This window comes from Tursiops truncatus, chromosome 18 (assembly GCF_011762595.2).
Source record: "Tursiops truncatus isolate mTurTru1 chromosome 18, mTurTru1.mat.Y, whole genome shotgun sequence".
Taxonomy (NCBI): Eukaryota; Metazoa; Chordata; class Mammalia; order Artiodactyla; family Delphinidae; genus Tursiops; species Tursiops truncatus.
The window spans coordinates 59,753,068-60,041,425 of record NC_047051.1 but is presented as its reverse complement, the minus strand read 5'-3'; the positions used below and the strand labels follow the sequence as shown (position 1 = coordinate 60,041,425).

The window sequence follows — 288,358 nt, the reverse complement described above, 5'->3', positions numbered from 1 at the left end:
TTTCATCCTCATCATCTATCTATCCATCTCTTAGTCTTGAATGGATCTTTTGTTCTTTGAGTCATAAATTACAATCGGAATATTTTATCACTTCAGGAACAATGTCAACCATTATCTTTTGTGTAATACTTCTCCTGTGTTCTTTTTGTTATCACCATCTAGAACTTCCATTAGCTATATGTTGGAACTTCTCATTTTGTCTTCTTTGGCTCTTAAATTCTCTTTTAGTTTTCTAATTCTTTATCTCTCTGTGGTACATTCTAGGTAATTTCCTAAGGTCTGCCTTATGCTTCAGTTCAATAATTGTGTCTTAAACTGTGTTTTATTTGCTGTGTAATCTGCCTGTTAAAATGCAATTTCTGTGATTATATTTTTCAATTTTAGAAGTTTTAATTATTTTTCAGACATACCTAATCTTTTTCCATTGTGTCACATTCTTTTCTTAAGGTTTGATTCCTCTTTTAATAATACTTAAAATGTTTATTTCTCAAGGGTTTATCAGATTCTTTTTTATGTAAAATTTGCGGGGTTCTAAGCTTTTTGGTGGTTGTCTCGGCTAATCATTGCCGATGGTGCGATATATATATAATTATATATAATTTTAAACCTATCTTTAGCATTGCATGTTTAGAGTACCTGTAAGAATATAGTGAACTTGGATGGAAGTTTTAGCCCTCCAATACAGTTTTGTTTTTGCTTCTACCAGACACCCAAGAAGTAATCAGATGCCCAGGATCACTTTTGTTGTTGTTGTTGTTAATTTCTTGGTTTGGGAGTTCCTAGATAACCTGGTAGGAGAATTCTGAAACCCAAACCCATCCAAGGTTTGTTTTCAAAGGAGAGTTATTGTCTTTTTAAATTTTTTCTCCACCAAAACCCATGGCAGAGACTGAGTTTCCTTCTTATCTTGTGGAGTTTGTGAGTACATTTTTTTTTTCTAGTCTACTTCTCACTGAGAATGAAACATTTTGAGGTCCCAGATTTATGCAGGGGTTTTAGCTCTAATTTCCTACTTTGCATGGGCCCAAGACCTTGTTTCTTGCCACTCATGGATATTTAAACCCAAGTTGTATGTTTACAAAGACTGTCCATATCAACCACTCGTAGGCAAGGAGAGATGCCTGTTGGTATATTCATTACTGCATTAGTTGTCAATTCTCCTTTGTTTCCAGTTCCTGCATATTTCCCTTTCTTAGACTTTCAAATATGCATTTAGGTGAATTTTATCTAGCATACCTAGATGTTTGTGCCTGGATAATTTTTAGTATATCCTAGTCCACCATCTTGTCTGGACATGTCATATAGTTATTAATGGCTGTTCCCTTAATTAAGTACTTGAAAAGCCAAATGAAGCTTTAAAATTACCTCTTCTTAGGCAAAATTCCATGTTCCTCCTTGGCTTTTCTCTTGAAGTAAGTTAGTTGTATTTACCGTTTATTGAGTTCTTACTACATACTCACTGCTTCAGTTATGTTGCTTTGGTTAACCGTCACAAAGTAATGAAAGGTTGGGTTTATATGCATTTCATAGGGGAGGAAATTGAGACTCGAAGAGGTTAAAGTTTCTAAGGTCACATAGTCGGCAAATGGCACAGGCAGGATGACAGTGAAGGTCTATTGGATACAAGAGTCCTTGCTCTTAAAAACATGTCTGTATGGTGCACTGAGATGACCATTTTCAAGAGACAACAATATTTGATGTGTATTATCTGATATACTTATTTTAAAAAATTTTACCTCCTTTTATATTTGGCTTTACAATATGCTATAAATTTGTATATGTATACACACATGTATCAATATATATTTATTTAAATAATGATCTTCTTGTTAATGTTTGGCTTTAGAATGCACTTTATGATTTAAAAAGTGTGCTCCCTAGCGATGTTTCCTAGGCAGATGTTAAAATCAATCAGTGCATCTTTATCACTAATGGTAATTCACTAAGTACATTATATTCTTTCATTTACTTATATGACAAGGCAATGCTGGCCATGATTTAATGACTCATGATCATCTACAGGATAATGCCCATCATTTTCAGCCTGTCACTTAAAGCCTTCATGAACTAGTCCCACCCCCCCTACCACTGACCTCACCAAACGTTGTTCTGTGCTTTTGGAGTGAGAGAAGATCTAGGAAGGGCCCCTAAGCATATGGCTCCCCTGATTCAATTTAGGGATTGGGTGGGTCAGGGCCAGTTGCTGAGGGAGAGAATGCAGGAGGTGAGGACCACAATGGGAGACAGAAGGAGAAAACGCATTCAGCATTGCACATAGTAAGTTTTAGCTACTAAACTTGGGTGGGCCGTTCCAGTGGAGATGTCTATGAGGCAGTTTGGTTCTGGAGACAAGGAGAGAGAGTTTGGGGCTTCATCTTCTCAATCACAGTGAAGTTCCTGGGTACCAGGAACTGCATTTATATTTTTTATAATGTCTTACTCTGTGCCTGGCTCAGTAGGTGTTCTCTGCCTAGCATTAGAATCTTTGGAGTTATTTACATTGTACTTCCATGTATTTCCAGAACACCCTACCTACCAATGCCTTAGCCCTTATCACACTGTATACCTTAGCTACTGTCACACTGTACTGAAATCTCCTGCTTAGTTTTCTGCTCTCCCCACTGGGCTGTGAGTTTCTGGAGAGCAGGGACAGCAGTTTCATTTATTACTATAAAAGGTACCTGGTGTTAAATACATACTGTGGAATAGATTAGTAGATACTTCCTAATTATATTTCTAATTCAATATGGTATTAGGAAAACACATGAGGTAAGCAAGTAAGCCAGACAAGTGTTACCGAGAAATGAGTAGTAAGAAATAAAGGCATTCTCTTCTGACTGGCCCAGGAGGAATGTGCCAGAAAGTATAAGCCCTCATGAAATGTACTTGTTCGGAATTATTTCTTACTCTTTAGCCTGAGAATGAGCTGGAATAAAAGCTCACTTATTTCTGCTCTTATTATGCTTTAGTGCTCTATACACACCAGTTCCGTATTCATTTTTCACAAGGTTAAAAGGGTTATTTGGAATTGTACAGAATGTTCTTACATTGCTATGAAAGGAATGCATGTTGGCAACTCCCATTAGCATTTATCAAAGTTTATATGTACCTAAATGAATGTAAACAAAATGCTTCAAATTCACATTTCTTATAAACCTTGTTTATCACTAATAGTTTCACTATTTAAGTGATAGGAACATGGACATGCTTTAAAACTCTATTAGTTGTTTAAAAATGTCAAGAAAGGTAAAGTTTATGTAGTCTGCCACCTGCTAATGCCTGTAAAATCATTCCTGCTGGTGATACCAAATTGTTTTCCATTATATTAACATTGCATGAATAAAGACCCAAGCCTTTTAAATCACAAGTTTCATAAGGTGTTGATTGGCCTGGAGCAGGATAAATTCAGACCAATATTTATGGTGCCAAGAGTTGTGTATATAAATATTCTCCCTTGAACATGTTTCCAGTCCACTGTTAAACTGCCAGGGTGATATAATTTAACAGGTAGAGCAATGAATAGAGAGCCAGGGGTCACCGAGTTTGAATTCTTTCTCCATTCTCACTTTAATATATGATCCTGAACCATTTGGAGCTTTCCAAAGTCAAATTCCTAATCTGTGAAATGAGGAAAAATTAGCCATACACTTGTTGGGGCATGGGGGCAGCGTCCATGGTTATAAACACTTCTGAAGTGTTGAGTTATTGTTAAAATTCAGAACTGCATAACATTGCCATTTATGAAAAAACTGGTTTGCATTTATTGTTAATCTTCACGATGTATTTGAGAACTGTAATTTCTAATAATACCAGTTACCATTTATTGAATGTTTGTTGTCATCCAGACACCATCCTGAGTGCTCTGTATGCTACGTTTACTTCTTGTAACAAGCCTTTGAAGCAGGTATTATTCTTCCCATGTAATAGGATTAATATTGCAGATGTGATGTGCTCAAGATTGCTCAGTTTGAGGATAGACCAACCAGGATTCTAACCCATGGGATTCCGAGGCCAGAACGTTGGGTTCTTACTCTCTATGCCACATTGCCTTCATGCTTTACAAGTGTGGTCTCTGAAGCTTAGAAAGGCCGAGCTGATCGATGAAGATCACAGGTTAACCTGCTGGATGGTTTGAAAACCCAGAGAGTTTGATGAGGGAGCCCTAGCTGTTTCTATTATTGCTTCTCTAATACCAATGTGCTTGGTGTCTTTCGTACCCTTTCTCCATTGGATTACCAGGATAATTGGAGTCAGTGTTCTACTGAAGGCCCTCACCTCTCTAATCTCAAAAATCCAATCTTGCTAATGAATTCTACTTTAGTGGATATGAAGGCAGAACCGGTTGCATTTAAATCTCTCTGGAATTCAGTTCCTTGTGGCTTACGTGAGGGTCTAGGACGGTAGAGTCTCCAAGTTTTCAACCTTCATTACAGTGTAGCCTCTTTGAGAGAACATACTGATTTCATCTGTTGAGGCTCTGGTGCCTAACTTAGTGTCTGAAACTCTGTAGATATATCAAAACTATTTGTAAACTTTTAATGAAGTTGCATTAAATTCATTAAGACTAAATCAAATAGATTTTCCACTCTACTTCAATGCTTACTAAAATGGCACATATATATTTCCTTTATAAGATGAAGGGAATTAATTATAGTGGCCAAATGATTTCCTTGAATAGTTGATTACATCTTTGTTCATAAGACAGAAAACGTGAGCTAGTGTCATGGCCACACTGCTGAGGTAGATACACTTAGAATCATCCATTTACTTTATCCAGATGAAGCTGCCCAAACCAGTCACGCCATCCTGCATCTTTTTTTTTCGTTTTGTTTTTAAGGGATTATTAATCACTTACATCTGATAGTGAATGAGTTAGAACATACAGTGTGATATTCCCAGACAGTGCAAAGTGGTTAAACAGTAAATCTCCAGGTAGTTGTATCCATGGGATATGATGATTCCAATAGGAAGATAGTTCCAGAGAGCCTGAGGATTTCAGCATAAATGGACTTAGTTTTAGTTCCTCTTCCATTTGCACACTGCTCTCTTATAGGTAGTCAAAGAGTGTTATGATTGCTTCTAACGATAGAATTTATTCTAATGCTTTCATGTCGGTAGAGGAAGCATTGAAAGAGTCTTTAGGATCAATTTACATGTTGCCAAGGATGTCCAGGACAAGCAGCAGTTACATCTGAGTTCTTGCCATTTGTGCCTCAATAAGGCACCTCCCGGTTGGTCCCAGTGTGCCTGCAGTAGGCAGAATAATAGCTCCTCAAGATGTCCAGGCTTCAACCCCCAGAACCTGTGAAGATGTTACCTTACATGGCAAAAGGGACTTTGCAGATGTGATTAAGGTTACAGACCTTAAGATAGGGGAGACTGTTTTGGATTACCTATGTGGGTACAATCTAATCACGTGGACCTTAAAAGCAAAGAACCTTTTCTGTCTCTGGACAGAGAGATGGATGAGGAAGGACTCAATTCGCTGTCACTGTCTTTTTTAAAGGGGTCACAAGCCAAGGAATGCAGGTGCCTCAAGAGGCTGAAAACGGCAAGCAAACAGCTTCTTTCCTGGAGCCTCCAGGAAGGAAGGCAGTGCCTTTGATTTTAGCCTGGTGAGACTTGTATTGGATTTATGATCTATGAACTGTAAGGTCATAAATTTGTATTGTTTAAGCTGCTTAATTTGTGGTAATTTGTTACTACGGCAATAGGCAACTAATACAGTGACACTGTACGTGATCTTTCCTGAATCACAACATTAGATTTATTAAAGACTACCTTTTGAGGAGTATTTATGATGTCTTAGGTATCATGCTAAACAGTGTGTGTGTGTGTGTGTGTGTGTGTGTGTGTGTGTGTGTGTCTAATCATCATGCAACAACCCTAAAAAACCCAACTATGTTATCGTTCCTGCTTCACAGATCAGAAAACTGAGGCCTGGGAAGTCTAAGTAACTTACATAAATCACCTATCCAGTAAGTGACATAACTATTACTTGAAAGCAAGTCAATCTGGTGCCAAAACCCACACTGGGTCTACTATACCATTCATATACAAAATGTGAAGATTAATTGCCTTTTTTAGAAGGAGTTCAAAGACAATGAAGTTCATGTAAAAATAGACTGTCATGTCAGATCTTCAGTTATCTTAGATGTTAAATAACTTTCCCCAGCACAGTGCCTGGTGTGTTATAGGCACTCAATATAATGTAATTAAATAAGTGAAAAATCATTGTTGTTGAACAAAAATAAGGGTTCTAGGTATATATTATTACATTTATTGTATTCCACATATATATTACTTGTACTGTTGATGCATATGTATAGGAATCACATTTTTTCTTCATAAAAATAGCATAGAGATGTTACTATTTGCCACAAACATCAAGGATTCAAACAGATTTCTTCTGCATTTATAACATTTCAAGTTATAATCACATATTATTTTTAAAGAAGTGATTTGTAGGTCATCTGCAGTTTATTTTTATATTTAATACCAGTAATGAGTCGATTTAATAAGGTAAAGAGATTAAAGTGGAAAAAATCTATATAAACTTTGGCATGAATGTTCTCATTAAAGTATTAAATGAAGATTACTGAACAGTGCAAAGGAAATTAAATGACCTTTGTTTTTCAATCAGTGTTTCATTTTCTTATTTAAATTGCCAGTAAAATTAGAAAGATAACAGCAACTAACTAAATCATGTTCTTTTGATTCACAAAAAGTGCCCACTAATATTTAAACACAAACTTATGAATAATAGTGCAACTTATTTATTAGTTAAGCTCCATTCCAAATTATTCCATTTTAAAATGATTCTTAGATGCCCTAAGGAAAAATATAGATGCTACAGAAACTTCAATTTTATAAGAAGATCAGTTATAACTAAATTGGTCCAGAGGACTGCAAATAAGAAATAAAATCTTCATATAACCAAAATAATATTTTACTGTTTATTTCCTTCCAAATCTTTTATACCTGTTTCAACAAAGACTCCTAAATTATACTGGTTCATTTTATTAATTAAAAAAATGGTCATCATTTTTTATTAAAATGACAAAGGTTAATATTTGGCAACAATATAATCAGAGGAAATGGAGAATGTTATCTTCCATTTAGTAGAAATTTATTAAGTAGCTATGAGTAAGATACTTAACTATGCACTAAAGAAATTTTTAAAATACTTAGTTTTGATATTAATAGCGTGTGCATTTATTTTAAATCTGTTAATATAATTATACCTATATGCATCCAATATAATAATACATAATTATGTAGAATTAATTATATATAATATAATATATTGATGCCTAAGTAATCTAAATGCAAATACTTAACTCTGAAGACTTAGGGGACAATTCACATGTGTTTTGTATCACAACAATCTAGACTGTAACATATATCAAGTAGCCAAATGATTAGGCCATTCGAACATTTTTTAGTGACTAAATAGTCCCAACCTTGGGAATGGAAGTGGGTAGTTTTAGGAGAGTGAAAAATAGAGGAAATTTCAGATGGGAACAGCCATGGTGATTTGGGGAATTCGAGTCAGAAATCAATCATGGACCCCAGTCAGGTCCACAAAGCACCAGTGTCCAGAGAGTAGTTATCAAAATGGAAATAGGGCTTGGAGCACAGGGAGAGGGGTTGAATGCAAGAGGTCTTGAAGCACTTCCACATACTGGTGACCAAGAAGGAGTGGTTTAGAACCAGAGAAGACCGCAATTGGAACCTATGAAAAAGTGAATGTCTTGACAACTAGTAGCTAATTATATTTGTCTTCCTTTTCCCCCTTCCCTCCTATCTCTGCAGAACCATTGTTTCTCTGCATTTATTTCCAGGGTGATCCCCCTCAACGTGAGTACAGGATTCTCACTGCTTCCATCTTCCATGTCTGGACCACTGCTTCCTAATTAGCTCTTCTTTTTTGCATTTTTATCCTCACTCTCTTTTCTACCTCTGTCTTCTTTATTATGACAAAGTCAGGCCTGTCTATGAAAACTCTTCCATGAGTACTCCTAATTTTAAAGGGAACCTAGTTGATTCTTTTTTCATTTCCTGTAAATATTCACACACATTTAACTCAAAATGCTTTATTATTTTCTGTAACTTCTGGTTTGCATAAATGCTAAAATAATGTATATATTAATTATGCTTTGCCATTTACTTATCTTTGGTTTCTGTGAAGGAAAACGCCACTATTTTTAGTTCCTGATCTTAAAATAACTCACTTTGAAATGCTGTAAAACCTTAATGAATATCTAAATTCATATAAATTATTTAAGCTATAATTTCCTATCCTAAACAGTCATTAGATTAACATGCATCCTTAGATCTCTTTCCAGCTGTACCAAATTAGCTTTTTTGAGTCCTTTTAGTTTATGATTTCAGGCAACGCAGAAAGTATTGCTTTCCTAAGTTGTATTCTGAGGTTACAAACAGCAATCTGACTTTAAAATGCCATTTAGAATGTTTCCTCCAGTTAGCATTCATGTAATAAAAGCGCAGTTTTATCCAAAGAATTACAGAATGTATAACATCGCCTGATTTTCTTATTTAGAGACGACGAAACTGAAATATAGAAAATTGGATGAAGTGCTCAGGGTTTCAAAAGGAAGTCTGTATTTGGGGATGCTCTTTTTTCTTTCTTTTTTCCTTTAAGAAATCAAGTGCAACAGAACGGTTTTGTTTGAATAGTAATGACTAAGAAATCAAGCAATTGAAATGGTGGCATTTTAAAATTAAAATATTACCTTAGATTTTAATTTTTTAACTACACAATATCTAAGCATTTATAAATTCCAATATATGTTTTTCAGAGCATCCCTGATTTTATTTTTCACTACATTCTTTTTCTGAGGGTTTCAATCTCCAGACGACAACAAGGAAGAATCATCTTCATCCGTTCCAATAAATGCATTTTCTTGTTCTTATATTTTCTCTTTCTAGCCTTTAGATTTGGGCTCTGTCTTTCTGTTTCTATCTCACATCTCATAGGGATTCATTCCACATACTTCACTCTGCTAGTTATTAACATTTCCTCTCTGACAATTCCTTATTTCTTTTCTCTTGAAAGGGAAACCCTGGTGCTGTCATTACTTGTTCTTTGGATGTCCTTCAGACCTCCCCTTTTGCCTGCTACCCAATTCCCAGTTTGCAAAGAACCTGTGGATGCCAATATTTCTTTCTTCTTCTTCTTTTTTTTTTTTTTTACTCAAAATGCTCAGAATGCTGTTTGCATAATAATGATGATAGGTATATTGTATTTATAAATTACACTTCATTTGGTGACCTCAGTGTAATTTATGTGCAGAAATTCATTAATAGTCTCAATTTTCCCATGAGGTGGTGGATCAGTGTGTTTTTCCTCTCCATGAGTGAAAGGGAAAGGAATCAGAAAGACAGGATTTGGAACCACTGTTAATGTAGAAACACGATGCTGGTGCAAGGTCTAATGGGACAGGTTTTGAGGGAACAATACAAAAATCTGTGTCAAAACCAGACTTCACTAATTTTAAGAAAATGATACGAAGTGGAGTAAAATTACCAGCAAATTAATTTTATTTCAAAAACACTCTTTCAGTTTCCCTTCCCCTACTAGCACTTCTAGACTCAGACAAGACATTTAAGGGGTAGCAGATCACTTTCTTCTTGCCATTTCTTTTTTTTTTTTTTAAGATTTTTTTTGATGTGGACTTTTTTTTTTTTTTAAGTCTTTATTGAATTTGGTACAATATTGCTTCTGTCTTATGTTTTGGTGTTTTGGCCATGAGGCATGTGGGATCTTAGCTCCCTGACCAGGGATCGAACCTGCACCCCCAGCATTGGAAGGCAAATTGTTGCCCTTCCAACCACTGGACCACCAGGGAAGTCCCTTGCCATATTTAAGGTGGATTCAATTTAGTCTTGTTGGCTTATTACATTGCCCTATGCATTTGCATTTCAGCCTTTTATCTCAAACTGTGTCCTGATTATGATTGACAATGAAAGAATTCTTGGAAGTTATCTTAGGTTTCCTGAAAGCAGAACTTGAGATGGCAACTTTTGAACAAGTGGTTTATCGTGGGAGTACTTGCTGGAGAAAGCGAGTGAGGGAAGCAGGAGACGGCAGAGAAGAAAGCTAAGCAAAAATTTCAGATGGAAACTAGCTTCAGTCTGTTCCCAGAGGGAGCCTTGTGGAGCAGAATTGCTTCACTGAGTCAGTCCCACTCTGAGCAGGCGCTTGGCTTGTACTCGCCTATCAGTCATATTTTTGTGCACCGCCCTCTGGAGAGAGTGTAATCACCCAGGCAAGGAAGTTCTCCAGCGCAGGGGGCAGGTCTGAGCCCTCAGTAGCCTCAAAGAAGCTGAAGAATGGGCACCCAAGACTGGGACAGAAGATTAAAATGTATGTATCATATAGCTTTTATGGTGTAGCAAACCACTTAGTGGCTTAAAACTACAGTGAATTATTACATTTCACATTTCTTTAGGTTGGCCGTTTGGTGGGGACTCAGCTGGACAATTCTTCAGGTCTTGGGAGGTTTCAGCTGTCCTCAGCTGGGTCTTGCTCACGTCTCTGGGGCCTCTGCTGGAATGGCTGAAACAGTTGGGGTAGCTGCAGCTCTTCTTCATATAGTTTCTCATCATCTATCACAGGGATCTGCCAGGTACACCCTGTGGACCAAATCCAGTTTGCTGCTTGTTTGTGTAAATAAAGTTTTATTGGAGTATAACCACACTTGTTTACATATTGCTTTATTAAAATGATGGTGTTGAGGAGTTGTGGCAGAGACTGTATGATCCCCAAAGCCTAAGATATTTACCATCTGGCTTTTTACAGATGAAGTTTGCTGATCCCTGATCTATCAGGACAACTTCAAGCTGGCTTGAATGGTGGAAGAAGCATTCTCAGTGCAAAAGTGGAAGCTGCAAGGTCTCTTGAGGCCCAACCTTGGAACCTGCACAAAGATCCTTCTGCCTATTTCTGCTCATCAAAGGAAGTCATGAGGCCAATTTGGATTCAAGGAACAGGGGAAATAGACTCCACCTCTGGGGAAGGAACTGAGGAAGTGGGTGGCTGCTGTCTACCACAGTGGGGTCGCCATGGCATCCGCTACAGAAGTTAGCCTGAGGTAGGTATATTTTGCCAATGAGGAGACCCTGACAGATGATATATGTGTGTCACATATCATACAACTTGTTAGGAGGAAAGTCCAAACCAGAATCTTGGTTTTCTGATCAATATTGTACTACTATTTGAGCTCTGCTATGGCGCTTTTGCTCTATAGTTACATGTTGGAAGTAACTTTTGTTGGATGTTGAATATTGCTCCCCAGGACTTTTAAACTGTTCAGTATGAATTCTATTACATACTAAAGAAAAATACCATCAAATATTAATCAATCACTGAAATTTAGACTTTCCCATTTAAAATCAATTGTAATATAAAAATTTAAAACTTTATTTATTATATGTCGTATATAGTGCCATGACACAAATGCACTCTTCAACCAGGTAGACAAACTAAAAACATAATAATGAAAAGTTAAATATTAAAGGATCTCATTGTAGACCAACTATTTACTATTAATCTTACTAGGATATGTCATTAGAACAAACATATGAAAACAAAAGTAGGTGATACCCTGCATATTTCTTATACATTGTCTTTAAAACATTTTGTGATTGAAACTGCCAGTATAGGATCTGGAACACAACATTTATAGGCATCATAATAATTCATAGGTTTATTGAGCATTTACTACATGCCTGTCACTGTTGAAAGTTCTGTATATATGTTGTTTCATTTAATCTGCAAAAATCTATGAAGTCCTATTATTATTTCCACTTTATTGATGATGAAATTGGGACAGAAAGTCACACAAATAGTTAGTGATTGAGGTAGGGTTTGAATCTAGGCAGCTGAAATCCACTCCCTGTACCTTCAACTATGTAAGAATCCTGTCCCAACCACATCACTTACCAGTTCTGTGACTTTGGTCAAGTCACATAAATATACTGAGCCTCAGTTCCATCACTGAAGAGTGGAAATAATGATACCTATCTCCACGAGCAATCCAGTGGAGTGATGTACGAGTATGTGGATTTCTCTGGGGAGAGCATCAGATTATCCAATGGATATGTAACAACAAGAACTATAAAGTTTATGGACCGCTACACAGAATGGCCGACTTTAATTATTAGATGGATATTTCTGGTTTTTTAGGGCGAAAATTCAAGGCAAGAAAATTTTCTCAAAACATGGACGATAATTACATAAAACTTTAATGTTCATTTCAGTTTGTGGTAAGTGATTCAAGGGAGCAGACCTTCTTCAGTGACTTATACTTTGGTTTCTGTCTTTCATGGAATCTAGAGAGAGACTGGGCCTACATAGTCCCTGAAGGCCAATGAAATTCACTAACCTGAACATCAGGCAGAAAATCAGTACAAGTGGTTTTTTCCCCCTTTATTCTTTCTTATATTTCCACATTATTTTTGAAGTTGTTTTGAGGACTGCGATGCTGATTTTTTTCTCCTGCGTGTGTATTGTCAATATCCCAAACACAAAGTGAGGAGAGCTGGAGATGCTAAAAACATTAGCTTGCAAGTTTTTTTTGCACTCTTCACATTAAGCCTGTGATAAAAGGCCCACTGGAGGGCTGTGTTCAGTGCCTAAAGTGAATGCTTTAAATTTAATGATACAGGGCTTCCCTGGTGGCGCAGTGGTTAAGAATCCACCTGCCAATGCAGGGGATTCGGGTTCCAGCCCTGGTTCGGGAAGATCACACATGCCGCGGAACAACAAAGCCAGTGCGCTGCAACTACTGAGCCTGTGCTCTAGAGCCCGCAAGCCACAACTACTGAAGCCCGTGCACCTAGACCCCGTGCTTGGCAACAAGAGAAGCCACTGCAATGAGTAAGCCCGTGCACCGCAACTAAAAGTAGCCCCCGCTCACGGCAACTAGAGAAAGCCCGCATGCAGCAACGAAGACCCAACACAGCCAAAAATAGATAAATTAATTAAAATAAATAAATAATTTTAATGATACAATCAACATCATTTTCCCCTAGTAACTACTATTATGCTCATTTAAGTAGATTCCAGTGTAGTTGTTTTTCCTTTTACTTGATGCTTTGTGTATAAATATAAGTGAGATGGGTTAGTTCAGGTATAACAAGTATCTAGCTAATAATTTACTTTGCCTGTTATTTATCTCTGTCAAGATGAATGTCTGCCTCTTTCCCATTCTTGGTTCATAGCCATTATTCTAATAATGTTAGTTCTGCATTTTAAGAATTCCACGTGGAGTTGCTGAAAATTGCTTAGAAGTACTTCATACCAGAAGGTTAAACCTCAAAGAATTTTGGTCTTGGATCTAGCCAGCTAAATTGCTGCTAACAACATTATATTAATTAATGTCAGGTCCAACTATTTCCTTTCCTCTGTGCTCAGTTCCAAGTACCCCAGCAAGTGATCTCAGCTGTGCCAACCACAAACTGATTCGAATGGTAGAGGTTGAGTGGACTTAAGCTACTTGGTATTCCGAAAATAGCTACTTAGTTACAGATTTGACAATACTTTATCAGCTTTCAGAATCACTTTTAACAGTAAATCAACTCTTTCTTAAAAAACTGGTTTGAAATTGCCTAGATACCGTTTATTCCTCTTTTCCCCAGATACTTGTATAAATGCGGTAGGATGGAATTAGTTTACATTCAGAGACAGATCTAGCCCTGGATGATTTTTCTGCCCATTGGAAACAGTGATCATGCTTTTCTTGTCAGTCTTAGCAGGCTAGCAAGGAAGTCAGAGCTGAAGGCAAAAGGGAAGGGAGGATGTTAAGTGGATAAATCGTGGTGCGCTCACTGCCCACCTAGGCACCCTCTGTTCTGGTCCTGAGATTCTGCCCAGTGCACTGCTCAAATTGTCCTTCCATATGCCCTTGGGCTCTGAGTGGAGCCCTGTTTCAGGCCCGCTCACAGTGTGAGAAAGGTCCTTGTGAAACTGATTAACCAACTGATGGTCTGCTTGTGGTTTAGTACACTAACCGAAGCATTCTTAGTTTCAGGAAGTTGGAAGTTCAAATGAGCTTTAACCCATGAATTGAATTCTTCTAGGTGTGAAATATATGTGGCTATTATAGCCATAGTTATCTAAGAATTTCTTAACCACGTTGATAGGAATGAGTTCGTTAATATTTGAAAGTCTCATTAGGAAAATATCATATCATTAGCTAAGCCTTAGATAATAAAAATGCAATAATATATAGAATATTTCAAATTTATTTATGGTATATTTCTAAAGAAATGTTTTATCCAAGGGGAGAAAGGTTTTATCAATACACTTTTCAAGAAGAAGAAATAGAGGAAAAATCTGAAAAATCTAAAGAGATTTAAATAGAAACCAGAATAAATACTGATTATATCAACAGGTTATCACCAATGAGTGATATTTTGCCTTGTACATTGTCGGTTATAATGAAATCAGTTTTATAATGAGTCACCATATCTACACCAAAGGTGCCTGGGACTGCCATGTTAGAAGCTGAGCTTTCTAAAATTTATCTCAAGACAATTGCTGCAGTTAAAGGGTGCTAGTCGATAATACAATATGTACTGCCATTTCTGTTAGTAATTTTGGAGGACAGCACTAGGACATATTTAGAGTCTAAACAAAATTTGGATTTCTCCATTGGGCATTAGATGGCAGTATTAATCAAGACATTCAGAGCTGACTTGTGTTACAGCTATTTCTAAAGGTCCTCATAATTCTCCTAAGAACGTTTCATGAAATAGTTATTTATCCTGCATTTTCTACTTCTGCAAAGGGAAAGCATATAATATACCACAGGTCTGGTTTTGTAATCTTTTGCCTCTTCTATTTACTTTTGTTTTAGGGAAGCTGCTAAAAGACAAGTGACTTTATTTCCAGTTGGTTATTTCTAATGTTAAGTGGTCAAAATGTTTCTTTTGTAATTTTTAAACAGTTTTTCTCTTCTTGTGGATATAACTGCATATATGTCATGATTAAAATTTCAAAGTTAGAGAATGGCCAATATGTTTTTTTTACGGGCTTTAAAAACTAATATATTATTATTATTTTTTAATTTTTAAATTTAATTTTATTTATTTTTTATACAACATGTTCTTATTAGTTATCTATTTTATGCATATTAGTGTATATATGTCAATCCCAATCTCCCAATTCATCACACCACCACCACCCCACCTGCCACGTTCCCCCCTTGTTGTCCATACGTTTGTTCTCTACATCTGTGTCCCTATTTCTGCCCTGAAAACCAGTTCATCTGGTTTTCACCATTTTTCCAGGTTCCACATATATGTGTTAATATATGATATTTGTTTTTCTCTTTTTGACTTACTTCAGTCTGTATGACAGTCTCTAGATCCATCCACGTCTCTGCAAATGAACCAATTTCATTCCTTTTTATGGCTGAGTAATATTCCATTGTATATATGTACCACAACTTCATTATCCATTTGTCTGTCGATGGGCATTTAGGTTGCTTCCATGTCCTGGCTATTGTAAATAGTGCTGCAATGAACATTGGGGTGCATGTGTCTTTTTGAATTATGGTTTTCTCAGGGTATATGCCCAGTAGTGGGGTTGCTGGATCATATGGTAATTCTATTTTTAGTTTTTTAAGGAACTTCCATACTGTTCTCCACAGTGGCTGTATCAATTTACATTCCCACCAACAGTGCACGAGGGTTCCCTTTTCTCCACAGCCTCTCCAGCATTTGTTGTTTGTAGATTTTCTGATGATGCCCATTCTGACTGGTGTGAGGTGATACCTCATTGTAGTTTTGATTTGCATTTCTCTAATAATTAGTGATGTGGAGCAGCTTTTCATGTGCTTCTTGGCTATCTGTATGTCCTCTTTGGAGAAATGTCTATTTAGGTCTTCTGCCCATTTTTTGATTTAGTTGTTTGTTGTTTTGATATTGAGCTGCATGAGCTGTTTATATATTTTGGAGATTAATCCTTCGTCTGTTGATTCATTTGCAAATATTTTTTCCCATTCTGAGGGTTGTCTTTTCGTCTTGTTTGTAGTTTCCTTTGCTTTGCAAAAGCTTTTAAGTTTCATTAGGTCCCATTTGTTTATTTTTGTTTTCATTTTCATTACTCTAGGAAGTGGGTCAAAAAAGATCTTGCTGGGCTTCCCTGGTGGCGCAGTGGTTGAGAGTCCGCCTGCCGATGCAGGGGACATGAGTTCGTGCACTGGTCCAGGAGGATCCCACATGCCGCAGAGCGGCTGGGCCCGTGAGCCATGGCCGCTGAGCCTACGTGTCCAGAGCTTGCGCTCCGCAACGGGAGAGGCCACAACAGTGAGAGGGCTGCGTACCGCAAAAAAAAAAAAAAAAAAAAAGATCTTGCTGTGATTTATGTCAAAGAGTGTTCTTCCTATGTTTTCCTCTAAGCATTTTATAGTGTCCAGTCTTACATTTAGGTCTCTAATCCATTTTGAGTTTATTTTTGTGTATGGTATTAGGGAGTGTTCTAATTTCATTCTTTTACATGTAGCTGTCCAGTTCTCCCAGCACCACCTATTGAAGAGACTGTCTTTTCTCCAGTGTAAATCCTTGCCTCCTTTGTCATAGATTAGTTGACCATATGTGCGTGGGTTTATCTCTGGGCTTTCTATCCTGTTCCATTGATCTATATTTCTGTTTTTGTGCCAGTACCATATTGTCTTGATTACTGTAGCTTTGTAGTATAGTTTGAAATCAGGGAGTCTGATTAATCCAGCTCTGTTTTTTTCTCTTGAGAATGGCCAATATTAAGCATTATTTATAATGATCACATGTAATCTTATTTCAAATGTACCATTTACAGGGAGTGGAGTGCCACCTCTGACTAGAGTCCCTGCTCATCCACCAAATAGCTGTGTCCATGGGCAACCGATTTAACCCCCATGCCTAAAATTGCTTACCTGCAAAATGGTGATAATACTAGTTTCTATCTCACAGTCATGTTGTTGAGGATTAAGTGAATTCATATATGTAAAGCGCTTAGAACAGTATCTGGCACACAAAAAGCACTATGTAAGTGTTTGCTGGTAACGGGGTGGGAGATGCCACTGTAATCCTTAATTCTAACACCTGCTCCCAGAGTGTCTCTCTATAAAATCAGTCTGATTTCTTCTGTCTCAAGTATTTTGCAGAACACACCAATCAGGAATGACATTTTAAAAAGTGAGCTCTCTTGGCTGCTGTCGCCAAGCAGGTCGATGTTCAATGGAGCCAAACAGATGGCATCGTGGTTTGCATGCCACACAATGGGGGATTCTTTTCAGCAGTGACCGAACTCAGAGGTGACTCTTCCTACCAGAAATGTCATGGAATCTGGTTCCCCCCATGCCCACAGCAGAGCAGGGCACAGGACGCAGACCTGGCAGCAGGCACAGAGGTGTCAGACTAGCAGCCATCAGAGAGGACCAGGAAGCTGCAGGATGCATGAGAGAGAAACCATTTTCAGGGACATGAGTAATCCTTGGCAGGCATTCAGAGGGGCACTTTGGAGGACAGTTGGAAGATCATTTACCGCTGGAGACAAAGACTTGGATATTGAAAGGGGACTTTTGAGATATTGCAGATAACACCTGAGATTTCTCAGCCCCAGTCCTGGGAGGCATCCGACCCCCCCTAGGGGCAGGATAAGAACATTGTGAGGGACTCCAAAGACCGTACGCAGAACCCAGAGATCAGAAGAGAACCGTAGATCAGATGCTTAGCATCGTACACAGCTAATGGTTTTCACCAATTCTCAGTGAGGAGAAAGTATATTTTCCATGATATGTATGATGAAAACAAATAACTAGCCTTTTAAAAAGCTAGGTACACTTTATGTGCATTATTTCACTTCATCCACAATATAAGAGTAAGGTATTCTTTCCTATTATGATCCTCAGGAGAAAACTGAAGTTGAGAGATGTTAAGTAGCTTCCCCAAGGTAATTCAGTGTCAGGGCATAAGTTAACTGATTAGTAAAACTGAATATAAGGTTTTACTATGTTGGTTCAATCGTTCTCCATTAAGTCTTGTATTGTTTCCTAAAGCTCTGAATTAAAGAACCCTTCTAGGAAATTTTAAAGATACTCTTGTATTGTTACTGATACAGAAGGACTGAAAGCATTCTACCTGTTGATTTCAGTAAAGCTACTGGGTCCAAAGACAGGGAAACAAAATAAGTAGCTTTCTTTAGAGAATATTGCCTTCATAGGACTGACTGTGGTCTGAGTGTGTTACATGTATGTGTGTCTGTACCCACATACACACACAACATGCACACACATGCATACATTTAAGTATATATTTGTATTTATATATTTATATTTATATGAATGTCTGTATTCAGGCATATGGATTGTGCCTTCTTTATGCCTACTAGATCATCCAATCAAAATTAAATATAGGGTAGTTTTTGTCATTCCAAGGCTGGGATTTCAGGAGCTCTGGACTTAAGGTTTTATATCTTTTAATTTTCTAAGACATAACATTCATTTCAATGTTTAAATTTGACCTTGTGTGCCCTTATAACTCCCACTCATCTATATTATCAAATGGAACAACATCTCATTCTAATGTTAATATCTATTCATGGAAATTAGGTTTTTCATGTAAACATTCCTAACTTAACCTTTCTAATAGAGAGGTAAACCTCATTTAGAAGGGTTTTTTTTTAACTTGAAGTAATCTGAATGAAAGTATCATTTTAAAGTCTCCCTGACATCCCCTTTCATCTTATATTTCATAAAATGTATCATTAGCGTTCAATAAAGCTGCCAGTGATTTTTTTCATAATGCTTGTGTCTGACACTAACGAAAAAAATATGACTTATCTGCCACAGTGGTTGGATGTAATGTCTGAAACCACTGTTTACAAGGTCCATTAGTGTTTACAGCTCTGCCACTTTCCTTCATGGTCTGCAAAGCATTTTAGTTCAGGCTGAGTTTTTCCTTCATAGCAACCAATTTTCTATAGGGTGACTTCAACTTATCTCTTCAACTTAGAAACTCCAAAGGGAGTTCTGATATCTTCCGTGTGAAGGCCAGGTAATACATTAGTGTTGCCGGGCAGCAGAGCCCAGTAGACTGTGATTTGTTTGTGGTGAGAGGGGAGACATGCATCCTGAACTCCAAAGTCAAAATGGTATCACAGATGACAATGTCTGGCTTCTACTAAACAGTTCGAAAGCTTGTTTTATTTTTTCTATTGTTAAATTGTTAAAGAAACAATTCTTGGTGCCATTGCCTCTTCAGATCCTCCATACCTGCAAACACTTCATGCATGAATATATATGCATATTGGAAAATGTGATTTGGATGGAGTGAGAACTTGGGCTGAAAACGTCTATACAACTTATCTATAAAATGAGCAAAATACTTGCTCATTAAAAAAATTACTACACAAGATGTCAAGCAAAGCCAAGAATACAGTGAATTAAGAAAGATGCCTACAGAGATAGCCTTTGCAGGGTCCTGAGAGGGAATATGCCTCCTTAAAGTTCATGCCTGAGGAGTCTCTTGCTTTGCCCTGGTCTCATCCCTCACCCTCCCATAAGGCTTCAACCTACACCTTCATACATACATATTATTTTCATGAAGGGATATTGTCATTTAATAGATTTTTAAAAAATTACTTCACGTTAAAGTTGTGTTTTTACAACTACATGCATAAACGAGACTTCACATGGTAGCTGGCTCCAACTGAATTTACCTAGGTACTCTGTACTTGACAATTCTGAATTTCTAGATCTTAAAAATATTAGGGTTTCACTGTAGTAGATTATGTGGGTGTCGCTACACCTCTTCTTAATTTAATGGCAAGTGAGGTGTCTGGATGGCAGGAAGTGACTTTGAAACATGACCATTAATTCTAGTGGGATTAAATGTGAGGGAACAGTCGTTTGCTTTTGAATCAATGGCTTCTTGTTTCTTTTTCAGAAGAAGGCTACCACATCTCAAAATAATTGCCTTTTTTGAAAATTACAATATGACATTTGGAAAAAAAAAACTTAAAACACACACACACAACAAAAACTTAGCTTCTTATTAAAATACATAATACTGTGCTGAAATGCAATAATTTCATATTAATTCTGGATTAAAAGAATCACATATTTTAAAGCAGATTGCATGCTAAATGGAGTGCAACTTGTGAACATATCTGTTATTTAGGATTTTTTCTTTTAATAGAATTCATTTTAGCCTCACCACAGCCAAGTAGTATTAGTAATGGCTCTCTGCCAGCACCTAGAAATAACATCATTCAGTAGAAATGGATGCTGTAATTCTGGTCTTTAAAATTGAAATCTAAGCATACATGTATAGTTTGCTAAACTTATGAAGAATGGTGAATAGGGAGGTGATGCAGGTGAAGAAATAACACTAACATTAACCAACAATAAGCTTCTCCAATGAAATATTTATTTTGAGTGGTTAACGATATGCCCCCATTTTATGCAGCGATACACTGTTTTATCAAAGACAGACATTACTGGCTTCCCCTGCTATCGAAAAGTAGAGCGTTCCTATGAAACCTTTCGTAAGCCGAAACAGCTTAAAGTGAAGCAGCGAATTGCTTAGGACACATCTTGCTAACGGATGCACAAAATAAATCGAGATGAAGCCCAGATGTTCACAGACACAGTTCAAAGCTATGGAGGCCTGATGCTGAGATGCTGAGTGTAGTTCCTGGGGAAGGAGCTCGGCGGTGCCACTCTTGCTGCTGGGACGCACCCTGCCTCTGTAGCAGCTCCCTGCAGAACAGATGCTGAACGTAATTTTCACTTGTCACCTTTTTTCATAAAAATGAAAATCCTTTTTGGATTTCTTTCAGTTGAAAACAGGTACTACTGCAGAACTTTCATAAGAATAAAGTTAGAAAGCAGAGGATACCTGTATTTCTTATAAAAATAAAACATATATATATATATATATAATCTTCATTATTTTAGATGCCCCAAAGCCTTTATTTTATTCAGCCTCTTCTTTATCTGACAGTTGGTACAGTTTCTCCAAATACCAACCTAGCACATATGTGGAGAGCTGGCACTACATCTTGGGGAACCACATGTAGACATTTAAAACACATTGAGGGGCTTCCCTGGTGGCGCAGTGTTGAGAGTCCGCCTGCCGATGCAGGGGACACGGGTTCGTGCCCCGGTCCGGGAAGATCCCACATGCCGTGGAGGGGCTAAGCCCGTGAGCCATGGCCGCTGAGCCCGCGCGTCCGGAGCCTGTGCTCCGCAACGGGAGAGGCCACAACAGTGAGAGGCCCGCGATACCGCAAAACAAAATAAAATAAAAAAAAATTTTGAGTACATAAACGTTTAAGGACCTACTGTGTGCCTGTCACAGTACTTCAGGTGATAAATACAAATATAAACACAGCCTCTATTTTCCGTCTTCAAGGAGCTTAGGGAGAGCCAAACTCCACACAAACCTCTGTGTAGATGCAGGGCTGCTGGACGGGGTCTGAGTATGGACCTAGCTGACGTCAGTCCACTTGGAAGACTGCTGTGGCTCACATGTGCCGCGTGTACGGCCTGTCCTACATATCTGTTTGTTGGATGCTCATAATAATGCCTGTCTACAAAAAAAGAGGGAAAACGGACTTTGATCTCAAGTGATTTTAACACATCCTCTAGCAAGCCTGGTCTTTCACACGAATGAGAAGAAAATGTATTTCCCTCTCTCTATTCTTTGTACCTTCCTATCCTGTCTTTCCCTGCCCTTCCCAGCACCTCACTATTTCACACAATCTCTCAGTGTCCTCCCACTGCCTGTGGCTGGTGAGCTAACAGAGTCTCCACCATATGACCCTCTAGTCTAGAATGGGGCCTTTTTCTGTAAGAGGCCACATGGTAAATACTTTTGGCCTTGTGGGCCACCTAGGTGTGTGTACAGTGTTCTTTGTCTGTTTACAGCCCTTTAAAAATATTCCAATCTTTCTTAGCTTTCTGGGTGGCACAGGTCAGCCAATCCCTAGCGGTTCTTCAGCACCCCAGTAACCTGGAAGGCTTGTTGAAACACACATTGCTGGGCCTCACCCAAGAGTTTCTGATCCAGTGATCTGGGGTGGGATGGGAGAATTTGCTTTTCTAACAAGCTCCCACGTGATGGTAACGCGGCTGGTCTTGAAGCCACACTTTGGAAACTGCTTTAGAGTAACCGTTCTGAATCATGCCAGCCTTTCAGCATCACCCGAGGAACTAAAAAAATCAAAACAAAATGAAAAAATCCCAAATTATGTCTAGGCCTATCACAGGACATAGGAATAGCTGCTCTATTTTTAAATGGTTGATATATACCCCAGCCCCAACCCTGGTACTTTGTGTGTACACACACACACACACACACACACACACACACACACACACGCACGCACGCACACACACACACACGCACACCCGAACCCCTCCATTACATCTTCCTGTTTCCTAGGTGATTACGACACGCAGTCAGGACTGAACGCCATTGTTCTATGCCTTGCGGGACTCACCCTTCCCCACCAGGAAATGGTATGTCCTGGGTACTCTTTCCCCAGGAACTCAAAGCTGGGCGTTTATTTAGTCCGCTTGAGAATTTTGCCCAGAACCAGTGATTCTCTTGCACTCTATTTTCAGGTGTGCGTGGAGGGGTGGGTGGGAGATGCCCAAAATAATTTCCGTTGATTGTCTCCAGCAGCTTTATCCTTTGCTATTTCTTTTTCAACCCTACTTCGAAGGTGCTTCCAGGAATGTGCAAGGTCAGGAGTCCAGTACGGCAGCGGCTCCCTCCCACCTTTAAAACCACTGTGTGGGAGGAGAGCCGCAGAAGGGTCCAGAAAAGAAGGAGCAAGCGAAGGGGAGAACGCGGAAGAAGGGCGCAGCAGGTGGGGCAAGGAAGGGAGGCGACCCCAGGAGGCCGAGAGGTACCGGCAACCCTGAAACCCCGCCCTGCTTCCCTGCGCACCGCGCAGCGCGTCCTGGCCGCCCAGGAGAGGTGGAGAGGGGCCGCCTCTGGCCGGCGGCGGCCGGCTCGCTGTCCCCCACCCCATCCCCAGGAGGCCGGGAGTACCAAACCCCAGGCCCAGTTCTGATCGCTGACTGTCCGCTCCCGGGCGAGGGCTGGTCCCCGCGTTCCCGTGGCGCGCGCTGGGCACTGGGAGCGCGCGTCGGGCCGGCGGCGGAGACAGAGGTGCGCCCGGTAGGAGGAGCCGAGGCAAGCGGCCGGGGAAGTGGCGCCGTCGTCCGGAAGCTTCTTCCTGGAAAGCCCCAGCAGATCAGCCCTTCTGCTTTTTCTTGCTTCTCGTTTGCTCCTTGCCTTCCTTCTGGGTTGCACGGGAGGACCTGGGCTTAGCTGATGAGGGACCCCTGGACCAGAAGGAACTGGCGCACACCGAGGGGGTGTGTGTGTGTGTGTGTGTGTGCGCGCGCGCGTGTGTGTGTGTGGTGTCTGTCGGAATCTGGCTTCACTTGGGTGCTGGGCATACTGGGTCAGAGCCTTTAAATTCAGCAAACCTTGACCGGTCAACTTCTGAGAAAGGCTGGAGCTGCAGTGGGGTCCAGCAGATAAGGAAATGCAGCTTGCCATTTATTCCTCTCAGTCTTGGGCTCACTCTGTGTAACTGGGTTGGCAGATCTCTCATCAGAAGATGGAAAGTAAACAGAATATTTGGGTTTAAAGTCGCCAGCCTGTGGTCTGTGATGACCCGCCAGATATGACCTTGTCCATGGTTTCTTCCTCTAGAGTTTTATAGTACATGGTTAATCTTTCCTAATGGTACTTATCACATCAAATTTGCTTTTTTAAACTGTTCTTTCATCTTTATATACTGAGTGCTTGGACACAGGAGGGACTCACAAAATGTCATGGAATGACTGTCCTAGTGCAGTAATTCTCAAACTTGAGCGGGCATGTCAGAATCGCCTGGAGGTACTGCTAGCAAAGAGTCTTCAGTCCTACCCTTGGAGTTTCAGATTCTGTAGAAGCCTGAGAATCTGCATTTCTGACAAGTTCCCAGGTGCTCTTGTTGCTGATCTGGAGACCACACTTTGAGAACCACTGTTGTAGGGATTGATCCTCAGTCCTCACTGAATATTAGCATTAGATTCATCTTTGGAACTTTAAAACACAAACAAAACAACAAAAAATATGGCTCAGCCCCAGTGCCAGGTATTCTGAATTAATTGGTTTGTCATGACACCGGGCCATTTTGATATGTTTTAAAATCTGCTCTGGATTCATTCTTAGGTGATTCTCATCTGCTGCTAAGGCTGAAACCCAGGCCACAGCACTGGCAAATACCACCATTAGAACCACCCATTTAGAGTAAGACATTTTTCCCCAAGCACACTCACTGCCTCATTTGGGGATCAGTTTGATTGATTTGCTTATCCTGAAAAATGGGAAATGAGACATATGTAGTCCCACATGGGGAAATACTCTGGAAAGAAAGAGGGTTTGTCTTGCAGGCAGATGATCCAGAGAGAGGATAAAGCAGAGGGAAGGACATTCAAGTAGAGGTGACCTCATTGAGAATGATGCTCTTGGGCTTCCCTGGTGGTGCAGTGGTTGAGAGTCCGCCTGCCAATGCAGGGGACACGGGTTCGTGCCCCGGTCCGGGAAGATCCCACATGCCGTGGAGCGGCTGGGCCCATGAGCCATGGCCGCTGAGCCTGCGCGTCCGGAGCCTGTGCTCCGCCACGGGAGAGGCCACAACAGTGAGAGGCCCGCTTACCCCAAAAAAAAAAAAAAAAAAAAAAAAAAAAAAAAGAATGATGCTCTCATGTGGGCCTGAACTTCATCCCGCCTGCATCCCCACTCCTCCAGCCTTCTTCTTCCTAATTAGCCAAGAAACCCTCTTTATAACGTTGTCATTTAGTTTTAGCCAAAGGAAGTCATTATTTAGTGCTGGCCTTTTTAGGGAGGTGATCATATTTAAAGGTATGAACACCAGAAAGGATCTTCTGGAATCTAGACATGAACAGAAAAAGAGACTGGTAACTATAGGTGTGAATAAAGGCACATCTACTGAACCCCCGGAGGATCAGAACACAGGAGAGAGAGATCCTGTCAGTCTGGAAGAGACGCCCCTGGCGAGGCACAAGTCATCCAAGTGGGAGGAGAGATTTCATAAACCTCAATTCACACCTAGTCTCCAATCTGCGAGTTCTCCTGCTAGTGGAACGAGCTTCTCTACCAATCTGATAGTTGAAATATAGCCTCTCGTTTTCATTTTGATTTGGAATTTTGAATTGCTAGTGAAGCTGAACATATTTATATGCTCACTGTCAATTTTAATTTACTATTCCACGACTTGATTATTCAAATCCTTTGTTTACTTTCTATGGGAATGTTTTTTCATAGTAACGCTTAGAGTTTTATATGTTTTAAAGACATTGATTTCTTTTGTATACATTTTATATATTTGTCATTTTTCTTTGAATTAAAATTTAGTACTGAAGGTTTAAATGTTTGCACAGTTTTTTCCTTCTGGAGGTTCTGTTTGTCATTATCAAAAATTCTTTTTCATTTGTTAGTTAAATTAGATAAATATTCACTGTGAAATTTGTATATTTATTTTTCATTTAAGCTTCTAGTTGGTCTGGAAATAATTTTGCTCTAAGAGATGAGGTGGGGATTGATTTTTGCTGCAGTTTTCAAATGGAGAGTTAGACCCAACACAATTTTTATTAACAACTTGTCTTTTTTCTTGATTTGAGATAGCACCTTTATCTGTAATTATACCTAAGTGTATCTCTCTATATATGTTTATATATATGTATATTCTGTCTCAAATATCAATCTGTCTCTTCTCTGGCCAGTACCTCCCTTTTAAAACTTATTGTAGTTTTTTTTAAAGAGGATTTTAATATTTCAAAGAGCAAGAATCTCCTTATTTAAAAAAGTTTCTTGTGTATTCTAGCTCATTTATTCTTCCAAATGATATAAGAGTTTGCTTTATTGCCTTCCCCAACTCAAAAATTATAATTATGACAATTTGGAACAGCTAAAGATGTTCAAGAATGTCATTCAGATGGAGGGAACAGTGTCAAGAAAATATCCCATATCATTTTCCCACATCACTGGGAAAATACCGCTCATGGACAGTTATCAACAGGTTCATAAGAGATTTCCTTTAGTTTGCTCAGGAATGACAAGATAGTGAATATTCGAAGTTGCCTTTTGATTAATAAATTAGTTTAAAAATAATTAACTAACCGAAAAATATGACTAGATAGACTATAGAATGTCTTAGAATGTATATTATTTGAGATAAGCTGAACTGCAAGGGATGGAGGTTTAAAGAATATGGAAGATGATTTCTTTCACAGGTAATATTTGCAGGTCGATAGGGCAACTATACTCAAAGTTATTTGGTACCCAGGTTTCTGCCAATCTCATGTGGTGCATGGCAGTCAAGAAACTGGATTGCTGCAATGTCTGAGTTACATCAAGAAAGAAGGGGAGAGAGTGCATGGAACAGATAAGCTCAGGGTTTTAAGGCACGGCCTTATTTCATTATGAGACTGAAAAGGCATCCATCACTTCTGTTTATATTCCTTTGCTGAAAGTGTAGTCATGTGGCCACACCTAACGGTGAGTAAATTTAGGATGTACAGTCTTGATGGGGAGGGGACATGCCCGGGACAACTGTTTAAACACATAGTGGGAGAGAAAGATTAGATCTTGATGGCCAGCCTGCAGTCACAGCTCAGGAAGAAAAGAAGCTTCTGTGCCTAATCCTATTTGAGCTTTCTGAAATGAATCCCACCTTCCCACACAAAGGATGTATCAATATATGAATCTTGATTCATTTAAATGAAGGATGAGTCCTGGCCAGACTGCATCTCCCTTTCCAGCTCTGCTTTTTCTCATTCTTGTTTTCCTGGTTCTTTGGCTTTGCCTTGGATTCTTCTTATATGGAGGCTAGCATTCCCCACTTAGCTCCCAGATAATATGATAAGATTTGTACTTGGCAGAGAACCTGGTGGCTCCTCTCTCACTTTCCACCCTGGTCGTGACGTCCAGGTCTCACTCTCCGGTTTCACATTTGTGAGAGAAGCCAAGAGTTACCCCTCTCCTGTATCTTGTCTCTCCAATGGGCTTGTTGATTCTTTCTTCAACCACACCTTGACAGGAGAGAGGGGCCTGAAATCTGGTGCGGTAGTTTTTGATGGTAAATGAAATATTTGGCAACTTGCTATTCAAAAATAAGACAGAGTGAAAAAATGCAATTCAAGCTTGGGGTGTTCAGATATTGGTAACACTATTAGTAACGATGGGAGAAACTGATAGCTAGTTAAATGGAGGCTTGGGTAAGAAAATAAAATAAACACGACATTTGATCTGCTCTGCTAAAACATTTGTTTCTGTATTGAAAACTAGCCTATATGTGGTGGGTGGATAGAAAGACATCATTGTAATGCATCAATCACGTAGGTCAGTCCATGGGTGATTTGCCCCAGCAGGTTACTGTTTTACACCATCAAGTGATAGCAGCTGAACACAAATACAGTAACACAGCTGGTGTACAGGAATAGAGTCTGTGCGTGATGTTCCTTACCCTACGCTCTTCCTGTTGACTCAGCGTGGCCACAGGACACGGGCTTTGTCTTGGAAGTTCCTATTTTGCAACTCTCCCCAACGTTTGTCCATTTTGATCTTGTTTACAACTCAGCAGCTTCAACTCTTCCTTATATCCCCTTCCGCCAATACTTTCACTTAGTATTTCTTTATTTATTAGGAATGTCAATGTCTTTTTAACAGAGCTAGTATTTTTCTCAAAATCATTATTGTTTTTGCTAGCATTCTTGTTATGGATTGAATTGATAGTGAGTGGTCTGCCCATAATCTCATTTTTTGCATAATCTGTGGTTATTTTTCATGTATGATTTTGCTGAGTGTGGGTTTTTTTTTTTTAGGAGTGGATATATTGCCTCATAGCATAAATTATATTTTGTAAATGCAACATGACCTGAGAAATGAAGTCAGCTGGTGATCTTGCTGTAGCATTTGATTTTTATTTTGTGTATATTTTGTTTTTCTCAATAAGAAAAGAACCCTAAAAACTTAGGGATATTTTTAAAAAATTATTCCTTATAAGGCCCAGCTTAGGGCTGTGTATTATATGGCTTCTAATGTTATTTACTTCTTGTACATCTGCCTTCCTGGGTGTGGGGAACTGAGAGTCTCCCCTTTGGCCCAAAACATGCCTTTCCCCGGGACAATGAAACCACTTTTATTGAGAACAGTGGCACGTAGAACTTACTAAATGGTGCTGTGTGTGACCTAGGTACAGTGACTTAATGCGAACAGTTGATGTGCATCTTTTCCTTTGTAGATTTAGTCATAATCTATTAGATCAGATTAGGCATCCTAAGTCAATGTGGGCATCCCCCGTCACACATAGTTAGGTTGGTACATCTTCTCTGCCTCTGAAACGAGATGGATGGCTGTGTATTTCAAGATGCAGGACCAGCCAATGGGTCAGCGCTAGAAAAAGCAAGTGGGTACAGTATTGCTCTAAAGCACTCTATTGGCTGAACATCTAAACTCCTTGCTTCCCGTAATTCCTATTAACGTTACAAAGAGCCAAAGCCAACTCTTTGATTTGCCAATCCATAGCTGACTTCGCTGGTCCCTTATTATGTGAGCAGTTGGAAGGGCAATGGTACAGGAAGCTTGAGATGACCTGTAAAAATTGGCCAGGAGTCATTTGGAGTGATAGCTTCCGTTTCTCCAGAAACTGTTGAACCAAACTAGTGAAATTGTTGGAGATGTTGGATTGGCTACAATGGATTTGTCTGTCTGGCGTTCCTGCTGCTGTTCTTGGCTGCTTTCCCTTGTCTGCTGCTGTCTGTACTGATGTCTGTGCAGCAGCGGGAAAGGGCAGAGTGATCTCAGGGGCATCATACCTTGTGAAGTCTCAGGCCACTTTTGTCTCTGTGGAAGCTCCTAGTGTACCCATAGGCATGATAGGTTAAGAGTAATACATATCCTTTCGCTTGAGTGGCTGATGTTTGAGATGGTTGCTTCCATATTTACTAAACCTGTATCAGGAAAAGCAAACCCACATGGTCTCGAGTTAAGTGAGAAGGTCGTACACTGACATTTAGACCAAATCTGTTAGCAGCCAAGCCAATACTTGATATAGATTTAAACTCCATTTTTATTCACTAGAAGTCCTGTGTTTACTTATTATTTTTTCAAGCAAAGGTTTATAGCTGTTTAAGTATATAGTGTTTTCATACAGTTTGAGTGAAATTATGTTTGCCGCTGTGTGAAATTCTTCCCGGTATTCTAAAATTAAAGCCATTCTTTGGCAATTTTCACACCCTTCCCCCACTGAGAGGGTCATTCTAAAATATTTATCTGTCATTTAATGAAGCCAATGCCATTTAAGGCAGTTTTGTACTAATTAACTTGGGTGTCATGGATTTTTTTTTTTTAATAATTAGACCCTAGGTCTGACAGCAGGAAAATAAGATTTGATCTCTGTGCCTTTTTAGTAGCTGTGAAGCACATGAAACTGAATTTGTTTAATTTCGTTGAAAAGATTTTCCTTTCTCACCCCCATTGCCTTATGTCTCTTGGGGGGATAATCCCTTCTTTAACTAAGTACATAGATTTCTGGGTACAGATGGAGACTTCTTGATATTCTGTTTACTGGTAATGGAAAACCAAACCTACGTTATGGATGGTGGGATCAGAGAACATTCCCCAGAAGGGGCTAGACCAGGGCTATTTGATTTCCAACTGAAAACCAGAGTTGAGGATTACTGACTCATTTTTGCCTTCAAGAGTATCCATTGCCATTATCAAATAGTATTTTTCTTGAAGATTTAGCATGGCCAAATCAAGTAGGCAAAAGACTTCTCAGCCTCTCTCTGTGTATATACATATGAACGTATGGAGTGTGTGCAGATGTATGTGTCTTAGCCTGGCACCAAGGAACCTGAGCCCTTCTCCTCGATGAGGTTTTCTCTAACACCACTTTCATTGTATCTTTCTTTTTCCTCCTCAAGAGTTTAGAGGAGTTTCTCATGGGCCATCTTATTTCTGTCTCTCTTGGTGTCCAGAATTTCACTCCACCCAATTTCTATGTCTTTGCAACCCCTTATCAAACTGTCTGTTCCACCAAGTAGCTTCTTCATTGTTCCCTGTACACATCATGCTGATTTCTCTTTTTACTAGAAGTCTGGCATGTATTAGGTTTACTTGTCAGATGAATGAATAATTAAATGAATTCCTGGCTTAAGTGCTTTGCTCAGGCTGATTCTTAACAGGCCTGGGATGAAAGGAAAAGACATTCACACCCTTTTCTCTATTTGGCTTCAAATCCTCAGTGCTCATCTTCCATCTCTCTTCCTTCCTGAAGCCTTCCTTGGTAATGGTCTAGCTCTTTCCTTTCCCTTAATTCATCCTGAAGGTATCTATTATATATTTTAGTACTTAATTTTATGTTTAATTTAGCACATTAATGAACAATTTCTTATATCATTTGATTCCCCATTTCACAGAGAGTTTTAACCACACGAAGATTTCTGAGTGCTGGGACCCTGCCATCTTTTTCTTTCATATCCTCCAAGGAATGTAGTGCACATATCAAGCACGTAATATGCCCTTGTTAATAAATACTTAGAGAATTGAAGTGAATGATGTTGATTAATCTCTGAATGTGATCGATTTGTGTTATTGCTACAATGCAATCCATCACCTGTCTCTCTCTACTATGACCACTAAGCCAATAAATCACGTTGTCTACACACGCATAGCCATGTGTGATTTGCACACACAGACGCACACACCAAAGAAGCAGTTGTCTACTGGAAGATTAATTTTTAGGTGGTTTGTGATGCTGTGCAAAAGAAAAGGAAGTAATTCGTTGCAAACTCTACTCAACCTCCTTCCCAACCATGGGAAACTTCCATGAACAGTCAAAAATGTTCTACCCTCTCCATCCTGGGCAAGGCTCTGTTGTTCAAAAGTTGTCCTGCATTTAATGACTGCTCTTCCATTTACAAACTGTATAACCTTGGGCAAGTGATGGAACCTCTCTAAACCTTGATTTCACCCTTATAAAGTGAGAATAATCATGTCACCCTTTTAAGGCCACTTTTGGGATTAGTAAGAATGCCAGTACCAGTCACCATTTATTGAGATTACTCTGTTCCTGGCAGTGTGCTCTGTCCATAAATTTTCTCCTTTAATTGTTACAACATCTTTGGCATATACTAGATGCTCAGTAACAGTGGCTATTATATTTCATACCTTGACTTAAATACACACTGAGTCAGATTGAAGATTGCCAAAGACTCATTTTTCATTTCCCAGGATTGGCAGAGAAGCTTAATGCAGTCAGGCTACTACCAGGTGCCTGTGGCCACAGGGCAGTGTAAGTTGGTCTGCATGGAGGCCATGGAGGTCATTTAAAGGTCTGCCATCCCATCCCCATAATGGCCCTCGGGCCCGGGGCGGCTTGCTATCACAGCAAAATCTGGCTTAGGAAACAAGAAGGTACTGCCCTGCATTGCTTGAGAGCTGATTCACACTACAGTTCAGTAGAAATGGCAAGTCAATTTTATTAAGCACAAAAAGAGCTCACTTATGTAAAGTGAGGTGACACTTCAAGGATGGAGAAGTGTACAATCTGAATGCTGTGAGCAGGTCTTGTTTCCTCTGAGCTAAACACTGGAATAATGGGACTTAGCTTTTAACAGGAGGGATTTAGATTAAACTTTGGTTAAGAGTTTCTTGATGGTGAAAGTTTTGAGCTATTTGAGCACATGAACAATAGCACGTTCAGGAACTTATCTAGGGGTTTTATCTTTTCTTTACAGATTTCAGGGAACTTCTAGGAAGCAAAGAAATGGCCTGGATGGCCTCGAACAGTAATTTCCCAGGACAGCGATTCCTTTCCCCCTCGTTTCCTCTTCCCCTTCCTTTCTAAAACAAAATTATATTTAAAATTTTATTTCTTCCCCCGTTTCATCCAGTTAAACATTAGACTTTGGGGTGCGGCCTGGAGATTGGTGCTTTTGAAAAACTCTGCAGATGATTCCATTGTGCACACAAGGTTGGCACCTGCCCCTTGGGTAGAACGAGTCCCAGAAACCGGGAGGGACTGATCCTGTGATGGGATCCAATACTGGAATGTAGTCCTATTACCTGGCACCTGTGGTTGCATCTTCCATTGTGATCCACAGAGCTGAGGTGAATGGAGAAAAGCTGTCTCCCCTCCACTTTTACAATAATTTTATAAAGTTCCCTAATGGAGTGATCTTAATATTAGTTTCTTACAGGTACTCTGACTGGTACATCTTCTAGGAACTTCTTACTGCAACCCCTCATGAGAAAATCAGTTGTAGAGCCTTTTCTATTACTGTATCCCACCAGAAGCTTTGCCTACTCATATAATTAAGAACACTCATTGAGATAATAATCAAGGGTATTTTTTATGTGCCAGATTCATTAGCATCCTCATTATACAAATAATGCAGACGAGGCATTGTTAAGGTTAAGAGAGGTTAAGTAACTTGTCTAAGGTCACACAGCTTAAGAATGATAGAGCTTGATTCAAAGCCAAATCATTGACTTTCGAGCTCATCTTCATGGTAGTGGGATCCAGCCACAAGGGAGCTAGAGATTGGTGGCCAGGTGGTTAGCAAGAGATGAGCAGGACAGTAGTACTAGAAAGGGCTGTTGGAATACTTACGTTTTTTAACCCAACATGGAACTGAAGAATGCTTTTATTCACAAGGTAACAGCCTCAGGAGATTGAGGTCAAAATAAAGGGAGATGACTAGAACAACGCAGGAAATCCGTCAAGATCACTGGAAGCAGATGGCTTACATCAGGGTTCTCCTCAGCTCTGGGAGGAAGAGGAATCAAAAAACCAAGAATTTGTTCAGAGTAGCTGTGTGTGTTGGGCATCCCGTGAGAGGGCGATGGAGCCCCACCGTGTGAGTGGTTAGAGTGGCTGATGCTCTACGAGCACTTGCCCCTGTTCTAAGCAAACCGTATGCAAGTGGGATGCTTTTTTTAAATGTCATCCTCAGAATAATTCGAAGAGATGAATAGCCTTTTCATTTTAACTGTCACACATATGAAGCTGTAACAAAATTACCCAAGTTCAAAGACAATAAATATTATAACTGAGATGTAAACCCTAGACTTTGGAGCCTTGGCCCTTCACCCCACACATGACTGTCCCCATCCCCAGCCTGGGGACTCCAGATTCCTACTCATAACTTTTTTTGTGAGGAACAGATCAGTCAGGAAAACTGAATTCTAACTATTTCCATTTATTAATTCAACTAAGTTAAACTGCTAGCACTGTCAAACGTTCAGTATTTATGGAGGGCATTCGATGTGTCTGGTTTGGTGAGAGGGTAGGGAAGAGATTTCTGTTTTTGAGGAAGTCCCCTACAGTCTGTGAGCCGTGGTGAGAGACATGGCAGTTCACTCTCTCCCACGTCCTAGAAGTGATCGTGTGCTACAGGCCCAGTCAGCAAGGAGAGCTTCATGCCTGGGGCTTTGAACTTGCAGATCTTCAGGGGAGAAGCGCCCAGTGAGACATTTCCCACAGCGGTCTTGGAAGCTCCGAGGAGGCTTCGCTTGAGGGCCCACTGGGAGCACTGTTAATAAGAAAGCACCCTAATCGGGCTGTTCTGTGGGAGCGCGGAGCCCACCTCCTCTCCCTTGGGTGCTGCCTTCCACCTCCCTCAAGCAAGCCTTTGAGATACTAGATACCCTTCACTATTTTGTTTTTCTGCTTAAATTTGAATTGATTTCTGTTGCTTGCCACGAAGGACCCCTACTGATGCTGACTGCTACACTTTCGAACAACTTATAAGCAGACAGATCATATACAGGAAATATACAGACTCGATATATATATATATATATATATATATATATATATATATATATATACACACACACACACATATATTTCCCTTAATTGTTATCTTACACTTTAGCTCCCTCAAAATCTTGGTCATATTGTAGAAAAGTTTTTTCCTTCTCTTCTAATTCACTTACATTTATCTCACTTTCCAACTTTCTTTTGATCTACTTTCCTGATTTATTCATTTGACTGCTTCTCCAGATTTCTTTCCCAGCCAGGTGGGCCACATATGGCGTCTTTAATACTTCCGTCAGCTCTCTCTCTGGGTATTCTGCACCTTGGCTTACCCTAATCATAACCATGATCGCCTTCTGCTTTTACAAGGAGTTCGCTTATTTCATTTATTTAGTGTAGTTCATGACGTAGTCATTGTCCGCTGAAAGTTTCGGCACTGCTTCAACTTGGAAATAGAAAAAGAGAAGTGCTGCCTTTTTTTTTTTTTTTTATCTCTGAACTGGTTTGTATTGAAACAGAAAATGAGTATTTTAATTTTTTCATCGCTGTTGTATCTTCTGTGACCTCAAGTTAGATCATCAGAAATTCTTTCTCTTGTAACAGCACTTCTAAAACTCGAGGGTATTCAGGGACTATCTTTGGTTATTATGACCCTGACATAAAGGACAACATGAGCTGTTTTTGAGTAAAATAAAGTAACACAGAGGGGAAAATAGGCTGGTTAAAACTGCAAATAACATAGCTGTTCTTGCCTCTAAGGAAGTGGCATAGTTTCTCTCTGGAGACTTTGTTTAAGAAAATATTTAAAGGTCTGACCTTGGGAGCCAATGCCTATATGATTTGAAAGGAGACAGCAAAATAGAAGATTGGTAAATTGACTGCAAAATGAAGAGAAATTGAATGGTGGGAGCCTCCTAGGAGAAGTGAGAGGGACAGATCAGGACTTGCAACGTGGGAGGAGGTCACCACCACACAAGGGTATATGTTCTGTAGCGCAGGAGATAGTTGAGGGACTTTTAAGTGGGGAATGTCTAATATTGAATTTTTGTTCCAAACCTCCAATAAAGAATGCTACATGTCCCCTTGATTTAATGACCTTCTGAGGTGTGAATGGGTAGGGGTGATTGCCAACCGAGAGAGTAGAGGTCTCAGATGGGATAATGAAATAGTGCAGAGGGGAAGTGACTTAGTAATTGACATGAACCAGTTTCTCTTTCCCCAAATTGACCAGAGGAAGGAGAATCCTGAAAGAGGATAAAGGTGGCCTGGAAGTACTCAGGTTGTAATTGTTCCTACACAGCCAACGTTTTGGGGAAAGAAATTGACCAAATAGGAAAGCAGAAAAGGAGACATTAAAACAGGTATAGCAAAAACAGGATGGGCTTGATGAACAAAAGCAGAAAGAACTGGAGCTTCTCCTGTTCTCCCCCTGTGTTTTGCAACGCTGCAGTGTGGCAGGTCTACCACTCCTCAGTAAATATAGCTCTTAAGTGTGCAACCAAGTGGCATTAACTCTGTTTAGCAGCATCTAAATGAGATGAGCAGGTTCAAGGTATTTTTCTCCAAGAGCCTTAGTCAGAATCAGAAAATATAAAAGAATATTTGAACATCTAACAGAAATGTAATTAAGCATATTTAGAATGTAAATTTCTTAGTGGGAATGTTTGTGTAATGGAAATTATTTCCTTATAGATGATGGGTGGAGAGGCGACTTTATATTCATGTTTATAATGCCAAAGGTATGATTTATATGACTGCAGTCACAAATTCTTAAAAAAATTTTTTATCCATGTATAATTGACATATAGCATTATATTGGTTTCAGGTGTATAACATAATGATTTCATATTTGTATACATTGTGAAATGATCAACACAATAAGTCTAGTTACCATCTGTCACTGTACTAAGTTAACCTTTAGGATTTCTCTCTTGGCAACTTTCAAGTCTGCTGTACAAAATGATTGACTATAGGGCTTCCCTAGTGGCGCAGTGGTTGAGAGTCCGCCTGCCGATGCAGGGGACACGGGTTCGTGCCCCGGTCTGGGAAGATCCCACATGCCGCGGAGCGGCTGGGCCCGTGAGCCATGGCCGCTGAGCCTGCGCGTCCGGAGCCTGTGCTACGCAACGGGAGAGGCCGCAGCGGTGAGAGGCCCGCATACCACAAAAAAAAAAAAAAAAAAAAAAAAAAAAAAGATTGACTGTAGTCGCCATGCCCTATATAACATCCTTATGACATTTATTTTATAACTGGAAATTTGTACCTCTTGATCCCTTTCACCTGTCTTGCCCATTCCTCAGACCCCTGGCAACCACCATTCTGTTCTCTGTATCTATGCTTTTGTTTTGTTTGTTTCTTTTCTTCTTTAGATTCCATATGTAAGTGAAAGCATACAGTATTTGTATTTCTCTGACTTATTTCACTTATAATTCCCTCAAGGTCCATCTGTGTTGTTGCAAATGTCAAGATTTCATTCTTTTCATGGCTGAGTAATATTCCCTTGTATGTATGTACCACCCCTTTATCTATTCATTCATAGATGGACACTTAGGTTGTTTCCATATCTTGGTTACTGTAAATAATACTGCAGTGAACATGGGGGTGCATATGTCTTTTCACATTAGTGTTTTTATTTTCTTCAGATAAATACCCAGCAGTAAAATTTCTGGATTGTATGGTAGTTCTGTTTTTAATTTCTTAATACAGCAGGTCTCGTTAATCTCTTTACGACCAAGAAACAACTTTCCAATTTTAAAAAATGTCATTAAACTCCATGGAAATGAACAGCATAAACTGGTTAGAACCAACTAGGTCCAAGACGGTGGAAGATTCGGCTTCCAGTAGACCTTGACCCTCATTATACACTCATAATACATTAGCATGTAAATGACATACCCACAGGTGCCATGACAGTTCCCAGGCCGACCATAAAAGATCAAAAGGTGGGTGGTGGCCCAACTCCTGGAAATCCCCGCCCCTTCCTCAAAGTAGTTGGAATAATCCCCCCACTCATTAGCCTATGAAATTACCCAGCCTATGACAATAACCACCCCATATTTTGGGGCCTCCCACCTTCTGAGATGGCCCACACTCTGTCTGTGGAGTGTGTATCTCCCTGATTAAACCTTCTTTCACTTTACTGTGGCTCACTCTTGAATTCTTTCCTGCAAGAAGCCAAGAGCCCATACTTGGCAGCCGTCTCAGGGACTCACCTGAGATCTGGGACATGATCATCCTCTTGCGCCCCACTTTCTTTCCTGCAGCAGAACTACTTTTAAAATTATGAGCAGGTAGTTTTGCTTCCTGTCACTTTGTCCAATCTCTACCACACACTGCAGCTACTTCAAACGTCCCCTAGCATGGAGATGATCACGTCGCTCTTCTAACCAAGAACTTACAAAGAGAGATTCTTCCCTGTGTGTGCATTTGATTGGCAGCAAATAACAATTATTCAACTTATCTTTTTATTCTGTATCCTGCTCTCCTATTTCCTTAATAATTTTTTTAAATTTAGGTGAAATTCATACAAAATAAAATTAGGTATTTGAGAGTGAACAGTCCGGTGGCATCTGGTACATTCACAGCGTGGTACAACCACCATCTCTCTCTCTCTACTCCCAAAACATTTTCATCATTTTGAAAGGAAACGGCACAGCCATTGAGCAGGAACTCCTCATTCTCCCCTCCCCCCAGCCCTTGGAAACCATCAGTCTGCTTCCTGTCAGAAAATGGATTTGGCTTTTCTGGATATTTCAGATATTTGGAATTATGTAATATGTGACCTTTTTGTGTCTAGCTTCTTGCACTTAGCATAATTTTTTTGTTTTTTTTTAAAGGAATTTCGCCTTTTTTATTTTAAAATTTTATTTATTTATTTATTTATGGCTGTGTTGGGTCTTCGTTTCTGTGCGAGGGCTTTCTCTAGTTGCGACAAGCGGGGGCCACTCTTCATCGCGGTGCGCCGACCTCTCACTATCGCGGCCTCTCTTGTTGCAGAGCACAGGCTCCAGACGCGCAGGCTCAGTAATTGTGGCTCACGGGGCTAGTTGCTCCGCGGCATGTGGGATCCTCCCAGACCAGGGCTCGAACCTGTGTCCCCTGCATTGGCAGGCAGATTCCCAACCACTGCGCCACCAGGGAAGCCCAGCATAATGTTTTTGAGTTTCATCACTGTTAGCATGTATGAGTACTTCCTTCCTTTTCATGGCCAAATAGTATTCCATGGTATGGATATGCCACATTTGTTCATCTCTTCACTCATGGATGGACCTCTGGGTTGTATTTAGATAGCGTGAATAGTGCTGCTATGAACATGCATGTATATATAGTTGTTTGAGTACCTGCTTTCATATCTTTTGGATAGATACCTAGGAGTGGAATTTCTGGGTCATAAGGAAATTTTATGTTTAACTTTTTGAGGAGCTGCCAAACTATTTTCCACAGTGGCTGAACCATTTAACATTTCCACCAGCAAATAGGGTGCCAGTTTCTCCACATCCTTGACAACACTTGTATTTTTAAAGAAATTATAGCCATGTTAATGGGTGTGAAGCAGTACCTCATTGCAGCTTCAATTTACTTTTCTTTAATGGTTAACGATGTCGAGCATCTCTTCATGTGCTTTGGACAGATGTTTATTTAATTTAAGTCCTTTGCCCTTCATTAACTGTGTTTTTTATCCTTTTGTTTGTTTTTGGGTTTCAAGAGTTCCTTGTGTATCCTATTTACCAGATGCTTGTCAGATAAACGAATTACCAGTATTTTCTTCCATTCTGTTGGTTGCCCTTTCACTTTCTTGATAATGTCCTTTGATGCACAGAAGTTTTAAATTTCTGCTGAAGTCCAATTTATTTTTAATTTCGGTGTTTGTACTTTTGGTGTCATAGCTAAGAATTCATTGTCAAATCTAGTGTCATGATTTGCCTCCATGTTTGCTTCTCGGGGTTTTAAGTCTTATATTTAGATCATTGATCTCTTTAGAGCCAATTTTTGTATATGGTGGGAGGTAGAAATTTCCCCCTCATCTTTAGATCATCAGGCAAACAGAAATGCATTCATTCAGAATAAATTCCTGTCTCCAAGCCTTTATTATTCTTTCTGCCTCCAATGGCCTTACTTACTATTGTCACTACCTGGGTTTATATTAACAATCATTCAATGTGCTGCACAAATCCCAACTATATTTTATATTTTTTCTTAAACTCCTATAACTTGTCTCCACTTGCCAGCTTACCAAAATTAACAGAAATCATTTGTCTTTTCTCTGAACTCCCATAACCTCTCTTAGGACACTAATTCATAAATCCATTTATTCATTTATCCAAATAGTTATCCACACATTCAAAAATATAATTATTGGGCATCTACTCTGCTAATTACTAAACTCTTTTCAAATATACTATGTATTTGTGAGCCATATTATGTCACATATATTTATGTAAAAATATATATATATAATATATACATATATTATGTATTTATGAAGATATCTTCTTTCTCCTACTGGGGTGGAAGTTTTATTTTTTTTTTTACTTTTATTTTTTTGGGGGGTGGAAGTTTTAAAACATGGAGACATCATCTCATTGATCTCTCCATCACTCTTTGGTCTCAGCTCAGCAAACTGAGTGAATTAATGAAGCGCAAATGCAATCATTTTCTAAACATTCTACCATTGTCTGTATAAACAACTGTCTTGCCCCTCACATATCTTTCGCTACCATGAAGGACTCACCTCAGCTGCAGTTTACAGCAGCACACTTTCCCCAAACTTATCAGATTTACTGCACCCTCTCTCCTTTGCCCCACTACTCATCCTTTCTTGGTCAATGTGATTTGCAGTTTCTTCAGGGTGGGAATTGTTGCAGCAAGATGACCTTCAGCTATTTCCCGGCAGTGAAACCAAAGAATACAGGATTATTTCAACTTACTTGCTTATAGAGTTTATATAGATGATTGTGCCAGGCTCATTTGAAGTTTTAGTAGAGCCCTTTTGCAAAGTGCTAATATTAGAAGTGGTTGATATATCTTTTAAGTATTTTTCCCCCAATATTCCTTATGTAAAGATTAGGGGAAGTTATGATAGTTTTATTGTGTGTGTGTGTGTGTGTGTGTGTGTGTGTGTGTGTAGGTGTGTGTACATGTGTGTGATATGCTTCTTTTAGCTCAACCATGGTGAACAGGTTTTCAAAAAAGTTTTTTCTAAATAGTCTTGAAGCAATGAAAATGGCCGTGGTGGATACAGGATTGATAGCTTCTAACAGAACATCTGACATTTTAATCACATCCCACATCGAATAAAGACACACTGGTGGATCTTTTCTAGGTCTTTGGATTTTTTTCAATGGATATGTTTTGATGACCTGTGTTCTCCAAGCTACAAAGCAGCCCTCAGATAGAAAAGGTCTTAATTTAAATACTATTTGCTACACAGCACTGGCAAGATAAAAAAAAAAATCTATTCTTGGAAGATGAGAAAAGATAGAGGTATTCAGAAAACAAGTACTGCTGGTGTGCTGAAAAGTAAGGCACAAGAGCCATGATTTATGTGAATACTGTATTCCATTTAATGTAAAGTAAAATCCTGACGGTAGTGATCTTACTTAGGTGGTTATTTTCTGTTTCTCTTGCTTCCCAGCAAAACTTTCCAAAGCACTTGCCGATTTTTAGCAATGCATTAGATGGCAGTGTTCACATAGTTTACAGTGGCACCTACTGCCATCGTTTTATTGCACAGAACCAAATATACACCTTCATTTTGGATTTTACACCATTTCAGCTCTGTCTCGAAAGCTGCTCTTTTCTTGGAGTCCTTTTATGCCTTTGGTGCAACGAGGGAAAAAACATTTATAAGAATGTTAGTAATCGTGGATATCCCAGATGGACATAAGAGCATGAATCCTGATGCCTTACTTAAGCCATAAGGAAATATGGCAGATCATATCTGTTTTTCCCTCACGAGTATTTGAAGTTCACCGAAATACACATTACTGTCATTGCTGATCTGAAGCCACCCATACTCACCTGAAATTAAAGCCAGGTCTGTTTTAATAAGAAACTTACAAGGTTTGAATCACAGTTTTATTAAAAATTGTTTCCAAAAAAAAACTTGTTTCCAATTTAAAAGTCTTAATTTCACTGTTGCTGTTGTTTTTTCTTATGCCTTTTTTATCTTTTGACTTTTTTATTGACTCTGAGCCTTTGGCTTTGGAAGAGAAAACCTCAATTCTAACCCTCCTTGTGCTTCTATTTATTTTTATCCTCAAATCCAATAAAGATAATTTACCAAGTCCAAGGCTGAGTAACTCACTTAGAGCTGAGTCCATTTCACACATGGACCAAATGCCAAATAATTTAATATGTCTTAAATGCCATCAGGGAAATATCTCAAAGGCCTAAATCAAGAAGGCTTTTTAGCATTAGGGCATAGCTTTCTTTTAGAAATTTAGTTTAAAGCAACCCCACATCCTCAAGTCACTGTTTTTCTCCAAATAATTGAATGGTCTTCCTTCTCCAATTTCTACCACCCAGCAAAATCTGTCTTCCAGTTTTCCAGAAACACAGGGACCTCTTGACCCGGGAAGGTATGATGCCATATGTTAAATCCACTTAGCCTAAATTTAGAAGCATCTCTTTCCCTACCCCAAGTGAGATCAAGCTGTCTGCATGGAGAGGATAGGCAGGACTTCCAGAATTAAGGGTTTAGAGGTCAGAGGAATAAAGCAAGCTTTGTGATACCTGAGATTTAACCCTTCTTATTATTTCCAGAAACACCAGAGGTTTTGGCTACACCCAATGATAATAAACATTTAAATGGAATAAAATCCTTTCGGAAGGTGGAACTCTCAAAATGAGTCTGTTGAATGAATACCCTCTAACTGTGAATGATAATGTATATCTGATTATAGTTATGAAATTCTCACATAAAATAAAGATTGGCCCAATGGATTCTCTTATCCTATTTTGTAGATGAGGAAAGTGAGAATCAGAGAGGTACTGCTCAAGTTTGCATATCTAAGACTAATACCCACATCTTCTGATCCCTGATCTAGTCTTTCTATCAAACTCTGAAAACTCAACCAAATCCAATACAATTTTCTTTTCGGTATAACAGTCTGGATTATGTATGTCCTATTTAAGCATTGGCTCAAATTTCTCTTGACTTATTAGCTCAAGGTGAAGCTAGAAGTTATTTTCTCTTCTGGTCAGGAAATCATGAGGAATAGCTAGACAGGCCCACATACTTCTTAGCTGGCTAAACTGCTGTATTATTTCCAGGTTAATCTGAATACTTTTAAGAGCCACTTTTCTCTGGATTTAAGGGTTTTGAAAGCGGCGGGTAGTGTTTTAGAGAATTCATCTCTTAAAGGAAGACTGAAGCAGGAAAATTCCCTTTAAGTGAGAGGTTCCATGAAGAAAGAAACAAAAATTTACAAAGTTGCGATAGACTACATTTGCTTTTTAATACCCACCATATGTCTGGTTTTATTCAGGGACTAGAAGAGTGGGTTAATGCTTATTTTCACAGATTATATAAATAACAGCCCTGCTATTGCTTATTTTTTCTAGGAGATACACCTAGATTGGATTGTACTAAATAAAGTGCTAGGGAAAAACTTAAAGTCATCCCTAATTATTAATAGAGACAGTTCAGTGATAGGTCTTTGGTCAGTGTCTGTAATACTTTGGACTTGAGTTTTAGAGTGTGGACTGTTTTACAGCTAGAGATAAAGGTGATTGCTTTTAGGGGTTTTAGCATTAATATTTTCATTTCCTGTTGTCTTTTTCTCCTTTTGATTTTTTTTTTTCAGGCTTTGCTCAGTGACTTATCAATCTAAAACTGAATTTTAAAATAAGAGTCCAGCAACATTCTTTCATATTTTTCTTTTCTTCTGTATCTATCCCCTCTCAGGACACCAGCTTTCCCCTATCTCGGTGGTAGAAATGCAACTAGACCCGCCTAGGTTAGTGCCCAGAGGGAAGGAAGGCACTCCCTTTCGTGTCCAGGCGCTGTGCTAACCTGTTACATATGTGCTGGGATAATATTTCAAAGTCCTAATTGTCCAGTATAACTGCCAATTCTCCCCAGCTTGGCAGCTAAATGGAAAAGCAACGTGGCCTTGGGGACGATTTACAGTGGGGAACAAAGTTCTTTAGCTTTTAAGTTCAAAGGGCACCATCTGGGTATGAGAAAGGAAAATTTTTGAAAAGGAATGCAGTCAGGGAGAACAGGTTTTTCTTCCTAATTTGAGACGGAAGAGATAAAGGAGCCTGGAGCTGGCAACCAAAGTCGTTCAGTTCCCAAAACACTGGACCTGAGGTTACATTTTTACTTTCCTTCCTCAAAATGCGTGTGCTGCAGCTTTGTTTCTGAGGCCACCCAGAATCAGCAGTTTCGCAAAGGGTAACAGATTGAGGTTACTTCTCTGGGATTTGTCACAAAAAGGGAACAATTGAGTACCATGGACATTGACCGAAGAACTGATTAAACATTTTGGTTGAAGTGTTTATAGAAATGCTGTTGAGTAGTGGACTTAAATCTTCCTATTCTTCGTCACTTGTGAGTTAGCAACCACAGGTCTTGCCTCAGCCCTACCCTTCCTGACCGTTCTTTCTTTTGGTTTTACAGGGTTTATAGGCTCCTGGTACAGTGAATCCATCTTCAAGGGGCAGCACTTTGAGGCTTTTCTAGCCTTTGTAGCCAATCTCGGTAAGTTCCCCATTTTCTTTCAACTGCTCTCTTTTCTTTTCCAGCCCTGGCTGCTCGTCACCTACCATCTGCCTTTCTGTCTTTCCTGGCCCTTCTCTCCTTCACACCCCCATCCCCAGCGCATGCAGCCTCTGCAGCACACTGCCCTGGGTCGCACGTCTTTTTCCACGGAGTTCCCTGGCCATATGCAGGATGGGAGGGGTTATTTATTTCCTTTAGAAAGCTGTCATTTTGGGGATGAAAAGTGTGACTTCCAGGAGTGACCAGTTTAGCATCCTGCTAAGAGGAGTTCTCCTGCCCCAGAAAACAAACCCAAACGCTTTCTCTTACTTCCTGAGTTTCTACTTTTAAAGTGTGCCTGCAGCAGCCATCTTCAGAAGGGTAGTGACCACTGCTGCTGGAATTGCAGAGGGAAATAGGAGCTTTTATATCAGTCGCCGTTGCTCCTGCAGCGTTGGCTACTGCGAGCAGAGCAAGTGGCGCTGGATGTGAGGGTCTTAAGTTCACGCAGGGCCAGCCCTTATGCAGATGTCACTTTGGACAACAAATCATTTGTCTCTGTCTCAATCCTTCATCTGCAAGATGGATTCTACTGCCCCTGAATTAGGATACAATGAGATGAAAGATATTCCAACTTTTTCAAGATAAAGATGCTTTTTTTTAAATGCAGAGTAGTGGTATTATTCTGCAGAGGCAGTCTGATAAAAATATCCACTATCTTTTATTAAAGACTAATAGACTCAAAATGTATATGCTAGTTAGATTGGATTTCAAAGCAAATCTGTTTTAGAAGATAAGTAAAATCTGAAGTGTTTTTGACATCTTCATTCTGTACAAATTATTTAAACCAAACAGTAAACAGTTTTGTAAAACTGAGCAAATTGTGTTGATTATAAATCAGATTCTTCCTTTTACTTTGAAGGTAACAGTTGGGCAAATTAGAAGTCATTGTGTAAGGAAAGTGAACACAAAGAACAAAGGCTGTTGGATTCTTTGCTACTTAATGAGAGATCTTGTTTCGTTCCAGCCGTTAGGAAAACTCATCACTTCTTATATTTGCTGGTGACAATCAAATGCAAGAAAACACAGCTTTAAAGAAAAAACAATCTAAATAAATACTTTAGAGGAGATGCGGATCCTTTTACATTTCCTCAGATGAAAATACTGCAAAGTTGGTTAGAGGATATTTATTTCATTCAGGAAATCCCAGTCAAATCTTTCCTTCTATTCAAAAAATTGGAATTTCAATAAAAAACATGTCTTCATGTCACAGTAATGTCCTACGTGGCCTACATTTCAAAATTAATAGATGATATGCATAATTTTTTCTATCTTGTTAAAAAACTAAGATCAAATCATAAGTTTGTTTCTCTTCAAATGTTGTGATGTGGCAGGAAAAGAGGAGAAGATTTGGTCAGGGATTAAGGCGGAAAGATTGATGAAGTCCAGATAGTTGCAACATGAGACGGGAAGAGGGACAAGGTGACTGCGGAAAAAACCATCTCGAGTTTCTGCAGGAAAATTATGAAGAGTGGAAGGAAGCCTAATCTGCCTCAGAAATGCAAAGGCATCTCAAGTCTCCGCTAACTACGTTCCTGGGATGAAATGCAGAAGTATCACAGCTCTCACTTCACCCCCCACCACAAACACTCGCACGACTGCCGCGGAAATTTAAAGCTCTACGCGTAAGGACGTCAATATTTCAATTTAGAATTTTACACCTGATTAAAGACACAGCCTCCCCTCCCTTTCAGTTTGTTCCATGTACTGGTGGGTTTTGGTAAATATTTCCATCTTCTGCATAGGGTTATGAATAACTTAGAGGTCAGGGAAACCCTCTCCCCGCTTTTCCCACCTTTAATTGTTTCTCCGGCAAGACTTACTTATTGTGAGAGCTTAATAAATACCCTTGATTAAAATTTAAGAAATGAAATGTATCCAGTTTACAAGGTGTTTGTTTACTGTACAAAAATTATAAACACAGGTTCACAACCTGTAGAATGATACTGATCATAGGGCCGACTAGGCAGAAGCATACACAGACAACTGAAAAACATGTAATGAAATTTCAGAAAAATAAATACTACTTTTAAAAGAAAAACCTCGCTCTGGGAAATACTAAAAGAAAATATTTGCTTATAGCAGAGACATGCAGTTTTCTCTATTTGCCCCCTGCTCTCTGGCCCCCAGGCCTTTCTCTGCCTTTCTTCGCGCTCTAGGAATACAGCTTCTATGAACATAAGTTTTTATTTCTCTGAGATAAATGCCCAAAAGTACAATTGCTGAGTTGTATGTTCAGTGCATGTTTTATTTTGTAGGACAGCCCCGTTTTAACCTTTCCCATAGCTCTGTCAATATTCTCTTAATCCTTTGAGTTAGCAGTCTCTTTCCTGTTTGAACTGATACACGGAAATTGGAGAAAAATGAAATGCTGGAAATATAAGAAGTCTCTGATTTTGTAAAAGTTGTTTCACCATGTGATCTCTGCATGTAAGTATATAGGCCACCAATTTGTTAAAACTCACAGCTGTAAACATAGGTCAAGAAAGGTGAACAAAGAAAAATCATTGTCTTTCCCCACCTCTCACAAGAAATCCGAGATAACATCATCTTCTGAAATACATCAGCCAAGGCTTAATTTGGCTCCGGTTATACCTCTTAGCTATTGTCTTCCATAGGTCATGTGGATTCTACACAGTGAAAAATAAAATAAAAACATCGAAAAGCTACAAAACTCAAATTAACAGTAAAGTGAGAATCACCCACCTATATGTGAACGTGTGGTATCACGAGCATTTCCAGCACTGCCTAGCACAACTGCGTAAGTTGTTAGAAAGGGCAGAGAACATACAGCATGTCCAAGGCATGGTCCTGAAATAGTGGGATGATCTGAGCCTCTCTTCTAATTAAAGTGCTACGTATCATTAATCATCCACCCATTCATTAATGCATCCTGCAAATATTTGTTGGTCATCTACTGTGTAAAATGCATTATATGGGGAAGTAAGTTATCTCTCTATGCTCCAAGTTAATTCTCTGAGGACAGAGTAATTCATCAGAAGTAGCTTGACCTGGAGGGTTGGGATAGGGAGGGTGGGAGGGAGGGAGATGCAAGAGGGAAGAGATATGGGAACATAGGTGTACGTATAACTGATTCACTTTGTTATAAGCAGACACTAACACGCCATTGTAAAGCAATTATACCCCAATAAAGATGTTAAAAAAAAAAGTAAGAAATACTGCAGGAGAGAAAAGTAAAAAAAAAAAAAAAAAAAAAGAAGTAGGTTGAGATATCATCCAAACACTAGTGAATGTGTTAACAAACTTGAAAGAGGAACTCTGTACTTGAATTTAGATAGCTGCCCAATTCTGCACGAGAAAATAATGGAATCATATAAATTCACCCCAAAAGAAAAGCTTGATTTTAAAAGGTATTGGTGGCAATGGTACAAGAAAAATATTGATTTAAAAATTTTTCTTACTGAGCTTATCATTCATGGATGGCATAAACCTAGATATAAAACTGCTAGATCTTACAACATCAAAATTGCTGCCTTACAAATACTATGAATGATGTGTTAGTTTAATACATGATCAGAAGCTTAACATGCTATATGGCTCAAAAGAGTAGTGTAGATGAGGAAACAGCTCAAAGATAAAAAGAAATACAGATATCCTTATTACCCTCCAGAATGCGTGGCACTAGAAAATGGGCAGGGATCAGAAGATGCTGGACAAATTCAGCCTCTAGCACTTTCCCACTGTGTGTAATCTTGGGTAACTCACTGCCTGGGTAGCCTACCTGTCTCTGTCTCTCTCTCTCTGTCTCTCTCTCTGCATGTCTGTCTCTCTTTCTCTGTAATTCTAATATTTTTTCCCCAGTTTTATTGAGAAATAGCTGACATACATCACTGTATAAGTTTAAGGTGTATAGCATGATGGTTCGATTTGCATATATTGTAAAATGATTACCACAATAGGTTTAATTAACATCCATCATCTCATATAGATGCAAAAAGAAAAAAAACAAATTTTCTCCTTGTGATGAGCACTCAGGATCTACTCTTTTAACAACTTTCCTATACAACATTCAGCAGTGGAAACTATAGTCCTTATGCTGCATATTACATCCCTAGTACTTATTTATCTTATATCTTATAACACAGGTTTGTTCCTTTTGACCACCTTCCTGAAATTCCCCCTCATCTATCTCTTCCCCTCCAAAATTTAAAGGAATGGGATATTAACCCCTGCCTTCCTAAAGTGATTATAAGTCTTACTTCACCAGATTTTTGGAGTGGCCCAAATGAGAAGCTATATACGGAAGCACAGTTAAATACATGCCTTCATGATCAAATAGCATGATTTCATACAAACAGTACACTTATTCCTATCAGTTTTTTCTAACCATTAAAATTCTTGGAAGTCCCCTTTTGAAATGATATTTTTGTGACCACTTTCTGTGCTTCAATAAAGAATCTCATTATGTTACAGCTGCACTTCCTTTCTGGTCAGAACACCTTTCCTTGGTTTAATCACCCACTTTACTCAACAGCTTCAAAATTACCTTTGATGTTTTTCAAAAAGTTCACACCCTCAAAGAAGTGAACATTTGCCATTACTGAAGATATTCAAAAGAAATTCCCCGCATTTTCATTTTAACTTTTTAGTATAAATAATATATACATATAGATAGCTCCATAAATCCTAAGTGTAAAGCTCCATGAATTTCCACAAAATGAACACGCCAGTTAGTCACAGCCCAGTTTCCGTGTCAGAAAATAGAACATTGTTAGCATCCCAAAGCCCCCTTTTTGCCCTCTTACAGTCTTTAACAATTCTTTTCTTCCCCAAAGGTAACTACTATCCTGATAGCCATTAACATAATTTATATAGATGAACTTTATATACACAGGGTCACAAAATATGCATACTTCTGTGTTATTTACTCAAAACTGATACTTATCCAAGTTGCATATATCTACAGTTCATTCATTTTCACATGATGATATAGTGAATGAATATTACGAATATGGCGCCATTATGTACTGTAATGGTTTGATGATCTTTTGAAGGGATTGTCAACCAATTTGGGACTATTTCAAATAGTGTTGCTGTAAACATTTCTGTACACGTGTTTTTTATGTATGCATTTCTCTTGAGTACATTCTTAGGAGTGGAATTGCTGCTTCAATGGACATGCATTTTTTTTCAGTTTCATGTGATACTACCTGTTTTCAAAACCGATGGTACCAATTTGGACTTTTATGATTGGTATCTAAAAATTCCACTTCCTCCCTCCATCCCTCCCTCCTTTCCTTCTCCCTCTCTTTCTTTCTTTCTTTCTCTTTCTTTCTTTCTCTCTTTCCTTCTTTCTTTCTTCCTTTCTTTTTCTTTCTTTATGAATTACTCAATTTCCGAACATAAGGTGGTTTTACAGTGATTTGACTGTTATTGATTCCATTATACTGGAGAAATACTCTGTCTGATTAAATTCCTTTGAAATTTGTCACAGCTTGCTTTCTAGAACTGCATACAGTTTTGATAACTACTCAATGTTTATTTGAAAAATAATGTACATTCTGCAGTTCTTGGTGCTTTGTCATATATTAAGTCAATTAGGTCAAGAGTGTTAGAATAATTGTTCAAATCTTTTAGAACCTTAATGATTTTTTTGTCTGATTTCTCTTTTCATTACTGAGATAGGTATTTAAAATCTCTCACTATGACCTTTCTACCTCTCTTTATATTCTGGAAATTTTTGCACTATGTATTTTGCAGGTATATGTTATTAGGTGCATACAAATTTAGAGTTGTTTTACCTTTTTTGTGGAGGAATGTGAAAGAATATCTCTTTTTATGTCTAGCAATGCTTCTTTCCTTACTTTCTTTCCTCTACTTTGTCTGATATTAATTTACATATGCTAGTTTTATTTGAATTTGTGTTTGCATGAAATATCTTTTTCTCATGCTTTTGCTTGCAGCCTTTCTTTGTCTTTTCATGTGTCTTTGTTAATGTGTCTTTTAAGCAGCATTTAATTTGGATTTCAAAAAACCCAATCTGGTAGTTTTTAAAAACATTTAGAGTATTTAGTCCACTTATTTTTATGCATGGGTTTTTGTTGTTTGCTTTCAATTTTTTATTGAAGTGAAATTTACATACAGTGAGATGTATCTTAAATGTATAACATGATGAGTTCTTACAAATGTATACACCCATGTAAGCAACACCTCAATCAAATATAGAACTTTCTCGTAGTCCCAGAAAGTTCTGTTGGCCACATTACGGGCAATCTCCATTCCACTCTCATAGACAGTCATTGTTCTCAGCTCTAATACCATAAATGAAATTGAATATGTAGTTCATATAAATGAATGGTACAGCATGTAAGCTTCGGGATATGGTTGCCTTTGCTCCACGTGAAACACTTGAGACGTGCTTAGCATGTATCAGCAACATATTCTTTTCTATTGCTGAGTAATATAACATTGTATGACTGTTTTTCCGTCAACATAGAATTGACTTGTTTCCATTTTTTGCATATTATGTATAAAGTTCTTATAAGCATTTGTATGTGTATACATTTCCTCCTCTCTTGGAAGAAATACAAAGGGTTGATATTTCTGGGTCATAGGATAGATGTACATTTAATTTTGTCAGAAGTTGTCAAAAAGTTTTGCAAAGCCATTAACTTGCTTTACACTTTTACTAGGCCACTTATATGTGATGTAATCATTGATACATTTGACATTAACTCTATTATCTCACTCTGTTTTCCATTTGTTCTGCTTGTTCTAAGTCTCTTTTTTGTGAGGTTTTTTTTTTTTTTTGCATCCTTTAGCTTTCATAAAATATTTTTATAATTACATTTTCCTTCCTTTAGCTTTTTAGTTACACATTAACTAATTATATTAGAAATCATAACACCCTTGACCTATAAGAGTCTAATATAAATGGAATCTTTATTACTTCTTAGACTATATGAGGATCTTAGAACACTTTAATAGCATTTATTGCCACGCCTTGCCTTTTGAATTATTGTTGTCATGCATTTTAATTCTATAAATACTTTTTATCACATAGTGTGAAATTATAATTATTTTCAGTTTATATTTATTTATTTAGACATACATATTTAAGATTTCATAGTTTTTTATTCTTTCCTGCATTTCTGTGCTTCTATTATAATTTTCCTTTTGCTTGAAAAAGTACTTGTAATACTTCTCTTATGAAAATCTGTGGGCAACAATGTTATAATTTTACTTTGTCTAAAAATGTCTTTATTTGTCTTCATTTTAGAAGAATATTTTTACTGATTATACATTTCTAAGCTGGTAGGTTTTTTTTCTTTTTACTTAAAAGATGTAATTGCATTGTTTTCTGGCTTCATTAATTTCTATTGAGTTATTATAAGGGTCATTTTTCTCCTTGAAAATAAAAACTTGTAATTTTTCTCTAGATGTTTTGAAGGTTATCTCTTTTCTTTTTTTCTTTTTTTTTTTTGGTCACATTTTGGTGGTTTGCCTAGGTGTGTTTTTCTTCGTATTTATCATACTTGAGGTTCATATTGCCTTTTGAATCTGAGGCTTGATATTTTTTATTTATTTTAAAGAATTCTTGTCTATTATATCTTCAAATATTAATTCTCTCTCTTTTGCTCCTGTTTTCCCCTTTGGGACTCTAATCACACATATACTAGATTTTGACATCTTGTCCAATATTCTCCTAGTCTCTTTTCTCTCTTTTCTAGCTTTGTTCTCTCTATACTTCAATCTGGATATCTTTTCCTTGGATCCATTTTCCAGGTCATTTTCCTTCCTTCAGTTGTGTCTAACCTATTATTATGCCTATCTATTGCATCCTTAATTTCACTTTATCTAATTTTTAGTTCTAGAGAGCTCGTTTGATTCCTCCTTTGAATAGATTTCAATTTTCTTATAGTCTTAGTCTATTCAGGCTGCTATAACAAAATACTATACACTGGGTTGCATGTAAACAACAGTGATTTATTTCTTACAGTTCGTGAGGCTGGGAAGTCCAAGGTCAAGGTGCTGGCATATTTGGTATCTGGTAAGTTCACACTTCCTAGTTCATAGATGACCATCTTCTCACTGTGTCCTCACATAGTGGAATGGTCAAGGGAGCTCCCCGGCATCTTTTTTATAAGGGCATGAATCCCATTCATGCAGGCTCCACCCTCATGACCTAATCCCTTCCCAAAGGTCCTATCTCCTTATATCGTCATATTGGGGATTAGCTTTCAACATATGCACTTTGGGAGGGTGTAAACATTCAGTCTATAGGACTAATGATATTCTTCATTTTTTCAAATACTTTCTTGACCTATTGTAAAGTCTGTACCCCATAATTCCATTATCTATCTTATACCTGCCTCTGTCACCTAGTTTCTCTATACATCTGATCTCAGATTTTTTGGTTCTCTTCTCTGTGTTTACTTTCTCTCCACGATCTTGGCCCCTCAGTTCCTGGACTCCAGTTTTTCTCCCCGCAGCCCTGTGAGACTGTAGAAAACTCTGCTTATCTTTTCTGCCCCTTCACACCCACATTCTCCTCAATTTGTCAGCCTTTATATCTGTGATGTTTGGGAAGGGCAGAGAGCTCAAGGGAAAACTGACATAAAATGGAGGCTAATCTCAATGATTGTCTCTTCCGCTTGGGATCTTGGCCCCTTAAGACTGGCTGCCCCGATTGCTCTCCAAAACCTTCATGCAAATTCTTAAAAAGTATTTTGTCAAGCTTGTTAAGTTGCTCTTGGTGGGAAGACCAGTCTACACTAGTCTGCAATAGCTCGAGTTATTTACCTTCAGTGTTTCTGGCAAAGCCACATGACCTACTAGCTATAGAAACTCTGGGGTTGTGCAATAGTCCAAAAGCCCTTTTAGCTTCAGGGCAGAGGCAAACTGCCATCAAGAAAAGCCTGTGAAGACCCTGGGGGTAAGACGGGAATAAAGACACAGACCTACTAGAGCATGGACTTGAGGACATGGGGAGAGGGAAGGGTAAGCTGGGACAAAGCGGGAGAGAGGCATGGACATATATACACTACCAAACGTAAGGTAGATAGCTAGTGCGAAGCAGCCGCATAGCACAGGGAGATCAGCTCGGTGCTTTGTGACCACCTAGAGGGGTGGGATAGGGAGGGTGGGAGGGAGGGAGACGCAAGAGGGAAGAGATATGGGAACATATGTATATGTATAACTGATTCACTTTGTTATAAAGCAGAAACTAACACACCATTGTAAAGCAATTATACTCCAATAAAGATGTTAAAAAAAGAAAAGAAAAGCCTGGCCAGCTGTTCTTCCAAGTCAGCCATAAGCAAAGCTCAGAGAAAATCAAAGAAGTAGGTCCTTGGCTATCCCAACCCCCTTAGAAAAAGTAGATCCTTGACAAAGTCTGCTCTGAGGAGCAGCTCTGAACTATGCACGGAGATTTCAAAATGTCCGAATTTTCACAATACTTTTTGTCTGATTGTTACACTATAGAAATATTATAAAACATGAGGCACTACCCTCTCACCTACAGAGAGAAGTGGAGACTGATACGATCATTCCATCAACTTGGGCTGTGTCTATGCTATTAGTTGAAATATCTTAATCATCACATCTCCTGCCTCTCTCCCAAATACACACACACCCCTTCTAAAATGCTCTAAAATTCATATGTGTAAATTTAAATATAGGGTACATCAAGAGGAATACCACAAACACTAATTTGAAAAGATATATGCACCCCAATGATCATAGCAGCATTATTTACAATAGCCAAGACATGGAAGCAACTTAAGTGCCCATCAACAGATGAATAGATAAAGAAGATGTGTTGTGTATATATATACACAAGGGAATATTACTCAGCCATAAGAAGAATGAAATTCTGCCATTTAAGCAATGTGGATGGACCTAGAAAATATTATGCTTAATGAAATAAGACAAAGACAAATGCTGTATGATATCATTTATATGTGGAATCTAAAAAATAATAGAAATGAATGTATATGCAAAACAGAAACAGACTCACAGATTTAGAAAACAAACTTACAGTTACCAAAGGGGAGAGGGAAAGGGGGAAGGGACAAATTAGGGGTATGAGATTGATACGAACTACTATGTATAAAATAATAAGCAACAAGGATATACTGTATAGCACAGGAAATTATAGCCATTGTCTTATAATAACTTATAATGGAGTATAATCTGCAAAAATACTGAATCACTGTGGGGTACACCTGAAACTGGTATAATATTGTAAATCAACTATACTTCAGAAAAAAACAGAAATACACAAACTTCTGTTTCAACTTTAATTGGACTAAAATACTGTAAGAATTACTTTTTATTCTCTGAGTTTTTTTTTTAAAGAAAAAGCAAAAATAGAATTTGAATGACTAAACACTAAATATACAATTAACAAAATAGTTGATTAATTACTGTAATAAATCATAGTAACAGAATTAGAAAATAAGTTTATAAAGACAAATATTGTTCACTCATTTCCTTTCAGTTACAATGAATTTCATCCCTTACTATCTTAATGTATTCTAACTTCTGGATTTCTCATTTTGCTGGATTATTGAGATTAACCTCAAAATCCTTAGAAAAAGAAATTGAACAGCAAAAGCAACATTTAAAATACTGTGAACCTTTTAACTATTAAATATACTTTTGAAACTAGCATTTACCAACATTTCAGTGCCTACTGTTTACCTAACAACTGTATAATAATGCATTTCTGCCCAAGTAATTTTATCCTTTCCTTCTTTTTAAAAATCAAGTCCTGGGGCTTCCCTGGTGGCGCAGTGGTTGAGAGTCCGCCTGCCGATGGAGGGGACATAGGTTCGTGCCCCGGTCCGGGAAGATCCCACATGCCGCGGAGCCGGCTGGGCCCGTGAGCCATGGCCGCTGAGCCTGCGCGTCCAGAGCCTGTGCTCCGCAACGGGAGAGGCCACAGCAGTGAGAGGCCCACGTACCGCAAAAAAAAAAAAAAAAAAAAAAAGAAACAAAGGTACTCCTAAAAATCAAATCATATTTTAATTGTGGTAGAGGATTTTACTATTTAAACAATCCTGTAATAAAAGCATGAGGAAAAAGAATTTCTTTGGTAAAGTCAGCTCTTCCTTTTTGTTTATGTTTTTCCAAGTTTGGAATATCTATTATTAAATTGAAAAAAATGAAGCAGAGCTTTTTTTTTTTTTTTTTTTGCAGTACGCGGGCCTCTCACTGCTGTGGCCTCTCCCGTTGCGGAGCACAGGCTCCAGGCGCGCAGGCTCAGCGGCCATGGCTCACAGGCCCAGCTGCTCCGCGGCATGTGGGATCTTCCCGGACCAGGGCACAAACCCGTGTCCCCTGCATCGGCAGGTGGACTCTCAACCACTGCGCCATCAGGGAAGCCCGAAGCAGAGCTATTTTTGAGCAGGTATAAATTTTAAGTAATTCTGAAACCCTATTCAAGAATTGAATTATATTTGAGGTAATATGACAGATTTTGAAAACACAATTAGAGCCTTTGATATTAATGAATGCATATTTAGCTAAATTAACATTTATGGGTTGGTTGTCAAGAGAGCTGTTTCCTAGGAGGGACATCTGTCTCCCTGTGTTTCCCCCTATTGAGAAGCCATCTTCAAGACAACATTTTCCCCTTAAAGCTTGCAGTAATATGAATTCATTTTCAATCATAAGGTTAAACGTAGTCTTATGCGTTCTCTAAGTTCTCATTCTCTTTATTTGCTTTCCTTTGGTAGTTGTCTAAAGCCAGAATCCTGCAGCTTATTCAGAAATGTTTAAGCCAGACTGCCAAACATCTCTTCCTGCAGCTTTTGAAAAACCATTTCTCAGACGTATAGGAATTCTTGTTTGTCGAAAATCTGCATGAATCTAAAATTAAACACAACAACAGAAATTCATGTTGAAAAGAATTTGTAAAGAAGGAAACCATGGCAACAGAATCATTTATTTTTAAACCGCAGCAGCCCTTATCTCTACCTTCACCCCAAAACTAAGCACACTTAAGCCATAGCTTTCTCCATGCTGCTTTATTCCCATTGTAATTCGGCAACAGTCAAAAATAGCCACAGGAATTGTTATATTTATATTACTAAGTACTGTGCAAGCCAGGCTTCTTCATGTTTACTCACTCACATTATCCTGCAAATGGTCTTGGAGGAACCTGCATGGTTGTCAAGGGGGAGCTCAGGTAATACATCCTTCAGGGGCAACACCACTATTAATGCCAAGGAAAGGTTCTTTAGTGGGGAGACTAGAGTCCTGATTTAATTACTCAGGGATTCCCCATCTTATCAGAAGTGGGCTGACCATGCTGGGCAAGAGCAGATGTAACTGCAGCAAATTCCAACATGGTTTCCCTTGGCCTCCAGGGACCCTGTCTGTGCACAGTATATAGAAAGCTCTGCTCCTGCTCTACCACTGCCTTTTATATCAGTGCCCGATGTTACATCACCATGCCAGGAGAGCTTCCACTTACAGTGTATGGGCTTTCTTTAAGCAAACGATTCCAAACTTCAGGCAAAGACTGTTTGGTTAAAATGTCTTAAAAGTGCTCATCAGAAATTTTCAGGTGATTGATAACACTGGAAAACACAAGCATACTTTCTATGAATAATTTCAAAACCAACACACTTTCCAGATGGGTATATATTTGAAAATCTACTAGCCTCTTTTAATAAATATCAACTGGTAGGGTATGGTATTTGCAACGTGTCTTTCCGAATTCCTTTGTCTATTCTGATTTCCCTTAGTTCAGTCGCTTGAAAAACTTAGGGTGTCTGCAGATACGGGTTCATTCCTCATTGATTCAGTTGAGCTATGCAACCCAGAAGAGCCGTAAGAGAAATGCAGACTTTAGGTTTGAAGATCAAAGCCTTGAGTAATAGAAATAGGCACAAGAATACATTTGAAGCCATGAAGGGCATTAACCCAAAAAGCCAATTGAATTACTTGGAAAATTGATCTTATATTTTCTGAAATAAATCAAAATCTGAGAGTTAAAAGGATGCTGGCCCACTATCTGTGAACCACGTTAATTAGGTGAGCAAGTGACAGGGAACATTTTGAAATGTCTGAACAAGTTGCTTTTAGGCATTCAAGGTGCACCCACTTTAGGGAGGACGTAAGTATTTAAACTCCTTTCTGTTGTCAGCAAACACCGTAATGAAAAGAATGCTGAAGTGAGAATAAGGATAATGGAAGATCTGTACTTGAATATTTTATTTATAGTTAACCTATTATTTTTTAAATTTTTATCTTATATTGGAGTATAGTTGATTAGCTAGCCTATTTTTTTTTTTTTTTTCCAGTACGCGGGCCTGTCACTGCTGTGGCCTCTCCCGTTGCGGAGCACAGGCTCCAGGCGCGCAGGCTCAGCGGCCATGGCTCACGGGCCCAGCCGGCTCCGCGGCATGTGGGATCTTCCCGGACCGGGGCATGAACCTGTGTCCCCTGCATCGGCAGGCGGACTCTCAACCACCATGCCACCAGGGAAGCCCCAGATAGCCTATTCTTAAATTGATGTTTTAAAGTGTCTGATGTGTAATAAGATAATGAGAATTAATATGTGAGGCTATCAAGGAAAGGAGAAAGCAGGGTAGAAAACAGCTGAGAGTAGCGGGAGGAGGCCTGGGATGCAGAAGGTATGTTTCATGAGGTGCTGCCCCCTTGCCAGGAGGGAGCCACTGCATGGCCCAGAAGCTTTCTGGCCACCATCCTAAGTGGAAAACAAACACTTACATGATTCACATTGTCCACGAGCTAAATCTGGAGCAGTTGTTCAGAAGAAGCATAATTATTTCTGGTACTTAGACCTGAGAGAAATTTCCCCCTCTCATGGGTCCCCGTAAAAAAGCCAGTGAGTCATCTGGTGAAGGTCTGGGAGAGCATCTTCCCCGGGGCGGAGAAGGGGGGCAGGGACATTTCATGGAAGAACTGCCTCCTATCAGGCCACTCTTCCACTCAGTAGTAAATGAAGTCACTTAACCTCTTGGTGACAGAGATGCTTCAACTGGAAAACAAGGGCCTGGGTGAACTCTTGGGCTCCATCCAGCAGTAAAACTCTGTGTCTTGGATACTGATCGCTGCAGTATGTCCTTTAAAAGCTCTGCTTGCTACAAATGTTTCATCTTAGAAGGCATATTTCAATATTCTTGAGATAAAACTATGTACGTGCGCTTGTGTGTACGTGTTCAGACTTTTTATTCATTGACCCACTGTTCCAGACAGAGTCCAGGGAAACAGAATCCACACCAGTAATTTAAAAAGGGAACATTTAATACAAAGAATTATTAACTGGTAGCAGGTACATAGCCTCTAAGAGGGCATAAAGGAGAACTCAAAGAATCTCCTCGTGCTGAGAGACAGTACTCAATGAAGGAAGACCACTGGGGTGAGAGGGGGCATCCTCTCCAACACAGATGTAGAATTCATTGCTGACAGTGTGGCTGGACCCACTGGATGGCAGAGAAGTTCACTGAACAGCGCCAGGACAAAACTGGTCACAGCCAGCTGGCAGGGGCTGGTGAGAAGGGAAACCTGCCAAGGGATTGAATTCAGAAAGCCTTCCACTGGGGTCCCGGCAAGACTTGCTGGACGGCTGTGCCACTGGACCTCCCGAACACACACCTGTAGCAGCTGCATCCTAGGAGCAAGATGAGAGGATGCGACCAAGTCAAGAGAAGTCTTTTCTCTGGCACTGTCCCTGCTCTGACACCTTCTACTGACAAAGCTTACTATGCTGCCAGCTGGCAAAGGAGAAATCTTCATGGGTTCCAACTCCAATATCATAAAGCAAGGCAACAAAGGGTACATTTGGAGCCCAGAGGCAATTGACTGATCATGAGCGTACCTACCTTTCCTTAAGTCATTAAATTCCAAAATATGTAGTGTGCAAATGCTCATGACACATTTTATGCTACAGTATAAAAAAAGCGATGCATTTTACAGTGTTCAAAGTGTTGGAATAACAAACAGTGGGAGTGAGGCCTAGGTTATCAGTCATTTCACCAACAGTCACTCAGTAAGCCAATAGTCATCTGAAAAATATTTGGGGTAAATGTTAATTCATTTATTCAGGCAGCCAACAAATATTTTATGAGTACAGTCGGCCCTCTGGATCTGTGGGTTCCACATCTGTGGATTCAACCAAACATGAATTGGAAATATTCTCCAAAAAAAAACTTCCAGGAAGTTCCAAAAAGCAAAACTTTGATTTCTCATGTGCCAGCAGATATTTACATACCATTTACATAGTATGAGGTATTTTAAGTAATCTAGAGATGATTTAAAGTATACAAGAGGATGTGCATAGGTTATATGCAAATACCATGGCATTTTATATGAAGAACTTGAGCATGCATGGATTCTGTTATCCATGGGGGTCCTAGAACCAGTCCCCTGTGGATACCAAGGGACAACTGTACCTACTATATGCTAGGTGCTGGAGATACAGAGAAAGATAAAAATGAAAAAAGCCCCAAGGACTTTGCAGTGATAAGTGCTGTGAAGAAGTTGCATAAGTGCTGTGGAAGAAAAGTTAGGGAGACGTTACCTACCCAAGAAGGGGGAGAAAAAAATGTCATCAGGAAGTGCAAGTGAAGGTGAGTGGAAAGGAGTTAATTGCCCAAATGGAGGGTGTGGTGGGAAAAAAGTGTCCCAGGACTGGGGACATCAGGTGTAAAGACCCACCATGGGAAGGGACATATATTCAAGGAACTGAGAGAAGGTGTGTGTCCCTAAAGCCTGAGGATCCCTTCTTAGGAAGGGGTCACTGAGAGAGATGAATATTCCAGTGGAACACCTTTCACTTCATCTGTGCCATCTGTTCTTCTGGGTCTCCAGCCTGTTGGCCCATGCTGTGGATCTGGACTTGCCAGCCTCCCTATTTGCCTGAGCCAATTCCTTATAATAAATCACTTTCTATCTATACTACACTTTTGTTTCTCTGGAGAACCCTGAATAACACAGGTTTTGATAGGTACAAAAATACCATGCAGACACTTTTTATTTAAGGATTTTGTCTCTATCTCAGTGGTTCACAACGCGGGGAAATTTGAGGACATTTGCCAATGTCTGGAGACATTTTCGGTTGTCACCACTTGGGGAGGGTGATGTTGGCACCTGGGGAATAGAGACCAGTCTCTATCTTCCAAAATGAAAGAAGACAATCCCCACAACGGGGAATTATCCCATCCATATTGTCAGCAGTAGCAATGTTGAGAAACCCTGCTCTATCTGGATGGATAGTGACTGACATGTGTTAAGCAGAGCTGCACGTGTGCAGTTCGGGAGAGGTGGTGGAAGGTGAGAGCAGTAAGACCGATGTTTTGCATTTCGAAAACATCTTGCTCTAGAGGAAGTCCATAGTAGGGGGTCTTGAGAAATACTGCTGTCAATATTAGCCTTGTAAAACCCTAAGTAAAATTGGTTTGTTTACTATCTTTCATAATATTATTATTTAAAAATCACAGCTATAAAAATTCTAGACCCTGTCTTTCAGGAAGAAGGAGAAAATGAGAGACAGCAGTATTTCAATGACTCAAAGTAGGGGAAACAATTAAAACATGGATAATGTCCATCAGTTAGTTATCCAAATGATGTATCACAGATTTCTGTGAAATTAAGGGATCAATTTATTTTCTATTGACTCAACTTTCAGACTCAAAAACATGTTCGGGTAAGAAATTCAACAAATTCCCTCAAATTTCCATATGGTTAATTAAGTTTTATTGAAGACTAGCTCTACAGGAAGTCATAAATATTCCAGTGGAAAGGTAACAAAGACTAAATTCTGAGATTTCTAATTTGAAACCACAGGACCCTTAGCTGAGATCTGAGGGGAAAAATCCTTGTTGCTGCAGGAAGTTTTTGGTATTGTGGTGATAGAAGTGAAAATTAGGAAAAAGTACATTCGAATAGCACAGGATGTCACATAGTATGAAACACGTTCAGAGAGCATAGTACACCTACCACTCCATAGTTTGCTGCCCATTCACTTTACCTTACTTTGACCTTAGGAAGGATAACATTTTAAAAGTTGGACACCTTTTAATGAATTCTGTCTAGAGATTACAAAAACTATAGATTGCAGATATACTTCTATAAACAGATTTGTATTAAGATTTTTAAAAGAGATTTTGTTTTCAGCTGTGTTTAAAATGAATTACAAATACTGAAAAATCTTTGTTGCAAAGATTTTAATTAGACTTGTTTGAGTACTTGGCAAACCCTTAATTTTCCTTCTAAATTATAATTGAACCAGGTCATTGCTTATCTAGAACTAACTTCATCAATGTGCCAGTTTTCACTGTATTTTCAAAGTAGCAAGCACTTCTTTTGATCCTTAGGGAATGAGAAACTATCAGGAAAAAAAAGAAATTGGTGGATTTCCACTATACAGCCAGTGAAAACAGCTAAAAATTAAGCCGTCCCCAAAATAAATATTAAAATATTCTATCTTAATGCAAAAAAAAAAAAAAAAAATCTCCATGCGGGCTGGGAAATAAGTAACCACAAGAGTATTCCTTAAGTAGACAAATCCTACAGTATTAAAATTCAAGAGATTCCATTTCTTCTCATCCTGGTGGAAAAGCATACATCACTCTTTGCTGTATTGAGCCTTCTAGACACTTCTTTAATCTGTATCTTCAAGCGTCCCCTTCCCCACTATTTGTTTAAAATAAATAAGCAAGGAAATAAACTTGAGTATTAGAAAGGAAAACTAGTGAAAACTCGAATTACTTGATAGTTAACCCATCAGTAGTGTATATTAGATCCTTAACAGTTGATATCCTAAAGGCTAAGTTTGGGATTGACATGTACACACTGCTATATTTAAAACAGATAACCAATAAGGACCTTCTGTAATAAATAAGTAAATAATAAAAATTTAAAAATCACTGTAAAAAAAAAGACTAAGTAATATTTGGGACTTAATACTGTGTATATTCAGTAACTGACTATTCAATCCAGAGGCCTCCTGTATACATTTTTACAGCTATGAACTGCCTTGGTTCCTCAGCTGCACTGGAGCTGGTTCCAATTCTACATTTTACTCCCAGTGTTTACACATATTCACCTTTCACTCACAATCCTGATAAGGGGAATTGCATTTCTTTGGAGATGGAAGCAATTTAGATAGTGGTTAAAAGGAAGTGTTGATGAACACACAGCTGCGGGGGTGATGTCTGCAAGTTTTAATGACCCGCCTGCAAAGAATCAGAAGCACAATTTATAACAGCACCAACCTTCCCACCGCTTGCTACATCACATTTTAAATCAAAGAAAACAAAGATTTTAAGAGAGGGAACATGTGGTCAACTGTTCACACTGTAGTCCCTGAAATCAATCTGCTCCACCGGAGGACACTTTAAATGTTAGCCATTTTCCTTCGGGCTTTGTGTTTTTTTGTTTTTGTTGTTGATGCTTATCTTCTCTTGGCCAGACTGTTGGCTGACACACTATTTTTAAACATTTATATGACTTCTTCTTATGCATTCCAGAGGGGGAAAGACCTTTTGTTATAGGTAGTAAAAATCAAGCGAAACAGAGAGTCAGGGTTGTGATTTGCCAAAGGTCAAAGGTCATGACAAGTGAATGACTCCAGAGGCCTTGAGGTCAAAGGTGCAACTACAATCCCATAACCTCCACTAGGTTTTTTACATCACAAAGGAGAACAGAGCTTTTCTAGCTTCTGTGAAGGAATCCATAGGCATGTTCACATTTTTCCTTGAAAAATGATTTCGAAATGATTCTGCCCATGATTATTTTTCCTCTTGAAACCAAGTGGCATGAAATAAGCTTTTATATAAATTGAATGTCTCCTTAGCCTTTTATTAGTATTCTATATTGGCAACCTAGAGGAGGAAGAACTAACAAAGATTAATATGTGCTTTATAAATGGAAAATAAGCACATTTTTTTAGAAGATCAAAACCCAAACCAAAGAAGTACATTTATCTTTTTTGTTATTTTTTCCAATCCCTGTGTGTTTATTGAGTGTACCTAAAAATCTGTTTTTCTTGAAAAGCTAACAGCAATAGTGCTCTCTTATGCTTTCTATTTGACATATATCTTTACGCTAAATTCTGAATACAGGTCCCAAATAAAGTTTTTGTAATGGGCACCATTCTGGTACTATTTTAATGTGTTTTTTCTTTCTTTCTTTTTTTTGCTAATTTAAAACAAGTAAGTACCAGGGCCACTGTTTAGGTCAGAATGTCTGTGGCCCATCTCATAATATATTAGTAGCTGGAGCTATATCTATACCATGTAAACGGGAAGAAAAATGCAAAACCTTATTTTTCAACTCCATTGGTTTCTAACCTCTCACGAGCACTTAATTCCACACAGAGAAGGAAATAGTCACGCTGTAGAATCCTGTGGCCCATGAAGGGTAATTGGATAACATCTTTTGAAAGATTTACAAGGCTGCCAAGGATTTTGCCAGCTTTAAACCTGATTGATTCAGTGTGAAAAGATCTGAACAATTCTGACCTAAAAGTTTAAAGGCAGACCTTTCCTGTGAAAGTATAATTTAAAGCCTGTAATAAAATTGTATTGGAAAACACCACATTGAAGAACACAGCCATAAATTGCAAAACAGCATTATGTTAAAGGACATTTTTTTTCCGTTAAGTCCTCTGAAAGAACCCTAATTGTTCACCAGCTACTTTAATAATGAGGTGTTTTGGGTTTGGCTTTTTTTTTTTTTTCTGGAAAAAGTCCCTAAAGAAAGACAAAATTAGCCAATTATTTTGCCTCCCTAACCAAAGAGTTTTACTTCTTGCTTAGAAATGCAGGTGGAATTTCTACAACTTTTTTCTTATTAGGTAAAATAAGGAAAAGTGAAATTTCATTTATCTTTAACAAACAAAGAGTAGACCAAACAGACTTGTTTCATATTTTAATTTTTCAAAGTGCTGATTCTCATCATATATTTATTTCCATCTTGACAAAATATATATACACATAATTAGTGCAATACTTTGTGGGTAGGCGCAAATGCTTGTGATGACTCAGACAGATTAATGATTAAACATCTTCCAGCTAATTACTCCAGGCCATTAATTATTTATCCGAGTCCATAAGTCTATCATCTAGTTTAGCCTCTGTCTTCTACTGCCCATTTTAGAAAAGACAGGTTTAGAAAAATGGAAGTGTAAAAATTTCAAATAAACAAAATTAAGTAGAGTACATACATTTTTTTTCTTTTTCTTTAAAATCAGGGAAAAACTGAGACCATGGTATTTAGACAAAAGCCTGTTTATCTTTAAACAATACCTCCTTTGTGACACGAACACTAACTTTGCATTTCCTCCTCAAATTTCAGTTTGAAGGATTTAGGGAAAAATTCCATGTGCCCACTTACCTGTGATTTGAGCAATATGCCATTTGCCTGTTGATTCTTTGAACCATGTGAACTGGTCTTAGATGTTTAAAATAGGAATCTTGATTTATGGGTACTTTTGTCACTACATACATATTGACATGTGACCAGAAATGATTGCTTTCTATGTAAATTTGTGAGCACACTAACTTTCCAACAAATTGAAAGCCCTCCCATCTTTTAAAAAGGCAGAATAAGAACAGAACTGTGGCACTGAGGGGAAAAAAGCTTCAATTAAGAAACACGTAAAGGAGGAGCCCTCTTCTGCGTAAAATAGTTGGTAGCTAGAAGAGGCATTCAGAAAGGAAGGAGGGACAATGTGCTGGGCTCTCAGATTTCTTTCCTGAAGAATTAGGTAATTAGTTAGCTCGGGTTTTCACCTCCTTCCATACTCTAAGTAGAGTTCAGTGTCTAGGAGGTAATTCAACAAGCCACCTGAAAATCCTGCCTTGTGAATTAAAAGAGTTCCCCCTTATTGCATAAAGAGTCGAATAATTTCCACCGTATCAGCTTCCAGCTGGCGTTAGCAATTTCTGCCGGATGCATTACTTCATTGGTCTATACCAGTACTCTAACCTGGCAGGGTCCCCAGAAGCTGTTCTTCAGAATGTTACAGTTAGTTAAGCTGAAAATTGTTAACTACTGGAAAAATACCCCAGGGTGAATGAAGAGACAAATTAGGAATTGGCAATAAAAACATTTTTTGATATGTTCAAATCGCATCAAATATCTTTATACAAAGTCATCCTCCAAGAACGGCTAAGAACAGAGACAGCCTTTTCTAGTGGCCTGATTTTGGGTTCTGGTGCCACCTAGTGGGGCAGGGAGGAAGAGAAGATGCAAAAGAGGACTGACCCTAGTCATCCCTCAGGAGATCAAGACGACTGTCTTAATTTCCTTCATATCACTATGTGTATATATATTTAAAACTTTATCACTTTCCTCATGCAGTACTTTTCAGCACTCCCCGTCAGTTAAGGACTGAGATCGAATCCCTCTTTTGCTGACGTTCAAAGCCTCCTGCAATCTGATTCCTGTCTATCTTTGAAGCGCTACTCGGCAGCCATCCTCCGTGAATTTTTCGTAACAGCCAGGCTGGTCTGCTCTGGACAACATTCCTTACCTTTGCTCATATTGCCTTTTCAGTCAGCATAGATTCTCTTACCCTTTTAGAATCTCATGTTTAGAAAGATCTTATGGTTAGATTAGATGTCTTCAATACTGGCACCTCCCAGAAAATTCCCCCTGAAGAAGTCCTCCAACCTCTTTCTGAGGCAATGAATTTAATCTTATCTGAAATGGCTTGTTATATTTTCAGCTACTCCTGGTACACAGTACTTTCTTATACTGGACCCACACCTCCAGTTCAAGAGAGGGTAAGTGCTAGATGTAGGTGGTTCAGTGCACAGACTCAGGAACAAGGTGGGTTCAAATTCCAGCTTTGCAACTTTCTAGTTGTGTGACATTGAGTACATGGTAAGTTCCCCAGGTCTTAGTTTCTTTACCTGTAAAATTGGGATAAGAACAGTGCTTATTATCATTCAGGGTCATGAATCAGCGTATATGTGGGAAAGTGCTTAGAACGGTATGTGACATGCAGTACGTACATGCTTTGTAGGTGTCCGATTTATTATATTTATAGCTTTGGGAAATCATTAAGATACAGGTGATGACTGCAGTAATGAAAAGAGTGTGCTGAACAACACATCTCAGTGTGTATACTTGGAGCACCCTACCTGTAAGATGCTCTCCTAGCTAAGGTTCCATGGGGACATAAGTTGGGGAGATGCTACATGCTATAGGCAGCCCTGCTGTATGCAGCTATATCCTATATTATATAGATATATGATAGCTAGCATAATCAAGGCTGTCAACTCCTGACATATAGCAACCTACCTTTGTCTATTTTGGTATTTCCTAAACCTGTTTGACTCAAGAATTCTTTTTTTTTTTCTCCTGATGTGGACCTTTTTTTTTTTTTTTAAGTCTTTATTGAATTTGTTACAGTACTGCTTCTGTTTTCTGTTTTTGTGGCCACGAGGTATGTGGCATCTTAGCTCCCTGGCCAGGGATCGAACCCACACCCCCTGCATTGGAAGGTGAGGTCTTAACCACTGGGCCGCCAGGGAAGTCCCAAGAATTCTTTTTAATATAACATCTTAACATCTCATTACCCATTTATGTTTTAGGAGAAGGATCTTCAACTCAAAACCTTAAAGGACAAAGCAAACAGTGTAAGCCAGGGAAGTAGGCCGAGTAATACAGTATGGAGTTGGGTGAATTATGGAAAACCAGAGGACACATGTCTTACCTAAGTGCATTTCAATTTGGTTTGTGTAAAAACACCGTGTAGGCCAATGAAAACATAGCTGCAAGCTGAATCTGGGCCATGTTCAGCAAATTTGTGATTCCTGTAGAGCAAGAAAAGACAACTAGCTGCGTAACCTGGGGAAGAACCAATTTTTAGAGATATTCAAGAGAAGCTAACAAGAAATTGCGAAGGAACAGTAAGAGATGTGGAACCAGGAAAGAGGAGTACCCTGGAAACAAAAAGAGGCAGAACGGGGAGGTCTCTGGGGCCACAGAGAAAGTGTATTGGTTTCCTTTTGCTGCTGTTACAAATTAGCACAAACAGTGGCTTAAAACAACACACACGTATTCTCTATCAGTTCTACCGGGCAGAAGTCTGACCTGGGTCTCACTGGCTGCAAGGAAGGGGTCAATTGGCAGGGCTGTGTTCCTTCTGGAGGCTTTAGGGGAGAATCCACTGCCTATCCTTTCCCAGCTTCTAGAGCCTGCCTACAGCCCTCGGCTGGTGGTCCCTCCCTCCAGTGAAGACGTGTCCAGTCCTTTTCACCTCACATCACTCTGACCACCTCTCCTGCCTCCCTCTTCAACTTTCAAGGAATCTTGTGATTACATGGGACTCACCTGGATATTCCAAGATACTCGCTCTATTTTAAGGTCAACCAGTTAACAACATGAATTTTATCTGCTGAATTTTTCCCTGCTCTGGTATATACGATCTTATATAGGTATTATGTAGATATTTTATAGATATCTATTGTGTAGATATTATACCACCATACCTAGGATCTCTGAAATTCCTATAGGCACCTAAAGTAGCTCCTTTATTACTGACTTAACTAAGAACAAACCCAACTTTGCTCAGGTCTGCGTGAATCACGCAGCACGCTGAACACATGCAGATGTCAGCATACCTTAACTGTAAGTGAAAGTCTCCATCATTACATGACAGAGTTCCAGCTGCACATGAAGCAAGACCAGCTGAGCAACAGCAGCGATGCCAAGCTCCACCCAGATTCCACAGGTCCCAGGAATGGAATCCACCACATCCTCATTCCTTGATATGCCCCACTGGCAGCAGACATGGGCCCCTGCAGGCAATGGACAGCCAGGAGTTATAAATAAACAGTCAAACAGCCCTTTGCTCTGAATGGCTAATTGCTAGCTGTGCTTTGAGGCTGCTGCTTGGGGCAATACAGTTTTACTCTTGGAATCCTGGGCATTAATTGTTCAACCGTATCATCCTTAATCTAGCCTGCATGAAACCAGGAATTTTGGAGGGAAAATACTTGAGCTATAAAGCCTATTAATCTTCTCAGGCTTTCAAAATAGCCATGCTTCCTGATGCAGATAAAGGAAAATGCTTGTCATGATTCTGTTGTCTGTTTACAAGTAAATCTTTTATGGGGTCACATTAGGGACATTGTAAGGCTGTGTTATGCTGACTTGAGTTTTCCAAATGCCAAAATGAAGTGATTCATGAGTGGCTTGGAGTGTAGTTTTAAGATCAGGAGGCCTGGGGCGTTTGTACCTATGGAATATCACTCACCTTTAAGGGAATCTCATTATTTGAAAATTTAGGGAAACTGGCAATCAGCCCTGTATTCACTACAGAATTGATTCAATAATCTATGCATTTCTAGTATGAATTGTTGACAATTGAAGCCATTTTATTATCTAAGACATTCCAATGATCACTTCTGCATGTAAAATAACATCAAAATAGATGTAAGAGCTATAATTTAATGTTTATCAGATATCTTGTGCTTTTTTTTTGTATCTTCTCATTTAATCCTCATAATTTCCATTTTACAGGAGAGAAAACTGAGGTACAGTTGAGTTGAATCCAGGCAATCTGAGGGTCGAATTCAAGCTCTTAAGCCTTTCATTCCCTCCTTGTCATGAACTGAAACTTTTTTTTTTTTTTTTTTTTTAGTTAATAGTACCTGTGAAGCATGAGTCTGTAATATTAGGGGAAAAACTGGCTGGCTTTAAATGAAAATAAATTGAAATGGAAAGCAATTAATTTCTCTTAATGTGAATGAAGTTTGATCTAAATGCTTATAGAGAAGGGATTTCATGTATGAAAACTTACCAGAAAAAAAAATCCTCTTCTCTGAATAAGCAGTCATTGCATTAATCGTTCTGGTTTTTTAGTCTTTATATTTACATTTTTTATATTCTTAAAATTTGGTATTTTCTACCAAAACCACTGGTATATTTTCTCTCTCTCTCTCTCTCTCTTTCTATACATACAAATAATGGAATATATTGTATTCAATTATTTATCCATAAACCAACTGAGAATCATTGCCCTGGCCCTCTTTACTTGTCTATAAATCTTTCAGTTCTCCACTGTTTGGAAAGGAAGTATAAGCAGTAGAATAACCTGCAACCAAAGAGGCTTTTAGTCAAAGCCTTGCCCAAGCCTCACTGGCTGCGCCTCAGTATCTTCTATATGTAACATGAGAACCATAGTAGAACCTAAAAGACAGGGTTATTGGGAGGATTACATGCAGTGAGGAATGTCAATAGTACCCTCCCTATGGAGGAACTTGAGGATTCGAGGCTTCTCAATCAGCCTGTTTGCTGATGTGCTGGTAAAAGACATAGTCTCATTTTGGGAGGTGCTGGTTAAATTCCAGCCCTTCTCTCTGAGTCAATAAGCTAGGACTCAATATAAGCCCCACTCAGGCTGACCTGCCTGTTCCGTGTCAGTGATAAACTGCACCTCTAGCAAAGACAGGTTTTCCTCCAATGTGCGGTGGCCTTGAGGGAGATTGAGAAATAGTGAAACAGAGATCTAGGAAAATTAAGTTACTGAAAAATCACGTTGGAAAGCGCATGATGGCACTGTATGTATAAAATTTTCAAGTACAAAATTTTTTTCTCTGTGGTTATTGTTAACAAGGCTGTTGCCCCAGAATCATACCCCTGCCCCTCCCTCTAATAGAAACCAATTACTCTTATCTCAGTTTCAGGAGGAAGCTGCAAAGAGAAAAAACAAGAACCGGTTAGGACAAACTAGGCCCAAGATGGTGGAGAATTTAACTTCCAGCAGACCTTGAGCCTCATTATACACTCCTTGTAAAGTATTAGCTAAATGACATGCCCACCAGCTGATGATTGCCATGACAACAACCGGAAAAGCCCAGACAATTGCGGAAAAGGAGAGTTGCATCAGTTCCGGGTTCAAACCACACCCCTGTTCTTGGATAACTCATGAATATTCCTTCTGCTCTTTCCAATTCCCTCCCTTTTTACCTGGACCCTCCTATATATTTGGTGTCTCCACCCAAATTGGGTTAAGAAGTTAGTTTGTGAACTAGGCTCCCACTTCTCCGTTCCTTGATCATTGAATAAAGCTTATGCTGTTCCAGTCTCAGCATTGGTTTTGCTATTGGTTTTGGTGCAGGAATCTGATCAGAAGAGGAATCTCCAGGGTCTCAGCCCTGGCTATGACCCCAGCCTAGGTCTGGTTGACCAGTTTGGTAACATTTTGACCATGGGTGCAATCATTTATATGTGGCCATGAGACTTACATATGGATTGTTTAGATTTCTTTCTTTTGTATCTTTCAGGAAATTAACCTCTTTTTTTTTTTTTTTTTGCCATTATGAGATTCCTTAAAGAAATCTGAAAAAAGACACTCCAATGTTTCAATTTCAAAATAACTATTTTGCAGTCCTAAATTTTTTATACTTAGAATGTATTAGAGTATTTATAATTTTAAAACACTTTATTTTAAAATTACTTTAGATAATGGTTTTTGAAATGGCTTTTTAAAAATTGCTTTTGAGGATGTTTCTAGCCATTGTGTGGAGCCAGCAATTAAAGAAGGATCTGACACTTCAAAAAATAAAAGATTTTTGGCATGTGAAAAAAGTCATTTATAATCACACTTCAAACTTTAGCTGTTAATATTAACAGGGATAGTTATAGCTGAAAGGGTCATTACACACATAAAGGAAGTTTCACTAAATATGGTCAGCATTAATGAGAAGTGTTGACAAGAAGAACTGAAAATAAAACCTTAAGACAACTTTTTTGATTTAAAATTCTAAATTTTGTGTGTGAATGTCATTTTTGAGGCAATTACACTTTTATGCAACATAATAAAGAAATGAGAAAATAAGCCAAAGAAAAATGCTATTTAGCTAAAGTAGCAGGATAGTCTTAAAATAGGCACATAACTAGCCCATGGGACAGCTGGAAGCTTCAGCTTGGTCACCCTGTTGGTCTGTTCAGGAGACTTGCCTATCCCAATTTTATTGCAATATATCGTCTTATAGTTTTAATTGAATTACATGAAAATGATTTTGTCCTGATAAATAATCTGGATATTCTTCACTATAACACAGGGTTAATATTCTTATAAATATTAAACCAACATTTAAATTTCTTACTGAAAACATGTTTCCCTTCAGGTCAAGGATATAGGGGAAGACAGAGTTTGGTTTCCTTACTTAAAATGATAGCCTTGCAAACCCAGTTATTTTCGTGAGAGGGTTTTCCTAATTTATTTATATCTTCTATAAGCATATCAGGGAATAAACCTGGAGGCCCTGAACTCAGGTTTTCCACAGAGAAGATAATGCTTCCGACATAAAGACACAGTAAACTCTTCTATCTTCATATTTTTCAAAACCCACAGGACTCAAATAACCATTATTTCTTTCATTGTGCTATAGAATAGCAATATTCTCACAATGACATTTGAATCTTTAAAAGAAGGTTAAATTCATCTCATTATAAATTGAGTGATTACATTCATTTCCTCAGGTTTGTGCCCTGAGGAATCTGGGAATCAACCCCAGTGCCACTGGATTTTAGATATGAGATGTTGGACAAGTTACTTAAATTTCTCAGAGTTGATGGAAGCATAATACACACACACACACGTGTGTATATATGCCTATAGCTACCATGGCTCATAGAAAGCACTTATTAACTATAACACAAATTACAGAAATATAGTAGTGATTTAGGCAGCCAAGATATCAAGCTAACTAAACATATTCCAATGCTCTGGTCATACCACCATTCTCCAAAATGTGCATAGTTTTCCCCAAAATGTGCGTAGTTTACTTCAAATGTGTGAGCACAGCCTAGGTGAATCAGGAACACTAGTAATTTGACTGCAATAATAGGATGAATATGTTAAATAATTAATCGCTTAGCTTTCATTCATTCACTTGAAATATATTTAATGAGCTTCTGCTCATTAAATGCTATATGCCAGGCAAGGGTCTGGGCAGTGTAGATACAATGGTAAACAGTACTCGCCCGAATGGAGCTTGCATTCCAGAAGGTAGAGACAGCTCAGTAAGTAAGTAAACAAACAATTCACCAAGATAACTTCAAATAATGGTAGGTGCTTTGAAGAAAATCAACAAGAGTCATATGTTGAGTGACGAGGTTAGATCTACTTTGAATTGGGAGCCAGGGAAGTCCTGGATGAGGAATTGACATCTAAGGTCATAAGTAAGGAAGAAGGAGCCAGCGAGGCACAGGTCTGGGAAATCAGTGTTCCCAGCTGCGTCTGCAAGGAAGCAGAAAATGCAAAAGACTCTAAAGAAGAAGGAAACTTGCTTATTTGAAAACAGGAAGAAACCGATGAAGGTAAGAAAAGCACAGTAAGTGAAGGGAGAGTGGCGGATGCGATCTGGGTCATGGAGAGCCTCGCTGGTCATGGTAAGAGTTTGGAGGTTTTTAAGCAGGTGAACGAGATATCTGATTTGGAATTTAAAGATCGCTCTGCCCGCTGTATGGAGAGTAGCTATGTGGGGATTTAAGAGTAGAAATAGAAGATGGATTAAGAGGCTATTTTGTCAGAGCAGACATGAAGAGATTTGGCTTCAGGTAGTAGCTGTGGAGATGGAGAGAGTGGATGTTATAGGCCCTATAACATATATGCTCCAAAAGGGCATGTTTTGGAAGTAGAGTTGGTAAGACTGCTTGACATGAGGAGAAATGAGAAAGGAATCAAGAACAACTCTAAGGTTTTTGGCTTGCAGTTGGGTAGTTTGTGATACCATTTTCTGAGATGAGAAAACTTAAGGAGGAAGAAGATGATGCCATGAGGAAAATTTTCAGAGCCACCTGGCCAATCTCAAGTGTTGGATGTTGTCCATTTCTCCAAATGTGATGCGATGACTTGGGAACTGAGAAAACCTGTCTTTTCCTTCCACCTTTTAAAATATCATTCACCTTCTAGCTCATGCCTAAAACTTTATGCAAAAACTTGAATCTTTATGCTTAACATATGTCCACAGCTCCATATCTGCAATTCTAAGATCCATTTAGGTTGAAAAACTAAAAGATTTGCATAACTCACTTGGTGGCAAAACTCATCTGATGTGATCTCATTTGGTGGCAAAATCCAACTTGGATTTAAGTGAGGCCATTTATAGCCTTCATTCCTCTTAGTATCACAATTCACACATTTCAGTGCAGAAATATTAACACATCTGATTACAGGGTGCCACCCTAGATCTTACTGGATTACATAGGATATGGTATATGTATGATATTATCTTTATAACATTAAAAGAAAATTGAGAATTCTGAAACATCTGTCTCAAGGTCTTAGAGAAAGGATTATACAGCTTTTACCCTTAAACTTCAAATTGGACAGTACTTAATTATGTATTTTACTAATTGGTATTAAAAAATGTTGAATCCTTTTGTGAGAGAAGGGGTTTACAAAGTACACTCTGCTCAGGGGAAGAGAAATTGGGAAAACAAACCTTGCTGACATTACAATCTCTTTAGATCCAAGCATGGAGAACAATGTAGGGGACTCCAAAATAATGGATTTTGAGGGCAGGAAGGTCAGTACTCTTACGAAAGAAAAAGTCATACAGACAGGTTAAATTAATCAGCAGTTGTTTCACTCTAGTAAATATAGAATTATGTCAAAACTGTTAAATTGTTTTGCACAGTTAACAAAGAACAGCTTGAACACTTAATGTCATTAATTCTAACTGTACATTTTCCACATTTTAGCTTTTCTGAAATTGGCAAATATCTTACAATCGATGTAATCTTAAAATGGACTCTGATCAGGTAGAAGGGATGATGTGTTATTGCTTGAGTGTGCTCGACCTTGGCTGTTGTTTCTGACAGCGTGATGGGAAAACTGAAACCCTCACTGTCTCAATCATAAACTATCTAGGGACCTTAATAAGATGGTGTCTTATTTCACTCAGGCTGCTATAACAAAAATACCGTAGGCTGAGTGGCTTATAAGCAACAGAAACTTACTCCTCAGAGTTCTGGAGGCTGGGAAGTCCACGATCAAGGCAAGGGTAGATTTGGTGCTTGGTGAAAACCATATTCCTGATTCACAGATGGCTGCCTTCTCGCTGTGTCTTCACATGGTGGAAGAGGCAAGGGAGCTATCTGAGGCCTATTTTCTAAGGGCACTAATTGTATTTATGAGGGTGTCACCCTCATGAACTACTCACCTCCCAAAGTCCCCACCTCCAAATATCATCACATTAGGGATTAGGTTTCAATATATGAATTTTGAGCAGACACAAACATTCAGTCTCTATATAGAAGAAGGTCTTAAATGTTACCTGAAACCTTCCATTGTCAGTATCAGTTAAGATCAAGAAAGCACAAGTATCAAAACTTGCAGGATGTCAGAAACTTCCAAGAAGACCCCAAAGACAATATTGGGACATATTTTAAAAGTATCACTAGTTTTCTGGTTGGCATAGAGGGTGATATTTTATGAGAAAACAGAGCTCTCTATGACTCTTTGTGGGAAGTGATCCAAAAGAGTAAGATCTGGTGAAGAAGTTTTGGAATTCCTTTACCACTTCATTTTTTATTCTTTTCCTTTTTATGAGTGCAAAATAGTGAGATATGAAAAGCATTATATGCATATATAATATTTTGCATATTTTTCAACAAGTATAAAGTAAAAATTCTAGTTATAAGAAAGCATTGTCAGTTTAATTGGCTGATTAAAAAGCTCTACATGAACCACAGCTGCATCTTAAAATTGATAACATCTCAGATTTGATGAAACACTATTCTCCTTTACAGAAAAAGTCTAAAAGGACTTGGGGGTAGAGGGATGACTGTGCAAAAGGCAAAGATTCCGATCTCAGATTACACTTCTTCTACTCTGCTTTTTTTCTGAGCCCAGGTTGATCTTTCCCTTTGGCCTTTTCCTGGTACTCTGCTGCTAATGCTTAAATGGAGTATCCACTTCATTAACTTCCAGCATTTCCAGCACATAAACCTTTCAGTACAGGTCAAAGACTGGACTTTTGGCCACAAGCAACTTAGGTGGATGTTTTTCTCAATGATGACTTATGCCTAGAAAGGTTAGTCTTTATTTTCATGAATCCTAACCTAATGCAAAATAAACTTTGAATTTATATTCCTTGAGTCTATCCAGCCTACATGATTTTTCTCTTAAATTCTCATTACTAAAGAAGAGTATGAGACCATTTATCTGTAAAAGTTTTTGATGTGCAAAATTGTATATCTACAGGTTGCAAAAAATGCACACGCAATAGAAATTGTGTCAGATTTTCAGCTTTTAGCCAAAACACATTAAATGTCATGATTCATTTTGTATTTAATCTTCCTAGAATGTCACAGTGACTAGGACACTGGTTTTCAGATTCTTTTAACTTGACTTGTATTAGTCTGAATAAAACTGTATCCATTGAGGCCAGTTCAAATGTGCTAACACGATTAAAAGAAACACAAATCTTTTTTTTTTACATCTTTATTGGAGTATAATTGCTTTACAATGGTGTGTTAGTTTCTGCTTTATAACAAAGTGAATCAGTTATACATATACATATGTTCCCATATCTCTTCCCTCTTGCATCTCCCTCCCTCCTACCCTCCCTATCCCACCCCTCCAGGCGGTCACAAAGCACTGAGCTGATCTCCCTGTGCTATGCGGCTGCTTCCCACTAGCTATCTACCTAATGTTTGGTAGTGTATATATGTCCATGCCTCTCTCTCGCTTTGTCACAGCTTACCCTTCCCCCTCCCCGTATCCTCAAGTCCATTCTCTAGTAGGTCTGTGTCTTTATTCCTGTCTTACCCCTAGGTTTTTCATGACATTATTTTTAGAAACACAAATCTTAATTCCAAAAATATTAGAAAGTAAAGTCTTTGTGGATATTTTCTGTAAGTATTTTTGATGTTGCTATAAAGCATATTTTGTAAGTAAAATCTATCTACAGTCTAATGGCTAAGTGAATAAGCTAAGAGCCAGACTGAGTGTGAATTCCAATTCTGCCACTTTTTAACTGATTTTAGCAAGGTACTTATTTTCAACGTTCCAGGGTTTTTTTTGTGTAAAATGGAGGATGCTAAGATGCTATTACTATTTTATGGTGGTGTTGTGAGGATCAAGTTGAAGCCATACATGTAAGCCACTTAGAACGGTGCCTGTTACATAATTAATAATCAATAAATTTTTATTACTGCTATTAATTTTTAAAATCTCTTTTATATATTGCTTTCCCTCATAGTGGCAGTTATTTCTCAAATTTCTTTCCCTCGGGTCTTTCAAAACTCTAGCTTACTTCATTATGACACTTTCTTCCAGGTCACTTGTTCTCTTATTTTCTCTTAAATGTAGCTCTGTTCTTTCTTATATAAACCAACTTAGATTTTGTAGGCACAATTCTCCACACGTTATTTCAGGTAGCCTAATAAAAGTCTGGAGTCCAGTAAAATCTGGAGAAGGTAAATAAAGTATCTTTCTAAGAAAGAAAAGTGACTGGTACAGGAGTATGAGGTTGTGAGGAGGGGAGACTGTTATTTCTTATATTTTATATTGTGTCCATTCTGGTGGGAATTTTTTCAATTCTATTTGTAAAAGTTGTATAAATATATAAAACAGAACATGAAGTCATTTGGCTTCCCAGCCAACAATGGAAAATATATGCTGACAGTTATTTTTAACAATTGATGGAATGAAATTTAATGGGTCAAGTCTGGACCGGAAGGCAGGGTGTGTTATTGATTTCTCACTGAGGCTGCCAAAGCACTCTCTTTTCTTCTTGAGTACATTGGGGTAACACATTTAGAAATGACCTACGGGAACCCTGTGAAGGTTCATTGCCCTAAAATTAATTTCAGTACTTTAAGAACATGACAAAAATATTTATAGTATATCTTTCAGTAATATACTATACCCTGTATACAGTGGTGTGCTGGTAATATACTGTACCCTATATACAATGGTGTGCTGGTAAATGTTTCACTGCTGCACCCCTACACCCATCTTCTCCCCCACCCAAAAAAGCAACAACCTGTTTTGCCGTACTTTCTGGTTTCCATGGTATGAATACTTCCACTGTGGCCAATTTCAAAGTACCAATGTGACATCACTGAGAAGATTTGGGAAGAGATATTAGTAGGATACCATTATAGGATGTTTCCACCACAAATATATAACAAATGTAAGTAACCTTAAGAACAGAGATAATAGGAAAATATGTTAAAGCAACTAAGAAGTGATGAGTTTTAAGTATTTACTGTCTTTGATTTTGATGTAATTTATTTAATTTTAAGTTTATGTGATTAAATTTTTGATAATGGCTATGTTTAGTGACTGACTTTCAAACTTCCTGAAAATTAAAGAATTGATGCTTATAAGCCTGTAAGAGCTGGCTTTAAGCACAGTACTTCTGTATATATGTTATTTGATGTTGCTCCTTATAACATAATAACATAGGTTAAAATATTGAAGCTTAATCTCATGTGATGTCCCTCCCTCCCTCCCTCCCTCCTTCCCTCCCTCCCTCCCTCCCTCCCTTCCTTCCTTTCTTCCCTCCTTCCTTCTTTCCTTCTTTCAGTTTTTGCAGATTTGCTGCACATGTCAAGGACTTAAATGGGCAGAAATCAATTTGGACAAATGATCAAGTTACTCATTTATGGTGTTGACATGCGGACTGAAACAAGGTTATATTTCATTAGAATTTTATAATATACACTTTCATTATGTATCATGACATATGTACATATCTGCCAATGTATCTAGATACAGTAGAAGATCTATCTTTGTTTCTATGAAAACCATGTTGAATGCTATGGAAAGAATCAAGAAAGGCGAGTCACTAAAAAGGCTCTCTAGGTATGATCAAGAGCTGTGAAAGACAGAGATACGGAGTACAAGCTGACAGTTTATCTGATTATACTGCTAGCCGCTGCTTTAAGTTGGACCACTTTAAAGAAATAAAACTGGAAATTTTAGATAATGAACTTCTGAATGTGGAAAATACTAATCTGTTGATTTCTAATCAAAGCAAATATTCATATGTAAAGAAAGGCAAACAAATGTGTTTTTATGTTAAAATAAATCTTAATTAATTTATTTCTAATGATTACTTGCTTGAACCTTTTCTTTTTTTGCCATTAACTGACAAACTACTTCTCCAAACCCAGTGAATAATATGGCTTCAACTATATTTATACTTATCATTTCCAAAATTTATAAATGGAGATTAAGAATGTTGTAAGCCAACCAGATAATTAATAGCTTTAGATGTTTCTCTCCATGCATTTAAATCTGACTAAATTCAATAGAAAAAAAAAATGTAGCTAGTTCACCTCTTTTGTTGAAATTATTACACAATTTATTTATTTTAGAATCAATCTGCTAACTCCTAACAGTTCTTGTTTACATTTTGTTATGTTGTCCAGGCATAGTAGGTATTTCTAAGGGGAAAAAAATCCAAATTCTCTTTATCACAAAAGTCTTTGTCATGAATGTGACTTTATAGATGCTTCTAAGGGGTGTGTGTGTGTGAGTGTGTGTGTGTGTGTGTGTGCACAAAATAATTATTAAGGGATTTTTGTTTAAAAATTAATATAAATTTGTTACAGTCACAAAGTTCTTTGTTAAGTTGTAAATCAATTTATAGAGTTATAAAACAAGAAGAATTTAATAATACCATAAAGAGATTTATAATTAATGATTGGTGCTATTTAAAACTTAAAGACTAGTAAATATTTTAAACTAAATTTTCATTTAACTAGTCAAATATACTTTTAAAGTAATTTGATTTTTTGATCAACATTCAAATGCTCAAGTAGTACATTTACTTATTAAAATTATTAAAATGGTTATTTGTAACTTCCATTAAATATCCAGTACTTTTCATTAGTATTTCACTTGCACTTTCAACTTTAAATCACAAGTTGAAACCAATTATTCAGCAACACATTAACTTGAAATCACAAGGCTGTTCTTCTTATAGGACAAGTTCTCCGGAACACTACAAATTATAGAAACTAAAAGCCCAGATAGCTTAACACAAAGATATTAACACCACATGCTTGATTCTCTTAGGCTTTTCTATGCTTAATTTTAAAACCTCCCTGGGTTTAAAGAGTCTTATTTGTTAAATAAACAATTTTATTATCCTAAGCAATTTGGAGGATAACTTCTTAGCTGGTTATGATTATGCAATGACCAGGAGCATTTGACAGAATATTCACTGGCCTCTTTTTCATGACATTTATGGAACCTCATAAGCCCTATTTATAATCTCTCATATTTAGAGCCATAGCCCTATAGCCCCAGAGGTCTGTTTTCCAGGGCTACTCATGGAAATCTGAAATTCCCACCCATGATGCTATATTAATTGATTGGTCTTTGCATTTCTTTGGCTCTTAATATTTAAATGCCTCCTTTGCAAGTTAAAAAGACCTTAAATATTTTGGAGATCCTACATTCATTTCATATTCATTTTATCTGTTTGGGGCCATACAACTTTTGCAAATATAATAATGATATATGATCAAAGTTTGAACATCTCTCATGGCTTTAACTATTTGGCCAAGTCTTCCAAGATCTTTCTACTGTCAGAAAAGCATTTGAGGCTTCCTGTTAGTTTAAACAAGATCATAGTGGTGGTTCTATGACTTTACCACCAAAAGAGTGGAACGGATGTATGCTGAAGAGAATTCATCAGTGCTGTCTGTTCAATCCTCTGTTGTTGGATAATGTCTTCTCTATGAAGAGAGTATGCCTACGACATGAGAATATAAAGAGCCCTTGTAAAAATTTTAAACTTCTCTAATTATAAATACTGTCAAGTCGGACTATAACCTCCCTCAAACCCTTGGTCTCCTGGGTCCCTTAAAAAAAAACAAAAACAGTATCATTGATTTCTCATGAAAATATATGGAACATAAACACAGTGGGCACATAAATCAAAGATGTTGCAGCAGCAGCTGTAGTATAAGCATCATATGCCTTCAGAATGGGCTACGACATACCACCATGGGCAGAGGGGGGTGCGGGGTGTGAAAAGGAGGAGAGGCAAGTCAGGGAACGGTCTAAATGTAGCATTATTTCAATCCCACCTTCATATCTTTCTGTATTTTGATGGAAAATGATTAGAAAGTAATATGTTTTTTGCGTTTGAGTGCCTGCACCCTGCATATTATTAGAAAATTCACTACATACATCATAAATCAAACGGCAATCATAAAATCTCAAAATACACCCATAAATCTTAAAAATGCTTTTCTGGGATGAGACTTGGTGTAGGCTAGTCAACTTTTCACAATACCAGGCAAGGAGTCATTGGGCCCACCAGTAAATCTGTTCAAAAAAGTCATGTCAGAAAATACCAATCCACTGAATTTTGTTTTTAATCTACATTTCAAGCAGTTACACTTTCCTTTGTGGCTATCCTTGCCTGCTACAAAAGTTGTCCTATTAATTGCTCAATGTCTTGAAATCATTTTCCAAGTAAAATGTGATTTTCTCATGGGGACAACTTGTATACCCTGAGACCATGTTTGTACGCATAAGTTGAAGTAGAAAGTTGAGAATTTTAAGTCAAATGCTTTCAACCTTTGCTTGCAGCAAATCAGTCTTTGGATTTGAATTATCATGGTTCCAATTATAACTTGGAAAATAGTTTCACTTGAAATCAGCTTTAAAAATACTCGAATCAGTAACAATTAGCTTTGAAGGACATGCAACTTTTTTTTTAACCAATGTTTTCACTCTATAGTTGTTTTTTGGTTGTTAACATCTGTGTTAACATCCACTCATCTGATGGATGGGGCACAGCTGTAGGTATTAGCTCAGGAAAGAGGATGCTGATCTAGATTAGAATGTACGTTTCCTTGTACAAAGAAAGTGAAATGCTAAGTGAACATGAGTCCATTACTCAAGTCTAAATTCACATCACCAGAAGATCTTATTGATGAGTTTGAAACAGATGCAGGGCTTAAGACAAAGGCAGGAATAAAAGATAAATGCAGGAATGTGTGTGTGTGTGTGTGTGTGTGTGTGTGCAAACTGTTAGCTTTTATGTTGATAAAAGCTAAAAGTTAGGTGAAACTCTTAACATTAAAATTACTTTGATGTTACTTTGAAAAACATATCAGTTTTCCATCATTTGGCAAGCAAATTTTTTCCTGGGTAATCTCTCCTTTTCTTCCTTTCACTATATATTTTTCTGAATCAGTACCACTCCAAACTGATATTATCTATCTATTTAACAGTTCAATCAATGAATGTATTTATGCATATTCATAATGCAGGCCACTGTTTTAATAGTGATCTCCTGGACTGTATATTCAATGTTTTATATAGCCTTCCTAAGGATCACAAAATTATTTGAGAAATTTGGTAATTGGAAGAGATCTGTATTATCAAAGTGAAGAATTGAGCAAACTGTAAAAATAACTGTGACAATTAGGGACAGAAAAAGAAAGGGAGGAGAATACTTTTACCCTAATTCGGATTCCAGGCAAGAGGAATTGTCATTTATAGAACTATCTGGAAAATTACTTTTATACTTTAATTCATTCAAATAGTATAAGCTTTGGCCTCATTTATAGTTCATACTACATACATATAAATTATGATCAAATCCAGGAAGTACATATATTAGTAAAAGTGACTTTTTGTGATAGAAAGCCTTGTATTCTGTAGTTTTCATCTTTTTTTTAAAAAATTCAACTTTCCTTTTTGGTTACCACTGAATCCAGTTGTCTGCTGTGGTTTGAATACATGCAATGAATGCTTAACTCTGTGGTTCTACTCAAGTGTGAAATTAACAATGGTGCTGGTTTGTTGTGTGGCCTCTGACTCACTTCCCACAATTCGAGGAGGTGTCAGAATTATGGGTCCTACTAATATTTCTTTGTGAGGGATTTGCACACCAATCAGATTGGCTCCCAGAGAGAATCAGAAGAAGTACAGTAATAATATTTGTTGTTCTTCATTTCAAACCTAAGAAGGCACACCAGTCTCACCTTGTCAAGTCATTTCAAACCACCCACTGATCTGAACTTGTCCAACTTGATAGCTCTGTGCATCTTCCGTGATTGTGGCTAAAGTGGTCAAGAGCTGAAAAACAAAATAGAGTCCCTGGAAGATACTTCACTAGGATGAAAATCAACTTCCAGAGAATGTTTTCCATTTCCCAAGAAGCACAGCTAACATCCTATTTACTGTCACTCATTTACTGCAGGGGAACATTTCCTCATGGATTCAGTCCTGAAGGTAGGTCAGTGACATTGATAGTAAATGCATTACAGCAAACCATAAGTATCCTTTTGTGTCCAAAAAAATAGAGGCTTTTATTTAACTATCATGTAAGAGATGTCTAAAGTCTGCTGAAAAGAGTTTACAACGACTGAGTAAACTTAACACAACAGGAGTAAGGAATAATATTATTCCCAAAGAAAACTTTTGTCCATAGGACTTGTTTTACTTAAAAAAAAAATCCTCTCACCTGTGGTATCCTTTGAAGTAGAGAAATACAGCTCAACAAGTCTACTTACCACAATTGTGGCAGGTTTTAATTGTTGTTGTTTTTGTTTTAGCTTATGTTTCCCCAGTGAGAGGGATTTCAGTAGGTTTGACTATTAAATCGGTTCAATACAGAGCTCTTCTTCTACTGACAGAGAAGCATTTTGCTTGAAGATCTCTTTCAACCTTGAAAGGGTCAGTTAAATTTTACCCCAGCCAATGGCTTTATTGTCTGAGTTGCCTTGAACTGTGTTTCAAATAATAGGGTCTCTGCTCTACTTTTAAATCTAGTACTTTCTAGTGTGTGTCGCTTTTGTTTCTCCTAAAAGGAAGGGCACTGGAGGCATTTTTTTAAAAAGTAAATACATAAATACAAAACAAACTTTAACCATTGTCAGTATTATTTTTACCCCATGAGAGACATACTTTTCAGTTCTTTATGAAAACAAATTTTTTGTTGGGAAAAATCTTGACTCTTTAATTTTTACACAGAATTCAGCTGGGTCAGGGTACCAATGCTTTGTAATCGATAAAGGGGATATGATATCTAAGATATGCATTTTTAGCTAAATCTATATTCTCTGCTTCCTAAATGGGCATTTCACTGCATATGTTAATGCTACCAATAGTAGCATAAAATCCCTTCTCCCTCCTCTATCTTCCCTAATCTCTCCTGAATGCATTCACCTGAAATTCCACCACTGAAGGCTTTATTTCTGCCATTAGATGTTTTCAATGCCACCATAATTTTCCAAATCTTTGTTGAAAAGAAAATTTTTCAGGGAAAGGAAATATTTAAAAAAGTCATCAGTCATTTTTACCTATGTCAGGATTAACTTTGGTTCCATTCCTGAGATTGGATGTTGATCAAGGAAGGAAAACCACATGTACTGGAGATTGGAAAAGATAGAGGATATGACTTAGGGCACAAAGATCAACATTTCATTAGTAATTTTAATTGATTGCAGCCAGGAATCTTAAGGCTTTTATTGGATTGGCATATAACTTGAATGTTTACATAGAAGAAAGGTTTCCTCATGCCCAGGTTGCAGACTAGGCTTAGAACACGTTTTTTCTTAATCAAAAGTTGTGCTGGTGGCACTAAAACAGAAGCTTCAAATTATTAATACCTGGTATTATTTTCCAGTAACATATGTCCCCCAGTCAGTTACCGATAAGTCTCCTGCTTTCACAGGGAGATCCTATGAAGACTGAGCCCTGTTCCATGTAGCTGACTCTAGTTGGAAAGGTCTAGGAGGTCTGCCAAGGGTAGAAACAAAATAACTTGAAGGAATTCTCATGACATTTCTGATTGCCGGTGGTACTTGGATCTCTTCTCTACTTTTCTCTCTTCTCTCTCTGGATGATCTCATACATTTTCATTCTGTAAATACTATATTGTGCTGATGATTTCAAAATTAATATCTCAGCCAGGATGTCTCCTTTGATCTCCAAACTCACATATACAGACATGCCCACTAATCAGTATTTCCACATGAACATAACTAAGCGTGGGCTACTGATTCCTACTTCTACCCAATCTTGGTCTTCCGCCCCTTTTGTTGGGGAGGGAGAGACCAAACCAATACATGCATTAACGTTCACCCATTTCCTCTAAGGGTCAGTCCTGGTTCCCTACTTTCCTCAATCCCATCTCCACCATCTAACCCTTCAGGAAATGCTATTCAATCAAAGAGCCCTACTTTTCCCTGTCATCACCATGATTGCCCTAGTTGAGGCTGCCAACATCATGCATCAGAGATGCTTCTGTGCCTTTTAACTAGCTTTCCCACTTCCACTCTGGTTTCCCTTAAAATCTAATCTTCACAAGGCAACCAGAAAAGTGGTTTTTTGTTTTTGTTTCTCTTAAGTTAAATTAGATCATGACCTCTGCTGTACTTGGAATAGGTGTGAAACTCTCTCATTGCACTTGGAATAAAATTTTTACCTTGGTTTTCAAGGCTCTGCATTATTTCAAGGCTCTGGCCACTGCCTCTTCCTCCTACTTCATCTTCTTCCAAACCCCCTCTCACTTACTCCTCTGGCCTCACTGGCTTTTATTTCTGGTTTCTTGGACGTTCTGTTTTCTCTCCCTCAGGAAACTGGCATGTGTTCACTCTGTTTGGAATGTATTTCTTCCCACTTTTTGAATGGTGGTTCTTTTTTTCTCACCTTTTAGGTCTGAGTAGATGTCATTTATTCTCAGAAGTCCCGGCTGACCCTACCCCTTGTCCACACATTACTATCTACCCAAGAACAATGCTTATTTCCTTTACTATGCTTTCCACTAGGCAACAAATTACAGGAGGTCAGAGAAGATGTTTGTCTTATTCATTGCTGTCACCCAGCGTTCTCCATGCAGCCTGGCACTTACCTAATCTTTGGGTATTGAATGAAATGGATTCTCACTTTGTCTTGATTCTCCAGTTGCTGCAACCATCCTGAAACCTGTCTGTTTGCTTCTTTTTATTTTTTAGAACCTCTGCTGTTTCTCATTTATTTTCCTTACTTCTTTCTAAGTACCTTCTTCCTGTTGGTTTCTGTGCATTATCTTGGACTTTGATGCTCCAGTTTTGAATCCATGGGTGTTCATCTGATCAACTCATGTAAACGTATTTGTGAACCCTTTAAATGAAAGGCGATTGGTTGGACATTGCAGACCACAGAACTATGAGAAAAACAAAAGCCTACTCTTATGCCATTGGCACGTTTTTGGAGATAGGCATGAGGCAGAGATCAAGGAAGGAAAGGTAGGTAAACAAACAACTACTACATTCGAATAAGGTAAGAAATACAGGGATTTCAAAATGCCTCGCTATGTTCTTTGTTGCTGACATACTACATAGTCTAAATTTTCTGGTTTCTAGGACTCAGCTTCCTGCTTTTGTTTATGCTCTGGGATTTGTCATAATTCTAAAACTGAATATAATATTTTTTTGTTACTCACATACATTTTTATATTTCTATAAACTTACCTAAGAATTTCAGCTCATTCATTCAACAGGCAGTTACTTAAATGACAAACAAAAGATTTAGAGAAGCTTGATTTATACTTTGAATGGCACAGATAATGGAAAAGCCAACTGACTACAGTATATTATTAAATATACTGTGACTAGATTCACCACCTCAAAACACTGATGTCACCCTGAAGACACACCCTTGACAGTCATCCGTATCAGCAGCACCAATAGAATTTTTCATTAAATTATTATGCCCACTCTCTTATAAGCAAAATTTCGCTAAGGTTTTAGAGTCTACAAGTGAGATAGCTGCTTGAAAGTATGGAAAAAGTTCAATCAAACTTTAAGACATGTTTAGAAAAAGTTAAACCAAACCTATTTCCTTTACTCAGTTAATATAATGCTTTTGCTTTTTCCTTCTTTATAAGGAGAGCCTTCAGCAGTATAAAAATTCATTATTACTTCACATTGGTCTCTTTGATTATTCAAATATTAATCTGCAAGGGAACCAGCCAGAAAGTGTTCATGTTGATCAAACCTTGGATCCAAATGCAACGGACCAGTGGTTATTAAAAACTAGTGGAAGCTTAATTGCATAGCCACCTCACTCCAGCAAAAACCAAAACACACAAACAAAAACAAGGCAGAAAAGGCCCACAGAATTAAATTCTAAGCATTTGAATCCTGCAGTATCAAACTAACTTTAATAAGAAAGATTAATGCTTTCTTTAAGTCTATCCAGGTAGAAACAATACTTTTCTGATCACTAACAAGAAATTAATGACTAGAATCTCGTGTCTGGTGTCTCAGTTTAACATTGTTAATTGTTTAGTCAGCCATCAAACATATATAAACACATAGAAAAGTTTCCAAAGTTGCATAAGAATGGTGTTTGAGATCAATTCTCATAGTAATTTATCGGCTCAAATATATTGATACTTTGATTTTCAATTCACATAGTAGGCAGAACTAGCAGCCACTTGCCAATGTGAAGGGAAATCACAGGAGAGGATAAGGACTTAGAGAGGTGTGAAAAAGAAATTTTATAATTTATCAAAACAAAACATTATGAACAAAAACCTTACTGAATAAACCCAGGTCCCTGCCACCAAGGAGTGTACACTCTCCAGAAAATAGTGAATGAGTAACTGAAATCATTTTCATTCATAGACTCTTTTAAAAAAAGAAATATCGTAGGCAGCCATAAATATAGTCATGTCACTTTTTTAAAAAATAAATTTATTTATTTATTTTTGGCTGTGTTGGGTCTTCATTACTGCGTGTGGGCTTTCTCTAGTTGCCGCGAGCGGGGGTTACTCTCTGTTGCAGTGCACGGGCTTCTCATTGCGGTGGCTTCTCTCATTGTGGAGCACGGGCTATAGGCACGCGGGTTCAGTAGTTGCGGCACTCGGGCACAGTACTTGTGGCTTACGGGCTCTAGAGCACAGACTCAGTAGTTGTGGCACACAGACTTATTTGCTCCGCAGCATGTGGGATCTTCCCGGACCATGGATCGAACCCGTGTCGCCTGCGTTGGCAGGCAGATTCTCAACCACCGCCCAACCAGGGAAGCCCCATGTCACTGTTTTGATACTTCTTTTTCTTTCTGTTTTATGTTGTACAAGAGGATATTAATTAGCTTAATTAGATGGTATTGAAAACAAACAGAAATTTCGTTTGAGAATAATTACAAAGCAATGTCTCCTTCTTTCCTTTGTTTCCTAAAGGTCAGTGTGACCCTGAGACTGAACTAAATATAGTCCAGTCCTTATCCAAGAGGAACGCTCATCAGATTTTATAGAATTACTTGAAATGCAACTCATCACTCTGCGCTGAATACAGCAACATTTTGATAAAACGAAACTATCAGAATAAAAGAGAGTTTGGAACTAGTGAACTTCAAAGAGAACATATTACTTTCAAAATTTGATCATTTTGAAATTAATGCCACCTAATGCAAGCATTATGGTCTTAAAATGATTATTGAGATATTTCATACATTTAATGAAGAAAATTGAGAAATTTCATAAATAATAAAGCTAGTGTGCTGTGATTTTGAAGGCACAAAGAGCGAATGATTTGAGTTGCAGCGTTTTATTATGTAAAATAAGCGTCAATATCATTGATTTGAGTTATAGGGGTTTACTATGTAAAACAGGTGTCGATATCATTATGACTTCACTTTCCAGGATACTTTATAAGCTCTTAATATAATTTAGTTTAGTGGAGTGCACAGCAAAACAAGTAGTATTCTCTGTTACTACGTACCTAATCTTTGCAACAGCTGTGCACTTACCACTCTCAGCTGCCCCAGTTACATTAATCATCCTTTTAACAGCCTGACACCTGTCTCTTATTATATTTGAGAACAACTGTTAATTTCTTTAAATTTTCCCATCCTTCTTAGTGCCTTTGCACTGCTTTATTTCTCTAATGCACATTTACACGGTCTATTATATTAATTCTCTCATTTAATCTTGAGAATTTAAAAATTATTAGGAAGTTAATTGTGCAGGGATCAGAGGTTTTTCTCACTTACAGCATAACGCTGTTAAATGACACAGTTTGTTCCAGCTTCTTGCTGACACTGCAAGGGATTGTCTAGAACAAAGAGTTCAATTACTTTCACAGTGCTAATCATATATCATTATGTAGAGGCAGGGATCCTTAATTCCCAAGCCAGCGCCCGAAGCAGCGTGGCAGCAATAAAGGACACATTCCAAATTCCTCTGTCCACTGCAGCATGCAGGTAATAACTGAAGAATAAAAGAAGTACGTCTCCTTGGCTATGCTCTTTACTAATTTGAATGTTTGATGGCCACAATGAATCATGTTCCATTAATTTTTATTCACCCGCACAAGATTTTTGTCAGAATTGATTTAAGATGCATCGTTCAAGGCCAAATATATATTTACACTTTTTTCTTTGAGAACTTTTCCTCCATGATTTAGGAAACACTTTCTGGTCCTTTGTAACTTTTCATGGTACAAATAAAAGTCAGGAAATAACACTGACTTTTGAGTCTCACAGGTAAAGAATTCCTCAGCCTTAACAAAGCCTGAGTGCCCCTTCTCCCCACACACTTTTAGACACAGAGGTTAATGTGTAATCCAGACCATTCTCTTGTTCAGCTATCCCAAGGTCAACAAAGAAACTGAATCAGAGAGAAGAATATTTTGTTTGTTTCATGGGCAGGGCAATGGCTTATGAAATCTCAGAGCAGGGTGTAACCTCATTAAGATAAATGTAAAAATAACTCACCAGTCATAAGTTATGGAAACAGGAAATCAACGCCTGTGTTTTACAACAAAGGCACTCTTACATTTCCGGCACAAACAAAGCTTCTGTTACCATTTTCTTTCCTCTCCTCCTATCCTCTCTGTTTGCCTGGGCAGGAAACTTGGCTGACTCTTGCTCATGTTGTCTACTGCCCTTTTGTTCTATCCTCTGCCCAGCCGTGGTGGGAGGAGGCTGATAAATTTCCCCCGTCCCCCCGTGAGTCGGATGAGTAACTTCCAAATCTGGGAGAGTTACAGTCAAATTGCCTTTTGGGAGAGAAACATGGGCAGTGAGCGCAGTCCTTACTGTTAAAGGCTTTTTTCTTGCTAAAACAGCTCAGGATCTTATCACCTATTTTTTTACCTGATGTTTTGCAGGCTCCACATAACTAAGAGCATTAGAGATGTTCTACGGTTGCAAGCACATCATTTTTATTTACAGAAAATAACTCCCAAAGGAGTTTTGTATTGTAATCACTTCAATCAAGTAGCAAGATTGGCAAGTTGTAAGCTTGAAATTGTTCCATTGTATTTATTTTGCTTGATTTCCCCCCAGATTGATTTTCCCTTTCTTTCTCTCTTCCTCTCTCCCTTCCTCCTTCCCATCTTCTTTAATTTCTTCTTTCCTTTTGGTAAGTTACTCTGTGCCCTATTGTATTCCACGTACCTAGCTCCTACACCTGGACCTCAGTCGATATTCAGCTAATATTTCTTCTGTGTCTCTTTTATAAATCACCTGTAAATATAGCTCAGTATTATGTAATCTATATTTTAAATGTCTTCTATTTTACACAAGTCGAAACTAAGACATTGGAGTTTTCTGTTTTTCAGTCCCTTCCACAGCATAATGTTGAAACTAAACATGTACTCTGCTTCATATAACTGGGAACTACTATTTTTGGCATACATAGTCATTTCTATAGATATAGCAGATTCTTTTTAGGGTTAACTGGTAATCTGTTGCCTTTATCTGTTATGTAATCCACCTTGACGACTGTGAGACACAGCTTACAAAAGTATCACTGTGTTACTTTGTAAATATTTAATAACGTGACCGTTCTTCCAAGTTTAGGTAATCAGAGCACATGACCCAATCAGGTTGAATGCAACCAGACAGGGAAAAGCCTGGGACTGGAGAGTTGGCAACTGTAATTAATCATTAATTGACTTATGTATACCTGGGATAGGTCAAAGTAGTGATGATTATTAACCTTGGTTACAATTTAAATGGTCTAGGGATCTTTTAACAAATACCAACATCACGCCAGTGGAATCCAAGGTGGGGCCTGGGCACCTGTATTTTAAAAAGCATCCTAAGTGATTCTGATGCAGGCGAACCTGAGAATCCTTGGGTTTGAATCTCTTAGTAATATCAATGAAAAAACAAAACGGTTTGAGGTCATTTTAACCAGGTCATCAACTGTTGTTCCTACATGCTCCTGACCCATTTACTGCTCTTTTTTCACTTTAACCCTTTCCTATTTATGAAAATATAAAAAGTTTGGGTTGGACTCATAATCCTGCCAAATCAAAATTTGCTTTGCATATATTAGCTAAGGCCTGGCTACCCTCTTGACATCAGTCTCCATTTCAGAAGGTATTTCAAATTAGCTTTCTTAAATATGTCATGATCTCATTTGAAAAACTGTCATTCTGAAGTTTATGCTGTAAAAATTTGTTTACATTTTTATATATTTTTTTAAGTCACTGAATTCCATGGTTTTACTCTTTGAACTAATGCTTTCTCTTGTTTTTCCAAAAGTCACTGCCTTCAAAATTCAGACATCCCTTTAATTCTAATACAAAAGGATTTTGTAATAAACATCATGTTCAAGTTTATAATTTTATAGGCTGATTATTAATGGCACTCATGTATATTATTGGGTGTGTTCCAACTTCGTTGTTTCCTGATTTTTAAATAAAATCATATCTTATATAAAAATGTCAAATTTTGTAACTTTGAAGCTTTTTCATGTAAATATAGTCACAAACCAGAACATACACTCTTAGTTGATTATTAAAAAAAAAGTCACATTAAATATATTCATTTTTACTTTTCTTTCCTAATCCTCAAGAATGCTTTTCTTTTTCTTTGTGTGGCAATCTCCAATCCTTTTTGTCTTCTAGATTCTGGATTTGTTTTTTTTGTTTTTTTTCATCTGTTGTACTTTATGAATGGCCAGTGTCTGGCATATGTACCATATATTGATTAGTTCTTGCTGCAAAACAAATTACCCAGAAGTTCCATGGCTTAAAACAACAGTCGTTTGTAACTGTTCTTGTCTCTCTGAAGGTTGGCAGAAGTTCAGCTGATGTAGGCTGGGCTCAGCTTTGTGACTTTGCTTCTCTGTGCAGATTTATGGGATGCCTGGGGCAGCTCTTCTTCAGGCTGTGGCGACCAGGATGGTTTCCTATCATGTATCTCTCATCCTTCTGATATGACCACAGCACCACTTGAGGTATGTTTTTTGTTTTTTTTTAATAAATCTATTTTATTTTTATTTTTGGCTGCATTGGGTCTTCATTGCTGCACCTGGGCTTTCTCTAGTTGTGGCGAGTGTGGGCTTCTTATTGCGGTGGCTTCTCTTGTTGCAGACCAAGGGCCCTAGGGTGTGCGGGCTTCAGTAGTTGTGGTACATGGGCTTCAGTAGTTGTGGCGCATGGGCTCAGTTGCTCCACGGCATGTGGGATCTTCCTGGACCGGGGCTCGAACCCGTGTCCCTTGCTTTGGCAGGTGGATTCTTAACCACTGCGCCACCAGGGAAGCCCGAGGTATATTCTTCTCATGAAAACGGCAGAGAGCAAGTGGAAACACAGGAGGACATTAAGGTCTTGGTTCAGAAATTGCTTACTTCTACCCACATGCCATTGACTGAAACAAGTTACAGAGCCAACCCCAAGTCAAAGGATAGAAAAGTCTACTCTGTCCTTCCTGAGGTCATGCAAAAGTATGGATGCAGAAAGAGGGCTGGAATTGGGGCAATAAGTCAATCCATGATACAGCAATACTTCTCATTCTTGTGCTCTTGGCTGATGTCATTTACCTGTTAAATCAGTCTTTCCTGTTGAGCTAAGATTGGTCTCAGAATTGTTCTATGAAGCTATGCAAAATTGATTCCCTAATAGAGTAGGAACTCTTTTCCCTTCCTTATCTAGTGTTTGCTTTCTTCATGTTGATTGTTTCTTTCTCCTTTATATTAATTAAAATTTGGTCTAGATTGGCTGACCAGTATAAAGCATTAGTTACTCAACATATTTTTATTTAACAAATAGTTCATTTTTGCCTTCTGTTAGGACAAGACTGCAGTGAGGGATGACACTTCTCTGCCCTCTTAAGGGCAAATGTGTGGCCATTGACTTACGTTCCTAATGGAATGTGAGGAGAAGTGACCCATGTTTCTTCCAGGATGAATCCTTAATTTTGAGACTCTTCGGTGCTTTTACCCTTGCCATGTGGTCATGGAAGCAAATACTGATCTGGAGACCCTGGGTCGTTACATAGAAGACGGATTCCCCTTAAGCATCAGCCAGGCTCACCACCTATTTGCTTAAGTGAGGAATAAAACTTTTTTAGGCCACTGAGATTTTGGGACTTTGTGTTACCCCAAAACTTAACCTACTGTGAACAAACTGTGTTTTCCCAAAACTGAAGCTGAAGATAAAGATATGTATAAATGAATGCAATTCACTGGAGCCAATTCACAATTTTAGATGAACAAGAACAATATAATCATAGAGATCTAGGAAAAGAAGACCTCAGCAGACAAATGTGAGTGATTTTCAATAGTTCGTTTTCTTATCATGGGTAGCAACTCAGATTGATGGCCTTTGAAAGAGCTCTCATGCTGATCACTATATCTACCCAAGTAGGAGAGAATTAAACAAAACAAAACAAAACAAAACTAAGTGAGAAAAGGAGAGGCTTAAAAACACCAAGCAAAGGGGGTATCCTTAGCAAACTTTCCTTTTCTGCTGTCACTCACACCTGACTGAACTGATGTTTGTATATGGGGGTATTGATTGGGAAGGTATCTTTGAAGAAGTTGTCTATTCAGCCTTTGTTTTACATCAGGCTAATCTTGGACTGAAATTTAAGACGCTGCTCTTACAACTCTCTGAATTGATTTATCTCTTGCCTGCCCTGCAAAATTGATTTTTGACACTTATTTTGGTATCCTGGAAAGTACAAAGTTGAGACTTTGATATATTTGTGGATAGAGACAGGTAATAATTTTTTTGACATTTGGCAGAGAAGTGTCCTAATTCATAAAATATTTAGGGACATTCTTAACTTAAGAATGTTCAGGAACATTGCTTCATTCATAGGGACCCAACCAGTCCCTTGAGAAAGAACTTGAACACTATATATAATTAGGGCTCAGATATATAGAAACAGACTGATAGACTGATGGACCTGGAAGCAAGGATGGATATGAAGAGTTCCTGTTGGAGAGTTACCATGAATGAGAAAGGAATCTGGTAGCGTAGGCCAGAATAAACAGGTAAGGATGGATGTCAAGTGTGGTAGAAGTACTAGGTATAGAACGAAGCAGTGCTTTAATACTCTCAAGCCCAGAAGGTTATCAGTGCTCATGGGCTTTGAGAAGAAAAGGGCTGAGATAAAAACAAAAGCCTAGGGAACTGGAGGCATGGTTCTCCTGTGACTAACCACTGCCTCAGCCCTCAGAGACCTGAAGGTAAGATGTGGGAATCACTTACTTATTTCCTGAGATAAAAAAAAATTTACCAGAAACATGACGGTCAGCCTCAGCATAAATATGAAACAATGAACTATCCCAGTTTACAGAAAGCAAGAACTGAGAACTCAAAGTGCAGAACAACTGTTGGAAACTGATCATATGTGAGACACACCCCTCATGTCAGGACTCCCAATAGGAAAGAGAGTGTATTTTTGGAGCCGTAAAAATGGTAAGGTTTGGGTGCCTAGAATATAACTGAAACTATCTCTGGAAGATGATAAATCTGAAATATATATCTCAATTTTATATGAAATATACATCTTCAATTTCAGTTTAAGATTAGCTTGATATAAAAGCAAAGGCTGAGTAGACAACTTCTGTAAAGATACCTTCCCAATCAATACCTCCATATATAAACCTCAGGGCAAACATTTTAGTGAAACATACATACATACAAAAAGAGGACTAATAATAAATGTAGAACTCAAGGAACTTCCACAAAATGAACAGATCAGTAACCCCAGAACCCAGATCAAGAAACGGAATATTACCAGCATTCCTGAAGCCTCTTCACTCACCCTTCCAGTCAATATACCTTCAAGACTGACATAGTGTAGTTTTGCTTGATCTTGAACTTTATATACATGGAACCACACAGTAGACACTTTTTGTATCTGGCTTCTTTGACTCAACATTTTATGTCTGAGATTTATTCCTGTTGAATGTAGTTTTAATTTGTTAATTTCTTATTGCCCTATAGTAATCCACAGCATGAATATAGCACAATTTATTTATCCATTCTACTGATGATGGATTTTTTTTCCAGTTTGAATTTACTAGGAATAGTGCTCATGTGAACCTTCTAGCATATGTGTTTTGATGAACATTTGTACAAATTTCTGTTCTTTGTATAACTAGGCATGAAATTACAGGGTCATAAGAGGATGCATACATATAGCTTACTGTAATGAACAGTTTTCCACACTGGTTGTACCAATTTACATTTCCATCGACAGTATATGAAAGTTACACTTGTTCCATGTCATTACTAACACTTGATACCGTCTTTTGTTTTTTCATTTTAGCCATTCCTGTGTAATTATAATAGCCTCTCACTGTGGTTTTAAATTGTATTTCACTGATGACTAATGATGTTGAGCACTTTTTCATATGTTATTAGACATCTTGATATATTTTTAATGAACTGGTTCCTGTTCAATATTTTTGGTGGCTTTTTTTCCTATTAGTTTGTCTTTTTCTCATTGATATGTCTTTGATAATTATTTCTTATGTCAGAACATATTCTGAATTATTTCAACATTTTAAAGTTTGTTTTCATTATGGTCCAGATTATGGTCAGTTTTGGTAAATAGCCCATAAATATTTGAAACAAATGTTAATTCTATCACTCTAGCACCTTTTACATATGCTAATTAGGTAAAGTTTGTTAATTCGAGATATTTTATATCTTTACTATTTTTGTATGATTTATCTGCCAGCTATCTAGAGACCTGTGTTAAAATCTTCATATATGATTGGGGATGCGCATTTTCTTTATTTCTGTCAAATTTTGCTTATATTTTTTGAAGCTATGTTTTTGGATACACATAGATTTAGGATTGTGATATCTTTCTCTTGATTGGTCTCTTTAGCATTATGAAATATGCCTTTTTATCTGTGGGAATCCTTCTTACCTTAACATCTAATTTAACTTCTACTGATAGAACTGCACTATCTATGTGTCTATCATCTATCAAGTATTATTATTAGCATGGTACAGGTTTTCCTATCCTTCTTTTCTCAAACTTTCTGTGCCCTTGTATTTAAAGTGTGTTTTTCTTTTTATAAGTACTATATAGTTGGATGTAAGCAGCCTGTAGTTTGCCTTTTATTTGGAGTATTTAGTCCAAATTCATTTAATGTAATATTGATGCAGTTGAGTTTATAGATATCATTGTATTATTTTTTATCTTTTTGGGCCACCTGTATTGTTATGGTTTTTTTTTTTTTTTTTTTTTTGGCGGTACGCGTGCCTCTCACTGCTGTGGCCTCTCCCGTTGCGGAGCACAGGCTCCGCACGCGCAGGCTCAGCGGCCATGGCTCACGGGCCCAGCCGCCCCGCGGCACGTGGGATCCTCCCGGACCGGGTCACGAACCCGTGTTCCCTAGCATCGGCAGGCGGACTCTCAACCACTGCGCCACCAGGGAAGCCGTTATGTTTTCTTTACTTCTTTGCTTTTAATTTGAATAAAAAAATATAATTTTTTATTATTTAAATTTTCTCTTCTAAGAACAATGTGGTAGCTGCTAGCTGCAGGTGGCTATTTAAATAAAATAAAAATTTTAGTTCCTCAGTCATACTAGCCACATTTCAAGTGGATAATCATCTCATATGGCTAATGATTAAGATATTGTCGGTACAGATATAGGACATTTCTCTCATTTCAGAAAAATCTATTATACAGTATGGTTCTAGAGGGTGCTACGTGCATCTTTATTAGGGTCTACCTTAAATTATTATTATTTTTTTTTACATCTTTATTGGAGTATAATTGCTTTACAATGGTGTGTTAATTTCTGCTTTATAACAAAGTGAATCAGTTATACATATACATATGTTCCCATATCTCTTCCCTCTTGCGTCTCCCTCCCTCCCACCCTCCCTATCCCACCCCACTGGGTGGTCACAAAGCACCGAGCTGATCTCCCTGTGCTATGCAGCTGATTCCCACTAGCTATCTATTTTACGTTTGGTAGTGTATATATGTCCATGCCACTCTCTCCCATTGTCACAGCTTACCCTTCCCCCTCCCCATATCCTCAAGTCCATTCTCTAGTAGGTCTGTCTTTATTCCCATCTTACCCCTAGGTTCTTCATGACATTTTTTTTTTCTTAGATTCCATATATATGTGTTAGCATATGGTATTTGTCTTTCTCTTTCTGACTTACTTCACTCTGTATGACAGACTCTAGGTCCATCCACCTCGCTACAAATAACTTAATTTCGTTTCCTTTTATGGCTGAGTAATATTCCATTGTATATATGTGCCACATCTTCTTTATCCATTCATCTGATGATAGACACTTAGGGTGCTTCCATCTCCTGGCTATTGTAAATAGAGCTGCAATGAACATTTTGGTACATGACTCTTTTTGAATTATGGTTTTCTCAGGGTATATGCCCAGTAGTGGGATTGCTGGGTCATATGGCAGTTCTATTGGCAGTTTTTTAAGGAACCTCCATACTGTTCTCCACAGTGGCTGTACCAATTCACATTCCCACCAGCAGTGCAAGAGTGTTCCCTTTTCTCCACACCCTCTCCAGCATTTATTCTTTCTAGATTTTTTGATGATGGCCATTCTGACCAGTCTGAGATGATATCTCATTGTAGTTTTCATTTGCATTTCTCTAATGATTAATGATGTTGAGCATTCTTTCATGTGTTTGTTGGCAGTCTGTATATCTTCTTTAGAGAAATGTCTATTTAGGTCTTCTGCCCATTGTTGGATTGGGTTATTTGTTTTTTTCTTATTCAGCTGCATGAGCTGCTTGTAAATTTTGGAGATTAATCCTTTGTCAGTTGCTTCATTTGCAAACATTTTCTCCCATTCTGAGGGTTGTCTTTTGGTCTTGTTTATGGTTTCCTTTGCTGTGCAAAAGCTTTGAAGTTTCATTAGGTCCCATTTGTTTATTTTTGTTTTTATTTCCATTTCTCTAGGAGGTGGGTCAAAAAAGGATCTTGCTGTGATTTATGTCATAGAGTGTTCTACCTATGTTTTATTGATATGTATGTTCCTATTCCCATTTTCTTAATTGTTTTGGGTTTTTTATTGTAGGTCTTTTCCTTCCCTTGTGTTTCTTGCCTAGAGAAGTTCTTTTAGCATTTGTTGTAAAGCTGGTTTGGTGGTGCTGAACTCTCTCAGCTTTTGCTTGTCTGTTAAGGTTTTAATTTCTCCATCAAATCTGAATGAGATCCTTGCTGGGTAGAGTAATCTTGGTTGCAGGTTTTTCTCCTTCATCACTTTAAATATGTCCTGCCAGTCCCTTCTGGCTTGCAGAGTTTCTGCTGAGAGATCAGCTGTTAACCTTATGGGGATTCCCTTGTGTGTTATTTGTTGTTTTTCCCTTGCTGCTTTTAATATGTTTTCTTTCTACTTAATTTTTGACAGTTTGCTTCATATGTGTCTTGGCGTGTTTCTCCTTGGATTTATCCTGTATGGGACTCTCTGTGCTTCCTGGACTTGATTAACTATTTCGTTTCCCATATTAGGGAAGTTTTCAACTATAATCTCTTCATATATTTTCTCAGTCCCTTTCTTTTTCTCTTCTTCTTCTGGAACCCCTTTAATTTGAATGTTGGTGCATTTAATGTTGTCCCAGAGGTCTCTGAGACTGTCCTCTCAGTTCTTTTCATTCTTTTTTCTTTATTCTGCTCTGAAGTAGTTATTTCCACTATTTTATCTTCCAGGTCACTTATCTGTTCTTCTGCCTCAGTTATTCTGCTATTGATCCCATCTAGAGTATTTTTAATTTCATTTATTGTGTTGTTCATCGTTGTTTGTTTCATCTTTAGTTCTTCTAGGTCCTTGTTAAATGTTTCTTGCATTTTGTCTATTCTATTTCCAAGATTTTGGATCATCTTTACTATCATTATTCTGAATTCTTTTTCAGGTAGACTGCCTATTTCCTATTCATTTGTTATGTCTGGTGGGTTTTTATCTTGCTCCTTCATCTGCTGTGTGTTTTTCTGTCTTCTCATTTTGCTTATCTTACTGTGTTTGGGGTCTCCTTTTCACAGGCTGCAGGTTCGTAGTTCCCGTTGTTTTTGGTGTCTGTCCCCAGTGGCTAAGGTTGGTTCAGTGGGTTGTGTAGGCTTCCTGGTAGAGGGGACTAGTGCCTGTGTTCTGGTGGATGAGGCTGGATCTTGTCTTTCTGGTGGGCAGGTCCACGTCTGGTGGTGTGTTTTGGGGTGTCTGTGTACTTATTATGATTTTATGCAGCCTCTCTGCTAATGGGTGGGGTTGTTTTCCTGTCTTGTTAGTTGTTTGGCATAGGATATCCAGCACTGTAGCTTGCTGGTCGTTGAGTGAAGCTGGGTGCTGGTGTCGAGATGGAGATCTCTGGGAGATTTTCGCCGTTTGATATTACGTGGAGCTGGGAGGTCTCTTGTGGACCAGTGTCCTGAAGTTGTCTCTCCCACCTCAGAGGCACAGCACTGACTCTTGGCTGCAGCACCAAGAGCCTTTCATCCACACGGCTCAGAAGAAAAGGGAGAAAAAGTAGAAAGAAAGAATTAGTAGAAGTAGAAAGAAAGAGAGGAGGGAGGGAGGAAGGAGCTACTGTTGTGGCTTCTCTCGCTGCGGAGCACAGGCTCCGGATGCGTAGGCTCAGAGGCCATGGCTCACGGGAGCCAGCATGTGGGATTTTCCCGGACTGGGGCACAAACCCGTGGCCGCTGCGTCGGCAAGCGGACTTTCAACCACTGTGCCAACAGGAAAGCCCTGACTGCGGAGATTTAATCCGCTTCTTCTGAGGCTGCTGGGAGGGATTTCCCTTTCTCTTCTCTGTTCGCACAGCTCCCGGGGCTCAACTTTGGATTTGGCCCCGCCTCTGCGTTACGTCACTGGAGGGCGTCTGTTCTTCGCTCAGACAGGACGGTATTAAAGGAGCCGCTGACGCGGGGGCTCTGGCTCACTCAGGCCGGTGGGAGGGAGGGACACGTAGGCGGGGCGGGGCCTGCATTGCCAGAGGCCGGCGTGAAGTTGCAGCAGCCTGAGGCGTGTCGTGCGTTCTCCTGGGGAAGTTGTCTCTGGGTTCCGGGACCCTGGCAGTGGCGGGCTGCACAGGCTCCCCAGAAAGGAGGTGTGGAGAGTGACCTGTGCTCGCACACAGGCTTCTTGGCGGCAGCGGCAGCAGCCTTAGCGTCTCATGCCCGTCTCTGGGGCTCGCGCTCTTAGCCGCGGCTCGCGCCCGTCTCTGGCGCTCCTTTAAGCAGCGCTCTTAATCCCCTCTCCTCGCGCACCGGGAAACAAAGAGGGAAGAAAAAGTCTCTTGCCTCTTCGGCAGCTCCAGACTTTTTCCCGGACTTCCTCCGGGTTAGCCGTGGTGCACTAACCCCCTGCAGGCTGTGTTCACGCCGCCAGTCCTCTCCCTGAGCTCCAACCTCCGAAGCCCAAGCCTCAGCTCCCAGCCCCACCCGCCCGGGCAGGTGAGTGCCGGTCGGCCCTGATCCTCTGTTCGGGAATCTCTCTGATTTGCCCTCCGCACCCCTGTTGCTGTGCTCTCCTCCGCGGCTCCGAAGCTTCCCCCCTCCGCCACCCGCAGTCTCCACCCGCGAAGGGGCTTCCTAGTGTGGGGAAACCTCTCCTCCTTCACAGCTCCCTCCCACTGGTGCAGGTCCCGTCCCTATTCTTTTGTCTCCGTTTATTCTTTTTTCTTTTGCCCTACCCAGGTACGTGGGGAGTTTCTTGCCTTTTGGGAGGTCTGAGGTCTTCTGCCAGCGTTCAGTAGGTGTTCTGTAGTTGTTCCACGTGTAGATGTATTTCTGATGTATCTGTGGGGAGGAAGGTGATCTCCGCGTCTTTCTCTTCCGCCATCTTCCCCCTCTCTCTCCTAAATTATTATTTTTACCACTTGCCTGATAATGCTAGAATTTTAGAATACTCTCTTGTTTTTTTAACATCTTTATTGGAGTATAATTGCTTTACAATGGTGTGTTAGTTTCTGCTTTATAACAAAGTAAATCAGCTACACGTGTATGTATATCTCCATATCTCCTCCCTCTTGCATCTCCCTCCCACCCTCCCTATCCCACCCTTCTAGGTGGTCACAAAGCACCGAGCTGAGCTCCCTGTGCTATGCAGCTGCTTCCCATTAGCTATCTATTTTGCATTTGGTAATATATATAAGTCCATGCCACTCTCTCACTTCGTCCAATTTACCCTTCCCCCTCCCCTTCCTGTGGCCTCAAGCCCATTCTCTACGTCTGTGTCTTTATTCCTGTCCTGCCCCTAGGTTCCTCATAACCACTTTTTTTTTTTAGATTCTATATATATGTGTTAGCATACAGTATTTGTTTTTCTCTTTCTGACTTCACTAGGTCCATCCACCTCACTACAAATAACTCAATTTCGTTTCTTTTTATAGCTGAGTAATATTCCGTTGCATATTTGTGCCACATATTCTTTATCCATTCATCTGTCAATAGACACTTAGGTTGCTTCCATGTCCTGGCTATTGTAAATAGAGCTGCAATGAACATTTTGGTACATGACTCTTTTTGAATTATGGTTTTCTCAGGGCATATGCCCAGTAGTGGGATTACTGGGTCATATGGTAATTCTGTCTTTAGTTTTTAAAGAACCTCCATACTGTTCTCCATAGTGGCTGTACCAATTTACATTCCCACCAACAATGCAAGGGGGGGGGGGGGTCCCTTTTTTTCCACACCTGTCTAGTATTTACTGTTTGTAGATTTTTTGATGATGGCCATTCTGACTGGTGTGAGGTGATACATCTTTGTAGTTTTGATTTGCATTTCTCTAATGATTAATGATGTTGAGCATTCTTTCATGTGTTTGTTGGCAATCTGTATATCTTCTTTGGAGAAATGTCTATTTAGGTCCTCTGCCCATTTTTCGATTGGGTTGTTTGTTTTTTTGATATTGAGCTGCATGAGCTGCTTGTAAATTTTGGAGATTAATCCTTTGTCAGTTGCTTCATTTGCAAATATTTTCTCCCATTCTGAGGGTTGTCTTTTTGTTTTGTTTATGGTTTCCTCTAATTCTGCCTTTTTAACGCCTGTCCCCTTCTGTGATTTTCAAACAGGAATTTGAGGACATCCATGGACAGTGACATCATACCAGGTAATATATATTCTAATCATTTTTGTTGTTGTTGCTTCTTTTTCAATCTTTGTGCAAAACTAATTACTAGAGATTGATTCATGAAAAATAACTAAATGGTTCAGTTTGTACAATGAGTAAATAGAAAACATAAAATCCTGATATTCTTTTCAGGTGATATCACTTCAAAATGATCTGATAAATAGGATTTAAAAAACCTGAAAAGATTTTTATAATCTTTTTTTTTCAGTTTTTGAGGTTAAATAGTAAAAATTTAAGAGAGACAATTATTTAATTTTATGAAGATCTTAACGTGGCAAGTTTAAAATTTTAATTCACTTTCTTGGTGTTATCACAAAGTACTTTGTTTCAAGACAGCATCATGTAGTTCTGAACTATTTTTTCTTTTTCCTAAAATTATTTCAGTAAAAATTCCAAATATACAAGGAAAATATTTTACATATAACACAACTTTAATATATATGTATGTGTATATATATGTTACCACATACATACAAGCATACACACACATTACAAATAGAAATATAAATAATATTCTGTTGAATCTGTAATGGTAGAAAATATAATTTTCAATTATCCAGTATCTTGTCACCTCTTGGGAGAAAAGTGATCTTCATTATGTTGTCAGCTTTCAAAGTTGAGTGAAAGTTTACTTGCTAGTTACAGTGCTTGAGCTCCTGTATAGTAAATTAGGTTCTACAAAGCTCCCATGTATTTACTGGAGTTTAACAAAACTGCATGATTTTGTACTATTTGGGTACCAGCGGGAAGCAACCCCTGGGAGAAGAAATCACAGCTGGGAGCAATTAAGACTGATTAGTTTGTGGCTGAGGAAATCAAAATGGAAAGAAACTTCTCTTCGGGGGGAATTAGGAGCAGCATTCCCAAGCATTTCCGAATTAAGTGCAATTCTCAGAGGAATTTAAGACTGAGGGGAAAATGTGAATTTCAAATATTTGGAGGTTTTCTCAGCTTATTTAACTTCTGCATAATCACTATGTGTTGACTCTTGGATATTTGAAGGAAAAGAAGTTCAAGTAAATTGACCAACTTTTCTTTTTACATATTTCCCTTCTTCCACATAGCTGAAGGTTTCCTTAATATTTTCATTTGCCGTTATAGACAGAATATAGATGGTTTCGTAGCATTTTACTATTCATTTTATAGCGATTGGGATAGCTGTGCTTTCTGAGATATTGGCAAAGCATAAATATCACTTCTCTTGAAAAAAAATACACATTATTGTGTATGAGATTGGTCTGAATTATCTTTTAGAAACTGTAAAATAGTCCAGTTGAAATTTTAAGTAAGAAATATGCAGAAACTTTTTTTTTTTTTTTTGCGGTATGCGGGCCTCTCACTGCTGTGGCCTCTCCCGTTGCGGAGCACAGGCTCCGGACGCGCAGGCTCAGCGGCCATGGCTCACGGGCCCAGCCGCTCCGTGGCACGTGGGATCTTCCCGGACCAGGGCACGAACCCGTGTCCCCTCCATCGGCAGGCGGACTCTTAACCAGTGTGCCACCAGGGAAGCCCGTGCAGAAACTTTTTACATAATTCCTGAAACTGCCATCTTGGATAAAAAATTGGTTTCTAAAGAGCTAGTAAGGATGTACTTAAAGCAAAAGAAATTAAATATAATAACAGAATGCATAGTTTATACTGGTTTCTTTTCCTTTATATTTGAATTATAGATATGCATTAGAAACATATTTCTTTTGAATAGGCTGAACTGGGTTGCTAACAAATTATAATATAAATTAAATAGAAAGTTGTTTTTCTAGATTTTTAGAAATAATCAGAGATTCATTTATTCTCAATTCTACTTGTTAGTTGGTACTAAACCTTGTTTTATGTGGATACCTTTGTTACTGTATTGAACCTTCTATAGCAGAAATATTATGACAATACTAGGATGTTATAAGCAATAATGATTCTATTTTTCTTTCTCTTATCAGATAGAATGGGTTATTTTCATATATAACCATCTATCTAACATGATATTCATCTGTATCCAGATTTTCAAAATAATCTTTTAAAAATTTTTTCCTCTTGCCTTTCATTCCATCTCTCTCTCTCTCTATCCCCTCTATCACTATTGGGTGTGTTGAAAATATCACAGATGAGGAGGAAAGTGAAGGCCAATATTTGAAAACATATTCCAAATAATCACTTGGAAGGACTGATGGTACAAAGGGCATAAACAATGTAAGAGAAGGAATGCGTAATTATTAACTACAAAAGGTATGGCTTGGTGGGGTGATAAATAACTGAACCAAAAATTGCCTTGAGTTTTATTTCTAGATATACCTCTGTGTCACCTCAGTTAGTTTCCTTTAATTTATTTCACTACTTTAACCACTTTAGAGAATGACTATGCTAATTCTGGATGATTGGATAACCTTAATGTTATACTTTTAGAAAAAGTTTATTAAAAATATATTGAGAATCATACATGTTATTTCTGGTTTGGGGAAATTATTAACTAAATTATAGGAAGTCATGGTTCAAAATTCTGCCATCGCTGACCAGAGATATATGAAAAGGGATGGTTATTGCCCCAGTTGATTTTCTGTTTCCTAAACCAGTAGTTCTCCACTTTTTATGTTTTACGTCCCATGAGTTCTTCTATAAAAGAACCCAAGTTTCAACATAAGAAATACAAAAGCTCATTTCCACATTGGAAATGCATATATTTGCCTGCATTACAAAGACATTCACAGTAAGATCTACCAACATAAATCACTGCATTAATGTCGGGGGTATATATTCTTGACACTGGAGATTTTATATCTCATTATACTGTTTTTCTCGGGCAGGACAAAATACATTACTATCATTAGTAGTTTAATAGAGCTGCTACCTATATTGACAAGACACAGTAATAAAAAGGCCAGCACATTGGGAGTGAAGTGGTGTGGAGTCTACAAAGAACCACAGCAACCATTAGAAAGAAAGCCCCGGAAATGAGTTAAGCACAAGTCTCAATTTCCAGGTTTATCCTATATGATCCATAGCAGGTCAGGTCAGCAATATAGTCCTACTTGCAACTGGATGTGGGAGTTAAGTTATCAATAGAAAGAATTCTTGGAACATTTAGGAAAGCGCTTTTTGTCACCAGTGGCCTTCAAACTGGGACACATATAATCTGGGAGTGAAAGAAAACTTTCCAAGGGGTAAGAAAGCCCAGCTGTTTTTTTTTTTCTTTTTTCTTTTTGCGGTACGCGGGCCTCTCACTGCTGTGGCCTCTCCCGCTGCGGCGCACAGGCTCCGGACGCGCAGGCTCAGCGGCCATGGCTCACGGGCCCAGCCGCTCCGCGGCATGTGGGATCTTCCCGGACCGGGGCACGAACCCGGGTCCCCTGCATGGGCAGGCGGACTCTTAACCACTGCGCCACCGGGGAATCCCAAGCCCAGGTGTTTTTAAGGGACAGTTTTCAGATCTTCCACTTCACTATGAACTCTTTCCTAAAATTAGTCTGTGATTGCTTTCACAATAATACTTCTTCCATTTTATCTAAGTAAAGCATCCCTCTTCACCCCAAATCTTACTACAGAGTTTTAGACCCCTTTGGATACTTCTGTGAAAGCTTTAAGGACGGACAAAGCACAAAACCCCTCGGAGATTACCATCTTTCCCTCCTTGTACATATTCTCTTAAGCATAGAGTATGGCATTTAGAAAGCAGGGTATTTTGCTCTGTATGGGATCTTCATGGAATCTTTTGAATTCAGGTGTTTGGTAGCGTTGCACTGTGGGATTAATGGCCACATTTATTCAAAGGTTTTCTTTTTATTTTCATCATCTGTCCTCTTATGAAAAGTGCACTACTTTAGCAGGAGAGTCTCAGGAAAGCACATCTAAACAAATATCAGTATGAAATAGTGAACAGTAAAAATGTTTTTCCCATGTATGTAAAAATAAACCACTCTTTTCCACTATTTTCAATATTCATCCTTGGGAAGATTTTTAAAAATTACCTTCAAATAACCAAAGCAAACATAGATTATTGACAATGCCTTTTAAATTCTAACTGAAATATTTTCAAGTGCTACCAATTTGTTCATGATTCATTGACTAAAAGTCTAAGGCTAAGATTTTATGATTTCTTTGAGATTCATAATAGGTCATATTATGAAATATTTATTCCAATTATGGCTAAGCCTTATCTTATTTTACCATCTAATATTTAATATTTTCTGCCATCTATAGACAAAGTCTAAAATCATATAGTAGCTCAGGGATAGATTCACTTTAACAGTATATATGCCTTTCCATTTCATCGAGTACATTAAAAAAGTTCAGTCATGATATATATAGTTAAATGGGTTGTTTCTGACTTGATGCTTGATTAGTATTTAATTATTCTACTAAGTTGAATCTAGGACTTCAATACTTGCACATAAACATTTTTCAAAGAATACAGATAAGTTTAATTTTAGCTATTATAGTATATTCATTTATATTATATCTCATTACAGATTAAAGAGAAACTATTTTTCTACTCATTTTCTAAAGTTATAAATGTGGATAAAATAAATGCATTTTGATCTTTATCAGTTTAATCTTGATGAGACAACCTTTAGTTATCAATATTAAAGGTATTTTATTTCTTGTAGAAGGGAAGTGAGATTGTGCCATTCAGGCTATATTGAGAACACTTCACAAATAGAATAATCAAAATATGTCAGTTCAAGGTTTGGATGGAAACATACTTAGAGTATATTTTAGAAAAATTGACATTATAAAAAAGTTATTAAAGATATTGTATTGGAAAATATATATTGAAGTGAACTATGTTCGGACTTTTCCCCACCCTTTCTGAGTATTCCAGGTGTGCTGAGGGGTCCCCAAGACCACCCATAGGTTTGGTGGTTTTAGTAGGGAGACTTGCAGGCCTCAGCATATAAGTCAAAAAGAAGTGCTCCCAGCTGAAGGAGTTATGGTCATAATTAATGGTCACTTAAGTCTCGGTAAAGCTTTCCTGACGTACTTCTTACACACTCAGAAGTTAAAATCTAATGTCTGAGCAACAAATCCTTTTGCAGACAGGTGGTTTCAAGTTTTCTGCTTTCAAAGCAATTGGAGGACAGAATATTTGAGTTGGTAGCTGATATATTACTTAAATCATTGTTGATATATCATGTGTAAGAGCCCTTTCATTCATTGGTCATTCACTTGTTCAAACATGTATTCAGTAAATATTAATTGAGTTTAAAGTCTGTTAGGAGAAACTGAGTATTACGATGTAGTAAATGATGTGATAGTAGCATGTGTGAGAAATGTGTATTCACAAATTGGGGTCACCTGAATCAGACTGGCGTTCTGGAGGAGGTGGTAGAGAATACGGGAAAGGATGAAGCAAGTTCAGGTTTGCATCTGGCCTGTAAAAGATATGTATTTTACCAGCAACTTACATCCCTAAAGGTTAAAACTTCACAGGAAGTGCCCCTTAATGGGGGAATGGGTAAGCAAACTGTGGTTCATCCTCACAGTGGAATATTACTGAGCAACAAGCAGGAACAGACACTGATCCATACAGTAACATGAATGGATCTCAGATGGGCTATGCTCAGTGAAAGAAGCCAGATTGAAAGGTATGCTTCTGTTTATATGGTGTTCTGGAACAGGCAGAATTATTAGGACAGAAAACAAGTTGGTAGTTGCTAAGGGATTCGCATAGGAAGGGCTGACTGCAAAAGGCATGGGGGGATTTCTGGAATGACAGAATTTTCCTGTATCTTGGTGGTAGTGATGTCTCAGAACTGTCCGCTAAAAAGGGTGATAAGTACCTTAATTTTAAAAAAAGCAAGTAAGAGTTCACATGACCTTAGCTGTATTCCCATAGGTGCAGCTATGCATGTGCACACACACATCCACTCACAAAGCTGTGGGTCACTCGTTCCTTGCCATTCCTGTTTCCCTGTGAAAGGGTCCCCAGCAGTGCTTCTCAACTGGAGTGCTGCTGGATATTAGGCAGGATGATTGTTCATTGCCTGGGAGTGTAGTGTGCTCTGTAGGATGTTCGGCAACTCTGGCACTCACGCGCTAAATGCCAGGTGCACCTACGTACATTTCCCAAAGTCCTCTGGTAATATGTCTGCACCCCGGCTGAAAACTACATGCCGGACGTTTTTTTCTGGACTCTCTCTATGTAGAAAGGAGTAGTTCTCTAGTTTATCAGTGAGGAGGAGGGAGCTGGCATGTTTGCCTCACTCTTTCTTTTTTGTGGGAGAGAACTGCCTACCTATAGAGAAAGTACACTCTAGTCTGCTCTCTTCCATGAGTAGTGCAATTGACTTTGCTTCTGCCACATCTTGGGATTAGGAAGTGTGAAAAGGAAATTCATGTGAGTGTTAGCAGGTCATCTGCCAGCACACCTGCCTTGTGTCCTATGAGCTAGCTTTTAGCCTTAAGAGAACTGACACTTCAGCCCTCATCAGTCTGATGGCTGTATCTGTCTTATGAGAGTTTGGGAAGGAAGGAGAGGAATGTTATATAGAGACCCCCTGCTCCCGCCTCAAGTTTACGTAACATTCATTAGAAGTATCGAAGGGTTACTACATAGCTTCCAATCTTTAGTTCCTATCATAACACACACACTGAGCATATTAACCCAGACCTTGGAACTCAAAGTAATACTAAGGCACTGAACTTTCTGGAATTAGTTCAATAGCTGTGTATTACAAACTAGCGCCATTTGCGCCTCACAGCACACCAGTTGTTTCTAAGTTCTTTGTCCGCCTTCAAATGTTTCAGGTCAGGGTTATATAGCAGCAGTGTCTACCGTTGGAACCCAATGTCAGGCTCTCTAATTGTGACAGCAACTGATCTACAGTAACTCCTGCACTGCAATTTGTACTCTGCACGCAGTATAGATGAAACCACCAATGTTAGGTGGAGACAAGCTTTCCCTTTGAAGCATGGAACCACTTTAAAAAAACAACAACAACAAGAAAGTCTTTATTTTGTGGGATAATGGAAGTGTCATAACATCAGATCTTTTTGTCAGTGACTTCAAAAGCTAGACGCACTACCACCTACATCCTGAGGTTGAAAATTCTTGTTTTAAAATAGTATTGATGGCATTCTTAGGTGACAGAGGTATGCTAGCCTCTGAAAAAAAATTAAGTAGGCAATTTATTCCTCCTACCTTATCACAGAGCCCTTCCAGCAGTCTCCTGTTAAGCTTCCTTGTTTTCTCTGGTAGAATCCCACTGACTGTAACTAGTTGACTTAATCTAATAATCTATATGGCTAAAGTATCAGTAGGTATTATTTAAATTCCCCACCTTGTTCTGAGTGGTTGACTATGTTTTAATATGTAATATCACCTCTTTCCACTCTTTATCATCTGTTTTTTAAATGGACTTTCAGTGGTTTGGCCAAAGTCTTATTGGGTGGGCTTCAGGCACTAGAGCAGAATTTATGGGAATGATGGGGGGTTCTCAGAGCCCCTCAGATAGCACTGCATAAGCCACTCCTTGCTTTGCAAATACCAGCCTTCAAACTTGCATATTTATCAAATGTGAGAATACTTTGTGTTATCTGATTAGGACTGCTCTACATTGTTTTATTTTGAAGGAGCATTTAATTCAGCAAATGTTTATTGAGCAACTATGATACAATGGGAACAATAATGATGAAACATATACAGTGTAACTCTGTGCCAGGCCTTCTTCTAAGTATTTCTGTGTATTGATTCATTTTAATCCTCACAGTAATGCTGTGAGATAATTCCTATTATTAACATTTCCATTCGATTGATGAGGAAACAGGCTCAGAAGGGTTATGTAACCTGCCTAACGTCACACAGCTGGTGAGCGTTGATTTGAGTTTGAACGCTCACGTTAGGCTCAGGTCTCTGCTGTAGAGGTTAATGTTAGAGGAAACTAATAAAGATTCCATTTCAAAGATAATTTTGTGTCTGCATACAACAAAAACAACAAACACACGCACTAAATTTCTCCAGAATGGCTCTAATTATGAGGTGATTGTTTTCTAAAGGGTATTATTTTGTTCACATTTATAGTTCCTTTTTTCTCAAAGTTAATTATTCTTTCCATAACTTCCTCTAACAATGTTAGTTTTGCATGTAGGCAGAAGCAAACTTTACAGAAGTAGAATGTGTAGTTTTATCACAGGACAGTATAACATTTCTGAGTTTTCATTTGTAAATGACTAAAGATCAACTTAGTAGTGGTCTCTTTTCTCTTGGAAAGGAAGCTTTACAAAATAATTAAAAACCTGCATTTAGACTATGTATGCTATTCAAACTGATCAAAAAGCACAAACAAAATTTGATAACTCTAAGTGTGTTTGTAAAATAGTTTTTAACTTTCTCATCAAGATTTGTTCCTACGGAGTCTATCATGTACTATATCTTCTCACTTTTAACTTATAGTCATTGACGTGCATGTAAACTTTGTAGCATGGCTTTTATAAGTATATTCAAACTGGCCAGGCCTAAACCAAAACCCAAACCAGGGATACCAGTGTGCAGGGAGAACTCACTCATAGATCTTATGCCTGCTTATTAGGTTTTGAAAAATGTACCAATGGAAATAATTTAGGTACCTGAATTTATCAGGCTATCTTTTTTTGAAAAAGTTATTTACATCAGTACTATCTTCTGTAGGCATAGAAATATTGTAATTATTCTTTCAGTATTTCATTCTAAATTGACAAATTGCTTAGAAATTCTAAATTGACAAATTGCTTAGAAATCTTTTCAGCTCAATAAATAAACAAAGAAAAGATTAGGGAGGAAATTATTTCAATATTTTATGTTTCTTTTGTTGACTTGAATATACGTCTTCCATTTTGGTTATGAAACATGTCTTTTTACATTAAGCATTCTCCTCAGAGTGGTTGGTGACACCTGGCTCCCTTCCTGGAGGGGGCCTGTGACACTGCCTGCCTTCTGGGAAGGGAGAGAGGGTGGCCCACACTCTTCCATCCCTCACTTTTAAGTCAGCCTCGTAATAAACAAGGTAAACTTTCTAATGACTTTATAAATAATTAACTTCCATCAAATTTTGTAATTAAAGTAAGCAAATCATTTAATTTTCTGATATAATTTTCTCAATTAAAAAAAATCAAAAGGTGGTGAAAGATGAAATTTGTATCTCTCTTAGAATCTGGAAGAATATTTCAGTAGTTTTAAAAGTGGAAAAGCTAGTATCAGTAGTGGAACTGCTCTTAACTAGAACTTTGGGTACCTGGGTCTACATCCCTACCCTTCCACTAATGATCTGAATGGTTTTGTGTAAACCACTTAAACTCCTGGCGCTTGGTCACCTCATTTATCAAAGTAAAGGCTGAAATAGGAAAATAATGAACGGTGTATTTTTAGTCTCTTCTCCATCCTTCACTCTGATTTTACAAAGATGGTTGTTCTTCTCTAGAGAAGTTAATGATGAGTCAGGTCTGGGGGGCCTGGAGTATGGAAAAATGGGGCTGGGAGACCTCTCCAAGCAGAGCTAGTTCAATGAGCACCCACTGCTTTTTTCCAATCTTGTTGTTCTATGAAAAAACAGCAGAATGCTTCCTCCTTACCCTTCAAAGTGCCACACCCACACGTAACAGATAACTGGAGCTCATCAGAGTTCATGCTCTTAGAATTTAACATCTCAACATTAAATGATGTCAGAGAAAGTGAATCAGTTCTCCCCTGAGCATTGCTCTTTAGGAAATTCTGTCAATGCCCCAAATTAATTATATTAAATCACCATTTGTCAAAAAAAATCTAAATTTACCTGACACAGATTTCTTTCAGACATATGTCTATTTGCCTGTTTTAAAGGAATTCTTATTATTTTGTATCATTTTATATTTTCTAAAATTTATTTTCTGATGCATATCATGCAGTTCGGACTTAGATTGGGTTGCCTGGAAGCAGACCCTGGGATGAGGCTTTAAGTGAAAGTGATTTATTAGGAAATGTATCCAGGAAAAACACATAGATGAGTGGGGACCTGAAACAGGGACGCGATGGGTGGGGAGGGGAAGGGAAGAATCAAAGCAAGCTTGTGATATCAAGTTAAATCCCACCGAGAGCAACTGCGACGGAATCCAGCAACGTGTATCCAGAGAGAGGCTATGTCAGACTCAGATCTGTCCTAGGCAAGGATGAGGGAGCCGAAGTGTTTCTACACCACACGTGGTGTCATTGATTGGCTGCCGTGAGGTAGCGGTGGGGCATGTACATTTCTGGGCACTTCCATCTTTCCTGTGCATGGGTGGAAGGGTTTTGGCAATCAGGAAGAACAGGTGTTAGCTTAGGGGATGAAAATGAAAGAAACCAGTGGAGAGATGTGGCGATATGGACCTAGTGCTGACCAGGTCTGCTGCAGACTCCTTTGTAATTGCTCCAGGAGCAATTACCTAATGAAGTAGTTTCCTATAAAGAACAGAAGGGTAGAACCTGCTAATCCGTTTTACAGATAGGTTTTTGTATTAGCGGGGTTCCTGCAGGAAACAGCTGGCGCATCATGCTGAGTAATTGGAGGAATTTAATAAAGGAACTCTTTTCAGAGGTGAAGGCAGAGAGCAGGGAACCCCAGGGGCTGAGTGCAACACTGGCAGAGGGGTGTATTTCCATCCTTAGGCTTGGAGGATAGAAATGCTGAGAAGAGAAGCCCCGTCCGCTTTAGTGGGTGGGAAGGCGCCGCCCGAGGAACGAACCATCTAACTAGTGTCACTCTCCACCCCCTTTCCTGTCCAGCCTCTTCTCCCTCCCGTCAGCCAAACCAGAATCCCGAGGGCTGCGGAGGCCTTGGCTTTGATTCCGATTGGAACTCACAGAGCAGAGGGGGTGGAGGCAAGGGCTGGAGGGCACAGAAAGACAAATGGAAGGTCTGCACAGGGTGGAAGGCAAATTGTTAAATTAACTTAGTAGAATTAAACGGCCTAAGTCCACACCCAAGGCATTCCTACCATTTTTTTTATTATTATTCCTGGAAGATATTCCAAAAATTTTCTTCAGGATCTTTAGGATACAAATCTATTCATCAAACTTGAACTTCTTTTCTACCCCTTACCAGACTTCCCTACTTACCTTTCTAGAATTACTAAAAGAGAAATAACCCAGTCCTCCGGAGTTCTTTCACACTGCCTGGACACAAGGCCTTTTCTCAGTGCCCCAGGATTTGGACTTTGACTTCATTTCATGTTATCTTTTAACATTTGAGTTTCTGTGGTTTTCTTCTCAACAGAAAAATCTCTGGCCACATACATTTCTTTCTTTTTTATCAAAATAAAAATAGCCTTATTTCCTGTAATTATATAATATATGCTTATTATAAATAATGTAAACACTATTAATTTTTTTAAGTTTAGCAAAAATTTTCCTTCAGTCCACAAACCAGGGGATGATAACCGTTAACACATTGCTGAAGAATATCTATGCAACATTCTCCATTACACACACACACACGCAGACACACCAGCAGATACCTATTTGTCAAAGTGGGATGGTTTACAAAATTATTTGGATTCCTTCCTTTAATAATTCACAGAAATTCTTTCGTATCTAGGTAGACAGATCTTCATAGTAATTTTATGATCTTATATATATTTTATTTTATGAATACCAAGTAATTTATAATATATAATAAATTCCACAATCTTAAACACATAATCTCTGATTTTTTGACATGCTTCACTATTACAAACAATGTGACTATGGTCTACTAGTACATATATGTTTTTTTTTATCCCTGATTTTCTTAGGTTAACTTTCTAGATTTAAATCTCTTGCTAGAAATTTTTTGGTAAAGAAATTCTTCCATTTTCCACAACTGGTATTCTTTTCGGAATGCCAGTTCTAGGTGATATTTTTAATTTGCCCCACATTTTATTTTATCAACTGAGCTGTTCATTAATGCAACAAGAATATTTCCATTATATGTTTATTGCTCTTTTCTGGTAGAAATAAATAGAAACTTCTTGAGGCTAGTATATGTAAAAATGGGACATGTATTATGATGCTACAGAGGTTTTTCCTATGATCCAAGGTCAGAGTTATAGCAGGGCCTTAAGAACAGATTGAGTTGGAGGTAAAAAAAAAAAAAGGGAAATCATTTGTGGGCATGTACTTATTCTCTCCTTCTGTATGTATATAAATCTGATTAAAGCCCATCTTCCTTAGTTTTCCATTTCTTGTATAAGCCATTATTTGTTCCATTGAAAAATAGTGTTGGTGATTCTCTGGTCCAGTTCTTAATTTCCTTAGGAAAGTTCCTAGTTGATTGGAGTAGTTCAGGTTTGAATGCTCACTCCTGATCTCTCTCAATCCATGAGTGATGAGTAGGACCTGATAACATTTAAAACATGGCCACTAGAAGCCCCACTGCTATAACCATGTGGATTGTGGTAGACAGTGTGATAGACAGTCTTGAGATGAAGGTGGATGGGCAGACAAGGCAAAAGTTAAAAGTAATAATTGGAGACTTCAGTAACTAACTTCTAATAATGGATAGAACAACCAGGCAGAAGATTAACAGGAAATAGAAGACTTGAACTTCACTATGCACCAACTAGACCTAACAGATACCTTTGGAACACTTTACCCAACAGCTGTAGAATACACATTCTTCCCAAGTATACATGGAACACTGTTCAAGATAGGCCACATGCTAGGCCATAAAACAAACTTTAATAAATTTAAAAGAATTGAAATCATACAAAGTATGTTCTCTGACTACAATGGAATAAAATTAGAAATAAATCAACAGGAAAGAAACTTGGAAAATTCACAAGTATGTATTATAAAAATTAAGCAACACACTTCTAAATAAACAGTGGATCAAAGAAGAAATCACAAGGAAAATTAGAAATTACTTTGACATGAATAGAAATGAAGATACACATACGAAATATACGGCATGTAGCTAAAGCAGTGCTTAGAGGGAAATTGACAGCCATAGATGCCTATAATAAACATTTATCATCCAAATGGAAGCATATTACTTGTGCCTGATGCGTCTTCCTGAGTTCTTGATAAGACATGCAGACTTGTGAGAATATGAAAAATGGTGCCACAATATTGATACATTAAAGGTGAGAAGTATACGTCATTTAAGGCAGAATTTCCAGTAAATTCATTTCTGGTGAGTTAAAAGGGATTAAGATGCACATTATTGAAAAGCACAACCAGTATTCTGACCTTTGAACCAGAACAGGAGACAGAAGCTGGATAAGCATTTTGGCTATTTTCATTAACCAATTTTTTTTGTTTTTTTGCGGTACGCGGGCCTGTCACTGTTGTGGCCTCTCCCGTTGCGGAGCACAGGCTCCGGAAGCGCAGGCTCAGCGGCCATGGCTCACGGGCCCAGCCGCTCCGCGGCATGTGGGATCTTCCTGGACCGGGACACGAACCCGTGTCCCCTGCATCGGCAGGCGGACTCTCAACCACTGCGCCACCAGGGAAGCCCCATTAACCAACTTTTATAATGATATGTAATATTAACCTGATAACCAGAGGGTGAGCCCCCATTATATAGAAATAAACCCTGAGTTACAATGTCTTCACTTTCATTACTAACAAAGGGGACAAATGCTAATTTTGTTCTCTGTGGGCCACAACATCACTTTGGTTTTGTAGTTTTCCAATTGTATTATAAGAACAGGGTCTTCCTGTTTCATTTGTTTGGAAAAGGAATATCATATATTTTTTAAATGTCTATTATGTGTAAGGAACTATGTTAAGCACTTTTATGCAAATTTGTTCATGTCTTTGTCTCATTATCTCTCCTGAGACATTATCATCATTACTTCAGAGATTATGAAACTGAGGCTGTGGGACTTCCCTGGTGGTCCAGTGGGTAAGACTCCGAGCTCCCAATGCAGGGGGCCTGCGTTCGATCCCGCACACGTGCCGGAACTAAGAGTCCGCATGCTGCAACTAAAAGATACCGCATGCCGCTACCAAGACCCGGTGCAGCCAAAATAGATAGATAGATAGATAGATAAATATTAAAAACAAACAAAAAAAGAAACTGATGCTGTAAGAAATTAAAATTTAACCAAAGTCATGGCCTGTATATGGGGAGGTGGATTTAAAAAGCTCTGACATAAGCCCGAGCTTCTACTTTTTCCATTTCTCCAGGTTGTCTGCAATCTGCCACCTCCATTCCTGCATTTTGCTGGGAGAATCCCAACTCGAGTCCTTTTAGCTTGTACTTTCCCTTCAGATTATCTCAATGACAGCACATAAGAAAAACTTTTGAATTGCTCTTTTTATTACTTCAGTTGCTAGAGAAATTTTGTGTTCTACCTCACAGCTTAGCAGAATGATCATTGAAGGGCCAATCTGATTGAATTTGAGAAATAAAAGTAATGACAGTTCTTCAGATATATTATTTTGTCTATTCATATGTGCCTGTTCAGACCTCAGCAAGATGTAAGACATTTAATTCACGTTTGTGAAGGCTTTAAACTGCTTCAGGTAATTTTGCACACATTGTCTTGTTCTGAATTTGATATTATTTGCTTCTAATCTCAACTTATTCTCAACAAAGTAACCATCCACACTTATAATAAACTTTATTAGATTCTTGTATTTTCTTTTCCATTTTTAGAACATATAAATTCTTTATTATCACTACGGTGGTCAAAATTTAGCTCTGTAATTGGAATTATAAATATGTGTAGACAAAAACCAAAACACATTTGTTTGTTTTATATGTTGTTGATAGACAATTGATGTTCCTCTGAAAAGTGCCACATGTGCCTATGTGCTGATTGATTGATGATGATATCAATACATTCTATTTTATAAATTCCAGGACTTCTACTGGTTTATGGTGACTGGTTCACTCTGAATGCCTGATGAAATTGCCTTGCCTACCTGAGCTAGTATAAAAAAGTCTGTAGGTTAAAAGGGAGATTCAGTTGAGCCAGATAATAGTACTGATTTAAGAGCAAACATATCCAATATCAAGTAAGAAACTGTTAGACCCTTCAGCCTTTCCTCTCTCCCTTCTCTGTCTCCTTAGGCCCAAGATAAATTTCAATTACACAAACTATTTCCCATTGCTAATCACCTATTCTAGTCAGTATTCTTTAAATAGTCATTTAAGGCTGGGATGAGATCTCTGTGATTTCTGAAACTAAGAGAAACTTTGGAGCAGCCCACTAACAGAGCAGGAAATTCCCTAATATCCTCAGGATATGTTTAGAAACGCATCACGATTAAATACAAGAGGGACTAACATCTCCTGGGGATATTTATTAAATAAACGTGCCTAAATACGTCTGACAAATACATTATCTTTCCAAAAAAAGTCTAATTACCGAGATCCATTTATCTAATTAAGTGACACTCGAATGCCCTAATTTTTCTTTTGAAACTCCTCTTTGACAATGAATTTCCTGATCATGAAACCAGCTTGCTAAAATGGGTACCAAGATAATCAACTCATTTGTGCATCTTTTGTATTTCCTATGTGAGATAAAAGCATTCAGAGGAAAAAAAAGCCATCATTCCATCCTCTAAGATTAAAGTAACTTTTCCTAAACAATTGTTCAAGGAAAATGAAAAACGTTATTTACTTCATTGTTATTTGTGGCAGTGACAATAAGATGAGTGAAGGAGATAAATATTAAACAGCATGAATTATATTTGTAAAAAAAAGGAAATTTCAACCTTTTTTCCTTCAAAATTGTGAAAACAATAACACACCATTATTCCACATAATCAAACAATAATTATCTCATAAAAATAAGAAGGCAAGCATTAAAATATCTACCCATAAAATGCAGACTTGTTATAGCACAACTTGCTTTGTTTTGGAATTCAGCAAAATGGAGTCTCATTCAAGGAGACTTAGTCATCAAATACTCAAAATATCAATACTTTTTCCTGTCAGGGTCTTTTCAGTTTAATCTGTCATTAGTTTCTTCTTTTCTGTACAAAATCACTCTTTTCCCCCAATCCAGGCATATATATATATATATATATATATATATATACACACACACACACACACACACACACACACACCTAATTGTTTTCTAAACATTCTTTTTTTTCTTCCTTTGGCACCATTTGCTCATGACTTGTCTCTCTGTTTCGAATACTCTTCCCCACCTCTCCTTGGCCTAGAATCACACAAGAGGCAGTTCTAGAGAATGAGAAGAGCAAAGATTTTGAAATTTGGAAGAAGTGGGTTTGACCAAGCTCTGCCTCTTGCTAGTTGTGCAATAGTAGGAAGTGTAAGACAATAGGACCAAAATGGAGTCACTTATGCTAAGACCCATGTCACCAAACCAAGACTTAACTTTATAATTTTGGATCTCCCAGAAATGGAATCTTAAAGCCGTCAATTGGGGATCACCTTATCAGCACTAGTTAGGTCACCTGCCTGGTAGACCCCTGCCATCCCCTAAAGGAAAGTAACCTGCAATAATCAACCCACTTTTTCTGCCAAGTATAACTTCATTGTTCCAGCTCCCTCTGGCTATAAAGTCCTTTACTTTGTACAGCTCCTTAGACCTCCTTTCTATTTGCTAGATTGGATACTGCCTGGTTCGTGAATTACTGAATAAAGCCAACAAGATCGTTAAATTTTACTCAGTTGAATTTTGTTTTTTAACAGAAGGAAGCTTTGAGGTTCAGCTTTTGTCTTTGTAAACTGGCAATGTATTATCTATTTCACAGGATTGATCTGAAAATTATGTGACATATTTGAATTTTAAAAAAAAAGTCAGTGGGATGGAAAGTTCTCCATAAAACCTACCCCTCCACAGGATTTTTGTAGCAATTACAGCCACAGTGATCTCTCCTTTAAACATGCCTCACCAAGCCTGCCTCTTATTTGACCCTTCTCACAGGTTTTATGTAGTTAGCCAATTTTTAAAGTTCACTGAAAAACAGTTACTGAACACTTGCTAAGAGTCATACTCAGTGTTACATGGTGGTGAAGATAGAAAAAATATCCACGAGAATCTTGTGATCTATGTTGAATGAGGGTCTAGTAATTTGGACTCTGTAGAGCTGAAAAAACCAACTAACTACATCTTACCCCAAATTAAAGCAGTTATAGAGGGTGGCTCTGAGGAGGTAGCTTTAGTAGGAAATAAGACTGTGACCCCAAGATTTTCTCCTGTTATATATTTCTGTCTGTCAACAACAAAGATCAGATAATAGAGATTGCCTTCTTTCTAAAGCCTGTTCTTTCAAATTCTAAGGGAAGCCACAATTAAGTTGAGAGAAGAGGGAAATTGGAAGGGCCAAGAGGCCAGTAAGTAAAAGTCTTCAGACTCAAAACTTCTAGAAGTCTTTCTAATGGAGACTAGCGCCAGAAATTTACTATAATCAAAGAAACCATAAGCCTGACCTAGAAAGCCTGTGATTTACTTCAGCTCTGCGGAGACCCTCAGGAACCCAAACCTTCACTAGCAGGAATAAGGCTGCAAAAGTGTAGTCCCTCGGAAGGGCAGACTTTCCTTTCCTTCCCACTTTGATGGGACCATAGAGAATAAAAAGACAGAAGAAATTTCTGGAAGTAGAATTACGGGTACAGGAATCAGGGGCTGCCAGATGGAATTGACTCAGAAGCTGAGTCCCTGTCTGGGCAGGAGTCTTCCCAGTTTCTGCCCAGCAGGAGTTGATAGTTCCTATGGACCAGAGATTACTGTGCATTTCCTATTCTTCCCTCTTTTGGAGGAAAGTTCTTATTAAATTATTATTTTAAAAATTACTGTTCTCCTGTTTCTATGACATGATCAGGTATTGAGTTTGTAAGCATGTGTGTGTCTATAGTGATGGGGAACACAGTACTTTTCTTTTACTTCATAGTTTCCTGATCAGGAGAAGCAACATAAGGAGATTATGGAGAAAGCTATCCCTCAGAGACCCTGGACTTTGATATGGGTGCAGGAACTGGCTGGAATTTTGTGGTTGTTTTCCTTGGGCAAAATGTGAATGCATTTTTTTAAGAAAAGAAAGATGAACATCTGCTATTTCGGTGATCAAGGAGGCACATGGTGGCAAAAACTGCTGGTTGTTCCCTGATATGCATTCTTCCCACTTTGATTCTTTATTCATTTATTTGTTTATTTTTATTAATATTATTATTTTTCCAATGGAAACTTGAGTTTTACATTTCTCAGCCTTCTTTGAAGCTAGTAGAAGTGATGTATGCATTTAGGTTACACCCTTAAAAGGAAAAAGCTCACTCACTTCTGGTTTTTATCTTCTTGTTGGCTAGAATGTGGACACGATGGTAGTGAGTCATCTTAAGCCTTGTGGATGAGGAAAAATTCTTAATTTGATAAAGCCAGAAAACAAAAACAAAACCAAAACTGGGTTCCCAACAATATTGGAGTTGGACAACTTCACCCCTGGACTGCTATGAGAGAGAAAGAGGGTGAAGGAGGGGAAAAGGGAGAGGGAAAGGGAGGTGGGGGAAAGGGAAAGACAGAAAATGAGAGGGAGTGGAAAAGAAGGAGGAAAGAGATCTAGCTTATAAAACTCTTGTCGTATTTGATATATAAAATCATGCATTGGGTTAGTTCACCAGGGCAATGATTCTCAACAGGAGATGATGTTGGCTCCCCGGGGACATTTGGCAAGATCTGGAGACATTTTTGGTTGTCTGGAGGCTGGGTGCCACTGCCATCAGATGGGTTGAGGCCAACGATGCTGGTACACGTCCTACCATGCGCAGGACAGTTCCCACAACAAAGAACAAGGCCAACCCAAAATGTCAATAGTGCCAAGTTTGAGAAACCTTGACTTAGGGAAAGTATTGATAAAGTTGAGAAGAAGACCTAAGATTGAAATAACCAATCAGTTTGCCTACGACATGGAGTAACACCAGAAAGAACTGGAAAATCAGGCAGGTTCAAATAGTTAACATTCTTGTAAGCCACTGAAGAAGTTTAGACTTTGTACTAAGGACAAATAGAAACTGGGAATGAAAAGGGGCTTACCATAATAGGATTTGGATTTTAATGACACGAATTTGGCTGCAGTGTGCAGACTGACCTGGAATGAGCAGGTCTGGAGGCCATTGAGCCCAAGTTTAAGACACAGTATCCCTGGCAAGGGCAGTGCAGTAGGAAAGGAGAAAGCAGCAGACAGATCCAGGGGACTTTTGGAGGGAGAAACAAAGTATTTGGTGATTGTATTGACATGTTGGTGAAGGAGAGAGAATTCTAGTTTGGACTAGAGGCACACAGGTGACAGTGAGCAAAAAATCTTTTTTTTTTGCCTTGTATATTTTCTCCAGCACTTTGGAGACAGCAGTTATGAGGCAAGGGACTTTACAATAAAGTCACTGAAATCATCACCAGATTCCTATAGGTATTTAGGATTGGGGAAGAAGGCACTGTCTTTCATATGCAGTGTAACAAGCAAATGGAAGTCATCTCTGAGGAGCTGTCAGGAACTAGGGTCCTGGTGAATAAACACCAACCTTTTCACCGAAGGTAACCATTTTCTACTGTAGCAAGTACATTCTGTCATGTTGAGGGATGGTGTCAGACTGGAATATTTAACCAGTCCCCCATCTTTGTAATTAAACTTGAAGTCAGAAGCACTACCAGTGTTCCAGGCTGCTTGCATCTGAGTTGCTATGGTTAAATATATACGTCTTAGCAACTGTACGCAACTTTCTTAAGGTTTCCGGGTGCCTCCACATCAATGAAAGAAACAAAATCAAGTTAGAAAATTATCCTTAAAAATGATTTGTAAATGATTTTATATATATATAAAATACATGGATCAGTTGACTCAAGAAATCCAACCTATCAGTCCTAGTTCCGGGACACATATTAAAAATTCATAAATGCTAAATGCAATAGATACGCATAAAACATGTTCTCCTTGCTCAAAGTCTGTAATAAAATTTTGGGTCTTATTAGGATTGCTCAGAATGAATGGTCATTAATTTGAAAGACTTAATTTATTATTTCTAAGACTATGAAAGAAAAACTAGGTAAGATAGGATTTTAAAAACTCACTAAAGAATTTTTATTTTATTAAATCAAAATTTTAAGCCATTTAAAATTATTCAAATGACTTGATATTAAATATGAGAAATCACAACGTAAAAATCGTGATTTTGAGGCCTAAATAATTAGATCATGATATTCCAATGTGAATTTCATATTACACAATTAATTCACAAACAGCTTTTCTCAGAATGTGTAACGATTTTTTTCCATTGTTTATTTGGCATGTTTGTACTACTACTAGCTTTCTAAAAGGCCTGTTTAAAAAACCCAACAAAACCAAAAAACTCTAGAGCAGATTACTGTTAAAAATGCACCACGTATACTTTAGTATTTGAAGAGCTTAAAAACATTTTTTCTTTGTTTGGCTAATGTTTTGAATTAAATCTTCACAGATGTAGTGCTTCTAGAAAAATGAAATCTTAGGATTTACACACAAGTGTTTTATAAGCATTTAATATATGCTATCGAGATTAGTTGATACATTTTCATTACAAATTTGTTCTTCAATATAGTCTCTTATTCAACACATTTTATCCGATAGCACATTGGAATTCACAGAAGTTCTATTTGGTAGAAATAAAAATGCAAAAACTTATTTGCTCCCTCTGCTGGAGAAATGGGTGTTAATTTAAAGAGACAACGTGGTTTTGAACTCTGGAAAGCAATGTGTATGTTTTATTTCTCAAACCCAAGAAGTGTCTCAGTAAGCAAATATAATGGCATGTAGAGAGTAGAAATAAAGCACATTTAGTAAGGTACATTCTATTTTAAAGACTAAAATAAAAAGAAGCACTTCTGGAAAAAACTGTTAACTCGAGAATGAAGATTTAAATGTTTGTCTCTAAAGCTTCCTTTAGTACTTATTGTACAGATTCACTTCCTAGAATTACCAGTCTATTTTGGAATGACTGTTCTGTATTCTTTCATAGATGATGTGGACTCTTGAGTGTTATATTTGTATAACGTCAATACCCAAGGAAATAAAACAAGAGATCTTGCATAACTTTTAGCACTAGAATAGTTTTCTTTTTCTCTTCTCCTCATTCTTCAAGTAATCTTTAAGCACATGTTCTGGTGCAATTATTATGCAAGTGTACTAGCAAGTCTGACAGTATATCAGTTTATAGATATAATAACAATAATAATATTTAACTTTATTGTGCCCCAAGTAAGTGCTAAGAATTGTACTAAATTCTTTATGCAAATTATCTTATTTAGTCATTTCTCAAGTATGTGCGGGTTGGTATCAAAACTAGAGTTGACTTTCTGTAGAGGTCGGCACAGCTGATTGTGGGGATAAGGTCCTGTCCTAAAAAGAAGGGGACTGAGTCTGACTTGGTGAACTGCTTATCAGGGTGTTCCTTCACCGACTGCACTCCTCAGATTCTGAGAACCAGATTTATACCCTCCCAGGCAGAAAATCAGAGGATTCCTTTTTAGGGAACTAAGTTCAAGAAACAATACAGGTGCTGACATTAGAGTTTCCCTCAATGAAAAATTCAGCTCCCTGTCTTTTCACCCCCTTTAGAAGTTCACCACTCAATAACCACCCCCACCCAACATACCTCACAAACATGAACTCAGGTAGCAGTCATCAGATTTCCAAGGAAAACTTCTAATATAAAAGACTGGGACCAAAATAAATGAACTCAAACAAACAAATGAAAAATCTAGCCCCATTTTACAGGTGAAGAAACTGAGGTCTAATAAATAAGGAACTTGCCTAAATTCAAACACCTAAAACTTACCAAGGCAGAATTTTAAACCAGACTGCCTGACTCCATCCTGGAGCTGACACATGTAACCATTATAAGAAAGTCTGAATGATGTCTAGAGTGAAATGTTACCTGCACATTGTACGACTGGTTTTAAACCAATAAATAATATGTCACTACAAAGCTGCTATTTCTTCCTGCCAGGCATTATGATAATGCAAATTGCTGTAAAACGTAAGTTTCTGGGAGATTCCTTGTTCTCTCAGACTGGAGCAGTAAAGACAACCTGACGAGGCTTGACGAGGCTTGACGATGCATGGCACAATGGAGTTCTTAGTTAAGAAGTCTGACTTTGACTGCTGATCCTCTGAGTCGAAAGGTCACCATTTGCTCAGGTTTTCTCATTGTTAAGATGGTTGTGCCTCTTGCAGGAAAAGTCATAATGATAAATTCGAAAAGATCTGCATGATGTGCTGATCCTTACAACCTGGGATAATAGTCTCTGTAAATACTCAGTAAAAAACCTATCCGCCCAGGGCTTCCCTGGTGGCGCAGTGGTTGAGAGTCCGCCTGCCGATGCAGGGGACAAGGGTTCATGCCTCGGTCTGGGAAGATCCCACATGCCACGGAGTGGCTGGGGGCCTGTGAGCCATGGCCACTGAGCCTGCGCGTCCGGAGCCTGTGCTCCGCAACGGGAGACGCCCGCGGACTGCAAAAAAAAAAAAAAAAAAAATCCGCCGGAAACTTGATGTGTAGCTGTACTCTTGTGCATCACATGTGGTAATGGAATAGAAAATTACTGGAAAAAATCTTTTACACTGTTAGAAGAATCAATTCAATGCCCTAAAGCTGAAGAATTTTGAGTTAGAGTGTTAACACCTTATTTAACGGTTTGAATACTGACTTCTCACCAATTTAAAGGAAATGTAATAATGTATCTGCTGCCTTTTTGATGATAGAGTCAAACTGTAATACAGGACCATTGAATCCACTGCTATTTGAATGAGTCAGTATTTTCTAAATATCTTAGCTGATGATTGCTGACTGATTGATTTGGCCAATTATGTATCTGATTCTCATATGCCTGCTATATTGAATAAAAACAACGGTATGGGAAATTTTAATTGTGACCATCCAACACATAGTTTAAGGTATAGAAACTATGATAGTTAAATTGATTAATTGGTGAATCATAAACCATTTGAGGTCTGTACTTTTCAAGTGAGCTCGGTAATAAAAAATTGCTGAATTTTGTACTCCATAGACATCCTTAAAAACATAAATCAAATTCCTCAACCAGAACATAGTAATTCTATTTCTAATACCAAAAAATCTCCAACACAGTGTGATGACATTGCACAGAAAAATCTCTTTAGGAGAAATTGCACTAGCAGTATTAAGACTCCCTCAGATCGCCCAATGGGCATCAGATATATCTGCCACATCAATTCAGGAAACTTGAGCTAAAATACAAGACAAAAATAGTTCTGTCACAATATTGTAGATAGGGCTGTGTTAAAGGACACAAGAGGTATGCTCAGGGCCACTGAGAAAAATATGTGTGGGGAGTGTTTCAGAAGTCCCATTATAGAGGCTGTTGTCAGGGACAAAACAATCTGTATTCTATTAGTATTAGTTTATTTTGATTTTACAACCAGTATAGCCTGAGAAAATACACGTGTATTCGTACATGTTATGTTGCACACGAGAAAATGAGGCCCAAGGAGGTGGTAACTTTTTCAATAATATCACTACTCTTATTGGTAAAAATAAGCTGTAAATACTATTTTAGAAAAAAACTCCTTGATATAGTGAGTATCATAGTTGAAAAAGGTCTAGAATTAGAAATATCAGATCAATTCGGAGAGGCTATGTTTGTGAAGAATAAATGAGCCAGGAGCTGATTAAATAAATTAAGGTTCATCCATACAATGGAATTTTTATGCAGCTGTTAAAAAGAATGTGGCAGATACGTTAAAAACACTATAGATAAATCAACGTGGAATTCTAAAATATGTTCGGGTAAGACACAGGAAGGCAGGAAAAAGAAAAGAGAGAAAATAAACAGAAAATCAAAAAATAAAATGGAATCATAAACCCTAACGTATCAATAATTTCACTAAATATAAATGGTCTAAATACATGTTAAAAAATAGAATTTGACAGAGCAAGTAAAAAATTATCAAACTATATTTTGTCTACAAGAAATTCTCTTCAAATATAATGAGATAGGTAAATCGAATGTTAAACAATGGGAAAATATATATCATGCAAATGTTAATCAAAAGAAAACAGGAGTGGCTATATTAATATCAGATAAAATAGACTTCAGAGCAAAGAAAATTTCCAGAGACAGAGAGGAACTTTACATAATGATAAAAGGGTCAATCCACCAAGAAAGCATGACAATGATAAATGTGTATCATAACAACAAGTTTCATACCCTTAAAACCTGTTTGATAGCAGTATTTTTGTACAATTAAAGATAGCTGTTTAGAATATCTTACTGATAATTCTGTATATTTATAATAACAATTTTATGTTTTCTTTGGCCTTTCATGGTTTTAAAAATGGACATTTTTCCATTACCAAACAACTTTAAACTATACCTTTCTTCTCTGGTATAGAGTCACCAGTTAGGCAGATAGACACTTTCAGTAGTAAATCTGTTAAGAGGTTTAAATTAGCACATGTAAGGGAAAGTATATAGTGTATTTTGAGAAGCTTTATGAGAGAGAGAGACAGACTTTTCCCTAACAACTTTGCTCAGTGTATACTGAGTTACACACCAATAATGCTATGTAACAAACTACCCCAACACTTGATGACTTAAAACAGCAATCAGCTATTGGCAGAGATCTGTAGGTCAGTAGGCTTGGCTGATTTAGGCTGGCTCAGGTGAGCAGCTCTTTTTTGGGCTGGAACAGCTTGAGTAATTTTGCTTCTAAACACTGGTCTGTAGGTTGTCCGGGGTGGCTCTGCTCACATGTCTTTCATTTCCCTTGGAACAGTTGGCTAGTTAGAGAATGTTTTTCACATGGAAATGGCAGAGGCACAAGAGAAGAAGAGAAAAGATGTGTTATCATAAGGTCTAGTCTTGGAACTGGCACACTGTCCCTTCTGCTCATACGGCATTAGGTAAAGCAAGTTACGTGGCCAAGCTCAAACGTAAGGGGCAGGTGAATATAAACCCCTTTTAGAAGAATTGCAAAATCCCTAAGCAAAGGATGTAAATACAGGGAAGTGTGAAGAACTGGGGCCAATGGTGAGATTTAGTAAGACTGTTAACTGTGCTATCAATCCCGCTTGCCAAACAATACACACACACACACACACACACACACACACACACACACACCCCCGACTAATGTCTTCCCGCTAAGTTTGGGTGGAGTTTTGATTTACTTGTTTTTATTTTGTATTTTTAAAATTTTATTTATTTATTTACTTTTAATTAATTAATTTATTTGGCTGCATTGGGTCTTCATTGGTGTGTGTGGGCTTTTCTCTAGTTGCCGTGTGTGGGCTTCTCACTGCAGCGGCTTCTTTTGTTGTGGAGCATGGGCTCTAGGCCTGTGGGCTCAGTAGTTGTGGCTCATGGGCTTAGTTGCTCCACGGCATGTGGGATCTTCCCGGACCAGGGCTCCAACCCATGTCCCCTGCATTGGCAGGCAGGTTCTTAACCACTGCGCCACCAGGAAAGTCCCAACTTGTTTTTAAATGAATATGAAACTCAAAATCATGAAAGATGATGACATTGAACTCCCATATTTTTGTTTGCTACATACTTCAGAGAGATAGGCATAATCAGGAAAGGGTGGGCAGTGGTAGGGGCTATGCATCTAGTGGTAAAATAAATTTTATACTATATGCCTGGAGTTTCCCTTGTCCACTTGGTCAATAAGTGTGTATAATTCCTCCCCACTTTTCTTTCTCTTTTGAGGCTGTCATAAAATCATGGCATGATTAAGCTAGAAGAATCCAGACACTTTAAAAGTGATCCAGTCCTTGGGCTTCCCTGGTGGCGCAGTGGTTGAGAGTCCGCCTGCCGATGCAGGGGATGCGGGTTCGTGCCCCAGTCCGGGAAGATCCCACATGCCACGGAGTGGCTGGGCCCGTGAGCCATGGCCAATGAGCCTGCGCGTCCGGAGCCTGTGCTCCGCAGCGGGAGAGGCCACAGCAGTGAGAGGCCCGCGTACTGAAAAAAAAAAAAAAAAAAAAAAAAAACAAACTGATCCAGTCCAAAAATATTCAGTCTCTGTTCCTCATATATATGGATTATATAATCTATATAATCTTGGATTATAAAGTGGGAGGGTAGATATTTTAGGACCCTTCTCCTACTTGATAAGAAAAGATCTATTTTAGCTGTTTTGTCTATTGGCCTCTCATGTAATGTTTCATGACATAAAATGGTTGGAGCATCTTTGATTTTACTAAAATTATTCTCTCTCTCTCTTTTTTTTTTTAACAGACGAGGAAAATGAGGCCCTGAGATGTGGTGTGACTTATTTCTACACTACCAACATGTAGGTTAGACTTGGGATTCCTGGCTTCTGTACTCGATTAGGTTTCCTATACAACAAATTGCCACAGACCTAGTGGCTTAAAGCAACGCACATTATCTCAAAGTGTCTGTAGGACAGAAGTTCGGGAATGGCTTAGCTGGGTCCTCGGCAAGTCTGCAATTAAGGTGTTGTCCAAGGCTTCATTCTCATCTGGAGGCTCAACTGGAGAACGGTCTACTTTCAGGATCACTCAGATTATGGCAAAATTCACTTCTTTATGGCAGTAAAATTCAGGTCAGCTTGCTTCTTTGACCAGTAATAGGCAGTGAGAGACCCTAGCAAGAGAGGTGCTACACTTATGTAATCATGTATTTACCATCGCCTTTCGCACGTTCAACTGATTAGAAGCAAATCACCGTTTTGCCCACACTCAGGGAAGAGGATTATACAAAGACATGAAGACCTGAAGGTGGGGTCATGGAAGCCACCTTAAAACCTGTCCACCACCAGTACAATAACTGTTTTAGCTGCCAAAATATTAGTAGGTGAGAAGGACACTACAGTGGTTTAAAATCTGTCTAATGTTCAAAAAAGTATTCTCTCCTTTTACTCTACTCCCTTGAATCTGGACTGGACTTGGTAATTTATTTCTAATAAACTAGAAGATGGTGGAAGAGATGATGTGTGACTTCTGAGACAAAAGGCATTGTGATCTTTGCTCTCTTTCTTCGATGATTCACTCTGGGGGAAAACAGCTGTTACGTCACAAGGACATTAAAGCAGGCCGGAGGAGTGGTCCATGTGGCAAGGAACTGAGTAACCCTGTCGAAAACCAGAAAAAGGTTTCTGCCAACAGCTATATGAGAGCGAGCCCTCCGCTGACAGTCACGTGAGTCAGTCGTTTCAGAAGAGGATTCTTGAGCCCCAGTCGAGCTGTTAGATTTCTGCAGCCCCAGCCAGTACACCCTCCTGAGAGAAGCAGAGCCAGACCACTCAGTGGAGCCTCTCCCGAATTCCTGAGCCACCAAAACTGTAAGATCCATAAATTTTTTTACTTTAAGTTACTAAGTTTAGGGGTAACTTGTTACTCAGTTAATAGAGAATTAATATAGATACGAAGTGCTTTACTGTCTGATTTCACATCAATCAAGGAACCTCCCTACTGTGCATAACGGGAGACTGTTTCTGACAGACTTTTTTATATTTATGAAAATCCTTACAAAATCTTCTGCTTATTTTCCCCTATAAAAGGACACCAACCCAAGATATAAATGTCCACTTTTGTTAGCATCTAAGAATTCTTTTCAGAAAAAAACGAAATGTCCATGCTCTGTCCTAAAGCATTGATTGAAGGGGTAATTTCCCCTGGAAAAGGCTGTGCTGTAGTCAACATTCACATCTCAGAGCTGACATAACCCTTTTCCACTCCGTATTCTAGAGGGTTTCCAGCAGCTAAATCAACACATTTCTGCAGAGAAATGTTCCAAAGATAAAGTAAGAAAGATGAGGACACTTGTTCTTAGACTCTTCCAGGTGAGTGAAGCCTCAGGGTGGATTCAAGTGAATTTGCTCGGAGGCTTTATTCAGAGAAAACAGTCAAAAGATCAACCCTTCATGGGGGTTATAACCTTAAGAAACTTTAAAGAAATGGCTTGTCTCTCCCTCCAGCTGTGAGCATAGGAACAAAGCAACAGAAAAGTTTATCAAAAAAGTTTCTAAAATTTATTTATTTATTTTTGCCTGTGTTGGGTCTTCGTTGCTGCGCGCGGGCATTTCTCTAGTTGTGGCGAGCTGGGGCTACTCTTCGTTGCGGTGCACGGGCTTCTCATTGCAGTGGATTCCCTTGTTGCAGAGCACGGGCTCTAGGCACACGGGCTTCAGTAGTTGTGGCTCGTGGGCTCAGTAGTTGTGGCTCAGGGCCTCTAGAGCGCAGGCCCAGTAGTTGTGACGCACGGACTTAGTTGCTCCATGGCATGTGGGATCTTCCTGGACCAGGGCTCAAATCCCTGTCCCCTGAAGTGGCAGGCGGATTCTTAACCACTGCGCCACCAGGGAAGTCCCAAGTTTATCAAATTGAATTGATTTTCTTAACAGGACTGAAATAATCTGGTCTAAGTGAAAAAATAGACTTCCTTCGTTAGGGCTGAATTTAAAAGGGCAGACTTTTTTGGTATCAAAATAACTGGCTTTACCATTGGATGTTAGCTCTGCGTGGCAATTATTCTTTACTTCTTTACTCCTCGGATCCTCTTGTGTTCCTTTTTATCTGCCATGCGTTACACTTTTATAATTAGGAGCTGATTAAGCCATGGTAGACTATTTTTACTTTTTCACTTCAAAAATTATTGTAGAATGCTTTTTTCCCCAATTGTCTATTTCACAAATAGCCTGATTATTGGTATTGGTGTTTCAGTGGTGAGTGAAATCAACTAATGTATAGTCCATGGTGGAGGAAGCAAAATGCCTATTGGGTTAATTTAATCCATATTAAATTGTGATATTTGTGCCTTAAAGGGGTAAATTTAACAAGGCCTAGATTTAATGTATCAAGTATACTGACGTAGGTAAATAACAGCATGGAGCCTGATGCATCAGAGTTGGAAGTGTAATGAGATCAGTAGGCAAGCCCTCCATAAAATTACTTGGGGCGTAGGAGAATCCAGACATAGCAATTATACTTAGCAAGAAGAAGCAGTTCTAGAGTGTGAAGCAATTAGTCAGATTTACAGTCTCAGAGGAGAGAAGGGAAAATTACTTAAGGTAAACTCAGAAGCATCTTAAATCATCGTTACACTGTATTGATCTCAGTTGAAAGTGACTGGCTAGAAATGCTTGGTTTATCTTTACCATTAAATATTTCCATGGTGTTTGACTAACACCAAGAATATATAGCCTGGCATTTGAACTATAGTGAATTATAAGCACCTAGGCTTTTGCTGTGTGTGCATGTCTTTTGGAAGAAGAGTCTCAGAACATTTAAGAGAGTTGATGTTCATCTATAAGCTAGTTGTATTTTTTAACATTCCTGATAATACACCAGAGTAAAGGGTGGGCAAGTACATTTAAAGAGAATGGAGAAGTATACGTGGCAGTGGTTTTAAGTGAGAAATAGGCTGCACTATATTAACTGGTTTTATATCAATACATGTCATTGTCCATTTACTTATTAAATGGTGCTTATTATTAAGTGTATAAGTGTAAGGAGAGTGATTTTAAAAAGCCGTGGTCCCTGTAGAATCTCTCTCTCCCTTTACCATTTCCCAGAAAGGGATGGTTGATGGGGAAGGAAAATCTGAGTTTTAAAAGCTTCCAGGATTTGGGTCTTTATATTGCTAAAGGTGAACACTAGGGTTTACACCTCTTTGATATTTTTTTTTAATTTTTTTTTTTTGCGGTACGCGAGCCTATCACTGTTGTGGCCTCTCCCGTTGCGGAGCACAGGCTCTGGACGCGCAGGCTCAGCGGCCATGGCTCACGGGTCCAGCCGCTCTGCAGCATGTGGGATCGTCCCGGACTGGGGCACGAACCCGTGTCCCCTGCATCAGCAGGTGGACTCTCAACCACTGTGTCACCAGGGAAGCCCCTCTCTGATATTTTTTGTATTCATGTTTGGGAAACACTTTAATGAGTCCTCATTTATGAAAATAGAAGGTATTAGAAACAATAAGAAAAATGCAAAGGTTTTTTTGTTCACACATATTGATGCAAAAATCTTAAAGTTACCTAGTAGCATCCAGCAGCACATGAGAAAACAATACATCATTACCAAGTAGGCTTCTTTCCAGAAGTCTAAGGATGGCTCAGTTTTAGGCAGCTTGGACGGTATTTAATAGACCAAATGTGAATCCAAAAGATCATTGTCCGTGGATATTGAGATAGCTTTAATATAAAACTCTACACCCATTCTTCACGGTGTGCTGGATATATTATATTTGCTCTCCCAGGTCATTCTTCACTCTGCTCTCTGCCCCAGGAGGCTGGCCTGTATGGATTCCATCAAAGGGCTGTTTCAATCTCTGGGGTCTAGCTGGGTTCAGGAGGAGCTCATGCAGTGAGAAGAGACTGAGGTCAGAGTATTTAGTGCCTGTTTTCCTCTCTGAAGCAATGCGTCCAGCTACTTGTGTGCCTCAGAAAAATGTCCCTGCGACCCCGAAGTTGGCTTTTCTATATGACTTTCTCCTTCTGTGTTCTGGACAGTGCTTCATTTCCTTGTCCCTTCTATCCTTGGAATAATCCCAGTTTTATTGAAATAGGCTTTGAGGTTCCTTGATACTCCAGCCTCACCTTAATAAATAGTCCCTTTGTTAAAATAAAATTACCCTAATTTCAGTATGCCACCTGTTTTCCTTGTGTGACCTTGATCGGTTCATATGGGAAACTTCCTTAACATGATCAAACATTGTGGTATATCAATAAAGTAAACAGACAAAGAAGGAACGTATCTGGTCTTTTGTCTGAGGTTCCTGGCACAGAGCTGCAAAAACCCTTGGAATTGCCTGAGTGATAGGAGTGTCTTTGTTATGCTAATGGAGTGACTCACGGTGGGTCCCTAGGTAGCTTCAGGATGGGGTCTGGTCCGCGACCAAGACCAAGCACATGATTAAAGGGTTGGGGACTCTGAGGTAGCCTGACAATGTAGGAAGCAGAGAGGGACTGGAGATTGAGTTCAATCACATGGTCAATGACTTAATCATTCATGCCTAAGTTATGAAACCCTGATTAGAAGCTCTGTGGAACTTCCTGACTGGAGAGTACATTAATGTGCCTGGAGGGTGACATGCCCTGACTCCATGTGGAGGTGGCATGGGGACTCTGCATTCCCTTCCAGTACTTCACCCTATGAGTATCCTTTGTAACAAAGCTGTAATTCTAAGTAGTCATTCTACTTAGAATGTGAGTCATTCTAGTGAATTATCAAAGCTGAGGGGGTTATGGGAGCCCTCCAACTTAACAGTCAGTTAGTTGGAAGTCCAGGTTGCCTGGCAACCCCCTAAAATGCAGCTGGCATCTGATGCAAGCACAGTCCTGAGAAGGCTTAAGCCCTTAAACTTGTGGGGTCTGATGCTAACTCCTGGTACTTAGGGTTAGAATTGTATTGCAGTACATCCAGTTGTGATGGAAGTGAAACAGAACAAACATATACCCAATCAGGAGACAGCATCATGTTTAATGGTAAAACTTCAAAAATATTTCTACAAGATGGGGATATCCACTATCATATTAATATTTTCATTTTTAGTAATACAAATTTATTAAGGCTGTGAATTTTCACAGAGTAAAACATTGGTTTTGCTGAATCTTGTAAGTTCTAATATGTTCCATACTTATTTTTACGAAATACTCTTTCTCTTCCCTGGAACACTCTTTTGGTTTTACCAGAATTTGTGTCTCCCGAAGTGGGATTCCTAAGACCCCCCAGTAAACCCTTTTCTTATTTGTAGCCTTCTGTGTTTCTTCTTGGTCGACAATAGGTTACCTTAGGGTTTGCTCTTGGTGTTGTACAATCTATGGTATCGGACAAATGTGTAATGACATATATCTATTACTGTAGCATCACATGGGGTGTTTTCATTGCCCTAAAAATCCTCTGTGCTCTGCCTATTCATCCCTCCATCTAACCATAACCTTGGCAACTCTGATCTTTGTCGATTGTAGAGTTTTTTGTTTTTGTTTTTGTTTTTTGGGGGGTGGGCGTGGGGTAGGGTTAAATGAAATGATGAAATGTTTACCAAATCCAAAGCAGTGCGCCAGGCACATAGCAAATGGTCAAAAAATTTCAGCTTCTTCCTTTTTCTCAATTTCCTAAATATACTCTGAGATCTGGCTTTTATTTACAGACATTTAAAGGCTACTCTGTTTTTTTAGATTCTCTTTATATAAGGACTCAATTATGGAAAATGACTTTTATTATATTTAGCCTATATGAGAAACTAAGAAATAATTTACTGGGTGTAAAGTTGGGTAGAAATGGATGTCTTTTTAAAGTTCCCTAACTATAAATCAAATTTATTCCTGGACAGCTATTAGTGATGTTAAAAAACAAAATTCTACGGAATAAATTTGAAGTTCTAATTAACTTTATTCAGTGATTTATGAATCAGGCAGCATTCCGTCTAACAACTAGAAGCGAGCTCTGAGGGGTTATACAAAATGAATTTATAGAAAGGAGGGTGGGGCAGGAAGTCACTATTACAAAAAACAAAGTTATTTTGGGCAAGAAATCTTTTCGGGGGAACCCAAGGGCAAGCGTTTTATCATGCAGATTGCCTCTTCTTCCTCTGGGGGGAGATAGAGGGCCCATGTGACAGATTACCTTACTGGTGCTGCCCAGAAAATTCCAGATTGGTTAATTAAGATTGCATTTCTGAGGGGCTTCCCTGGTGGCGCAGTGGTTGAGAGTCCACCTGCAGATGCAGGGAACACGGGTTCGTGCCCCGGTCCGGGAGGATCCAGCGTGGCGCGGAGCGGCTGGGCCCGTGAGCCATGGCCGCTGAGCCTGCATGTCCAGAGCCTGAGCTCCGCAACGGAAGAAGCCACAGCAGTGAGAGGCCCGCGTACCGCAAAAAAAAAAAAAAAAAGATTACATTTCTGGTGAAGGTCGAAACTACAGTTGGGTAAGGTATTAAATGTAGTTTCGGCATCATGGGCTTTAGCACAAGTGACACCATTTTAGGTCTGTGGTTTTTCGCTTTAACAGTGCTATTCTTCAATTTGAGAAGTATATTTACAGAATTTCAACATTTATGGGATGAATACATTGTTATAAATTCACTCTGAGGTATAATGCTTCTCAGATTTTGAAGTTTAAGCTTTTTTTTTTTTTTTTTTGTCAGCATCAAGTCTTTGATTTTGCTACTAGCAAAATGGTCTGGATTATCATACTCAAAGCCTGGATACTGCTGGCAAGGCAAACTGTGGTGAGTACTTTTCGAATCAAATATTCCTGATTTGATGTGCTAATAACCACAGTCAGTCCCTGGCAAAAGGCAAAATTTGTTTCAGTTCATTTTGTACTTTTATTCTTTTTTGGTAGCAAACCTTATACTCTTTTTCAAACAGGTTTATTTTGCCTTATTCTTACTTTCATTGTGATTAAACATGTTTATTCTAAAGCATAAATTCACTAGGCAGTGCATACAAGGAGATATTCATTTTATTCCTATGCAAATTTGTCTTTTTGGCAAAATAGAGTTCTTTCTGGTATTTGGGCCATGTAGGCCAAGTATCATATTGTTCTTTCTTGTAGCAGGAAAATAGATGCACATATTTTCTATAGTGAATTTTCATTGAGTTCACTGAAATCAACTGCTGTACATTTCTGTTTAACAATTTGGAACTTTAAAAGTGCTTTCATGATTTATCTTCTTAATAACTGTGTAAGATAGACAGGGTAGGTAGCGTTGTTGGTATTGTATAAAGAAATTGCAAAATAAAGACTCTGAATAACATATCCAGACTCTAGGAGCTGGAGGATGGGTTGAAAACCCAGTCTTTGGCCTTTTGGCACAATGATTTCTCTGCTAACCACTACGCCTCTCTAATTATAACTCAACTAAACTTAGTGACTGTTTATGTCAGAGAAGTTGGGGATATGTGGTTATGTATATTAATTCTGGCATGTCAAATCATAGGGTTGTTTGGCTTTTTTTTACTACCCATAGTTGTAGCGAGTTGTGAGAGGTGAGCTTATAATTCTAGCTTTTGCTGTTATAGTAACTGATGACTGTTGACTCACAGCCAGGTTCATTTGCTTAGAACTATTTATTTGGTAAGCGGATTTGTCTTGGGCCATGCCGGCCAGTGTCAGGTAATACAAGATGACTGGACTAGAATGCATCAGAATTTTGTAATTGGAGTTTGTCTAAACAAAAATAATGAAACAAAGTTAGAATGTTCCCAGCCCTACTGATATATTATTGTATTCCCAAGAATTTAAGTCAGAAACCAGAAGAAATCTTTCTCTCCAATAAAAGTATGCGGATCCAAGTAATTTCTTGTCACATTTTCCTGGTATAGGTATTGACAAAAAAGGAATCATTATTCATTGAATAGCATGTGCTTGTTCCTTTACTGCCCAGCTCTTTTAAGCCTATCAAATCTGCAAAGTCTATATTATTGTCCCATTTGACAGATGAGAACATTGAGACTCAGGGAGATCAATTGCCAGTAAGGACAGAACTCAAATTTGAATAGTGTTCTCAAACCAAAGTTCATGCTTTTTCTATTCTCCCAACAATCCTCTCTCACAAACAAATGTCTACAATTTCTGTAATCTCAAAATGTTTGTATTTACAAATCTTATCCCTAAGAGATAATCATTTCTTAAGTAAATTAGACGTTTTTATTTGCCTGAGTAACCAGAAGAACTTTTTCAAAAAGGGAGATAAATTGTAGATTAAAATATGTTCCTTAAACCATTTTGATAATGTCAGACCATATTAAATAATTGCAGATAATTTAAACCCCATGCTTAACCTAAGTTTGATTTGGAGGTCAGGAATTCCTCTGATAAACTACAGTAGTTGTCCCTGGAGTATAAAAAATTATTTTGCATAAGGGAGGGAATTCAGCAGGGTTAGTGAAAATTTGCCAGCATAAAAATTTAGAAGGCATTGACCTGTGTAGCTACATGTGAAGTAGACAGATTTAGTGTATAAAAGATTTGTGTGTTCTACTTATAAATTTTAATTACCATGCACATGATAAAAAGACTCCTAATACTGTAATTTAAAAACCTACATAGATTTATTTTCCCAGAAAAAAATCTTTATGATTAATTGCATGTAACACCTCTAAGAGATCCTCAGTACTTTGCCTCAGTGTACAAAGTTTTTGTTAAAAAAAAAAGTATAATAACTCATTAAGGATTCATTTTGAATACTGTGTTGCATTTTAAATACTGTTTGGTAAATTCTAGGTTTGACAGTAGTGAAATGATTTAGTTTGGAGTGGGCTCTTCGTCATGCTGAAGGACTGTAGTAAATCAGTTCTATGAAAAACAATTTGAGTGTACTTCACTCTACTAGCTCTAGGACATTCAAAAGCAGTTAAGCCTTTGTTTTACCTCAAAAAAGAATGTTTAATTCATTAGAACAGGTAGAAAAAAACACACTTATGCTTTTTCTTGGTATTTTACTTGAAGATTAATCTTTTTTTTCACCACTGGATCTGTACAAAAACAAATTTATTTGAAAGGAACTAACTGTCATGTGGTATGTGGGTCTTAGTTTTCTTAAAGTGAATAGGAAATGTCTGGGGCCTAAACAATATTTCAGTTTGAGGGTAATGTGTTTTCTGGTTTCTACTCTGTCAGATTCTCACCCTGGTCTCCAGGGAGGCAAGAAAAGATTGTCTATATGACATATTTTGCCTAAAGCAAGTCCTGAAACTAGGATTCATATTATTCATGTGACTGAGTGTTGATTTCCATAGATTTGCCAAGGCTCAGAATACAATCCATTTTCTCAAAAAATGTTAACACCTCTCTTTTACAAATGAAGTTGTATTTTGTACAAAGTAATGACGGAAAATGGGGAAATAAAGAATGTTTGACTTTGAAACATTTTTTACACATTAAACTACATAGAATCAGGCTTTTAAATGGGCTTGATTTTTTTTTAACTTATTTATTTTTGGAGGTATTGGAAAATTTAGGACTCTGAACACCCTTTTCTGGCCAGATGGAAAGAAACAGCAACAACAATAACAACAACAAAAAAACAAAACCACGTATATAGAAAAATTACTTAGAAATCATGAGGTCTTGTCTCTTTTCAATATCTGAATCAAAATAGTAAAATATAAACTTAGTCTGATAAAGTAAATGAAATATGACTTATTCCATTCCAGATGTTAGTTGCCACTGATAAAAATCTTCTTGAGGGCTTCCCTGGTGGCGCAGTGGTTGAGAGTCCGCCTGCCGATGCAGGGGACACGGATTCGTGCCCCGGTCCGGGAAGATCCCACATGCCGCAGAGCGGCTGGGCCCATGAGCCATGGCCGCTGAGCCTGCGCGTCCAGAGCCTGTGCTCCGCAGCGGGAGAGGCCACAGCAGTGAGAGGCCCGCGTACCGCAAAAAACAAAAACAAAACAAAACAAAAAAATCTTCTTGAATTGCTGACTGATCTTGCAGAGATGTAAAATCCATGGACTCAGTTGATAAAGATTAATGATGGTATTATAGTTTTCAGAGATTAACAGAAGATCATAATCATATTTTGCTATATGGGGAAGCTTTTTAAAAATAGGGAATATCCCATAATTGCATTCCAAACATAGTAAGTATAAGAACAGACAGTTTTTGTTGTTGTATTTCTTCTTCAAATCCAGGGATAAAATAATAGAAAAGTTCTATGAGGTCATGGAAAAGTTTCTACTCTAGAATTAGGTAAAAAACAAAATAAGTATCCAATATGATTTATCTGTAGTATAGACAGGAATTACTTTTACACTACACTATTCATTCTCCAAGGCCTAGTCACTTTGTTGAATTTTTCTGTAATGACTATTACAACTATAATTGCCCTTTATATTGAGAAAAGTCACATCATAATCCCCCTAACAACCTCCCAAACCAATTCCTTGACCTGAATTTCCCATAACTGTTAACATCATTACCAATGGACCACCCTTGACATACTGGAATACCTTTTATAACAATTCTTAAGTTTCATCCTCTATATTCCATAAAATGCCAATTTATGAATATTCTACCTACACAACACCTTCTTAATCCACCTTATTTCCCCCATATTCATTGCCATTACCCTTGTGGAAGTGTAAGTTAAGTTAATTCAGATTTTTTCTATAGGAAAAATGAACTTCTTCCACCTTTTAGAATTTAAATATCTCACTACCACCATCCCCAAACACACAAATATCAACTCACTCAGAGTTTCAGGATTAAACCCTTCTTGCTGTAGAGCAAAGATAAATAGTTATTTGCTGAATTGGTTCTAATGGACCATCAGAGTCAATTAAGAAAGAACTAGTGGAGAGGATTTTTGCATAGCAGCTAGAAGGGAGGGAAAAAAGTGCTTGAAAAAGCAAGAAGGAAAGTAAAACATTTGAAGGAGGAAGTCATGTCCTAGTCTAAAACGGAGATTAGAGGATGAGAGAGGAGAGAAAAGAGGGCTTTCCAGAAGAAGAGACCAATATTTGCCATCTGGGGAGACGTGGAAAAGAACCCACTGTTAGGGGGCATTGCTGACACACTCAGGGCTCAGGTACAAGATTTGACTCCCATACTGTGCCTTTCCTTGCCACATTGAGGTTTTATGCTATTATTTTTACTGGATGGGGTTTTCCCTTCATCTAGACCCTCACTGAGTGACTATCCAGTAGGAGAGATGCTGCTCTGTTGGACTTTGCTTGGTTTGGTCCTCACCTTAACACCCAGAACATCCTTAGGATCAATAGGGGGCTGATGTGCCTGCTTAGTCTCTAACCTCCATATATACTTGGGGAATTGCTGAACTTAATAACCAGAGACACCCAGAACTCCATGGTGTTTAATGATACACTGGAACATGCGTAACTCTTAGAGACAGCTTTGATCATCTCTAATTTATCATCTTTTTCTTTTCCTATTGTTAAAATGTGCATTTATAAAAAGGCCAAATCCTGACTCTCATAAAAAACATAAGATCAATACATGTCAAAGATTTTATTTAACTCATGAACTTATGAGGTAACCAGTTAGATATTAACAACCAGTTCAAAAAATAAATCAAAAAGCAGAGATAGAGGCCATGAAATGATTTTATAGACGGAAGCAAAACCAACTCTTTTTCATAGGGATGGGGCGGGCAGGTGGGGTTAGGGAGGAGAAATGAAATGTCTCTCCATCAGACAGGATTGTCTTGCATGCTAACAGACAAGAGCCATTTGCAGTGCTATCAGTTATCTACAATTTACAGAATTCTAAAATAGCTCAAAAGACCAAGAAAGGTGCAAATCCCTTAGATTCAGAACCTGGAAGAATGTTCTTTAGAACAGAGGTTAGCAAATTTTTTCTAGAAGGGACCAGATAGTAAATATTTTAGGCTCTGTGGTCCACATATGGTTCTTGTTACATATTCACCTTGGCTTTGTTCTGTTTTGTTTTATAACCTTTCAAAAAATATAAAAACCATTCATAGCTCCAATACTGTTCAAAAACAGACCACTGGCCCATTTTGGCCCATGGTCCTAGTACACCTGACTCCTGCTCTCAACACCTGTAGTTTAGGATTAAAGTCACCCAATAACCTTTTTGGTCCATTTCAAAGTCTTTCACATTTTTCCTTGTACCATCTGGACCCGTCCTTCATTTTGTTGCAAAATAATTCTTTTAAGATGCTAATTTGGTCTCAAGCTTTCTCCTTTCCAGGAAATTTCATTGGATCCTTGCAGAATTAATTAAGTGCAGACTTCTTGGACCTGGACCTGGCATTCAGGACTTTTGCTCATGTGACTGATGCAGATTTATTCCCCAGTATCTTCTGTGTGTGAACCACTCACTCACTCTTACTTAAATATGCCTCATTTTCTTACTACTGTACATTTTCCCGTTTTAACCATTACTCAGAATTTTCTTCCTTTTTTGAAATCCTAGGCTTCCTTACAAGGCCTGTTTCAAAAGCTGTCTGCCCACTGGTGTCTATCCCAATTTTTACATGGGGGGATGTTCTTCCTCGAGTCATACTAACATTAGCGTCATTATTACTATCCTTCAATCTAATCTTCCTGTATTAACTCATCTTTACCTGTATTACTTCCTGTCTTAGTCTGTTTAGGCAGCTATAACAAAAATACCATGCACTGGGTGGCTTATAAACAACAAAAATTTATTTCTTATAGTTCTGCAGGTTGGGAAGTCCAAGATCAAGGACAGATTCAGTGCCTGGTGAGAGCCTGCTTCCTGGTTCATAGAAGGCTGTCTTTTCACTATAATCTCATATGGTGGAAGGGGTAAAGGAGCTCCCTGTGTACTTTTTCATAAGGGCACTAATTTCATTCATGACCTAATCACTTCCCAAAGACCCTACATTCAAATACCATCACATTGGGGATTAAGTTTCAACATATGAATTTTAGGGGTACAGAAGTATTCAGTCTATGGCATTTCCCATTCAATATTGAACTTTTCTTTCTTGTTTACCTAATCTAGGCCTTTCAAAGATTAGGTGCTCAGTGAATTTTTTGTTACATTGCATCACTTGTTTCTTCTCTTGCTTTTGCATAATTTTCAAATTTGCTGGCATGAGAGTTTCTCTTGACTTTTACTGAGATAAGCTAAACGTGTTTGCTGCCTAAAGGCAACATCATTAGCTAGGCTGGTATCTATGGGAAATCACTGACTCTACTGGTATTAGTTACTGCTGCATACCAAGCTACCCTAAAACGTATTAGCTTCAAGCTAAAAACATATTTATGAGTTAATGATTTCTGTGCCTGAGATATGCGTGTGTGGCTTTGCTGGGCACTTTGGCTTAGGGTCACGTGTGGTACTGCGGTGAAGATAGTGCCAGGGCTGCAGTCACCTCAAAGGTCAGCTGAGGAAAGATCTCCTTCCAAGCTCACTCGTGGTTTTGGCAGGATTCGGTTTTCTGCGGGTTGTCGGACTAAGGGCCTCATTTTTCTCACTGGCTGTTTGTCAGAGAACTCCCCCTCTTCCTTGTGTCTTCTCCACGGGGCAGCTCACAGCATGGCTGTTTGCTTCATCAGACTCAGCAAGTGAGAAGAGTCAGAGGGAGAAGGAGGGAGACAGAGAGAGGAGAAAGAGAAAGAGAGAGAGATGGAGGTCACGTCTTTTATAACCTAACCTCAGAAGTGGCATTCCATTACTTTTGCTGTATTGTATTTGTAAGACGCAAGTCTCCAAGTCCAGAACACAGTCCACAGGATAGAAAATTACACAAGGGTATGGATACCAGGAGGCGGGATCATTAGGGGTCATTTTAGAGTCTACCTGCTCCAATTCTCTATATTTCAGTTACCAGACCACTCAGATGAAGGTAATAAACGTTGAGTCTACCAAACTCAGAGAACTGCAAAATTAAAATGCTATCGTAAGTTCAAAATGCTATGGAATGCACGTTGTGGCCCCTAAATGTAAGAAGACCACGGAAAACTTCTCCTGTCAAATAATGGAGAAATGGATCATATTTACGGAAAAATAATTAATTTTCAGCAAAAATTAATGTTTGCTGAAAATGAAAATGATTTAGTATGACTCTGCAATTTTCCCTCTATTATCTAAGCCTCCAGCTTTTGGAAATCCAGACTTCTTTCTCTTGTTTTGCCACGGCATTGCATATTCTAAATAGATACACTTGCATCTTAAAGGAACCTTTGCAAAGATAGTAATCATAGACAAAGGAAAGGTTCTCAGGCTTCCCTGAAGGTCTCTAATTTTGGAAGATTTCTTTCCTAACAGTCTTGAAAGAGACTGATTACTCTGCTTCTATATGTGTTAGAGCCCTGAGAAATCATCTTTAAAGTGTCTGGTTAATCCAATTTAATCACCATTGTCTCAACCCCTCTTGCTGCAGATTATTACACCTGCAGTCTATCATTGTTCCAGCAGATGGCAAAAGCATACTATGCACCGGGTTGGAATAAGTTTGAAACTCGTATATTGAAGGCATGAACAAATGGTCTCAACCTGTTTTAAAAATCTGCCTTTGTTGTGTTTGGGACACCGTGGATGTGAAGGGAATTGTAGCATTCCATCACCTACACCACTGATGCAGACAGGTTTTGCTGAAATTCTACAGAATTAAAGACAACAAATAGTTCATAGGAACGAGTGATCTCAAGCAGAATTAAGTCATGCCTGCGTGTTAATCTTGTAGTTAATTCAACCAGGCTTTTTCTCTTTTTGATTTATTTTAATAAAACAAACTGGATATAATATGGAAATCATTTAATTAAAAGAAAGGCATATGGCACTTTGTAATTATAAGCCAAGAAGATCCGTTATTTAGATAGTGTTCTGCAGTGGGAGTTAAAAGACAGAAAAACATAAGACATTTGCATTCAGATGCTGGTTTTCAGTTATGGAATACCAGTATTTTTTAGAGTGTACATAGTATTGCACATATTGTAATTTAGAAAGCATATACGCATAACAATTCCATTGCTATTCTTGTCTATGTTCTTGCTAATTTGACAATACTGTAATTTAAACGAAGAACATTATGCAGCTCTGTGATTGTAACCACTGAGAGATAAGGATGGCAAAATTTATATTCATGCAAAATAAACATGAATTAGGCAAAATTCAGATAATTTTTCTGGTATTGATGCTAACTGGAAAGAATGCACACAACCAAAATGCAGTGAAGTAAAGCTTGATTTTCTGTTTGTTTTCATTATATTAAATGAGATGCATTCTCGCAAAAGAAAGAAAGACGAGAGAGAGAAAGAGAGAGAGAAGAAATGTCCATAATATATCTTGATAATAATGCCCATTGCTTTACTTGTTCTTCTGGCCTCAGCAGAATATCATGTCCAGTCCTTCCTGTGAGGCATCCTACCCTCGGTAAGGGGCTCCCCGTGGGGAAAGGCCACGTTGGGCCAGAATAGGTATCAGGAGGTTTGCTGGTGATGCTTTCAGTGAGCAGGTAGGCAGGCTTTTAGCTGGAGCTAGCTCAGGTTGTCAGATCTGAGAGCTCGGAGCGGCAGCATAAAGGGAAATGAATTCTGAAGTTCGACGCTGGGAAATGAGAGCAAGGCTGGATGAGCTGTGAGATCGAATTGGGCGGTTCAGGAATTAGTTTCTGAATAGAGGCTATAATGCGTGGCTACTTTTTCCGTGTGGCGTTTTGGAAGACTCTCTGTTTAAAGGCATTAGCTAAAAGGAACGCGGTACATCGATGTCTTGAGGGATTGTCAGTCTACAAAGTCCTCTCTGTCCCTGCTTTTGCTGATAGCTCAGACCCAATTAGATTGTAAATGGGATTTGGATTACTTTTTACTTAAATACATTCTTATATACGCTTAGAGTAAAGCTTAGCTGGCATTTTTCTATCCACTGTAGACATCTTTCAAGACAACCCATTTGATTGGACATTTTATTATCTCAAAGTGCTTGGCTTTGAAGTACAGTTTTAGAGAATTTATTGTGGCTTGTGGTCTACAGTAGTTAAAACTTGCATCTATTGTAGCACTAATCCTTGGAGAGCCTTATTGTTCCCTTTCTTTCTCCAGAAGTGTGTTGATTTTCCTTTATAGATTTTTATGTATCTACACTGTTTGTTTATCCATTTTTCAGTCCCATGGAGATTTTAAAATAACCATGAAAGTAGTTTTATTCAAGGTTTTCTTGATAACATAAATAAAGTGCATATATCTACCCATTTCCTTTTTACATGCCTATTTTCCTTCATTCTAGATACTGTATGAAATCAATTTTGCAAATGTATCATTGTTTATCACAACACAAATCAGCTGAAAATAAGGATATCTTGAAAATCAGAGTCTTGAAAAAATCAACAAAAGGAAAAATCAGGTTCGAAGAACTTAAGACCTTACAGTGAAAATGGCATTAGAGAACTTACCTATATGGTTTTCACATCTGACATTATTAGAAAAGACAGCTTTATTATTAATACAGTGATATTTTTATTTACTGTATATGATGTGGGGGAAATTGTTAGGGTCTCTATCCACATTAGTTCCAGTGATGTATTTATAATTTGTTTTCTTTGTTGGAGAGCGCTTTCAGGCAGAGAAGCTCTTTGATGCTGGCTTCTGTGTCTTGGCCGCAATCTAATTGTGAATACTTTTGTGATTTTGTTGCTTAGAGCTGCTGACAACAGGGTTCTTACACTGGTTCCTACTTCCGTGTCCTTTTATCCCTTTTCTCACTTTGCTAGTGACATCATTGCTTGGATATTGAACTTTTAAAAACGTTTTGACTTTTCTAAAAGTCAAAAAGTCAACTTTGGGTGACTTTTTTTTTTAACGTACTAAGGTATTTCTCACCGCTTCCCAGTTCCCAGGGTTTTACGCTTTTAGCTAGGCTTTATGTGAAAATATACACTGTCAACCCATCTTACTTATGTCTTAGCTTCCCCATCACACAAATACAAACACCACCAACGTGTGATTCCAAAGCACAGCATTGTAGTCTTTTATTTTCACTTGTTTCTAAAGGATTTATTGAAAAGTCACTCATTATTTCCCTGCTACTCATTTTAGCTTCTTTTTTCCAATTTCTGAATGCCAAGGTCCTCTTTCTTTAACTCTCTCTAACAGAACTGCATTTAATAATTTTACAATTGTAAAATTATTGATATCTTCTTGATATCTGGGGACTCAGTTGGAGGAATCAGAGCAAAGAGGCCGGAATTGTCTGAAGGACATTCAGTCCTGTGTCTGGTACTTGACGATGGCTGTTGGCTAAAATCTTAGCTGACTCCGGGCCAGAACAACTCATAAGGCCACGAGCTTGGGCTTCCTCACAGAATTATGGATGAGTTCCAAAGCTATTGCAAGAAAAAGGCAGGCAGAAGCTGTATCCCTTTTATGACCTAGTCCCGGAAGTCACACAGTAGCACTTCTGCCTTACTCTACTGGTTGGAGAAGTCACAAGCCAGCCTAAGTTCAAGAGGAGGGGAACCAGACTTTAGCTCTTACTGGACAAGGGACAGAACTCTGGGAAAGCATATAAGATAAGAAATATTGCTATGCTATAAACGTTTTCAGAAAAATACAATCTGACACAGTCTCTTTGAGAAAGTGATACTTAAGTTGAAGCTGTTTGCAAGGGAATAAATATGGAAAGACATTATGGTCAGAGGAGGCTATCTGAGTAAGGATCCTGAGGTGGGACAAACAAGTGACTTAACTGAGAAAATGAGAGCCAGGTGATTGGCAGGTGATAAACCTGGAGAGGTAGGGCCATATAGGTCTTGGCAAAGAGTTCAGACTTCAAGCAAGGCCCTACACATCATGTTAAAGATATGCAGACCTCATCATGAAGATTATAGGAGACTGTGGGCAGGTTATAGTTTGGGAATGATGTGATCAGATCTGTCGTTATAGATGTCAGGCTGCTGGATTGCAAGATAGAAGTGTGGGTGATGGGAGCAGTTCAAGGACAATTGCAGTGAGCCAGGTTGGAGAGAAAAGTGGCTTGGACTAGGGCAGTGGCTGTGGAGTTAGAGTCAAGTAGACAGATTTGAGATCTAATTAGTTGGGATGGGCAAGATTTGGGAAATGGTTTGGTGGTGAAGTAAGAGGACAGTCAGATTTGAGAATATATTTCTGAAGTTTTGCTTTGGAAACTATATATGGAAAGACTGGAGTAGCAGGAATGGCTTTTCGGGGTAGAGATTATGAGCTAAGTTTTAGAGATACTGAATTAAGTGTTTTGAAAGCTATATTGAGATGTCCAATGGTAAGTGGATTAAATGGGTCTGGAGCTGAGGAGGGATGAAGTATATGTTTGTGAATCGTCTGCATATAGATGGTACCTACAGCCATGGATTAGATCAGAAGAGGCTATCGACAAAAGGGGAAGCAGTGTCACAAATTAGGTTACTTAAAAATAGATTAAGTTACTTTCATCTTGCAGAAAAAGAAAAGCAGCTTGGGAAAAGGAATTTGACTTTTCTTATAGTTTAAACTCCTTCAGGGCAGGAGTCATTTCCTTCCAGGATGGATTGAGATATAATTACAGGTAGAATGGGTAGAGTTTGGGAAGTGGTTTGGCTTTAAAAGATCTCTGCAGAGTCCATTTTCTATAGCAACCGAGAAAATTCATAGACACGAGCTGAAAAATACTGAATTCATCAATAGTGGAGAATAATGCTTATAATTGGAAAGGCATGGTTTTACATAGGTTTTGTTTTATGTGCTGTGAAATAAGAAAAATGCTCTCTAGATAGTAAAAACGTAAAACTGTATTTAGCGTGAAGGTGAATAATCAGAACTATTTGTACAAATTTGCAAGCCTGTGTTCTGAAATTATGCTCAGTGAAGCTGTAGACCCATGAATTTTCTATGGGAGTGAATATTTTCTGTGTCTTGCAACATAGAAGAGTGGTTTTGAGAAGAGTGTGTCCAGGCCTTTGAAGTCCTTCTCTATCCCTTTGAGTGTGAGTAGGTAGGAAGATAGGAAGAGTAACAGCAGTGCGTTGTTAATAACTACTGGCATTGCTGCGGTTGGCCACATGTAAACAACTAGTTGGTGGAGCTAATGTGGGCAATTTCCCTTCAATTTGCAATAAATAAATAGCCACCTGGCTGCCTCTGGGTAACCCGTCTTGTTTCTTAGTGACCAAAGAACATTGCCAATAAAATTATAATTCTGTCAGTTATGTGTTACTTTCTGATTTTTGACTGATTGCTCTCAAGTAGTGGATTATCTTGCCCATTATGAATAATAACTCTGTTATTAAAATACTTTTAATCCCCAGAACCCCAGAATGTTGTATCTTCTCAGCAAAGAGAGACCACGCTTTGGTAATAACAGTATCTGATGTGAATGGGTTTAATATTTTCGAACCTGCATCAGTGTAGGGAAATCCTGAAGATGGAACTTATTATTGAAGTATTATAAATTATAAATTTCAATACTAGGTAATTATAAATGGAAGGCTGATTTTCTATAAGGTGAATTCATTCATTCATTTAAGATATACTGAATATTTACTACTTGCTACTTATGGTTCTAGGCTATTGAGGTCTAAGAAATGAGCACAGTAATTGCCATTCAGGAGCACACAGTGAAAGAGAGGAGAAAGTCTAGAATACTCCCTATTGCGTTCAGGGCGTTATGATAGTACAAAGAACTGTTACCTAAATCAGAAGCTTTTCCTGATGCCCTGGTCTAAAAGGAAGTTGACTTGAAATGAATCCTTCACCAGACAATAGGTGTTAATATCGCTAACGTTTTTCTTTTAACATTTAAAATATTCCAGAAAAAAAGTAATATGGTTCCATAGTGTGAACAGGTAAATACTTCATCTTCTGTATGATAATTGATATCCAGACAATGAGACACTGAATATAATGTGGCTGCTGGAAGCCGCACGAGATAGATTTCCCCATAGGTATAATTTTCCTTCTAGATTTGACACTGCTAGGTATATTGCGCTCAGTGCCTGAATGTGGTTCACCATTAGTGGTTCTCAAAACCATTAGTGGGTATCTGGATCACCAGGAGGACCCCTTAGGGCAGAGTCCCGGGCTCCAGACCTGGGGTGGGGCCCAAGATTTGCATTTCTAACCATTTCCCAGGTAATGCTGGTGTCAGTACTGCTGGTCTCAGAACCACACTTTGAGAACCACTGCATTCGATTTACCCCTTGTCCTCAGTGAGTTTACAGCCAGGTGGGGAAGACAGCAAATGAGCAATATGGTGTGGTAAGTACAAATGGAAGTGAAGATTTAAGGTGAGATTGCTTAGAACAATCAGACTTATGTCAAATAGTGACCTAGTGATTTGTAGACAGGCAAAATGAAGTAAACATCTGATGTAATTATTAAGACACTTCCTCCCCACAGCCTAACAATATAAACCTTTTAGTGAGGAAGAAAAAGTGACAATGCTGCCTTGACTGCTTGTCTGTGCTGATTGGTTTCACCAGTTAAATGCTTCCCTTTACAATTCCCCTTATCTTTGTCGAATTAACCTCACATCATTTGGGAACTACTTTTCTCTCCAATGTCATCAGATAAATAGTGGCTGTATTTGTGTTTCTTGACAGCCATATAAAAGTGCATTTATAGGCTGGGGTTTCATCTGTCTTTTTATGTATAGTTGCAAATATAATGAATTATGTCAGAGCCTAAATAAAAGTCCTTTCCTTTGACAATGTTTTTCTTCTGACCCAATTTAAGAACTGTGAACTGAGAGATTATCTTATACAATGAAGAGAATAGAAAAATCCTAAACTTTTGAAGATAGATTTTGTTAGTACAAAGCATGTGAATAGTCTGTAATCATTTTACTTGAATTTCCAGAGGAGAAAAAAGTTCTTTCTTTCACATTTCACTTTAGTGAAAGACTGAAAAGCAGTTTCAAACCGTGTAGGTGTTTCCCTCAGATATTTAGAATTGGCCCAAAGTAGAGAACGGTGCTTTCTAAAAACATATTTTGGAAATTAATGAATACTGCTTTGCCTCATAGTTCTGTCTCCTGGTTGCTTTAATATAATTTTATTGCCCCCTTAACTCTTCTCTTCCCACCCCTCATCCCTTTGCTTTCTGCTACAGTCTTCTTGCAGGGAAAAGAGGAGTTTCTTGCCATATAATGTCTCAGGGTTCTGTACACCATCTAATCCTATATCCTTCTCATTTTCTTTTCCTCTTACATACCTGAATTTTTGACCTACTTTTCCAATTTATGTCAGTTAATCTTCCCTGTGATTTTGTTCCCTTCTCCAAGACACTGTGGAATAGAACATAGGATTCCTAATCCCTATTTCTTTTCTTTAAGGTACTTAACTCCCTTTTTATTTTTAAAGAACTTAATATCTATAAGAAGGCAAATATAGATTACCAAAGTTAACAAATGATGAGTATGTTATAAATACAAAAGAAGTCTTAGAATGTCCTCTTTGTAGCTATATCCAGTTTTGTAATGTGAACCAGATTTGCTTCTTTTTTTTTTTCTTTTTGGCCACGCTGCTTGGCTTGTGGGATCTCAGTTCCCCTACCAGGGATTGAACCCGGGCCACGGCAGTGAAAACTTGGAATCCTAACCACTAAGCCATCAGGGAGTTCCCCCAGATTTGCTTTGTAAATGTTTTTTTTTCCCCTGACTCTCTGATCCCTTTGACGACTTGACTTTCTAAGTTTCTGATTCTTCTGGGAATCTCTAAGAGATATTTTCTCATAGGACACAATACTAAATCTTCTCCCCAGACTTACTCTTGTGCCCCTTGGTTTTCTCCTAATGACAGTCCTACATGCTATTACACTAGTGCAAGCACCTTGCTTTTCACTGTCTACACTCAGCAGGATCACCTAGAACCAGAGCAAATCTTTTCCTTACGAAAACTTGATTTAATGGCATAAGGAATATCTGTATTTACCTTATATTCTGCAACTTAGTCCCCCCCAAATTTTCTTTCAGTAGTATGATCTAGTTCCCACCAGGTTACAGTAAATAAATTAATTACATGTGTCCCCAGTGCACCCTACAGATAATATCCTAGCCCTACCTGCCTTTCTCCTCCCCTACCTGAGAAACATCCATTTCTCAAAGCCATAGGCAAATCCCTATCTTGCTGTGCTGTCCTTTGGTATCAGTTTCTATTCTAGACAGGGGTTACTGGTTGCAAGGAACTGAAATCTGCTCAAGATTCCTTAAACAGAAAGGAAAGCTTATTATATAGGTTTGGATAAATACAGCCAGGTCTATTGGGAATTGCCATTGGAAACAAGGCTTCTGTCTGGAACCATGTTTGTTCTTTCAGTATCCTTTGGGCAAAATGGTCTCCTCTAGGCCTTTATTTGTTAAGTCTGGCGTGTTTTTGTTCCCTGTGATTTTCACTTAGCTTTGCTCTTTCGCTTGGTTCCCCACAGTTCATTGATTCCCTCTTTGTGTCTCTTTGATTAAATTCAAGAGAGAGGTAGGAATTCCTGATCCACCTGTTGTCATTCGTGGGGGGCTGCAGGAAAAGTCGGCCACACTTTTCACCTATCAAAAAGATTTCATCACATTTGAGGGAAATTTTTTTTTTCTGAGAGCCACCCCTCCCAAAAGGTTAGATTAGGTTAAGCTATTTTTAGAAGCAAATTAAGCTAAAATTCTGCATGGAGAAATTTTCTTAAAACAAACTGTTCTAAAACTATCTCAAAAGTAGAACCTTGATACAATAAATAAAATATATTTTTAATATCCGGCAAGAAGTGCTTTGACAATTGCAACCTCTCTTTTTACATCTGGAATGAATTCAAGTACTCAATTTAAGAAGAAATCTGTTAATAAATAATGATAGGGACCTAAGTTAGTACAGAATATCTACCAATCAAAATAGTAATCACTAACTATCAACAACTTTAAAGAAGGGAGAAAATAAACTTTGTACTATTTGCTTTTCATAGCAAGCTTGAACTATAATTTTATCTGATTTGTGAAGAAGTTCTACAAAGGCTATTTCTAGGGTCAGGAAGGTGATGCCCTCATGATGAGATTAAGGCCTTAAAAGAAGAGGCACCAGAGAGCTTGCTGGTTTTCTCTTTCCATGCGTGCACACACAGAAGAGGTTACGTGAGTACACAGTGAGAAGGCAGGTGGGTGCAAACCAGAACAAGAGCCCTCGCCAGGTCCTGAATTGACCAGCACTTTGATATTGAACTTTTCGGACTCCAGGACTATGAGAAATAAATTTCTGTTGTTTAAGCCACCAGTTGATGGTGTTATGGCAGCCTGATCTAAGATGCTGTACATTTTAACTTTTGCAGCTATTATCTTTTGAAGAGAATGCTCAAGTTCAGTGTATTCAGTACATTCAATGGAAATAATTTCCAGAACAATAGTCACTTCCTTAATCTGCACAGATTTGAATAGGAAACAGCACATAACAAGAAATACTTGATATACAGTAGAAAGGAAGGCAAGGAAACTTTCTGGTACATAGGCTTGGATTTAGAGTGAAGTCACCTGGGAATTTAATTACCCAAAGTCTAGTTGTCTGGTTCGAAGGTCAAGATCTGTACCGAGTAACCTTTTAAGTCTTGTTAGTTCAGAAGTTTCCAGTTAAGTCTTTCATGGATGATGCAGGTTTCACACTTGTACTTGATATCCTAAGGCAGGGATTGGCAAACACCTTCGGTAAAAGACCCTACAGTGTCTTTGGCAGTTAATCAACTCCTCTTGTTGCAGCCACAGGCAACATGCAAATGAGTAGGCGTGGCTCTATTCCAATTAAACTTTCTCTACAGAAACAGTCACAGTTCACGTGCAGGATGTGGCTCCCGGGCCATAGTTTGCTGGCTTCTTTTTTGTTTTTCTGCCCCCTCAAGCCATTATGTATCAATCTTAGGGTCTTAGGAAAAAGGCATTTCTGGGCAAAACTAAGCTTTTTCATTGTCCTCTCACAAGGGCATAATAGCTGGGAATCGCACCACAGAACAATTCCAGTCTATCCCATCTGTAAGAAGGACTTACTTTTCCTATGGAAGTGCTTGCTTCTTTCTTTCCAGTATCCCTCAGTATCTAGGGTCTGTCCATGGAATAATTCCTATTATACTATTCATAGCTTGAGTAGAGTTGGTTTGTTATAGTCATAGATCTACTGCATATATTTAGTTTCTCCTCAGTTATTTGGATTGAACTCACATCCCACCTCCAAATTGAGAAATCAATTGAACATTGGATTTCTGATTTGTGGAGAACATTATGAAAATAAATATCATAGTGTTCCTGTTTTCTACTGATGCCTCATTATCCAGAATCTTCAGTGAAAGAGGTGTTCCGTGTGACTGATTTCCTACTTATGAAAGCTCATTGTTTTAAGCACCAAGACTCCAGTTTATTAAAACTATTCTGAATTAAAGTTTGACAAAGGAACTGTACCCTTTTAGTGCCTTAAAATTAGGAGAGGAACCAACACAGTGAATGGTAATTCAGTTATACTCTCAGAAGATGGTGAGCTAGATAAAGATATTTTCTTTTATACTAAATGACTCAAGAGAGCTATGCTTTTGAGCATTGCATGATTTGTGCCACTCAGATCATTTGTTTCACAGCTCAGCTCACCATGGGATTATGCCCAACTTCAGATGTATGGAAAGTTATCGTGTGTGAAAAATAAACAAGCTGATGAAAATTTTTCATTCAGAATCTCAGTGAGAGGCTCAAGGAAGCAGTTTTCAACTCGTTATCTGAGCCTAGTAGGAAGGTGAGGGAAAGTTCTCTCCCTCCTTCAGAAAAACACTTTCAGCAGAGTCATTGATCCGTCTTTGGGAGGAATCCACGGTGTCAGCAGCAGCTGCAGTGTGAGAGGCCTCTCAGCACAGTCGCCATGTCTGTGCCAGGGCCAGCACTGGACTTTGCATTTAGCGCAGAGTGTCTTGACCTGGGGGAACAACTTGAGGACAGCCAATCAGAAACAGCCAACTAGGCTTTAAGCTCCAGTCCATCAATAGTTTATTCATGACAATAATTTAATTTCTTTATAATCTATAAAAAGAAAGCTTATAAGAAAGCAAAATGTCCTCTGAAGGATAAACCTTTTTTTAAGCTATTTGCAAATTTTGGTGTTTTTCTTGAACAAATGATTGTGTCTTCAGCTTCTGGGTAGAATTTAACTTTACGTGGCTATCATCCATTTTTTTTTTTTGATATGACATAATATTGTTATTTTATTTTATCCTTTTATAATCCATCCTTATATGAGGACATAATTGTTCACATAAACTGAAGTAGTGTAAATTGAAATATTACCCTAAATAATTAGAACAACCTGGACTTCTCAAAATAAACATGACAAAGCATAATTTGAATGTGGTATACTTAAAGTTTTTAAATGCTCACCAATTTTAATTCTAATACTCCAAATAAATTTGTCAAAATCTTCATGTATTTAGCAATGGTCAGCTCACATTACTAAAGGTAATGGAATCTCATTGTACGATATTTCCACAGGCCACTCCTACTTAAAAGACCTCATCTCTTTCGTATACATATTGTCTTTAGATAAACATACTTATGTTTTGCATACACCAAACTATTGCTTGGTGCATATTCTTCTTTGAGATTTACTATTAGAAGTGTCCTCCTCTGTGTAAGGTTCTACATTGGACACACCACCCATCTTCCCAGTCAGTGATTTTCAATTCATTTCCTTGATATCCTTGTATTTGCCTCAAGAAGGTGGATTGAGGGTGAACAATAGGGTGGAAGTTCAAATAAAAACAGGCAGGAGTCCATGTCCCTTAACTTAAATGAAATGTGGATTTCTGACCTTTTTCATGGTGATATAACATATCAATATCAAGGTACAGATCAAGCCAAGAATGACCTCATTGACTGAGGGGCCAAAGAGAGATGTGAGCAGAATTCAGTTTTGAGAGTACTGCAGAACTCTGCTATTCCCTTAAACAAGCTTATCCTCATCTGGAAAAAAGCGGAAGGGCAGATTTGAGTACAGTTTCTTTTACCTACCTTGTGGGTCGGGGATAACAGAACTTATTTCCACCAATAAAAAATTTAGAATTGACATTTGATGTTTACTCACAGCATTTTAAAAAACAGAATTCATGTGTAATATTACTTTATTTGGATGATTTGAATCTTCCTTCCTTTCCTCCTCCTCTTTTCCTTTTCCTTTCTCACTTTATCTATTTTCATAAGAAATGTATATTATTCATTTTTTCTATGAAAAGCAATATATTTAAAAAATGAGTATGTATTTTATGTTCTAGGTAAATGAATCAATGTCCTATGCAGTGAAATGATTTTTTTCCATTTAAAAATTTTTGTATGTATTTTTTAAAATCAGGAGTTCACTTACATGTAAGTCAGGATTCTTCTTATTTTAAATGACTAAAAATCACTACTGCTAACAGGTAAATAGAGAAACTATTGGCAAACATGGCATTCTCAGTCTTAGAGATGCTTGGAATTAGAGATCCAAATGCTGCCTGGAATCTGTTTCTTTCCATATCTCATCTAGTGCCTGGAGGCTTTATTCTCCTTGGTTAAGTCACAGACCCTTAACTGGGCAACTCCAGGGTTTATCGTCTCATAATCCAGACTTACAGTCTCATAATCAACAGCCTCCTCCTACCAGTTCCCATTTGAGAAATAATAGGAAAAACCACTGTTTGAACCACGCTGGGCCATAGGACATCTCTGCATCAATCATTATGGCTTAGAGAGTCTGTGATTGCATACACTCGTCTACCGTCTACCCTTACCAGTCCTCCATGGTTGGAGAGGAAGAAAAGCAGTTCCCCCCAAAATGGGCTCTGCTATCTTATGCAGGTTAATCAACTAGAAGCACTTTCACAGGAAATCTGTGTCCTGAAAGCACCTGCCAAGTGCTGCCTTAATGTATCAGAAATACTGCAAATGTAGAATATTGTAAATAAATCTGTCAAAATGGTGTAGTGGAGGAAGTGGGAGCCTTAGAGTTTTCCGCTTAAGAGCTCTGCTGCTTCTGGCGAGGCCCTTAAACGATCTGATCCTTTGTATCTCTATCTGTAAAGTGAGCATAAATAACCACATTATAGTTTTGTTTAACGACGGGAAACTAGAAAGCATGTGTGTATGCTGCCCCCAGTATACAGTTGGCACTCAGCTGGTGGTAGCCTTCACTGCTGTACATTGTTGCTGCATCATTTTGCAGGGAAAGCACTTTTCCTCAGCTTTCTTACAGCAACACACGCCATCTGGGCACTCTGCGCAGACTGTGAAAGCTGTTTTTTCCACCTCCCAGCACAAAAGAAAATGTTCTACAATATGCACGACGCACATTTCTCCTGCTTCCTTTTCTTTTGCCTTCTTCCCCTCTCGGTCCCTACTTTCTGTTTCCTTTTCCCTCCTATTCTCTCATCTCCACTTTACGTTTTTCCTTTTACATCTATCTTTTATCTTTGACTTGCCAGTGCTGACTCCCTGCCCACCAGCGGCTTTGGTGTCCCTTCAAACTTGGGGGCACAGTTTATCAGAGACTAGGAGGCCCATTAAGCTTCCAATGCCATGACCAGATCACGAGTAACAAAGTTTTAATCCCGGCAAGCTGTTTCTCTGGGATGTGAGAGGAAAGTGATGGTTAATTACACAGGAAACAGTGAAATACTGAAGTTAACTGCTTGTTCTTGCAAATCACACTGACAGGTTGCTATAGGCAGAGTTCAGAGCAAGTAGTTTCGAAGGTAAGGTGTAAGTGTATTCTTTGACATGAAGCCTCAGTGAAAGGGGAATGGATTCAAGATCCAGATTCTCCAGATGTGTGTGTGGGGTGTGCGTGTGCGTGTGTGTGTGTGTGTGTGTGTGTATATGACAAATAAAATCCCATTGTGTCTTTCATATTTGCATGGCATTAGCATATTTCTAAAGCATCTTCCTTTTCAATAAGCAGTATGTGTTCTGGAAATGCCAACTCATATTAAAATATAATTAGGAGGGCTTCCCTGGTGGCGCAGTGGTTGAGAGTCCGCCTGCCGATGCAGGGGACATGGGTTCATGCCCCGGTCCAGGAAGATCCCACATGCCGCAGAGCGGCTGGGGCCGTGAGCCATGGCCGCTGAGCCTGCGCGTCCGGAGCCTGTGCTCCACAACGGGAGGGGCCCCAACAGTGAGAGGCCCGCGTACCACAAAAAAAAAAAAAAAAAAAAAAAATCATCTTTTCCTTGTAATGAGTGCCTTTCAAATTCAACATACATATTTTGATACCTGCACCATGTTTCCACTCATTAGTGTATATGAGCCATTCTATTTCCTGTTCATACACATTGGTGGACCGGTCAATATATGAACATAAACCCAATATAACAGCATCCACCTGAGATATCATACTCAGATATGTACGTGTGGGACTAAATACAGCTCTTCTCTATCATTGAACTTCACCACAGTTTCACCTTATCGACAATACATGTCACTCTCAGTTTCAAAATACACTTAATTCTGACTTACTCTTCAATATCCTCTTGACTTTGTACCTTATTTTATGCTGTACTTAGGTCCTTTCTTTGTGTATGCACAAGTGTGTTACTATTTTCAATATGGAAACCCTCCTTACTAAAAGGCGTTTATGTAATACTGTTAGCAGAGGTAACTTAAGTACTTTTTTTTTTTTTAATTTTATTTATTTATTTATTTATGGCTGTGTTGGGTCCTCGTTTCTGTGCGAGGGCTTTCTCTAGTTGCGGCAAGCGGGGGCCACTCTTCATCGCGGTGCGCAGGCCTCTCACTATCGCGGCCTCCCTTGTTGCAGAGCACAGGCTCCAGACGCGCAGGCTCAGCAATTGTGGCTCACGGGCCCAGTTGCTCCGTGGCACGTGAGATCCTCCCAGACCAGGGCCCGAACCCATGTCCCCTGCACTGGCAGGCAGGCTGTCAACCACTGCGCCACCAGGGAAGCCCCTTAAGTACTTTTTTGACAATGATGATGTTAGTATAAAAATACCCCACATTATGTAATTGAGAGTGTTTGACAGTGATTTATGCATTTGTAACACCTTAAGACTTTGCCATTAACAAGTGTCATCCATGTCAAAACATAAAAAGGTAATTACTTTGTGCAAAGAGATGTTACCCAAGTAATTCCTTAGAAGTGTATGTTACTCCAGTAGAACTGAAATTGCATGCCATTGCCGGTGACTTCAGTCATCAGTGCATAATCTTAATCTTAATGAGGTTCCAATCACATTTGGCTGTCATAGGCTTCTAAACATCTCCTAGGTCTGTTACTTGGTTCCATTAATTAGTATGTATATTTTCAAAAGCCTAAAATAGATATCATATTAAGTAGAAAATTTAGAGATGTTCTTGACATCCTGTTTGGTTTTTACACTATTCATAGGCTAGAGAGGCTTAAGTATTAGTGAAACAGCCTTTTCTTTTCTGATAAGATAGAGAACATGTGTTACAGGCATTTAGTAACTTCACAAGAAAGTCCTATTAACGTTTTATTTTTTTCTTTAATGGCTTTACTAGAAATGGAAAAATAATTGTCTTAAAGGTTCAATATGCACATTTTGGGTGTATTTGGGAAGCGTGATGAGGGATGGAGAAACTCTATAGGTATTAATGAATTTTATCAATTCCTTGGGTGATGTGTCGTAAGTAAGAACAAGCTTTGTTATGGACTGAATTAATGTCCCCCTAAATTTCATATGTGGGTGCCTTAACACCCAGTTTGGAAATGGGGCCTTGGGAGGTAATTAGGTCATGAGGGTGGAGCCCTTATAATGGGATTAGTGTCTTTATGAGAAGAGACTCAAGAGAGCTCTCTTAGTCTCTCCCTCTTTCAGTCTCATCCTCTCTCCACCATGTAAGAACATAGCAAGTTGTAAAGCAATTATACTCCAATAAAGATGTTAAAGAAAAAAAAAAAAAAAAGAACATAGCAAGAAGCCAGGAGGAGAGACCTCATCAGGAACAAAATCAGCCAGCATCTTGACCTTGGCCTTCCAGGCTCAGGAACTGAGAAATAAATGTCTGTTGTTTAAGCTACCCTGTCTATGATATTTTGTTATAGCAGCTCAAGGAACTAATACAAGCTTTGTAATCTAAATAGACAGAAATATGCTAATTCCATTCGAAGAGTTAATAGCTATTTGATAGGCAGTGATAAAGAGAATGTTTCTATTTGATTTTGCAGGGAAGATGTTCTCGAAACTAAAACCAGACTACCTTGAATGGCTCAGAGTTTAAAAGTCTGACTCAGAGTCTTTATGCTCCAGTGACATATTTTACTTTTAAAGTTGGCTGAGCATAAAGCATATGAGTGATAAATATGTGGTAGAGACATGTGACTACAGGTCATGTCTCAGTGGTATTTTTCAAGAGCTAGTAAATGTAATAGAGCTTTGTAAATTTTTTGAAGCATTCAAATGACTGTGATAACTTTCCTACAGTTCCATCTAAGTCATGTAACATGTTGCAAACATTAAAATCAGCTTATCTTTATTTGAAACAAAAGTCAGTGTTTCTGTGACATGCTTTCAAATGGCTGTCAGATATTAACTTTGCACTGTATATTTCAGCATTTATAAATAGCCCTCTAAATAAATCGTGGCTCTCAAACTGTGCTACGTTAGCTTCTTCTATCAAGGTTTTATATAACTAAAAAACTAATGAAGAAACAACAATTATTTTAACAATTTTGAAGAGATGTTGTTTGATAATGGTGATAATTCTTCCTACAAAAATATTTTTGGTTAAAATTCTACATGAGAACATAATAAGGTTCCAGGATGAACAATTTGAAAATAGCAACAGTTTCAGACTCCTGGGTATTCATTTTTCTATATAGGGCAATTTTAATTTTCTACAATAAAGTTGTATTTCTACATCAATACTATGTGGCAATGTATTTGAGTAGGGTCAACCAAAAAAAGAAAAAAGTAAAGATGGTTTCCAACATAGTAAAAATTCGTGCTCTTTTTAGAATCAAAAACATTTTTCATTATCCTGATTTATAGATTTACAGATTTAGAGACTGAAATTAAAAAGAAGTTTTACATATGTATTTGAGTCCATTAGAGAAGCTGAACTCAGAAATATGTTTAATGAAATAAAATAAATTAAAGCACTTCATAAACTGTAAAGTGCTGAACAAACCCCTCAAACAATAAAAGCTTCTTCCCCTTAGTTTAGAGATCCTTCTCTTGGAACAAAGTAAAGCAGAGCGTTTTGTGCCTATAATTAGTAAAAACAGTTTCCCCTATGCTAAAAACTTAAATAGCAGGGCAAGTATCTGAACTGATTCCTTTCCAGCCCAGGATATTTAGTTGTTTCAGCAGGCATTTGAGAATCCTAATGGAATGTTCTATGAAGCATTCCTAAGGAAGGAAATTCAAAATGCTCACTTAAGTTTAGATGATTAAAGTCAAGAGTTTGTTCTTTGGTTCAAGGATTCAGTTGGACATATAGTTCGCTTTTCAAATGATTAAAATGAGAATGATATTGTAATAATGGTAGCCTTAAGTGCAGTTGCCAGTTACATAAACTTATTTTAAAGGATAGAAATACCTCTTGTACATGGGTCTTATTTGGCCTGAACAAAGGTGGTCTGTGATATAATATTAATTCTTCTTGGAAGAATCAGTACTTTTAATACATAGTAAAATGTTAAAAATGCACAAGTGGCTCTTTGGGAGAAGTAAGTTAGCATAAACACTTTTATTGCAAATTGCTACTTGTGTCCTTGTGCTTGGAGTATTAAAGAAAATGTTCTCTTACTGGGGAGAAATTAAGCTGAGAATAAAGATAAAAGGCTTTAATATAAGCAGTATCCAATATAAACATAAGTTATTTAAGTTGGTTTAAGTTTTCTGAATATTAAGTAAGAGAATAAAGCCAGTACACACACACACACACACACACACACACACACACACACACACACACGCTACACAAAATTTTGCCGTAATATAACTGAAGAAGTAAACATATACAATGAGAAAACAAAGATAGAAAAGATTTCTGTGCATCTTGAATCCTGGTGCTGAGGAATATTAGTTTATTTAGAAGAGGCAGCTGGACAGTTTTGTGAGCAATGAGGGGGAAATTTTCAATTCCTTGGAGGGCTTAAAATATACTCTATGGTTTTTATTTTTCTTGATTCAGGTAGTTAGTAATATTATGTTTTATCAGCCGTGTTGTTTTTGGTTCTCAAGTTAAAATTAGAGAGATTGATGATGAGAAATTGCTGATGAGATTGAAAGATGAGGAAAGAGACTTCGTGAGGCAATGGGGGCAGCACAGAGAAAGCAAGAAGAGTAATGGGATCTACAGTAGCTGTAGCTCTGGGCAACACAGATATTCACTGTGTTGAAATTAACTGCATTATGGACAACACGTATCAAACAAGAAGAAACAAAGTGAAAGAAGCTATGCCTAAACATTGATTTCTGAAAGAAATTAAGGAGCATCTGGTCATCAACTCTCATAACCAGCCAGTAGGTGGGGCCCAAGGCCCAGAAGAACTGGTAATTGTTCAGAGAAGAGCATTTAGGGTGAAAAACCCCTGAGGAAAAAGGTGAAAGTCAGTAATTTGAGTGGAATATTTATTACCCTAGAAGAGGCTGAGTTTTCTCCCTCGTAGACGAGTATGAGGTTGATAGACCTGCCTTTATTATTATTATAATTATTTTTCATCTGTCTAATTTGTTACTTTTGGTTGTGTTTTAAAACATTAAGATCATGAAAATGGATATTGTATTAGTCCTGTCATGAAAGAATAAAAATTGTAAAAGATACATAATACTTTCCATTGCCATTAAGATTTCAAGGACTTGAAGCAGATAAAAAATATGATCACATCGTTGCCTTTCATATTTGAAATGTTTTTTGGCATTGACAGCCCATGTCTGAGAAAAATGGGCAATCACCATGCCTTCTTTATGCAAAAAATTTCATGTACATCTAGTTGTAATTAAAAACAAACTGAAAACAAGCTGTTCAAAAGTATAACTGATGTATTTTAAACCACATTTTAAAACATTTTGGGATGCGCTAAAATAGCATTTGATTTTAGGAAAAGGATTTTGCACTTTATCAGTAAAAACTAATTATCTGCTTTTTCATATTTAAAAGTAGTATAGGAAGTTAATGCCAACTCTTTTTTAGGTTATTGTGCAACATTACCATTTTTGACATTAAGCACCATGCTTATTCCAAGAATAGTTTTCTTTAGAAATCATCTGTTCAAATATGTGTTAGCATTACCATATAAATGATGAGTAGTTACATTTAGTATTAGTAAATGGAAATCTTACTGTTGCACACACTTAGCACATCTCTTGCAATCTGATCTAGTTTAAATGTATTCTTTAACTTAATTATATAAAGACAAATTTAATCTTAATATGTCAGAAAGTATCATTTTGCAAGCAGTTCTCCAAGGTTAATAATGTCTGGGAATGTAATATGCTTTTGACTGTAAAATTAGTCGTCTTATTTGAAAAAGGCTTTAAATTTCATTTCAAAGGAGATTTCACGCCCCATGAAATTTAAACTATGACATTTAGAAAACATTCACTTTATTATAATGCACTGAAAAATTATAGTGCCAATGCTTCTTGTTCCTACCTATCAAAACTGTTGTTAGAAATGTAAAGGGACTATTTTCGTAGGTAAAAGTTATGTGATGTGCTGGAAAAAAAAAAAAGAATGCCTCCTACCGTCCTTCCTGAAGTCAGGTAATTACTGTTTCAATTATGTTACAGAATGCTTTGAAATTAGGTCCTACAGGTGTTTTCAGTAGAGTTTATGTTTAGATAACCTTTTGGTCACTGAGTCTGCCATTTATCCAAAAGTTTATGAAGTTCTCCATATGCTTTAAAAATAAGTTTTGAGGAAATCTTTATATGTACTCTTGATATTACTTCTGTCACAAACTAATACTGAGGTCTAAGCCACAAAAATGTGCCACTTTTAAATACTAATGTATTTCATTTGTTATCACATAGTAATTTTAGATGTCCTTGCTAGAACTCAACTTTGATTTGAGTGTCTTCTTGGGCCTCTCACTGTTGTGGCCTCTCCCTGGAGCACAGGCTCCGGACGCGCAGGCTCAGCCGCCATGGCTCACGGGCTTAGCCCCTCCACGGCATGTGGGATCTTCCCGGACCGGGGCACGAACCCGTGTCCCCTGCATCGGCAGGCAGACTCTCAACCACTGCGCCACCAGGGAAGACCCACAAATAATCTTTTGAAGCACATTAAGCAGCACAAGTCAAAAATAAACATACGTACATAGAAAAAAGGCACAAAGAGAGAATTGGCAGAAAAAAAATGAAAGCTGAAATAGACTTCAAAACATTTAATAAATTGTAAATATCAGGCCAGGTTAGAAAACAACTATTATTTTTATGTTCAGAGAAGGAAACGACAAGTTTGTATATATCTGAAGGGAACATAAAAGTATAAAAAACAACGAAGCAGATTTGAAAAATCATGAAATATAACTTCTAGAAATAAAAATGACAATGACAAATATTGAAAAGTCAATAAATGGGTTTAACAAATGATTACATACAGCTGAAGAGAAATTAGGTAGAAGAAAGATCAGAAGAAATTACCCAGAACACACTTTTCAGATGACAGGTTAAGTGCTATGGGAGGTTTCATTGGATCATGATTAGAAGAAAGAATGAATGGCATGGAGGGTTGTTGTCTTTCCAGAACTGGTGAAAGACACCAACCCATAGATTCAAGTAGTTCAGTGAATCTTAACCAGTGTAAGTACAAAGACCATTATGTTTAGGCACGTTATAATGAAATTGAAGGACGTCAAAAAACAAGGAAAAATCTTAGAATTCACCAGAGCAAAAAAAAGAAAAAAAAAAAAGAGGAATGTTCCCTTCAAAAGATTTTTAATTAGACTGATGTGGCTCTCTTGTCATCAGCAATAATGGTAGCCAGAGAGAGGGAGCTGACAATTTTAGTATACTGAAGGAAAGAAAACTCTCCTAATCCAGTAGTACCCAATATCGGCAAGAAAAAAATATTTTCAGATAAAGAAAAACAGAGGATTTTCCATCAGTAGATTTTTTACTAAAGGAAGCAGAACAATAGTATGAGTTCTAGAAAGACATGAAGCACAATAAAGGTAGATTGATGAATATGTTTCATCCTTCTGCGTTTTCCCTCCAATAGTTTGGAAGCTATGTACGTTATTCCTTTTACCAGTTTACATATAAATTTTCACATGCATCTTGAATTTTTCTAATATTAATAAAAATGTGCCACTTCCTGAATAATACAAGGACTTGACTTCACATTGTCTTATCCCCAATCTATGCATTATTGTTGTCATGTGTTTTAATGCTTACCATTTTAATCCACTATGACATTATTATTGATCATCCTTCCAAAAAAAGAACAGATTGAAAAAGAAACATTTAAGAAACAGGATAATTAGATACATAATTTTTGTAGCATTTACAAAAGCTGACCATTTGAAACTTGACCATAATGAACATTTTCAAACATTTCAAAAGATTGCTATCTTAACTATGTAGTTAACCTAGAATTCAATTAGCAATCAATAATGAAATTAAGTAGAATGTTTCCATATCTTGGAAATTAAGAAATTAGCTAAAAGAATCCATGTGTTAAGGAATACATCCTCACAGGTATAGAAAGTGATGAAAAATGAAGAAAATTATAAGAAAAATACTACTATGTCTTAAATTATTAGAAAACAGCCCAAACATTTCTTATTTAGAACCGATGTTGAAAATTAATGAGCTAAACATATATCTCCTGTTTTAAGAAGAAATCCAGAACAAATGCAAATAAAAAGGACGTAACAATAATGTAGATGAAAGCAGAAATTAGTGTCATAGAAATAAACACTAGGAAGTTTGAAAAAAGCCAAAAGGTTGTTATTTGGGAAAGTAATAAAATAGACAAAATTTGATTAATGATACAGTTCAATAAAGTATAAGGCACAAATAACTAATACCAGAATGAAAAAAGAGACCTAATTACAGGTGTTACAGAGATTTAAAAAAGGTAATGTGAAGAATTTATGAACAACCTTTGGGCCAACACATTTGAAAATTTAGGTGAAACGGGCAAGGTCTTACAAACGGTAGAGCTTAGTGGATCAAAGAAAGAGGGAGCCGGAACTAGTCGTCAGAAATCTCGCACAGAAAGATCCAGGCCCTATGGACTTTAATGTGCTGTTATTACAGAAAAAGATAATAATGGCAAAACATAGTAAATATGATAAACTGCAAATTAAGACTCTTCAAAAGCATTTCCCATGCTTACAGATGGTATCATCAGATTGCTGTGAAGTTCCAGGGCCTTGGGCTGTAAAGAAGCAGATGCTTGCTATCGTTTTCATGACCATCTCACTCAAGCATGAACAGCTCCATTCTCAGCCTCCTAATCCTCAATCATTCTTTGTCACAGCATTAAAGAGCTAAATGTCAGGCCAAATGCATATTGGCACGTTTGCCTTTCTTTGAACCTTTATAAGATACAAAGAATGAAAAAAATACTGATGTGTCATACTTGGCGTTCAAGCCTGGCACTGTGTGGACATTTGGATTACAGAAGGAATAAAATCAGCACGTTAGAAGGAACACTGTGTCTTCTAATCTTTGAATTTTAAAGCTGCAGGAATGATCACAGTGAATCGATTTTATTTTTAGTGTGTCTGCCTCCAACAAGTTTGATTTTATGAAGAAAAGGCAACCTGAGTTTTTGGAACTTAAAAATAAGTATATTGGGCACCTTTCTATGGGTCTCACTTTAAAAAATACATAGAAGTCACCATATGTAGCCATAAGCTTTCGATTTCTTTTTTTTTTACCTTGACCTTGAATGTAATTTAAGCATTTTATTGAACTCGAACATATTGAAGCATATTATTACTTGATCCTGTTTCACAATGACATGTAATAATAATAGTGATAATTAAAATAATAATTATCATACTAGTGGCTGTTTACTGAGATGCTTAATATAGTCCAGTACTATCCCAAGTATTTTAATAACAGCTAACATTTATTATTCTGTTTCATACACTTCACATGGACTATAGAAATTTAGTAACTTGCCTGTGGATATGTAGCTATTACATGGCCAACCTAGGATTCAAACCCAAGGAGACCAAGTCTAGGGTTGTGGTTCTCACATGTGTTGTGCACCAGACCCACCTGTAGGACTTGTTAAAACACAAGCTGCTAGTCCCACCCTGAGCAGGTGTGGAGCAGGTCCTAGGAATTTGCATTTCTAACATGTTCCCAGCAGAAGATGATGCTTCTGGTCCAAGTACCATACTTGAGACCCCATTGTTATAGGCCCTGTGCTCTGAAGCACTATGCTGTATTGCGTCTCTGCAGCATCTCATTTATTCCTGTCAGAGCCTCTGAGATATGACTATATTATCATTATCTCCATTTCTAGAAAGGAAAATTGAGAATGTGAAAGTTGAAGAATTAATACTCAATTTTGAGCAGCTAGTAAAGTCAGAATTTGAACCTGTCTGTCTGCCTCCATTCAATTTCTTTTGGAGTGTGTGTGTGTGTGTGTGTGTGTGTGTGTGTGTTTAGTTTAAAAATAGTTCAATGTAGATTTTAAATTTTAATTAAAATCCAACCTTTGCAGAATCCATGATTCTCTGTGGAACTCCACCCAGTGGTTTCTTGGAACATGGTTTAAAAACCACTGCAGAGTCCAAAATTTTAACCACTGTTTCTAACATAAGTTAAAAATAACCAAGACCAATCTATGCATTTCTAGCAATCCCTTAAAGAAAAATCACCCAACAACTTTTGTCTTTATTTCTACCAATTCGGGATATTTATTGCTGCTTACAACATACAGAATTTTCTGGGACTATTGTTTATTCTGAATAATCCTTTATTAAAGTAAAGGCTTTTGATTCAAAATTGATAAGTGATTAATGATGGTGGAAGGAAATTTTCTCTCCAAATTATAATACAAAATTCTCTAGTTTAATGACAACTCAGAACAGTTTACTAAACTAAAAGATTTCCCAAATTAATTTAGGAATTCACAGTGGAGAAAAGGACATCACAGAATTATAAAGTTTGAGGCATCTATGCATCTAAATTCTTGCATGTTTCCTTATCACTGAATACTTGGACCCTAGCTCCTATTTTTTGGGTATCCCACAGGGACTAATTCACAAGGATCAAAGGGCTTCCACATTGATCGTTGCTGTTGCTTATTCTTCAGTTTTTTAAAGTACTGCATTAGTTTTAGATCAAAGCCTTCTTTTGGGTGGTCTTCCTGCTTAAGAGGCAGAGATGGTGTGGTGGGCGAATTTTAAAATCCAAGGGACATCCCATTTGGACAAACGTAGCTATCATGGAGACTTCAGGAGGATATGGAAAAGCTGTATCTTAGAGTTCACGGTTGCAATGCTTATCTTGATACTTGAAGACATCAGGAAATAACTTTGACATTAATAATACATATTTTACTTAAATGTACTAATTCTTAGGAACTTCCTTTGTAAGTCTAGCCAAAAGGTCGCTATCTTCTTACCTTTGCTGTTTAGGCATAGAATGCCTTAGGCATTAAGCCCTGGGTTAGCTTTGGGCTAGAACAGTGGGCTTGCCTGGCTTCTTCCATTGCCTTTTCCCTTTAAAAATGAGCTTATTTCAGGGAGAAGCAAACATTACACTGTACTATTAATATTTGAGTGGGGTTTAAAATATTTATTAGAATATTTTTATTTCTTATGTGTAATTTTAAAAGGTCTTTGGTTATCTTCAGTGATCCAATAGACCTATAGGCTTAATTTAAAATCATGTAATTAAAAAAATTAAAAATGGGGGACTATTATAATTCACCTGAACAGTTCTTAATTCTAGGTAAATCCACTTTATTAGTTGAGGATGGTAAGTGGATTGGGGACTCTTCAGTGACGTATTTATTAGAGCTCCATGGAAAAACATGGCTCTTTACCTTTCCCTGTATCAGCTACCTTTACATGCAACATAAGGGTTTCATCATCATTACATTCACTGGTACTATCATTAATATGGTTAATATGGTCCTGAGTTTGTCCCTCACAACAGAAAGCAAATACTTCATTTTGCTCTGAATTTTCTAAAAAAGAATGACAAGTCAGTGCAGGAATACATACTCCTTGACTTTGAGAATTCTTAGTCTAACTTTCCTTGATCTTTTTCCCCATAAATTATTTCCTGAACTATTAGAAAACTCTTCCAGTATTCCTATCACCATAAATGCTTTGAGTGGTGATAACCATGAGTGGATAACATTTCCTGTGGCTACCTTGTTTTTAGTGACCAAGTCACTTGGGATTTTTTTTCCCCCCAATTCTGAGCTCATGTATCATTTTAAAGACCTTTAACTGGATGTCTAATTTAATAATAAATATGGCTCATTTTCTATAATGTAAAAATAATTTCCTTTTATCACATTATTGAAATATCTGTATTTTCTAAACGATTTGAGTTTATTTCTAATGCCATATTCTCTTTCAGTTGTGAGTTGGTCAAGCTATAGGCGTTTACTCTTTTCAATCTTTCTTCATAAATCAATCCTTCTGGTTCTATCGGCCTTTTCATTACTCATTCTTGATTTCTCATAAAATGCTAACTATAAAACTATATAATCTCAATGCATTTCTGAAATGTAATATGTATGACAAGATTAAGTATATTTCTGTGCATTTTATGAAAAAAAAAGGGACCTCTCATGGGAATCTTCTACTTGTCTTCCTGCATCAACCGGATACAAGTAAATGTGGAATAATGTGCTTGGGTTGCTAAGCTCACTTGAACCTCTGGGGATTTTGTGGTTATTTGGTTAATATCTGTCCTCTCACAAAACTGTAAACACTTGAAAGCAGGAACTATACTTTTCAGTTTGAATAGTAATATATATATATAAAAGAGCAAATGATTGAATTTTGAGTTTAAAACTCTAGTTTACAGTGTAATGTCTTAAAGTAAAAACATCAGACTTTCTAAAATTAGGTTTCTAGAATTATTTTAGCAACCAGTTAGCAGAGTGCTTGAATTGAAATAATTGAATCACCTGCCCCATCCCTGGTATTACAGTCTGTTGGAAAAAATGTCAGTCTTTAAGCTAAAAAAGATTTAGGTGTTGACTAGAATGTGTTAATGTTTTAAACATTCTATCAGATTACATTAGTTAGCTCAGGCTACCATAACAGAATACCAAGACTGGGTAGCTTAAACAAAATAAATTTATTTTGTCAGAGTTCTGAAAGCTACAAGTCCAAAATCAAGGTGGCAACAAATTTGTTTTTTGGCGAGACTTTTCTTGCCTTGCAGGTAGTAGCCTTCTTGCTGTGTTCTCACATGGCCTTTCCTCTGTGTGTATGTGTAGAGAGGGAGAGAGATCTTTCATGTCTCTTTCTCTTCTCATACGGACACTAGCTTTATGAAATTAGGATCCCATCCTATGACCTCATTTAACTTTAATTACTTCCCTAAAGGCCTTATCTCCAAATACAGTCACATTGGAAGTTCAGGCTTCAACTTATGAATTTTAGGGGAATACTATTCAGTCCATAACACAGATTATTTTCCACATCAAGTAATACTGTTTTCACAGTGCTGCATTCATCGATACTGACGCATGCATGCTTGGGATAGGAATAGGAGAGGGGTGCAGTGGTAATACAGCAAAAAACCATTGAAGGCATTGCTTAGTTTTGCTTAGTTTAGACTTTCAAAATCACCATGTTGTGAGGTGTTTCCTGACACCGACGATCAGTTCGCTGATTCTCCAGACACGTACTGGCGTCCAACAATTTAATTTAATTCTGATACTAACCACCTGGAGTTAGCACAGAGCCTACAGGTTAAGGATACAATCCCACAAGATCTCCTGCACTTCAGGTGCCAGCCACAAGTCCTGGGCCACCTTCTGACAACTAGCTATAAATCAGGGGTCTCTACCAACCACTTCTCAGTTTCAACAATTTGGTAGAATAGCTCACAGAACTCAGGAACATACTTTACTTATATTTATTGGCTTGTTATAAAGGATACAATACAGGAACAACCAAATTGAAGAGGTGCATAGTTCAAGGTATAAGGGAGGAGATGTGTGGAGCTTCTATACTTTCTCTGGGTGAACCGTCCTCCCTCTTAGCACCTTGATGTGTTTATGAACAAGGAAGTTCTTTGAAGAATCTCATTGTTCAGAGGTATTACAGAGTTCAATCTCCAGCCCCCTTTACTCCCTAGAAGTCAGGGGTGGGGCTGAAAGTTCCAACTTGCTAATCACTTGGTCTTTCTTGTGACCTCCAAACTGAGGCTAAATAGGGGGCCCACCCTAAGTCACCTCATTATCATAAACTCATATGTGATCCAAAGGCGCTAGTTATGAATAACAAAAGACACTCTTTTTGTTCAGGAAATTTCTAGTGTTTTTGGAGCTCTGTACCAGGAACTCAGGACAAAGACCAAATATATTGTTAAATTATACCACACCATGTTTAGAGTAAAGCAGAAAGAATGAGTCCTGAAAGTCAGAGTTTCATTTGCAAGGATCAGATTGGAGAGAAAAAGGCTCTTGATTTCCCAAGTCTATTCTATAAATATCAAGATCCAGAGTCTAGAGGAATGAAGAGTTTTAGGATATTTGCAGGAATCAATGGGAAGTTTTTCATTGAAAAACTGCAGTTTTTCAGACTGAACAAGGTAATGGTTTGACCAAGGAAACCCCAAAGGAAAAGAAGTGGAAAAGAGAATAAGAATTAAAAATAGGTGAGTGTTTCTGCGAGGGCCCTGGCCTTGGGCTCTCCTAAAACTGAATCTCTGGGGAGCTGGACACTATCAGTTTTCCCAATAAATTTGGAGATCCATGAGCAGACAAGAATTGTATTCCAACTTCTATATAGACCGCTGGGAGTGATTATTCTTATAGAATTTCCTAAACTATGGTAGAAATTTAAAATTGAAAATTTTTTCTTCTCAACTCTGCATGATATGACATTTCAGGCTTACAATTAAAATTAATTATGTCCTTCATCAATTTTTAAATGAGTGTATTTCTATATTAAATATATTGGGGCCTGGAATATGGTGTGTCTTCTGAATTTGGGCAGTTTTCCCTGCCTTCAGAAATGCTGTATTTTGGGCCCCTTCTTGGAATACTAAGCTGTTAATTTCCTGGTAACAGTTACTAGAGATGAAAACAAAGGTAATGAACTGAGAAAAGATTAGCTGTCTTTCCAGAATGGTTTTGGAAACCTCTAGACTTTTGCCATGATAGAATTGTCACGAATCTCTAACTCTAAATAAATTAAATGTCAGATGATGTCTTATTGTAATCAGTGGAAATTCAGAGGTGGTAAGGTGATCCAGTCACTGTTACGAGTTGTGGTCAAACACATCACTTTAAGGGACTGTTGTATGACAAAATGGAAAATACCAGAAAATGTCTTCAGCATAATATGTTTAAGATATTGACTAGAGAAAGGAAAATCCATGACTCCTAGAGTAAAAAGTTATTTTTTTCTGATATCTGGAATCAACTCCTCTTATCAGATGCATAGTCTTTCTGTATGTGTATTATCCATACCTTAGTTTTATAGTTTTAAGATTCCTGAAGTTTTGAAAGACCAAAGAAGTTAAGTACCAATTACCCTAAATAGATTCTGCAGAACATTTGTAGAGTCCCTCAGGAGAATACAAATTGGGAAATGCTTGAGAAACATTGATCGGAAACAGGTTGTGATAACTTATGAAAATTTGTGCTCTCCTGGTTATAAAAAAAGAATCTTCCCTCTCAAAACCTGAAACAGATTTTGTACTTTGATCCTTTTATCAAGTACTGGCCATATTATTTTAGATGATAATATCAACTGGTAATTCCTGCTTCACTCTTTTACTTAGAATAGTTGAATTTCAGATTTTAAAAGGTATCTGTAGAGATAGGAAATGACAATCTTTATTGAAACTTTCAAAATGAGCAAAATAACCACATGAGCTTTGGATTTGTATAGTAGAATTACTTTTTGGTAAAAGCACTCATAATGAGATCATTATGATAACTTAAACTGTTATGAGGTCTGAGATGGAATTTCCATATTCAGAATTCCTTACCATAATAGGCTTATAGTGACATTTCAAGGTACTCTGCACATATCAGGTATTTTCTGCATGGAACTTCTCCCCGCTAGGCTTCTACTAAGTATGGAATAGAGACAACATGTTTTCCTTTATTAGGGCAGCATCAAGAGTGACTATTTGTAACAACATTTGCTCTGTCTTGCCAACTCTATGGAGTGTGCCAAACCAAGCCGATTACACAGCAATTCAGGTTTTTGGCAGATTTTTCTGCCATTTGAGTAAGACCAAAGGTAATGTTCTCTGTAAATAACACCTTGCCTAATCTGTCTGAAGAGCTCTAAGGCATGTCATACCAAGATGCAAGCTTGGTAAGGACATGTTCACTGCAAATAGTAATCGTCATCAGTATATCTAACCGCAGCTACGTTTCAATTTCATTTCCCTTACATGTAATTAAATGAGGTCCTAAACTATCCTATGATAAAGAAAAAAATGACACATGTCATAGATCTTTATATGTTATCAGGGTTTTACTGTCATATATGAATGAATGCTGAAAACACTCAGTAAGATGATGGTAATTACAGATGGGGAATATAAAATTAAATCTACCTGAATTTTCATGTTAGTAATGAGTAGAGGGAAGGGAGTTTACAGAAACACAGTTTTCAGGAAAGTGGCTAAATAATTTAGCACAACACTCAACATGTTGACTGTTTTAAGTAAAAGGCCTAAACTCTTAGTGTATACTTTTCAATTTGTTGGATTACCTCTGAGTGACAGAGAGAAGCAAATTATAAAGAAAGATATTTAAAGAGAAGTCATGGTTTGATCATGTCTTCTAGAACCAAAATGGAAGAGGAAGTAACTTCCTTAATAAATCTAAATGATGCATAATGTTAATGTTACTATCAGTAAAAATATAATACTTATTAAGGGCCAGGTGCCAGTCTAAACATCCTACATATAGTAACTCATTTAATCCTTCCAACAACACTGTAAAGTCATTAGAGTTATTATTCCCATTTTAAAGGTGAGAAGCTGAGAAAATGAGGGGTTAAGTAAATTGCCGGAGTCACAAAGCTGATAAGTGGTTAATCTGGGATTCCAATCCATACAGCCTCCCACTGTGGTCCCTTACTTACATAATATACTACACTGCCACTAAAGTAATACTAAAACTAACACTCATCTCACAACTTCCCTACAACAGGCATGGCTGACACAACTAATCATCACAAAAACCCTGTGAGGTAGGTACTATTATTACCCACATTTCCTGAGACTCCGAGACCCAGAGAGGCTAAGCAGCTTGTTAACGTCACAGATAATACATAATGGAGCTGTGATTCACACTTAGAAAACGTGGTTGTAGAATACCTATTAACTATTCTGTTATTTACCTAATTTTTTTAAAAAAGTAGGCAGTTAATTTAGCTTTGTCTCAGTCATAATAATCAAAATTTGATGATTTGTTAAGGTCTCTTCTTTTTAAACTTTACATCATTTATAAGGCTTGAACCAATGAGAAAACTTTATGCTCTACAAGAAGCAATGTTTATCACACAGGAATTAATCAATGGATATCTACTTTGCTAGATTTGGATTTTCTGGGTTGGTTCATTGGATTGATCGACTTCACTGTATTAAAATTTTTTCTTCTTTCTGTTGTTAAAATGTAGATATAATCATAATCAGAATCCACTGATGATTAAAATTACTAAATTACTAAGACATACTATAGTAGAGTGGTTATGGGCATCAACCCTGGGGCCAAACTGCCTGGGTCTGAATTTTTCACTGATAGTTTTGTGATCTTGAGCAAGTTACCTAACAACTTTTGCCTCACTTTACTCATCTATAAAATGGGAATAATAGTAGCCCCTGTATCAAAGGTTGCTGTGAAGATTAAATGGGTATTTCTATGTAAAATGATTAGCACACTGCCTTGCATATTTAAGTGCTATATATATCTGGTAGTACTAACTCTTCAACTCACCAGGCATAATCCCACTTCAGGGCCTTTGCACATGCTCCACGTTCTACCTGGACCACTCTTTCCCCCAGATAAGTACATGACTCATTCTTCATTTCCTTTAGGTTTTTACTCAATTGCTGTCTTTGATGTAGGCCTTTGCTGGCCACACTCTCTAAAATTGTAATGCCTTCCCCACCTTCCCCATACTCTTTATTCCCTTTCCTTGCTTTATTTTTTTTCATATCATTTATGTATCTCCTTATATTTCTCCTTATCATTTCTTCTGCTGCTTTATTGATGCTTTATGTTTTATTAATTTATTATAATTTAGAGTCCGATTTAGAGTCTGTCTCTCCTCACTAGAATATTAGCTTCATGGGAAGAGGGATTTCTTTCAGTTTTCCTCTGGGTTCTGTTTCTTTTGGGTAAGCATGCATGCATGAATGAATATTTCCTCTCAGTGTAGGGGGTATCACATATCAGGTGTTCTGTGATAACTTTGATTTTGAATTAAAAATGATAGAGACACTTGAGTTTTTATAGAACTATAAAATCTCATACCAGCCTTGGTGTAAATTAGAAAAAAAAAATGCTGCTTCCTCCAGGATATAGCCTGAGCTAGAGCATGTGACTTGGCTAGGGAAGCTCAGATAGATTTCAGGCTGTGTGCTGCCTTTGTACCTGCTAGAAGCACAAATTCCTTTTAAACAGAGGATCAACTGAGACATGAATATGATGAATTGAAATATTTTTTTAAAACCAACTAAAATTGGTTAGTAAATATCAGCATCATCATCGTCATCTAGCTAGCTATCATCTATCTAGCTATCATCTATTTATATCTATGTATCTAAGTATCTATCGATCTATGCACATCAGGTTCTAATTTCTTCTTTATCTTTTCTGATGAGGTTGATATTATTTACTTGACAGCAATATGTTTTGTTTTGTTTTGTTTTGTTTTGTTTTGTTCTTGCGGTACGCGGGCCTCTCACTGTTGTGGCCTCTCTCGTTGTGGAGCACAGGCTCCGGACGCGCAGGCTCAGCGGCCATGGCTCACGGCCCCAGCCGCTCTGCGGCATGTGGGATCTTCCCGGACCGGGGCATGAACCCCGCGTCCCCTGCATCAGCAGGCGGACTCTCAACCACTGCGTCACCAGGGAAGCCCAAAATTAACTTTTTAATATCAGAAGCACCAAAGAAAAAAGAGTGAAAAGACAAGTAATGCAACACATGGAGCCACTTTCTGTGCTGCTGTGTGGATGGGAGCAGAACCTGTCCCTGTTGGCAGGCACCCCAAAGGAGGGGGGCAAGGGAAGGGGAGAGCCGGTGATCCTCACAGCTGCTGACTGAATTGTTGCAGAACCAATTTGGCAATCTGTAGTCAGTAAAAGTATGCTGCTGCCCATTAAAAGGTAGCCTTACTGAATAACTTAAATAGATTTGAAATGTTAAATAAATAATAATATTAAATTTGATAAAAGAAAAACATTCAAGAGAACGTACTAATTAAGCCGAGAGAGGGAGGATGGAAAAGTGTAAATAAGTAAGGATGAGGAAGGTCAAATAAAGCTAGGGAGGCATAGGGAACACTATATGCTTAGGTTTTCAAGAGCTGGGAGGTCAAGGGTTGTGGTATAAGGTGTTTGGGGAAGAGCGTTAAAGGAAAAGAGTGTACTAAGAGGTGTCACAATAAACTTTTAGGCTTACAGTAATCTGAATTTTAGGTTGCTGGCTAGCGTTATTCATCCATAATATAGTTCCCCCCAAAGCTTATTAAGATTAAACGAGAGATAAAAATCTAGTAATCCTTTTAAAGCTAATTATAAAGTGCCAAAGTTTACACATAATTTGCTTTAAAAGATATAAATTAGAATCACATTAAGATTATATATATATATATATATATATTTATATTAATTGTGCTCTCACTTGCAGTCTGTCCTGTTTGCTTGAGGGATAGATTTACAGTTGGTGGCTGGGTAATTACACTTCCCTCTGAGAATGCCCATGGGAGTGGGTGACTCTTATTAGCAGAGTAGGGACTGAGATCCTCCTTAGTAGACTGTAGGGTAGATGAGTCTGGATAGGTTGGTTGGGCCCTGATTTTGGAAGTCTTTGAATGACATATTAAGTAAAGCATGAGTACATTGGAGGGTCATTTCCAGTTCGGATCTGTGTTGCTGGAGGACATCAGGCAGCAATGTGAGGGCAAGAGATTGGAGCCTAGGAAACTACTTACAAGGAAGTTGTAGTCATCGAAGTGGCAATGACCTGAATTCAGGTCATGTCAATGGGGACGTATGAAGATGGATTAATGAGTCACTGTAGAGATAGAGCAAGATGTGGCCACGAAAAGTAAGTGGGAAATGAAGGAGAAGCAAAAATAACAAAAGGATTCCCTGGGGGCCACATATTGGTAGGATGATGGCTTTATTCAATACGGTAGAGCTCACAGAGATGAATCATTTATGGGGGGGAAATAATGAATTCAACCTTGGACAGTTTTGTATTTGATGTATTCCTGGGACATCTGCATGGATAGGCCTAATGATGATAATTATAGTAAATACAACATTTCTCAAATCCTTACTTCTTAATAGGCACTGGGCTGCATGCATTTTTCTCAATTTAGAGATGATGAAAGTGAGGCTTATTGAAGATAAATAATTCGGCCAATGAGTGGTGGCTGGGAGTTGAACACAGACTGGCTCTAAAGCCTGTATATACATCCTTAGCCACTGCACCATACTGCCTCTAGGGCTTAGAAGGGATGTTGAGTTAGAGATGGGGATTTGAGAACTATTAGTTTATAAGTGATCCCTATGGAAAGGAGATGAGTTTTCCTAGGGAGAGATTATAGAGAGAGAATGCTGACAGAACACATCTATACAAGTTAAGCAGAATAAAGTGATTATAGACATTTAATGTCATGCAATGTTGTAAGACTGCTTTATATCGATTTCCTGTTGCAAGCAAATGGCTTTCTGAGTGTAGTGATGTCTCTTTGTTCAGTGCAGTTCATCTCTCATTTATTCTTTGGGGATGAAGCCAATTTAACAATATGTATGACTAATTCTTTTCTTGAGAAATAGAGATGAAGAGGTGACCTTCTGCCCAGCCTTCTGATGGCAGGTTAAAACGGAAAGATTGGGGTCAGATGAACTATCTCTATTTCCCTGTAAGACTGTGACTATTTTGCCTCTTAGTTCACTTGGTGTAGTAGATTTATTTACTCTTGATCAGGGTGATAGATTGGGAAAGAAAAACTATAGGAATTTATAACATAAAAGAAGTAAAAACACCCCACCTTTGGATGTTACTCTACAGGCTAATTTAGAATGATTACTTTTAGTGCAATATCAAGGAATAAAAATGCTTCATTGTTTCATAATGCCCCTCAGTCTATTTTCAAATTTCTTTTAAAATATTACTTTCCAGTCATAATAGAAGTGACGGCAGATTTTTAAAGGACCCAGAAGTCTCTAATATATATTGTCACTATTCTTAGTTTCCAATACATTCCCTGGTACAAATAATTTGCAACCAGGCATTAACTTTTCAGAAGGTCAAGAATATTTTTGGTCTTTCAGAATAAAGAAACCCTCACTAAAATTATAATAACTCTGGAAGGGGAAACACTTTTAACTTTGAGCTTCTCAACCTTAATTGCATGCAGTTACGACTACCCCAGGGGCTTTAAACAACAGCAAAGTGCCAGGACTTCACTTCCGGAAGGTACTGATTTAATTGGATAGGCGTGGAATTGAGCACTGGCGTTTTCTTTCTTGGCTTAAAACAGAAATTTATTCTCTCACAGCTCGGGATGCCAGAAGTCCAAAATCAAAGTGTCAGCAGGGCTGTGCTGCCTCTGATGGCACTAAAGGGAGAACCAGTCCTTGCCTCTTCCAGCTCTGTTGGCTACAGGTGTTCCTTGGCTTGAGACTCTATAATTCCACTCTCTGCCTTGGTGTTTGCTTGCCCTTTCCTCCATGTGCTTAATCTCCCTCTGCCTTTCTCTTCTAAAGGACGTCCTGTCATTGGATTTGAGGCCCACCTGGGTAATCCTAGATGATCTCTCCTCAAGATCCTTAATATCTACAAAGACCTTTTTTTCCATATAAGGTTACATTCACAGGTACTGTGAACCGAATTGAGTCCCCCATAAAATTCATATGTTGAAGGCTTAACCTCTACCGTGATGGTGTTTGGAGACCAGGCCTTTGGGAGGTGATTAAGCTTAGATGAGGTGCTGAGAGTTGGGTCCTCCTGATGCATTTAGTGCCCTTGTAAGCCGAGACCCGCCCCCGCCCCCCCCCGCCCCGCCCACAGAGCTTGCTCCCTCTTTCTTTCTCTGCCACGTGAAGGCAACGATCTTCAAACCAGAAGGAGGGTTCTCATCAGGAACTGAATCTGCTGGCACCTTCTTTAAAGACTTCTAGCCCCCAGGACTGTGAGAAAATAAACATCTGTCGTTTAAGCCACCCAGTTGATGTTGATTTGTTATGGCAGCCCGAGCCGACAAAGACAACAGATTTCAAGAGCCAGGATGTGGACACATCTTTGGGAGCCACCCTTCAGTCCACTGCAACTGGTATTACCCGGCGCTCTTTGGTTACTTTTTTACTTGCCCGGGCCAGGATTAAATCATAGAAAAAAAAACTTCAACAGACTCTTTTCCTTTCTCCCTCATCATTGAATTTTTGGATACAAGTATTTTTTAACTCCCCATGGAATCTAGTTCACAGCTAACACACACGATTGGATAGTCAAGTCAGATTTCGTAAATCAGAGATCCTACTCAGCTCAGATGGAGCAAAGAGACGTATGGGGACTTCAGAATGAATCCGCAGGTCCTATCTTCCATCGACAGACATGCACTTTTTACCCAGAATAATAGGTTGAGACTTGTGTGTAAGATTTGTAGGAATCACCTCCTGTGGTGAAGCGTTCGAATTGTTAAGCAGATCTATTTTATATGTGATAAAGCATGTGTAGCATTATTCATGGCTTATAGATGCTACTTTCCTTTTACTATAAGTAATTGTCAACCAGGGATGGCGACTAACGGCATTTCAGAGAAAAAGTCTGTTCTTCCTGTTAAGTACTATTGGTCCATTTATCTGGTGGTCCAGTTGACATAAGGATTAAACAAAGTCATCTGCTTTCTTTTCATTCCCCCAGGCTGCCCCTTTCCTCCCTCATCCCTCCCCCTTCCCCCATGGATCAGAGGTTGGCTGCTTTCATTCTTTGCTCCCAGCAACCAAGGTCGAGATTTAGAGGGAATTACTAGCTTGCTGGAGAGCTGCTAGCTACTAGCAGAAATGGAGCCAGACAAAATGATACCAGGAGAAACAGTGCCTGTATCAGTCTTATTTAGTGCTGTCATTCATGTAACACACATTCATTGATCACCTATTATGTGCTAGACACTGGGGATGTTAAGAGTAAAAAAAAACATAGACACCGTCCCTAATGGGTAGACAGACAACAACTAAGTGAGCAAACACATAAGAAAATTAACTCTAGAACTATGGAGAGATTAAGAGGGCAACGAAGGAAACTAACTGGGGGAATTCATATATGGTGCAGTCATGGGAGGCCTCTCTGGGGGAGGCATTGCATGAGCTGAGAACTGGAGCATGAGAATGAGCCTGTTACCTGAAGGGCTGATAGAAGTGCCTTCTGGGCAGAGAGGGGAAAGGGATTGGTGTGCTCTTTCAGCCAAAGAAAGGAGGCCAGTGTGGCTGGAACATGGCGGCCAGCGCAGGAGAGAGTGGCTGAGATGGGGCTCGGTGGGGAGAGTGGCCGCCAGACCATGCGCTGACTTGGCCAGAGTTCTAGGTTTGTTCTCAATGCAATGGGAAGCTGCTGAGGGTTTTGAGGGGTATTTAAGTGGGGAAGTAAAGCAGTTCCTGATCCATTTCTCTTTATTTATTTTTTAATTTTTATTTTATATTGGAGCATAGCTGATTAACAGTGCTGTGTTAGTTTCAGGTGTAAAACAAAGTGATTCAGTAACACATATACGTGCATCTATTCTTTTTCAGTTTCAATTAGGTTGTTACAGAATATTGAGCAGAGTTCCCTGTGCTATACGGTAAATCCTTGTTGCTTATCCATTTCTCTTTAGTAAGCAAAAATTAAGGATGCTTATCCTTTGACAGAGGGTACTTGTCAGGGAGAACACCAAGAGTTCCTTAACCAACGACTATGTCTGCTGACAAAGGTTTTGCTGACCAGAAAAACACTAATTCCTTCAAGGGAAAGGTCAAAAGCTGCTCTTGCTGTGGTAGGGCTGAACCTTGCGTGGCAATTTGTAAAGTGGGATAGATAACAGAGATAGAAATGCTTGGTGTTAGTGTTGGGTTAGGATTATCTACAAGAACTCTGAAAATGGGAAAATATTTTGAGCTGTCTTTTATAACTTTGAAAAGAAATTTAAAACTGACTACTCAAAGAAATAAACTGCATACAGGGGTTGGAAAATATTTATTCTTTCATACTTAATGCAATACATGGGTTAAGTTCTTTATTGTAGTAGAGGCAAAAAAAAAAAGGGATACAGTAGACAAGCCAAAGTAATTTACATAAAACACAATGGAAAGTGGCTGAGAAGAGGATAACTTTGGAAAATGATCTCTCCAGGAATGCTGCCAAGGTAAGTGGCAGTAGATATTGATTACGTAGACGTGTCATGGATTGGTTAACCAGTCATTCTGAAAACTGAATTGGATTTTTCTTCCTGAAATAGTGTTCTTGAAGCTATGCCAAACGCAGTCTCTCTTCCCATCCATTCTGGTTTGTGTCCGCTTTTCAGACTTAATAGTGCTCAGTCGTTTATACTGTGGGTCACAGGAAAGTCTTCCGTATACCCAGAGCAAACTGATTATGTTACATCATTTTACATGACAATTTCCCTCACTTTAAAAATACTGTATATTCTGCAACAGTGGATGTATAACGTGCAATGCAGTGTGGGAATAGGTGAAGCACAGAAAAGAAGGAAAAGCAACAAAGCACGAAAGCTGCATAAAATAAGGTGACTATATAATTTATCCTCCAAAACATGGAAACGTTTGGGAGTAAAAAGGGATGCTACGATTACACTTGTACGACAGGCTTAAACTGGAGATGTTCTAGGCAAACCGGTTTGTGTGTTTACCCTGTGAGTTAGAGGAGATAAGAGAATCCGAGTGAAGGCAAAATGTTGTGACAGGTAGGTATTTATTTAAGGAACAAGGGTCAGAATGAGGCTTCAGAATAGGATGTGTGAAATGGTGGACTATGGAATGGGACACATGGAAATCTGGAAGCCAATAAGAAAGGCTGGTAGCAACATCCTCTGTAGTAAAAACTTACCTAGCATATTAATGAAGACTAAGAAGCTGATCAAATCTAAACTTCAGCTCTATGCAGGGATCCCATATATGTAAGTAAAAGGTGAATGGAACTTAAATATTGTCCTGTGAGAAAGCAAAAAATATAAATACCAAGAGGCAGGTGACTACCATGAAACATAGTCATACATTCTGGTATGGTTTGGGACGTTTTTGTGGATGACATACTGTTTCAGGCAGGCCTGGAAAGATGGCTAGGTTTAGGGGGAAATAAAGCAGATGATAATAAAGAATATTCCAAGTATAGGGAATGTCAAGATGTAAGGTGTACATAGGTAGTAATTTGGCTCAAATATTATACATGAATGGGAGTTTCAGGAAATAATAAGTTTTGAAAGATAGATTGTCCCCAACTCATAGAATGGCCCTGAGATTCAAAATGTGCCACCTGCTAATTGATGAATATCTCACTAAAACTTAGACATGATAACAGATCAGCAGAATCTGAAAGTGAAGATCTTGACAGCAATAAACCAGTTCAGAAAGCCAAATTCGCACCATCAGCTTTATTAAATTAATTTTCTTCTACTTATCGTGAGCCTACTGTGTAATTACAAGTTAGTTAAGGTTGCCCTGTCATTTGAGATATAAATAAGATCAACTCAATCCTCTTGTCACCCTTCCCACAGAAATGTCAGGGCCCTTCAAGACCCCGGCCTAGAGTCCTTGTTCCTCCCTGGTCTTCTCTCTCCCCCAGCCTGCTGGCCCTCTCAGCTCTGCACTGGCTCAGGCAGGGAACTCAGCCTCTTTCCCTCTGTTTGTCCACTCAAACAGTTTCCACAAAGCATCTAGGTTTGGAGTCTATTGAAAGAAGAGTCATGGATGGGTAAGGCCTTGGGAGTCTATTGGGAAGATGTTCCTGGGCAGCCAGAGCGAGGGAAGCCGGGGGAGGGGTAAGGCAGGGGGGGAGGAAAAGCTGCGTGAGGTGTGCCATGGGTGTTGCTGTTATGAGCAGTGAAGGCTCCATCCCACAGGAGCCCCCCGAGAACCATGCCGGTTGCCTCCCTCCATGGGCAGGGGCTGAGCAGTTATTTGCCATCCCCTGCCCCCTGTGGCTGAAGGTTGACATGGTCATGCATACTTACCTGCCTCCTGGGCTGGGCTGTATTTGGATGAACAGCTCCTGTGGCATGTGAGAAGGCTCTGGGGCAGGATGCCCCAAGAAGGGGGTACAAGCATGCAGGGGGCATCGATCTGTGTATGTCTAGGCTTGCTCAGAAATGTCCTCCACAGATGTGCTTGAAATTGGAAGTGGGCGATGGAGCATGAGAAAATCCACCAGCAGGTATCCACAGGGTACTTTTACGGAGTGGATCTATCTCCATTTTGGAGAAGGTTTCTATTGCAGAAAACTTAGGACATCAGCTTAAAATAGAATATTAGCACTATTTCTAAAGGGCTTTTTACTATCCCAGATTTCTTACAGGACATCTTAATTTGTAGGCTCCAAACTCTTCAAAAACCTGCTGCCTCATCCCTTAACTCACTTCACACCTCATGCTTCTCTCTCTTTTGGGTACCCACCATTGGGGCTTTCTTATGAAATTAAATATCCTGATATTATCAGCCAGAACAATCTAACTTACTTCCTCTAACTAGACTCTGGACTAACAGCTGCATGTCCCCAAATGTATTTATGTTCTTGTCAAAGACACAGTCATCTACACTTGGAGTCACCCAGGCACATTAGAAAACTGGCCAAGATTTTGAGAAGGTTAGTCTTTTCTTATCCCATTCCCTCTTAGCCACAGGTAGGTTGAATGGAACCGTTTAAAATTTTATTTTCCCTTTAATATGAATGATGCCTCCTACTCTTAGCCTGACAACTTCCTAATGACAGAAAGGTCAAGAGGCAGTTTTGATTCTAAATAGTTTCTTTTTTCCCCGAAACTCAGAGAAATTAAGTAACTTCCAGCTCACATAGATAGCGAGTGCCAAAGCTCAGATTCAGATCCACTTCTGTTTTTTTGACATCGAAGCCTCATACCAAATTGTAACTTTTCCACCATATCGCCTTCTTAAAAATAAGGTCGTGCTTATATTTAACGTATATGTTAGCTCTTTCTCTCCTAGCTAGGACTGATTGGAAAGCTCTTAGTTGAAGACAGAAAATTCTAATTCTTGAATAATTCTTGTAGCTAATTACCAAACTTATTACTTTGAGACTGAGGAAAACTTTGCTTTTCCTAGTTGGTTTGTCAGTTGCTTTCACATCAGCTCTGTATTGAATTCAGCTGCATTTTGTTTATAAATAAATTTGAGCAAATGAGATAAAGAAAAATCCAGTAAGATTCCTAAACTACAAAGGAATCAGATCAAGGGCCTGTGCATTTAGGTCACGAATGCTCAGTGTCAAAAATAACATGGAAAGGAAAGGATTAACATTAAGTGTGCGTCTTTAACATAATTTGTCTTGAACTTCTTGTGATAAAACTCAGGCTAATATTTTTCTAAGTCTCCCTTCCCCAAATGATTTTATTTTATATATTAAACCTCACAATTATGTATATGCGTACACACATATTTATATATTTACACATAAAAGGAGTGATGTATTGACTAATTTTAAATTTCTTTGGATATGTTTTCTGTTATCAGAAAAGTTTCCAGTACAAAAAAACATACAAAATTTTAAACTACTGTGATTAAGAATTTCAGATTTGTCTTTACTCTTTTGTTTCATCTTATAGCACCTATGTGTTTATTAGAAAGCTTAAAAAAAGGTATTGCTTACACATATAGTTGTTAATATGAAGCTTAATACCTTTCAGCTGTGTTTGTCCATATCATTTGTCTTTGATTATTAGTATGTTTAACTAGTAAATCTGTATCTATAAATGAGATCCTTTCCGTGTGTGTGTGTGTGTGTGTGTGTGTGTGTGTGTGTGTGTGTGTGTGTGTAATGCGTGAGAGGATTCTTTAAAATGCTCCAAACTAGTTTTGAAATTAAGTCTTGAAGGAAAGAGCCCTTGCCTTTAGAGATTAATTATTTCCAGGCTTTGACATTGTGAAGTCAACTTTTATTTTCTCCAAAGCAAAGTAATTGTGTTGATATTGAGCTGTCAATGGAAAAAAATAGATTTGGTCTCTCAGAAATAGTTTAATGATTGCCATTCCTGTCATTATGGGGACAATAATGTACTTAGTTTTTCCTCCAGAAAGGTTAAGGACAATGTTACATTATCGCAAATACCACTTTCAAAATTGCACAAAATGATACATGTTCTTTTGAAGGCATTTTATCAATGACTATTGATTTAACCCAGAAACTGGATTTAATAATGACTGCTTTACTAAGTACATGTCACAGTAAAGTCCCTGAACCAGCAGTCTTCAAATGAGTAGCCTGTACCTGCATTGACTCCTTTTCTTAAGACTTACTCCTAAAGACTTTTAGCGTATCAAAATATTTATTTAAATTGGCAAAAGATAAATTGTGGTAATTTTGCTACATTATTTCTAACATTCCTTGTTAGCATATCTTTAAATTTGTACCGTTATGACAATGAATATTAGTTTAATGAACATTAGCTTTTTTCTTAGATTTTAGGATGGAGTGTGTATTCTGAATGTTTAGAAAAATGTATGCATTTGATTTTCAAATTATGCAATTAAGAAATTGATCTAGTAGTGTAAAAAGATTGAAAAATTTGGAGTAAATACACAATCTCACTGATTCTTTGTGTATTTTAATCTTTAATGTTTTATATTAATTGTCTAGTTTTTTAAAAATTCATTGATATTTTCCATGCCGAACTTTTATTTTAGGAAATAATACCAAAATAGTAAAGCAAGTAAAAATTATTGAGTACAAATTTACTAGGTCCTGTTTTTTTCAGATGGTTGAATTATATAGTACTGCACAGTTTTAACTATCTACAAAATAAGTTTAGCCTTTTCTGCTCTGGAATAGGGTTGACAAACAAAAAAGGAAGGTTTAAAGTGGACTTGTGTTCAGAACTCTTAGGATCTTGAGACTGTACCTTACTTGCAAGCTAATAAGCTGACCCACTACAGTTTCATGGATGCTGGCAGAAGCCACAAGACTCCTGTGACAGAGACAAAGGAGTAGACATAGTATCAGCATTTACTCCAATTCTCCAAGTCCCTGATCCCACCTTGTGACACAAAGAGGCACAGGTATTATCTGCACACCTAGCAGGTTGTGTTACAAGAGAGAGCCCTGAGCCTGGATCTTTAATCTTTCTTATGGGCAGTAAACAAACCCAGCTTTTGCTCCCAAAAGACACTATCTTCATCTTCTAAGGCTATTCACGATCCAAACATACTTGAGAAGATAATCTGTAACCAAAGGACAGCAGTGCCTTCCTGCAAGAAAAACCTGAGAGACCTCTGGAGAACTGTCTCCCAGCAAAGTGGTTTACACGTTCCTAGATTCCTATAAGTGGTGTAGATAGTTTTGTGAAGTAGTAGAATCCTATGAGAGTGTAGATCAGTTTGAGAAATGGATATATCGATTCCCAATTAGTTCAAATTCTCACTGCTAGATAATATACATTGGGAGGTGGCAATGTACTTTCCTGTCTACATCATTTTACTATGAATTATCATGACTTATCATGGCAGATGTCAGCCCCTTTGGGTTAAATTGGACTCTCATTTATATATTTTAAGCTGTGATTGATACCATTGTTAGAAACACGATTCAGTGCTGTAACAGGTGATTCTTAACATATATTTCCTTTAGGTGACTGTTGCTGTTAAATCTTTGTCATATCATCAAAAGTTCCTTCCAGGTATCACCAGAATTTATTTAACTTCCTTGTTTTAAATTTAGGTTTAATTTTTTAGCATACATTATCTCAACTAATTCAGTGGTGTCTCATAGTTTAATTTATAGCTTCCGAGTTCCCCCATTTTAAATGTACATTTTGATGAGTTTTACTGAATTTATACAGTTGTGCAACCATCACTAAAATCTAATTTTAGAACATTTTCATCATCCCTAAAAAGCTTCTTCCTGCCAATTTGCCCATCCTCACTTCCATCCCTCGTCCCTAATAACTTCTGATTTGCTCTGTGTTTCCATTTTTACATTTTCTAGAAATTTCTTATAAGTCAAATCAGTTTTTGTGTGTGTGTGTGTGTCTGATGTTTTTAATTTAGCATATAATACCTTTGTGATTCATTTATACTGTTGCATACATCAGGAGTTTTTCCTTTATATTTCTGAGTACTAGTCCAATATATGGATGACTATTAGATATTTTTGTTGCTTCTAGTTTTGGGCTATGAATAAAGATGCTATAAACCTTCATGTATGTCTTTGTGCAAACACTTCATTTCTTGTAGGCCATATGGTAAGTGTATGTTTAATATTTAAGAGGCTGCTAAGCTGTTTATCAAAGAGGTTTTACTATTTCACGTTCTCATCAGCAATACATGAGGTAGAGTTTTTCCACATCTTTGCCCACAATGTCAGTCTTTTTGATTTTATCCATTCTGGTGGGTGTGTAGTGGTATCTCTTTGTATTTTTATTTTGCATTTTCCTAATTACTAATGATGTTAAACTTCTTTTCATGTGCATATTTTCATTTATATATCTTCTTCGGTGAAATGTCTATTTGACCTTTCTAAATTGGATTAATCTTATTATTGAGCTATAAGAATTCTTCATATATTCTTGATGACAACCTTTGTTACATATATATTTTGCACGTATTTCCTCCCAGTCTATGACTTGTCTTCTCATTTTTTTAAACATTAACTTTTGAAGAGCAAAAGTTATCAATTTTTATTATATTTTTTATTTTGGGGACCAGAATATTTAAAATCCATTGGCCATAACCACCTACATTTATCTCTGTTGGTGGTTCTAGGCCACTTCAAGCTTGCTTCTCCTATACAGTGGTGACATGGGCATGCACCACATTTGCCTTGTTGACTGTTTCCTTCGGGTCCTGTGGTTAACAAGTACTCCTAATTGACACAATGTTTATATAGTTAAATATGTAGGATTCTAGTCCTGCACACTTGATCCATCTTCCTCTTGTCATTGACTCCTAGAGAGTAAATCTGTTTCATTGATTTCTACATTCTTGGTGGAGCCATCTCGTATCTCCTAAGAAACTATAATAAAATAATTATTTTATTATTATGGTCACATTATAGCTATGTAAGGACACATTTTCTTGATCTTAACCACCTATTTTTTAACATCTTTATTAGAGTATAATTGCTTTACATTGGTGTGTCAGTTTCTGCTTTATAACGAAGTGAATCAGTTATACATATTCATATGTCCCCATATCTCTTCCCTCTTGCGTCTCCCTCCCTCCCACCCTCCCTATCCCACCCCTCTAGGCGGTCACAAAGCACGGAGCTGATCTCCCTGTGCTATGCGGCTGCTTCCCACTAGCTATCTACCTTATGTTTGGTAGTGTATATATGTCCATGCCTCTCTCTCGCTTTGTCACAGCTTACCCTTCCCCCTCCCCATATCCTCAAGTCCATTCTCTAGTAGGTCTGCATCTTTATTCCCGTCTTGCCCTAGGTTCTTCTGACCATTTTCTTTTTCTCTTTCTGACTTACTTCACTCTGTATGACAGTCTCTAGGTCCATCCACCTCACTACGGATAACTCAGGTTCATTCCTTTTTATGGTTGAGTAATATTCCTTTGTATATATGTGCCACATCTTCTTTATCCATTCATCCAATGATGGACACTTAGGTTGCTTCCATGTCCTGGCTATTATAAATAGAGCTGCAATGAACATTTTAGTACATGACTGTTTTTGAATTATGGTTTTCTCAGGGTATATGCCCAGTAGTGGGATTGCTGGGTCATATCGTAGTTCTATTTTTAGTTTTTTAAGGAACCTCCATACTGTTCTCCCCAGTGGCTGTATCAATTTACATTCCCACCAACAGTGCAAGAGGGTTCCCTTTTCTCCACACCCTCTCCAGCATTTATTGTTTGTAGATTTTTTGATGATGGCCATTCTGACTGGTGTGAGATGATATCTCATTGTAGTTTTGATTTGCATTTCTCTAATGATTAATGATGTTGAGCATTCTTTCATGTGTTTGTTGGCAATCTGTATATCTTCTTTGGAGAAATGTCTATTTAGGTCTTCTGCCCATTTTTGGATTGGGTTGTTTGTTTTTTTTATATTGAGCTGCATGAGTTGCTTGTATGTTTTGGAGATTAATCCTTTGTCAGTTGCTTCATTTGCAAATATTTTCTCCCATTCTGAGGGGTTGTCTTTTCATCTTGTGTATGGTTTCCTTTGCTGTGCGAAAGCTTTGAAGTTTCATTAGGTCCCATTTGTTTATTTTTGTTTTTATTTCCATTTCTCTAAGAGGTGGGTCTAGAAGGATCTTGCTGTGATTTATGTCATAGAGTGTTCTGCCTATGTTTTCCTTTAAGAGTTTGATGGTGTCTGGCCTTACATTTAGGTCTTTAATCCATTTTGAGTTTATTTTTGTGTATGGTGTTAGGGAGCGTTCTAATTTCATTCTTTTAAATGTAGCTGTCCAGTTTTTCCAGCACCACTTATTGAAGAGGCTGTCTTTTCTCCATTGTATATTCTTGCCTCCTTTATCAAAGATAAGGTGACGATATGTGCATGGGTTTATCTCTGGACTTTCTATCCTGTTCCATTGATCTATATTTCTGTTTTTGTGCCAGTACCATAGTGTCTTGATGACTGTAGCTTTGTAGTATAGTCTGAAGTCAGGGAACCTGATTCCTCCAGCTCCATTTTTCTTTCTCAAGATTGCTTTTCAACCACCTATTTTTCAAAGGATGCTATATAATTGAGAATCATTAAAGTGTACATCAACAGAAGACTTGCTTGTAAGATAAATTTTATTTGATTTCATGTTTAATTGCAATATTGTTAATTCAAAAAAGTGATATCATTCAACCTCAATGGATTGCAGTCAAACATTTCATGCTTAATATTTTAATAAAAATGGTATTTTTCTATAAGAATGACTAACTTTTCTAGTTTTAAAGATTACTTAAAGCCCCACTCACAGTTGACATTTTGCTTTTATTGTGGAAATAACAGTAATAAGAAAGACTAAATACATGTTAGCAAACTGATACACTTAAGAATACTATGTCATTTGCTTTAGAAGATTTGTTGTTCAGATTTTCTGAGTCTTTAAAGATTGACACATGTGTAGATTGTGAAGAAAGGTAAATAGCCTCTGAGGCTCAATGATAGTTCTACAGAGTATTAAAAGCAGCAAAAAGCATGAAAGTTAATAACTCTTATCTTCTAATGCAGAAAAGTGAATGAAATATTTAATGCCCTACTAATCTACCAAGGGACCTTTCTAGTCTTGTCACGTTTTCTTCCCCTGTGAAGAGCAACTAAAAAATTATTATAATTCTATATTATTTTTCTATAATTACCCAGCTTTAAAAAAAAATACTTAGCTTTTAACATTTGTTTACAAGCATTTTAGTGGACTTTCAACCTCACATGTATTTCCCTCATCTTTTACCTTCACAAAAATATACATATGGCAGAGATTTAAAATATACAAGGTAAAAAGATGCAAATCCTAGATATAACAGTAGTTAAGAAATAGAAGAATACAAACAAAGTGTTCTTTAAAATAATAATTAAAATTTCATAATTTTTCTATAGTCTACAGTAATAGACATGAGAACTCATGGCTGAAACAAATATATATTTCCATTTATATACATAGAATAAAAATATATTCAATCTGTTTTTTAGCCTGCTGCCTATATTTCTAAAATGGTAATACTTATCATGTCATTTCCATGTTTTAAATATGTCAGTGGTTACCTATCGACCACTAGGTAACATCAAGTTTACTTTCCATATGTAGTATTTAAATATTTGTCCTCTTATACTTTTTTTCATATTTGCTACACATCATATCCTGAGCAGCTACTTATAGTTTTAAAATTTAACAAAGATTTGTTGATAATCCGTAGTGTAGTAGTTCCTAGGCCCTGGAGATAATAAGATCCCTATGTTTACCTCAAATCGTCAAAAATTCAAAGACCCCACAGTCTAGTGAGGGTATGTCAGCATCCTCATCTTCATCCTCATCATTGTCATGATAACTGTCCTTTCTTGTTTACTCAGGACAGATGCTGTGTAATGGGCTTTATATGTATGAACTCACTTAACCATTAGTGTAACCTGTAAGGTAGGCTCCACTTTAAGAGGAAGAAACTGAAGCTCTGAAGATTAAATATTTTGATTAAAGTTAAACTGCTAATAATTCATAAGCCATACATCTGGAATTCTAACTGATAACCGTCTTTCTCCTTTTCTCTACATGCCTTCTCCTATGACACATTTCAGTACCCTACACGAAACGTCACATGAGTACAGGAAACCATGGAAGGGGGGTTGGGATGTCCACGATCCTGCCTGTGGTTGTCAAGCGTTTAGGTTTTGCTTCATAGAGAAAGAATCACTTCAGCTGAATTTTGAAGGATGCCTGTGACTTTACCAAGTGGACAAGGAGTGCGAAAAAGAGTATTTCAGTTATTTGCACAGTTAACAAATAAGAGCGTGGCATTGGAGGAACAGGGAAGGGACATTGTAAAGCACAAATAATGTGGTAGAAGCCCTGTTTTCTGTGATGTGTGTGTGTGTGTATGTCTGTGTCTGTGTGTCTGTGTGTGTGTAGTAGGATGCCTTAATATGAAACATAGTATGTGATTTATCAATATAAAAATTTTCTGAGGTTTCAGAAAGCAGTTTCCTAGAAAGACATTTAATTAGATAATCTTTTGTTTTCAAAAGAAATATTGTTAGCACCATAATAAATCTCATAATAACACTATAATAATAAAACTAATAATAATAACACTATATTATTAAAAATCTTCCGATACAATACAGATATTGTTTAAATTATTAGAACAGTTTTTAAAATTGGTATCTTGAACCCAAAAGACAACACTGATCATGGGATTTTTTTTAGGGTTCTGCTTTGGATTTTTGTTAATAATCTATTTCCTAACCTAAGGGAATGCTGTTGCCCAGCTAACAAAAGTTATAGTTTTCAAATGAGTTTCCATGCACTCCTTCCATTTTCTATGCTGTTGATTGCTATAGGTTTATTTCCTATTGATTTCAATTTTTCCTAAATAATACCTCTTTCATTTTCATACACATTTTCAGTCTCTTCTGAATAATAGTTGGATACTGAATCTCCAGGTGCGTAAATCTTTTGACACAAGCATTGTTGCTACTGCTCTGTTAGACGTTCCGTATATGTACTTCTTTTTTATACCTGAAGTAGAGGCCACTACCTGTTTTGTACAGTCAGTGTCAATGTGGAGGAAACAATTTCTTCCACAGTCCATATTGGAATGCCAAAAAGGGAATAATTGACATAATCTAGATGTTGAATTTCATAGGAAGAGAAAAACTCTTATTAGTCTAAAAATGTATCATCATCTAGAACATCAGAGATCATCAAGAATACCATTTAATTTAGAAATCACTGTGGAGTAGAAGAGAAACTAAAAGATTCTACTGTTGATCAGTAGGCATTTAATATGTATTTCCTTTTCTCCCCTTATATGATACTAGGCTGGTTATTTTCTAATGCAGTCATTGTGATAATCATTGAAGTGAGTTGTGGAATAGACACACAACACATCTAATCATTTATTAACATTCTCAGCGATTTCAGGGAAAAAAACTATTTCTAAATCTTATTTTGATGTTAAAAAAATATACTAATTTGCTAGTAGAATAAAGAAATGGAGGCCTTACTTGATTTTAAAGAAGGCCAGCTGACAAGCAGTTCCAGAGCAGGAGAAGGCCTAGAAATTCAGATTTTGAAGTCGGAGGCTCTACTTATATTTATAGCAAACTGGCTGAACTATTGTAATCATTCTTAAATGTATCCTTAAGGTATTTTTAATAAGATTTCATAACTTAATTTTATAAATGGTCCGAGTGTTTTATTACAGCTAAAATTAAGTAATTTTTCCTGTACTGTAACCCACACTTCCTTTTCCGATTAATATTTATGAGTTGCAGTCCTTAATTCAGATACCAGTGTGAATATGTTGTGACTATCCACTCCTTTGTTGCCACTCTCACAAAGCATTTTCCATTTGTCTATGTCTTTAATGTCAGTATTTCTAACTTTATTCCTTTATTTAAATTATTTCACCAGCTCACGTTTCTTGATTTATTTTCTTTCAGTCTTTTCCAATATAGGTGTAATTATTTTTATTATTTAAATTTTAACTCAATCTTCTGATTGACAGTAGTAATGCATATATAAGGCATTTTCTTATTCTTATATTGGACTTTGAAAATGAAAACCCAGATACAGAGACCCACAGTTGTCTGCTGGAACTAAATCACTTGTTTGGAAGGGATGAAGAGACCCGTCACTCATAAATTTTCTTTATGCTCATGACATTTTTAAGGTGCAGTTTTGAAAGTGATTATTTAAAGCTAGAGAGTCAACTTAGAGCAACACATTTTCGACTTCATCAATTGTTATTTATCGAGTGTCCACTGAGCCAGTGGCCTGGGATTAGTATATGTCACAGGCTATCATGGGAAGATTTACCAGTCAACTCTAGATGCCTCGGTTACGATGATTAAAACTTCCAACGTGGCCTTTGAATTTCTAACTCCAGTTTTACATCTAGGAGGAGTTTGTTTGAGATGACATCAAAATAGGCAATTTTTTCTTTGAGGGAATAATGATAGCAAATTATTTCAAATAAATAAGAGTCTTAGTATTGGGGGAACTTTGTTTCTACAAAAAGTGCAATAAAATGGCAAGAAATGCAGAAATATTTAATCTAATATAAAATTTTTACATCTGTACAGCACAGAAACATTTGTATTAGTAATTTTCAACAGAAGATATAAATGACTATCAGCATCTCCAGGGAGCTTTTAGAAAGGAGGAGCTACCTCAACCTTCAGTCTTTAGAGTGTCTCTTGCTCAGGAGTGCACAGGGGCTCAGACCCACTGCTCAGCATCATATAATATTTCCGTGGGACAGTCAGGCATTTGCAGAAATGGGTTGAGTTAGCAAAATATGTTATCTTTAATCAGTGCAAAACTCTAGGTGAGAATGTGAAATGACAGGTGGACTAAAGCAGATATTTTTTTCCTCTAGGGAAATTGAAAGTAGGAGTTACTGTAGTCATCTGGTAACTTTAAGGTTTAACTTTGCCAAAAAGAGAGAGCACACCTCTGATCCTTCTAAATCCAGGTGGAATTAGGCAATTCATGAGGAGTTTCTCACTCATTACACATTTTCAATGTCCTTAATTCCAGAATTCCCTTCCTGCTCCTCTCCTTTCCTATCTATGCAAAATAAATATGGTTTTAAACAAGGACATCAGGTAACCTCTTTTCTCTGAAAAAATTTCTGGAATTCTCTACTTGTTCTCTGTTCTTCCTCTTTGCTTAAGTTCGAGATAGGACTGAGCCCCAGACTTTGAGATTACTTCTAAACTAGAAGTGAAGATCAAAAAAGGCTACATTTGGCCAGGGCAGATATATGGGAGAAGGTGGAGAAATAGGACAGCACACCATGTCCTGTCAACTTTGTAACCATCTCCTGCTGGGTAACATTTTCTTGCTATTCATCAGTTGAAGGTCTACAGACGAGCTTTCACAGAAGCATGCCTGAGGCAAGTCTCTGGAGAGGGTGTGTAGTGAGAGGTATCTGTATGGATGTGCATATGTATTGAGCTCCAAATAAAGGAGATAGGGGTGGAACAAAACAAAAAAGGAGGAAAGAAATTGCCTTTAAATACTATGTTTGCAGTGGCTGTAGTTTTTATAGAACGATGTTGTGTTCTGGAAAAATGGAATCAAACTAATAGTTTCACGACTTATGACAAGAACAAGAAGATTAAAGCGTAAACCGGGAATGACTCAGGGAAAGGGTGAATGGGCCTATTTGGCAAATACCCTTTTTTAGTGAGACTTAGGAGAGAGCTGACACATGCATTGGTACAGACTACACAGGTGCAAACAAAGGAAAATAACATTTGAAGTTAAGTTATCCCAGGACCTACATCATAAAATGAGTTATAGATCAAGACCAAAGCTGTGCTGAGGTTGAACATAAACTGTTTGCCAGAAACAGGCGTTCACATGTCATTTCTGAATTTTTATTAAATTCATGTCAGGAGATTACGAGTATCTCTTGAATCTAAAGACCTTTTCTTGGTTGGCAAGATTTACTACTTCCGAGGGCAACATAACAGTAGACAAGTTAGTAATGCTATTGATGGCAGTCAATGTGTGCTGGGAAAATAAACATCAATCTACTAAGTAGGATGACAGCGTGAGGTACCAGAAGACTGTAACAACAGTCTTAACAGTAAGAAATTGCAGTTTCCCCTGCTGTGTTTTAAGCCTCGTTTATATGACTACTGCATTATACAAATTAATATTTAATGCAGTTCAACATCAAGCTTGTCAAACAGTAGTGCAGGATGTAGACCCTTGCAAAATCACACATTTTCCGTGTTTGATAGAGGGTAATATCATACATTTTTTTCTGTTTTTCATTTTAGCTGATTCAAGCCCAGAGTTGTCTCACCAGCCAGTCCCCTTTTTGCAACCAATATTGTTGTATAAATCACACTGACCCAGTGAAAATGAAAGGAAAGCAGATTTTGTTTTCAAGTGTTCTGAGAAATAATACCATGGATTATGGGAGAGTATTCTGTATGTGGAAGGACTGAGATAACATTGAAATTAAAACATTGACTTCTGTTCTTCTCTCTTATTCAAATTTACATTGAGAAATATGACTTTGGGGGATGGGGTATGATAATGACGCAGAAAGACTCCCCTGGGCTTATCTTCTTTCCTTTGGTATGTTAGTAGTTTGGTCAGGGAAGGTGGGCAGGTCAAGGAAATAATTGAGTAAACTCCTTTGATCTAAAGGGGAAAGATACCCACTGGGGATTCATGGGCAAATATGTCATGATTTACAGCAGCCTGTGATGATATCCTGCTGCCCTTATGAGGTGGATGGCAGTCCTGTCTGTTCTCAGGCTCAGGGGGGAAACTGAGATAAGTTTCCTTATTTTTCTTGACTTGAAGTCAACCTAGTTATTTTTCTTGCATTGGAGATGGGTTGGTGTTCAGTGAAACTTAGCTGGCATATGGCAGATGGCCATGACTATGGCCATTACTGACTATGATCGGTCTTAGGCAAAATAATGAAGCCAACAAAATTTGTCATCCGCCTCCAGCCACTTCTCCCTTCTACATTCCTTTGCACATTTTCTTTTCTTTCTTTCTTTCTTTTTTTGCGGTACCCGGGCCTCTCACTGTTGTGGCCTCTCCCATTGCGGAGCACAGGCTCCGGACGCGCAGGCTCAGCGGCCATGGCTCACGGGCCCAGCCGCTCCACGGCATGTGGGATCTTCCCAGACCGGGGCACGAACCCGTGTCCCCTGCATCGGCAGGCGGACTCTCAACCACTGCACCACCAGGGAAGCCCCCTTGGCACATTTTCAACCCCACTTTCAGTTTCTATTCATAGTCCTCATGCACACCTTAACCAGACTGGTTGGTTTTCCTTTGGAAGTACACATCCAGCCATTTTAATTCTTTCCCATTAAAATATACATCCCCTTGATGTTCTTGCTTCTACTAAATATTACAGGAAGGTTATTGTGGAAATTTTTAATCTAATTTACTCTAGTTTTAGAAGCCATTTGTCATAATTAACAAGGCCCCTATATTTCCAATCACTAAGTATTGGTGAAGAAGTATTTTGGCCACAAGAGGCCTTCCCAGGAGTCTCATAGTGATCACACTTGAAGAAATGATGTAATCATAGCGATCGACAGCTTTTGTCTCTGGAAGTGGCAACTGCATTCTCCAAGTTTCTCCAGCTGGAATACCTGGAATCATCCTCGACTCCTCTGTTTCCCTCACACCCCACATCCGATCATTGCCAAATCCTGAAATGTCTAACTTCACATCCTGAATCTGCTACTTTTAACCACTTGCACTGTCTTTTTTCACCTGCCTTTTGCTTTAGTCTCCAGAGTCAGTGATTCCCAATGTGAGTATTATCAAAATATTTTGAAGCATTTTCAAAACATGTAGAGCCATGTTCCCTAGTCAGAGGGGTTGAAGAAGACATTAGGCCTTTAATGGGCAGGGGCCAGTGATGCTAGATGCCCTTCAACACACAGAACAGCCCTCCAGAAAAAATGAATTCTCCTCCATCCTGCTTTCCTTTTCAATGTCTCACATTCATGGTCATTCCTGAGCCTAGAATCGAATTCCATTTTATTTATAAATACAAAGTGGGTTTTTGTTTTTGTTTTAATGTATAGGAATTTTCCAGGAATGTGCCTGTTGTGTAAATTGAAGGAATGTTATATTTAGTGTTGTTTAAAACTATTAGGATTTTTTCGTCATCTCAGAAAATGACATCGTCATTGGCTGTGCTGTTCTTGGTCTTTGAGTTGCCAGCATGAAACACTGGTCAGCTCTTTTAGCTTCCACACTTACAGCAGGCATACAAATGGGTGTCAAAATCTGATCCTTAGTCGCTGTTTTCTAATGTCTCCTTGCAGGAAAAGACACATTGAAATACATAATTTTTCAAATAAATTATTTTTCATTTATTGATGTTTGGTATTAAAAATAGGGCTTTTGAAATTCTGTATTATTCTAAGTGTTGATTTCTTTTGCTAATCAGTTGTATTGGTAGGTTAGATTTATTTAGAATTGTAAAGAGGGCACTATTAATATTTTTTATTTAAAAAAATGCACTGGGCTTGATAGGGTTGAGAATCACTCTCCTACTGGTTTCTTCTTCTTTGCCTCCCCACCATCAGTTCTTCCCACGGCGGTCAGTTATCCTACAACCCTGGAGTAGACCCTGCCACCTCTTTTGGAAGAGTTCTCCAATGGCTTCTGTGTCACGTAGAATAAAACGCCAGATGAAGGGCTGTGTGCTTTTTCCCTGATAACCTCTCTGCTTCCCCTCCTAACACCCTTGCTCCAGTAACACCCCCAGCTCACTCCTCTTTAGTCAGAACCGATCTTGCAGTTTTCTTCACACATCCAGCAAACACCCACCCGCTTGATGGATGGCGGTGCTGTACTTCATTCCAGCCTCTGCTCAAACGTTTCCCTTTCCTCTCAAAAATTATCTTCGACTCCCTGCCTTCATGATACCTTCCCTCACCTTGGTTTTACTTTTTTCATCCTGTTTATTAGCTCCTGATACATTACACACGTACATTTCTGTCTCTTCTCCTGAGTAGAATATAAACGGTATGAGAGCAGAGATTCGGTCTGTTTTGTTCCCTGCTTGATCTGTGATGCCTAGAATGGAGCTGGCATGTCATAGTCACACAACTGTATTGAATGAATGAGTGAGTGTGTTTTCAAATTTCAAGGTTGAATACTGGGAGTGACTTCTAAGAGCAAGATCAGGGGCAATTCAGCTTTTTGTTTGTTTGTTTGTTTTGCGCTACGTGAGCCTCTCACTGTTGTGGCCTCTCCCGTTGTGGAGCACAGGCTCCGGACACGCAGGCTCAGCGGCCGTGGCTTGCGGGCCCAGCCGCTCCGTGGCATGTGGGATCTGCCCGGACCGGGGCACGAACCCGCGTCCCCTGCATCAGCAGGCGGACTCGCAACCACTGCGCCACCAGGGAAACCCGGCAATTCAGCTTTAAGCCTCAACTTCCACATCTCAATCAAGATGCCTAATTCTTAGGATTCTTATAAAGGTTAAGAAGGATAATTTATGTAAAGCCCTTACATATTGCACAGAATATATAAATATTCAATGTAAAATATCTATCTATCCATTTATCTCATTTATTCATCCAACTGTGCATTTATACTTGTCCTTGTATTCTCTCTCTCTCGTACCTGATCCTCTTACTCTGACAATTCACAGAGTAGTTAGGTTAGCTCCAGTGTGCCTTTGGTCATGTGGTTTTTGAGATTTGTATATCTTGTAGGTATACATAGACCCTGAAAGTGATTCTCCCAAAGAAGACAGAAACTTTCATAATCTGTTAGGTGTGATAGAAAAATTGATATAGAAAAACTCTTTGGGAATATATAATATTACTTTATTATTATTAGTCTATTCTAGAAAATGTTTTCACCTAGTCGATCTGTTTTACTGGATCTCATCTTTTCTTCTACCTCTGCAATTGTTATAAGAATTTAATTCTAGGAAACGTGTTAAACTTAATTGCCAGATGGGGGGAACTGACCATGACGTTGCTGCATCATTGGAACCTTTATAAAATTATTCATATAACTAGAGAAGTTGAATTTCAGTAGAAACAATAATTTAAGTCCATTTATAACAAATTTAATTAAAGAATTTTTGTCCATTAGAGACATAGAAATCAATCACACAAGTGCTTTTTTCAGTACTTTCACTCTCCAATTTTTCCTTTTTCTGTAGGTCATCCAGAGATTTTTGCCTTATTTCAGTCATTAAGGCAAGTAGTAATTTGTGGGTCTACTTATTGGTTATTTGCAGGAAAACTCCTAGTTGCTAAATAACCAATATTTTACTCTTATTCCTGGAGTTTAGGGAAGAGATATGCCCTTTTACGAATACACAGTAATTGAAGATGCAATAAGTATTTCATATATAAATTGATTCCTTAGAGGAAGTTTCAAAATCAATTGCAGCATCATTTGAAAGAGCAAAAAACTAGAAACAATTCAACTCATAAGGAGGTTGGTTAAGGGGGGAAATGGCATAGCTATATAGACGTAGTATTTGTAAATTAAAACATATACATTTACCCAGAAGGATATATATCAATTTGTTGAATGGTTTTTGCTTCAGGATTAGAGTTATGAAGTAATTTCACCTTCTACATATATCAACTTGATAGATTATGATTATTATCTGATAATAATTATAATATAATGGTAATAATAAAGCAATGCAGATTAAAATCCTCTGCATTTAATACCTAGATACATTTTCTAGAAAGGAATCGTATCTGATATTAAGTACATTTTCCTATAATTTAGGAGTCAGAAGAGCTTATATATTCAGTTCAGTGCTTCTGGGAAGAATGTAATTTGTAACATGCATAGAGTACTTGGACAAGCTACTTAACCTTTCTGAGACCATTTCCTCACTTGTAAAATGCGGGTTATAAGAGTAACTACCTCAAAGACAGTAAAACTGAATAGGAGAATTACTACTCACACTAACTATTGGCTTGACTTTAAATCAGAACAACAAAGCCCTTCCAGAAGAATAGGGGACACAGAGGAAATACTGCTTATTAGTGGTCGTAGCCTTTGCCTCCCCTCCAGAACTTTACGTCTATTTCTTCTTTCACATATTTAAATGGAAATTATTATTTTACTGCACCTTCTTTTGGGCTTTCTTCCTAAGCTCACTGGGAAAGGATATTTTCTCCTCAGAAGCTAAAGAAATTTGTCTAATTCTCCAGCAAGAGTTTAAGAAAGGTTTAATGCTGTAACTCTAGGTCATACCACAAGGACTTGGTCCCAATTGTGTACAGAAGTATATGTGCTCAATATCAGGTAAGAGAAAAGACAGAAATTGAGTCAAGTCCTTACGGGTGTAGTCCAGATCTTCAAAGATCTTGAGTTTATATGACTCATGGAGAATAATCATGTTAAAACGAATGTCTTTATATTGCTGTCTCATTACCTGCCATCTGCACAAAAGTAGGATCTTGGCTGCTCTCCTCCCCTAAAATTTCCTTATGAATGTCTCTGGGGGTTTTCATGTACCCGTGACCAGCACTTTATGTTCCTCTATCACGTCAAATAACTTGTTGATATTTCCTGCCTCATCTTGCAGTGCTTTTGCTACAAAGCATCCTGCAGTGGCTCTGCTTTTTACAAGGATGTTCCATGAGGCTCCAGGTTCCCTGCCTCCTGATGCTACCCAAGATGTAGAACCTTTGAGCTGCCAAATGCTGTACATTCCTTTATTTTTATTGTGTTAGGGTCAATCTCAGTAGCAATACAGAAAATAACTCTTTCCCCAAATAATGAGAATAAAGTTGTCCAAAGGTCCCAAAGCTTTGCCAAGTACTTGCTCCTTGAATGTTGCCCATTTCCCAAAACTGTCCTTTTCATTTCAGTTCTTAGCCCAGTGAATCAAATCTGCTTCCTATCTGGGGGATAAAGTTCATATAGTCTTATTCCTTCCTCACCTTCCAGGTTTTTCAGAAGAACTTGGTCCTCCTTCCAGGTTCCTCACAAGAACTTTTTCTCCTATGAACTAGGAACACCGTCCCATGAATTCTGTAGATAAAACCAGATTTTAAGGCTAGACTGTAAGATTCATCTGGGAACCCAGATATTTGTAGTTATGAGAAGGGAAAGAGAGCTAGTATTTTTGATGGCCTTGTCCTATGTTTCATCCCATTTTGTGTTTACAGTAGTCCTGTGAATTAGTTTTAGTGCTAGGTTTTGTCTGTGGACTGAATTCTCGATCCTTTCTCAATCATTCTGCATTTTCATCTTTTTTATGGGGGCTAGAAGTCTTGAAACTATATTCCCCAGACTCTGACTCTCTTGCTGCCAGGTCTTGGGTATGGTTTAGGTTTGGCCATTGAGATTTACTTATGTAAGACAGGAAAGGTGAAGGGATGCAGGAGTGGTTTTTCCTCCTTCAGTGGTGGTAGCTGATATGTAGACTTCCACAGACAAATTTGACAGGAGCTGAACTCAGTGTTGCACTACCTGGTTCCCAGATTTAGGGCTGTGGGCAGTTGGGAAGTTGGCAGTTATGTCAGGAGGTTTTCTCACCTCTGGGTAACAGCAGCAGTTTTATAATCTTTCACAACTGCAGTGGCATGAGTTGAAATCTAACAGCAACCCTATGAATTTTGTTCATCTAACACTTCTAATAAGTTTGTAAGCATCAAATTCCTCATAACCAATCTCTTTCAATATGGAAATACTTAGAGGAATTTCTATTTTCCTCCATTGAACCCTAAAAGACATTGTGTTTTTTTCATGCTATTATACATATGAGATAGTAATAAAATTAGTAAATCTTATAGACACAGTCACTGACTGAATTTTTTTAAGTTATAATATTCTATTGCCTGCCCAAACCACTTAACAGTGATTGGAATATATTAGACCTTCAACAAGTGATAGTTTTAATATGATATAATCCATCTCTTCTTGCATAAAAAATTATATTGTCAGTCTCGTTTTTGGTCTCCTTTATTTATTTGTTTCAGGCATGTTGGAAGTGAGCTTTTGTCATTTTTTGAGCTTAGTACAAGAGTTTTTTAGAACAATTCTCCATTTCCCTCACCCTCTATCCCCTGGCTATCACCATTATATTCTCGGTTTCCATGAATGGACTATTTATATACCTCATATAAGTAGAATCATGTAGTTTTTATCCTTCTGTGATAGATTTATTTTACTTAGCATAATGTCTTCCAGGTCCATTCATGTTGTCACAGATGGTAGGATTTTCTTTTTTTAAGGCTGAATAATATTCCATTATATGTATAGACCACATTTCCTTTATCCATTCATGTGTCAGTGGACATTTGGGTTGTTCCCGTATCTTGGCTATTGTGAATAATGCTGCAGTGAACAAGGGATTGTAGACATCTCTATGGGATCCTAATTTCAATTCTTTTGGATGTATACCCAGGAATGGGATTGCTGTATCATATGGTAAGTTCTCTTTTTAACCTTTTGAGGACACTTCATACTGTTTTCCATAATGGCTGCACCAACTTACATTCCCATCAATAGTGCACAAAAGTTCCTTCTTCTGCACATTTAGCCAACACTTGTTAGCTCTTGTATTATTGACGATAGCCATTCTAATAGGAGTGAGATGATAGCTCACTGATTTGCATTGTCCTGCTGATTAGTGATGTTGAGCATCTTTTCATGTACCTGTTAGTCATTTGTATGTCTTCTTTTAGGAGACTGTATTCAAGTCCTTTGCCCATTTTGTGATATGGTTAATTAATTTTTAAACTATTGAATTGTAGGAGTTCCTTATATATTTTGGAAATGAATCCCTTATCAGATACATGGTTTGCAAATATTTTCTCCTAATCCAAAGGTTGCGTTTTCATTTTGTTGATTGCTTTCTTTGTTTCTAATTTTTGAGCTTAGTTTATAAGAAATCTTTTTGATGAATCCATCTCATTTGTCTGTCTACAAAAGAAATTTTTAGTCTTTATGAATAGGTATAATGGGTATTCATTAAGCTAATATTAATTACTGAGGTTAGTAGATGGCATTAACCTGTTTTACATTCATTATTATTTTTAACATAATCTTGCTGTTCTTCCATCGTTCTTTCCTCTCTAGGTGGGTCACATTTTCTTCTCTCTTTTCTATGCTGAAGAAGTTTAGATTGTACCCTGAACATCATGAATGTTATGTTTTGGAGGCTTTGTATTCTGTTAGTCTTCCAAAGAGTGTTAATTTCTTGTTTCACAGACAATTAACTTCATAGACAAAAACAATCTCTTGGGTTGTAGTTCAATTCTCAGCTCAGTTATTTTATTCTTACCCGGACTGTTTTGAATCTGCCACGTGCATGCATAATTCAAGGGTCAGCCACAGACGTTTACACAGAATTTGTAGCTCCCCATCTCAGTCTCCCTTTCTTCCAAGATTCCCCTCTCACTTTCCAGAATTCTGTAATCTGTTATTTTCAGGCTAGAAAGATGGGGATTTTCCATGAGAATTTTAGCTACCATGAATAGCATCAGCTATAATACAGTGTCAAGTTACAGCATGTTGTCTCATGTTGTTTGCTGATTCAGTAGTTGACTCCCCTACAGAATTTGCCTGTTTTGTTCACTCTCCAGGGTCTTTAGACAGTGGTTTGTTGCATTTTGTCAGAAGTTTATAGTTTTTTATCTATGGGAAGGATGTTCTGGTAGAAGCTTAGTCCATCATATCAGATCTGAAACTTCTTTTTAAATTTAATTATTTATTTTTAATTGAAGTATAGTTGATTTACAATATTATATTAGTTTCAGGGGTACAGCATAGTAATTTAGTATTTTTACAGATTATACTCTATTAAATGTAATATATGTAATTCCCTGTGCTGTACAATATATCCTTGTTGCTTATCTATTTTTATATATAGTGGTTTGTATCTCTTAATCCTGTACCCCTAACTTGCCCCCATTCCCTCTCCTCTCTTCCAAACACCAGTCTGTTTTCTATATCTGTGAGTCTGTTTCGCTATATACATTTGTTTGTGTTATTTTTCAGATTCCACATGTAAGTGGTATCATATAGTATTTGTCTTTCTCCATCTGACTTATTTCACTAAACATAATATTCTATAGGTCTTTTTTATTATTCCCAAACAATAGAAGTTTATTTATTGCTCACATGAAATCTTAAATAGTGATTCCATCCATTGTCATTACTCATGTCTCAGTTCCTTCTGTCTTGAGAGTCTGCTCTTCTCAGGAGCAATAAATGGAGGAAGAGTATGGAGCGTCACACACATGAGGTTTCGATGGGCAGTTTGAGAGGCAGCACACTGCATTTCCACTCACATCCTACTGAATAGAAGTCAGTCACAAGGCCATATCTAACTTCAATGAGTGCCTAAAGAATGTCGGCCCAGGAAGAAGAGGAAATCATTTTCTAATCAGCAGCCTCTGACAATACCGTTTTAATCATTAATGCTTTTCACAGAATTACTACAAATTGCATCTTCTGAGGAAAATTTAATATGTTCACAACATCTTTCCTCAATATCCATTAAGGGTTCCCTAAACTGTGACTAATATCTTCTTATTGTCTTCATATCATAACATTGTCTGAAATATACTTCTATGGAAATATCATGTTGGGATATGACTGTCATCCACATCTGTGAGTTCATTTAAAAACATTATGGAACACCTCCCATAGCTAAGATTTATGAGAAAGAGTCACTATGGCAGAAAAGCTCTTTATGGTCACTTATGCAGGAAAAGAAGAATAACAAAGTCAATTCTGCCAAATCACTACCATAGTGCAATTTACTTTGTATATTTCATACTTCAGTGTATAAGGTCATGACTCATTTCTAACAGACAAGAAAAATACTTTCACTCATTTCCTTTTATGAATATGAAGAACATTCATGTGGCAATGAGATGGACTAACAAGAAAAGAGGTCCCTAACTTGCTGTGAGTCAGAAAAGCAAGTCCCAGTTTGGACTATGATGCTAAAAATAAAAGGATAAGAGTGAAAAACAACTCCTTTATATCTATCTTTTAAAAATGAAGGGACAGAACTCTCAACCTCAGCAGCTTTATTTCTGAGACAGATTCAGGCCTTTGGGGAGTAACAGACACAGCACATTGTTTCCTGCTCTACTGCTTGCATTTTCTAAACCCTGTGTGGTGTTGTTTTTTTTTTTTCTATTCTGAGAAATAGAGAACTAGTGTAATTTCTGGATCTTTGCACCTTTGGTATGCTGATGTAAGTCCGAGATGTGCTAACAGGTGAGCCACGGTCAATGAGACTGTCATTTTCCTCTCTAGAGAAAGGAAGAGGCTATACTTGCCTGTGTCACAGTTTTCCTGTCTTTGTAGTAGTTTGCTAACCTCTGTGAGCATAGCAATTGGGTACTAGGAAGGGAGTGGCAAATTGTTGTACATCTTCCCCTGTTACCATTTCCTCTTTGTTCCTAGACTATCATTTCACGAGTTATTTCAAGGAAAATTGGCTCTCACTAAGCTGAGGAAAAAAACCACACAGGTCTATGGATTTTATTTGGTATTTTAGGCACAAAAAGTGGGGCTGCTGGAAATTTCCAAGTCACATGGAGCCAATCCCTACGTAATATCCATAATTATGCAAGAAAGTGATCATATTTTCAATCAATTTAGGGTGTAGGATAAATAGGTGTAAGACATCAAGTAGAGAAATGAGGACAACAAGTTTTTCTTAACAACTTTTCTCACAACCCAGAACAACTGTGACTTGAGATATGGACCTACCCATTCCCTTAGCCTTGTGGGCTTCCGTGTTTGCTGGGCAGTGGTTACCTTTCCCCTGGCTTTCAGAGATACAAGCTCTATACACGCTGTTACAGTGTAATTTGCTTTATCATGCAGTAACTCATAGCAAACCCATTTCAGGTGGGCTTTTACATCAGGTGGACTCTTGAATCATAAAACAAAAAACTATTGTTTTCTACGCCTCCATACAGGAGCACTACCTCCTTGAAGCAAAGTATAGAACCGAATTTTCCTGGGGTATCAGTTGATTGCTCAGAACTGTGGAGATCCGGCATAAGACCTACAAAGAACAATGCTTATCTCTATAGGAGGTGGGGAAATGCCAGCGTAAAACTAATCAAGTAGGCCTTTACTTACAGAACTAAGGTACTTTCTGAGTAGCCACGTGTCTCATGGTAGTTAAGAAATATATTACAATTTACGGAGAAGACTACAGGTAGGATTTGGGGATGTTTCTATTTCCTCAAATGCAATAGGATCAAATATTTGCCAGATAGAAGAAACTACTATTCATTGTTTCCCACCAAATTATCCACTGTACTTGAAATTATTTATTGTGCCTTTTTATATTTGTTGGCTATGTGTTAAGTATACATATTATTCTAGAAAAGCACACATTTTAACTGTCTTAATCATATATATTCTTCTAATGTTTATTTAGATCAGACTCTGAAGTAGTGCCTACAGTCTTGTACATAATACATATTTCTAAGTTCTTTCATTTTCATCCTATGACACAAGGCAAGGATGACTGCAGACTCTTGGCAATTGTTATGACTCTGATATACTCACATTATTTAGTGAATGACACTGAATCAACCAGAGAAGACATTTATTGGAATTTAGGTTAGAATTTCCATTTTCTTATGACATTTTCATTTCTTTTTTTAAAATTTTGTTTATCATTTATTTATTGAAAACAAGTGCCAGGAAGTATTAAAAAATGCTTTATATATCCATTCATTTATTAAACATTTATTGAGCACCTACTAAGTGCACAATACTTTTTAAGCACGTGGGTTACATCAGTGAGATTAAAGATAAACAATAAATATTATCTAGCTTTTTTTTCATCTTTATTGGACTATAATTGCTTTACAATGGTGTGTTGGTTTCTGCTTTATAACAAAGTGAATCAGTTATACATATACATATGTTCCCATATCTCTTCCCTCTTGTGTTTCCCTCCCTCCCACCCTCCCTATCCCACCCCTCCAGGTGGTCACAAAGCACCGAGCTGATCTCCCTGTGCTATGCGGCTGCTTCCCACTAGCTATCTACCTTACGTTTGGTAATATATATATGTCCATGCCTCTCTCTTGCTTTGTCACAGCTTACCCTTCCCCCTCCCCATATCCTCAAGTCCATTCTCTAGTAGGTCTGTGTCTTTATTCCTATCTTACCCCAAGGTGCTTCATGACTTTTTTTTTTCTTAAATTCCATATATATGTGTTAGCATACGGTATTTGTCTTTCTCTTTCTGACTGACTTCACACTGTATGACAGACTCTAGGTCTATCCACCTCATTACAAATAGCTCAATTTCGTTTATTTTTATGGCTGAGTAATATTCCATTGTATATATGTGCCACATCTTCTTTCCATTCATCTGATGATGGAAACTTAGGTTGCTTCCATCTCCTGGCTATTGTAAATAGAGCTGCAATGAACATTTTGGTACATGACTCTTTTTGAATTATGGTTTTCTCAGGGTATATGACCAGTAGTGGGATTGCTGGGTCATATGATAGTTCTATTTGCAGTTTTTTAAGGAACCTCCATACTGTTCTCCATAGTGGCTGTATCAATTCACATTCCCACCAGCAGTGTAAGAGGGTTCCCTTTTCTCCAAACCCTCTCCAGCATTTATTCTTTCCAGATTTTTTGATGATGGCCATTCTGACTGGTGTGAGATGATATCTCATTGTAGTTTTGATTTGCATTTCTCTAATGATTAGTGATGTTGAGCATCCTTTCATGTGTTTGTTGGCAATCTGTATATCTTCTTTAGAGAAATGTCTATTTTGGTCTTCTGCCCATTTTTGGATTGGGTTGTGTTTTTTTGTTATTGAGCTGTATGAGCTGCTTATAAATTTTGGAGATTAATCCTTTGTCAGTTGCTTCATTTGCAAATATTTTCTCCCATTCTGAGGGTTGTCTTTTGGTCTTGTTTATGGTTTCCTTTGCTGTGCAAAAGCTTTGAAGTTTCATTAGGTCCCATTTGTTTATTTTTGTTTTTATTTCCATTTCTCTAGGAGGTGGGTCAGAAAGGATCTTGCTGTGATTTATGTCATAGAGTGTTCTGCCTATGTTTTCTTCTAAGAGTTTGATAGTTTCTGGCCTTACGTTTAGGACTTTAATCCATTTTGAGCTTATTTTTGTGTATGGTGTTAGTAGGGAGTGATCTAATCTCATACTTTTACATGTACCTGTCCAGTTTTCCCAACACTACTTATTGAAGAGGCTGTCCTTTCTCCACTGTACATTCCTGCCTCCTTTATCAAAGATAAGGTGACCATATGTGCGTGGGTTTATCTCTGGGCTTTCTATCCTGTTCCATTGATCTATCTTTTTGTTTTTGTGCCAGTACCACACTGTCTTGATTACTGTAGCTTGGTAGTATAGTGTGAAGTCAGGGAGCCTGATTCCTCCAACTCCGTTTTTCATTCTCAAGATTGCTTTGGCTATTCGGGGTCTTTTTTTTTGTTTGTTTTTTTGTTTTTTTGTTTTTTTTTTTTTTTTTAAACATCTTTATTGGAGTATAATTGCTTTACAATGGTATGTTAGCTTCAGCTTCACAACAAAATGAATCAGTTATATATACACATATGTTCCCATATCTCTTCCCGCTTGCGTCTCCCTCCCTCCCACCCTCCCTATCCCACCCCTCCAGGCGGTCACAAAGCACCGAGCTGATCTCCCTGTGCTATGCGGCTGCTTCCCACTAGCTATCTACCTTACGTTTAGTAGTGTATATATGTCCATGCCTCTTTATCGCTTTGTCACCGTTTACCCTTCCCCCTCCCCATAGCCTCAAGTCCATTCTCTAGTAAGTCTGTGTCTTTATTCCTGTTTCACCCCTAGGTTTTTCATGACATTTTTTTTTTCTTAAATTCCATATATATGTGTTAGCATACGGTATTTGTCTCTCTCTTTCTGACTTACTTCACTCTGTATGACAGACTCTAGGTCTATCCACCTCATTACAAATAGCTCAATTTCATCTCTTTTTATGGCTGAGTAATATTCCATTGTATATATGTGCCACATCTTCTTTATCCATTCATCCGATGATGGACACTTAGGTTGTTTCCATCTCTGGGCTATTGTAAATAGAGCTGCAATGAACATTTTGGTACATGACTCTTTTTGAATTATGGTTTTCTCAGGGTATATGCCCAGTAGTGGGATTGCTGGGTCATATGGTAGTTCTATTTGTAGCTTTTTAAGGAACCTCCATACTGTTCTCCACAGTGGCTGTATCAATTTACATTCCCACCAACAGTGTAAGAGGGTTCCCTTTTCTCCACACCCTCTCCAGCATTTGTTGTTTCTAGATTTTTTGATGATGGCCATTCTGACTGGTGTGAGATGATATCTCATTGTCGTTTTGATTTGCATTTCTCTAATGATTAGTGATGTTGAGCATTCTTTCATGTGTTTGTTGGCACTCTGTATATTTTCTTTGGAGAAATGTCTATTTAGGTCTTCTGCCCATTTTTGGATTGGGTTGTTTGTTTTTTTGTTATTAAGCTGCATGAGCTGCTTGTAAATTTTGGAGATTAATCCTTTGTCAGTTGCTTCATTTGCAAATATTTTCTCCCACTCTGAGGGTTGTCTTTTTGTCTTCTTTATGGTTTCCTTTGCTGTGCAAAAGCTTTTAAGTTTCATTAGGTCCCATTTGTTTACTTTTGTTTTTATTTCCATTTCTCTAGGAGGTGGGTCAAAAAGGACCTTGCTGTGATTTATGTCATAGAGTGTTCTGCCTATGTTTTCCTCTAAGAGTTTGATAGTTTCTGGCCTTACATTTAGGTCTTTAATCCATTTTGAGCTTATTTTTGTGTATGGTGTTAGGGAGTGATCTAATCTCATACTTTTACATGTAGCTGTCCAGTTTTCCCAGCACCACTTATTGAATAGGCTGTCCTTTCTCCACTGTACATTTCTGCCTCCTTTGTCAAAGATAAGGTGACCATATGTGCGTGGGTTTATCTCTGGGCTTTCTATCCTGTTCCATTGATCTATATTTCTGTTTTTGTGCCAGTACCATACTGTCTTGATTACTGTAGCTTTGTAGTATAGTGTGAAGTCAGGGAGCCTGATTCCTCCAGCTCCATTTTTCGTTCTCAAGATTGCTTTGGCTATTCGGGGTCTTTTGTGTTTCCATACAAATTGTGAAATTTTTTGTTCTAGTTCTGTGAAAAATGCCAGTGGTAGTTTCATAGGGATTGCATTGAATCTGTAGATTGCTTTGGGTAGTAGAGTCATTTTCACAATGTTGATTCTTCCAATCCAAGAACATGGTATATCTTTCCATCTATTTGTATCATCTTTAATTTCTTTCATCAGTGTCTTATAATTTTCTGCATACAGGTCTTTTGTCTCCTTAGGTAGGTTTATTCCTAGGTATTTTATTCTTTTTGTTGCAATAGTAAATGGGAGTGTTTTCTTGATTTCACTTTCAGATTTTTCATCATTAGTGTATAGGAATGCCAGAGATTTCTGTACATTAATTTTGTATCCTCAACTTTATCAAATTCATTGATTAGCTCTAGTAGTTTTCTGGTAGCATCTTTAGGATTCTCTATGTATAGGATCATGTCATCTGCAAACAGTGACAGCTTTACTTCTTTTCCGATATGGATTCCTTTTATTTCCTCCTCTTCTCTGATTGCTGTGGCTAAAACTTCCAAAACTATGTTGAATAAGAGTGGTGAGAGTGGGCAACCTTGTCTTGTTCCTGATCTTAGTGGAAATGCTTTCAGTTTTTCACCATTGAGGATGATGTTGGCTGTGGGTTTGTCATGTATGGCCTTTATTATGTTGAGGAAAGTTCTCTCTATGCCTATTTTCTGGAGGGTTTTTATCATAAATGGGTGTTGAATTTTGTCAAAAGCTTTCTCTGCATGTATTGAGATGATCATATGGTTTTTCTCCTTCAATTTGTTAATATGGTGTATCCCATTGATAGATTTGCGTATATTGAAGAATCCTTGCATTCTTGGAATAAACCCCACTTGATCATGGTGTATGATCCTTTTAATGTGCTGTTGGATTCTGTTTGCTAGTATTTTGTTGAGGATTTTTGCATCTATGTTCATCAGTGATATTTGCCTGTAGTTTTCTTTCTTTGTGACATTCTTGTCTGGTTTTGGTATCAAGGTGATGGTGGCCTCATAGAATGAGTTTGGGAGTATTCCTCCCTCTGCTATATTTTGGAAGAGATTGAGAAGGATAGGTGTTAGCTCTTCTCTGAATGTTTGATAGAATTCACCTGTGAAGCCATCTGGCCCTGGGCTTTTGTTTGTTGGAAGATTTTAATCACAGTTTCAATTTCAGTGCTTGTGATTGGTCTGTTCATATTTTCTATTTCTTCCTGATTCAGTCTTGGCAGGTTGTGCACTTCTAAGAATTTGTCCATTTCTTCCAGGTTGTCCACTTTATTGGCATAGAGTTGCTTGTAGTAATCTCTCATGATCTTCTGTATTTCTGCAGTGTCAGTTGTTACTTCTCCTTTTTCATTTCTAATTCTGTTGATTTGAGTCTTCTCCCTTTTTTTCTTGATGAGTCTGGCTAGTGGTTTATCTATTTTGTTTATCTTCTCAAAGAACCAGCTTTTAGTTTTATTGATCTTTGCTATCGTTTCCTTCATTTCTTTTTCATTTATTTCTGATCTGATTTTTATGATTTCTTTCCTTCTGCTAGCTTTGGGGTTTTTTTGTTCTTCTTTCTTTAATTGCTTGAGGTGCAAGGTTAGGTTGTTTATTCGAGATGTTTCCTGTTTCTTAAGGTGGGCTTGTATTGCTATAAACTTCCCCCTTAGAACTGCTTTTGCTGCATCCCATAGGTTTTGGGTCGTTATGTCTCCATTGTGATTTGTTTCTAGGTATATTTTTATTTCCTCTTTGATTTCTTCAGTGATCACTTCATTATTAAGTAGTGTATTGTTTAGCCTCCATGTGTTTGTATTTTTTACAGATCTTTTCCTGTAATTGATATCTAGTCTCATAGCGTTGTGGTCAGAAAAGATACTTGATACAATTTCAATTTTCTTAAATTTACCAAGGCTTGATTTATGACCCAAAATATGATCTATTCTGGAGCATGTTCCATGAGCACTTGAGAAAAATGTGTATTCTGTTGTTTTTGGATGGAATGTCCTATAAATATCAATTAAGTCCATCTTGTTTAATGTGTCATTTAAAGCTTGTGTTTCCTTATTTATTTTCATTTTGGATGAGCTGTCCATTGGTGAGAGTGGGGTGTTAAAGTCCCCTACTATGAATGTGTTACTGTCGATTTCCCCTTTTATGGCTGTTAGTATTTGCCTTATGTATTGAGGTGCCCCTATGTTGGGTGCATAAATATTTACAATTGTTATATCGTCTTCTTGGATCGATCCCTTGATCATTACGTAGTGTCCTTCTTTGTCTCTTCTAATACTCTTTATTTTAAAGTCTATTTTGTCTGATATGAGAATTGCTACTCCAGCTTTCTTTTGGTTTCCATTTGCATGGAATATCTTTTTCCATCCCCTACTTTCAGTCTGTATGTGTCTCTAGGTCTGAAGTGGGTCTCTTGTAGACAGCATATATAAGGGTCTTGTTTTTGTATCCATTCAGCCAATCTGTGTGTTTTGGTGGGAGCATTTAGTCCATTTACATTTAAGGTAATTATCGATATGTATGTTCCTATTCCCATTTTCTTAATTGTTTTGGTTTCATTATTGTAGGTCTTTTCCTTCTCTTGTGTTTCTTGCCTAGAGAAGTTCCTTTAGCATTTGTTGTAAAGCTGGTTTGGTGGTGCTGAACTCTCTCAGCTTTTGCTTTTCTGTAAAGGTTTTAATTTCTCCATCAATTCTGAAAGAGATCCTTGCTGGGTAGAGTAATCTTGGTTGCAGGTTTTTCTCCTTCATCACTTTAAATATGTCCTGCCACTCCCTTCTGGCTTGCAGAGTTTCTGCTGAATGATCAGAGGTTAACGTTATGGGGATTCCCTTGTGTGTTATTTGTTTTTCCCTTGCTGCTTTTAATATGTTTTCTTTGTATTTAATTTTTGACAGTTTGATTTATATGTGTCTTGGCGTATTTCTCCTTGGGTTTATCCTGTATGGGACTCTGTGCTTTCTGGACTTGATTAACTATTTCCTTTCCCATATTAGGGAAGTTTTCAACTATAATCTCTTCAAATATTTTCTCAGTCCCTTTGTTTTTCTCTTCTTCTGAAACGCCTATAATTCGAATGCTGGTGCATTTAATGTTGTCCCAGAGGTTTCTGAGACTGTCCTCACTTCTTTTCATTCTTTTTTCTTTATTCTGCTCTGCAGTAGTTATTTCCACTATTTTATCTTTCAGATCACTTATCCATTCTTCTGCTTCAGTTATTCTGCTATTGATCCCATCTAGAGTGTTTTTAATTTCATTTATTGGGTTCTTCATCATTGTTCGTTTCATCTTTAGTTCTTCTAGGTCCTTGTTAAATGTTTCTTGCATTTTGTCTATTCTATTTCCAAGATTTTGGATCATCTTTACTATCATTATTCTGAATTCTTTTTCAGGCAGACTGCCTTTTTCCTCCTCATTTGTTAGGTCTGGTGGGTTTTTATCTTGCTCCTTCATCTGCTGTGTGTTTTTCTGTCTTCTCACTTTGCTTATCTTACTGTGTTCGGGGTCTCCTCTTTGCAGGCTGCAGGTTTGTAGTTCCTGTTGTTTTTGGTGTCTGTCCCCAGTGGCTAAGGTTGGTTCAGTGGGTTGTGTAGGCTTCCTGGTGGAGGGGACTAGTGCCTGTGTTCTGGTGGATGAGGCTGGATCTTGTCTTTCTGGTGGGCAGGTCCACGTCTGGTGGTGTGTTTTGGGGTGTCTGTGGACTTATTATGATTTTATGCAGCCTCTCTGCTAATGGGTGAGGTTGTTTTCCTGTCTTGTTAGTTGTTTGGCATAGGGTGTCCAGCACTGTAGCTTGCTGGTTGTTGAGTGAAGCCGGGTGCTGGTGTTGAGATGGAGATCTCTGGGACATTTTCGCCGTTTGATATTACGTGGAGGTGGGAGGTCTCTTGTGGACCAGTGTCCTGAAGTTGGCTCTCCCACCTCAGAGGCACAGCACTGACTCCTGGCTGCAGCACCAAGAGCCTTTCATACACATGGCTCCTCAATTTGGGATGATTCGTTGTCTATTCATGTATTCCACAGATGCAGGGTACATCAAGTTGATTGTGGAGCTTTAATCCTCTGCTTCTGAGGCTGCTGGGAGAGATTTCCCTTTCTCTTCTTTGTTCACACAGCTCCCAGGGACTCAGCTTTGGACTTGGCCAAGCCTCTGCATGTAGGTCGCCGGAGGGCGTCTGTTCTTCACTCAGACTGGACGGGGGTTAAAGGAGGCGCTGATTCGAGGGCTCTGGCTCACTCAGGCCGGGGGTAGGGAGCGGCACAGAGTGCGGGGTGAGCCTGCGGCGGCAGAGGCCGGCGTGACATTGCACCAGCATGAGGTGCACCGTGCATTCTGCTGGTGGAGTTGTCCCTGGATCACGGGACCCTGGCAGTGGCGGGCTGCATAGGCTCTCCGGAAGGGAGGTGTGGACAGTGACCTGTGCTCACACACACAGGCTTCTTGGTGGCAGCAGCAGCAGCCTTAGCGTCTCATGCCTGTCTCTGGGGTCCGCGGTCTTAGCCGCGGCTCGTGCCCATCTCTGGAGCTCCTTTAAGCAGCGCTCTTAATCCCCTCTCCTCATGCACCAGGAAACGAAGAGGGAAGAAAATGTCTGTTGCCTCTTCGGCAGGTCCAGACTCTTTCCCGGACTCCCTCCTGGCCAGCGTTGGTGCACTAATCCCCTGCAGGCTGTGTTCGTACCACCAACCCCGGTCCTCTCCCTCTGCTGGACCGAAGCCCAAGCCTCAGCTCCCAGCCCCGCCCGCCCAGGCGAATGAGCAGAGCAGCCTCTCAGGCTGGTGAGTGCTGGTCGGCACCGATCCTCTGTGCGGGAATCTCTCCGCTTTGCCCTCCGCATCCCTGTTGCTGTGCTCTCCTCCGCCACCTGCAGTCTCTGCCTGCAAAGGGGCTTCTAGAGTGTGGAAACCTTTCCGTCTTCATGGCTCCCTCCCACTGGTGCAGGTCCCTATCCTTTTGTCTCTGTTTATTCTTTTTTCTTTTGTCCTACCCAGGTATGTGGGGAGTTTCTTGCCTTTTGGGAGGTCTGAGGTCTTCTGTCAGCGTTCAGTAGGTGTTGTGTAGGAGTTGTTCCACGTGTAGATGTATATCTGTGGGGAGGAAGGTGATCTCCGTGACTTACTCTTCCGCCATCTTCCCTAATCCCCTCTGACATTTTCATTTCTTAAGTGATTATCTTTTCAAGATGAAAGACTTTTTCTTTTCATTAATTTACTGTGTATTGTGTTAAAAAAGAAAGAGAGTAGGACTCATTTTCAAGTTTTATATTTGAAATGGTAAGATCCTTTGTTCATGGGAAGAAATTAAATAATAGTTTTATCCTCAATTTATGGCTGGTCAATTACTTCACTCTCACCATGCTTACAGGCTGCCAAGATAACAATACATTGATACTACTATGTCTTAAACCTTTAGCTGACCTAGTAAAGAAAACAAATTTTATTTAGGAACTAGCTTTTTCAAGACAGTGAATAAAACTTTCTTGCAATTTACAAAAGCACGAACAGCCACATTTTCAGCCTAGGTAGTAAAATATGCAAATTAATAATACAATGGTAATTCCCAGTGCAGATGGGAAAACATTGTTTTAACTTCTCTGATAATAATTTGACCTTAGATATCAGGATTTTTACTCCCAGCATTTCATTTTGATTAGAACTTAAGAATATAATACAATAAACTTTAAAAAGTTACCACAAGGACATTCATCACAGCGTGGCTTATAAAAGTACCACAATGGATATCTTCTCAAAATTCCATGGAATTGTTGGGAATTACTGAAATAAGTTATAGCACCCCCATGTATTAAAATATTATAATGCCATTAAAATCACAGTCTGAAATTCCATTTATGAAATAAGTAAAGTGAGTGAGTTGAGACTCTCAGTATGTTTTGAGAAGTGACACACTTGAATGAATCCATGTACCCATTATACTACCTGTGATTATTTCTGGTTATTTGAATAATGGACAACTTTTTCTTTGAACCAGTTTGCATTTTTCTAATTAGTTTATAGGTAACAGACATTACAGATAATTAAAAATTATTTTTAAAAAATGGATCTAGGCAAGCCCATAATTTTCAGTAGATAGTATCCACACAGGACATAACATTTTGTCTCTGTGTTCAAATCTGAGGAAAGACAAGTTAAAAACAGTTATCAAAGCTGGGTACTCTGAATAACCTCTTCTACTACTTTGTCAAGTGGAGTATTTTTAGACATTTCAGACACATACACTGTGCACCGTTCACTTGCTCTCTGTCAGAGCCTTTTGTGTCCTGTAATTTTACACTCTAAAAATAGTGGTGAAATATTGATTTCCTCTCTAACTTCTGCCCAGCCTTTAGTTGGATGCCTGGTAAGGATTCCACTCTGAGAAGATCAGTACTTGACCCTGCACTTTATTCTTTAGTGAAGAAGCACATTGCATCTTCATACTCTCACCTCCGGCTGTCTGTCTGTCTTTTTCTTGGCATTTGTGTTGTTATAGTACATTCAAAGGAGGATCATTATTTTACTTTAAACCCAGCCAATGATAAGGTATCCAAAGTGTGTACAGGTTTTCCAAGAAGGCAAACACCTATTCCCAACAAGGCAGTAGCTATATTTGTTATTTGTTTATTTATTCGTAAATAAATTGCCATGGATTAAACTCAGCAATGTATATAAATTTGTAACATTTCCTTGGAGTATTAGTTGTAATGAGCAACTAAATTATAATCTCTCTGAAAACAGAAAGATTTATTTTTTTTGGATTTATGTCAAAATAAGTATTTAGTACATAGCTAGTGAATCACAGAAGAGACTAAAAAGATCAGTTGCAAACATAAGCATACGTTAGAATTTTGTATATGATTCATTCATTCACTTATTTTCCCAACAAATATTAAATTATTAGTAATTATTAATTTATTAAAATAGTTTAGTGGAAGACTATAATATAAAGTCAATACTTTCAATGAAAAAAATGATCAATGAATAAATGATGTTGGGACAATTTGAATAAATCAAACCCAATACCACTGTGGCAAGGAGGCATATACTTTCTGTAGGAGGCTCTGAAAAGTCATTTGGGTTTGGGTAACACAATTGAGGGTAAAATTGGTTCCTAATGGAATATGTTTTCAATTTCTTTATTTTAGTGAGTCTGTAGCCTTATTTAAGCAAAACTTGAATCAGTAACGGATGGGAAATTTAAGTTTCTAAGGATTTGTAATATAATATCACACAATATTATAGTGATGAATAAGTTTTTAAAGTGGTATAAATGTTAGTTTAATTTAGGTAGTCTTTCAAAGTACTAGAAGTATTTATATGAAAGTAATTGAAATTAAATACAAGTTGCAGAAAAGAGGAAATATACCAAACAGTGTAATGCTTATTTTTAAACCATTAAAATAATAGGAAATGTGGAAAAATAAGCACATTATTTGTAGAGTAAAATCAAGGAGTGTTAATAACTCATTCTTTTCTAAAGTAAATACCTTAAAGCTTTTTAGACTTTTATACAACTTTTTCAGAAAACAGACTTAAGAAATATCTTTAAAAATGCAATGATACAGAATTTTATAACTTGTATATAACTAGTTTTTGTGGAAAAAGAATATCATCCTTGCTCTATTTGTAGATACTTTATAAATTTTTATATAAATTATTTAGCAAAATATCTAAGCCTAAATATGTCTTCTACTGAACATCTTCTTAATAATAACAATCCAGATGGCAAAAGTGGGGTTTGTCTGGAGCATTTGCTGCTGTAATTGGAGGCCTGGGGTGTAGAAAACACAGGGTGGGAAGATGGCGGAAGAGTAAGACGCGGAGATCACCTTCCTCCCCCCAGATACACCAGAAATACATCTACGCATGGAACAACTCCTACAGAACACCTACTGAAGGCTGGCAGAAGACCTCAGACCTCCCAAAAGGCAAGAAACCCCCACGTACCTGGGTAGGGCAAAAGAAAAAAGAATAAACAGAGACAAAAGGATAGGGGCGGGACCTGCACCAGTGGGAGGGAGCTGTGAAGGAGGAAAGGTTTCCACACACGAGGAAGCCCCTCCGCGGGTGGAGACTGCAGGTGGTGGAGCGGGGAAGTTTGGAGCCACGGAGGAGAGCGCAGTAACGGGTGCGGAGGGCAAAGCGGGGAGATTCCTGCACAGAGGATCAGGGCCGACCGGCATTCACCGCCCGAGAGGCTTGTCTGCTCACCCGCCGGGGCGGGCGGGGCTGCGAGCTGAGGCTCGGGCTTCGGAGCACAGGGAGAGGACTGGGGTTAGCAGCGTGAACACAGCCTGAAGGGGTTAGTGCACCACGGTTAGCTGGGAGGGAGTCCGGGAAAAGGTCTGGAGCTGCCAAAGAGGCAAGAGACTCTGTTTCCTGGTGCGCGAGGAGAGGGGATTAAGAGCGCTGCTTAAAGGAGCTCCAGAGATGGGCGCGAGCCGCGGCTAAAAGCGCAGACCCCAGAGACGGGCATGAGATGCTAAAGCTTCTGCTGCTGCCACCACCAAGAAGCCTGTGTGCGAGCACAGGTCACTATCCACATCCCTCTTCCGGGGAGCCTGTGCAGCCCGCCACTGCCAGGTTCCCGGGATCCAGGGACAACTTCCTCGGGAGAATGCACAGCGAGCCTCCAGCTGGTGCAATGTCTCGCCAGCCACTGCCGCTGCAGGCTCACCCCGCACTCCGTGCCCCTCCCTCCCCCCGGCCTGAGTGAGCCAGAGCCCCTGAATCATTAGCTCCTTTAACCCCCGTCCTGTTTGAGCGAAAAACAGACGCCCTCCGGCAACCTACACACAGAGGCGGGGCCAAATCGAAAGCTGAGCCCCTGGGAGCTGTCAGAACAAAGAAGAGAAAGGTAAATCTCTCCCAGCAGCCTCGGAAGCAGCGGATTAAACCTCCACAATCAACTAGATGTACCCTGCATCTGTGGAATACATGAACAGACAACGAATCATCCCAAATTAAGGAAGTGGACTTTGAGAGCAAGATTTCTGGTTTTTCCCCTTTTCCTCTTTTTGTGAGTGTGTATGTGTATGCTTCTGTGTGAGATTTTGTCTGTATAGCTTTGCTTTCACCATTTGTCCTAGGGTTCTATCCGTCCGTTTTTTTCTTTTTTTCCTTAATAATTAATTTTAATAACTTCTTAATTTTACTTTATCTTCTTTTTTCTTTCTTTCTTTCCTTCCTTCCCTCCTTTAAACAGATCATCCCAAATTGAGGAGGTGGACTTTGAGAGCAAGATTTATGATTTTTCCCCTTTTCCTCTTTTTGTGAGTGTGTATGTGTATGCTTCTGTATGAGATTTTGTCTGTATAGCTCTGCTTCCACCATTTGTCCTAAGGTCCTACCATCCATTTTTTTTCTTAGTATTTTTAATTTAATTACTTTATTTTATTTTACTTTATTTTATCTTCTTTCTTTCTTTCTTTTTTCCTTCCTTCCGTCCTTCCTCCCACTGTCCCTGCCTCCCTCCTTTCTTTCTTTCCTTCTTTTCTTGTTTCTTTCTTCCTTCCTTCCCTCTTCCTTCCTTCCCTCTTCCTTCCTTCCCTCCTTTCTTTCTTTCTTTCTTCCTACTTCTACTAATTATTTCTATTTTTTCTCCCTTTTATTCTGAGCTGTGTGGATGAAAGGCTCTTGGTGCTGCAGCCAGGAGTCAGTGCTGTGCCTCTGAGGTGGGAGAGCCAACTTCAGGACACTGGTCAACAAGAGACCTCCCAGCTCGACATAATATCAAACAGTGAAAATCTCCCAGAGATCTCCATCTCAACGCCAGCACCCAGCTTCACTCAACGACCAGCAAGCTACAGTGCTGGACACCCTATGACAAACAACTAGCAAAACAGGAACACAACCCCACCCATTAGCAGAGAGGCTGCCTAAGATCATAATAAGTCCACAGACACCCCAAAACACACCACCAGACGTGGACCTGCCCACCAGAAAGACAAGATCCAGCCTCATCCACCAGAACACAGGCACTAGTCCCCTCCACCAGGAAGCCTACACAACCCACTGAACCAACCTTAGCCACTGGGGACAGACACCAAAAACAACAGGAACTACAAACCTGCAGCCTGCAAAGAGGAGACCCCGAACACAGTAAGATAAGCAAAGTGAGAAGACAGAAAAACACACAGCAGATGAAGGAGCAACATAAAAACCCACCAGACCTAACAAATGAGGAGGAAATAGGCAGTCTGCCTGAAAAAGAATTCAGAATAATGATAGTAAAGATGATCCAAAATCTTGGAAATAGAATAGACAAAATGCAAGAAACATTTAACAAGGACCTAGAAGAACTAAAGATGAAACAAACAACAATGAACAACCCAATAAATGAAATTAAAAATACTCTAGATGGGATCAATAGCAGAATAACTGAGGCAGAAGAACAGATAAGTGGCCTGGAAGATAAATAGTGGAAATAACTACTGCAGAGCAGAATAAAGAAAAAAGAATGAAAAGAACTGAGGACAGTGTCAGAGACCTCTGGGACAACATTAAACGCACCAACATTCAAATTACAGGGGTTCCAGAAGAAGAGAAGAAAAAGAAAGGGACTGAGAAAATATTTGAAGAGATTATAGATAAAAACTTCCCTAATATGGGAAAGGAAATAGTAATCAAGTCCAGGAAGCACAGAGAGTCCCATACAGGATAAATCCAAGGAGAAACATGCCAAGACACATATTAATCAAACTGTCAAAAATTAAATACAAACAAATCATATTAAAAGCAGCAAGGGAAAAACAACAAATAACACACAAGGGAATCCCTATGAGGTTAACAGCTGATCTTTCAGCAGAAACTAGGCAAGCCAGAAGGGAGTGGCAGGACATATTTAAAGTGATGAAGGAGAAAAACCTGCAACCAAGATTACTCTACCCAGCAAGGATCTCTTTCAGAATTGATGGAGAAATTAAAACCTTTACAGAAAAGCAAAAGCTGAGAGAGTTCAGCACCACCAAACCAGCTTTACAACAAATGCTGAAGGAACTTCTCTAGGCAAGAAACACAAGAGAAGGAAAAGACCTACAATAACGAAACCAAAACAATTAAGAAAATGGGAATAGGAACATACATATCGATAATTACCTTAAATGTAAATGGACTAAATGCTCCCACCAAAACACACAGATTGGCTGAATGGATACAAAAACAAGACCCTTATATATGCTGTCTACAAGAGACCCACTTCAGACCTAGAGACACATACAGACTGAAAGTAGGGGATGGAAAAAGATATTCCATGCAAATGGAAACCAAAAGAAAGCTGGAGTAGCAATTCTCATATCAGACAAAATAGACTTTAAAATAAAGAGTATTAGAAGAGACAAAGAAGGACACTACGTAATGATCAAGGGATCGATCCAAGAAGAAGATATAACAATTGTAAATATTTATGCACCCAACATAGGGGCACCTCAATACATAAGGCAAATACTAACAGCCATAAAAGGGGAAATCGACAGTAACACATTCATAATAGGGGACTTTAACACCCCACTCTCACCAATGGACAGCTCATCCAAAATGAAAATAAATAAGGAAACACAAGCTTTAAATGATACATTAAACAAGATGGACTTAATTGATATTTATAGGACATTCCATCCAAAAACAACAGAATACACATTTTTCTCAAGTGCTCATGGAACCTTCTCCAGGATAGATCATATCTTGGGTCACAAATCAAGCCTTGGTAAATTTAAGAAAATTGAAATTGTATCAAGTATCTTTTCCGACCACAACACTATGAGACTAGATATCAATTACAGGAAAAGATCTGTAAAAAATACAAACACACGGAGGCTAAACAATACACTACATAAAAACGAAGTGATCACTGAAGAAATCAAAGAGGAAATAAAAAAATACCTAGAAACAAAAGACAGTGGAGAGACGACAACCCAAAACCTATGGGATGCAGCAAAAGAAGTTCTAAGAGGGTAGTTTATAGCAATACAAGCCTACCTTAAGAAACAGGAAACATCTCGAATAAACAACCTAACCTTGCACCTAAAGCAATTCGAGAAACAAGAACAAACAACCCCAAAGTTAGCAGAAGGAAAGAAATCATAAAAATTAGATCAGAAATAAATGAAAAAGAAATGAAGGAAATGATAGCAAAGATCAATAAAACTAAAAGCTGGTTCTTTGAGAAGATAAACCAAATTGATAAACCATTAGTCAGACTCATCAAGAAAAAAAGAGAGAAGACTCAAATCAATAGAATTAGAAATGAAAAAGGAGAAGTAACAACTGACACTGCAGAAATACAGAAGATCATGAGAGATTACTACAAGCAACTCTATGCCAATAAAGTGGACAACCTGGAAGAAATGGACAAATTCTTAGAAGTGCACAACCTGCCAAGACTGAATCAGAAAGAAATAGAATATATGAACAGACCAACCACAAGCACTGAAATTGAAACTGATTAAAAATCTTCCAACAAACAAAAGCTCAGGACCAGGTGGCTTCACAGGCGAATTCTATCAAACATTTAGAGAAGAGATAACATCTATCCTTCTCAAACTCTTCCAAATTATAGCAGAGGGAGGAACACTCCCAAACTCATTCTACAAGGCCACCATCACCTTGATACCAAAACCAGACAAGAATGTCACAAAGAAAGAAAACTACAGGCAAATATCACTGATGAACATAGATGCAAAAATCCTCAACAAAATACTAGCAAACAGAATCCAGCAGCACATTAAAAGGATCATACACCATGATCAAGTGGGGTTTATCCCAGGAATGCAAGGATTCTTCAATATACTCAAATCAATCAATGTGATAAACCATATTAACAAATTGAAGGAGAAAAACCATATGATCATCTCAATAGATGCAGAGAAAGCTTTTGACAAAATTCAACACCCATTTATGATAAAAACCCTGCAGAAAGTAGGCATAGAGGGAACTTTCCTCAACATAATAAAGGCCATACATGACAAACCCACCCAACATCATCCTCAATGGTGAAAAACTGAAAGCATTTCCACTAAGATCAGGAACAAGACAAGGTTGTCCACTCTCACCACTCTTATTCAACATAATTTTGGAAGTTTTAGCCATAGCAATCAGAGAAGAAAAGGAAATAAAAGGAATACAAATCAGAAAAGAAGAAGTAAAGCTGTCACTGTTTGCAGATGACATGATACTATACATAGAGAAGCCTAAGGATGCTACCAGAAAACTACTAGAGCTAATGTATTAATTTGGTAAAGTAGCAGGATACAAAATTAATGCACAGGAATCTCTGGCATTCCTATACACTAATGATTAAAAATCTGAAAGTGAAATCAAGGAAACACTCCCATTTACCACTGCAACAAAAAGAATAAAATATCTAGGAATAAACCTCCCTAAGGAGACAAAAGACCTGTATGCAGAAAATTATAAGACACTGATGAAAGAAATTAAAGATGATACAAATAGATGGAAAGATATACCATGTTCTTGGATTGGAAGAATCAACATTGTGAAAATGACTCTACTACCCAAAGCAATCCACAGATTCAGTGCAATCCCTATCAAACTACCACTGGCATTTTTCACAGAACTAGAACAAAAAATTTCACAATTTGTATGGAAACACAAAAGACCCCGAATAGCCAAAGCAATCTTGAGAATAAAAAACGGAGTTGGAGGAATCAGTCTCCCTGACTTCAGACTATACTACAAAGCCACAGTAATCAAGACAGTATAGTACTGGCACAAAAACAGAAAGATAGATCAATGGAACAGGATAGAAAGCCCAGAGATAAACCCACGCACATATGGTCACCTTATCTTTGATAAAGTAGGCAGGAATGTACAGTGGAGAAAGGACAGCCTCTTCAATAAGTGGTGCTGGGAAAACTGGACAGGTACATGTAAAAGTATGACATTAGATCACTCCCTAACACCATACACAAAAATAAGCTCAAAATGGATTAAAGACCTAAATGTAAGGCCAGAAACTATCAAACTGTTAGAGGAAAACATAGGCAGAACACTCTATGACATAAATCACAGCAAGATCCTTTTTGACCCACCTCCTAGAGAAATGGAAATAAAAACAAAAATAAACAAATGGGACCTAATGAAACTTCAAACTTTTTTGCACAGCAAAGGAAACCATAAACAATACCAAAAGACAGCCCTCAGAATGGGAGAAGATATTTGCAAATGAAGCAACTGACAAAGGTTTAATTTCCAAAATTTACAAGCAGCTCATGCAGCTCAATAACAAAAAAACAAACAACCCAATCCAAAAATGGGCAGAAGACCTAAATAGACATTTCTCTAAAGAAGATATACAGACTGCCAACAAACACATGAAAGAATGCTCAACATCATTAATCATTAGAGAAATGCAAATCAAAACTACAATGAGATATCATCTCACACCAGTCAGAATGGCCATCATCAAAAAACTAGAAACAATAAGTGCTGGAGAGGGTGTGGAGAAAAGGGAACACTCTTTCACTGCTGGTGGGAATGTGAATTGGGACATCCCCTATGGAGGACAGTATGCAGGTTCCTTAAAAAACTACAAATAGAACTACCATATGAAACAGCAATCCCACTACTGGGCATATACCCTGAGAAAACCATAATTCAAAAAGAGTCATGTACCAAAATGTTCACTGCAGTTCTATTTACAATCGCTCGGAGATGGAAACAACCTAAGTGGCCACCGTCGGATGAATGGATAGAGAAGAAATGGCACATATATACAATGGAATATTACTCAGCCATAAAAATAAACGAAATTGAGCTATTTGTAATGAGGTGGATAGACCTAGAGTCTGTCATACAGAGTGAAGTAAGTCAGAAAGAGAAAGACAAATACCATATGCTAACACATATATATGGAATTTAAGGGGAAAAAAAGTCATGAAGCACCTAGGGGTAAGAAAGGAATAAAGACACAGACCTACTAGAGAACGGACTTGAGCATATGGGGAGGGGGATAGGTGAGGTCTGACAAAGCGCGAGAGAGGCATGGACATATATACACTACCAAACATAAGGTAGATAGCTAGTGGGAAGCAGCCGCATAGCACAGGGAGATCAGCTCGGTGCTTTGTGACCGCCTGGAGTGGTGGGATAGGGAGGGTGGCAGGGAGGAAGATGGAAGAGGGAAGAGATATGGGAACGTATGTATATGTATAAGTGATTCACTTTGTTATAAAGCAGAAACTAACACACCATTGTAAAGCAATTATACCTCAATAAAGATGTTAAAAAAAGAAACCACAGGGTGATGGGAGAGACCGCAGACAAGTTTGAGAGCCCTGGCCTGGCTGCCCTGAGGCTGGTATCCCAATAAATTAGCTCTTCAAAGGGTTATTCCTAAAACTTAAGACCTGTTCGGAAGGGGAGAGGCAGCACGTCCAAAGGAGGGCCTCTTGTTTGTGGAGTTCCAGAGTTTGGAGGCAGCAAACTCATCAACATCCGCTCATTTGTTCTGATGTCTCGGAGTAAAGCATTTGCTCTTGTGCACATGAGGAAAGTCTGAAGGGAATTGTGCCTTTACGAATTGTGGCCAAATCAGTTCATACCTATCAGTGCCAATAAATTATGTCCGTGAACGTCTGGTTCTTCAAAACAGAGCCGTTTGGCTGACAGGGTCTTTGTGCTCTGACCAGGTGTCAGACCTGAGCCTCTGAAGTGGGAGAACTGAATTCAGGGCATTGGACCACCAGAGGCCTCCTGGCCTCATGTAATATCAATTGACAAGAGTTCTCCCAGAGATCTCCATCTCAACACTAAGACCCACCTCCACTAAATGACCAGCAAGCTCCAGTGCTAGACACCCCATGCCAAACAAATAGCAAGACAGGAACCCCACCCATTAGCAGGCTGCCTAAAATCATACTAAGTTCACAGACACACCAAAACACACCACCGGACATGGTCCTGCCTACCAGAAAGACAAGATCCAGCCTCATTCACCAGAACACAGGCACCAGTCCCCTCCACCAGGGAGCCTACACAACCCACTGAACCAACCTTATCCATTGGGGGCAGACACCAAAAACAACAGGAACTACAAACTTGCAGCCAGTGAAAAGCAGACCCCAAACACAGTAAGTTAAGCAAAATGAGAAGACAGAGAAATATGTAGCAGAAAAGGAGCAAGATAATAACCCACCAGACCAAACAAATGAAGAGGAAACAGGCAGTCTATCTGAAAAAGAATTCAGAGTAATGATAGTGAAGATGATGCAAAATCTTGGAAACAGAATGGAGAAAATACAAGAAACGTTTAACAAGCACCTAGAAAAACTAAAGAGCAAACAAACAATGGAGAACAGCAATAAATGAAATTTAAAATTCTCTAGAAGGAATCAACAGCAGAATAACTGAGGCAGAAGAACAGACAGGTGACCTGGAAGATAAAATAGTGGAAATAACTACCGCAGCAGAATAAAGTTAAAAGAATGAAAAGAATTGAGGACAGTCTCAGAGACCTCTGGGACAACATTAAATGCACCAATATTTGAATTATAGGTGTCCCAGAAGAAGAAGGGAAAAAGAAAGGGACTGAGAAAATATTTGAAGAGATTATAGTTGAAACTTCCCTAATATGGGAAAGGAAATAGTCAATCAAGTCCAGGAAACGCAGCGAGTCCCATACAGGATAAATCCAAGGAGAAACATGCCAAGACACATATTAATCAAACTATCAAAAATTAAATACAAAGAAAAAATATTAAAGCAGCAAGGGAAAAGCAACAAATAACACACAAGGGAATCCCCATAAGGTTAACAGCTGATCCTTCAGCAGAAACTCTGCAAGCCAGAAGAGAGTGGCAGGACACATTTCAAGTGATGAAAGGAAAAAACCTACAACCAAGATTACCCAGCAAAGATCTCATTTAGATTTGATGGAAAAGTTAAAACCTTTAAAGACAAGCAAGAGCTAAGGGAATTCAGAACCATAAAACCAGCTTTACAACAAATGCTAAAGGAACTTCTCTAGGTAGGAAACACAAGAGAAGGAAAAGACCTACAATAACAAACCCAAAACAATTAAGAAAACCAAAACAATTAAGAAAGTACATATCAATGACTACCTTAAATGTAGATGGATTAAATGCTCCAACCAAAAGACATAGACTGGCTGAATGGATACAAAAACAAGACCATGTATATGCTGTCTACAAGAGACCCTCTTCAGACCAAGGGACACATACAGACTGAAAGTGAGGGGATGGAAAAAGATATTCCATGCAAATGGAAATCAAAAGAAAGCTGGAGTAGCAATTCTCAGACAAAATGGACTTTAAAATAAAGACTATTACAAGAGACAAAGAAGGACACTACATAATGATCAAGGGATCAATCCAAGAGGAAGATATAACAATTATAAATATCTATGCACCCAACATAGGAGCACCTCAGTACATAAGGCAAACGCTAATAGCCATAAAAGGGGAAATCGACAGAAACACAATAATAGTAGGGGACTTTAACACCCCACTTTAACCAATGGACAGATCAATCAAAATGAAATAAGTAAATACAAGCTTTAAATGACACATTAAACACGATGAACCTAACTGATATTTATAGGACATTCCATCCAAAAACAAGATAATACACTTTCTTCTCAAGTGCTCATGGGATATTCTCCAGGATAGATCATATGTTGGGTCACAAATCAAGCCTTGGTAAATTTAAGAAAACTGAAATTGTATCAAGTATCTTTTCCAGCCACAACGCTATGAGACTAGATATCAATTACAGGGAAAAAACTGTAAAAAATACAAACACATGGAGGCTAAACAATACACTACTAAATAACCAAGAGATCACTGAAGAAATCAAAGAGGAAATCAAAAGATACCTAGAAACAAAATGACAATGAAAACATGACAACCCAAAACATATGGGATGCAGCAAAAGCAGTTCTAAGAGGGAAATTTATAGCAATACAGTCCTACCTCAAGAAATAAGAAAAATCTCATATAAACAACCTAACATTACACATAGAGCAATTAGAGAAAGAAGAACAAAAGCCCCCCAAATTTAGCAGAAGACCTCATAAAGATCAGATCAGAAATAAAAAGAAATGAAGAAAACGATAGTAAAGATCAATAAAACTAAAAGCTGGTTCTTTGAGAAGATAAAAAATATTGATAAACCATTAGCCAGACTCATCAAGAGAAAAAGGAAGACTCAAGTCAACAGAATTAGAAATGAAAAAGGAAAAGTAACAACTAACACTGCAGAAATACAAAGGATCATGAGCAACTACAGGCCAATACAATGGACAGCTGCAAGAAATGGACAAATTCTTAGAAAAGCACAACCTTCCAAGACTGAACCAGGAAGAAACAGAAAATATAAACAGAACCACCACAAGCACTTAAATTGAAACTGTGCTTTAAAATCTTCCAACAAACAAAAGCCCAGGATAAGATGGCTTTACAGGCAAATTCTATGAAACATTTAGAGAAGAGCTAACACCTATCCTTCCCAAACTCTTCCAAAATATAGCAGAGGAGGAACACTCCCAAACTCATTCTACGAGGCCACCATCACCCTGACACCAAAACAAGGTAAAGATGTCACAAAAAAAGAAAACTGCTGGCCAATATCACTGATGAACCGAGATGCGAAAATCCTCAACAAAATACTAGCAAACAGAATCCAGCAGCATATTAAAAGGATCATACACCATGATCAATTGGGGTCTATCCCAGGAATGCAAGGATTCTTCAATATACCTAAATCAGTCAGTGTGATATACCATATTAAAAAACTAACTGATATGGGCTTCCCTGGTGGCGCAGTGGTTGAGAGTCCGCCTGCCGATGCAGGGGACGTGGGTTCATGCCCCGGTCTGGGAAGATCCCACATGCCGCTGAGCGGCTGGGCCCGTGAGACATGGACGCTGAGCCTGCGTGTCCGGAGCCTGTGCTCCACACGGGAGAGGCCACAACAGTGAGAGGCCCGCATACCGCAAAAAAAAAAAAAAAAAAAAAAAAAAAAAAACTAACTGATAAAATCCATATGATCATCTCAATAAATGCACAAAAAGCTTTCAATAAAATTCAACACCCATTTATGATAAAAACCCTCCAGAAAATAGGCATAGAGAGAACTGACCTCAACATAATAAAGGTTGTATATGACAAACCCACAGCTAACATCGTTCTCAATTGTAACAAACTGAAACCATTTCCACTAATATCAGGAACAAGATAAGCTTATCCACTCACCACTATTATTCAACATAGTTTTGGAATTTTTAGCAACAGCAATAAGAGAAGAAAAAGAAATAAAAGGAATCCAAATTGGAAAAGAAGAAGTAAAGCTGTCACTGTTTGCAGATGACATGATAGTATACATAGAGAATCCTAAAGATGCTACCAGAAAACTACTAGAGCTAATCAATGAATTTGGTAAAGTAGCAGGATACAAAAATTAATGCACAGAAATCTCTTGCATTCCTATACACTAATGATGAAAAATCTGAAACAGAAATTAAGGAAACACTCCCATATACCATTGCAACAAAAAGTATAAAATACCTAGGAATAAACCTACCTAAGGAGACAAAAGACCTGTATGCAGAAAACTATGACACTGATGAAAGAAATTAAAGATGATACAATCAGATGGAGGGATGTACCATGTTCTTGGATTGGAAGAATCAACATTGTGAAAATGACTCTAATACCCAAAGCAATCTACAGATTCAATGCAATCCCTATCACACTACCAGTGGCATTTTTCACAGAACTAGAACAAAAAACTTCACAATTTCCATGGAAACACAAAAGACCCCGAATAGCCAAAGCAATCTTGAGAAAGAAAAACGGAGCTGGAGGAATCAGGCTCCCTGACTTCAGACTATACTACAAAGCTACAGTAATCAAGACAGTACAGTACTGGCACAAAAACAGAAATATAGATCAATGGAACAGGATAGAAAGCCCAGAGATAAACCCACGCACATATGGTCACCTTATCTTTGATAAAGGAGGCAAGAATATACAATGGAGAAAAGACAGCCTCTTCAATAAGTGGTGTTGTGAAAACTGGACAGCTACATTTAAAAGAATGAAATTAGAACACTCCCTAAGACCATACACAAAAATAAACTCAAAATGGATTAAAGACCTAAATGTAAGGCCAGACACTATCAAACTCTTAGAGGAAAACATAGGTAGAACCCTCTATGACATAAATCACAGCAAGATCTGTTTTGACCCACCTCCTAGAGAAATGGAAATAAGAACAAAAATAAACAAATGGGACCTAATTAAACTTAAAAGCTTTTGCACAACAAAGGAAGCCATAAACAAGCTGAAAAGACAACTCTCCGAATGGGAGAAAATATTTGCAAATGAAGCAACTGACTCTCCAAAATATACAAGCAACTCATGCAGCTCAATAACAAGAAAACAAACAACCCAATCCAAAAATGGGCAGAAGACCTAAATAGACATTTCTCCAAAGAAGATATACAGATTGCCCACAAACACATGAAAGGATGCTCAACATCACTAATCATTAGAGAAATGCAAATCAAAACTACAATGAGGTATTACCTCACTCCAGTCAGTATAGCTATCATCAAAAAATCTACAAACAATAAATTCTGCAGAGGGTGTGGAGAAAAGGGAACAGTCTTGCACTGTTGGTGGGTATGTAAACTGATATAGCCACTATGGAGAACAGTATGGAGGTTCCTTAAAAAACTAAAAATAGAACTACCATACGACCCAGCAAGCCCACTACTGGGCATATACCCTGAGAAAACCATAATTCAAAAAGAGTCAGGTACCACAACGTTCATTGCAGCACTATTTATAATAGCCAAGACATGGAAGCAACCTAAATGTCCATCGACAGATGAATGGATAAAGAAGATGTGGCACATATATATTACTGTGGAATATTATTCAGCCATAAAAAGAAACAAAATTGAGTTATTTGTAGCGAGGTGGATGGATCTAGAGTCTGTCCTACAGAGTGAAGTAAGTCAGAAAGAGAAAAACAAGTACCGTATGCTAACACATATATATGGAATCTAAGAAAACAAAATGGTTCCGATGAACCTGGAGACAGGACAGGAATAAAGACGCAGACCTACTAGAGAATGGACTTGAGGACAGGCGGGGCGGGAAGGGTAAGCTGGGATGAAGTGAGAGAGTGGCATGGACATACATACATTACCAAACGTAAAATAGGTAGCTAGTGGGAAGCGGCCGCATAGCACAGGGAGATCAGCTCGGTGCTTTGTGACCACCTAGACGGGTGGGATAGGGAGGGTGGGAGGGAGATGAAGAGCGAGGAGATATGGGGATATATGTATACGTATAGCTGATTCACTCCGTTATACAGCAGTAACTAACACAACAATGTAAACAATTATACTCCAACAAAGATGTTACAAAATAATATTAATAATAACAATCCACCCAAGGCCTGCAGTGACTGCTATGGCTATGGCAATAATTTTTGCTTTTTTGAGGGGAAGAGGATACCCATTATCAGAATTAGGAAGTTCTATTATATTACTGTACTGCAAAACAACAACAACAATTTTATGAATCAATTTTGAATTTTGCCAGATACTTTTTTCTTCATCTGTTGTGATAATATTATTTTTCTTTTTTTTCCTGTTAATATAGTTAATTGCATTGATTGATTTTCAAATATTAAACCAAATTTCCATTCATAAAATAAACGCTACTGTGTCTCACAGCATCAGTGCTTTCCATTCTGACAGATTCAGTTTACTATAATCTTGGACAGGATTTTTGCTTCTACAATCATGGAAGAGTTTGGCATGTAATTTTCTATTACAAAATCCATGTCATGTTTTGGTATGGGGGGAGGGTTTGATTTGATAAAACATGTTGATATCTTTTTGGAAGGAGATTTTCATGAGAAGATTTCTAATTACAAATATATTGAAAAAATATATTTTTTCTTACGTTAGTTTTAAAGTTTGTGTTTTTGAGAAATTTGTACATTTTATATTTTTCACACCTATTGGCCTGAATTTGTTTGCAATAAACTTCTGTTATCTTTTAAATTTCTATAGGATTTGTATTGTGTCCCTTTTATTTCCATTGTTGACAGCGAGTACTCTCTCCTTTTTCATAATTGGTATTAGTAGGAGTTTATCAATTGTATTAGTCATTTTAAAACACCAACTTTTGGCTTTGCTGATTTTTTCTGTTATATTTTTCTATTATTTTAAATTTTGTTCTAAGCAGTATTTTATCTATATTCCAAATCTTTTAATGTATTTTATTTTCATTACCATTAAAGTTAAAAATATTTTCTAATTTTCATTTTGGGTTATTTAGAAATGTTACTTAATTACCAAATATTTGAACTTTTTAAAGTTATTTTATTATTGATTTTATTATTGATTTTTTTTACTTGTGCTGTTCAAATCCATATTTTTCTGTTTTTGTGTGTGTGTACATGTGGTGTGTTCTATCAGCCTAAGAGACATATGTTAAAATTTCTAAGTACATATGTAGATGTATCTATTAATACAGTCTCTGTCCATCTTTTGCTTCATTTATTTTTAGCCCATGTGATTAAATTTATACAAATTTAGAGTTGTGACATCTGCCTGCTGAATTAACTGTTTTAACATTATGAAATATTCTTTTTAAAGTATAAGTTTTATGTAGAAAGCCTGTTTACATTCTGAAGTCCCATTGCTGAAACATAATTACAGCTCCTTACATAATTATAGATTCTTATGTGGTGTATTGGCTCTGGTTTCACCACATTATAGATGATATGTGTAGCACAGAGCAGAGTACACATGGATTTTAAATAAAATAATCTCATTTTTTTCTTCAAATCATGGGATTTCTTTGTGCCTATATATCATGGTTGATATGGGCCAATATTGTTGAAAAATCTGGGAAAGACCTTGATACCCTAGGTTTGGTAATAATGGAAGGTTTATTTTTATTCTAAGGTAAAAGTGGATATAGATAATTAGAGCCTTTAAGGGAAAACAGGTGATAAGCCCCAACCTTTCTCTGTGCCATTAACAATGGCATTCGGTGATGCTGTTAACTTAATGGATAATGGCGGAAGCAGAGTAAGGATCTGGGGCTGGCAGAAGAAGTGGAATTGCTGAATCAAGGATTTGCTTAAGAAGTCAGGAGCAAACTGTAGAATACAGATTCTTGGGAAGTTCTGGGACAGGATTGCTCCCTTTGCCTCTAAAACTTACTCGGTTCAATTTAGCAGTCTTCTACTTGACACTAACCATATTCTAATATTTCTAGGTGTTGAAGTTCAAAGACAAATAAGACGCAGTTGCAGTTCTTGAGATATCTGTCATCTGATGGATGAAAGAAACACAAACAAATGTTTTGAAGTGAAATAAAAGAGAATGTGAAGTCAGACCATTGCCAGACACAAAGGAATACCTGTGACAGTGCCAACTTGTAATGCAGCCACTAACACAAAGGGAGAGGTGGGCATAAGACAGGGAGTAAATGGAGGGGTGAATAGTAAGAGCTAATTAAATGCTTGTTTACTGGATCTTGAAATTATTGGAGATTTTTGTCAAATGTTTAATTTTCATATGCAATCTAGAATATTAGTACAATTTTGCATATTACATTTAGAGAGTAACATGTTTGTATAATAACATTAAAAATTTTCGAATTTTTCTGTATATTATATGCACTAAAACTTTGTAAAATATATTAACTCCTCTTCCAAAAATCAATAATCTATCATCTTGTAGAAGGCACTTGTTTGCTCAAAGTTACATGTAAATAAAATTCTATGACCATTTTTTTTAATTTTAATTTTTATTTTTTTTGCGGTACGCGGGCCTCTCACTGTTGTGGCCTCTCCCGTTGCGGAGCACAGGCTCCGGATGCGCAGGCTCAGCAGCCACGGCTCACGGGCCCAGCCGCTCCGCGGCATGTGGCATCTTCCCGGACCGGGGCATGAACCCGCGTCCCCTGCATCGGCAGGCGGACTGTCAACCACTGCGCCACCACAGAAGCCCTCTATGACCTTTCTTTCCTTGTAGGTGATATTTTGATGAGAGAAGGTGCATAGCAAGAGACCTCCTATTTATATGAAGGAAACTACAGCTTTTAGATTTCTAATGCTAGTGGAGGAGAATTTGACTGAGCTAAACATGTTGAAAATTCAGCCTTGACAGCTGGAAAAGATAAATGAAATCCAGTTTTTCTGCCTGGGTCATTATTTAAGTTCCTGCTTGGGATTAGGATAGGACTTGAAGGCATCACCTTCTGTAGATCATCTGCCTTGCTCCTAGATGCTTCCATTTATACTGGGTAAATTTGCCCCAGCAGAGATGATTTATAGGGGATGATATTCCTTGTATATGGTAAATGTCACTAAATTATACCAGGAAATTTGAAAAGCAATTAATTTAGAAAAAAATTTTATGAATAATTTTAAAAATCCTAGAAGTTAATAATAGTTCAGTTCCATCTGGAATGTTACAAAATTGAAAGCCCTAGATATAACTTCTTGAGCAACTGCTCAGAAATCTGACTTTTAAAAATTGCCAAAGAGCAAAGAAGTGGAATGGGAATCATATGATGATGCATATGACAAAAGAATAAGAAGTTATGTAATTTTTTTCCTCTGGATTGATTGTCTTAGAGGTTGGAGTCTTGGTTTCCTATGTAAAGGTATGCAACTCATTTTTGATGCCTAAATACTAAGTGAATAACTCAATTATAATCTATCATCAAATTAAACATGAAAATAGACTTTTTATTTCAACTTAATAAAAATATTTTATATTAATTGAACATGTACCTACTATGTGCAAGGCACTGAGTGAAATAAACACGTCAGGAGTGCACAGGATCTGCTCTCAAGGAATTTTAATCTAGTAGAAGAAAGAAAGCAGACACTCAGGAAAGGATGGAGCACATTCCAAATAGTAAATTACAGACTTTCAGTGAGTAATAAAATCATGCTAAGGCACTCAGAAAGCAGAGTATTTCCAGCTCTGTTAGTCCAGAGACTTTTTTTTTTTTTTTTTTTTTTTTTTTTTTTAGTCCAGAGACTTTTAATGGAGGTCATGAAGGCAATTATATTTGAACTGCCTCTTGAAGAATGAGTAAGATTTGAATAGATGTAAATGAGTGGGAAACTTTTCCACAGAGGAGTATTAGTAAACATGTAAATAGGAAAACACAATTGAGCTGACTTGGTAGGCTACAGATGACAAATTCATGGAAGACAGTTATGAGAAAAACTGTTAAGGGAGGTTGGGACCCTGTTTGTAATGGGCATTGAAACCTGTGCCAGGAATGTAGACTCTAATAACCATCGATATCACAAGTCCTTCGCAATAAGCGAGGGAGTTGTATGATTGAAGCAGTGCCGTAATAGTTCTAGAAAGATTGCAGAGGAGAGCGGTGAAGCAAGAAGGCCGTAAAGATGCTGTTAAGTGTCTAGGCACCACATCTCAAGATAAGGGGACTGGGGGCAAGGGATTTTTAGTTAGATCTATTTGTATAAAATGAATAAAATATGGAGAGTAATTAGATATTGTTGGTTTTAGGAACAATACAAAGAAAAGTAATGACTCCGTGAATAAAAATACACAGGTCTGGAGAGAGAACTGGAAAGGGCAATACAAATGGAAATTCCCACCATATCGTTTCTTATAAGGAAAGAAATTTTAGAGCTACAACATTGCTGAAGGAAAATATTTGTAGTCATCAGTACAGCTATGAAAGTTGAAGCTAAGAGGGTGGGCAGGCTTCTTATGGACTCCATACGAGATGAGAAGAGTCATATAGCAAAGGCTATGATTAGGGCATGCCCACAATTAATCCCATAAAGAATCCAGTATAGGACAAGGGAATGAGTTTTCAAAAAATTAAAAGGACTAAAAGAGATAGAGTATTACTGAATCTAAAAAAGTCTTAAAAAGAAACGTTGGTAGTTTTCTAAGGTACAACAGAAAGATAGACAAAGTAAGGACTGGCAGCCAGCCATTCTAACGTACGGTTATGAGGTGCCTGTAGGATTCTAAAGGTGCAGGTTTCAGAAAGTGAAGAATAAGGGGGAGTACATGCATAATTCAGGCCTGACAGGTTATCAGTTTTGGTTTCTCTCCATTCAATCATTCACAACGTATTTGTGGAGCACCTCCAATGAGCTTTAGGGATTGGGGATATAGCAGTGGACAAAACAAATTCTTTCATGCTTCTTATATTCTAACAGGGAAACAAATGTATATCAAGTGGTGATGAGTTAAAGAAGAAAAATAGGAAAGAATGGGGATATCTAAGGGATTCATAGTCCCCAACTTAAAAGGGGATGCTTTTTTTTTTTAATCATTTATTTTTGGCTGCGTTGGGTCTTCATTGCTGTGCGCAGGCTTTCTCTAGTTGTGGCGAGCGGGGCCTACTCTTCGTTGCAGTGCACAGTCTTCTCACTGTGGTGGCTTCACTTGTTGCAGAGCATGGGCTCTAGACACATGGGCTCAGTAGTTGTGGCTCGCAGGCTCTAGGGCGCAGGCTCAGTAGTTGTACAGCACGGGCTTAGCTGCTCCGTAGCATGCAGGATCTTCCTGGACCAGGGCTCGAACCCATGTCCCCTGCATTGGCAGGCGGATTCTTAATCACTGTGCCTCCAGGGAAGCCCCGGGGATGCTTTCTCTTCTCGTATTTACCAGTGTTCCATCTTTGCATCAGACTCAAGCATGGCCACAGGCTTATTTCAAGAATTATTGAAAAACTGCAAAATGCCATTGGAGAATGGAGTCACTTCTTGGCCTTGCCCTTTCTTATAGAGCACACTCCTTAGAATGTCTGACTCTGTTCATGTCGTTTATACAGAAGAATTAGCCCTTTCTGCAAAATTTAAAAATTTTGTAGAAGCTGTGGGTAGAAAGATAAAACTGAGGAAATACAAGGAAATAGAGTGCCAGTCCCAAGATATCTTTTTCTCTATGTCTGTCTTAAACAGATCAGGAAGAAGATCAAATTATTTTATTTTAAGGAATTGGTTGCCTTAAATGTATTAAGGACCATATTAACACAACACACATGTGCCTCCTACTGACATGGCTTGAGCATATTTTCATCTAAACTCAGTGGAATGAACAAATATGAAAGCTTCTACAATAATTCATGGTTAATAATAATTCAAGGGCTTCCCTGGTGGCGCAGTGGTTGAGAGTCCACCTGCTGATGCAGGGGACACGGGTTCGTGCCCCGGTCCGGGAGGATCCCACATGTCGCGGAGCGGCTGGGCCCGTGAGCCATGGCTGCTGAGCCTGCGCGTCCGGAGCCTGTTGCTCCGCAACGGGAGAGGCCACAACAGTGAGAGGCCCGCATACCGCAAAAAAATATATATATAATAATAATAATAATTCAAAGTCATAGCCTTCAGCATGCACAAATAAGAAATGCATAGGCAAGTTCTGATTTAATTTAACACTTTTTGCAAGGTCAGTTTGCTTAATAAGGAATATGAATGAATAAGGAAACCATGAATAAGGAAACCATGTTTCAAGCAGGACAGAAATCAATGCTGAGTGCTGGAGAGAAGGCCCTTTCACTACCTTGATTAACCTTGCATTACCTTCTTAAAATGAATATATCTATAAACACAGGAAATTTCACACTTCCCCAGACAGAAGGTAATTAAAATTGCCTTATGTGTCTGTTTAGTGGAGGATATGTGATGATATTCTGCCTTTATTTAAAACAACCTTTGGTATTAAATGTTGTCTTACCTAAAAAGCAATACGGCAGAATGACTTTTATTACAGATGGTAATTTATGAAAAATGTAGCCAAAGGAATTGATGTCAAACTTTTGTCTGCAAGCTCTATTTACTTTCATATTGCTCACTATTTACCAAGGTTTGCTATAGCACTAGGCACTATCTCAGCTGGCATTCTGCCTGTTTATATTTTTTAAAGTGGTTTTGTTTTTTATTCTCTTACAGCATTGGAGCTAATTACAGCTGCTCACTCTTCTAGTTCAACCCCCAAAGCTCTCCGTTTTCTTTGGGGTTTGCTTTCACTCACAGGCATAATATTTTTTTTTCCATTTTGTATCTGATCCTCTTTCATATACAGCCAGGAGAGGAGCGTCCTCTGCCACAGAGAATGAAAAGGCTTTTAGAACTAATTTTCATTTGCTGTGCAGTGCCCATGGCGTTCTTGGAGTGTGTGATGTGCTATCATCAGGTTTTGATTATGCAATTGAAATGCAAAAAGTTTAAAATCTCAGCTTTATTGGCCTTAGCAGTTTGCACTCTTCCAAAAGCTCTGTTAGAACAAATACATGATCACATTTGGTTTAAAATTACTACATGTTTTAAGGAAAGGAATCTAATAGATGATGCTTAGAGAGAAACTGGTGTTTTGAAATTTTATACTGTATTTTTATGCCAATTTTGTTCATTTTTTTCTGTTAAAAATTGTCTTATTTGAATATGATTTAAATTTGGAAAAAGTGCCCAAATGTACCTTGTCTCTCAATTTGCTGGCAAAGACCTGGGAGGATAGATCTTTATCAAAATATTCTACATAGAAGTAAATGCAGTAAAAAAAAAAAAAAAACAAAAAAAAACTGGCTGTTTGTACTTTTTTTTCACCTTGCAAGTCTTCCACTTCACATCACTTTGTGCGGGAGGGGACCTTGGATTATTGTAAAAAGCAAAACTGTTTTCTTGGGAAGGACCTAAAAATCTGTGTATCTGCATGGATATGTGAGTGTGTGTGCGCCCACCCATTATTCTAGGCTAATTGAGAAAAGACTTTGGTAAACATGCAAAATTAGAGCAACTTCAGTTAGGTTTTAAGGGTCTTGTAGTTGCATCCATGAGACTAGACTAGAAATTAAAACTGAGCTCTACTGTAGGGGATGTGGCTTGCTATATTTTCTCTTCCTCCACTGATTCAGATATTGCTTGGTGTCTTAGAAGCTGATGTAGGGAGAAAAAGACTGGACTATAAGAAAGTAAGGAATAGTTGAATTCCTTTTTTCTTAAATTTTTGAGGCTTTGATAGTCACATTAAGATAATTTTGTGGCCATTTTAGAAATAGGAGAGCAAATGCTGAATTACAGGATTCTTACGTAGTTTATATTCATATAAGACATCATGCCTAAACTGAGATCTTAAAAGAGCTTATATGCCACATTTGAATTAGATACACTAAGCACCCTTGGAAATAATAATGATCAAGTTAACCTGCCATGAAGCTTGAATATAAATCCCTGTATTAGTTTAGCAATGTTGACCTCACTACCTTACATTCTAATCATGAGAATGAGATCTGTATGCGACAGTGTACTAACACCAAAGAAACTTGGGCAAAAAAAATGAACTTCAGCTTCCTTACAGAATCAGAGATCAAAAGATCTGTTCCATTAAACTTTGAACCAGAGAAATTCATCTGTCTGCCCCAGTGCCTAGTGTCAATCAGTGACCCAGCTTTAGCTGGATTACGGTTAAGCCTGAATGTTCATGCAAGAGAGAATTTCAGACAGCCAGTCTCCAAAGAGATTCCTATTCTAAGACTCAACATGAAACAGAAATATGCTTAGGTTTTTGCTGTGTAGCAAAGAAATCTTGTTCACCTTTAAAGACATAGTGAAAGAACTGTATACTGTATTTGTCCTACACATATACATACAAAAATAGGATAATCATTAGAAATGTGACACAAATGGACATTTTGTTTCATGTATTTCTTTCTAAGGATTTGGGGCCTTTCTTTGCTCTCTTAATTTGCTTAATATAATTTAAACCAAGATTCCAATAGGCTATGGTATTAAGAAAACTTCTGAGAATCTAAAGTCTCATTGTGCCTTTACAGCTCATATAATTACAGCCAGTTTATTGAGGAATTCCAACTCACTGGAATATCAAGAAGTAACTGTTCCCTACCTGCATCTCGTTGAAGCCTCCCTTTTCACTGATGAGTCAATTTCTTTGCAACAACTTACTCAAATTCTGTAACTTTTCAGTTATATCAGTTGTTGGAAAAGTCTCAAATTTGATATTAAAACCTAGTCTTATTCATTATGAAAGTTCAATATCATTATCAGTTTCAGTTCTATTGTTCACTTTTAAATATGCAGAATCAGAAAGTCAGATTGAGATTCATACATGTTTAATGGCATCAACTGAGGAGTTGATCATGTGGTACACGTTGAAAAGTACAGATAAAATAAGGTCTGAATTTAAAAACATTTTGATTTTAATCTTAACATGAAAGCAATGAAATAGATTAAGTCCATGTATATCCTGTTGGTTAATTGCACTATCAGAAGACAAATTTAATTAGAGGATACATTGATTCTAAATAAAATGAGTCATGAGATAAGAAGTTTCAAGATTTGTGACTCCTGTGGCCATAATTACATACGAAATCTTTGAACATGAGTAAATTTCTGTCTTTAAGCAGAGTGTGGAAAGGGTTTAGACTGGTATCTTTTGAATACATATATATATATATATAATTTTATAGTATTAATGTAGACTGAAATGTCTGTCTTTTAGGTAGATTCAATTTTATTATAAACATGTGGTGCATCAAAATATTAAACTGTATACATAAAAACCTGGATAACTTTTTCACTTATTTGAAAGTAGTTAAAATAATTATTTTCTAACAGAATGCTGATCAGATATTAAAATCTTTATCCTAATTGCAAAAACAGCCAGGAGATGGAAAGCATGTTGACCTGAGTTCTGGATCATGGGTTAGAAGAGGAAAATAGATAAAGGATAACTAGAGACCATGGCGAGGTTGAAGTGTCATCTGTGTATCTGCACAGTGTCTGTCATCATGGCACCTGGGCATGACAGGGAAATACGCATGTGCACAGTCATAATAATACAGCTTTGAGGCTCAGAGTCCTGGTGACCTCAAAGATCTGAGAACTTGGAGTGGTTTTATGGATTTCCCTTTCCAGTCTTCGGCTTAGCTTCTAAAATGATTCATTAACAAATAGTAATCACATAACAGTTTTCACTTGGGTGCTTATAACAAAATGACCCTCTCCACTTTACAGCCTCTACTTAAAGACAAAAAGTACTTAACGCCTAAGTAGAAATAGCTCCTGTTCATTGCCTTTTTGCATATAAGGAATGAGACTGTGACTGATGTTTATGGCAAAGAGTTTTTATTAAATAAGAGTCTTTCTTTGAGCAGCAGAATAATTTGAAAAGGAATTTGAGTTCATTTAAGAACAGTGCCTCACTTTTCTCCAAATACTCTCGTGTTCTCTTCTAAAGATGTTGCTTGGCAGCCCTGTCATCTTCATCTGATTCAGCCTCCTAATTATTTTGCTTTAATGGAAGAAACTCTGATAACATATTCATAAATAAATGCTTATTAAAACAGCTCATTTATCAGTGCCTCTTTGTAGTCAGTTCAGTTGGGTTATGATATTATTGGTTTATGTAATCAGTTCAGTTGGGTTATAATGCCTGCAGTGTGTTAGTTATTCAAGTGCAATAATCAGGGTGGACTTGTGTTTATATTTTGAACTTCCTTCTAAAGATTAATACCACCTTCAAAACAGTACACTAATAAAAGTATATGCGAAGTCCATTTGAGCATTTTATTATAAGAAAAGTCTGCAATTTGACCTCGTATTAGGCTAGAATAAAATATTATAAATATAAAATGATTATCTAATTATATTTTTGTTTTTGTAGAATATCTGTTTTAAAAAAGAGATACAGCAAATGCTACCCCTCTAATATAAAAGAGTTAATAAACTCTCTTCATAACTTATTCTGCATTCCATAAAGTTTAAAAAATGAAAACAAATTGCCCATGGGAAGGGAATGCTTTGTCCACCGAGACGCAGAGGTGACAAAGACTTGTTTAGCAGCACGACTTGTCTGGCCTCCTACTCCAAACCTCCAGCTTATTCTGGAGTCCTGTTTTTCTCCTATTATCTGCATCTCTCCACAAATTGCTTTTTTTCAGTTCATTTCTTAATGGCTACTTTTTAAATGCCTGCAATTTTCATAGCAGTGGGTTAATTTCACTAAGTTGCTCAAATTATTACAGTGAATGTTGTTATGAGGATTATATAAAAGCATCTATTTATACAATGCTTAGCCCACACACTTAATATCTCTTTGTCTCCTTTTGCCCATCTCTACACACTGAGATATGGTTGAATAAATTTATTTTTAATTTTTAAAAATTTCTAATTTTTAAGATATAATTGACATATAATATCATGTAAGTTTTAGGTATATTGTGTGTTGATTTGATACATTATCCAATAATTACTAGGTATTATTTTATGTCAGCTTTCAACAGCACTTGGTAGAGTTGGTCATTATGTTTTTAAAATAATTTCTTTCTTTGTGGACATCATATTCTCCTTTACTGGTTGCTTCTCAATTTCTTTCTGGCTCCTTATCCTTCTGATATATTAATTTTGGAGCGCTTCAGTGCTCAGTGCTTGTACTACTTCTTGACAGTGTTAACACTCATCCCTTTGGTGAGCCCATTCAGTCTTCTTACCTTTTATATCATCTATACATTAATGACTCCCAAATTTATATGTAGCCAGTAACTTTTGTCTGAAATTGAGACTTCTACGTCTGATGCCCTCTGCAATGTCTCTTTATTGATGTCTAGTGGGCATTTCCAGTATCTCCAATTAAATATAACCCAACTGAAACCTGTTATTACTATCCTTCCAAACTTCACCATCTGAGTAAAAACCAACAAATTAGTTCTAGTTGATCAAATTGAAGACTTTAGAATCATTCCTGACTTCTCTTTCACACCTCTAATCTATATACAAATAATGTTGGCTGTACTTTATGAATATTTTTTACCCCTCTGCTACTACGTGGTCCAAGTTACTTTCCTCTTAAAAACAGATAATTGGAATTGCCTTATAATTTATATTCTTCCACCTATCTTTACTTTGCCTCCTAAATCTATTCCCATCTCCACAAAGCAAACCTTAAGAATTCAAATCAAGCCATATCACTTCTCTACCAAAATCTTCCAAATGGATTCCCATCTCACTCAGAGAAATAGCCAAGATCTCTATGAAATCTAGCATCTATCATTTCTTCATCCTTATTTCATCTACTCACCCTCTTACCCATTCTGGTTTTCCAACGCTCCTAATTCCTAACACACACCAGGCATGTTCTTGCCTCTGAGCTCTTACACTGGCTATTTACTTCTCCTGAAATTCTCTTTCTCAGCTATCCTCATAGCTGCTGCATCACATACTTCAAGTTTTGCCTCTGCCTCCCTTCCCACTTACTTAGTACTTCTTTTCCTCTCTCATGACTTGTTTTCATAGCATTTACTATCACCTGATGCACTATGAAATTTACTTCTCTGTTGCCTTTCTCCTTTCATTAGAATGTGAACTACATGGAGACTGGAATTTTGATGATGTTGCCCACTGCTGTGTACATTCTTTGGCACAGAGTAAGTACCTAATAAATATTTGCTGAAAGAATGTGGTGAATGAACATCTTATGCCCATCACTTGGCCACTGGCAAAAAGTGATGAATGACTCTGATTTATTAGGCCAATTGGTCCTCTTCCCCTGGGGCTGGGTCTTATTTGCCGCCTAGACAAAAATTGGGATTCTGTTAGTAAGGAAAATGGATGGCCACGTGGTTGGCAACCAACATAATTGCTGCCCAGAGGAGGAAGACAGAGGGTAGTGTCTGAAGTGTTTAAATGTGTGTGCATCTTTAAAATAAAGTAAAAACATGAAAATTCATTTAGGTGCATATAAAAAGGTTCTATAATTTCTTGTGCTTCTACATTTCTTTTTTAAAAGTTGGATTTTTAGAAAGGAATACAAGTCTTTGAAATATCAAGAATCCTAATTACAATTTCAGGTGTCTTACACTATCAAACCCCCTTTAGCACCCTGTAAGCACAGAGTTTTCATTGTTGCTGTTGTTTTAATGCAAAAGTCCCTTTCTTTTCCTCGGTATGCTGAGAATGCTACCAAGAAGGTTTATCTCCCAGTCCTCCACCTCTCCAACAGTGTGTGATTCATCCCTTCCACCTCTACCTACGTGAAAGCATCCCTCTGTGATGAGGATGGGGTGGTCCACACAGAGTTCAGTGCCAAAAGAGAAGAGGTCTTGGTGCTCCGGCCAGATGTCAGGCCTGAGCCTCTGAGGTGGGAGAGCCAAGTTCAGGACACTGGACTACGAGAGAACTCCTGGCTCCACGTAATATCAATGGGCAAGAGCTCTCCCAGAGATCTCCGTCTCAACGCTAAGACCCAGCTCAAGTCAACGACCAGCAAACGCCAGTGCTGGACACCCCCTGCCAAACGACTAGCAAGACAGGAACACAACCCCACCCATTAGCAGAGAGGCTGCCTAAAATCATAATAAGTTCACAGACATACCAAAAAACACCACTGGACACAGCCCTGCCCACCAGAAACACATGATCCAACCTCATCCACAAGAACACAGACACCAGTCCCCTCCACCATGAAGCCTACACAAACCACTTAACCAACCTTACCCTCTGGGGGCAGACACCAAAAACAACAGGAACTGTGAACCTGCAGCCAGTGAAAAGAAGACCACGAACACAGTAACTTAAGCATAATGAGAAGGCAGAGAAATACGGAGCAGATGAAGGAGCAAGGTAAAAACCCACCAGACCAAACAAATGAAGAGGAAATAGGCAGTTTACCTGAAAAAGAATTCAGAGAAGTGATAGTAAAGATGATCCAGGGCTGCCCTGGTGGCACAGTGGTTGAGAGTCCACCTGCTGATGCAGTGGACACGGGTTCATGCCCCGGTCCGGGAAGATCCCACATGCCACGGAGTGGCTAGGCCTGTGAGCCATGACTGCTGAGCCTGCGCATCCGGAGACTGTGCTCCACAACAGGAGAGGCCACAACAGTGAGAGGCCCGCGTACCCCAAAAGAAAACAAAAAAAACGAGATCCAAAATCTTGGAAATAGAATGGAGAAAATACAAGAAAAGTTTAACAAGGACGTAGAAGAACTAAACAGCAAACAAACAATCATGAACAACACAATAAATGAAATTAAAAATTGTGTAGAAGGACTCAATAGCAGAATAACTGAGGCAGAAGAACAGATAGGTGACCTGGAAGATAAAATAGTGGAAATAACTACTGCAGAGCAGAATAAAGATAAAAGAATGAAAAGAATAGAGGACAGTCTCAGAGACATCTGGGACAACATTAAATGCACCAACATACGAATTATAGAGGTCCCAGGAGAAGAAGAGAAAAAGAAAGAACTGAGAAAATATTTAAAGAGATTATAGTTGAAAACTTCCCTAATATGGGAAAGGAAATAGTCAATCAAGTCCAGGAAGCACAGAGAGTCACATACAGGATAAATCCAACAAAAAACATGCCAAGACATAGATTAATCAAACTATCAAAAATTAAATACAAAGAAAAAATATTAAAGCAGCAAGGGACAAGCAACAAATAACATACAAGGGAATCCCCATAAGGTTAACTGCTGATCCTTCAGCAGAAAATCTGCAAGCCAGAAGGGAGTGGCAGGACATATTTAAAGTGATGAAAGGGAAAAACCTACAACCAAGATGACTCTAGCCAGCAAGGAACTCATTTAGATTTGACAGAGCAATTAAAACCTTTACAGACAAGCAAAAGCTAAGAGAATTCAGCACCACCAAACCAGCTTTACAACAAATGCTAAAGGAACTTCTCTAGGCAGGAATCACAAGAGAAGGAAAAGACCTACAATACCAAAGCCAAAACAGTTAAGAAAATGGTAATAGGAACATACAAATCGGTAATTACCTTAAATGTAAATGGATTAAATGCTCCAACCAAAAGACATAGACTGGCTCAATGGAAACAAAAACAAGACCTGTATATATGCTGTCTATAAGAGACCCACTTCAGACCTAGAGACACATACAGACTGAAAGTGAGGGGATGGAAAAAGATATTCTATGCAAATGGAAATCAAAAGAAAGCTGGAGTAGCAATTCTCATATCAGACAAAATAGATTTTAAAATAAAGACTATTATAAGAGACAAAGAAGGACACTACATAACGCTCAAGGGATCAATCCAAGAGGAAGATATAACAATTGTAAATATTTATGCACCTAACATAGGAGAACCTCAATACATAAGGCAAGTACTAACAGCCATAAAAGGGGAAATCGACAGTAACACAATAATAGTAGGGGACTTTAACACCCAAATTTCACCAATGGACAGATCAACCAAAACAAAAATAAATAAGGAAACACAAGCTTTAAATGACACATTAAACAAGATGGACTTAATTGATATTTATAGGACATTCCATCCAAAAACAACAGAATATACTTTCTTCTCAAGTGCTCATGGAACATTCTCCAGGATAGATCATATCTTGGGTCACAAATCAAGCCTTGGTAAATTTAAGAAAATTGAAATCGTATCAAGTATCTTTTCCAACCACAATGCTATAAGACTAGATATCACTTACATGAAAAAAACTGTAAAAAATACAAACACATGGATGCTAAACAATACGCTACTAAATAACGAAGAGATCACTGAAGAAATCAAAGAGGAAACCAAGAAATACCTAGAAAAAAATGACAATGGAAACACGATGGCCCAAAACCTATGGGATGCAGCAAAAGCAGTTCTAAGAGGGAAGTTTATAGCAATACAATCCTACCTCAATAAACGAGAAAAATCTCAAAAAAAACCCCAAACCTTACACCTAAAGCAATTAGAGAAAGAAGAACAAAAAGACCCCAAAGTTAACAGAAGGAAAGAAATCATAAAGATCAGATCAGAAATAAATGAAAAAGAAATGATGGTAACAATAGCAAAGATCAATAAAACTAAAAGCTTGTTCTTTGAGAAGATAAACAAAATTGATAAACCATTAGCCAGACTCATCAAGAAAAAAAGGAGAAGACTCAAATCAACAGAATTAGAAATGAAAAGGAAGAAATAACAACTGACACTGCAGAAATACAAAGAATCATGAGAGATTACTACAAACAACTATATGCCAATATATGACCACCTGGAAGAAATGGACAAATTCTTAGAAAAACATAACCTTCTGAGACTGAACCAGGATGAAACAGAAAATATAAACAGACTAATCACAAGCACTGAAATTGAAATTGGGATTGAAAATCTTCCAGCAAACAGAAGCCGAGGACCAGATGGCTTCACAGGCAAATTCTTTCAAACATTTAAAGAAGAGCTAACATCTATCCTTCTCAAACTCTTCCAAAATTATAGCAGAGGGAGGAACACTCATTCTACAAGGTCACCATCACCCAGATAGCAGAACCAGACAATGATGTCCCAGAAAAAGAAAACTACACGCCAATAACACTGATGAACATAGATGCAAAAATCATCAACAAAATACTAGCAAACAGAATCCAACAACACATTAAGAGGATCATACACCATGATCAATTGGGATTTATCCCAGGAATGCAAGAATTCTTCAATATATGCAAATCAATCAATGTGATACACCATATTAACAAATTGAGGGAAAAAAACCATATGATCATCTCAGTAGATGCAGAAAAAGATTCCAACAAAATTCAGCATCCATTTATGATAAAAACCCTCCAGAAAGTGGGCATAGAGGGAACTTTCCTCAACATAATAAAGACCATATAAGACAAACCCACAGCCAACATCATTCTCAATGGTGAAAAACTGAAACCATTTCCACTAAGATCAGGAACAAGATAAGGTTATCCACTCACCACTATTATTCAACATAGTTTTGGAAGTTTTAGCAACAGCAATCATAGAAGAAAACGAAATGAAAGGAATCCAAATTGGAAAAGAGGAAGTAAAGCTGTCACTGTTTGCAGATGATATGATAGTATACATAGAGAATCCTAAAGATACTACCAGAAAACTACTAGAGCTAATCAATGAATTTGGTAAAGTAGCAGGATACAAATTAATGCACAGAACTCTCTTGCATTCCTATACACTAATGATGAAAAAACTGAAAGAGAAATTAAGGAAACACTCCCATATACCATTGCAACAAAAAGTATAAAATACCTAGGAATAAACCTACCTAAGGAGACAAAGGACCTGTATGCAGAAAACTATGACACTGATGAAAGAAATTAAAGATGATACAACCAGATGGAGAGATATACCATGTTCTTAGATTGGAAGAATCAACATTGTGAAAATGACTATACAACCCAAAGCAATCTACAGATTCAATGCAGTCCCTCTCACACTACCAGTGGCATTTTTCACAGAACTAGAACAAAAAACTTCACAATTTGCCTGGAAACACGAAAGACCCATAATAGCCAAATCAATCTTAAGAAAGAAAAACGGAGCTGGAGGAATCAGGCTCCCTGACTTCAGATTATATTACAAAGCTACAGTAATCAAGACAGTATAGTACTGGCACAAAAACAGAAATATAGATCAATGGAACAGGATAGAAAGCCCAGAGATAAACCCACACACATATGGTCACCTTATCTTTGATAAAGGAGGCAAGAATATACAATGGAGAAAAGACAGCCTCTTCAATAAGTGGTGTTGTGAAAACTGGACAGCTACATTTAAAAGAATGAAATTAGAACACTCCCTAACACCATACACAAAAATAAACTCAAAATGGATTAAAGACCTAAATGTAAGGCCAGACACTATCAAACTCTTTGAGGAAAACATAGGCAAAACACTCTATGACATAAATCACAGCAAGATCCTTTTTGACACACCTCCTAGAGAAACGGAAATAAGAAAAAAAATAAACAAACGGGACCTAATGAAACTTAAAAGCTTTTGCGCAACAAAGGAAGCCATAAACAAGACGAAAAGACAACCCTCAGAATGGGAGAAAATATTTGCAGATGAAGCAAGTGACAAGTGATTAATCTCCAAAATATACAAGCAGCTCATGCAGCTCAATATCAAAAAAACAAACAACCCAATCCAAAAATGGGCAGAAGATCTAAATAGACGTTTCTCCAAAGAAGATATACAGATTGCCCACAAACACATGAAAGGATGCTCAATGTCACTAATCATTAGAGAAATGCAAATCAAAACTACAATGAGGTATCACCTCAAACCTGTCAGAATGGCCATCATCAAAAAATCTACAAACAATAAATGCTGGACAGGGTGTGGAGAAAAGGGAACCCTCTTGCACTGTTGGTGGGTATGTAAATTGATACAGCCACTATGGAGAACAGTATGGAGGTTCCTTAAAAAACTAAAGATAGTACTACCATATGACTCAGCAATCCCATTACCAGGCATATACCCTGAGAAAACCAAAATTCAAAAAGAGACATGTACCACAATGTTCATTGCAGCACTATTTACAATAGCTAGGACATGGAAGCAACCTAAGTGTCCATCGACAGATGAATGGATAAAGAATTTGTGGCACATATAAACAATGGAATATTACTCAGCCATAAAAAGGAATGAAATTGAGTTATAGCATATATAGCATACCCCTTCCAATCTCTTGCACCAGACAGCACCTGAGTGCTTCTGCTGAAACCCATGGTATATTATTTTAGGCACATTATCTCAGACTTTGGAAAATGCAGCACTGTGAATTACTGTATTCCTTGTATTTCCCTGGATGAGTGAAATGAATACCTGTGATTTAGGAATGGACTTTTCTTTAAAAAGGTGAAAGATTTGCAAAATGAGACGTTGAGAAAGAACCACTTTCTTTGAGGAGAAGGAAGAGAGAAAGATGAATCTTGACTCAAGAATGCAAGGATGAAGATCAGATCATGTGAGGTTTATACATGGTTGATGCAATTAAAAATATTTTTTTCTTCGTACTCTGAGAACTGTTGCGGTACGTGGGCCTCTCACTGTTGTGGCCTCTCCCGTTGCGGAGCACAGGCCCCGGACGCGCAGGCTTGGCGGCCATGGCTCACGGGCCCAGCCGCTCTGTGGCATGTGGGATCTTCCCGGACCGGGGCACGAACCCGCGTCCCCTGCATCGGCAGGCGGACTCTCAACCACTGCGCCACCAGGGAAGCCCCCGAGCACTGTACTATTTAATTCATATTTGCTTTGCCGTATGCTGTAATCCCCTCTTGCTCCAGTCTCCATGAAGTCTTATTACATTCAGAATCGTTTTGTATTGGGGCAGTAAAAGAAGGATGAGCTTTTTTGCATCTGTCTTTGCAGAGGCCACTGTAACTGCACTGTATTTAAGGAGGAGAGAGGTTCCAGAATCCCAGAGCACAGGTTCAGTGAGGTCAGCAGAGGCTCAGGGCAGATCTGAGAGCAGTGGGTAGTGACCATGTTAGGGCAGAGAACAAGGCTACACATGCACTATTTCAGCAGAGGATAAGAGACAAGACCCCGTTCAATCAAATATGCTACGAGCCTTTAAAAACGATGTCAGGCAATTGAATTTGTATGTATTTATCAGTTTTTCTCACCCCTAAAGCAGAAGAGAGTTAATATACCTTCTCAGGGATTCCACTGAGGAAACTAAGCAGTTGGGTATTTATAGGAAGTCCTTTATTTTGAACATTCATTTATCAGAGGAGTACAGAAACAGAACCGCAGTGAATAATATAAAATAAAGGATTTATTATAGGGAGAGACCATAAGCATTTGTGGGTATTTGTTAAACAGTCTATTGAAGGCTGTTGTTTCTGTTTCTTGGGTTAGATCTGAATGGTCAGCTGGGAAGGAAAAGATAGAGGAGAAATGGGGAAAGCAACTGACTGACAAGGATGTTTCTCATAGTCTCCGTTCTTAGATGCAGGTGCCCCACAAATATGTGGGTGCCCCTGACCATGACACCGTATTCTCAGTCCAGTTGCTAGAGAAGCTGAAAGAGGAGATGGCAGGAACTAAAGGAGTTTAGAGGCCTGGCTGCTACTGCAACAAGATCAACCAGCAGTTCGGCGACAAAGCGCGTGAGCTACAATAGCTCCCAGACTTACACTCCCCTTCTGAGGATAAACATCGGTGCTGCTGCCCTGCCATCTTTCAAGATATATGCAAATTCTACTTGTGGCCAATTCTCACTTGCAACCTTCTATATTCATCTATATGGAAGACAAATGTGGGAAATGTAGTTCCAGCTTGGCTAACTTGACAATAGAAAGCCACTGTATTTCTGTTCAATTTTGCAGTTTTAATATACTGTGCTTTAAATTGTGGACTTTGGGTTAATAATAAAATTTCAAGAAGCTGTGGCATGTTATCTCATGGTTTTTAATGAATCTTAGCATGTCACTCAGGCTACTCTGTTCTGTACAGTAGCATTATATTGTGGTTATTGTATAGAATGGATTCAGTAATTCTGAATCATTATTGTTGTCTTTACAAAAGTTATTGTTATGTCCTTTCAGCTATTATTATTGGCTGTTTTCTGTACCAAGTAAGAAGATCTCAATGATAATTGCAATTTAAATTCTGATGTCTGGAGTGCGAAACTCAGCTAAGCAAAACTCATTAAAAAAAAAAGCGGGGGAGATGCCTTAACCGGGGCTGTGTATTATGCTTTATTTTAGGTGAAAAGGAAGTGACAATTCTTGATTTTCTGAGTTTAAATATTGAATACAATGTTAAATGTGATAAGCAGATAAGTTCCATATACAAGCCCTGGCACATAATCAGGACTCCAGCAATGGAAGAAGCAACAATAATGATGGTGATGTTGATGAAGAAAGAAGGGGGATACTGGGTTATGATGGTGATGTAAGGACACAAAGTATGGTAATAAATAAAGGACCTCCTCAACCACTGTTTTCAAAGCAATACATGGCTGTTCTCATAGAAAACTGGATAAATCACTTACGGATTAGCAGTTCTAATGAACCCTCATCTTGTTGTATCCTCAAAGGTGCTATTCTCTGAATGTCTCTTATTATCTCCAACCCATAAGTAACTCTTGTGTGAGCTTATCATAGCTCTTCATGTGCACACCTATCATATGTCCCTGATATGTCATATCATGACATATGATCATATCATATATCACACCATACGTCATGACCTCTTACAGCTAAGGGATAATCTGGCTTTCAGGGTCACGTGGCAAAGAGCACGACATCTTTAGGTAGCAAGAACCACCCTTATTTGGCAAAGACCTGTAGAAATGGCAGGCTTTTTGGTTTTACGGACTGTGCGTAGCTATCTGGGTGAGCTGCAGGATATTCTTAATGTTAACTGTCCTAAAGAAAAACTTTTTTGAAATAGTGAGAAAAGGAAAAAACTTAAAGGATATGATACAGAGACGTTCTGTCTTGAAAGGGTGAAAAGTATAATACATAATTTTTATAAGTTTGATTATTAAGATAGAAAACATTACTCTCCCCCTGTATTCCTCAGAGAGGCGTCCACCTCTATTCCAGTTCTTCTCCTTGATGCGTGGTTGCACTGTACTGTACTCCCCACCACCTCCCACACTTCAGTTCTGCATGGCCATTGACCTGCTGTGACCAATGAAATAGAAGCAGAAGAGAAACGTGTCGGTTCCTTGTAGGAGGAATTAATTGTAGACACTCAGATTTAAACTTCTATTTCTCCTGTAGTGATCACAGGAGCAAGAGCTGAGACGGAGCCTCCAAGAGCCTGGGGCTCTGAGTGACTTCCGTGAGCTGAACATTATGCTGCTTCATTTGGACATTTAGGGTGAGTGAGATATAAACATTTGTTGTGTTAAGCCACCCAGAATAAGGTGGTGTTTGTTCTTGCTGCCTGACCTAGCCCATCCTGACTAGTAAAGGTGGTGACCTGCACAGCTTATATACTAAAAAAAACACTGTCCCAGAATGTACAGTCCAAAGCTACTCAGCTTCTTGTCACAAAATTCATACAGCAAGGAGGAGGCCACAGATCCACAGATGGTGGGCCAAACTCCTTGGTGGTTGGTATTGGGAGAACAAGTGTTAAGCCTAGGGAGAACGTGTGGGCAGCCATCTGTCTCTGGCCAAGTGAACATGCAAACGTTCCAGGTCTTAAGGCAAAAGCAGAAAATGGATGGCAGCTTTCTGCTCAACAGATAACCTCAAGATGCAAAACATTTTTGCTCTGTGCCTTGTTTTTCTACGAAGCCTCCAGATCTCTAGTTCTCAATCATCAACAACTATATGAACACATTACTTTGTTTTTAGTCTACTTCTTGAAATAAATAATTTCAGACACTTGATAACCTGGCCATGCATGTGTTTGGTGAAACAGTTGCACTGTTAAGATAATGACACAAAACATGTAACATGCTCAATTCATTTCATGTTAAAAAAAAAAAGGAAATAAAATAGTTTGAGGATTACCCAAAAACTGCTAGATACAAATGTGGATGTTATATTCATTCTAAATAGGCTTGCTCTCCTTATTATGAAGAATATCATTTTACAAATACTTATTAACTTAAAAGAAACTGTTAGTGGCTAGTGCTTTATAATTATTGTTCAGAGATTTTGAATGTTTTTTAATTCCATGATAACATAGCTTTTTCAGACTAAAATAATATGCTAAGAAATATAACCTATTCATTAGTTACAGTCCATAAAGCACTTAACTAGCCCACCTGTTTAAAATTATCTGGATTATCCTGAAGTTTGATTAGGAAAGAGAGATTTTTTAATTTCTTGAAGGATGCTAAAGGATCTCATATAACTTTTACCCTAACACCTATGTCGAAGTCAATAAATATTTATTAGGAGCATATTAGGTGTCAAAGCCTGTGCTAAATGCAAAGACACATAGTGAAAAATACAAGTAGGACCTGTTTGAATGTACTTTACAGATTATATTAAGATCAATATTAAGCATGCAATTACACAAGTAATATGTTGTGGTCTGATAAGTGCTAAAAGAGGGGCATTCAAGCTACTGTAAAGAAGATAATAGGAAGATGTAATCTTATCTGAAGTTCAGGAAAGTTTTTTAGAAGAATAAGATATAAGCTAAGAGAAACTTGAAAGATAGGTAGGAAGCAGGTAAAGGGGCAGAGGAAGAATCTTCCAGGTAGTGGAATTAGCTTTGCAAAAGCTAGATACCTAGAAGTGATGTGATATATTCAAGGAATAGAATAAAGAATAAGTGTATAAAAAAGAATAGTGGGATTGGTGGAAGCAGACTGGAGCAGACTGGTTTGGAAAAAGACCTATGTAGGTTGCTGATATAGATAGATAGATAGATAGATAGATAGGCAGATAGATATTTAGATATAAATATATATGTAATAAGTGAATGAGTTTGCCTAGGGAAAGCATTTAGAATGAGAACACAGAACCTTCTTCAGGACTTAGAACTGAGTCCTGAGAAATTCCCACATTTAAAATTAGAGGAGGATGAAAAAAATAATGGGGGAAGAACTGTTAGTGAATCAGGAAGAAAACAAAGTATGATATTACTTAAAGCAAAGAAAGAGTCTTTCAAGAATATGGAGTGGTGGCTAGCTGCCATCTCAAGCTAATTGTCCACAGGAATAGAGACGCTCTGTTGTGAGATCTTCTGATTTTATAAAAAGGCAAAAATCTAGATTATGTAAAATTCTTCAATTTTTAAATCAAGATTGACTGTTAAAATTGTTCAAACTCAATCAAAAGGCTGGAAATGATGCCATTTACAAACTCTGTGTTATACCAAGATTTGCAAACAAGAGTGATAGCTATTTGGTTTAATCAGACATCTAGAAAATTAGCAAGAGCATTTGGCTGTAATTCTTAATTCAGTAGGTACTGAAACACTGTACAGCCAGAAACAGGGACATACTGAAACAAGGAAAACTACTGAAGTTTTACAACCAGAAGTGTTCAATTCAATTGACAACTAGTAGGGCTTACTCTATATATGAGAGTATCAAATGTAGTTATTGTCTTAACACCAGGGAAAAATTTGCACATAAGCAAGAACAGGCCCCATTATGTGTTATTTTACTGCTTGTTCTACGTAATGCATAAAAAGAAAACTATTTTCATCTTCTTTGGTTCTAATTTCACCAGACATACCCCCAAGTACAAGAAAATGTATTGACATCCTTGATAACATGATTAGCTCCTCAACTAGGTGGTCAGCGCTATTGTACTACAGCCTGCATCTCTACCAGGATGCACATCAGGGAACCCTGTATCAATCTACTCTCAGATCCAGGCCTGCGGTGTCTATCGTGGCTGCTGGGATAGTGCAGTGACCTCAACTGAAGCATGATTCCTTCTCTGGAAGTTCCAAGTATTCTCTCTTTGACTTGACACTAGACTGGTGGCTTCGTGTGTACATTGGCTCTTTCTTCCCTGCTAGTATCTGAAATGCACATTAAAGCTACAAATAGAACTACCATATGACCCAGCAATCCCACTACTGGGCATATACCCTGAGATAACCATAATTCAGAAAGAGTCATGTACCAAAATGTTCATTGCAGCTCTATTTACAATAGCCAGGAGATGGAAACAACCTAAGTGCCCATCATCGGATAAATGGATAAAGAAGATATGCCACATATATACAATGGAATATTACTCAGCCATAAAAAGAAATGAAATTGAGCTATTTGTAATGAGGTGGATAGACCTAGAGTCTGTCATACAGAGTGAAGTAAGTCAGAAAGAGAAAGACAAATACCGTATACTAACACATATATATGGAATTTAAGGAAAAAAAATGTCATGAAGAACCTAGGGGTAAGAGGAATAAAGACACAGACCTACTAGAGAATGGACTTGAGGATACGGGGAGGGGGAAGGGTGAGCTGTGACAAAGCGAGAGAGAGGCATGGACATATATACACTACCAAACGTAAGGTAGATAGCTAGTGGGAAGCAGCCACATAGCACAGGGAGATCAGCTCGGTGCTTTGTGACCGCCTGGAGGGGTGGGATAGGTAGGGTGGGAGGGAGGGAGACGCAAGAGAGAAGAGATATGGGAACATATGTATATGTATAACTGATTCACTTTGTTATAAAGCAGAAACTAACACACCATTGTAAAGCAATTATACTCCAATAAAGATGTTAAAAAAAAAAGCACGAGGGAGGTCTGGCAATGTGAATTTACATTACACTTCGGAAGAGGTTGACAAAGAAAGAATTTGAACGGAAAACCTGACTAAAACAGTACACATGTCAAGTTCAAAATCATTTCTCCTCTTCTATATCTAGATTTTGAAATAATATTTTTGGTGCTTCTAGCAGCTACAAACAGACTGCTCATTAGTTAGGGCTCTAGAAGCTGTAACTTTTTGTTTTTGGATTTGAAATTACTCGGAAAAAAAAGTACTTGACATGCATTAGTATCACGAGAGAGAGAGATGATACAAGAATGTGACTGAATATTTGATTCTTTTGTTGTATTAGATTCACCCCCTGAAATTATAAACTATAGTTTCGTGAGCACATCTTTTTTTACTTAATATTTCTTATTTCTTTATATTTATGGGAGTACTAAGAATTATGGTTACCAGAGTCCTCATTTCCATAAGATATAAATGAGGTTTCAAATGAGATATGACATTAAAATAAGATTTCTAATGTCTGTATTTCCATTATTTCCACATCTATGAAATTTGAAATAACTTCATTAAATTGAAAGGTAAATAAATTGAATTTGCTAACAAGTCTAAAATGTAGCGATGTATATATAATGAAGTCAACATAGGCTAGATTATTTTTCATACATCATGTATAATTAAAGAGGTGATATGTTATTATGTCATTGAATATAAAATATAACCCTTATTTCTGCAAGATAAAATGCTCAATGGCAGTGGGGTGTGACTGAAACATCTACGACCCAGTGATGGTCAGTGTTGGTTTGACCCCCTAAAAGGATGTCCTATTTCTTTCCTCACGACTCCTTCTTGGTTAAAGGTGTTTAAAATCTAAGTTTGGAGAGAGAAAGGAAACTTTCCTGATAGGCAGTGATTTACAACGTAACTTCACTATGGATACATTTACCTAAATGCAGTCTGGCTGACTATAGAGTACCAAGGAACAAACAAAAAACCCCAACTCTTCTAGACATGAAATCTATATTAGGCAGGGGCCCAACTAGAGGAATTTAATTCTGGTGGCTTGAATGAAGATAATTTAATGAAGAAACTGTTTAAAAGAATCATAGGCTATAATGAAGGGACTACTTAAAAGAACAAAAGTAAATCCTAAGTGAAGCATCCAGGGAGTAGCATCTTAGGAAGCCATCACCTCCTTTGGTGTTGAAGGAGCAAAGGGAGGAGATAGTGCCCATCCTGGAGGCCAGAGCCCCTTGGAGCAGCTGAAGAGGGGTCGCCCAGTAGGAGCTCTGGTTGTAGAGGGATGGGGCCTTGTAGGGAGCAAGTTGTAAGAGTAAATACCCTGTATCTCTCTCCTACTCCCTGATCTGCCGATGCCAAGAAAGGGTCAACTCAACAGACGTCAACAAGCCAGGGACCCTGGGTGATGCAGCCAGTAGAGTGCCCAGCAGGGCAGAGAGGGGTCGTGAAAGGATCTGAGTGGAGGGTGCAAACGGCGGAAGTTCAGCACAGATTTGAATCCAGAGAGGCTGTGAAGGTCTCCAGGATAACCTCGGGCAGTGTGCCTACGACTGGCCTCAAAAAGCATGTCCAGAAACTTGGAGATTCCAAGTAACTGTTTGGAGAGGGAACACTCTGAAACCAATGGTGCGTACTGGCCCTGAATACGGTCATGCCAGGAATAATATTGGGCCCTTTTAACATTTTGTCTTATTTCATATTGATAATACCCAGCTCTGGGAGGAATCATTACCAATGTGTATAGATTTTTAAAAAAAGAAAGAGAGCCAAAAAACAACAACAACAACAACAACAAAAACCAAAGAAACAAAAAAAAAAAAAACCAAAACACAGCCAAAACCCAAAAAACCCTGATTTTTGAGAGCTTAAATAGCTGGTAAGTAGAGAGACTGGTCTTCAGGCTGAATTCTCATATCTTCAGCCTGCATTCTTTCCTTTACCCCATGCTTCCCTTTGACATTTGAAAGCGTTTGCTTAGCTTAAGGAAAAATAGGCAGCAAAACCCCTTTATCGTCTTTTCTGGAGGAAGCAGTGACCACTTCTGTCAGCAGCATTGTCACTGTGGCCTTTTACTTCAGACCTCCCAAGTCTGTTCCTTTTTCAGATCTGGCTTCAACCCAGGCCTGGTCCTCACTTTACTTTCCTACCATCTGGTCCACTTCTTTCCTTTTCTTTTTTTTTTTTCTGGCTCCAGTCCCTAGACTCTAGTCAACCACCTCTCACACATTAAAAAAAAAAAAAAAAAAACTTCTTGGGTTTGGAAAAGTCTGGAATCAAAGGTGAAGAGTGTGAAAGAAAAAACTGGAAGTAAGTAAAGAGGCTAGGAAGTGTCCACCGAAAGAGCTCGCACTTCTGAAGTGGGCCAGTGGAGTTGAAACTGCCAGGGAGCCTGGGCTGCTGCTCTGAAGCTTCGGGCACATGGTGAGCCCTGCAGAGAGCACATGGCTGCCCTAGTTTGTCGTTCTGAGTTGAAACCTCAAAAAGAACTGGAAGAAAGCAGAGCAGGAGCGAACTGAAGTGCAACGGGGCAGAATTACACTTCTGCAAGCATCTCTTTGGTGCAGCAGTGTAGCTGTTACCCTCCGCTGTGGTGTCGTGTAGTGTATCCACCGCTGGAATTTTTTCTGAGAAAATGGGGAGATCTAGCAGGACCTTACTTGCTTAAGAAGTTAAAGTTATATAAAAGATATTTTCATAATTCAGAATGAAACTGAAATCTGGAAAATTCACTTTATGATTGAATCTATTTATATTTTTGCATCGCAAACATACTGATGAATATGGCCACTCCCTCTCTTTGATGCCTCCAGTCTCTCTTTTCTGTTGAAGCAAAAGATGATTTTCTTAAAGCTAATGAAATTTAATTTTCAGTATCCCTCACTTGTCTGGGCTGTTTCCAAGACTTTATGTCTGATTTTGTGTTTGCAGTTTGGTATTCTTTTTCTTAGAAAGGGCCCATCGAATTTTATAAGCTTCAGGCTCCACAAAACCTGGTTCCTGGGAGTGGGGTGGAGTTTGGGCTTGGGCCTTAGGAAAGGACATGCCGTGGTGAGACAATCCTTTTAGCACCCGTTGGCAGAATCTCAACTCCTTGGTGGAAATACTGTCAAAATTGTCACTTGTGACTTCATCTTTGTGCTCCATGACACATCTAAAAAAGAGTTAATCAGTGACAAATTCTTGTGTAATAAAGTGCCTCCAAGATGCCTTTCACAACACTCAGGCCAAATAAACTTGAGAGGCTTAATGGATGCATGAATTAAGTGCTGCAAGCCCTTCAAAGAAGCTTTCAAACCAATGGACTCTAAATTGTGTGGAAAGGAAAATGCAGAGTGATTGATTGTATCTGGTGCATTATTGCTCTCTAAAAATATTACTTATCTGTACTTTGGAACAATACTTTTTTCACTTTATTTTTCCTATGGTTCCACTTTCTATCTAAGCTCTAGGTGTAGACATACATTAATGAGGAAGCACGAATAGATAGCTGAGATCTACACACTTTTTCTGTAAGGGGACAGATAGAAAACACTTTCAGCTTTGCAGGCCACATAATCTCTACTGTAACTACTCATCCTGATGCCGTACCATGAAAGCAGCCATAGTCAATAGTTCAATGAATGGATGTGATTGTGTTCCAATAAAACTTTATTTGTGGACACTGCAACCTGAATTTCATATAATTTTTATGTGTCAGGAAATATTACTTTTCTTTTGTGTTTTAAAAAAAATCCTTTAAGAATGTAAAGTCATTCTTAGCTCACAAAAGCAGAAAACAGCCTAGATTTGGCCTGTGAGCTATCATTTGCAAACCTCTGATGTATAGTAACAGTGGAAAGAATATGAGTTGTATTCAGACTTGTTTTCAATCTTGAGTCTATCACTATTAAATAAATGAACTTGTGTATCAGTTCACCAACTCTCCAGAGCCTTTGCATTCTCACCTATAAAATGGGGTTGCAATACTTATCTTGGAGGGCTGTCGGTAGAATTACATGAGACACAGTATTTCAATGAATCTATCATAGTTTCTCAAAAGTAGTAGTTACTCAATATATTTGAATTCTCTTCAGTTTTCTTGACTATTTTTTTGACTGACTTGACTAGTCCATTTTGAACAGGTATTTTACAGCCATAAAAATTGAAAAAAATGTTTTGAAATTAAACACTAAAGTGGTTAAGTTTTCAAGTAAATTAATGAGATGATATGATGAAAATGTCATTCATATTCATGTTTGTATTGCCATTATTTTAATGTTGCTCTTTGGGGGTCATATAGTTTTCTTTGCATTATTAGAATTTTTAGTTTTCAATGAAAATATTTGTTTTGAATTTGATATAATTAGTATTATGTTAATTTTGTGCTTTTCCTGTGAGGCCTTACTCTACGTGCTCCACTAGGCTTACCCTATATAATTTATGGCCAAGATGACACTGACAGTACAAATGCTATATGCTACTCTAATAATGTATATTTATAGAGCAATGTGTGTGTCAATGATTTAACTCTACTAGTGTATACTGAAAGTGTACACTGTTGACTAAGGTCACAAAGACCCTTGAAAAAAATGCATTACTTCCAGACAATCTGCATTCAATTAATTCTCCATATGACTTTACTAGTTAAGCCAAAATTCTAGGGCAGGAATTCTAAACAGAGGGAAGAACTAATGAGCTTTCAAATCATCCTAAGAATTTTTTCAAAAATATCCTGATTCTTCACCACTCGCCTTACCCCCCCCCCCCCGCCATGCTCTCAACACACAAAGAACTGTGGGGTAGGGAGCGTGGTTTGTTTATTTGTATTTTGAAAAAGAAAAGCTCCTCAGGTGATTCTGACACTCCTACACACACACACACACACACACACACACACACACACACACACGTGCACACAACGAAACATCACTTTTGAAGGTCAGTGGCAGTACTTTTCTGTCTGTTAGGATTCTTCCTAGTCAAGAAGCTATTTTGCTTCAAAACCTGCTCTGAATGTAGAGATTATTACCAGGGAGTTACATTCAGTTTTCTCCAGGTCAGCAGTCTGAATTTTGATGATTTTCTCCTTCAGTCTTTGATGCCAGAAACAGTTACTGAGCATTCGCTGCAGGCAAGACACTGCCACATGCTGTGAGGTGTGAAAAAGGATGAATACTACTTCTCATCTTTAAGGAGGTACAATATAATAGAAGCAGTAAGACAGGTACACACCTAAGTGTATATGAGAACATTAAATGAGAGGTATGCAAAAGAAATATAATGTCCTACTGGAAATTAGAGGATCATGGGATCATTTGTGATTTCAGGGACCAAGAAAGTCTTCATATATAATTGGAATTGCTATTTTTAAATGTTGCCAATTTCTAGGAAAATGGGTAAGCCTTTTAATGCATATTGTTTGTAAATTTAAGATTTGATTCATGGTATTAAACTGTTAGGTACATCTTGATTTAAAAATATTTGAGCCTCCCTGTGCTATGTGGCTGCTTCCCACTAGCTGTCTATTTTACATTTGGTAGTGTATATATGTCCATGCCACTCTCTCACTTCGTCTCAGCTTACCCTTCCCCCTCCCCGTGTCCTCAAGTCCATTCTCTACATCTGCGTCTCTATTCCTGTCCTGCCTCTATGTTCTTCATAACCTTTTTTTGTTTTTTTTTTTGTTTTTTAGATTCCTTGGTGCTTTGTGACAACCTAGAGGTGTGGGATAGGGAGGGAGACGCAAGAGGGAGGGGATATGGGGCTATATGTATATGTAGAGCAGATTCACTTTGTTATAAAGCAGAAACTAACACATCATTGTAAAGCAATTATACTCCAGTAAAGATGTTAAAAAAAAAATTTGAGTCATCCTCTTGTGAGTAGTACCCATAAACGGTTTAATGCATCTGACAACATCAGCATTCCTAAAATAGTTCCTTTCACTATATAAGAGCATATAGCTATAAAATTCAAAGTTTCTTTAATGTAACAATTTATAATTCCATCAAAAAATCCTCAAACGGATCAAACCATATTTGTTATATTTAGCTTTTTCCCTCCAAATGAAGGATTCCATCATCGTGCATTCTAGCTTTCCTGACTCTTTCATTAAACAGAGAAGATAGAAAAAATTCACTAAAAAAAAATCTACCTATATATCTAACGTATGAAATAAAAGAAATAATTTCCAGAATTCTTACAACGTTGCAGACATAAATGGATTGTTTCCAACAGTTTTTGTTAAACTCTATGCCCCTTAGGAAAGAATTGCTTTCTGAGTTATAAACAGTACACATGAAAACTACAAGCTTCACAATAATATTTATATTAGAAAAATGGGGCACCAAATGGAGATTTTCGATTTGATGCTAAAAGCATTTATCAATTTCTTTCTTTCAGTTTTTATCCCTTCAAATTCTTCAGCAACAAATTTTGGTCATTTGTTAAAGTCTAGTTTGTTTGATTACACATGAAAATTAGATAAGATTTAGTTCAATTTAGTCATGAACAGCTCATGAAACAGTTAATTCATAATAAAATGAATTTGTCTCTCTCCAGATCCTCATTGCAAATTTCACTAGCGGAACTTTAGGCATAGAGATATAATGAGTAGAAATCCAAATTACCATTGGGAAATTCTCCAGTAAGGCCAGGGTTTTTAAAAGGTAAATTTTGAGCAATAGATATTGAACTTGATTTCAACAACTGCTTGAACTTAAGAGTTTAAAATGAAAAGGCAAATTGCTGGGTACTTTTCCTTATTTTGTGACCTTAAAAATTTTCCTATAATCATAACAAAATTCTTTTAATTAAGAGGAACTTAATTTATGTGGTGTATTTGGGAGCAGCTGCTCTTAAAAAATATTTTTAAAAAGTGAAAAAAAATGTTCTAATAAACAAATTTTTGTTGTCTTAATTGTCCCATTTTCTCACAGTCAAGAGGATTTCTTTCATCTGGATAATTTTCTCACAGTTCAGAAGGGCACATGGATGAAACCATCGCCCAGAGCATTCCAGTGACTCAAGAATATCAAGAACCATCACCATATTTGAGGAGAATGAGACAATAAAATGGAAACTCCAGAAGGGGTATACCTTTAGGCTTTAATATTAACATTGCTGTTATATGGCCATTAGTAATTTGAGTAAATACGAATTATATAGGTTATGCTTATTGATTTGAAGTGATGGGGTTGCAAATCATTGGGTCCTGGATAGTAGAGAAATATAATGTTAGTTATGTAGGCAACGGCCGTGCCTATAATACTCATTCTAATATTAACCACCGATGCCATCACACCTGTAGACCAGGAAAGTACTAGCCAGGAAGATGAGTTGACATATCTTTCCTTATCCTATTCATTTCTTCATTCATTTGTGAAGCTTTCTTTTTACTTTTGTAATCCTCCAATGGTCTGTACCCCTGTACCTTGCTCCAAAAATTTTTTTTTATTCATTCAAAATTGAGTTCTTGTAGAACAGGCTTTCTGCCTTTGATATATATATCAAATATATATATATCCATACGTGTTTTCTTTATTTCTACTTCTGTTCCTGACTGCTATTAAACAGCTCACACAAGAAGTAAACTCTCAAGAGTGACTTTCTTCAAGGGCCCTAGAATGCCTGTAAATTATCTATGAAAGCTTATGTAGTTCCCTTGGAGCATTTTTTCAAAGAACATCCTAATGTTAGATAGGAGAAAGTGGTATCTTCCAGGCTAAGTAACTTTCTTCCATTACTCAAGCACTTTTTCTTTCTTTTATGGCTGTTCCCTGCCTGTCTGCAGTTGTAATGGATGGGGAGAAAATTCTAAGTTTCTAAGCTTATGGCTTGAGGGTTTAGGTTTAACTCTTTCATATCGATCAGGATTAAGTTACAAGAGGTGGTGATTCTATTCTACATGAGCAGATAGGAAATCAGGAAAAAAATTATCTGAACCAACCAATCCATCCAAGTTATATTTTTTAGTGTAAGTTTGTCACATGACATAAGTAGTGTCTTCTGAATGCATACATGAGTGATATAATTGTAATTATTTACCCAGTTCTGTGTAACTTTGATCTATTACCATTTGGAAAAGGTCTGATCTAAAGATATAGATGTATAACAGTTTCAAGTTAGTGGAGAGAGGTGTCACAGATTATCTCTATTAGTAGCATTAGTACAACTACTATCACCACGACCACTACTAATTTCAATCATTACTACCTTAAAACCTTCACATATTTTCTTGTTTATTTTCACAATAACCCTGACAGAACAATAGAGATGATATTATTACCTTACTTTTACAGATGAAGAAAGGGAAATACAAAGAGGTTAATTTGGACAATGTCAGACAATGGTAGGAAAGGAGGCAGTTTTCTGATTGAGAAAGTCGGGCTTCCAGAGCCCACGCTTTACCACCTGCTACGTGTTTATTCTGTATCCACTCAGCATTCAATAAATGTTCAAGTATCAGGCATCAACACAGACACACAGACACTCAGTTATAAAAATGAGTGAGAGATATCCACAAGGTACCCTGCGTATAATAATAACAGGTACCAAAGACAGTAAATGCAACAGAAATTAGTTTGATAAAAGTATGCACAGGATCCAATGGGAACATAAAGAACAGATAGCTTATTTGACTTCTGTGCAAAAGTAAAGATCAGACAATCCTTCATCGAGGGCATGGACTTGTGAACTGTGTTTTAAAAGTAGATTAGTGTTTGTCAGGAGGACAAGAGAGAAGAATGGTACAAATGGAGTTGCCACTTGAAATGAAGCCCAAAGAAACCATAAGGGGTTTCTTATGGCTGTATAGTCGAGGGTAGGGGTTGAGAGCAGTGAGAAATGACTCCACGGAGTGATGATGCAGTCTTGGAGGACTCTGCATAGCCACAGGGAGGAGTTTGATATTTTTCTTATGGAAATTGGATACTCAGTAGGGGTTTTAGACCAAAAATATCTGGGTTTGAACGTTGGGCCCAATAACATGTGTGATTATATTCAAGGCCTGGCATCTAAGTCTCAGTTCTCTCACTTCAGAAGCACAGGTTATTAATATTTAACCTCATTACCTGTTGTGAGTGGTGAGACAGTTATATGTAACATACACCTGATCCCTTATCCCCTAGTCGAGAGAGAAAGGAGGAGCAGAGAGAGCGTACGTGTGTCTGCATGTAGGTGTGGAGTGCTGGTGGTTTTAGTGGTTGTCAGGATGCTTGGGTGTGGCGGTTGATAGGGCTGCCTATCGTTTGAGTTTTCCTCTTCCTTATGGGTTATGGGAAGATTAGACTTCCTTCCTCTCTAGAACTGGGACATAGCCATTGGCAGGTTTGTCTATTGAGATTTTTGCAGAAGCAATGTGTGTAGCTTTAAATGGGTGCATTTAATTATCAGGATAAGACCCACAGCACTCTCCCCCTCTGCTCTGCTGTTTATGGAGGCTTCTATGGAGGTAGAACTTCCATATCCTGTAGGGTCCTGCAAGGTTATCAGCCCCGCTACCAACTCCTGCTGGGCCTGTACTATATGAGAGAAAACAACTCTTGCTGAGGTAAACCGCTGAGAATTTGGAAGTTGTTACTGAAGCATAACCTATCCCATCCCAACTAATACATGAGTCAAACAGAGTGTAGGTTGTTAATGGGGTTTCATGGAATTGGGGTTGGAGTAGGGAGTCTCTCATGTGGGGCTAGGAAAAGTAGATTTAGTGGTCACTGGAAGATGAGTGGCAACTTGACATTCAATACCCTCCAAACTCAAGGGACACAAAACCAGGAATTCTTGTCCCCAAAGAAAAGTCACTATAACAGTAAGCTGGGAGAGACCTGAGCCAACCACTGGCAGTCTGTGTGGTCCCCCTGGTATGACTGATACATGTTTCTCAGGACCATTAATTATACTAATCTCATTTTAAGATGCAGGGATGGGACCAGCATGGTGTCTGGCATATAACTTAAGCTCAACAAATGTTACCTGCCTTATGAATCTTCTTTTTCCTTCTTCTTTTATAAGATCCTGTGTTTGCTATTTATTTAGCAAATGGTTAGGATTGTTTGAACTGAATAACCTTAAAAATGCAACTCATATAATGATTTATTTCTGCAACTTAGTGTTTCTATAATTAAGTACTTCACATGCAAGCATAAATGTACTCAGAATTATTCTTTTGTATCCATTCATTACGCAGTAGTGAATAAGGCATGACCTTATAATTTTTATATTAGAAGAGTAAACGCACCAAACATTTTCTTCATCCTATAAAGTTTTATTCCTTTGTTGTTGCATTTGTATGGATATCTGCAGGGTGTTTTTAATCAAAGCATTTCATTTGGTGACTATATGGATGCCAATGCTTTGACACTATTAACATACCTTAACAATCAACTGTGATGACTATCCAGTCAGTGAAGGGCTATGCAAGGAAAAGTCTGTGCATGTGATTAAAATGTGTGCTTGTGGCATGCTTTATGTAACATATAATGATAACTTATCAAACTTCTAGGAAACTAGAGTATCAAAAATTGTGGAATAATATCCAGTACTTGAGGATGGACAACCAAAAGAGGAATCACAAGGCAGGGCAGGCAGAGAAACATATAAAAGTCTGCAGTAGAAAGGGTGGAAACCTGAAGTTTTGTCACAGTCAAGTATGCAATGGTCGAGATAAAATACAGCTCACCAGTAACTGCCACCAGAGCCTCATTATTTCCTTGCCTTTCCTTTTTTTTTTTTTTTTTTGTGGAAAAGGACTGACAAGACCAACATTTCTAAGTGTCTGTCTACTGAATGCTCTACCAGGGCTAAAAAGATGAACTAGGCATTGTCTAGGAGTTTACAGAGTTTAAGCGCGACAGTTAAATTAATGGGTAAGACTACCCTAGCACAGAGTTTTAGAAAAAAAGCAAAAGCTGAACTGAGTATTAACAGTTCCAGTTTAAATTATGTGGGGAGCAGTCATAACATCATAGTTTGTTGGAACCTTAGCATTCACCTAGTTCAATCTTTTAACCAATCAAGAATCTTTGTGCAAGATCAAACAGCCTTCACTTGAATATTTCTAAATGCTGACTTGAGACTAAATCATATCCCAGCTTTGTGGTATGCTCACCAGGCAATTTATTAACCTTAATAAATTTTCCTTTTCCATTTAGCAGTCTTCTTTCTGATACAAAGAAGGTTCTAGATACATTAATTACATTATTTGAAGTCATACTAAAAAGAAATGTTTCTTAATGTTTAATAAGCTGAATTCAATCAATGTTTACACTCCAAAAATACAAATAAGAGCTAAAGTCAAAATTGGATTAGATGTTTTTTCCCCCTGGTAATTAATTTGACAAAAGTCCAGGATTAAGAAGACCAATGTACTGGTCTAAAGGTTTTTCATAATAGTAATAGATTTGTATATACTCTATGCTAAGAGTATAAAGTTAGAGCATTAGTATTGTAAGCCTGTTTTAAACTTGTACTTGGAAGTCCAGGTATCTTAGATATCAACTATGAAACTCTTTAACATGATACACTGGAAAATAAAGTCTTGGTTGTCTGATTCATTTATTTGCAGATTTGGGGACTTTCAGTCAAATGCTGCTTCTAACATACATGAGCTGATCAAAGACAAAAACCATAACTCACTCTATATTACTCTTATCATTGAGCACAATTTGTTGATATCTTGGTATATAACATGTAATCTCTGGACCTTAGTGTTTCTGAAATAAGTAAATATCTCTTAGATTGACCACTGATTGTATTGGAAATGCATTTAAGTTATAGCCATGGAGACAATTTAAGGAAGAAATAAGATAGATTGCCAGGAGCTGTTAACTACTGGGGCATATCTGCTCATCAATATCTTGATAAGACAGACAACTCACACAAATTCAGATTAGCCAGTAGTACACGAGCAAGAAAGTACAGTCCTCCCTCAGCATCCACAGGGGATTGGTTCCAGGACCCCCGCGGATACCAAAAGCTGTGTATGCTCGAGTTCCTTATATAAAATGATGTAGTATTTGCATATAACTTATGCACATCTCTCACATACTTTAAATCATCTCTAGATTACTAATAATACCTAATACAATGTAAATGCTGTGTAAATCGTTTTAAATACAATGTAAATGACATTTAAAAATTTGCTGGAGCATAGCAAATTCAATTTTCGCTTGTTGGAATTTGGAATTATTTTTTCAAATATCTTTAATTTGCAGTTGGTTGAATCTGAGGATGCAGAACCCAAAGGTGAGGAGGGCCGACTGTTATGTCTAAAAATGTAAGGGCGTCTAAGAATTTTAATGAAACTTGAAAATGGGTTCAACATTTACAGTGAATCACTAATCTCAGTAAGACAGTTGATAGGTTTGTATAAAAGTCAGAAGCCACATTAATTTGTGTAGATTCAGTAATATTATTTAAAGATCAGGTTATTTAACATAGTAATATATAAGGTTTGATTGTATTTCTATAAATAATATAATAAACTTACCCAGTAAAATATCTTCCAAAAAGTTACTTTGGGAGAATATATACTTTTTTGAAGATGATTAAAATGTAGCTTTTTACTTTTAATTTTAAACTTCTCACATTGAAATTGCCTTCACAGTCAATTTATAATGCATTTGAGGGAAAATAAGTATCATTACTGGATAGTTACACTTGTTGATGTCTGAGCTCTTTCTAAAGAAACACATTTATTGTCAAAGGATAAAGCTTTGCTACCGTTGATGATATTAAAAAGAAAATGCTGTTAGTTCAGAGGGAAGATGAAAGAGAACCTAATAAAATGCTTTGAGCAATGACAGCATCACTGAAATAAATGGACATCTTTCCAAGGAAATTCTGTGTAGCTGACAATGTTCATTTGTTCAGGGAAGCAGGGTCTGGTGGGTACAAAAAAAAAAAGAGCTTCCGTACATTTCATTCTCTTTCACAGCAGCTTCTTTCTGCGCCAGGTTCTTAAATATGGGTGTCATCTAAGGTTTTGCCATTTGCTCTCTTTTTTCTCATATGATGTCCCTTGTATCATTTAAGCTCTGTCACTGGCTACAATTATCACTGTTATAACTACCTAATGTATGCCGCCATACCACATTTTTCTTCTCGATTTTACAATAAATACATCCAGCCTCTTGTTGGACTTCTCCAACAAATAACTCAAGTTCAACATGACTGAAATGAAACTCATCATTTATTTTCCTACAAGACCCTCAATCTGTTTTTGTCCCAGTTCAGTGAAGAGAACCACCAGCTGGCCATTCATCCAAGCTAAATGCATATGCTTACCCTAGATTCTTCTTTCTATCTTATTCCCTGCATCAGTGGGCCATCAAATTCTTTTCTAGAATATCTCCTCATTATTCCCTCCTCTCCATTCCCACTATCATTCTTTTTTCAGGTCCTTTTTTTTCTGCTTAGAATATAACAGGCTTTGAACAGTTTTCACTGGCTCCTCCTTCTTTCTTACAAAACATTTTCAAGTGTTGCCAAAGTAACTTTCCTAACATGAAAATAATATGTCACTTGCCCCACTACTCCAGAACAAAATGCCAATGCATTTCTTTGGACTTTTGCAGAAAACTTAGGTTTCATTTCCTCTGTCTGAAATGCCCTTCCTCCATGGCCACTGTCTGCTGGTATATACAGCAGCAGTGAAGAGCCATGCATGCTGGGCCAGCTTTTCTCTGATTTTTGGTTCCAAATTTCATGAGACTCAAGTTAGTGCCACCTCATACAAGGTGCTTGTTACTTGTGTAGAGTAACAAGGATGAGCTAGAGTTAGGTGACCTTCTGTGACTGGGACTTGCTTCTTTTCTTAAGACAAAGTTGTCATTGTTGCTGTTTTTCCTTTTCAAAATGTCTCTCTCCAGGACCTAGCAGAGAGCCTTCAGGTGTTCACTGACTGAATGAAAAAGGCTCTCCCATATTCTAGGGACTATAAAGCCGAAAAGATGAAAGACACGCCCTTTAAGAAAAGGTTATATACAGCCTTCTGTGAGTGGTCTAATTACACACTTATTTCAATGGAAGAAGATAGAGTAGAAATTAAAATTATGTTATGGTGAAACAGTCTTATTATTTTAAACACAGAGGGGATTAAACAGCTTAATTCATTTAAATAATCTACTAGCTAGAATAATGGTGGGAGCATTCAAAAATTATGGATGGATTTAGGGAGCCTATTAACATAAAATACAGTGACAAAAACATGGAGAAAATCTACATTTTATTGTTTTTAAAGTTTAAAAGGGATAAACAAGGCTTATATATGAGCACTAGCATAGCTCAGTATTATCATCTGCCGCTGACTAGTACCCATAATAAAACATATTTTTAAAAGAATATTTTATCAGCACAGATCATGAAGACCTGCAAAAGTGAAAATATAATGGAAACGGATAAATGTTAAAAGAGGAAAATTCCAGATTCACAATCTGCTGTTTCTCCTCAAGTGTTTTCATAATAGCATCGAGATTAACTCAAATCTAAAAACATAAAGAAAAAGAATTAATTTGACTTTAAGTTATGTGGATTTCAGACATGCCTGTAGGTTACATTTGTAAATTATTTACATAGGTATTTTAATAATTTTTCTCCTAAGTTTAGATAATTTAAAAAATGATTTCAATCAAGTAATTCAGCATAAAACCCACACAAGCCAAAAACATCTTATTCAACAAAGTAGTCATAAAATTTTACCAAAAGAAAAAAAGAATCTTTGGGAGTATTCTGTATTTTGCAAATATCCATGTTTACACTGTAACTTTTATATTTTTACATTAAATTATGAAAACCATAGTGAATTATTAAACACTGGAAATCTTGAAACAAAGCTTCAGGATATCTGAAAGTAAATATTAAGATAATATCTCTCACATATAGATTTTCATAAGTGTGTCTTTATGAAGTATCAATGGTGAAACTGGGGAAGATTAAGCCTTTAATGGAAATTTTAAAATCGTTTTTATATTAAATAGTTTCTATTTACCTAAATACAGAATGGTATGAAATTTTAGATAAATGTTAAGGCTTCACAGAAATACTATGTTTCCTGGGTCTCTTGGGGCTCCATTTACCAAGTCCTAGAGATAAGTGCCCACTCTCCTCTGCCGATACAGGTACTTATACGTAGTAAGCAGCTTAAGCTGAATTGCACATTACAAATACATCCAAGGCTATTTCTCTATTATTCATGGGAATAAAGAGGCAGGTATACAACTCCTCTATTCTATTCCTTGCCAACGTGATTTCAGCTGGAAGAAACTGATGGAAACTCTGCTTCCATTTTGACACAGAGATTCTTACTATGTTTATACAGCCTCAAGTACCTTGCCCAAGAGTAGGAACATAATAGCTTTCATAACAGCATTTATTCCCTGAGTGACAATCACCTGCTTAGAGATTAGTACTATCTTATTATCATCATAGTAATGTGTAACTAATATACTTTATAACTTCTTCTTCCTGATATTTCAAAATCTAAACTTTTATGTTTATTAAGTTTCTATTTTTCCTTATGGCATGCCATAATTACCTCTGCTGATGATATCAATTCTAGATCTGATTTTATAACATGACAATATCTTCAACTAAATCAGTATCATACGTTGTTCATTGTATATCCAAAAACAATTAATAAATTTAACCATTTAAAAGATACATATGCAATTTATGCACGTATTAGGAAGGATGAGTTGAACTGTAGAACTAAACACTCAAAAGGTTTCTATAATTCCTAAAATTTGCATTAATTATATATCTGCATATATGTGTATACACACACATATGTAATGTTATATATGTTGTATTTTATGTGTTTTTAAGAGATTCAAATTATATTTTAGTATATATTTTTTCATAGCTAAGAAAATAATATTAGCAATTCACTGTTCCATAGAAAATCTTAGGACCAGTTGAGTTGTTTGGTAATGTAAATATTCTCCTAAAAATACATATTAAGCATTAAATAATATATTTTAATCAATTTTACTTATTATATATCTCCAGTATATTAAAAAGTGATGACATTAGAAATAATATATTTCTCTCAGAGTTGGTTTCTATATAAAGGTAGAAGTTACTTTTATAAAACACATAGCAAATTCCTTGTGATGTGGGTCTTCTGGTCAGCTGTAGACCTATATGAACTACTATATCTACACTATGTATCTGAGTATATACTCTCACGTCTATTTGTAGAAGGAACCTAAAACCACACCTGTAATTTTAGAGATAAGACAAATGAAGATAACCAATAAAAAGATGTATGATGAAAGAAGCTGGGTTTGAATACAGACAATTTCGCATTCTAATTTCGCCCTGTGCCACCTATCCAGTAAGGTGTTCTGAGGCGACCACATAAGCCCCCGAGCCTCATTCTGCTCATTCATAAAATAGGGCAATAAAAACCTTCCTTACAAGCTATTTTCTGGACTCAATGAGATCAATGGAATTAAAGCTTGAAATAGTCCTGAGATCACAGTTGCAGAAACTCAGCAAATTATTACAATTGTTAAGATAATCATGAAGTGCTTAACATTTTTAAATAACTTCTATTCATGATTTTTTTTTCACCAGTGGAAGATGCAACAATTTTTTCGGTCTAAGTGACTCAATTGTAGAAAATTTTAGAACCTGACATTTTAATCTTTTTATGATGATTCTAAAACTACTTCAAGTTGAAACAAAGACACCAACAAAAATCAATAGATGAAATATATATGAAAATGGCTTCCATATTGTGCCTTAAATGATCTCAATGTTTCCTGAAAATTATGCCTTGTATAAAATATTCTGACCTTAAAGTGGAAGGTCAAAATTTAGTAATCTGTAAGAGAAGTTTCATTTTAAAGACTTCAAAGTGCCACTTAATAAGTATAACTGTAACCAAAAAAAGTTTTTAACATCTTCATTGGAGTATAACTGCTTTACAATGTTGTGTTACGTTCAGCTGTATAAGAAAGTGAATCAGCTCTACGTATACATATATCCCCATATCCCCTCCCTGTGCATCTCCCTCCCACCCTCCCTGTAATCAAATTTTGTGAGATAGCTTTTATATTCCCTTTGGTCTTGTTTTAAATTTGTTTTTGTGTTTTGATCTACAAATATTTACTATATTCACTGGGACACTCTCACAAGGACACAAGAATGTTTAGTTCAGGTTCACTTTGGGTGTGGGCAATGTTTGAAAATACTCTCGATCTGAACAACAACAATAAATTACTGAAACTTTGTTTTACCAAGGCTAAAGGAATTAATCATTGAGAAGCAGGCTCTAATGACTTTACAAGTGTATGGGGCGGGGCAGGAGACAAATCCAAAAACAAAAAGCAAAGGCACTGTGAAATCCTGTTCAGAGAAAAGCAGTAGAAAATGTGTTTTACATCCCTGATGGTACACATATTTGTTTTTACATGCTTGTAGTTTAAATTGTCCTTGTGAAAATTGATGATGCTGCTTTCAGATATAAAAGCTGGTAGAAAAGAGTGCACTTTAAATTTTACTCACTGATGTTACAAGTTGCTGGATGCTATTAGGAGCTCTTTTAGAAAGATTTATGATAACAAGTATTCATCACAATGCACATCATTCTGGAGAACAAAAAGTGACGCTGCATTCATTTTGTATGATTAATGATTCACACATAATGAGGAAAAAATGCTCAGGACTAATCTAAGATTGTAAATGGAAATGAACTTTGTAAAGAGGTTTTTCTTGTTAATGTCAACAAAAGAAAGAAATCCTGCATATGCACGATATTTGCAAGTGTTTACATCAGCTAACAACAAATATTATATCAAGTAATAAGACAATCTGTTAATTTGTATCAAAAGTAAAAATTCACATTCTGTAATATCTCACGACTCTAGGCATGTTTAATAAAATTTAGGTGGTGTATTTATTTTGCTACCTCAGATATGATATTAATGAACTGGTGGATTCAAGCCTAATTTGCATAGTAAGTGACTATAATTAAAATCCATCTTTCATGAAAAGCTCACGAGAACTATTTATTCTGTAGCGTATTTGCAGGAAGGCAAGTAGCAGAGATTATTTTCAATTCCAGAACATTCCACAAGATTAGCTGTACAAGGAAACAAATTAGGCGTATTGTTTGGTTATTTCCTTGCCACTGTGCTTTGGCATCATAATCATGTATTTGGGGAGAGGGTGATTTAAACTTCAATATGGTTTAAAAACCCTGTAAACATAAAGTGGGAGATGGTTGCTTTTATTGCTGGTGTAGATATTTCCCTTTTCGAACTCTGTGAATGGATTTGCTTGTTCGAATGGCAGCCCTGAGGTGGGAAAGCATAGCTCACTACCAAATACACAGCACAGCTAAAATATTAGATTCTCATTGAGAAAGTCAACCTAATTGTCTATTTAAAGATTTTTTTAACCTTGCAAATATTATAGTACACTTAATTTTGTTACATAAAACAAAATAAGAATATTTATTTCATTTGAAACATTGATGGGACAAATTCATCAGAAAACACAAAAAATAACTAAACTGATCTCTAATAAAATCATTTTATTTTTCTGACTTCTTTCTGATACATGGATCAACTCTGGTTGCTTTAGCTCTCCCTGAATATAGGTGGATGGTTTTCAGTATGCTGTTTAACTGGGGTGGATTAAAGCAGGGTCACTGATCACCTTTCTCTGATTAATTTTTAAAAGCTGTCTTGCTTTGGGTCTCATGATGAAATCTATATCGTTCAGTTATCCAATGTCTCATTCTGAATACAATCTTTCCTTTACTTTTATTCTTTTTCCCCCTTTTCCTACCTTTTGTGGCTCTATTCTCCAAGGTTTTGCTTCCTTTCCCTTGAAACCCCTTTTTTTTCTTGTTTCATATTGACTTCCAGTAGACTTGCAACTCTGTATACGTTAAATACCTTAAAGTACTCAATAAAGTTTCATTGATTGTCTGACTCCAAACTCTTCTCCTGTTACATTCTGATCCTTGATCTCTCTTGATCCACCCTCTGAAACATGTCTTCAATTTCTATTTCTCTGCAACCTGAAGATTCAAGTTCAGGAGCACAGATATTTCCCCTGGTGTGGTAAGAAGTACCGTAGCGTTGTTATATCCAAATTAGAACAAAGCAAAAAATAAATGCAGCTGATTACATCCCAGTTATCTCTTACAATCTTTTTTTTTTTTTTTTGCGGCACGCGGGCCTCTCACTGTTGTGGCCTCTCCCACTGCGGAGCACAGGCTCCGGACGCGCAGGCTCAGCGGCCACGGCTCACGGGCCCAGCCGCTCTGCGGCATGTGGGAGCTTCCCGGACCGGGGCACGAACCCGTGTTCCCTGCATCGGCAGGCGGACTCTCAACCACTGCGCCACCAGGGAAGCCCTCTCTTACACTCTTTACATTATCAAGCAAGGGGGTAAGGTTTCTTCCCTGTTTACTTTATCACGTGGGTATTCATTCCAATTTCCCAACACAAACTCACAGATGCTGTGTAGTCTAATGCCTAAGATGGTAAGCTATAAAGCCACACTCCGAGTTCAAATTCCAGTTCTTCTATCTATGATATATATGTGTGTCGTCTTGAAATACTTCAGGCATCTTGCTCTGCAGGGACCTACCCTATAAAGATTATGGCATAGAGAAAGAATGTTTGCTGCCTGGGATAGGCAGTTTCCCCTGTAGAAGGAAGTGGACCCGCAAGTTTAGTTTTCCAAATTCAGCAGTCAGATAAATCACACCTACCCCAGGAAGGTGCAAGTGTGGGGATGGGGCAATGCCTCCAGCATTACTCTAGAAGAGGTCCTTGCAGAAGGAAACACAGAACGAGGTGAAAGAGGATTCCCACACAAGTTAAACAGCATGGATACACAAACTGCTTTTCTTTAACTAATGCTACCAAATTATTAATATTGATATTTCAGCCAGCTCCCAAAACCTTTTATCAGTCTTCTTAGCATCTTAAACATTTTTATTGCTGAAGTCTTATTATGATAAAAATATGTGTCATAACCCAAAATGTAGAAATAGCCATTACACATAGACTCTAAAAATGTGAACTGATAAAAAATTTTACAATCTTCCACATTTGGAAGTCACCAAACATTGTCACATTAGGAAAATAGGAAAACATGTTTGAGGAAATGTTGCTAAATTAAATTTTTTTTAACATCTTTATTGGAGTATAATTGCTTTACAATGGTGTGTTAGTTTCTGTTGTATAACAAAGTGAATCAGCTATACATACACATATATCCCCATATCCCCTCCCTCTTGTGTCTCCCTCCTACCCTCCCTCCCTATCTCACCCCATCCCGCTTTGTGTGGACACAAAGCACCGAGCTGATCTCCCTGTGCTATGCGGCTGCTTCCCACTAGCTACCTATTTTACATTTGGTAGTGTACATATGTCCATGCCACTCTCTCACTTCATCCCAGCTTACGCTTCCACATCCCTGTGTCCTCAAATGGTTGTTGGTCTTGGGGCATATTTCCTTTTCTCATTTCGCTGTTCTGTTTCACGATCATTCTGTTTCTTCAACTTCCTCCCTCTTCCTCCCTCTCCTTTCCACTTCCCCTTTCTTAATTTTCTTTTGGTAACAACTTTTTGAGATATAATTCACATACCATACAATTAATCAATCAAAGTGTAAACTTCAATAGCTTTAAGTATACTCACTTCCTTCCACAATGGTTTTCATTCCATGGTCAGTAACAGTGACCCCTTTCTTGCATACCCCACAATTGCCCTATTCCTCTCTCACTATGTCATACTCTTTTGGCTAAATTACAACCTAGGTTAAATCCAACTCTTCACCTATTCAGTGTCTATCCTTGTGTAACCAAATGTAGCTGCAGAAAAACCCACAACCAGTTTGTCAGCCTAACTTTAAATTCATAATCACTAGCCTCTAATGGGTCCTTAATGCTGACTGGCATGGATAATTTATACTCCTGCAGAATACTCTTATTAGCTCCAAGATCATTATTTTATATTTATTCCTCTCTCCTCAAGTCTCCAATACCTCTTTCCCATCTCCACTCTCCATTGATGATTTTCCTCCTATTTCATTGAGCAAAATGGAACTATCAGAGAAGTTCAGTGTATTCTCACCAGGGTGTATCCAGCCACCTGCCTTGGTGACAATGTACCCTCACTTCCCTCCTGTTCCAATGACTGAACTCTTTGTTTCTAACACCAACTCGTGTGTAACACATCCTATACTGTCTTACTTACTTAAAATCATTCCTCGAGCCATTTTCTTCTGTGCCTTACAAATTGTCATATTTCCCCCCTCTACTTCATTATTACTGTCCACATACAAACAAGCTATTTTCCTCAGTTATTTAAAAAAGCAAAAGTAGAAACAAAGCACTCAATGTCTTAATGATATTTTTCAATTATATAGGTAATGACTGGATTTCCTATCGCAACTTACTGGAACAAAGTAAAAAATACTGCTTATAATAAATTACCTCAATTCTATTATCACTTCTCCCCACCCACCAAAGTTTCTTAACATCAATTTTCTTCTGGATATCAGCCCTTTGCTTTGATTCTATTTGTAAAACTCCTTGAGAAAGCTTTCTGTACCAAGAGTCTTCAATTCTCCTTCCACTTTTTGAGCTCACTACCGTGGCGCTTTTATCTCCACCCTCCCCCAAAATAGATCTTCTCAGGGTTACTAATGACAAAAGTAATGCTAATGCCTAATTCCTACGTGAATTCCCAGTTCTCACTGTATTTAACCTATTTGTAGTTTTGACAAACCTGATCACTTCCCTCTTTTTTTTTTCTGTTCAAACGTACTTTGATCACTTCCCTCTTGATGTGATTCCTTCACATGGCTGCCAGAGTATCACACTCACCTCTCACTACAATTTATGGGTTTCTCAAGTCATCCTTGAGTTTCTATCAGTTTTTGCTTCAAGTATTTTGAAATTTTGTTTGCGTAATTCAGACATTATTTATGCAGTGTTTATCAGTAGTTAGATAGGGATTAATGATTCATTTTTTTGTATTGGTTGGGTGATGTTTTAAAATGGTTGTACTGCCCACCATTCTCATTCATTTATATACTTCCTGCCCCATTTACGTTATTACCTACTTAGGGAAAAACAAAACCAAAAACCTGTATTTGAGTTGGCAAATCTTGAAATAACCACTTATGAGTCTTTTATTCATTGGAACATTCCTAACTTGATTTAAAAATAACTTCATTTTATTCTGATTTATTGCTTTTTCATTGTATTTTATTTAGGACCTTTTGAATATTTTCAAATATGATTGATTCTGTTTGAATTTGCTGGGTATTTCTTGTTTTTACCCTCATTTCTCTATTTTCCAACTCTAGGTGTATTGTTGTTTAACTTTAATTCCTTTCTCAACAAGATATTTACCACTTACTTCCTTTTATCTGAAATGTCTCATGTTTCTTGTTATTTATTTACTTGTTTGACACTATCAACTATTTTATTTTTATTTGCAAGTTCTTATCACATAGATTTGGTGATTAGAGGAGAGGAGTGACATACGCTTTCAGGAGGTGAGTCAGCAGTTTGTCTTTTAAGAGGGATCCTCCTGGGAGAAGGTTCTTCACCCATTGATGGCCTGCGGCATGGCCGTGCCTTTCAGGGTCCGACACCAGTACTGGCGGCTTTAGCTGTCAGCCAACTTGGTGGTTGTACTCAATTTAGCAGAGTGGGAAGAGAAGAGAGATGTTCATTTTCCCAGCCTCCCTAAAGCCATTTTCTCAATTAATTCTAAAAGACAAGTATCCTGAAGGACTCCTCTGATTATGATATTGAAGCACCTCTCCTTGGTAGTCCTCCAGGCACTATGCCCGGATGAGATTTCTCGAGTCTTGCCTAGTTCTCAGTCCAGTCCTGTCTGCTTTCTCTCTTTAAAAATTGTTCAATATTTTTCTTACTGTTTTGGCACTGTTCCTTGCTGACCAGCATTATTATGGATTTATACATTTTAAAACATATTTTTCTGTCATTTCAAAGGATTTTAGGCAGAAGACAAAAATGATGTATGTGCGCACTTTGCTGTCATGATCAATCCTTTGTACTGACTTTTCATTTTAAGTGTGGTTCCCTTTTAATATTTTTTGCTTTTCTTTGAAGCTTTTTAAACATCATTTTATTGGATTTAGGTTGTTCTGCCTTTTGTGGTATAATATTGCTCTTTTGCTATTAATATTTTCCTGGTTTTCTTTTTTTCTGTTGCATACTAAATTCCGATCTTGATTTTGTCCTTCCTTTTTCTCTTCCCTTATGTTTTTACTGTTTTATTATTTCCTGCCTTTCAATTTTATTATGTTAATTCATATCTCCTGCTAATGTGCTGCTTGTTAGCAAATTATTGGGTTGGCCAAAAAGTTCCTTTGGTTTTTAAATAAAAATAAAACACACATTTTTCATTTTTACCAAGAACTTTATTGAACAACGTATTCACCCTTTTGTTCCACTATCTTCTGCCATTTTTCAGGCAACCTCATAATTCCATTGCCCCAAACGTTTTATCTTTTTGAGCAAAGAACTGTTCCAGGTGCCTTTTACAGTATTCCAGGGAATTGAAATTTTTTCCATTAAGAGAATTTTGTAAAGACCGAAATAAATGGAAATCGGAAGGTGCAATGTCTGATGAATACGGCGGATGAATCAGAACTTCCCAGCCAAGCTGTAACAGTTTTTGCCTGGTCATTAAAGAAACATGTGGTCTTGCAGTATACTGATGGAAAGTTATGCGTTTTCTGTCGACTAATTCTAGATGCTTTTCGTCGAGTGCCGCTTTCAGTTGGTCTAATTGGGAGCAGTACTTGTTGGAAATAATCGTTTGGTTTTCTGAAGGAGCTCATAATAGAGGACTCCCTTCCAATCCCACCATATACACAACATCACCTTCTTTGGATGAAGACCGGCCTTTGGTGTGGCTGTTGTTGGTTCATTTCACTTGCTCCCTGATCTCTTCTGTTCCACGTTACTGTACAGTATCCACTTTTCATTGCCCATCACAATTTGTTTTAAAAACGGAACATTTTCATTATGTTTAAGTAGAGAATCGCATGCAGAAGTATGGTCAAGAACGTTTTTTTGGCTTAAACCCAAACATCAAAGTGATTAACATAACCAGGCTGGTGATTTTCAGCACTTGATTTGGATATTTTGAGTATGTCAGCTATCTCCCGGTTGGTATAACGTTGATCATTCTCAGTTAATGTCTCGATTTGATCTCTATCAACTTCAACTGGTCTACCTGACTGTGGAGCATTGTCCAACAAGAAATCTCCAGCACAAAACTTCACAAAATACCTTGGACATGTTTGATCAGTCACAGCACCTTCTCCATATCTGCACAAATCTTTTTGTGTGTGTTTCAGTTGTGTTTTTACCTTTCTTGAAATAATAAAGCATAATATGCCAAAAATGTTGTTTTTCCTTCCATCTTCAATATTAAAATGGCTACACAAAAATTCACCAAGTTTGATAGTTTTTTTTTAAATGCACGCTGATATGACAGCTGTCACAATACAATCTAACAAAATTGTTTCTAATGTAGTGTAAAGACAGCTAAGCGCTACTAGAGCCATCTTACGGAAAAAACTGAACAAAACTTTTGGTCAACCCAATATTTTCAAAGTGTTAATTTACTGCTTTCATTTTATGTTTATTGCATTACTGTTCAATGTGAATAAGTATATCTAATTTCTTTAAAATTTTTGATACCTTGGATATATTTTTACTTATGATTTTCTTATTTAATATTTATAATTCAACATTTTAGATGGCAAAGTAAGTTTGACGTCAGCTTGTCTTGTTGGAATTCTCTTTGCCCCACCCTCTGCTTTTTTAGAAGAACTCCTAGTTTGGTGCTTATTTTCATGACTTTATAGCACATATTACGAAGTTCCACTACTGTTTGCAACAAGTTTCAAATAAATTTTGATTCATGCATCACACCAATGATGTGACTTCTGACAAGTGCATTTAATAAACCTTTGGGTCTATTCCAATCTCTGAATCTGCTGATGGGCATGTGTTGTAATCCGTCATTTCCATTCTAAACTAACTAAACTAGGACATCTATTGATGCATAAGCCAATCCAAAATTTCCCACAAAGTTCTCAATTTGAGATCAGAAAGAGAGACGATGGAATTTTGCTAATAGAGATGTAGGAGAAATTGTTACCCATTTTCAGGAAAAATGTGTTTTTAGAGCTCTATTTCTACTGGTATGAGACTATGAAACTACAGTGTTTTGGAAAACAATGCGAATGTCTACCATGTACATAAACTGTGATAGAAAAACACTGACACACTCTACCATCCATACTTATCGGTGATTCCCTCAGTTGATCACTACACTGGATTCTCAGAGAATGTGAAGTATCATACACTCATGAAGTCAATTTTAAATTTCTGAGGGGAAATAGGTAGTGGAAAGCTAGATAAAAGAGTTTTTTGTACTTGCATGAGGTGAATCAAATATCTGCCATGAAATGTCAGACAGAATAATGTTTCCTTTCATCTCGGTTGGTTATAATTTCAGGAGAAGGGAAAAGGAAGGCCAAATTCCATATTATATAAGAAGTAGGAATTTCACAAGAGATCACTGACCTGCTTTCTTATTTGGCGAAATAGTATATTAAGCAAAAACTGTAGATCTGGTGTTTAAGGCTTGCTTGTTATTTCACCTGAAATTTCCGAATACATACACCTTTCTCTTTTGGAAAGAAAAAGAGCTCTACCAAAGTTAACTGCAATCTTTTAGGACAATGGACCGCTCTCTGTTCCCTTCTCATGCCCTAAAATTTCTAAAATCTGCACTTTTATTTGTACTGTTATCGTCTCCAGAATTTCCATTACTCCATTACATGCTTTATGTGCAAAATAAATGTTACAACCTCTCTCAAGTGCCCTATCATTTTTGCAGTCTTCTCTGAATTCCTATATATAAGTCAGAGAGAGAGAGAGAGAAAGACATATAGACAGACACTAACTCAGTACCTTGAATGTAGACTAGCAGAAGTTGAGCTATAAAATATAGCTTTATCTGTGAAGCTTTAAAACCAAAACCAACTTTATGGATTACTGTTTATATTAAATTAAATTAGTCTGACTTTACCATTTCACTTACTTTGTCATCATGATTTTATTATTCTAGGAAACTGTGTCTTGGGAAGATAAAGGTTCCAAGTAACTTTATCGTTATGGAGAAAATCATTTAGATGAATATCAAACTATTGAACTCTTAAAAAAATAACTTTGACAGTTGTTTACTTCCCCAGTTCTTTGAAACCTCTTGACTTCAAAACCCAAATCTTGCCATGTTCACCAATCCTAAACCAGTATTATTATGATCCTTCCCCAGTTCTAACCAATCCCCATCTCACCCCCTGTCTACCACACATACTGAAAGACCTGCCTTAAGCCAGATTCCAAAGCCTTGTGAATATCCTGACTTCACCTTTCACTTTGAGAGGCTAAGACTCTGGCATAGTAGTTCCTATCCTTGCTGAGACAATGCACACCTAGCTTTGAGTGATTAACAGCTTGTTTGAATGATATATTGGGGGAGCCAGCATTCAACAGATATGTGTCACTTACCTGGTTTTCCCACTTTGGGCACTAGAATATTGAATTTATAAAGAGAACACAAAAATATTCGAGAAAGAATGAACCACACTATAATTAAAATAAATATGTAAAATTACTATATAGGAGCTTAAACACATTTCACACTATGGATGTGCTGTTATCTCCCAATTCTTCCTCACTAAGAAAAATGAAACTCTTAGCCACGTGTGTCCAAGGAAAATTTTCTGTTGATCAGTGTCTGTCTAAATCTTATTTAGCAGAGCTGATTTTACATCATTCGTTTATGGATTTCCTTTCCTTCTCTGTTCACATTCAACACCATGCATGTAAATGACTGCTTCCTTGTTTTAGCTTTTATTTCTGATACCAGTATATTCCTCAATAAAGTTGCTCCAAGTTTTCCTCAGAATTCAAGGTCTTTATCAACAATATTTCCGAGGAGATTTGCTTTTGTCCAGTCTACAATGTCTCCTTGCATTTCTCTGCTCTATCTGCCTTTCTATATTTTCTTTTTACTTCATCTCTTATCTCTAGATTATGATGGTGGAGTTGGTAAAGTGTAGGAGAGAGGAATTTATCTTTAAAAGTCACTTTGTTTTTAAAAGGAGAAGACAGCTTTCAGATGAAATCTATCCCTAGAATGCAATATCCTTTGGGGAAATTATATAGTTTATTAAGACACCTGTGTGTAGTATTTATGCACATTCCTCTTGGATACAAAAGCTAAAGCTCTTTAGGCTCCATTGGTGGAGTTTTATTTTGCAGTTAGTCTCTTTCTGTAGCAGGGCATCCAAGATGAGGAGAGAGGAGGTTCTTTCAACCTTCCTCACTCAAATAAACCGTTGTTTTGCCCAGTGGGTATTACTAAGGTGCTTAAGAAACTGAGTTGCCAGTTAATCGTTAGAGAGAATCAGATGCTAACGATAATGCATTAGCTCCACATTCTAGAAATACACTTTGTACAGTTTTCCATCCGATGTTATTAGAAGTGGAACAAAATGATTACACAGAATTAGTTAAATAAAGGGAGGAAACTACGTGGCAAGATGCAGAATTGACAAAGCACCTAAACTTTATTAGGTGCGTGCTAACGAATTAACTAGTCTCAAAGAGACCTCCTAATAGAAGCCTAAATTAGCTAGAAGTGATAAAAATTGTAATTGGTTACTTGGACCTTTAGAATGCAGGCTGCCCTGAAAAGGGGAAGTATAAATGACAATATAAGTGAAAGTGTAATTCTTTACACAAAAATGGTTAATAATTTCTGAAGTGTATTTCTATTTTTGGTACATTTAAAAAACAATCCAACAAACATTTGGATTAAAAAAGTATGCAAAATTATAAACCATATATAAACAGTCATGTGATTAAGTTTTAAGAATTATTTTTGCCAATTTATCTCTGTGGTAATCACTATAAAGTCAATGAATAAAATTGAGTGATGACATCAATTAATGTATCATGACATCAATTAATGACATCAATTAATGTATGTATATTAATTAATGTAATGTATACATTGTTCTTAACACATTTTGTGAATGTCAATTCTGTTCCCATCTCATGGTTTAGGGGAGACTGAAGAATGACTGCTGTCTTGGGAGACTGAGTGGATATGTATGTCACTGACAGGTAGGAAACATAAAGAACATAGCTGAGGAAAAATAATGAATTCAATTTTAGACATTAGGTCTAGACTTCTAGGTCAAGATTACACATTAGTATAGGTAAAACCCTAGGATTTAAGAGTGAATTTTGTGATGGAGACATTTTGGGGAAACATGACCAGCCTATGGCTTACAAAGAACTTTGGGATGGAGCTGGTCTTCTTGTGATAATGTGTAGAATGAGAATAGATGAGGGCTAGAATAGAGCAAGGGAAGAGTGACAGGATGGATCCTAAAGAAGAGAAAGAGAAGACCTTACACTTCTGAGAGGAAGGAAATGTGTTGTGAATCTGTAATGGATACTATACACATTAACGTGTTGGTATTGATAAGCCATTCTGGTGAAAATTAATGATGTAGAGAGTCTGGTTCTCCTATTTACTTATTTCAAAAGTTTTAATTTGCTTTCACTTTCAGGAAGTGTATACTCCCTGGTGTGAAGGAGAAAAGGTGCCCTTTGCCCTCTTCCCTGACCCTAACAGTTCTGAACTTGACGAGGCCAGATTCATAACAGAGGGGCCTTGAAACTTTGGAGAGTTGGATATCGAAGCTGTATCTGTGAATCCAACTTGATTGCCAGCACAGTTCTGAAAGTATAGGAGGGATTCAATACGTATTTGCTCTAGATTAAATGAATCGACTTGGGGTTGCGTTTCAGCCTCTGTCTCCCGTCTGCGCCTTTATCACTTGCTCTTTTCCTGCGCGGATGAGAGGAAGGAGGCGGAGGCATAGATGACGTAACAGCTAGGGTTTTGTTAATGAAAGATGTGTTGCTGTAATAATATTTCTTCAACTCATAGCTTTCTTAGGAATGCTCAGAGATTTGGGTGATCTTACGATTTCCCAAAGTCCTCATAATTCGTGCTCTTACAGCACAATGAGAGCATGAGAATTCCTGGTTCAACCGATACTCAAGTCCTAATATTTACTTTTTAATGTGAAAATGTGAAAAAGATAAAATCATTGATATTTAATTCTCTGCCTTTGTATTTCATATTTTGTTAAGCATCTCGCCTTTTAACCAAGAATCTTCTTTATGATTTGTCACAACCTGCTGTGCTGTGAAAACCCTTTAAAAGATTTTTGCAGTTTGTGATGTGAAATTTTTTCAGTTTTGCATTTGTTTCCTGTATAAGTTTTGTGACTTTTACATGTTACCCATAGTTTCTAAATTGGAAATAATAAATTTACAGCCAAATTTTCCATGCATTAATGAGATCCCATGAAGCCTTAGAAACTTTAGACTATCTAACTTGGTTTTGAATTAATAAATATTTTATAGTTCCTCTGGGTTTATTTTTCAAGCATTACATTACCAGACCTCAGCTTAGATTGTTTCTTATTTCCTAATATATATTTTCATGTGTTTCTAATATCACCCAAAAATGGGTATTCAATAAATATTTAATAATATTTTTAAATGAAAAACGAACTATAAAGTGTTTTCAAACACTGTATTTTGACTGTATATAATTGATACCCACATTATGCTAACAGCAAAGTGTAATGTTTCATTACACTTTGCCCCTAGCTTTTTCCCTCTTATAGGTATTTCAAACTAAAAGTGATGACCGTTTGAAAAGTCTTAGCAAAGAGACTGAAAAAAAAAAAAAGATGCAGTGACTTCTTTGGGAACCAGTTTTTGAATAACTCTTGTCTAGATTCTATGAGAACAGATGAAAAGCCACAAATAACAATGTCAATATATATTTAATACAAAACTACTCAAGCCTGCATATAAATTTAGGCTTTGAAAGAGATATAAAAGGGGACTTTACATAAAGAGCTCTCTTATTAATATAAAGACAGGTCTAGGGTGAGGCAAATGAGATGCTGGTGATTCTGTAACTTCTGATGCAGGAGTCTGTGGACCACACTGTAAAATCATTAAAAAGAAATATGGATTCCTAGGTTTCACCCAAAAGATTCTGGAACAGTACTTAGTCAACAGATATTGTAAGGTGCCTCCCTCAGATACCAAATATAAGGGGCACCAAGAAAACCTTTAGAAATCAAGATAAACAATATTTTAATGCAATATTTAAAAAAATTACTGCAAAATGCAAAAAGTGATGAACACATTATAAAAATTTTAAATAAAGATGTGATCAGTATTATTGATCTTTCCTTTTGCCTCAGGCTACGACATGGCTCAGCAGGGCACTGGGTCTTAAAATCAAAGGAAAACAAAAATGTGAAATATTACCAGGAATAAGCCAAGCCTTAAGGCAAATGTTTCCCTCAGTGGCCTGTTACATGATTCAGTTCCCTTCTTACAGGGAGTTCCTGCCAGTTATGAGCTGCTTATTTGCTATAGCTGCTGGGATCTGTGCTCTCAGACCAGCACTCAAGATCACCCAAGAGATAGGAAGTGTTGGAAGACTATCATTGTTGGAATTATGTCTCTGGACCTCATCTCACGAGGGCTTACCCATTTCAATTATTGACATACGCTTAATTTTAAATTCATTATTGCTTTAGAAGAACTGCAAACCTAAGGAATGATTCAGATCTAGATGTAACAGAAACAAACAAAGGCATAGTAAACATGCTTATTTCCTCGAAGATTTTTGGTACTTTCAAATACGGAATTCAATTTAAACTGTAATCAGGCAGAACATGCCTCCTGTTCTTAGTACCATTTATGCTCATTAAAGTGAATGGTGATAAGCTAATTGAGGGTTTGCGGGTTTTTTTGACATATATTGAGCAATAACACATCGTTTAAATGTGCTTGTCAAATATTTTGGTAAAATAGTCTGTATGCTTTTGATAATCACCATAAATATTTTTAGAAGGATAAAAAACTTAAAATCTGTGCTGTTTCTCACATTGATTTTATTAACTTTTTAAAACCATAAGTATTTATTATTGCTTACCATGTACCGGTCATGTATATATAAAATGGGAAGAGAAAAAAGGCAAATTGCCATAACTTAAATACTCAGTTGTCTAAAATAAAATGTACTCTATCATAATATAAACAATATACTGCAGGAATCACCTTGCAGGCCAATAGAGAGACCCTTAATATTACCAACTCCCACTTTGAGAAAATACTAATAGAAAGTAAGCTGAAATTGAAAGACTTCCTAGGTTTTCCTGTCAGCAACATTTCTACAATTTGATCAAAATGAGTTGGGTCATATGTATATTTCAGCAATTTCTGTGACAGTCAAAAGAATGCATGGGTTCTGTGCAGAGGAAGATGGAGAAAAATCAACTCATTTAGTGTGGAAAAGATAATCTGTCTATGTTGTCCACTGTAATCCTTAATACTGGTTATATTTCCCATTGCATGATATAATGGTAATGCTTCAAAGATGCAATTAGCCCTGAATAGGAGTTGTATAAAAGTACGTCTCGTGACAGCTTGTGAACTCTACCTTCAATTCTCCAGGAAGAAAAGATCTAAATACATGAAATTAAGTTAACTGATTTAACAAGTTTGGTTATCTGGATTTCCCTTAGTTAACTGTTAATAGGCTATTAGCTATCCATTGGGAGGATGAGGCAGGCAAACAGAGGAGATGGAGAATGAGAGGATGAAGCAAAACATTAAGATGCAACACCTGGTGTTGAGAGAGACAAGAGAAGAGACAAAATCAACAACTGTAATTCAGTCTGTGGACATTTGCTCTGGGGAGCAAAGAGCTCCTCTGGAACAGTTTCATTGTACATCATTGAACTGCAACCTAGCACACTGAATAATCATCAGAACCATGCTCCTGGTTCATCATAAGAAGGACAGAGTGTGCTCAATAATTCTGTGGAAGTATGTAAGTTTATATGTTTTTAAATCCTCTATCAAAACTGTGTAAGTATGTATGTATGTGTGTGTGTGTATATGTATACATATATTATTTGATGTTTAAATAAGTAAAACAATTATTTGGAAAATTAATTACCTGTGATACCATTTTCCTGCATTATGATACTGTACAATGTTGTTTCTCTATTTTGTGTAGTCCTCTTAACAAAATATTAGGAATATGAGTATCTCCTAGAGGCAATATTAAAAATAGTTTCTTTGCCTCTGTCTGTCCAAAGAAGATAGAGTGGTTATGAAAATTAAAGCTAGATTTGATATTAAAATTCCTTGATACGAGACAGTTCCATAATTTACTTACTCTGTGATTATGAATAGAAGTCACTTAAACTTTCAGACTTATGCCTATTGAGAAAAAGAGTCTGTCCTGAGAACATTGATGCAGCGTGGATCAGACTGGATAACAAGCTTGTCAGAATTTATAAATGTATAGAATTATATATGCCACTTAATGGAAAAAATAGTACTTCACAGTGAAAACCATCAGAATCTTATTGGGTCATTAGTATGAATTTTCAACAATGAGCTTTAGAACTTTCTTGAAGACATGGTTTTTACAACCATGTTCTCAGCATGAGTGAGTTTAAACAATGAATCTGCCCAAATCCATGTAGACATTGACTGGGAAATTATAATGTCATTTTTCAGAGCTATTTTAAAAAGAAGTTTTTGGAAAGATACATTTTAATATTGTCAAATAAAAGATAACATAAACCCAAATTTGAAGGGATATTTGTGCTTATCTAAAATAATGCTGGCTATTCTTAGCAAGTATGTATCTTTTATTACCGATTTTAGTGGGAATACACTTTTTTAAAAAGCACATTTGAGAATATTTTGAAATATTTGAACTATCATTCTAAGAAAAACATTGCATGTGAATACTTATAATTATTTTTCATATAATCTTAGAGGATTTATTGACAACCTGAAGTCAATCCATGAATTCTGAGTTAGGACACTGCTATACTTCTGTCCAGGCAGGATGTCTGACAGAGTTAAACTAAGGAGTTTTTTCATTCAAAACCTGAATTTTTCCCTGAATTTGACCAATAGCAAACAGTGAAATGTGCCAAAGAATTTAGAGGTAAGAATAATACTCTGAGATATCCTGCTTCTTCACTTTAGATGGTTTTAAGATTTTCCCTAAATTAAGAAAACAAGATGTTGTCTAAAGATAAAATGTGGAGCAAATAATTATAAAAAACAAAATATAATTGAATGTGGGAAAAATCTTTTCTTATTTATATTACTCATTTGTTTCCTTATAATCTTTGAAAAGTTTTTCTTTGGGGGTAAACTTTACAATGGTTGATTCTGTTCTGAGAATAGTTGCCATCATTAATTCGAATTTGAACAGAAAATGATGTAAAAGGAAACCATTTTCAAGCGTTAAGAACAATGTTTAATTTTTGTCAAAAACTCAATTATCCTGAAATAAAAAGCTACTGTTAGACAAATGAGTCACTAACAGAAAAAAAATAAAGAGAAGAAATGTGTAGAAGCTGGAGTGGATGAGAATAATGTAGGTAAGGTGAAAGAGGAAAAAAAAAAACTAATAGAGCTAACACAGAAGTGGCCATATTTAATTGGTTATCACGTTCCATTTTACGCCAAGAACGAAGACCCAAGTAGAGTGTCACAATTCATTTCAAAATAATCTGTATTTTGGAAAAAAAAATGTCTAGTTTAGATTGAAGATTTTTAGTTGATTTGGTACTTCCAAGGAGTTTGTGAGCATCCCATATTCAGTCATTCCCCAGGTGTGGCTGCCCATCAGAGGAGTGAAACTGTGTGGGATTCAGGGCTACACGAGTGGAAATCTTCTCTGAGTGTGAACTGAGAGCCTACGTCAGTAGTGAGGCTGTTTGTAGAGACTGGGTGGCCAAGATTTCCTAGACTCAGGAAATCCTTCACCCTCACTCCTACCTTAAGGTTGGATGACTTATTTAAATGTACATATACTTTGGGACAACCAGGTATTCATTCTTTCCTGTCATCGTTCCCCACTCTACTCCTATTGTAAGGCTGATACTCAGGCCTGTTTGGGTCATAAGCTTAACTCTTAAAGTACCTGGCTGTGGTGGAGTGTGGAGAAGGGGGTGGATGGGAGATGAGCTCCATCTCACCATGGTGGGGAGTATCTTGACATAAAGCTGAGTGACAAACCTCAGCTGCTCATAATGAGTGAAATCTGCAATTAATTTTGTCCCTTTCCCAAAGATGAAGAAACAGCAAGAAGCCCAACTGGGTTTTCAAAACTCAACCCCCTTGCTTATGAGTATACACAGCCTCGGCAAGA

At 37.7% G+C, this 288,358-nt stretch overlaps 2 long non-coding RNA genes across 3 annotated transcripts; both read left to right on the top strand.

The window, feature by feature from the left end:
* Nucleotides 1–21,680: 21,680 nt before the first annotated feature.
* Nucleotides 21,681–45,662, top strand: LOC141277057 (uncharacterized). The gene is made up of 5 exons (XR_012327730.1): nt 21,681–21,696; nt 22,459–22,535; nt 22,742–22,927; nt 43,491–43,571; nt 44,966–45,662. It is a non-coding gene; the product is annotated as an uncharacterized lncRNA (long non-coding RNA).
* Nucleotides 45,663–127,049: 81,387 nt separating this feature from the next.
* LOC117308849 (uncharacterized) lies at nt 127,050–250,654 on the top strand. 2 transcript variants are annotated; one of them, XR_012327478.1, is made up of 5 exons: nt 127,050–128,088; nt 133,890–133,973; nt 231,277–231,467; nt 241,378–241,446; nt 250,552–250,654. It is a non-coding gene; the product is annotated as an uncharacterized lncRNA (long non-coding RNA). The 2 variants fall into 2 exon arrangements; XR_004523094.2 differs by lacking the exons at nt 241,378–241,446; nt 250,552–250,654 and having other exon boundaries at nt 231,277–233,005.
* The last annotated feature ends 37,704 nt before the right edge of the window (nt 250,655–288,358 follow it).